This window comes from Platalea leucorodia (assembly GCF_965183815.1).
Source record: "Platalea leucorodia genome assembly, chromosome: 6".
In the NCBI taxonomy this organism is placed as follows: Eukaryota; Metazoa; Chordata; class Aves; order Pelecaniformes; family Threskiornithidae; genus Platalea; species Platalea leucorodia.
The window spans coordinates 26,892,483-27,119,565 of NC_138828.1; the positions used below are offsets into that span (position 1 = coordinate 26,892,483).

The following is a 227,083-nucleotide window of genomic DNA, read 5'->3' on the forward strand; positions in this document are numbered from 1 at the left end:
GGCACCCAGTAAGAAGCCACTTTGCTGCAAGCAGTTTTTAAAAATGCAGGGAGGGGATGCAAACAACAGAGCTCTCCCAGCTAATGCCGCTCTGCTCCGACCCTCGGCTGCATGCAGCAGCATCACATTAGGGAAATGGCGAGGGCCGAATCTGCAGGAGGAACGAAGCAGCACCCTTGCAGCAGCAAAGCCAGATCCTAAAAACTGCAAATTGTCAGACCCTGCTGAAGTCCTTGACCGTCACATAATTCCCATGAGCTAAAGGTTTTTTCAACCACTCGCACCATCTCTAGTGCCTCTGAAACAAAGTTTCTTCCAAAATTCCCAAAACAGCAATAGAAAAGTCCAAAAACGCAATCAGAGGTCCCCAAAGTACATACTACTTTGCACTTTTTAAGACAAAAGCTGTCAGTAATAGGAGCCTCAAATGAAGTTTTGACATCTAAATAACAGGCATTCCTTTCAACAGCACTAGTCGCTGCTAGGAGCTCTGCACATTTTTGTAAAATCAGGCATCATGATGAATTGCTTGAATATACTCATTTTTATACTAAGAATCTATTCACTATGCCAAATTCTGCTCTCGTTTCTACCAGGGGTTACTTGAAATAATGGAGTCACCTCTTTTATCTGGGTATGTTTAGGGTTGTCTGGCTGATCTTTTTTAATAACAACTATTCAAGTATTTTTCAGAATCTTTTTTCTCTGAAACAGGATTTTTCTTTAGCAATTAAATATCTGAAATACAGACTTTTTTTTTTTTTTTTTAAATGGCCTGGAATTGTCTTGCAAACCATGTTTGTAGTGTCTTGGGCTTTTGGCTGTTCAAAACTATTTTGATAATCCCTTTTGGTGACAAAAATATTTTGATAATCATTTGAATGATGCTATCAGCAGAAAAAGCTTATTCAAAATCTTATGATTTCCTGACAAATTTGGACAACAACTGGGAAACAACCTACTTAACTATTTGAAATGCTACACCCTGCTTTAAAATACTTCCCCTCTCCAGTCTGTGCTTGGATGTCTAATTACATCCCTGACCTACAATCGCAGCAAAGACGAAACTTCCGATTTTCCCCGCTTCACAAGAAAAAAGAAATGAGAGGACAGCAACCCTGGTAAGTCCTGAAGGACAGAACATTTGGATTCAATATTGTGACCGCAATAGCTATTTGATTCTGTGAATATCTGTGGCATTTACTGCCCCCAAAACCCACTGCAAATGCATTCCAGATTTACATACTTATTTTCCAGGGTATTTTTGAGAGTATTACCCTTGGTTTTGTTTTCTTTTTATGTGTGGAATCCTGCATTAAACATATGAAAAATACTCCAGCACACCCAGAGAGTGCCTGTGAAGCTACAAAGCTGCAGAAGAGCCTTCCTGGAAGGAGCTGATCCATCAGAGGGATCCTCTACACTGTCCAAGCTTTGCAAAACTACCTGGGTCAGTGATAATTATCATCAAGGTAAATTATATTCTCTGTCATGTCATATCACAATTAACCAAGCAGCCATAATCATCTTCTATCTTGCTAAGTCCCTGAGTAGGCAGTTTGCTCTCTGCTGTTGCGAGATAAGATAGATGCCCATACAGCTGTGAGAAACGTCCTATTTTCTAGATACGCACAATCCATTTCAGAGGCAATAAATGCCCAACAGCGTGCTATTCCGCTCTTTCCCATAACCCTTCTCTCTCTGCAACCTGATTGTCACAGGGATTCTGCCTTCCTCCCAGCAGCAGCCCCATTTATACACTTGCCCATCATTTTTCCAAGTGTGGGCATGCAGTAGGAGATACGGAAGTGCCTGTCTGCACTTGGAGAAATCATGTACCAACATATGAATGTATCCCTCGCAGGGGTGCCCATCGTGATTAATCAGCAGAGGCAAGAGAGGGCAAACCAGGAGACTCTCCGGTGCATAAAAAAAAAAACCCTAGCACAATAGAGTGCCTCCTTGCCTCAGTGCATCTACACTTATACCTCCACGAGTCGGAAGTCTCTAAACATATCAGATTTCCTTCAGTGCAGTCTTGTGCCTCTCTCGACCTTGGCTGTCATTTGGCTCTTGGAAATCAGAGATTCTGAAATCAAAACATTTATCACTGACCTATAGCACAATTCCCATCAATAGCCAGTCAGCCCAGTGTCATCCTTCCACTGCTCATAAACAGTCTCAATGAGAGCAAAAATAAAAGCTAACAAATGGTAAACTTTTATAAACACTTTTGATCATTATTCACTGGCCTCATAAATCTCTCACACATTAGACAGTTAGACTAACAGGACACAGAAATTTTGCTCTTAGTGCCATAAATCTTCCTCATGTTCTTTCTATGGTTGTAATAATAGAAATTTATTGTTGCTTTCGTTTCCTCCCATATTCTGTGTAATTAATCTCGATGTGTTGCCGTGTACGTTTACAGACAGTACATTTTGTGCCTGCCCATTTGTATTTTTTTCAACAGCAAGTCCCATCTGAGTTAATATATTGTGTTATATTATATATAACCACTGACCATAACTCAGATAGAACACAACACATTTTCATTTTGTTGCCCCATTATTTTTGCAGTAAGTCGATACGATATGAGGTGAAGCGTGCCTTGCTCAGCACTTATTGATCTGTTTGTTTGCTCATTGCTTACATCAGAACACCACTTGTCAGTTCTGGCTCTGTTATGATTATCTTATCATGCAGGAAGCAACAGCCTCAAAGACTAAACGCTAGTCGACCTCCAAGGTCAGGTGATACCAAGAACCGGCCCAAAGGGTTTTCAGCAAGGCAGAGATAAGTAACTAACACTTCAGGACCAAGCCGCCTCTTTATTAAGGGCACCTCTACATTGCAATCAGGAAAAACAACTATGGCAGATAGAGCAATGCTTCAACCAGCTCTTGCAGCAGTGAGGCTCAATGTAGGGATGGTGGTAGAGTCACAGTGCTCCAAAATGAGAGGAACCCTATGGACCACAAATGACAGACAAGCTGTCTTCATTTTTTGGTAGAAAAAGGAGTTCAGAGTATACCAAAACCTTGTCCATCTTTCTATAAGGAACATTGACCTCGTGGGAGATTCCAGTGGAGTAGAGATGTTGTGCATTGGTTTGGACTTTTTTCCTCCTCAGCAAGTGCATTGCACACTGGAAAACCATAACCCCGCTTGCTGATGAGGACATTTAGCCAGTTGTGTGTCAATGTGGCATATCAATATCACTTTGGACCAAGACCAAATGTCCAACTTGTCACCTCTCTGCGTATTCAATACACCAAGATAGCATATGGTGTTCATCCATCTTGCCCTGACCTCATAAGATACCACTTGAGCAACAAAAATCACTGAACTCTTTTCTGTGTTTCTCAATGATAGACTCGCCTTCCCTCTCCTGCAGACCGCTGCTCTTAAGCTGTTAAAGAGCTTTGAAAAATACATTTGGAAAGGCAGCTCTGCTCTTTCAGAGCATGCAGCAGGCCAGTGCCTGAATAAATGAATACAATTAGTGAACTCCTGCTTAAAGGATCAATCACTTTGCCTTTGTAAAGAAGAGTCGTGGAGAGACAGATGCCAACAGCCCATGTCCTGATGCATTTTGGAGTTTGCTGGCATGGAGGAAGGTAGGGCTGTGAGTGACGGCAGAGCCTCTTCAGGGTTTGGGTCACACGGCCTTACAAATCCAGACAGGAAAGATCAAGATTTATGTCTGAATTACTGATTGATTGACTGAAATAACCTACCCGCCTACCCAGAAAATGGCAAAGGCCCACTAGCAACCTCCAGTGGACAGTTGTCCTATTACATGGGGGTAACAGTTTTAAGCAAGCAGGTTTCCCATGCTTGGGCCTGTACCTAGGGGTGAGTCTTCAGTGCTCTGGAGGAACCTTGTCTCTTGAGGATTTACAGCCTCTGCAGAGAGAGGAACTTACTTACAAGGTGGTTCAGAGCAGGAAAGAAACCCAAGTATCCCCTGACATGGAGACACTCTAAGGTGCTGTGCAATGGCAGTGTGCAGAAAAGGTGAAAACCCCTCCACAGTACGTGGGCGTTACCCATTACCAAATTCTTGTTTGTCTCGATCCCATGCTTTGGAGGCACTAGGTGAGACCAGGTGATGATGCCAAGCACGATAAGCACTGAAGGAGGCCCCCAAGCAGCACAACATAGAGGTCACAAACCCTTGCATACTCTACCAAGCACCCTCTCTTTTTTGCCATCTCTCCTCTGTGGAACAACAGCTAGAGAGTTTTCTGGGATAACAGCAGGGTTGGCACTGGAAACTATGCAATGGCTTGGGGGATACAAGGAGAGCTCAATCACCATTTGAGCCTCCATGCACTGAGTCAGGGAGCTATGTGGAGCACATAATTTCTTCTGCTTCTTTCAGTGTAAGGCTGCAAAACAGGTTTAGACTAACTCATTTATGGCTGTACAATGCCAGCACCCAGCAACTCAACAGTCCACGTAAATACAGACTCAAATTATTTCTTGTAACATGCTTATAAAGAGGAACTGAAGAGCATTTCCATGCTCTGCGTGGTTTGCATTACCGGTGATTTTTTTTAATGTAATCCAATACATTACAGCTAAATCTGATGAGGAAACAGCTCACTAGAGTCCCCAAAGGATTGTTTTCATTTGTTCCCTGATTTATGACTGTTTGATTTCACTTTCATGTGCTGGATTTCTAATTGCAACCTACCCATATCCAAGTTTCAGCCCATACGCCATGCACTGCTAGTTACAGACCAAGAGGGACTCGTATCCCTTCCCTCACCTGCTCTGCAGCTTGATCCTGCCCCTACAGCAAAGCCCATTTGTGGTCTGTAGAATCCTATTCTTTACGCTTTGATGCAGAGAGTTTTCCTACCATGTCTCTCCCTTAAACTTCCCAGCTTCAACTTCTGAGTTTCTCGTTTTCCAGAGTCCCTTTTCTCTATCAGATGGTCTCTGACTTCAAGGCTCACGAGAGCCGCCTTGCAGGTACCAGCAGCATTTCCCTACTGCAGTTCACAGAAAGCACGGGTGGCATTCTTTAAACCCGCTTCTCTTTGTTACTCAGAAAGAGTCTCTTCTCCACCAAAACCATGAGGGGCTGCTGGCAGTAAGCTGCTCCCATTGCCTGGCATTTCCATCCCCCGGGACGATGGAAGGGAAAGGTGCTAACGATATGATATCCATTTTGCAGCTGCAATATGCTTCTAGAGGGAGATAATCTAATTGGTACCTTATTACTGGAGCACTTTAACAGCAAAATCAGTGACAGGAACGTGCGTGCTGAAGCGCTCGGTCATTTGGGGAGAGTTGATATGAGCTGTGGTAACTGGGCTTATCGCTGTGAACTCTGAGAAAATTAGATAGAGGTGAGCTGAGAAAGAGAAATTCCTGAACTAAGCTGAACTCTGTTTGGATCCCAGAAAAGCCCAATTAATTTCCTCTCTTATTCCTCATCTTTTGGGACAATTTGGTTCCAAAACCTGCAGCTCAGGACGTCTGATCCCAACACTTCTCAAAATCCTGGGGAGCTGGCATGGTTTGGGGAGCCTCCACTAAAATGGAACTTGCGTGTAAATCAGCACGAGGCACTGCCAGGGTGCACCAGCCAGTGAGGGTCTGCTGACCTCCTTTGGCCTCATCTGTGCGATGGGGGCACCTCCAGCCTCCTGGTGCTGCTGACACCGACGTGGTCAGAAACCACAGCCCAGCTGACAGAGTGCAGCTGAGTCTTCATCTGAATACTCACAAGGGGGAAAAAAAAGCTCTTTTATTCAGTTCATTCCTCCTATTATTCTTCTTTGCACACGCTGCGTTTGTTTTTGTCATTAGGTTTCCAGTGTCCCTAATAAGATATTAATGAGATGCTAATTCAACATGCAAATTACAGGAGACTGGCATGGAAAGGTTGCTATATTTAGAGCCAGAGCAGGATTTTAATGGCTGTCTTCACCCATCTTGTGCCTTTTGTCAATTGCTTCCTTACTCCGGTGAGCAGCCTTGCATCCCTGAAGTGTCTAGGTGACCTTGGAGGTTAGGAGAAATGACAAAAATTCTGGACTATGCTACCATAGTAGTAATGAAAAAAACCCCACTATGTTCCAAAGACACTGTCAAGAGGAAGCCCTCTTTAAAAAAAAAAAAAAAAAAACCTTGGACCCTTGCCCATTAAGGAGCAAGAGAAAGAGGAGGGAATGCCCTGAGAAATTAGATGCTTGTTGACACATTGCAGAGTTCAAGAGTGATGCCAGGATCGAAATGTGCCCCCATCACACAACCTGGTCTGGAGGAGCAGAGGGAGAGGAGAGGGGTGCAATATATGCAATATATCCTGTGGTCCAGCACAGGCAGCACAACCTGTCCCATGGCCTGACACATAGACAGAGGCTCTGCTCCTTCATCCATATTCACAGCGGGGCTGTCTCTGCCTTGAGCTCATTGCAACCATACCAGTAGTTTGCTTTCTTAAAACAAATGCTGTTGGAAATGTTACCCTAAGAAAGCAAGCAAGCCAAGTGCTCAGGTATTGAGGGATGCTAAATACTCAGGATGGGACCCTCCATTCCCAACACCTTCGCATTCCCATGACATGCATCTCTCCCACAGCCAGTGCAAAAGACCACCTTCTCACATCAAACTTGAGGGCCAGCTCTGCGAGTCACACCAGAGCTCAAGGCTTCCATTTTGTCACCTGGAAACTGAGAATAAGGATGCAGCCTTCTATTTATAAATGTTCTAGCAGCACTGACTACAAATAGAGATTTTTAACCACACTGCCTTTAAAGGTGCTCAAGCCTGAGAGAAGACCTAGGTACTGAAAGCAACATGTCCTTTCTTGCCAGAAGTTGTTATCGAGTACCCTACGCCGGAGGTTATCATGAGCGACTTGAATCATGAAAGGCTTGATAACCATGTCCCATTGCATTTTTAGGGTCAGCTTTCAGAGTGCTGGGACACCCTGCCCTGAAGCAACAGAATTATGCTTCCCATCACACCAAGAACCAAGCCCTTCAAACTGCCAACTTTGGGATGCTTTTGAGAAGAAATAGATTTTTTTTATTCTTACTGCTGAAAGGTGCCAGCAGCAAGCTCACTATCTGATTTGCTGTCACCATGTTACCATGTGCACATGAGATGCCCCCAACTTCATTACAGTGCACCTCCAACCCCTGCCAACAATCATTCCCATGGTTACTCACAATGAGGCGTTTTTGTGACTTGCAAAAGCCGAAAACATCCTTTTCCAGTCTGTAAGGAGACACGTACCTAAAGTGACTGGTTTACAAAGTTACTGAGTCCCCTAAACTGGACTCCCAGGTTGTGGAAACCCATCACGGCCCCTGAACCACGCGTTTGCTTGGGCAGGCATTGACTCATGCAGTGTTTGCAGACTGCCTCGCGTACCAGGCTTCTGGCCCACAAAGAGCACTTTTAGTATTACTCTATTTTTAGACATTAGCCTGAATTCCTGGCCGGACCTTTACTTGCAGACAGACAGCCCCATGGCTCTGATGCTTCTTACATGTTTTGATCATTTGCATCAACTGAGAAACTGGCTCCTATTTTATGGATTTTTTTTTTTTTCTTCTGAATCACAGTCTCCAGACTAAAATGCTACCCAAATCTCTGCAGACTTCTCCCTCCCCCAGTGGTTTCAGCTGTTTTTATTGCTCTGAGGCACCAGACAGTTTTGTTAATAACGGTAAATCCTTTTAGCCTCTGGTTAGCGCAGGTTGTGCTGTGATTGACAAGGTAATAAAAGTGTTAATGAGAGAAACTGGCACAGCCAGAGATCAATAGTTGCCAATAAGAAAAACAATTCTGATACTTAATTTTGTAGAATTCTCCCAAAGCGGTTGAAAATACATCACAATCGGTCTATTTTATTGTTTAATAGATGTTCTCTCCCTGGTGCTCTCAGATAGAGATCAAATTAACTAGAGATTGGGCAAAATGGCAAAGAAGGGAAGAGGATCCTTGTTCCTCCCAAGCTTGCAGGACTGTTGGGATATGGAGCTCTGGGGCAAAGCCATTTCTGAAATAAATGTGTTTGGGGCTACCTTTCCCAGCCAGATGATTTCCCCAAATCATTCCTTCTTTGTGCACATTTTTCCTGCAGTACAAATATAGGGGGGCAAAAATCACACTGTAGTGCCAGTGGTCACATCTAGGTTATGGCCATAAGATCAACCATAAGCAAAAACGCTGCATCAACTGTGCTGCCCCAAAGGGCAAAGCTACTGGGACGCTGAAGGAGCCAGGGCAAATGCCCTTTTAAAAAAAACAGTTTTAAGATTAGTGCCAATCTGGGTTTCCGAGAGATAATCGGAGTGGTAAAAGCAGATGAAGCACACACAACTTGTAGCACAGATTAACATCAGTTGCTTGCTAACAGGCTCCCGTACATGGCGCAGCCCTGTGTGGCCCTAAACACCCTCTAATACCCTAAATCTCCTCTCACAAATCTATCTGAGGCCAGATGCATATAAAAGCCTAATCCTATATCAAGGGCAGCTGTTAAACGTAGGAGAACGTGTGCTGGAAGTAGGAAGCACTGCCAAACTGGGAATGCAATGAGAGGAGGGAAACAATTTCAAGAGGTGCACAGAAAGGCTGTTAAGTCAAATGGAAGAGAGACTGCTATGCATTCATGAAAATATGGAGAAGGAGAGAAGGACCAATCCTTTACAACACAAAAATGACTGTGAATACATTTTCCAGAGGCTGGCTGGATTATGCATGGATGGGAAGACTATTTGGACAGCTAACAGGCGACAGCTTGTGCGATCCTACTGGTTGTGCACGGGGTGTCCTAGCAAAGTCAAAGTGAAACACTAAAGGAGGCCTGTCCACGTCGGCCGTGCTCATGCAGGACACTGCTGTGAAACCCCTTCCCGGGCAGGACAAAGATATCTCCAGCTCCAGTTCTGACAGCAATAATTTTTTATATATATACATTATATCTGACAGAAAATTTCCATTTCTACCCCTCTATTGTGAGAGGTTCAAGGCATTTTGTTGAACTGGGGAACACAGAGGGCCTGCCCGAGGAGGCTGGGGAATGCAGATACTCTCACTTTACATCAGGAAAGCTCTGCACAGCGACAAAGCCAGGCTAATTTTTCAGCTACCCAAGTACGCAGATAGCAGCATACCGGAGGGCTGCTCTTTCCTGAAAGCTTTGGCGTGAGCTCAGAGGTGCTGTGAGCTGCGCTCTCAGCTGGCAGGAGTTGTGCCTGAATTTTCCAGCGTGAGCCCTTCAGCTTGTGACTAAGGCTATACGGAGTTGATCTGCAGGTCCAGCGCCCAAGGTCTCCAAATGCAGGCTCTGCCAAGGCAAGTACTGACTCCTGCTGAGCAAATACAACTACAGAAGAGCCAAAGAAGGTAGCTAGATCCAAATCTGTTCTTCCTTCCCCCTCCCATCCCACAGCATAATTAAACAAATATTCCTGCCTGTAAAGAGAAGAGAATAATTGGAATCAAAGAGCATGAAGGGAGAGATCAGCATGAAAGGATACCCAGATGACACCAAGGGGTTTGGCTTATCCCTTTGGCTTTATCCCCCTTTTCTCATGCTGTCTGTATTAATGTGGTGCTAAGACCTTGTATTGTCTGACTGCATTATTATTAATGGCAACTGGTACCCCAGTGGTCAGGGTGGCACTGCAGCTTGCCATTCGCTTTAATTATCGACGCACATCACCAGCTTGAGAAATAAGAAGAGATAAGGTGAGGATTATTGAATCCCATCTTATGCTGTGTGTTATCATACGCTCTACATCCAGATCAGCTCCTATCAGCCTTTCTCAGTATACTGCAGGAGGGGAGGGGGAAGCAAGAAGGTCTCCCCTTTACATTTTACTTTTGCCCACATCTTTACAAATTTGGCCAAAACAAATTCTGACCATCGCATTAGCGGCTACATCTGTCCAAGGGCTCGCCTGTGGCCACAATATTTAGCTCTTTAGATATCCAAATATTGAGGTATTTAGCTCTCTAGAAACCCAAATATTTAGATGTGTCTGCAGGAGCTGTTGTTGTACTTCAGGACTTTCACTGAGACAGGTCATGTTACAAGTACATGGCTTAATCTCATTTGGTAGGAGCAGATCAGACTAAAGAGAACTGAAAGATGTAGATAAAATTCACCGTTCTCTGATAAAACTCACCATTCACTGTCATTTTACCCAGTCTCAACACTGAACTAAGCAAGCTGAAGCAGAACGGGGAAAGGAATGGATTTTCCAATCAACAAAAAAGATGAATAAGAGCTCAAGTGCAGTAAATATTTTCCCAGCAGAGTCCTCCCAACCTGAAGAGCAAGCTTTTATGTGGCATATTCAAAGAGAGAGAGAATTGCCGAGTGGAAAAAAAATTAACAGATTCCCTGCATCTGCAGAGAGTCCCCTCCACATAGTGGGCATTACCACTAAAATAATATTAACATATTATTTATGGAAATGTATGCAAAAGCTGAACAAGAGAAGCTATCCATATGCGCTAAGCGCCCATGCTAATTTTGAAAGGCAGCTCAGAAAAAACGGTAGCATTTTATCTATCCTGTCATTTACAAGCCACATAACTCAGCTCTTGAGTTCCAACAGATTGCACGCTCCCAAACGTAACTCATCGTGTTTGTCGGTGATAAAATAAGATGAGGAGAAAGGGGGGTTTGAATAAAGCTTTCTGTGGGGAACACTACCCAAGCCACTATATGGTTTTACCCCATTTTCATGCAAGGCACGTGTACTTTGTTAGCATTTCTTTTAATACTTCCAATTATGATCACGAGGCAGGTAGGCCCACCACACGAGTTAAAGAAAAGGTCTTTGACAACCCCCTTTCTGTACTGAAGCAATGAAATATATATACACACGGCTCCAAACACTTTGCTCCCTTTCAAAGCATGATGATTACCTCTTACAGACACAATAACAAGAGGCGCCTTTGGCAATCCCACGGTCCCCTTCTCCTTCTGAGAACTGGCAGAATGAGAGGGAAGAAAAGCCCAGAAGCCTTTTTTAGCCTCCTTATTTTTCTTTGTCACATCATTAAGGGTTCAATGAATCTCCAATTAAATTTCCCTGACTGCTGTCACCATTTTGATTGATAGGTGTCCTTGGATCAACCTCAGTAGGGCATGTTGTTGCACCGAGCCCCCCTTTCCCCTCGCCATCCATTATCAGCCCCTTGTCATCATTACCTTCACATGTCAGTTCATTTACCACAGAAACGGTGTCACCAACTAATAGGGGCAATAGAAAAACATTTGTTACAAATAAGGAAAAACTCTAATAAATCAGGTTATGCTTTAGTCCAAAACTCACAGAGAAACAGTATTTCTCCAGCATGCTTGTTCACAAGTCGCCCTCTAAAATATTTCTTCCTGTCCTTATATAAAACCCTAAACAAAACACACACACAAAAAATATACTCATTCTCAGAAGGAACAAACAAACAGGGCAGAGCCATGTGCAGATAAAGTTAAAACAGCTTTTACAGCTTTGGATTTTCTTCATTTTGAACCAAAAAAAATCTGAACACTTGAGTTAACTTCAAGTCCCTGATACACTAACAAAATTTAAGCTGCAGAAGCTAAGAGTCCTTGCTACTGACACTGTCTGGAGATTTTCTACCAAAACAATTTTTCATCAGAAAGCAAATACTTTGTCAAAATTAAAGCCATTTGTATGAAAGGGTCATTTGTGATGAATTTCTGACTGCAAAAAAGAAATCAGGAAGAAGGAAGCAAGGTATTTTAAGCCTCTTGAAATGTCATATTTTTTAATTTCATCCATTTTGAAACTTGGATTTATAATAAAAAAATGATTGTTAAAAAATGAAATGTCCAAAGCACAATATAAAAATTAAATTTATCAAAGAAAGTATGTAAATTGATTTAATTTGATTTAAAAGAAACATAAAAGTTGCCTTTTGACTTTTGCAGTCTCAGGACAGAATTTGACTCTGTTTGGGAACTTCCCTGAAACTCAGAAAATCTACATGGGGTGGGAAAACCATTCTGTGTTTGGCACCAGCACAAGGAGCAGTGCAGACAGACTTCAGGTTACACACATACCCTCCCGGTGACCTGGCTAGGACAACAGCCAGGTTTTTGCTCCCTGTTCGTTCAGCATCTTGCAGAGCAGGAATCTGTCTGTGACAGACGTGTCTGTCCCCGCAGTGATTTATCATATAAAAAGGTCTTTATACGTTACACACCAAGGACTGTACCCCCAAGGACTGACACACAACCATTGCTGCAGTCCCTCTTCTCCTTTTTTCCTCTGATCACCATCAAAGCATGGAAACGCCCCTAGATGCCTGCCAATCGACAACCCAGCAGGGAAGATCTGCCCTTCAAGAATAAAGAAGGAAAACCAGAACAGCCTTGCTAAATTATTTGCAAATGAAACCTAATTGCAAGTGTGCTGCAACACACCATCATCCCCATCCAGGCAACAGCTCCTGATACAGGATGAGGTCAGCACACATTGCCCTGAAGCCGTTAGGGCTCGGTGAGCCACAGCTGCCGTTCATACGAATGAGTTTCATGCTTTGCTAGAGGTTTTTCCTCCACGGTAAGGGGCAGAGGTGTCGGTGCAACATACTGGGCAATTTTACTCAGGCTTCAGTCCAGTCCTTACCTCTAGTTCCCACAAGCTCCATCTATTCCAAGGGAGACAGCCAACCTCACAGTGGGGGAAGACTAGCTTTTTCCTTAGGGGATGTTTGGAAGACCATCTAAGCAATTAAAAGGCTTCGCCACTATTGAAAAGAAGAGGATTAATGCTCTTAAACACCAGGGACCCTTGATTCATCAATCCACCAGCACACACTTTTTCCTGTCTGCTTATAACTGATTTTAGCTGATGCATCCAGGAGCAGCAGGACAGTGGGTTCACACGGGGCAGCGGCTGCTTGGTGAGCAGAGAAGGCAGGTTTGCAAAGGCCGCTTTGGAGCACCACAACACTGTGTAATTTGCACTGATTTATTACTCAATTAGAGGTGGGTGCAGCTCAGTGCACCGTCTACAAGAGACAACACTGGCAAAGCTCAGCGCTTAAAGCTGACTTCGTACTCAGGCACCTAAATAACTGCCCTGGTTTTCTTCACCGATTTCAGTAAGAATTTTGTCTGAAAATGAAGGTAACTTCTACAGATTCTCAGTGCTGAAAATCTCGATCAAAGACCACAAAACTAGGAACCATGATTTTAAATGGATGACTTTCATGTAGCCTTACTGTACTGGACGCTACACAGACACAGAGCAGAGGCTCAGCTTACTGTAAAGCCACAGTGCAAATGCTTACTATGAAATGGAGATGCATAGACAAATTAGAGATGAGGAATTCCTGTGGGAAATCAAGTCATATTGTAGCTATAAAAAACAGAGTCACATGGGGAAGGTTTTCAACAGGTATGCATCAATCATGATAAACACTAGGTACACAAGGGCTGGGTCGATCACGTATGGCTCCTTCCCATACCCAGACCACGCCATCAGGTGGCAAAATATGGGGTGAACATCACCTTGCAAAAGGCAACGTGATTTCAATCGCCCGATTTCCTCTGCAACTTGCTTTTGTTCAGTTGAAATCCTCTGTTTGTGGCAAAACTCTCAACTCCTCGGCCCCTCACAACGCGGATCAGAAAAATGACAAAGTCACCCACTGCGTCTCTATTGAATATTTGTTCCAGTGGCTGCCGCTCGCTCACTGCATAAAGGGAGTCAGGGCAAGACAATTACTGGGGTTTTTTTCAGATGGCTATTCCGAGGTCTCCGAGCATGCCCCAGCTCCCATAGCCTATTGAATGTGCCCTCAAGGCAGCTTCCCTTCCCTCTGCCATTCACAGCGGTACACCTGCTTTAATTCTTCTGTGCGCTATTGAAAGCCTCTAACCAAGGAAACAGTTTTGTGGGGTAGAATCACTCCCCTTCGGCTAAAAAAACTTCTCCCAGCCCTTATAGAAACATGCGTAGAACACAGGCACGGAGAAAGGAAAAATTGAAGTTATTCCTGGAGGAGAGCATCCAGAGATCAACAAGAGCCCTTCACCATCAAGGATGGGACGTGGTGCTGTTCTTCCTATCACAGGGAAAAACTCTGCCGCCATAATGTCTCTTTTTCCAGTGTTTGTACATTGCTTGCTTTCCTTGCTAGCAAACTGAGAAGATTAAGATACAGAAATGCCAAGCCACTAAGAGGGCCAAACCAGACATCAGAGAAATAAAAATGAAATAAAACCTGCCTGCACATAGCTTTTAGTGATACTGTTTGTAGGAGATGCCTGAACTGCAGTTATAAAACTAGTAAAAGGGGCTGAAGGGATAGCCCTTCCCAGCACTGCAGGCCTTGAATAAATCCCAGGCTGTCCTTGGGCACCAGGTGCCTCACACCTTTTTTTTTCTTTTTTTTTTCTTAAACCACCAGTTTGACCACATGAAGAAGAGTTTACTTAAAAACAAACTGACAAATAATTAAGCTGGTTTTTAAAAGAAAAATAATAATTTAAAAAAAAAAAATCAATGATAACTCACGGTCTGCAGTCCGACTTTGCTGAGAAAGATCGGCGAACGCTTCCCTCCGCTAAAGCCAGGCTGCCACCTCAGGCGAACCGGCTCCTCAGCCGCCACACGACGGCCGCGCACGGGTCCCAGGGACAAGCGACCTGAAACGAGGCGGCTTGAGGGAGAAGCTCGGCTCCCAGAGGACGCCTTTGGCCAAAACTATCAGGAAAAGCGCTGCGCGTGTGCTGCCCTCGCACGGCCCTGCGTGTGGCGAGGCGTCGGTGACAGGCGCCTGCGTGGGGAGAGGCACTGCCTGCTGCGTTCCGGACGGTTCCGGATGATTCTGTGGCAGCCCCGCAGCCGGGCACGGCACAGCCCCTTGGCAGTGCCTCGGGGAAAAACGCACTCAAGACAGGGCAAAAAGCCACAACCAGCGAGGAGTGAGGGAAAAAAGTGTGGAAAACAGCCCTGCAAGCACTGAGGTGAGAGAAAGAGGAGGAGGCGCTCCAGGCACCAGAGCAGAGATCCCCCGCCAGCCTGTGGAGGAGAGGCCCCACGCCTGAGCTGAGGGGTACTTCCTGAAGGTGTGTCTTATTTAAATTAATCATCATTAAAGTAATCATTTTTGAGAGATGGGAAACAATCAAAAGATTATTCCTGACGACTAAGCAAGCCTAAGTGCCATGAAAATGAGTTGTTCAGCATCATCACTACCAAAAATGAACTTCATTTTGGATGTGAAATATGTCTGATGAGCATGGTTAAAAAAAAATGGAGGGTTAATTTATGGAAGTGAATAACATAAGAATTTTCTGACTGTCCAGCAGCTGTTTTATAGGGTGTCTGCTATCAACTGGCAATTAAGAAGTGTAAACGGGAGCAAATCCAGAGAGAGAACAGGAGTTGCTAAGTTCAGCGTAGCTCAGCTTTCCTGGACCTCAGTCAGCTCAGCACAGCTCAAATCATGAAGAGAAACCATCAGGAACTACACAGAAAGAATTAGCAATCGATTGCAAAGAACTTCTGAAAGTATTTTACGGTATTAGATTGAAAGGAAATTTTGCATTTTCTCTGTATACACATCCCAAACTAAAGCTCAGCTAGGAGAAGAAATTTAAGGGTGAGAAAGCCAGAATCAGTGAGTGGGGAACTTTTTACCCAGCTATGCCTGCAGCTGGGCTGGAAACTTTTAGTCTGAGTCATAACATACATTTCAGAGAGAGGCATACGGTTTTGCTATGAAGACTTAAGGCAAAAGGATGCGCACCACATCTCTCAGTGAGCTGCTTCAACAGTTAATTCCCTCGTTGTTAAAATCTGCCCTTTGTTTTGTAGCCTTCAGCTTTCAGCCTTCAAATCTCGTTGCACCCTTGTGTGCTCGACTGAAGAGCTCTTTAGCTAAAGAAAACATGGCTTCATTCAGTCTTTGATCAAATCACTTTTCGGTTTGCTCGTTGTCAAGCTGAATGGGTAGAGCTTCTGGGCAGCTCCCACATCTTCCATTTTGAAGGGCAATCACAGAAAATGCAAGGTGTTATTCCAAGAGCAGATTCACAGGGGCTCAATACAGACCTCATCCTCTTGGCCCTACCTCTTTTAAAAAGACCATCGTATTTACCCAGCAGTATCTTTTTCAGGATGAATAATCACACTAAAAGCAAGAAGCTAGGCAGTCCCCCAGACTGGCACAAGACGCCAGCTATTCCCCAGCTCTGCGTCTTGCATCCTGAGAATTCAGGGCAGCTCACACACTGACCAGAGGGGGATTAACACAGACCGAAAAACATTACCTGGTTACCCCTGCATCTGTCCCAGTGCATGAAAAGACAAAAAATTATCAAAGACAGGAAAAAAGAAAGAACAGCACGACAACGTGGTGAAACAAAGCCAGAATATCAACCACTAAAAAAAAAAAAAAGTGAAAACTTTGTCCTCAGGTGTTTGCCTTGCTGCAGGTTTCCATAGCCAAGGATCGGTTAGCACTGGTTTTACAGGTGCTGAGGAAAGCAAGGGTTTGTGAAGGCTACTAAAGTCCCTTTCAGTGGTAGAGCAAGCAAGGGCTTGGGCTGGGTACGCTCAGCACATCCATGTTGCTCCCTGCCTGCTGCACTGGTAGGCAAATAGATAGCAGCACTAGGAAGAAGAGATCAAACAATTTAAAACACTCAAATACACAACACAAAGAACAGCACTCACTTTAAAGCACTGCTTCATTTAGTGTCTGGGTTTTTTTTCCCTTAATCTTAACCCACTAACTCACTAATATTTTGCTTCAAAAATAACTGAAATGAAGGGTTTCCTCCTAGCTGTGGGTATGAAGGGAGGCACAGACTGGAACTGTTTGATGTCCATTTCACTGCAATAAGTGGGTAAAAATGCAGATAAAAGTAAATGATGCATAATTATTATCACCGTTAACACCATCTGTCATCACCCATGTGTGCTGGTGGGTATATTATTTATATTTTTAATATAAATACGTATATATACACACATACACACAAACCTGAATATAACCACCCCCAGACAGCAGATTCTTCAGGACAGAGCATCTCTCTTTGCTCTGCAAACTGCAGCACCACAGTCCCAACCCAAGGGCTGGCTGCCCTTGTAACGTACCCACCAGCACTCAGGGGAGACAACAGATGCAAAGCAACCCGCAACTCCCAGCCCCTTTGGTCATCCGAGGGGGCAGAAGGGCTCCATAAGGTGACATCGGGCCCAGAGACTTCTCTTTATAAGGGTAAAAATAATGGTTTAAATATATGATATCCAGCTCCTCCAGGGAAAAGCCTCTTGTTTTATTCTACTCCCACAATGTCCCACAGCTGTGCCTTTGAACTAGACCTTTTTTCCATTGTTAAAGAGTTGTGACATTTTCTTTATTTAGCACTTGAGGTTTTATTCAAAAATACAAACCACCGAATTGTAAATCTTAACCAGGAACAAGAACCATCTGTGCATACTTATAAAGTACTCTGGCTGGAGGTACGTTAATGATGGAGTATTGCACACATGCAAATTCCTGCTTGGGATGTATTTTTAAAATGCTCTTTTTCTACAGAGGAGGCAAATGACTAATTGCTTCTGTTGTTTAGGTGCTTGAAGTGGAAAACAGGCCATTCTGCCTGTTTTGCCTCCATTCTGCCTGATCTGCCTCCATTCCTAGGTGCTAAACCCACACATGTACAATAAAGATAAAGCAATCCACGAATGGTCGAGACCTTGGCACAAAATCCTTCCCTCCCCCCTTGCCCCCAGGCTAGATAATATCTGGACTAATTGCTGCCTTCACGTGTATGTCAAACTGTCCCATATGCTTTATGATTTACTGTTGCAAAATGAAAATCGATCTAAAAACATGTGAATGAATCCAAGGTTAATCGCACTTTTGCTACTGACTCCAACTTCCCCACCGCACACCTTCAAAAACAGGGGTTCTGCCCATGTTTTGTCCTCATCCAAAACCAAACTTAGGTGCCTAAAGAGTTACCTAGTTGGAATTTAAGCCACCAAAGTCTAACCGTGATGCTGAAAAACCATCACACAGCTGTTGCCTACACAGCTCACCTAAGTTCATCAGGCCCCACGCTGGATTGCCAGAAAGTTTCCAGGTGCTCCAATCCTGCTCTGCATGCTGGAAAAATCGAGGCTGAGCCACTGGGTTTCTGCTCACACACAATCCTGATAGCAGCCTCAAAACAAGGGGGTGCCTCACGCGTTTCCCTTGGGCTTGTTCCAAGGCCTCCCATCTGCGGGGATTTCATGTCAAATGCAGTGGGAGCTGTAACTTAGGGGGGCAAGATGCGGTCCTTGTCCTGTTGTGGTGGATCTGGACCCCTTCACTGAGCGATCCCAACACCAGGGAAGAGCTGACCCTCCTTCCAAACGGTATAGCCATGCTGGAAGAAATTAAAGATGCCGTTGGCCAGGCAGGTAACCGGAAAGATCTTGTGTTCCTCCTTCTATTCCATAAATAAGCATATGCATTGAAAAATAATGCATGGTTGGACTGACCCTTTCCAGCTCATTGGCTGCAGAAAAGTATTTTGAAAATTACTTTAATACATATTTACCCAATGGACCAGAATGATTCACTTTGGCACATGAATATGCCTTATTAAAAGCTGCTTACACACAGGTTACTCAATCCAGCCCCTTTTTTCACCTCTCCGAGGCACGTATGAAATACCATGTTCATTACCTGCACATCTGGGGGACCCAAGTTATTTCTCCTATCTCCTGCTAGAGAAAAGGGGGTGCCTTAAAAAAGGCATAATAAAAATGGTTACAATTAGTGTTGCAGATGCTCTGAACTGGCCGAAGAAAGTCCGTCTGTAACTGAAGCCAAGGGATCAGCCAGCCTGGGGTGGCAAGCCTTTGGTAGGGCCTGTTGTGATAGGGCAAAGGCTAATGGTTTAAACTAAAGGAGGGTAGATTCAGACTAGATATAAGGAAGAAATTTTTTACAATGAGGGTGGTGAAACACTGGAACGGGTTGCCCAGAGAGGTGGTGGATGCCCCATCCTTGGAAACATTCAAGGCCAGGCTGGATGGGGCTCTGAGCAACCTGATCGAGTTGTAGATGTCCCTGCCCATTGCAGGGGGGATGGACTAGATGACCTTTAAAGGTCCCTTCCATCCCAAACCATTCTGTGATTCTATGATTATTCCATATAAAGCTTCCCTCAGAGGGTGCAGCCCCCCAGGGTGCAGAGATATACTTTTGCAACATGTCCTGAAAAGGCTCATTTTTCAGCAGGATAAGAAAACCTTTCCATTACCCTCATCCTCCGCGACAGGTCAGCCCACATGCTACGTGAGCCCGCATCGCTTTACGTGTTGGGGTTGAGTAGTACCCGAGCAGCCTCAGGGAGAAGTGTCTTAATTGCCGGTAATACAATAGCTCCACTTAGCACCCGCAAAGCAATTCAAAAATGGAATCAAACACTTTCTGGCTACACATTTAGGGAGCAGCCGGCTGTGTTGGCATGTTACTCCATTACTTAACCACTGGGTCATATATCTGTGAGTACAGATGGCTTTTACATCCGCGCCTCTTAAGCAGCATCTGATACCATCACCGAACCCTGGCCCAAGGGGAGGGATGCATCCGTTCTGACCAGAAAGACTTTTTCCTTTAAATTAAACACCATCTCAGCCAAGGCCTCAAAAGGTTTTTCTGTGGCCCCATTAGACCCATGGAAGCAGCCTTCCTCATCTCCAGCACGGGAAGCACTACCCGGCCGCAATTCAGCTGCAGCTCTGCCTTGCAAAGGACAAGAACTGGCAAATAAAATGACCTTTCCCCATTGATCTCTCACCAGCAGCCCAGGACACCCACACTGCTTCCCAGGGAGTACTGCTAGCAATGTTGCTTAACGATATTTTTCTCCAGCTCCCCTTCACCTGGGTCTTTTCTTCCAGGCATCTCCAAGGCACCCGCAGCCTTCAGGGATGGCGGCAAAAACATCATCATGCAAGTATTTACACCGTAAACCTGCTGGGCTTGACGCTGACATGGCTACAGCAGCTTAGCTGTTGGCTGCACAGGGAAGGTAATGCAGAAGTTCAGCCAAAAGCGCTTTAGGCTACCTGAGCCAATGTACCAGCAAAGTCAGTGATAGTTCAAAATATAAAAGCAGAATGGTCTTACAATCAGACCTGCGGGGCATCAGCTTACCAAGTATCAGTATGAAAGTATTCACGCTACGGATCCTGCTGTAGGCCAGGCACTCCGTGGCACAGAGAAGAAATGGTACAGATCACAAACTGATGGTCTTGGCTTACCGTACTTACGCAGGCTTCAACAAATGCCTCAGTGGACACGTGTGGTCTCTCATCCCTATCCTCAACCAGAAGCTAAACATCCAAATGCCTCAACTTTATCAGAACAACTCACTTGCTTAAATATTTTGATGCCTATGGTTATATAGTAAAAGACTGTTTTGTTCAAGGAAAACAATGGTGGGTGAAAACTGTATTAAGCTCCTCAGGACGTATTTCCTTATTTGCATGCCTCCCATACAAGGGAAGCCACATATGGCAGCAAACCTTTTCCAAAATCTATTCTACTTGTAGAATAATCCTCCAAATTATTCTATATTATTAAGGACCCATGATGTATAAAATGAGATGTGAGCAGTACCATATGACACACTTCAGGTTAACTGAAAAAATTTGACTCAAAATGAAACTTTACATTCCGTGTTTGAGGACAGGCTTTTCACCTTGGTGAAAGAATTCACTCCCATAATTAAAAACTGGGGCATTTCTTTTTTATTTCCCAATTTTCACCTTGTTTCTGTACACTTCCTGAAAATATCTGTCCTTCTTTCTTTCACCCAAAACTGCTTCCAAAGCTCAGCACACACCTGCAAACAGAACATCAGCCCAAACCCCACTTTTATGGCAGACGTTGCCCTCACCCCAGCAATTCTGGGTGTCGCAGAAGTGACAGAGAAGTGGGGAGGGTGGGCTTTGCTTTCTTCCCATATAAATATTTAGCTGGCTCAGACCTGATTTGCCTGGAGAGTCAAGCCTTCTCTTTTCATTGATTACTCTGCTAACTTCTTATTAGTGCTGAACATCACCTCCATATCTTTAGAAAGAAAGTTGGAATACACTTGGAAACGAAGAATTATTTAGTGGGGAGAAAGAGGAGCGAGGCTTCAATGCTGAGAGCAAAATTGGTCTGAAGCCTTCATTCTAAAGCAGGATGGGTCATGGGGAAGTTCCTGTTATGTTTTTTAAAGTTCCCTACCAAACATTTTTTTTTTCCTATGGTCTCTTGAAGCTATGAAGTGGGCTACCCCTTACTTCAGTAACAGGTCCACAAAAAAAAGGAAAGGCTAAAGAGGATGCAGGGGAAAGAAAAAAACAGGCCATTTCAGAAAGCCCTCAAAAGAGAGGCAGAGAACGAATATTAATATCTTCTTGTCCGACGAGAGCAGGAGGGGAGGATTAGTATAACGAAGATGACAGAGAAGGAGGATTTCTTTTTGCAGCCAAAGGGTACAATTACACATCTTTTAGGGGCTTACCTGGCAGGACTGCCCACAGAGTGAGTTAATTGACAGAAAAAGCCAGGTTTACAAAGAAACTCAGCTCCCAGCCCGTTCCGTTAACACCAGTAGCAGGGCCCTCCTTTTGAGCATAAAGCTACTGGATTTAGAGGCTCCCTCCAGTCCTCTCTGAAATGAATCCTAATAAAACACAGACGATGCTAACTGGGTGGAGTTTTCAAGCCTGCTACTCTGTTTGATCAAGGGTACTTATTTCTATTTTGGCATTTCCCAATGTTGTAGGTGAACCAGTTCAGAGTGAAGAATCAGGCAATAGTGAAAATTGCTCCATTTAGAAGTTCACATTTCTTACAGTTTACCGTGATTAGAGATGTATTTAACCTGCCACCAGTGCTGCATCGTGGCAAGAAAAGCTGGTTGTTTTAAAACCTTTTGTCTTGAAAACGCATTCTCAAATCCATCAGTTGGAACAATGTTTCTTGCTAAAGGAGGAAAAAAAAAAACCCACACCCCAGAAATGAAAGAAATGGAATGCGAACTCCATGGCAAAAAAACCATTCAGGTTAACATTTTGAACCCCAGCATTAGAAAATACAAGGTTATAGTTGCTATAGCAACTACAAATCAATTACTTTACACACAGCTATTACAATATTAAAGTAAACACGTCCACAGTCAAAACTACTCTGTAGCCTCACGGGGACTAAGTTAAAATTGTTGTGGAGCCCAGAGCATGGTGGTAATGTAAATGCATTATTACATGATTTTTTTCTTTAATTTTTTTTTTTCGCTTTGCATTTCAATATGTTCAAGCCCCTCAGCACCGCAGTGCAGTTAGATGGGGGGAGTGGAATTTCTCCTCCCTGAAACCTGTCCAATTTGGCCTTACACAGGCCTGAATAGCTACAGGGGACCCAGGCGGTGGAGGCTCAGACGAGCAAGGCCAGATCTGCAAGAAGACATCAACTTTCATCAGGTCCTGCCGCTCATCATGAGCCTCTCCACACCACCTTTAAGGCTTAAGTATCTACGTTGAGATGACAAGCACCTCCGAAAAGTCAGCTGCAAGGGTGAGCGCGGCTCCCTTCTGCAGCGCACCCGTTATGGGATGCCAGTTACACAAGCCCCAAATCCACAGGAATATCCTCTAGAGCTAACACATTTTCATGCGTGTCCTAGTGGCTCTTAGAAGCCGATTTCTACCCATGTTAAAAGAAGGGTATCACTATGGTTGCACACCATGTTACAGCTCTAGCCGCTTTTTCTCTTAATAAGCATCCTTTGGGGGATGGCAATGATGACAAAAATTCACATTTCTGAGCCAGGTGCACCCCATTCAGTCCAAATGCGGCACTTTGGACTTCCCCAGGGCCAGAGAGGGGTGAGCTCAGACTCATTCGTGTAACCTAATCATTTGCGATGACATTCAGAAAGTCTGAAAGCTTATTGATTTGTTTTATAATCATATTGTACGTCCTTAAGAGCCAAACAAGTGCCTGATTTAAATGATTGGCTTGATTTTTTTTTCCCCTCCAGTTCAGTTTAGCAAAGGGGGATAGCACTTACTTATCGCCATTAACAGATACGCAATTTACATTTGGGCTTTCAGGTCTTCTACCCCGACAGAAGCAAATGTCAAGGCAAAAGGGGATGATGCCTGAGAACCCACCTGACCTGTTTTTTTCTTAATTTTTAAACTGTTTTAAATTTTTTTTTCTTTAATTTTTCTGCCTGCTAGTAGGCAACAGTCCCGTTTGCTTCTGCCCTGCCCCATTTTGCATTACCCTGTGTCTGCACAGCAATAAGCCAGGACGATGAGCATCGGCTACCATTTTTGCTTTAAAAGCTTATCCAATAAGCTAATGCTATTCTCCCAGTGTAGTCCGACTACTCATCATTTTCCAAACACCAGGCACAGTGCTGGGCCATGGACTGACACCCAAAATTGTTAGTTAGGAAAATATAGTTTAAAAAAAGTATATGCTATGTGCCACAAAATTGTCACCATAAAGCTCCAGGTAGAAAATTGTTTTCCCCATTTAATGAAAATTTTTAAAGTATGCCCTGAAAAAACCCTCTTGCCGTTTTATTACGAACTTCTCACTGTGCATCTCCTCCTCTGGCACTGCCTGGAAGTGGGAAATGGGGCCTGGGAGTAGCGAGGGGAACGGGGGCAGCCAGCACCCGGGGAGAGGACGGTGCTGCCACCCAGCCCTCGGCCCTGGAGGATCGCTCAGGATACAGGTGGGTGCTCTGGAAAAAAGCTTGCCTATTTTCCAGGAAAACGTCATTAAAACCTTTGAGGATATTTGGTTCCAGTTGAGACAAATAAGCATTCTCCCGGGGCGGGGAGGGGGGAAGACATTTCATTGGAAAATTCACAACCGGCTTTAGCGTTATAATAATACAATACCCTTTTCACCATGGATCCACAATTTGTTTGCTTTTCCAAGCACGACTATTTTCCCACCTCTTTTCCCTTATATCCTCTCACATTCATGTTTATTAGTTACGCACAGAAATAAAACTGTTTTACGGTGAATACCCTCATTAATGTGCTTTAAACACTGTTGACTTTAAAATGATCCACTCCAAAGCTCTAAAGGCATTTTCGAGATTAAAAGTATCATTCCCCTTTTAGCACAAACAATGTGAAGGCGTCAGGTAGAAGGCAGAGATAGGGGAAAGCCATTTCCAAAGCTGAAAGGGATTCAGGAGATTTAGCTACAGCCTATCCAGCTTAAAATAAAGTTACAGCCCTGTCCTTTCCTATGGCTCACGTCTCTGACAGCCAACGTCATTAAAGCCACACAGAGAGGCATCGCTACTTGTTCTGAATCGCTGAAACTTGACGACCGAGAAAATGACTCCAGCTAATGCATCCCTCCGGGGCCAAGTCCTTTAGTGGATTTTTTTTTCCCCCTCCATTTGGGCAGGGAATACTGCTAAGGGCAAGCAGTGCCGCGGGAGGAGATGTCTCCGGGCACTGGGTACACATCTTGACAGTGTTGTCAAAATTTAGAGCTTGCCCTTGCTCTGAGGATTCAGGTAGTTTTCCGAAGGTGCTAAATGTCATTTAAGCTTTCAGGTGCTTTAAATCAAGTTCCCAAGACGTACCAGAATGATCTCCTACCTCATTCACCTGCAACGAGCCTTAAACCTACTTCTGCACACGCACATACTCAAACTGCCTTTGCTTTCAAGTTCAGCTGCACTCTTCCTAAAAAAACCAAAAAGGCAAATTATTCACTTCGATGTCGGACCACACTAGGCGACTTCCATACTCGGCCCAGCTTTGCTGCATAAAAGTCTCCCTTCTTTTTGTGTTGGCAGAGGAAACCAGCTCGTGGTCCTTTCTGCAAGCCAGAGCGCTCCAGCCTCCCAGTAGCACACCGCCGCTTCTCTACAGTGCAAGATGGCGGCACTTTTGGGACTCCCTGTGGAGTTGCCTCTGATTTTACCCCTGAGCCCATGCAGGTGGGCTGAGGAATCATTCCCGGGACCCGAATCAAAGCTGTCCACTCCTGTGGCGGCTCCCGGCACGCGGTGCCTGCCATGCATCTTCAGAGCAATAACGAAGCTGTCAGTTGCAACCAGCCTTTGTGGATTACCCATATACATTTTGTTCCTGTAAAGCCTCTATTAAGGATGCCATTCCGTGATACATATTTAAGTCAGTATCCTGGCACCACGGTTGCCTGTGTGAAGGAAACCGAGAAACTATTACTGTGAAATTGCCTGCAGCTCTTGAGCACAGGAGGTAGCAACTGGCTAATAGTTTCTTAGACAGCCCTGGCAGATGTGTCAGGTTGCTTCGCAACTGCGCACCTCGTGGGAGACCAACGCGCGCAAAGCTCCCCCCTCCTAGTGTCCCCAGCTGTAATTAATCCATAGCATCATTTCTATAGTGTCAGCAGCACCATATGGACCAAGCACTATTTTGCAGGACTAACCACAGAGGAGGAAGATTGCAATTATATGTCTGATTATTCTCCAGGGCAGCCGCGAGTTGTTTTATGGAAGGCAGGAGAGTCTGAAAGGGGTGAGATTGCCATGGATGTGGCGAAGAGGAGGATGACGACTAGCGGAAGATGAACCAGCGGATAAAACTACCTCTCCTCTTCTGTACTGCTACCATCTTACACGGCACTGCTTCCAGCCTTGCCTACAACGTGAATCCGAAAAAGACAGCTCCAAAATAAAACATCTATTTGGCATTCATCTCACCAAGTTGCCCACTGCATGGTACGTGTTGAGCGAGCAGTTAAGGAGGGTGCAAGGACACCTTACCTTGATACAAACGTAAGAGCCTCCTCTTCCCCAAGCTTATAAAGGGCTCCGGGGAGTCCCCAGACAGAGCTGAGTGCCTGGTTTCCCACAGGTATTTAAGTCAATAGCAGTTATGAACCTTTACACGTCTAGGTTTAGGTGCAAAACTCCTTTAATCGCCTTTGAAAGACTGCCTTAGAAAGAGAGAAACAGTTTTTAAGACAGCACAGCCTCTCTAACCCTGTATTAAAATCATTTTGTTGGCAATGCCATTATTTACCAATTATCTACTTAATTTATATGTCTATATTATACACATAATCAGATTACATATAAGCTGATTTACTCAAGGAGACAACTGAAAAAGATTAAACACTCTGTTTCGCTGGTGGCATCGGCATTGCAACAGCAAAACTCACTCCAGAACCCTAAAGGAGAGGTCAGTGGGGCCTCGTGCTCCCATCAGCAGCCCCGCACCGCCCCGTCAGCAGGGAGACGCGGCGTTAGCCGTGCCCCAGCGCGCCGGGCAACGCGTCTCAGCTGCCTCCAAGGCTCCAAGAAAACCCTACCAAAACAAACAAACGAGAGCACCGTTTCCTTCCTTCCTTCCTTCCTCCCCCTAGATGTATGTTTACCAGGAACGCTTTTGTCATCAATTCAATGCAGGAAAAAAGAGTTTATACTTAAAAATTAATAACAGCTACTTGTATTTGAATACACCTTATAGAGACAGTTGAAATAAAGCAGTTATGATCTCTGTGACAGTCGCTACTGCTAATGCCTATCATAAAAGCCAGTAAGGAGGCAGATACATTGATTTATCATGCATTGCTGCTCCCATATATCTACTTTCTAATAAAAATCTGTGGAATTATTGCTTACACTGAGCTTCATGTGCCCATATTTGTATTGCTAACCTCTCCTGGAAGATTTCAAAGCTTTATTTATGGGAGCCTTTTATCTACCCCTAGGAAAGCGCTCGCAACAGGAGCATGCCTGCCCCCGAGACTCAAACCTGTTAAGAGTACAGATTTATACCACCCAAATTCCCCAGTGGAGAAACATGCTCTTTATCTAAGCTCTCAATTAAAGCATGGCTCCAACTCACGCTTGCTGGCACTGAGGATAGCAGTGACCGGGAATTCTGTACGAGCCCCAGATACGTCCTCCAGCACCATCTCTTCAGGCAGGACCACAGGTATCACCTAAGATCAAGCCCTCCCTCTAAAGCACTTAAGGTTTGTTTCACAAAGTCATGTTTTTTCCCTCCCCAATGCATTGCTTTCTTACCTGCTTTTTAATCTTATCATATAGGGATTTTTTTTTTAGATTTTCAAATTTTTTTTTAATTTTTTTTTTTTTTAGAGGACCAACGCATTATTTTGAGCCAAACTATCTTAACTATACTCTTCGGGATAAAGTGGTTCCCTGTCTTTTCTCTACAATTCTTGCAGATTATGATGAATTTTGCCCGATTTAAGAACCAAAGAGACATACCAAGTGCCGCGCTTAAGAGCTACAAGGTTGTGAGATGAAAAAGGTTGATGCTTTGGAGAAAAACACCAGTATTTCCCATGCAAGGCCTGCTTGAGGATGGGGGTGGATGCAGTGAGAAGCGAGTTCCCATTTCCAGCAGCGGTTTGGAGCTGCGTCCATCCTACCGTGCCCCTCCGAGACCCCAAATTCGTGCGGAGAGCGCTTCACTTGTGTCCATCTTCAGCTGGCGTGCTATCACAGCTCCGACTCTGATCACGGGGAAGGATCAGCATGCAGTGCTGAGCCAAAATGGCTTCTTTTGGGACAAATATCCTGAACCAGAGCTGTTTCTTTGGAAATTTCTCTACACTGGGATTGTTTTCCAGGTTTAGGACACCGTGTCCTGTCATGTTTTTGCAAAATCTCAGCAAGCAATCATACAATATGTGATCCCACGGGCAGAGCACCGAAGGGGACACGCAAAGGACAACAGGCTCGATAGACGGCGTTACTTAAGGGGCGGATTCGTATAGCACCCAGCAAGAGTTATCTTCCAAAAGTTCACCGCTGCTCTGTTTGCTGCCTTGAAACCAAACTGCAGCCCGCTGGTAGCTGCTCCATCACAGTCAAAAAGCAGAGATCACTCTTAGCTGGGGATGAAGCACAACTCTGACCAAAAAGTAATTAGCATTGGCTAATTAATCAGACAACCTGCACGCATGGATTTTCTAAACCACAGGCAAGGAGAGCCCGCAGGAAAGCAAAGCCCAGTATGAGCACATTGCTCCCCAAAAGGGGAGAGACACTAAGGCAGCAAAGTCAGCCCACCTTCACCATCATCTCAATTTGCCTTAGGATAGTATCGGTGTTGTAAATAACCTCCTTAGAGGAGTTACCTGAAGTACACCAGAAAAATCAGTCCCGCTTGAAGAGAAAGCAATAGAAATATTTGCATTTGCTCAGAATCAGGGCCAGAAAATTATTTCTTGCATCTTCCACTTATTCCCTCATGAAAAATGTTCACAATAAACTTTTCTACATTATCCCTTTTCTCTGAAATCACACAAACACAATATTGGCCCATGGAGGATCTAGGGCTTCAAAACTTTATTTTTGCCCTTTCTCCCCTCAAAAAATGTTGACCTTTTTTTTTTTTCTTTCCTGAATCTATTCAGACTATACCTGTCCAAACTGGAGTTTAGCAAATCCATCTGCTGTACTTTTCTTCTTACAAAGAACACAGGAGCTATTTGGGTTGCAGCTATTGCAACAGCCTTTTGATGGATGGAAAGGAAGAGCCGGATTGCGCAGCGTCTCCTCCACCAGTCTCCCCCGAAACGCTTGAACTGGGCCCAGCTGCAGCTTGCGCCCTAAAGGGGAGCGCAGCTGTGTGCACGTGCCGGCGGGGATGCTGGGCGAGGGTTCACACCTCTGCGTGGTCCGCCTGCGGCAAACAGAGCCAGGGCTGGCACCAAGCCAGCGTCGGCCACGACGAGAGCCGAGTGGAAGGGCAGAGACCGAACCCCAGCGGAGATCTCGCCGCTTTTCACAGCTCTCCAGCCCAACGTAACGTTTTGATGAGAAAGTCCAAAGAGGTGAACTGGGTGAAGGTGCCCGTCTTGGCTGTTCACATGGAAAAGACAGAACTAGTAATCATCAACCTCACGCAAAAAAATACACACCAAATAAACCTCGAGGCCATCAGGAACGGGATGTACTTGCTCAGTAACCCCAGCAGCCTGATGCCCTGGCTTCACTGAACTCAACACACCTTTTGCTAATGACTTCAGTGAGATCCTGAGCTTTCTCGTTATCATTTTATCCGCGCTTTGCTGGGGCTGGCTTTGGAGAACCACTTAAAGATTACAGTTAGGTGAAGAGTGAACTCTCATCTGTCTCCCCTGTAAAAAAAATGGAAAATCTTAGAAGAACAACTATTCCACTTCAGCTCCAAACCAAAATGAAAAACAGTTTAAATTCAGGGGGTTTTTGTGTAGTTGTCAAGACCACTTTATATGGGGGGGAAAAAAACCCACAGAAAGAATCACCAACAGTTTCTCCCAGACAAATTTTCATTTTTGATTAAATCTATTTCTGATGTGCTCGACGGTGAAACATATCAAGTCTAGGAAATAAGTGTGTGAGCAACTTCTAAGAATAATCAGGATTTGCAATGACCTTTTATTCTAGGCAAGCAAAGGCAAGCGGCATGATGGATACAGAAAAAAAATTACTGAGAAACAAGGAAATTTGCATCCAGCAGCAGCAGCAGCAGCGAAGGGGGCACTGAAATGTGCTGGCTTTACACAGAGGGCTACAGTGCCATGTTATTGCAGACAAATGAAGGGCTTGTATTAAAAATGCATAATTTAATCAAGAGAAAAACTACTAATCAGATGGAAATACGCAGACCTGATATTGGTTTTTTAATATTAGTGTTATTAAATTCTGCTATAGTTTCTTACAGAATCACCCAAATGTAAATTAATATAAGGAGAAACAGTTAACAAAATTACAGGACCAGATCAAACATTCCTGCTCGTTCGCAAGCGTCCCGCTGGCTTGCGATATTAGGGATGGCATAAAAGGCTTAGCATAAAACACTACATGCGCTGATCTAATAGTATCTTCCCCCATCAGAGCAGCTTGAAATGAGCCCCGATGCAGTTGTTGGAGCTGAGGTTCGGTGCCAGCGTCAGTCTCTGCCTTGGCCCAACACAGAGCTGCCGCCTCCTGTGCCAGAACCCGAGCGTGGCCAGAGGGCTGCCGGCTCCGGCCCGCGCTACGAGGAGCAGAAACTTATTCCCTGGACACAATCAGCCTCCAGAATTCATACCTGCCCTGAGAAAACAGGGCTGAACATTCCTCTAATTTAACATATTAAAAAGCATTAACAATATCCTCTATCTGTGCCGGCACAAACGGTGCGAGAGTCGTTGCCTCTGCCCAGCATCTCCTGGGCTTGCGGCGCCCGCCCTCCCCGGGGCTCTCCCACCGCCGGTGCTGAAGCGCGGGTTTCCAACCTGCCCCTTTTACACGAGGGCAAAGCAGCTGGGCAGCAAGGGGCCGTCACTTGCCAAGTGAAACAGCACCGTGGGGTTAAAGCCAGGAAGAGGCCACAAGTCCCCTTTCTCACCTGAGCATTTCTGATGTGGCACACCTCAGCAGAGAGCGATGCGCTTGTCTTGAAACTCCGCCAAGGGACTCGGGGCTCGCATTTCAGACTAAGCGCCCGTTTCGCTCTGCTCGAGTTACAGCAAGAAAGTCACTCTGTAACACCATTCTTCCAGAAAATGAGGAACTATTAATATTGACTTGGTTTATAAGAGTACCTAGAGTCCCTGGCCCCACTGGTTCAAGCAGCGTAGAAACACCAGAAAAATTACACTTATATTTTTTTCCCCTTGTCAATTAGAACATAAACACTGTAGAGCAGAGATGCTTTCTTTTTTGTTTGCACAGCACCTTGTACCATAAGGTCCTAATCTTTCAGGCACTTCTGAACACACACAAAGAAGATCAAAACAGGTACCGAGCGTTTAACGTTAACACTGATTCCCACCGACACGTTATTTGATATCCACATATGAGAGAAAGAGAAGATGCACAGCAGGAAAGGAAGGGAAATTAAACAGCACGTGTGACCGGTAATACACAAAATCGCTCATCTTGCAAAATCAGCTGTAGACTCTTTTAGACCAAAAGCCGAGCTGTCAGTCTCACTCCCTACTTCTTTTTCATTTTATGTTATTTACTGTATGAGTGTTTGTGACACCACTCGCACCAGGGGATCAATAAAGCCAAGCCGGATTCCCTCTGCTTCCTTCTTTCCCCGTTTTTACCAGCTGGCACCTCTCCCTGATGGTAGCCCCTGCAGGCGCGCGACACCGTAGCCCTGCACGCAGGCAGCCACCGGCAGCGTCAGGTAGCAGCCAGGAAGCTGCCGCCGCTCTCGATTCCCCGCCACGTTACACCGGTGTTAATGAGGAGTAAATAATAATAATGGATTGGCTTTCTTCACTTGACAGTAAGGTGTTCAATATTCACTGAAGCCACTGGCAGCTCAGGGTCGGTTTCCAGAGGCCCCTGCCTTAGCAGACATTGCAATACCGCAAGCACCACATATTCTGGAAGAGCAGCTCCACGGTATAAGCTTCAAAGCACCCCATCCTGCCGCATCGGGGCATCCTTTGCAGATGGCAGGCGAACAAAGCTGGAGGGGACGCTCGCCCTCGCGGGCTGCAGCCTGTCTCGCGCAGCGCGTGCCCGGGCTCGACACCGCCCGGCTAACCAAAGAAACGCCGCAGCGGCGCCCTGCTGCCCGCGGGGTGCTGGCAGATGCGGATACAGCCTCAGGGGGCGGCGGGCGCCCTGGCGGAAAGGGCTGCATTAAGCCATGCCGCCACACGATTGGAGCCGGCAACGGCCCTCTGAGCTGCCATCCCACCTCAGTTTTGCTTCCTACCATAGCAGCGTACCCTCAAAAGGAGAAGCCCAGCTCCCTCCAAAGCCAAGTTCCCCGCAATCCCCAGAGGGATGTCGCAGGTTCAGGAGAAGCAGCCAAAGCACCGTGCTATAACCAGGCCCAGCAGCACGGCAACGGGGGGAGCTCACACATCTGCGCCGCCCACACGAGACCCCTGCTAGGCAGCAACAAAATCCTAAACCATCTTCCAAGCTAACGCACTGAGCAGCGCCTTCGTCTTGCTGTAAACGTTTCTGGCTTTAACCAACGCGTCAGGCAGAGTTATTCCTCGCCGATTTGAGCCAGGAAAGATGGGGCAGTTCCCAGGCCAACAAGCGTTGTCCCAGCTGGCTTCTCCTGTCTGTGACGCAGAGCTGGCACCACCACCTGCATATCTGAGGACTTTTGCTGTCCTGACCCTCCTAATAACTGCGCAATAGAGCAGTGCTATTGCCCAGGACTGAGATACGACCCGAGGAGTCAGGAGGCAAAGGCACTCGGGCAAACTGATGACAGAGAGTCAAGTTGTGCCAGGGGAGATTCGGATCAGATATTAGGAAAAATTTCCTCACGGAGAGAGTGGTCAGGCATTGGAACAGGCTGCCCAGGGAAGTGGTGCAATCCCAGTCCCTGGAAGTGTTCAAAAAACGTGTGGATGTGGTGCTTAGAGACATGGTTTGGAGGTGGACCAGACAGTTTGGCTAACAGTTGGACTCGATGGTCTCAGAGGTCCTTTCCAACCTCAACGATGCCATGATTCTATGGTTCTGTGAGCGTGGACAGGACCCTGCCCCTCAGCTGGAATCGGATGTCATTGGCTTGGTCGCTGGTAAGCATGAAATTTAGGAAGATCCCCAGTAAAATGTAGTAGCTAAAGGCATACCATTTGCTGAAACTCTTAAAAGACCAAAGCACAGGTATTACCCACTCTGTTTCCATCACCTTTTTGACGTCCCCTTTATTCCATGGAGGCTGCTACAGAGTTAACACCTAGGAACTGAAAATGTGGAAGGAATAAGTATGAGAGAATCAAGAGGATAATTCTTTAACTTCTTGAAGGTTTTGGGAACAAAATACTGGAAGGAAGACTTAGCAATTGAATTCCACTTCATTAGAGGGAGAACCATTTCTGAAAGAAGAAATAATCATCAAGATGGAAATACAACAGTTGAGCAACAGGTCTGGAAGGGAAAAAAAGATGGGGCTTTCTGTTGAAAGCCTTGCAGCAGCCTTGTCCTACGCTTTATTGGCCTCTAGTGGCAAAGAGAAGCTATGTCTTTTGTTCACAAAACTACATTTACAGAGCACAGGGGAAAATACACCACTCCCCAGGCAGAGCCTCAATACATACCTGACGCAGGAACGCAAGGGGTGCCACTAAAAAGGACGGCTATTCCGCATTAGCTGCATACACAGTCTTGGCATCGCTATCACTCAGGGAAGACATTGAGTTAAATATCAGTTCTTTTCTACACACGTTCCCGTTCAGGTGTGCCTCTTGACTGTCTGCCATAAAAGAAAGAAAATTTCACCTGCAGAGGCGCTGGGTTTGTTGATATTTGGGCTTGAAGCTGCTATGTGCTCCGCTGAATGTTAACCCTTGTAGCGCCCTGACGGCAGCAGTTTGGCTATAAAGTAGACTCTTAAATAAGGAGCTCATTTGCTGTCTTCTGTAAACACGGGCTCTCAAAATGAAAACATATGCCTGTATGGAGCAGACAGTGATTGTGGTAGCAGTTCTGCCTAGGTATAAATTTAGTGATTCAAAACCCATGGCTCCAGTTTTCATGGCTATAAAAAGACGACAACTCTCCTCGATTAATTAAAAATACAAACCGCAATCAAAAGAAAGCACTAAGTAGGATCACAGGAACAAGCCTCTGAAAAGGCAAGTCAATGGAGGGCAGGAGGCTCAGCGCAGCGATACTGGATAACGTAAAAGAGCGAGTCATCTCTCGGACAGAGCAGAGCTCCCAAAACCAGAGCCAGGGAAAAAGCGAAGGCTGCCCCCCGCAGAACCGCGCGCACCGGGGACGAACAGCCACCGCCCGAGCAGAGAAGGGGTGCGGATCGCTGGCGGATGCTGGCCTCCTTCGGCTGAGGATAAGTCTCCGTGCACCCCTCCAACAGCCCCGTAGGCTTGGCTTGGTTTCCTCCTCCTTCAGCGCCTGCCTCCTGGAGCCCAGGCCAGCGCGGCAGGGTTTGCTCCCTGGGGAACAGCGTCCGTCTCGGCAGCCCTGAGGCGGCGGGAGGCAGCCGGCAGCAGGGTACTGGGCGCCCGGCAGGCCGCTTGGCCGGCATTCAGCGCCGGCGCGGCCCTGCATCCCGCTCCACGGACGTGCCTGCGATCCTCTGCAGAGGCTTGGCGCTCGGGAGCCTCGGTACACAGCAAAAGAGCAACGGGCACCCTCAAACCTGGGAAAAAACTTATTCAAAACATATTTTCGGTGTATTTTGACTGAGTTTTGTGTCCGTTTGCTCCTGCATTCATTTTACCAGCCTCTACGCTAGCCTAGGGTACAGGGGCATGCCATTAGAAGCTTCTTTGGAGGCTGAACTGCCAAAAAAAAGGCAAGCAAACAAAAAGTACCCATGCCAAAACACAGCATTCATTCATTCAGCATGAGATGATGTGAGCTACCTTACAAATCTGAAAAAAAAACCAAAACATTTTTGAAAGCCAAGTGCGGTGTTCCGACTTGTTCTGGTCCAATTGCCTGCACTCCCTGTTCACCTTCAGGGAGAGAAGGGAAGAGACCCCAACAGCCAAAAGCCACCACGTCAATACGTTTCACCGGTTCCGAAGCGTTCACGCCACCCACCCCGCGTGGGTGCGAGCGTGAGAGGGAAACGTGACCAGCAGCAGGGAAACCCTGGGCACCAGGCTACCTCTTGCTCGAGTTGCCTTGGCTCAGGGCTGGTCCAAGGGCCTTTTTTTCTGCAACATTCAGTAGAGTAACCTAAAGCAGCCTGATTTTTCTGCCATAAATGTAAAATAATCAAGCACAGGACTTCAAGCCCATGAATCCTCAGGGCTGGCTGAACTCCCATCTGTAAATCCTACAGATTAGTTATGTTTATTTCCTTCGTGAGGAAAGAAAAAAGAAAAAATATTAAATACAGTCAGTCTGAGCTGGCAACAGGCTTCCCTCCGCCTCTTGCGCCGACCGGGATCTCAGGAAGAGCCGCAGAGAGCAGATGCGACGGCAGCAGGGCGGGCGTGCGGCAGAGCTGCCCCAGGCTGGGGCAGCAGCAGAAGCAAAGCCCGGCTGCTGCGGCGCAGGAGAGCCTTCCCCGGCGCCCGGGGGGAGCCGGCAGAGCTTCCCACACCTCCACCCTTGCCTTTCTTTGCGCCGCGTAATGAACTCCTCTCTACAGTCTTAATTCCTTCGGCTGCAAACCATTTGGCACTGGTTTGATACATATTCTTTCAGTTAAGCGTGTGCATGGATAACACCCAGTTCAAAACAGGGGGAAAAAAAAAAAAAAACAAATCACACGATCCTTAACAGACAAGTTAAACCTGCTTACCTGCAGAGGAACAAGAGTCTTATTTTAGTAATAGCTGAATCACATGAGAAAAACTCAAGATACTGAAAATACACAAGAGATTCCTGTGGTAAAACCAACCCCGAGCTGCCAAAGACGTGTAATAAATGTGACTTTTAATAATCTCTTCTACCACCGCTGGACAACGTGGAGCTCCTGAGGCCGTTCTCAAGTCCCGGGCACAAGCATTTGCCTTTACGTCCTTTACCTCAAGGCAGAAACGGGCACACGAGGTCGGAACGGGCTCGGTAGCCCCCGCGCAGCGACTCCGTGGCTCGTGGCACAGGCCCAGCAAGGAACTCGCCTGATAAAAAAAATAAGTTGAATTCTTTCACATGCAAGAGAAATTCAGCCTCAGCTTCTGTTGCGCCCCCTATGAATCGCGCACCTTACCTGTTTATTGCTTCTCACAACTCCTGAAACTTTTTAGACCTTCCAGTGACACGACAAACTTGAAACTAAGCCTAGGATCACAGGAGGAACTGAAAAAACACCACCCCGCACACACACACCCCCAAAAAAAGAACCAATACAAAGGTACAAGACAAAGCAGCTCCTTGCTTCCTACAAGTTAACATTGGGTCACCGTGCAGATTTGACTGGAACTGCCCTCCTTCTGTGAAGTTACGACTGAGTCTAATTGGCATGGGAAGGGCACATGCTCCGATTCCTCCAGGTTAAGGCAGGTCAAGGAAAAAGCTGTATTAACAATCTTCCTGCTTGTCAGAACAGGGCACGTGCTATATCTGGCTATTGCTCCGTGCCTGTCCAATGCATTGATTTGATCCAGCTAACACGGAACGGTGACGGGCTGCTCTGGATGAAAGCATCTCCAAAACACTGCGGCGAAGAAAAGGGACCGAGCGCGAGGGAGCACGACCCCGCCTGAAGCGTGGGGAGGAGGGGAGGGTCCCCAGAGCCGTGTCCTGCCGGAGGGATCCCAGGAAGGCGCCCAGCAGCAGCCGCCCAGACCGGAGCCGCGCTCCGCTCCCCGCCGCCAGCACAGGCGCTGGGGGCGCGGGCGGCTGAGCGCTGGAGCAACGCTTAAATAAGCTGGCAGACCGCCGTCCACGGCACGGTACGCTGGTGTTCCGGAGGAGATTGTTTTCCTCACCCTCTCGCCTCCAAAAATTGCTTTAATACTGATCCAGACTCCCAAGTTTTAAATACTGGACAACTCTACAACACTTAGCTTATAACAAAAACACCAAGTTCCGATGAGGCGAAGATACTTTAAAAAAACCAATCCAGCAACCGCCACCGCCACCAAGAAACCCAGCCACCGCCACCCAGCACCACGCACGGCGTACTTGAGTCCGATTTGGATTTTAAGTCATTCCTAGGGAGACCGACTTTTACGACCCACAGTAAAGATTTTCTGAGAAAATGAGCTCGTTGCGGTGGAATTAATCATAGATCTATGCAGATTGATATTCCCGGGAGATAAAGGGAAAGGGAAAAATATTAAAAACGGATGCTCCTGGCAAATGAAAAACTAATGGACCATATTTTCCCGAAGGGATGGGAGGTGCTTTCATTTTATTTCACTCTGATGACTATGCGAGACCTGCCGTAATAGGTAAATCTCAGGGAGCAACATTTCCAGCTAAATGGAAACACCTGGAAAATTTCATTGGGAATGCGGAGGAGAACGTAAGGCATCCCGTACCAAATCTGAAGAGCACTGAATGATGGCGACACTGCCGCAGAATGTAACTCGGTTTATGATTTACCTGTAAACTAAAAGAATTCTGCAACATTTCAACCTGAAGTTTCTGCATAACTATGGCAGGGACAGCAGGGATCCGAAGTGGAACCAAAGCCACTGTCAACGAGGAACATTGCTTTTTGAAAGCTAATCTGTGTTGGCATCAGAGGTTCAACAAGGCTGAGTGCCGGGTCCTGCACTTGGGTCACAACAACCCCACGCAATGCTACAGGCTTGGGGAGGAGTGGCTGGAGAGCTGCCTGGCAGAAAAGGACCTGGGGGTGCTGGTTGACAGCTGGCTGAACATGAGCCAGCAGTGTGCTCAGGTGGCCAAGAGGGCCAATGGCATCCTGGCCTGTATCAAGAATAGTGTGGCCAGCAGGACCAGGGAGGTGATCGTGCCCCTGTACTCGGCACTGGTGAGGCCGCACCTCGAGTACTGTGTGCAGTTTTGGGCCCCTCACTACAAGAAGGACACTGAGGTGCTGGAGCGTGTCCAGAGGAGGGCAACGAAGCTGGTGAAGGGTCTGGAGCACAAGTCTTATGAGGAGCGGCTGAGGGAGCTGGGGTTGTTTGGTCTGGAGAAGAGGAGGCTGAGGGGAGACCTTATTGCTCTCTACAACTGCCTGAAAGGAGGCTGTAGCCAGGTGGGGGTCGGTCTCTTCTCCCAAGCAACAAGTGATAGGACGAGAGGAAACGGCCTCAAGTTGTGCCAGGGCAAGTTTAGGTTGGATATTAGGAAAAACTTATTCACCAAAAGGGTAGTCAGGCACTGGAAGAGGCTGCCCAGGGAAGTGGCTGAGTCCCCATCCCTGGAGGTATTTAAAAGATGGGTAGGTGTGGTGCTTAGGGGCATGGTTTAGTGGTGGACTTGGCAGTGATAGGTTAACAGTTGGACTTGCTGATCTTAAGGGTCTTTTCCAACCTAAACAATTCTGATTCTATTCTATGAAAAGTATTTTACTTTCAAACTCCTTTTAAGAGTTCCAACAACTCCAACAGAGCAGTTGAAAGATTTCACTGTTGGTGACGTCCTTGAAGCCACTCAAGGTGGCTGACATTATTTATAAATATTTACAAGTCAAACTCAGGTAATTACCTGCATTTTCAAAACCGCATGACTACTAGAAAATTAATTCTTAAATGATTTAGAAATTTGAAAAATCAAAACTGATTTGCATTATGTAATATTTATTGATACAAAAGAAAAAATAATCTGTAAGAAACCATGTATTTACAATTTACACCGGAGAAAGATCTTGTAAGATCAATAAAACAACGTGCTCCTAAAGCTGGGGTGTATTTCCAGTTGGATGGTAGTTAGAGTGTTCTTTAGAACTCCTTTGTGTTAGATGATCTTCAATTTGCAGGCGACGTTATGGGGAAGAGGTCTCCAACAACATGCTTCTTGCTTTTGGTCTAAATTATAAAAAGAATAGAAATTAGTTCAAATTAACACAGTTAAAAAGGGCCTGACTGTGCCATAATACCAGGGAGTTACTACACAGCGAAGTGGAACAACTGCAGATTGTACTCACAGCAGCAAGGACATTAGAGCATTCACACACTCCAGTGGCAAATCAATAAAAATATTAGTATCGTTTCCATTACGCTCAGAAGAGCACATTAGCTTAATTTAATTTAACTAACAGTGGTCTCTAACGAATGCGTTCCTCTGTGCAAAGTTTGGAGCTGTCAAAGCCACACCTGGCTGTGACACCGACACTTGCTCTGCCTGTATTTTCTTATGCTGCCTCTAATATGAAACGTTGTATTTTGTGCAGGACCAAGAGGCCTCGGTAGTTAATGTCCGTGTGAGTTTCATGCCATTTTTATAAAAATCTGGTGTGTATTTTAATTCACTTAAGCTCACGTTTAGACAAATGGTCCACAGTCTATGATTTACAGTCCCAAAGGCCACACAAAGCTGCTGAGAGCAGGGAAAAGTCCAAGAATTGAAACCGTTGCCAGCTGAGAGAATAACGTCTGATGCAACTCACCCCATCAAGCGACAGCTGAGGATTACTCCTCCAGATGCAGAGTGACATGGAAAAAGCAGCCACTGGACAGCCCGGACTGCACAAGATGCCAGACTTTCAAGCTGGTTTAAAGCCCGCGTACAGAACGAAGACTGCTGTTAAGACTTGCAAGTGAAAATAACAGCCCACTATCAAAATACTTATGCTAAAATGTTTTGGGGTATATATACAGAAAATTGTTAGCTAGTTCCCCAAAACTGCCCGGCGGACTTCTCATCAAACCCAGGTACGCGTCTGCCTTAGGGGGACACCTCAGAGCAAAGACCAGAAGGGGCAAGTTAGAGCTGACCGCTGTAACCCAACTCAGTATGCACGCTTTGTCTTTTCCTAGGGAGAAAGGGAGAACCGCGGCTGCTCAGCAGCGGCCCGGCGCCCCCGCACGCCCGCTCCTCCGGCCGGCACGTTCATGGCTGCCGCGTGACGCGGGAAAGGCCCTCCGCTGGAGGCGCGCGGAGTAAGGGTCCTCCCAACACAAGCGTGAACGAAACTTAGAGAGGAGCAGCTTCCGTAGCGTGGGAGCCTCCCCTTTCACGGCACGGTTGAGGTCGGAAGGGACCTCGGGAGCTCATCTGGTCCCACCCTCCTGCTCAAGCAGGACCACCTAGAGCCGGCTGCCCTGGATGCAGATAAGCTCTGTTTCCCCACACACGAGCTTCTGTCTCCCGATCTCTTCTGTACCTCTTGCCCTCTCCACAGCAACCAGAGCGGTAAGAATGAGGACGCCACGCGCGTACCCAAACACTACAAGGTCCTTCGCAAGCGCGCGCTCCCGCCCACGGGCAGTAAGCAGATGGCAGGTTGTGAGCTGTGTGGACGGAGCTGTTCCCCGTGGAAGGATATATCAAACGACCTTGGTCAGGTCCCCGCTCCGTCTCCAAGAGAAACGTGTGAAGGTGATCCTGAAGGGCCACCCAGCTCTTCCAGCTTGTTCAGTCCAGGCTCCTCCTTAGACACCGCAGAAACATCAGAAACCAGGAAGATCATTTTCTCCTGGCATTTACCAGAAAGTCGGGCAGCACTGGGGTGCGAGAGGCCATATGTCCACATCCACATCTGCAGCAGTGGGCACGCGCTGCCATGCCAGACCTCTGTGCCAAAACCAGCCGGAGCCAAACGGCATTCCCGCTGGCAAGAGGAATGAAGATGTAAGAGCAGGTGAACGCCTGGGCTAGCCTGCCAACACAAAATCGGGGTATGGCGTGGTGCCTAAGTGATGGCAGAGCCCCGGCAAGATTGTGCCAAGGCCAAGGAAGTCACCAGCACGCCGAGTTAGCGCTGCAAGAGGAGCAGAAAGCACAATGCTACGATGCTCTGGGAGAAGTCTGGCCGGGGGGAATGATGCTGGGACGGATTCTTTCGGCAACAGACAGATGAGGCTCAAGGGCAACCATGCGGGCCTGAAGCGGTCTCAGTTCTGCTTCTGCAGTCTGGAAAACGGCAGATGACGACAACAACAAACGCCTTGCCAGTGACATCCTAAGATGACCTTCTCGGGATTAAAACTACACAGAAGTCTTTCAAAGAAGGGAGGCCAAAGGAAGCTCTGCGTCACTTCGCTGAGCGAGAAAATTGGGACCTTTGCCAGGCCCTGTACAAAGCTTGAAGGAGAGGTAGCAAAGGAACCTTCAGGCACACCACCTCTGAAATAATTCAAGTATCTGGAACTTGAGTTAGAAAAATGATACAATCCTTGCAAGTGGCACAAAGATGAAAAAGAAACCTTTGGTAAGGGAAACGCATCCAAAAGAGGCAAGAAATTAGTTTAGGCAGCAAGACAAAAAAATGAAGGAGCAGATTGAAACTTGATACAGCAGCTGAGCTGAAACAGTGCCAGGTGAATGCCTCATCCCACAGCCTGCTCCAAGGGGAAGCGGGGGAAAGAGACAAAAGTGCACCTTTGACAGACGCTTCAAGGAGACAACTGCCAACTTGCATAGCAGGACACAGTGCATCGCACCGGCAGCACGTGCACACAGAATTTCATGAAGAAAAGGAAATTACTATCAACACTTTTTTTAATACATGAGAAGACCCCTACTTTGCAATTTCTGAAATAATTCAAGTTCCAGTTAAGTGCACAAAAAAAGGTGGACATTTAAGCAAATTCTGCATGTGTCCAATTAAGACAGGTTTTGTACTTCGTCAGCATCACAGTGCCATGGAAATGGGCAAGGAGGAGGACTGGGGCATGCACCTCATTTGCAACCCTCAGGATCTCACCAGAGACGTTTTGCAAGCTTAAAAAGTCCTTCAGAAGAGGAGCTAAATTATTTCCAGTAAAAACAATGTCACTACTATAGTTGTCCCCCTCTTTTTTTCCATCAAGAATGTCATGCAGCATGGGTGCAGGATGTAAGCAACAGAAGCCACTTCATGACAAGGTAATGATTTCTGTGAACTTAAGTGGGGTTAGCAACTGAACAAAATGAAGCTACTCTAAATTCTGATAAGATAATTTACTCCATGTAATTTGTTTGAAAGGTTAAACAGGATGCTAAGATGGATTCGGTGTGCCACAAAATGAAGAGGCAAATAAAGCAAACATGTAGTTACTTTGTCTTTAAAACATAGCCGGGCTTTTTTGCTAGTGTTCTAATTTATTCCTGCAGCGACCTCTGTGCTTTACCTATGAATTACCTTACGAGTGCACGGTAAAGCTTAGTTGCTCAACAGGCAAATGTCTGCTCCTACTAATATGAAGAAAATCAGCCAGAAAGAAAGTCAGAGAGCATTTGCTGGATGCAAAAGGGCCTCTGCAATTATCACTTAATTGTCCTTCATGGGCCAATACTGGGAGTCTCATAATTTCCCCTTAAGGTTGAACCCTCCTTCAGCACTTTTTCTTAACTGGCTACTTAATTAGTCTTCCTTCCTGGGCTTAATTGTAAATTTGTTTTGATTAATTAGCCTCAGAGCTGACTTTGCACTAACTGAAATATAGGAGAAGTGCTTAGTTTCTTCAGCGTACAGGCTACTGCATCCTAGGGGAGCCCCCTCTTTGTCAGCAATAAAATTCCAAGTTCAGATTGTGTTTGAAAAAAACTTCTTTGTAATTAACTTTCATTTCTTGTAACTGCCCCCTCCGTACTACAACACAAAAGTGATGATAACATAAAGAAAGGATAAAATTCAGTAAGTTCAGGCCTCTTGTTCAGTGGATTATACATCATGGTCATTAGCTGAATCCTGCAGTTTTAGATAAGATGACTTAATGCTCTTAAACACGAGTGATGATAGCACTACTAGAATCCCAAACCAATAGTGCAGGTTACCAGCACAGACAGCTGTGTTCTTATGGCACCGACACCTGAAAGGTTTCCCTTACCAGCTGGAAGAGTCACGTTCTGCTCTTCCAAAAGTTATTGAATTTCATTGAAAACCCTTTGCACAACCTAGACAAGCCAGTCTGCAACACCTTTGGACACTACTGTAGCTCTTCATTATGTTTACATCTCTCATATCACTCCCTTCCTCTCCCTCTTTATGGCACCTGGATTCCAGAAGACACCCACACAGCGTTACCATGCATCTGCCATCTTGATCAATTCTCATTTCAGCTACTGTTACTGAAAACACAGGAAAAGGCAACTTGAAACACCACGACCATGAAAAATATAATAAGCTAAATAAAATAACGTGCGTTAACAGCTATTATACCCATTTAATAAACTTCCTAAATAGTTGTCAAGACTGCAACTCTTCAGTTTTCAAATTGAAAAGTCCTTACCTATCGAGGTGCAAGGAGAAGTTAAAAATCTTACTCGGGACATTCATATGTTTTTCTGTGAACACTTTTAGATTTGTATCTCAACTGAACAGCCAGACTGAGAAAGTAAACGCTTTGCTTCTTTCAGCTCCTTGTTGCAATTATTGCCCCTCTTGTGCTCCAAACAAGACTGCAGGAGAAGTGGAAAGTAAATGTCGTTTTACAACCTTTTGTGTGCACCTTTACTTGGGCACAGGAGTTTAAATGAAGCAAACCAGAGCAGGAGCGTTGTAGGTGGTCTTAAGAATACAGAGCAGCTCTGCAGGCACGCCTTTTAAGGTATTCGTTCCCTAATAATCTGCGGCCAACTGTTTTGACTGATGATCAACTACTGTTTTCACCTTAGAACTGGACCACAGGAATCACTTTGGTTGTCAAATCCTAAATGAGACTTTTCCATGCAACCTGAGAAACGTTTGGCTTCGAGATCTCTTCTGACTACATTTGTGAACATCCATGAAGTGATGGATGAAGGCTATCCTGAAGAGAAAACATACCAGCCTGGAAAGACTAAAATATTCAGTTACAACAGCTGTCAATACCATTGAAGAGGCATGTTCCATACTCTTCAGTTAGATGTATTATCTGCAATCAATCACCACTTAAAGTAAGTCCTGTATTACAAAAGACATCATGCAACAGAGTCTATACACCAGTGGAAATGTAAGAAATATTTCTTCATGCCGAAATGCCTTTTCAGCTGTTATGAAATGAGGAAATAGCTCTCCAGGTTTATTGCATTCCCCAAATGTTAATTTAAAATCATCTGCAGATAACCAATTCAGCTGTGTACTTGAAAAATAGAAGAAACTGTATATGTGCCTCAACAGTTTTATTGGTGCTGTTTATTTTTCTGCAATTACTCAGCTCATATTCTCCTATTTTATGTTTACAAAGTTTTATAAATATGGATGTGCACACATATCTGACAGTTTTGCAACCATTCTTCTGCCGCTTTAAACTGCAAAAAAGCTTTGTTTGGTAAAACAGGAACAGCTTTCTAACCAAATGAAACTACAAAAAGATAGCTTTTCAAAAGAACCTACTAACCAGTTAAGTCATTTTTTTCGAAGGGAGCCAAAGCCTTCAAAAATCTGACTTTTTGTTGTGGTGGGACATTGTCAGTTAAGCTCCTTAAAAGAAGCCTCTAGCTGTTACCACAATACCTACCATAGAACACACGTACCTACTAACATGAAGCTGATGAAATATGTGACTTGGCTCTTGCTTCCAGCCCTCTCGATTACTCTTGACAGAAAGCAAGGAATTAATATACTAAACGAGTGACATCCCCCAGGAACAGGATGTGTGCCACACAGGCAACAGAGAAGGCCATGTCTCTGTCACGACGATGATCCCAGCTTCACTCCACAGCAGGTACCACTCGCTAACCGACTTTGGCCTAGCTTTGCACAAACCTGGCTGAGACCTCTACTACTATTAGAGGTGATGTTCTGTATTCTAGTGTAAGGAAAAAGCTGTGCCATCCGAGCTGAATGTATAAGCCATTTTAGTCTATGAAAAAATTTAAAACCTGTTTTAAAAGCTGCAATAGGCGAATAACATTATAGAAACCCTAAGAACATGTATTTAAGCTACAGACCACAACATGCTCTGTACGGGCTATTACTTTAACATTTTACCAAGTCTAAATAATTTTGCCACGTATCTGTTTGAAACCATCACAGTAGTCGGTGGAAGCTAGATTGCTCAACAGAGTAGAAAATATGCTGATAAAGAGACTCGCACATACGCAGGAAGAAGAATGCTAACTTCTCACATTTCAGAGAAGGCTTTTTTCTTTCTTTGCAATGTCCCATTTGGTAAAGGAAAAAATTAGACCAGCAAAGGTTACCCACAACTACTAGTAGCCTGATGTACACAAAAATGTAGGAAGCGGGAGCCAAAGCAAGACCAGGTAAAAGTGAAACATCAGCTGCTCCTTCTGACTAACAACCAATTCTTGTTTGCCACACTGCGCGACTCGGCAGTCACAGGAGTCCTGCAACTCAGAACATTCTCCTGCACCTCCTCATGCTATATTCAGGCTAACGACATGGAAGCAAGTTTTTTACAAGTGTCAAGTTAAAGAAAACAATTTAAAATGCAATCCAGGCAAACAGTCAACAACCTAGCTCAACTCCTGCTGTGCACTAATGTTTTAAAAAACAACTTTGAGCAACTGGCTGCAAGTAGAACAACATACGTGCTAACAGAATGAACTTAGCAAGGTTCAGTGCCAAGTCCTAATGTTAATGGAAACTGATTTACATCTCCTTGCAACAGAATTCAACTGAATTTATCTCCATCTGTAACATACTCTTCTTCCTCCCTTTCAAAAACCAAACCCTACTGAACATAGATGCCAGCCAAGGACAAACAGCTGTGCTTGAAGCCCCATCTAGTGACAAATAGTGGAATTGTTGCTAACCTAAAGCAACATCCTAGATAGACCACCACGCTTAGCACAATTGATTTTGCTACTTAAAAAAAAAAAAATAAAATAAAACCCAAACATTTTGAGATGTAGTCCAACTACAAAATGTTCTCTGCAAACCATACTAGCCAGGAGGCAACATAACCATCCAGCCTAAAAAGTTACACACTTCACCAAATCCACCCTGTTCTGTTGACAGTCCAAGCCATAGAATTAGGAAAACACAAACAGGCATTCATGGTATGCTGACCTGCACTTGGACATCTGCCACTTTCCAGCCTGTGTCAGGAAAAGGTCTGCACACACACGGTACTTCTGCTTAAGAAAACATCCTGAAGGACGTTATTTCTCATCATTTACTCATGACCCAAAAGAAAATCCACTCAAAACCTTGCTGCTAAGTTGCAGTATAGCGCAGTGGGGGAAGACACATCGGTGCCTGATACAAGGGCGATGTATCACATCTCCTCTGAACCCACCAAACTAGAACCCCCTGCTGGAAAGCAGCAGGCTGCCTTGAGCTCCATCACAACATACACCCACGCTTTCCTCCCGGCGGTGAGCTCCATGGTGCATACATGGTCACTAACCGCTTAACAAAGTATCCTTCTGCTACCCAATTCTGCAGACAGGTAATGCAGAAGAAAATTTGCAGGGTATCTTCCTTCTGAACTCCCTGGCCTTTAACGCAACTGAAAAGTGGTCTTGTTCTGACTTTCAGCTGGAACCATTGAGCTGTTGGTCTTGGAGACCACCACGTCCATGCCCTGACCGCTGGGAGACATGCTTGGGCAAGGAGCAGAGGATCTTTGGTCTAATGCTAGCTCTGTACTGTTTTCCAAGTGGCAAATTTCCAGACCTCTGCAAGCCTGAGGGCTTGAAAGAATTACAAACTAAATGTTTTAGTGGGTGGGATCCCCTCAAGCAGTGGAGACAGCATGTGTGCCCGCCTGGTAGCTGGTAGAGATCCAACACAGAAGGGACAATATTTGAATCTTGCTGACCTTGAAGAGACCAACCCAAGCCCAAAATTTAGACAAGCTGCCAACATCCAATTATTATCAGCTGTAACTAAATGACTTTTTTTTCATTTTAGCTCTTAAACTGCTTACAAAAGTTGGGGCTGGGGAAAAAAGAAAAAAAAAAGGTAGGTCCTGTGCAGCCTGAACTTTGACAACGAAGTTCATATCAAGACAGAGGAAGAACTAAATGGCAATAGGTATGTTCCTCTGTTTCATCTTCTGAGAGTTAAGCACGACCTAGCCATGAATGCAAAGATGCCACATAGCTTCTACTAAGTATTTCCACTGCCAGTCTATATATGCATTAATCATAGGAACTACTCCTTGGAAGAGAATGATAAAAAAAAATTACCTCAAAGTCCCCAATCTAAAGGGTCTTTCACAGAGGCACGGTGGTGTCCAAGCCCTTTCACAAACACACGAAGTTAGCCAGCAGCTGAAAGCTTAAGGGAAGCACTAAAGCCAATTCATTGCTCCTACTTCAATGTATACTCTAGATTTAGCATAAAGATCACGGCCAAGACTGTTTACAAAGTCAATACTCAGTCCTCAAGTCCTTAAAGTTTACTATTCCAATTCAATTTTCCCTATCTCCTTCTCTTCTAGGATAGCGGTGACCACAGAGAGAGAGCACCCTACCAGAATAGCTGTAGTTTATCCTTATCTTCAGCCAGAAGGAACCTTGAAGAGCTTGGGAGACAAATGCTATGTATACCATCTGCTGTCTAGACTTGGCTTCTGGAGTATACAGTATAATTACAGTTTTCCCAAAGGTCCTCATTATTATCCAGGAACACAGCAAGCAAAACAAAAGGAGATATTAAAGTAATACATTTGGCAATGACCTATCGCTGTTACACAAAATAAAGCTATCCACAATGTTCAGAGCTAATCAAGCCATAGCTTCCATACAAAAGATACAACCGATAAGCTCCTACTTAAGAGCTCCCATTTTACAATTCGAGTTTGAGGCACTAATCATACATCTGCTAGACAAGGAAGAAACGCCTGTCATTAACATATTAGAAGAAGGCTGGACCCCAGCACACAAGCATTCCAGCAGCCCGTCTCCTAGACAACAATTACTGGAATGTGAACAGCACGGTCCTACATTTAAATAGAGATTATTCTAAGCAGTTTGTACCAGGCAGACATTAAGACTAGCAGATGTTAGCTGAGGGTGTCAAAATTTTTTTCAAATGCTAAGCATCTTTAGGGAGATTAGGCATACAAATACAATTTGGAACAACAATGTGCTTTAGCCACAAATTTTATACGTGTATCTTTCTGTCTTTGGATGATGCAAGAACAGTAACTGATGCAGAGTGGGGCCCTTCAGTATGTCACTTCAGTTTGATAGCAAACTACTGAGTTCTTTTGGTTTTGTTCTTAACTCTTCTCACGTTGATTTCAGCTGCTCTGTACTAATTTGTAATGTTAAGCTGGGCACACTCACTTTTTGTATGTAAAAAGAACTTCAAAACATACAAAAGCTTGAAAAGTGTTTCAGCAAACTTTTCTGCAAAGTTCTTCACCTGTCTTTTTTGAGTTGTGTGAAGAGAAGAACACTTTCTTCGTTCAGAAGATTACGTATGTTATATCCATTTCCTACAAATAAAAACAGAGAAAGTTTTCTTTAGAAACCACTAGCAATTTTTGAAGTCCTGTCCTGTCTTCAGCCAAGTGTATTTTTATTTCATATATTTTAACAGAAGGAATATTAACCCCTAATCGAGGATGCCACTCTTACAGGCATGTCATTGCATTTCAAAGAGATAACAAGGAATACAGCTAGTGTCATTTATTTTAACCTGTGGTAAGAATAAAGTGCATCTTTGCTGAGAAGATTTTTACTGAAAAGAACGTAACAGGCTTGAGCTCTCAGCTCTCAAAACCCAGAAGAAAACTTTAAGGTGACTGAATTTACTTTAATTTATTCCTACAGAAAATCTCAATAAAAACTGCACATGGAAACTTATCTGCAGATCTTCACTGGGGATTTGCATACTAACATGACCACAAATACAGAAACATCTAAAAGGCACTGAATGTCGCAACATCCTAATATTCATATACAGTCACACTTGATTAATTACAAAGAGATCACCTGCCACAAACATTGCATTGCCCATCCAGGCATACTGAGACAGGCCCTCAAGAAGCAGGGAAGAATGGAAATGAAGTATAGATCCTTATGGCCATATGGAACTTTCAGCAGTTTAGATAATCTGCTTTCCCAAAAAGCAAACTCCAAAATTGTCTCTGCAGACCCCTAAACTTTTAAGATTAAAGCAAACAAAAAAAAGCTCGAAAGCATCAAGCCTTAACTGAACAATGATTGTTCAATCGGGGCACCACGGTAAAAAGTTAACAGAAAAACAAGTGGTAGCTTGTCATTTTCTAACGTAGCCTCTTCGCAAGAAAGCTGTACAAAAGCTCTCTACAGCTTCACGAACAGCCTGCTTTACAACTACTACCAACTGTCCTGACTAGTGTCTTACCCACTGAAGGACAGCTTCCCATATGGAATTCATTCCACTTTTATCTCAGAAGGGCAAAATCAGAGGTGTCTAAATTCTCAACAACCCACATGAAGTTACAACCCATTCAACAAGATATTCTGCACCTTCTATATATCAAACACAAAGCGTAAAATATGGTGAACTGATCCAAATGGATTTTCATAATTTTATGTAGAAAAACCAGCAAACAGATGGCGACCAAAACAATTATATTAACTACCACTATATTAAGCTGTCTGTGAAGTTTCCGCAATGTTATAGCTAGGGACAGAACCAGAATACCAAGAGAAATTCACTCTTAGAACTTCGTAGTGTCATCAGAAACTTTTGAGGCCAACTCACATAACAAGCAGTGTTTGTATCACTGCATTCAAAGGTTAGGTCATCAACCCATGTCCAGTGTGGGGTCACATTCCTTTCTCCATAACCCTATACTCTCTGCTCAAACTTCTCTCTTCCCATCATTCAGCTCGGTTTTGCTTCCTAGCATGCTAGTTCAGTCTCATCCATCTCCAACAAATTGGTTTTAAACACATGTACTTACCTGCTGGAACATAGAAGAAGTCCCCTGTAGTCAGATAATATGACGTCTTATGTAAGGTAACAATAATTTTGCCACGGATAACATGGAAAGCCTTAATGAAAGCCAAAGGGTTTAAGATTAACGATGTTTCCTTTGCAAACATTTTAAAAAGTTATCCAAGAAAACGTACGCTTTGTTTTGCATACATGTTGTAACAAAGATCAAAAAACAAATAAGCTAGCAGAGGTGCAATCCTTTTCCCAACCTGCTGAAAAATAAGACGCACAACTTAAAGGGGGATGGGGGCCAATTTTATTTATTTGATACTTCTATCTTGCCTGCAAGATCCAGACAGTAAGCGTACATGGACATACAGCTTTAATGTGAAGCAAAGCAGGGCATCGTGCATGCAAAGTACCTCTAGCAAGTTTCTTTGGTTATAACTAATTTCACAACTGAAATGATTCATTAATGTTTTCTGTATCTATTTGCATTATAGTGGGGAAAAAAACTGAAAAACCTGTCAACTTCATATGCTACTTCCAACCATTCTAAGATTTTCTGTTTACATAGCCCATTTTATAAAAATAAGGAAAAAAGCATACTTACTATTGTATCCATGTGGACAAACTGGTGTCCCTTTTCTTTAAATGGTTTCAAAATCAATCTACCACTGGCAAAAGCAGATGTATTCAAATTTTTATATATTTCTACCGATTCATCTTTGAAGAAGCATGAGTGACTGCTTTCGGTGTTAACACATTCTACAAAAAAAGTCCAGGAGATTAACACTAATTAGTCTTGTTACTTGCTCAGTAACTACTTATGAAATCATATGCATTACATATTGTTTCAGTGCAACACCCCCAAGAGCTAGACTCAATATTTAACTGAAAAATCATGACACTTTTTGGGTCTCCCTCAGAAATTTCTCCAGAACAGCAATGAATATTTCAACAGCTCACCCTTTTATGATGCCCAATGTGGCACGAACAATTTTTTTTCTTATCAGTCTAAACACTTACTACGTAATTCAGAAAGGCCCTTGGTCACATCCCCTCAACTCACCTAGAAGTACTTCCTCATTTGTTACTGGGTCCAGTACAACGGTTGGCTTAGAAGTATCGGCGAGAGTGTGATCCAAATTTGCAGGTATCTCACTTCCTGAGGAGACAAAAAAACCAAAACAAAACCAGAAAAATAATCACTCTACATTTTAAAAAACTTAATTATTTAACCACAACTTTTCCACAACTTTAGATTTCACTGATAAGTACTTAAATTTGTTAAGTGACTAAACAGAGTGAATACACTTTCTTCAAATAACAGGAAACAATCCATAACAATTCTTTGAAAATGTAATTTTCATTGGAATTATTTCTGTGTGTAATAGATAAAGGGTCTCTAAATCCTAAAGAATTTTCCAGGGGAATGCTAACTATTTATCCTATGCTATTAATGACAGTATTTACTCAAAAGTATCTGCGTTTTAAGAGAAATGCTTTTCTAGCAACAGATGCTGAGAGGATATTAAAAGGATATAAAATACATGATGAAGTATGAAGAACAAGTTTTTTCCTTTTACCTACTGCTGATGGGCATCAGGAGACTTAGGATATAAAGTGTTCAAAAGAATAAGCACATGCTCAATTTTCCTTTTCTCAAGAAATACCATTACAGGAATCTCACTGTAAGTTGTAAATCAGAGAACTATTTCTATAATAAAAAGGATTTTTCCAGAGAAGGAAATAGCCTGAGATGATGACAACCTTACGCTTTTCAAATAGAAAAGAGACGCCGGAGAATGTTCATGACAGAATAAATATCCCAAAGCTCTCTTGCAGAACTCTCTTAAGCAGACAATTTAAGCTCCACAGTGCACTGGAAGTTTCTTTAAATGCAGTCAGAAAAAGGATGTTAAAGGCAAGCTATAGCACTCTAATAGGCACTCGTGGCTGCTTAAATACTCTTATGCCAAGACAGTCAGGGGTAGGAAGAAAGTCACTGTGTTTGAAATAGCTTTGTTCGAACATAACCATCTCTCTACAAAAAGAAGCAGCAACAGGTGCAACTCTACGGCTATAACCACAGAATTTTTATCATATCAATAAAATTTAGGAATTTGTCCTAGAAATTCTACTCAGCTGATGGTCCTTATATGCACCACTTAAAATTCAAGGATGCTAGCAAAAGATTATGTCTCAGGATGAATGTCTGTTAAAGGGGAAATCCATCACTTCTGGAAGAAGTTCAAATGCAGCTAAAGCAAGCAATAATTCTTGTAAGACACAGTATGAACGGGCACTAACAGCTCAGGTTTACATGGACTGCAAATGATTTATATTAAAACATAAACTGTACTTAGATCAAAGGCTGATCTAGACCAGGATCCTGTCTTCCATCAATGGCCAAAAGGAGGTACCCCTTCTGTCCCCAAAAATGCTATAATAGTGTAATGGCACTTCCATGGAATACTTTCCACCTCTAACACAGAGCTCACACACTTCATTTAGAGCTAGTAACAGTTACATCTTCTGTGAATTTATCTAGTTCTCACCTTGAACCTACATAAACATTTTTATCCACAGTATTCTGGGGCAGACAGCACATAGTAAGAAGAGCTGCCTTATTGTGTTTGAAAAACCCAGCTCTCACTGTCTTCCTTCCACACCTTCTAGTTCTTGTGTTTAAAATCAAACGAACCAACCCACTCAACAAAACAAACCACAATTTATTTCTGTTCCCCCTCTCCATGCCACTCGTGATTTTATACGTCTTTCTCACACCTCCGCAGTACTCTCTTCAGGGCTGAGGAGCCTTCACCATGTATTTGCTTCCGGTACAGAAGTCCTTCCATGTTTTTGACAAGCTTTCTCTGAACCTTCTCTATCTTTTTGAGGTAAGGAATAAAATTTACATGCAACGCCCTAGAAAATCAGAAATTTGTACCAACATTGACTGTTTTCTTCCTTATCTCTCTAATGATTATAAAAGTCCTGATTTGTTTTAGAACTGTGTCAGAACCATATGGTGTTTTCCATGTTTATTAGCGTTTGTCTTATTTGTTCTATAACTTCACATAGAAATGTTTCTGTCTCAAACAAAAGCTCTAGACAGTCCCCATAAAGAAAGGTTCTTTAGCATCAAAACATCTTCCACAGAGAGCACAGCAAAAATCATTTGGCTTTTGGACTCTATCTCCCTTTTCTGAGCACTACCTACATACTCATCATCTACTGGCCACAGAGGCTCTAGCAAAGTTTCCTGTTCGTTTAAACATAGATTTATTGGCCACTTTTAACCATTTTATGCACTGTTCTTAAAGCTCTCTCTTCACCTACCTTGTTATGTTCTTGTATTTAACCTACAATAGCTTAAAGCTCTATTGACACCATATGCTGCCTTTTCAGATATGATATTGCAGGTATCAGTAAAACGACCAGAAGTTTTTATACCTTAACTGTGCGTTATGAAACTAAACACATCAGCATCATTAATCAACAAGCTGAACAAGGACAGAAGTACAGTTTATTTTCTTCAACCCCTGCTTTAAAGGCCCCACAACACTTCTGGATATGTCCTGTGTCTCTTCCTTTCTAATGCTGAGAAGTTAGAAGTTTTTACAATGCAGTTATACAGCATTGCTATAGATACAATATAAACAGTTTTTTCCACATCAGATCACATTAACACATTTCATTATAAAATTATTTTCACCCAGAGACAGAATCAAGTTTTTACAGGAGAAAAATCTTACAGCAATAGAGTATTTGATTGCAGATTTTTTTTTAAAGTATCAAAAGAAAAAAAGCCTGTGTTCATACTTGTTTCATCTCTTTTCTGCTTGTGACCACCCTTCCTCCGTTTAATCTTCCTGTGAGGTTCTGTTTCTGGGCACACTATTCCACTAATCACAAGTCCTCCTGAAACAAAAGAAAGTTAAACACAGTTCACTAACTCATAATAATTTTACAAGAATGCAGACTTGCACAACCAACAAGCATTTCAGTTGAGAATATACTTCCTTGATGCTGAACTTTTCAGCTAGCTTTAGAAAGCCAGAACAAATGAAAAAGCTTTTCAACATCAAGTATTTTGGACTGAAATGCAACTTGAGACTTTCTGAAAAGAATCTGATCATATTTCAGTCAAAGAACATTTCAGAAAGCCATGACATGAGAGTCAATTTTTAAGACAAAGTATCAATTTTAGGGACACAAAGAAATATTATTTTCAAGCAGACTAATTAGGAAAGGACCAAATTAGGCTGAATTGTCAGAAAAAAATCCCCGTGAACTAGATATAATCTATCACTTAGGGAATTTAACACTGAGACTGGATAAAATATAGTATCTGCTCTGGAGAACAATCCCCACGCAAAGAGAAATGCTCCAATGAATGATCCAGCAGAATGTCTCTTGTTCCGGTATCATACAGAATCTTTGATGTAATAAACCTACTAATACAGAGAAGCCATTTTGTTCTTCCCTGAACAGTTAAGGCAAGGGTACTTAACACGCTGTACTGATACTATTTCTAGCTTACACAGGAGTATCAGGAGAGAAAAAGACTACACGGAAAGATGACTAAATAGCTGGAGACCAGGAATAATCTACTTTTTTATAAAATTACAAATAATAAGCACCTCAGAGCTTTCATGGCACAAGATCAACCCACAGATTTCTCTTTACTGCCCTGTCAGGGGAAGGCAAATAGGTATTTTGGAACTAATACCTGAAGGCCTCATCGTATAGTTTACGCGCTCGCCTCGCCAATATTCCAGAGGTCTTAGTCGTATCCTTTTTGTCCGACGAACATTAGGTGTGTTGGAAGGCATTACTAATTTAAAGGATGAAATCATTTACGTTAAGCATGAAAGGAAAATTCAAAAATAGAAAACATTAAGTATCCTTTCCTGTTGTTCCATAACAGGGGGTCAGCACCTCCCAGTTGATATTTATATCACATTGCTATCATGACAGGAAAAGGGAACAGAGTATTGCCAAAAGCCTTCTTTTGCATACATCAGTATTTCACTCCCCTTTTTCTTAAACAGTCACCATGCTGACTTTAGATTTCATTCTATAGATCTTAGTGAATCACTGAGATACGGACATTAGGGGCTCAAGCACAAGGAGCAGCAAACATGCTACAGCTGTGAAGACAAAGCTCTCTACGGAGACTAAGCAGCCTGCCTAAATCTGCGGGATTTCATTAGCCACAGTGAAAAGGCACTGCCTTGGTTAATGGCAAGAGGAGAGTAACAGAGACAGCATAAGCAGCCCCTCCTCTTCCAGATTCTTAAGTCCCATCTCCAAGGTCCAGAAGAGCAGCACTTTTGCCAACACAAGCCCCGCACATTTCCAAGACTTCTCAGATATTTATCTTCAGACTTACTTATTACATAGTCTCAACTTCCAATTTTGCTAAGCTGCCATATATCAATACCAGTAAGATCCAATATTTTAGTGTTTGTAAGAAAGAATAAAAGCCCCTTAAGAGTTGAGAGCAAATTAGTCAAGAATATTTAAAGGCTAAAAATAAAAATGGTAAATAAAAAACCCTGCTGAAAGTTTTTCAAGGTAGACAACTATAGTGGTGTGCATAAAATAATAATGAAGGGAATAAAAAACAATAAAAGCAGACTAGTATGGGACTACAATTGACTGCATGCCTATTGTTCCATCCCATCCGGGCTCAGACCACCACAGAAGGGAGGTTATTTGCACCCTCTGTTACACTGTGTAAAACTAATTCAAAATCTTATTGATCTTACTGAACTGCAAGCAGTGTCTTGACTCAATATTAAATGAAAAATGGAAATGTGACCGTTAAAGATAATTGTTGAATATAGTAATAAAAAAAAGGAACACTAGAAGTTTTTAAAAGTAACTTAAAAATTAGAGCAGCGTTATAGTACCCTGAAGAACTAAGAAGCCTTATCTGTAAATACTTATCAACATATGAACCCATTTCTAGGTGTTCTCCTGTGTCTCCTTCAGCAAAGTTTACAGCAAGTTGGAAATGCATTTCTATTTATGCACTTACATTAAGGTATTTTAAAATAATCTTACCTATTTTATGCCTTGGAATGTTGTCTGACAACAGATTTCTTACTTGACAATTAAAGTCTTCAGAATTATCTGAAAATATATTCAAAAAAACACCACTATAAGCATTTACTATTCCTGACTTTTATTCAATATACCCACTAGAAGCAACCAAAGGTAATACAAGCAGAACTCCCAGTGTTAGTGTTCCCACTAACATTTTTTTCTTTAAACATATATGAAACCCAATATAGATAAACAGTATATGTAATTAAACACTGTAAGCTTGAAAATTACATGAAAACTATACATTCAAGTAAATATTCCTCAGACTCATCCCTCTGATAAGCCGGCAGTGTGCCCAAGTGGCCAAGAAGGCCAATAGCATCCTGGCTAGTACCAGGAACAGTATGGCCAGAAGGACTAAGGAAGCGATCGTCCCCTTGTACTCAGCACTGGTGAGGCCACACCTCGAGTGCTGCGTTCAGTTTTGGGCCCCTCACTGCAAGAAGGACATTGAGGTGCTGGAGCGTGGCCAGAGGAGGGCAACGAAGCTGGTGAAGGGTCTGGAGCACAAGTCTTGTGAGGAGCAGCTGAGGGAGCTGGGGGTGTTTGGTCTGGAGAAGAGGAGGCTGAGGGGAGACCTTATTGCTCCCTACAGCTACCTGAAAGGAGGCTGTAGCCAGGTGGGGGTCGGTCTCTTCTCCCTAGTAACAAGTGATAGGACGAGAGGAAATGGCCTCAAGCTGCGCCAGGGGAGGTTTAGGTTGGATATTAGGAAAAATTTCTTCACTGAAAGGGTAGTCAGGCACTGGAAGAGGCTGCCCAGGGAAGTGGTTGGGTCCCCATCCCTGGAGGTATTTAAAAGATGGGTAGGTGTGGTCCTTAGGGGCATGGTTTAGTGGTGGACTTGGCAGTGCTAGGTTAACAGTTGGACTTGATGATCTTAAGGGTCTTTTCCAACCTAAACAATTCTATTCTACACATAATTTTACTGATGAAAGTGCAAGGTCATTCAGCTTTATACCACTCAAGCCCAACTTTAGAACAAACTTCTTACCAGAACACACACAAAACTAGGTCTCTGAAGAAAGCGTTGCATAAATTAAGAACATTCACAACTGGCCCTAAAACACTAACAAAAAGGCTTTCTATGCCCAAGGCTCATATTCATTATGACAATATGTGCAATTTGCATAGGGAAACTTAAAAGAAAACCAAAATATTTTTAGGTGAACAGGCCATGATTCTGTAAGGCTGGACAATTTGGTCTAGGGTGGCTTAAAGTGATCCTATATAGTATCATCACATGGCAACACACCGAAGTGGTACAAACTCAGTCTAAAAAATTTGTTCGAAGTATACTGGAAGGATAACTTTGTCCTGGTAGGCATGATGGCAAACCATGCAGTGCTTGTCCTCCCAAAGCAAACACAATGTAAAGCTGGCATACTGTATCACGTACATGGGCAGAAACGTGACCACAGCCAATACAATCTGCATTTTTTGTTCTTGGACAATCAGAATACAACAGAAATTACTGTACCATCAATTACAGCTTTTAAGAAGCTTATACATAAAATGCAAGAAAATACCAACTTTAAACATTACCTGAAGATGTATTATCCTGTTCACAAGACTTACTTCTGGAAGTAAACTTATCACAATGTTCTAGAACAGGCCCACTTCAAAGGGAAAAAAAAAAATACACCTGCTTGAATATGTTAAATGTCAAAGGAATATTACAGCACTACCAAAAATAGCAAATTTAAGTTTTTTTCAGATCATGTGTGGTGTTTTTTTTTTTCCTTTCTAAACATCTGTCTGTACCAATTAAACACTGAAGCAAACGACTGCTAGTTAGGAATCGCAGGTCTCAAATTCATCAATTGTTCCTCTATTCAGTCATCAGGCAGACAAACTAGCATTCACACATTCTCTCTAAACAGGTTTCCTAAAAATCCTGTGACTTCTTCTTCTTTTTTCTCCCTCTCAGAATAAACAGACCTTCTCCTCTCCTCTATAGCATCACCTCTCAAACAATTTTCCTAGACCATGATTATAGAAGTGATTTAAAGAAATGTTTTGCATGCTGTAAGGGAAGGACAGTAAAATAGTTTGTAATTGTCGTAAGTATTCTCTCATAAAATCTCCCCCATAAAATCACGATAATTAACATTAACGTAACTCCACCAGAGATTCTCTAGCAATCAAATCACTTATAACGGGGCTTCCCTTACAGCCTTAGCTTTAGTACCCCTAACCTTTCCTCCTTCCCCTATCTGTGGCTGTGCATCACTGCTTTTACCATGCCAATGAAGTTCAGCTATGATCTACCTAAACTGCAAAAGATGCATTGCAATGCCAGATTAGCAAACCTACACTACAAATTTGTCCAATTAAGCCTGCAGTAGGCTCGCTTACAATGAAAAAAATGAAATTTTCAGTAGAAGTACTACTTAAGAATTTAATAAATTCATAGACTGCCACTCCTGTTTGCTTTGTTATTAAGTTCCCATCCCATGAAGGAGAAGATATGTGCATATCTACGTGCGCAAACAAGAGTTTGGGTTGTAGATACGTTTCTATACCCTACTTAACAGCAACTTTATTAGTTCAGTGTTATTAGTTCTAGGAGCACTGGTATTTCTGTTCAAAAATCACACACTAATGTGGAAGCAAGCCTCAAAGGAAAAAAAAATTCCCAAAGGCAAGAAACTTACTATGACCCCTTATTCATGACAGTAAGAAGACTTCTATTCGTTTATTAACTGTATTAGCACCATATTTAAACACCTCAGGCATGAATCATGATCCCTTTTCTAGGTTCTTCACTAGTAGAACACAGAACGCAGTAGTAGTACCAAACAGCTGTTCTCAGTGAGGAAGAAACGGGATTAAATGCAAGTTTTACAGACAACTCAGGAAATTACCTTTCACGACTTGTAGCCTTCTCAGCTGCAAAGGAATCTCTAGAAGAGAAAAAAAATATTATTATTATTACGTTTACTGTTAAGTCAATTTTACTTACTGAAAAGAACCTGTAGATCAATAATTGTATGTACTGAACAGAACCATAAAAAAGACATTTTTTAAAAAAAATTTTAAAAAGCAATGCGAAGAACAATAATTAAAAACTCAATTAGACTGATTAAAGAAACTTCCTCTTTTGATTACCAATCATGAGTAAAGTTACTTCCACAAAAATAAATATAGCTGAAGAATTAAACACTGTATTTTCTCAATTTATAAACAAACTAACAAACTTAACAGTGAAGTTATTCTACAGGTGGTGAGGTTGTATGTGCATGTGTGTCTTGTCTTTGCCTTTTTTTTTTCGTTTTTAAACTGGATCTGCTACTCAAGTCCCAGAAGAACATTTTAAAAATTCCAGCGCAAGTTTCCTTATGCAGATGCAGACACTAGATTTGGCACCCACCTTTGAGACTAAGATGTTGATTACACCACTTGGTTTCTCTATTAGCTATTCAACCAGTCTGAAACTGTCACATAGTTCAAACGGGCCATTACTGCTTAAAAGTTAACAAGATGTGTTTAATTATCTACCAAGTTATACCACACCTGTAAAGCATTACATAAAAAGCTTACTGTAGTCCATGTTGCGTGTTACGTTTTCTTTTTCTTTTTATTTTCATATCTGATAACTTCTGGTTTTTTCTTGCCATGTCCTGTACAGAAGAGCTGTCAGAGTCCATTTGAGACTCAGCGTCCTCAGGGTTTGAGCAAACGCCTTTACTGGTTCTGTGACAAATCTTTTTGGCTATCTTCCCTGAAGACTTAGCTGACAACTGTTTCTTTTCAGAATTCTTCACACTGTCTATGAGATGCTGTAGTGCTTTTACAGGAGTTTTGTTATTTGCACCACCAAGTGACTCCAACGCACGCAATACGTTTTTAGGCTTGTCAGACTTAGCCAACTTCTGAATCATGGAAGTCTCTAAGTTCTGATGCAGGGGTGAAGTAAACACTTCTTTCAATTTTACAGGCTCTCTTTCAAGCTCTTCTTCACCAGGTTCACTGTCAGAATTCTCCTCTCTTTGTAACTGAGGCTTTTTATTACTACTTTTCTTGCCAGATTTTTTAAGCTTCTTCCTCGGACTTTCTGCCAGTCTCTTAGCTACTGTATCTTTTGGAAGTTTCTGCTTAGCAGTTTGTTTCTTGTGAACTAAATGCTGAGAAGCTTTTGAAGCTGACTGCAGATACTTGGAAGACTTGAGATTCTTTTTTGGAGACACAGTCCGCTCTTGCTGATGCCCAGCTGAGGGCATAGGCAAATCTTCACTTGGCATCACCCTTGTTTTACATTGTTCTGCATCAGATGCTTTTGTTTCCAATCCAGACTGTGACAACGTCAGTTCTTCAGCTTCTGGTTTCCTGGACGTCTCCTTTTTCTGATTTGGAGAGCCTTGCCTAAGCGCATCCTTTTTAGTCTTTCCTATCAATACACAAAACACTTAAGACATTAATATCTTTTTGCATTAAACCTGAAGATGTATGTTGACATCTGAACGCATAAAAATAAGCCAAAGAATAAAAAAAAAAAAGTATCACAAACCCAGATTTTTCCCAATGGTTAAAAGAAGGCTTTCTCTGAACTATACTGTATGAAAAATTCAAAACAGAATTTTTGGTGTACTTCCAGTATTCCCTAGCAGAAAAAAAAAGGGCAGAAATGTTACCTTCAATCTGCTTTCCAGTTTCCTGCTTCTGTGCTACAAAACCCTTCTCAAACAATTCCTAAAAACTGATCCCCTCCAGTTCAAAGCACGTATCTTAACCTCCCTTCTACAGAGGAGCAAAAGCTTGTGGGTACCTACCTTCTTTGTGTGCTCATAAGGCAACACTGCTACCTTAAATTTTCAGGAGGAAAAAAAGTGACAAAGGATGAGGAAAAGGCTGAGGTACTTAATTCCTTCTTAGCCTCAGTCTTTAACAGTCAGACCAGTTGTTCTCATGGTACCCAGCCCCCTGAGCTGCAAGACAGGGATGGAGAGCAGAATGAAACCCCCATAATCCAAGGGGAAATGGTTGGTGACCTGCTACGCCATGTAGGCACACACAGGTCTATGGGGCCAGATGGGATCCACCCAAGGGTACTGAGGGAGGTGGCAGAGGTGCTCACCAAGCCACTCTCCATCATCTATCAGCAGTCCTGGTCAACCGGGGAGGTCCAAGATGACTGGAAGTCAGCAAATGTGAGGCCCGTCTGCAAGAAGGGTCGGAAGGAGGATCCAGGGAACTACAGGCCTGTCAGCCTGACCTTGGTGCCAGGGAAGGTTATGGAGCAGATCATCCTGAGTGCCATCATGAGGCACGTACAGGACAACCAGGGGATCAGGCCCAGCCAGCATGGGTTTGTGAAAGGCAGGTCCTGCTTGACTCACCTGATCTCCTTCTATGACAAGGTGACCTGCTTAGTGGAGGAGGGGAAGGCTGTGGATGTTGTCTACCTGGACTTTAGTAAAGCCTTTGACACCATTTCCCACAGCATTCTCCTGGGGAAACTGGCTGCTCATGGCTTGGATAAGTGCACTCTTAACTGGGTAAAAAACTGGCTGAATGGACGAGCCCAGAGAGTGGTGGTGAATGGAGTCAAATCCAGCTGGCGGCCAGTCACAAGTGGTGTTCCCCAGGGCTCAGTGTTGGGGCCGGTTCTGTTTAATCTCTTTATCAATCAATCTTTATCAATCTCTTGATCTGGATGAGGGGATTGAGTGCACCCTCAGTAAGTTTGCAGATGACACCAAGTTGGACGGAAGCGTTGATCTGCTGGAGGGTAGGCAGGCCCTGCAGAGGGACCCGGACAGGCTGGATCGATGGGCCAGGGCCAGCTGTATGAGGTTCAACAAGGCTCAGTGCTGGGTCCTGCACTGGGGTCACAACAACCCCACGCAATGCTGCAGGCTTGGGGAGGAGTGGCTGGAGAGCTGCCTGGCAGAAAAGGACCTGGGGGTGTTGGCTGACAGCTGGCTGAACATGAGCCAGCAGTGTGCTCAGGTGGCCAAGAGGGCCAATGGCATCCTGGCTTGCATCAGAAATAGTGTGGCCAGCAGGACCAGGGAGGTGATCGTCCCCCTGTACTCGGCACTGGTGAGGCCGCACCTCGAGTACTGCGTTCAGTTTTGGGCCCCTCACTACAAGGAGGACACTGAGGTGCTGGAGCGTGTCCAGAGAAGGGCAACGAAGCTGGTGAAGGGTCTAGAGCACAAGTCTTATGAGGAGCAGCTGAGGGAGCTGGGGTTGTTTGGTCTGGAGAAGAGGAGGCTGAGGGGAGACCTGATTGCTCTCTACAACTACCTGAAAGGAGGTTGTAGCGAGGTGGGGGTCGGTCTCTTCTCCCAGGTAACAAGTGATAGGACAAGAGGAAATGGCCTCAAGTTGTGCCAGGGCAAGTTTAGGTTGGATATTAGGAAAAACTTATTCACCAAAAGGGTAGTCAGGCATTGGAAGAGGCTGCCCAGGGAAGTGGTTGAGTCCCCATCCCTGGAGATATTTAAAAGACATGTGGATGTGGTGCTTAGGGACATGGTTTAGTGGTGGACTTGGCAGTGATAGGTTAACGGTTGGACTTGATGATCTTAAAGGTCTCTTTCAAACTAAACGATTCTATGATTATTTTTTTTCTATGACACTCTGTCTCACTGCCTTATATACACCCAAACCTAACTATGCAACTGAAACATCAATTACAAATCCATTAATGTCTCCCATCTACTTTATCCTTATTTCCCAATAAACCACCACCAAAAAAAAAAATCCAGGAATATGACCTAGAAGGAGAAGTTTGAAGAGCTGTTAAATAACTTACCCACAGGAGTACTGTTTTGCCTTTGAGATTTAAGGACCTTTCCTTCGCTGTTAGAGACTGGATCTGATTCTGATGTTCCTTTGAAGCCAGGTACTCTGACATCCAAATAATCCGTTTTCTGTTTAGTAAGTGCTTCAACCTGTACTTTTCTCTTCTTGCCTTTCTTACTCTCTGTCTTCTCCTTTTCAGAGGGCTGAGATTTAGGAGTTGCAGAGCCATCTTTTTTTAATTTTTTGTTCTTACGGGGTATTGAAAACCAAGAATTAAAAGATACACCATCTGATTCATCAATTAAAAATTCGCATTCATTTTCTATTTCTATATCTTGATCTTTCGCAGGAGGAGGCGATGGCGGGGATATTGAGGCTGAATACCTAAAGAAATGAGGGACAAAGTATTCACATCATTTTGGGGAAAAAAATTTACTTTCAATCTTGTAAATCTAGTAGTGACTCTGGAACACCTAAACACGCTACAGGACGTTCCTCAGAAGAATTATTATGAAGTTCATCATTCATTGCCCTTTAGCTTCCAAAAAGAGCACAAGGCGTGCTTTTTTTTTTTGCTTTGGCCTCATATTCACACCTCGTTATTTCTCAGATGCTGGAGAGTCAACTTCCTACCTAACTGGTGAGATCCATATTAGCTCTGAAGAAGACTGCTTGATCACTGCTAACTTCAGAATCATATAAGGTTTTCCTGAATCCTCCAACCTACCTATCAAAACATCTCAGGCTCAATCTGAAATGCTATTCAACAGCTACATACTATTCTACTGGCAGACAAAAGCAACAGCACTGTTAAATCCTAACAGCACAAAACTTTGAAAGAACTATTCAAACCCTTTCTCAAGGGGCATTTTTCAGTAATGTTGAACTATCCCAAAACATTCTCCCAGACCATGTTTATAGATACAAGGATGTTGCTCCAGTACTCAGGACTGGGTTACTTCACTAGCAAATTACGTTCCATATTAAGCCTCAAAACAAACCTTTTTCCAAGTGTTCCTGTTGCTACAGCTGCTAAGACAACCGAAGAGAAAGACTTCTCTTTCCGTACAGAAGACGTAGCTATACGTTCTGTTCCTTGCACGAGAACAACCTGCTCATCTTTCCCAGTCTGAGGTCCTTCCAAATTTTCAGCTTCCACGTGGCTCTTTGCTGCAGCAGGAGTATTTTGGTCATCAAAATGTAATCTGTGTATGAGAAACAGCTTTCAAATATGATGCTATAAATCCTAAGTGCACATTAAAGTATCATGTGGATGGACAGATGCTCTCATTTTCTCCTGCTGACAGTGTCTCACTTCTTATGAATGAGCTTCCATTTGGTAACTTGCTGGAGCACAGGTTAGCAGTACTACTTCCCAGCATAGTAGCAAGTGTCCAAAATCATTGAGGCAACATGGGGTCAGCTTGTGACTCTTGATCAAAGTGAGGGCTGCTCAGCAAGACAAATTCCTAATTTTAGCAGAATGTGATTCAGAAATTGTCAGGTTTCCTGGACCTGAGGTACACTCTCTTCCCGATTGCACTCCATCAATGGGAGTCAATGTGATCGGTGTCATCTGTCTCCATGATCTACCCCAGAGATTCAGTCCTCCAGGAAAGCAGAACTGTGGCTGGGACCACTGGCCCCTATTGCAGCTGGGCTTCAGACTTTCCAAAGAGGAGATAATGATCACAACCGAAGTTGTTCTACTTTGTATAAAACATTTGTATATTCAAAGTGAGAGGAACAATGACTGCTCATCTCTGCTTTAACAATTTTTTTGTTAACTTTTAAGGTCAACACTGTCAATAGGATTCACTGGAGAAGTCTAGACTATCTGAGAAGCTGATAATTTGGGGCACTTTCCTGCCAAAAAGGAGTTCAAATCTATTCTGACAGGCTTCCAGCACTTGGGTACTGCACCTCTAGGAATTAACTCTTATCACCAGAATATTTAATAAAAAACAATTCTGCCCTTTCTAAACCCAGATATGGAAATTTTCTAAAAAGCTTGGAATTACTTTTCACAAGTTCACAATCCAAACTTACAAATGATTGAAACCACTGCGTTAATTTACCCTGGGGAGGCAGGGAACAGACACATGACACGACCACCATGTTCAGCTCTACTTACATATGTACAGGAGAACTCTTCACTTCCTCCACAAGAAGAGGTGATCCAAGAGACTCATGATCATCCTCAGGGTCCAAAGATATGGAAGGACTTTTACATAGTGCTTCAAAATCTTTTAATATATTATTTGTTTCTCTTTTAGACACAGGAGACTTTGGGTTTTCAGAATCAGCTATGTAATCATGTATTGCAGGCTTCAGGGGTGATTCATGTGAACATCCTGCCATACATATATATAGAATAGCTTTAATTCTTCTACTCAAAACCTTACAAAATCCCAAGAAATAGTTACCCAAAAAAACTTAATTCAATAGTAGTGCTACCAACCTCTGCTGCTGACTGTTTTTAGTGCTGATGCAGGTAAGGACTCTGGAGAATTACAGGCTCTTTTCACAGAGTTAGTTAACCCTGCCTTTGGCTGTCATAGTCAATAATGAGACAAAGTAAAACATCTGATAAAGCAACAGTATTTTGACAGGAATACAAATTTCTAGAGGACACAATATAACCTCCTTCCCTTAATTCTTACTCATTTGAGGCACAGTTCTATTTTAACTAAACACTTCAATTTTCTATCACATAAGACTTTCTAAAACTAAATGTAAATTTCAAACAACAGGTTAAACAATGTGTACAGTAAAAATCAATTTGCAGCTTTGAACAGACATCCTGCTAGTCCACAGGCAAGCTATTTACTCTTTTCATTAGAATGAATTAAGTTAAGCAATTTAATTCACCATTAATAAGTCAGGCTGTGGTTTCGCAAGAATTACTTTGAGATTATACAGTATTCTAACATCAGACTAAAGTAAACAAACACCATTATAAAGGATGCCTGTTCTCAACACCGCCATTAATAGAATATCCTATTTTTACAAAAACCTGCTAGAATCAAAATATTAAAGCTAAATATACAAACTAGATTATTGCCATCATTCTCTCAGACAGCACATTAACAAGTCCTTCAACTTGTTTCCACTCTTCAGCGAAGTTCCAGATATACAGAGTTATTGTACAGATAACTGTTTATCAGGAGTTGACAAGCTGCTTTTATGCAAGAATCGTCTTTCAATTTTATTATCCATCAAATAGCTAAGAACTGTGTCCATCTATCTGGCAAAGTGACTGAAACCAGCGCCAATGGAGTCCAAGACAGCCATACCCACCACCAGTTATAAGGCAGCGTGCTTCAACCTGAGACCATGAGGGATTTAACTATCCTGGACAAAAAGCTGAAAAAGCTTTTGACAGCAAAAACCCAAGAAAATAAGCTATTAAATAAATCTAGTTATAGAACATTTACTATTAGAGCACAACAAACTAAGAAAAAAACATTACCAACAACTATTACAGAAGGTTAAATTATAGCCTATGTACTAATACAAGCAACATAGAGCTTATTCATTCAACACTCTACAGAACTAAATCCTACAGAACTAAACTTGTACCCAAGTGAAACTGTACCCCATGCTACGTTGTGACATTGCCATAACTAACTTACCCTTTGGCTCTGTATTGAAGTCCTCTTCTCATTTCTGACAATAGGAGTTGAGCAACGGGTTGCACTTGGAGAACTTATTGTAAGATCCCCGCCACAATCTATAAAGAAAAAAAATATAAATAAGGGATTCTTGGAATTGTCCATGTTTCACTTCTTTTAACAAGTTGCTAAGGCTTATTAAGGTCACGTAAATCCAAACAAGAAAGAAACCAGCTATTCAGGAAGAAGATCACCATTATAAGACTGCTAAGACAGTTTTGAGCAGCGGGGAAGGGGATGCTTTTAAAGACTGTGAGAAAGACTTTATTTTTATCCATTTTATCTGTATTTTTTATCTCTTTTTATTTACCACTAAATATAATACAAGGAAGAAACTATTTTTTTTCTTTAACCTGCAAATTAAGCAAAACACCAAATAAAAGCTTACTTTCGAAACAATCCTGTATGAGTTTCAGAACGTTTTGACCTGGCTGTACATCAATCTTATTTCTAGAAAGAAGAGGGAAAAAAAATATTTTCAATCAAAAATAGTAAATGTTCCTATTCCAGCAAAATAAAAGTAGTAAAGTTCTTTCTACTTAATAGTTTAGATTATTATTTCCACTACTCCCAACTTTAATACATTTTACCTACCATTTCCATGCACAGACACCTGCAAAGAAACTTGTCTAAAAAAGGATTCCAGGAGGAAAAGCCCCACTGTCACAGATTATGATGAGAATAAAGAAATCTCTCTACATAAAAGAAAAGATACAGCTACTGCAACAGCCCTCAGGTAAAAGAGCGCTCGGATGAATAGAGATTCTCACTTGAAAGAAATAACTTTTTTAAAAATCAGTCCTCAAGTAATGTTGTCTGCACAGTGATCCAGTCTCAGCAGACCCAGAAATGCAATGTGTAGGCTGCACATCTATCCCTTCATACAAGCAGTCACCCTCTGCTTCTCTTTCTACTACTTATCCACAGTTATTCTGTGCTTCTACAACAGTTTCAGCAGCCAGAACTGGCTTGAGGTATCAAATCCGTAAGCAAGTAAACAGCTCAGCAGCTTGGATTACGATTTCAAACCTCCCCGGGACAAATGAAAATGGCAGAAGCGATCCACCAGCCGGACCGTGTTGATCACAACCAAAATAACAAGAGAAAAGCCATGGAGTATTTCTCCCATAATGATTATTATATACCTTTAAAAACAGGTAATTTGGTAGATTTGGTAAGCTCATGAAATGCATGTCTAAAAATGGATTCCAGTAATAAAAAGCTCACAGACTTCTGACATGCCTTTAAAGAAAGCTACAGCACTGCAAATAGTCAAACTCCTCTAACATTTACCAGCAAGGGCCAAATAAGCTAGAACTCTGCATGGGCTTCATTTCTCCACCTCTTGAAAGGCAAAATGCTTGCACAGACTACTGCTTCCATGTTCAGGCAGCCTAGTTAGGGGTAGCTTAGGTACAGCTACACCACAGCCTGCTGCCTCAGCAGAGGAATACAAAGGAAATCCTTGGTGCATTGTCCCCCAGCACAATTTGCTCCTCCCATCATTAAGAAATACAAGAAGTTTGGGAAACATCATATGATCAGTTTAATAAGATACACCCAATAGTTTTGACATTAAGCTCTCAGACAAAAATCAACAAAAGTTTTACAAACAATTGTATCTAAGAATAAAATTTTAAACGTAAATTACCCTCCTCCATGGCAGAATCTTGCTCTGTAGTCTTTCTTAAAATGATTCTGTGAAGAAATAAGAATCAAGTTTTAGTAAGCATGGTGACACTCAACAGAAAAACAAATAAGCGACCAACCTCCTGTTTCTCATGTAAGCAAGTCTCGAGGATTCTCAATCCGTTTGAAACTAGTGGGAGTTACTGCAGCCCTGTTTTTCTTAGAACGCTGAAGTAGCTACGACCCCTGTAACAACTGCCAGAAATTCAGCTTTCCTCAAGAACCATCAAGCAGCTGTTGCATTTAAAGTCAGAGAGACTTACAGGAGACTTACATGACAGAAATCTCAGAGAATCGAAGGATTTGGTTAACATTTCTGTGATGACTACAGAAATAATCTTTTAAGTAAGGAAAAGGAATGAACTACCACAGAGCAAACTAGGACATAACCTTACAACACATCTGCTGCTCTGTGAGAACTGCTCACATGGAGATTCTTACCCTGTGTTTATCACAGGCAAGACCACGCTGACAGGCTGTGAGGGCACATCAGCTGTTCCGTGGTAAAACTAAAGTCTCGATTAACTCCCAGCACTTCTTCATATACTTGAACCCCGAGTATAATCAAAGTCATTCGAATAGCAGACATGACCCCAGTCACCTATTACCACAACTAGAGCAGTAATAATTCAAATGACTGTATATTATCAGTGTTACTTTCTATGCCAACAAAGGAAATAAAGCCTGCTGAGCTGGGAACAGGCAAAGACTGTAGAGGATAAAAACACGAAAGAAGGGCAAGTCAAGAAAAATTAGAGAGCTAAACAGAGTGCAGTTTTTCACCAGCGTGACAAGAAAATGTCTCAAAAAAAATCTAAATGTTTAGCTGAAAAACAATTATGACCTCTTCTTCATTTGTGTAAACTGGAACAGTGGGTATGTGCGGTATGGAGATTATCTAGTCCTGATGCAACAGAATTCAGCACATTTTTCCTAAATTTGCCATACTGACATTATTTTGCACTTCTTTGTGATTCCTCTTTGGATATTACTTCTGGTAATAAAAATAACCAAAACCACATAAGGATTTATTCCACTGCAAATTTTCAATATCAGCTTAAAATGTCACAAAGAAACTCTAAGTCGCACGGGAAAACAACTGACCAAAAGCCATCACTTCAGAAACAGTGCAGAAGCATATGCCACAGCAAATCAGTCACTCAGGCTTAAACTTCTTCCCCTTGCAGCGGAGGGCAGTATAACCAACTGGCAAGCAACTTTTCATATAGGAAAAGGAAAAATTCCTGTAACGGATCTAAAAGAGGTTTTAACTATTCATTGTTATGTTCATACCCCGCTACTCATAAAGAGCTTTTAAGACTTCAGCTCCCCGTGTACCTCTGACAGAGGACGGTCGGAGGAAGATGAGTTCATCTCTAGCATACCTAGACAAGAGTCACTGGCTCTTCACACGCTAACCCGTGAACGGCAGACCTCCCGGAGGAGCCACTGGCGCAGCCGCAGGCAGCCCAAGAGAAAAGGGGCTCCCCACAGACAAGCCCTCAGAGCAGAAGTGTTTGTGCCAGCAACCGAGGCCAAGCGGGAGGGCAGAGCACTAACACCAGCCCCGCTTTTCTCAAGGGGAAGCGGGGAACCCCCAGAGCCTCACGGCGCCACCCGGGGCGGAAGGACGGCCCCGCGGGCCCGCCCGCCCCTCAGGAGCGCAGTGAGGAGAGGGCCGCGCCCCGCCTGTTTCGGAAGAGAACGGCCGCTGCCCCCAGCACGCCCCTAGCACAACCCCCGCTCCTGCCGCCGCTCCCCCCGCGCCCTCTCACCAAGGCCTCCGCCATCCCGGGCCGCCGCGGCGAGGACGAAGAGACCCCGGCCGCGGGACCCGGCCGAGCCGGCGCCGGCGCCCCCGCTCCCCCGCCGGCCGCTTTCAAACCTCGGGCGCCTTCCCGCTGCGCGCGCGCACCGCCGACAAGCAGCGCGCCGGCCACGCCCCCTCCCCCCCGCCCCATTGGTTGCTTTGCGCGCGCGCCCCCCCGCGGGCCGTTGTCGCGCCTGCGCAGGAGCCAGCGGCGGCTCCCCCGGCCTCCTGAGCGCCTCAGGGCGGCTTCCCTTCCCTCCGGGGCGGCGGCGGGACCTGCTGTTTTTCCCTGGTGGGAAACCGCAGTTCAAATCCTCGGGTTTCTAAACGCTACAAAACATCTACAGCCACCACAGGGGGTTGCAGTTTTTCCTTTAAAACATTAGTGAAGAACTCAACAATGAGCGAAAACAACTGCTTGAAAACGTAACGCCACAATATCCACAATATCTTACAGTATCTGCAAAAGACGGCCCAAAAATATAATTTTGGATGATGTTTTTTATCACACAGTGGCAAGCAGTGGACTAAGTGCTGGCTTGTTATCATCAGCCTTGCCAAGCAAAGGTGCAGGTACCCATGTTCATTAGCTTTTCTGCAACATTCAACAGCAAAGTCGAATTCTGCCATTTAAACATCATCAAACATGTACAAAAATCTGCAATTTGGCCAAAATCTGAGAACCTGTACCTGTCCCCAGCCATGTTTAGAATCTGGAGAATTTACTTGCACACCTAGGGCTGAACCCCTACTCTGCCAGAGTTGGTTGGTGGCTATCTGATCGACCGCAGACCACCTTACCAGCTAATTACGTACTCATCTTACGCCTACACACAGCTGAGAAACAGAAAAAGCCATGAACATGTTCAACAAAGAATAAGCCTTTTTTTCTTTTTTCTTTTTTTTTTTACGCTTGCTTTGCATTTAGTAGCAACCAGCATCAACACACCAAGTCTCATCATCTCTGTTCTTTCTGACCGCTAAGGGGAAGGCCAGAAACTAAGTTAAACATCACGGTTCTGTGAAGTTGATGGAAATTTCACCCCTCATTTCATCAGGACCAACATCTTGTCCCTGAACTACCATCTCCCTTCACAATTTCTTCAAAGGCTTCAGTATATTAGCTCTTTCACAATGAAAGCCGCCTTCCTACATGCACGTTGCCAAGTTGGTATATCCTTGCCAGTTATAAACAAGCATAGGTAGATTTATTTCCAATATTACTTTTAGTGTCCTGTAATCCCCCATGCCATTTGCTGAAGAAAGTTCAACTCTGACAGTCTCACAGTTAATCCATGCTCCCAATGAAAAATTTAAATACTATTTCAGAGGCAGCCGAGAGCAGTCTCCCCCCTGGAAGCAGCCCATGAACAGTCCAGTGCTGTAAGCCATAAAAAGCATGCTTTTCCACCATGACCTCCAGGTGACACCCACCACAGTAACGGTGCACTTCTGTACCAGCATGCTCATCCTTTGAATGTCTCCCCTCGAGCAAACCCTAAAGGAAAAGATCCTTTTAATCCGTTCAGTCTGGTTCCCCCCCCGTGATCATACACCCAGCACAGAGTGGGTGGCGTGCACTGACCTAAAAGCAAGTACAGAGACTTCCTCTTCAAGGTGCTGCTTTTCCCCCCTCTCACTGGGGCGAGTTCTCTGGCTGAGGCTGATACAGAGCAGACTGAGAACAACGGGAGTGGGGGGGGAAAAAGAGCACAGCAACAGAGGATACCCAGATATCCTGCTGAGAGATCCAAAGGATGCTGAGAAGCATTAGGGAACAACCTGAGGAAATTCCTCAGCCAGCCCCCCGACAAATCTTCCAGGAGAGGCAGAGGATCACGGGTCTGCCTTTGTACTTCCAAGGTTACCTGTCTGTCCGGCACTCAAGATGCCAGGTAAGGCACGCAGTCCCAGGAAGAGGATGTGTTGAAATATTTCTTAAAAAATGTATTGCCGGGAGCTGCACGTCTGTGGGAGGGAAATGTTTCTCAGCGCTGGCTGACACAAATGGTTGCACCGAAATAATGATATCTAGTTATTTCTGTTCATATTACTGGGGGGAGGGTAAAATAAGTTATGTGAGGTAACCACCAATATCTCCAGGATCCCATTATAATTTCCTGTTATCTACTGACATGTGGATAGAGTTTGACTGATTTCATAGCTACCACCATGGTAAAAAGCAAATACAATATTTTTAATACCAAGAGCAAAGTTTGACATGGTTATATTGCTCTGACGCATCCTCTATTTACTGAAGAACAGTATCCATCCTGAAGTCTTCATTGACATGCCACCTGAAGTATACGTGAGATTCTCTACATCTTTTTTTTTCTTAGTAAGCTAGTAATTTAACATATGTGGACTAACTGGGAAAATAAGAGTGATTTTTTGACCCAAGATAACTATTTAAGATGCAAATCTGTAAATGCTTACATGCTTGTGTATGTTACAACAGCATGGATGTTCAGAGCATGTCCCTAATCAAGCTGATTGCCCTTTTTTAGCACTTAATAATGACAATCCCTGTACTTAGGGTTACAAAGTCGTTTTTACCCTACCTACACTCGCATCTCTGTAGATGCAGAAGCACAGACAGAGTAGAGAAAATGAGAGTCACGCAGTGCTAAAGGTAGATACGATCAAAATAGCATGGTGGTTCACAAACACAGAAACAACCAGGTACCACAGAAAACAGGAACTCCAAGAAACAAAAAGTAGACTAATAATCTTACTATTAGTTCTTCTGCAGCACTAAAAATTATTCCATGCATTGTTTTGTTGTATCTAGCAGGAGAACACCTGCAAGTTTAATAAAGCTCCCTGTTACATTCCTTTATTTATCTCCTTTTACGTAAAACCTTTTTCCCCCCCTGAGCAATCCCTCCTTCTGAAATTCACTACCTACCATACTGGAATAACAAAAACTAACAGGACAGAGCAATAATATGCAGCCAATCTGAAGAGACTTACATGGGACTGACGAGGTATATTATCACTTTTGAGAGACCAGACACCCAAGAGAAAAACATATTCATGGCTGTGAAACAATAACAAGTGCTCCTGGGCAACTACTATTGCTACATTTCCATAGAGCGGAAAGCCCAGTTCGTAAGGCGCAGTTCAAAAATTTCCCATGACGTCCAGCCCCATACCACAGCACGCATTCACAGCCTTCATTAACTTGCCAGGGACAGATGGTTTAACAGGACATTTACCTTAACACAACACTGCAGTGCTCAGAGGTTGGGGTCCAGAGGCTATAGAAATTTTACACTAGTAATTTGACAGAAACCACCAGAAAGACTAGTTAGGAGCTAGCAGGGTAAAGAGCAAGGATCACCTACAGGATACTCTAGGGAATGTTGCTCACCCTAATTTGCATGACCTATCAGACTTCACAAGTTATTTCTTTTCTCAATTTTTGTGACTGTGTTTTAAACCCCCACCTCAAAAAAAAAACCCAAACAACAAAAAACCCAATAACCAAACAACAAACACAAAACAGGTGAGTAAACTGAAAACTAGAACAGAATTCCTGTTTTACAAGAGTTGCCTTCCCAATTCAGTGTCCCGTAACAGCTGTAGTCCCGTAACAGCTGTAGTTCTCCGGGGCACATGAAAACAGAAAAACCTTTCCCATCACTCCAGCATGACTGCATTAGGGAACAGTCAGAAGGGTCAGACAATCATATTTACCTTGGCATGGTGTTGATTGACAAACGCTACTACACAATTTAAAGACAAAGCATGTAAAATACCACTTCAAATGCAAGAAGTCCAGTTAATAGGTCAGACTACCGTCAAGCTCCATGATCTTCTCCCTGTAGCAAGTAAACTGGCAGGATCAAAATTCAATGCAACCAGGCACTTCAAGAGAATGCTGTTCAGAAGACAAGCCTTTACACATGTTCACCTCACACTATTTTCCACTTGTATGCCTTTTAGGGAGAGCAAGATTTTGAAGTGGCATTTAAAATACATTTTCCTTCCATTACGTGCCCCCTTTAAATTGTTTGACAAATTGTTGACAAATGTTTAAAACATTTAGTTAAAAGTAAAGTTTGCTAGTTCCATGCTCGATTAGGATACTAGAAAACACAGCCTAGAACCTATAAATCTTTTTGCCTGTAAAGAATTACTTACTGAACTTTTTTTGCATAAACTGCCTGCAAAATACATACGTGCTCTTTTAACGATCTTTAAAACACTGAAAACTAACATAGGATGAGTTTTTTCTTAGCAGTTCTTTCACTTTCAGCGTTTTGTGGGAACTAAAAAGATCATGTTCAAAAACTGACACTTCCTCCTTTCCAACAGGAATTTAGAGTGTATTGGACTGAACTCAGAGGAACTATGCTCTTCTTTTATGATGATAAGAAAGCCCCAACAGTGAGTAACGTGCTGTCTTTGTAACTACCCTTCTGATTAAGTGCATCAGTTATTTTCATCGAGTAATCCTTATGTACTCCAGACACCTCTCGGCACCCTTTCCTCTCTCATCTGCATAGTCCAAAAAAAAAAAAAATGCTGAACATTGTAACAGAAAGCCTGAGATCAAAAAAAGCCAGAGTGAAACAAACTATGGCATATTAATTTGCCTCATCAAAACAAAAAAGGAGTATTTTTTTGGCACCTGAGCTACAAATGTATCCACATTGCTCCATAATTTTACGGAGTGCTTTTTCCGCACCTGTGCACAAGGGTAAAATTATCATGGTGTGTAACATGACTTTCCTTTATCCAGCTGAGGAAAACGTGCTCGGTATTGTTATGGTGTACCCTGGCTGAGGGTTTAGTTGGAGTCACAAAGCAAATACTCAGGGAGGTCTTGTGGATTTAACCTGTTTGTGATTACGAAGATTAGGATGGGAAAAATCCAGAAGGTACGTTGTTGGTGAGAGGAGCTTCTGTAAGCAGAAGCAAAGGACTGACCTTCGGCACATCCGTCAGTTAAACTTAACCCAAGTTCTAGCAAAAAAAAAGTTTCAATCTATTGTCTTCTAAACGAATTCCTTTGGAGAACAGCTAGATTTTTGGTGAAAATTACAACTTCAGCTATTTCTCTTTCCCCCCCTCCTTAGTACTCACAGAAATTAGATATATCGTCTTTGACCTCAGCAACCAATGTTCATCCAGATGAAAACAGCTCTGCACGGTTCATCCTGATGCTGTCAAATGGGGAACTGGAACTGAAGGTAAAAAGAGGAAAACTGTGATTTGTAAGCCACTTAATTTACTCCATCTCCCACAGATTTGCAGAGCTCCATTTTGGTGTGGGAGTAGAGCTGCCTTCTTGTCATCTAAGCATACAGCCTGCAGCCAGGCAGCACCAAAAGGCAGCCAGAGAGGGAGGCAGGGCAAAGGAACCTAACAGCAGGGAAACTCCCCCTCGAGGCATTCGAAGTTTTTCTCAGGAGTATCTGGGGATATGAGCAAAGAATTGAAGAAGAAAATATAGAAGAGAAACCAGGAAGTACCACACTGACAGGCCCATGTCACCTGCAAAACCAAGAAGGGGATAAAATATCTGCCCACCCCACCATTCAGAAGCCACACAGACTGTAGTGCTCAGGGACTGTCTAGAAGGTTTTATACTGGAGACTCACCTAGGTATCTCCTTAGCTTGGCCTTCTCCTTGGATCCACGTAACCTTCTCCTTTGACGCCAACAGAGCATATGATTTTTTTACCTTCCCACCTCTGTCCTCTCCCTCTAATTGAACATGGAGTACTGCGGAAGCGCAGGGTTTCAGGGTGTGATGTAGTTTGGCAGGGAGCTCATTTCCAGACATGGTACTTCTAAAAGGGTGAGAGCTATTTGAGGCTTCCATGTGAAATATTATACTTTTTTGTTGTTGTTGCTGTAGTTGTTCTTGTTCCTACACCATCATTTTCTGTTCTCTCAGGCTAATAACTGTGAATGTGGGAAAGAATGGAAGGGTTTTATTCTCACCGTAACAAAGGTATGGAAGAGTTTGATATCTCCCTTCATGTCAAAAGTGTCTATAAGGGGGTTTTGTCTTCATGCATGCCAGAAGTTGGCTTCCACAGGCACAAAGCCTCACTTCTAAGGTGTTTGCACACACTAAGCTGTTGAGGGTTTTTGTTGGTTCTGGTTTTTGGTTGGTTTTGGTTTTTGTTTTTTGTTTTTTAACTTGAGGAGAGCAAAATTCAGGCTGATTTAACCCCAGCTCATCTGCAATACACACTCTGCCATGGTATCTAGTCAGACACAGTTCCCAATCCGCTGCTGTCCAGGAAGGAAAAGACTTCTAGCACAAGTTCATCCCCTCCAGCTGTGAAAGAGGGAGCCTGCTCTGAGAGAAACAACTCTCTAGGTCTTTATAATGGGATAAAGACATAACCAAAGAAATGGCCAAATTGCACAGTTGAGAGAACCCCTCAGCCCTGTGTTTTATTCTACTATTCTTCTTAGCTAAATGCACTTTGAAAATAGCAAGAGCCTCTTTGATAACGACCAGTGGGAAAATAAATGAAGTTTGTTCACAAATGACTTTACATTGGCCTAGCTGAATCACTTAACGACCTGAGGATGGCTGAAATAGGTTAAATTACATTTACACAGCCTTTTGTATTTTTGCAGTATAGCAACTGCAAAACATCGTTGTGCATTCTTACATCATTCCCACTTCCATCAATGCACATTTCTTCTAAATCAGGGCACAGATATCCTTATTTCACTATTTAACAAACACACATGTGCAGCAGTCTATTCAAAGCAGAGGCACATCCAAACCTTTCAGATTATCACAGCTGCTTAAACCAAGCAGGTAAGGAAGATTTCTGCACAGCAGCTGCGCTCAGAGATTAGCTGTGATGCACGCGCAGAAATGCTTGCTTACAATGTTTGTCCACTCTTTCGTCTTCTTTTCAATTACACTGTTCATTTTCAGCTGTCAGTTCCACCAGATGAGTCATTACAACCTGGGCAACTTACAAGAATGCATGAAGTGCTAGAGAAGGAAAAGAAAAGAAGGACTATGCCTAACGACTGTTCCAGTGCACCCTTGAACAGAAAAAGCCCTCCCAGCAGTCCATTGACCACTATGCCAGCGTAAGCTCTGACTGAACTATGCAAACCCCAACCTGACTAAAGACCCTTCCCTTCTTCTTTCAAAGTATTATTTCCATGCAGAGGTTCAAAATGCAGCTGTTGTACATGGGTTGCATAATAGTCAATGAACAAAATCTACCTTAAGGCCTTTGCAGAGATTTCCTAAGGGAAAGATTACTCCTGCAGCTTTCCTACAATGCCTTTTGTTTTGAAAAGGCTGAGTGCAGCATATTGCTCTGCTTAAAAAACTTTTCAGAAAGCCACACGTTGGGCTGCTCTATCTGCCTTTCTGAGAAAATGCTGCTTACCATTGAGAAATTGAAGGTAAGTCCAGGTTACTCTTCTCGCATTCTTTCCAAGGGTCCAGAAAGCATCATACCTGTATGAAAGCTTCGCTTTCTCTCTGAGAATGCCAAAGCACTGCTGTCCTGAATTATGCTCCTATAGCAGCATTAATCAGCAGGAGTCCTTCAGATGTCATGCCTCTTGGCAGCCATGGCTAGTTACCCAGGGTGAGCCTAGCATTGCAAAGAGGTGTTAGCCCGGTAGACCACGGCACTTCACGCAGCTCAGAATGACGTGGCCTCGCCAGCGTAACTCGCATTCATGCCATTTCTCTCCTCCCTTCTATGCAGGTGCTTCTATGCAGTGTCTCGGCAAGAAGCGATAAAGATGTTAGAAAAGAACCCTTCATGTGGGAATTTGATCCTACGTCCCGGCAGCGACAGCAAGAACTACGCAATCACCATCCGACAGAAGCTGGAGTAGGTTGATTCCACAATATATTATCCCATTCTTAACTAGTACGCACTGTATTAAAAGCTGAATTCTTAATACCCAGAGTTGACATGTGAAACATATGCCTTGCCTTCAGGCTATTTTGAGAAAGGCAAATGAGGCAGCAGGGGTGGGCCTGAGACTGATTTCCTGGTTCTCTCCTCCTCCAAAGCCAGTTAGATTAAACAAAGAGGCAATAACTATCAGCCAGTAAAAGCCCATTTCCTTGGGTAAATGGGCTTCCCCTGTTTGCCATGAAACCCCGCTCAGTTTAAGAAATCATCATGCAGAATGAAAATGGAACAAGCCACACCCCTTTGTAACAATGAACAATGAAAAAGGAAAGAGACAAGTATTTTCAAACAGTAACTTAGTCTAAAAACACACCACATTTCAGCTGAATTGCCATGGTTTAGCTTTTGCTGGGCTTCAGAACAAGAGGCACCAGGAATGACATTTGCAATTCTCAGTGTTTCTAAACTAAAACAGGAAAAAACCAAACCCTGCCGCACACCTTCAGTAAGCTCTGGGGATATTACAAAGCACAACCATTGCTCCTGCAAAGGAGTTTATAATGACAATGATACATCAAAAAGTATTTCATTTTGGACAGCATATCAACTTCCATTTTCTTTCAGTGCCCCATGCTTAAAGCACTACAAAGTGATGTCCAAAGGAACAAGTTACATTATTGAACTGGAAAGACAGGTAAGCGACCAATTCCCTTGCTGAAGATTCTTAAGCAGGTGTAAGAAATATCACTTTGCAGAAAATTAGAAAAGCTCTAGTAAATTCCTAACTATAATTTGTGAGTCAAAGTATGTGGAGAGTTCACCTCTCTTGTTAGTCCAACTCACCTAGTCTCAAAGAACAAGTTATCTTTTAAGAACTAGAAAAGTAGGGGGAAAAAACCCAAACATCAGCATCTTCTCTCTAACAAAAATAAAATCAAACTACTCACAAAACACCTAAGATTGCTTAATTTTTTTTTTCAACTCAGGCTTCAGAACTAAGTCTGAAAACTGAGCTCTCATTGCAGCTAGAGGAAGTTCAAAATGCACTCCATGTAACTCTGAGAAGTAAAATTAACTTAGTTGAAGTGTGAGCAAGGCTGCATGGACTCTGTTATTTGGTTTAAAGCAGAGGGCTGTCCTGGACCTCACTGCATCCAAACGCTGGATGTAAATCCTCTGTCAGTTGTTTGAGAAACATTGCTAGGGATCCCCGCCTGCCAGCATGTTTTTGCAAATGTGTTCTCAACACACGTAGCCTGTTTTATTTGGTGAGGTGTTTGATTTTGTTTGTTTGGTTTTTTGTTTTGGTGAAACAGGTGACACTCCCAAGCCTTCAGGATGTTGTTAATTACTTTGTGAATCAAACCCGAGGGAACCTGAAGCCGTTTGTCATGACGCATGCTGCAGAGGACCCCGTGTTCTGAAAGCGAGCTGGTTGCTGAAGACACACACAGGAACGGTCCTGCTGAAAGAAAAAGGCACGAGAAGCAGCACAGGAACTCTGCACCATTGAAGATAAACAGAAGTCATCCCGCAAGCTACTCTTTCTCAATTTCTAGAACAGCTCTGTTGGCCCTAAACCAAGAATGTGATGCAGCTTCTCCCAGAGAAACTTCTGAGATTTGGGGAGAGCAAATAACCCCAATTCCTGTAGAAGACTATATGTGGAAAAAGAAGAAAAGACGAGTGGGAAAGAGAGGTCACATGGCCCCTGCAAAATGCGATAAAAAAAGTGTATTGAAATTAGACAGACAGTGTTTGTGGGCTCAGTTCTGTCACTAGCTCACACTGCAATAAACTCTTTCTGTTAAAAATCCCATTTCTTGTCTACTCACTTGTAACCGGATCAGTGCCGTTTCTGACATCCCACAGAGACGGCAGGGATGCCTCACCTCTTCTGGGGCTTTGAGCACTGCCAGAGAGGCACAACACAGACCAAAAAGCAGAAAATACAAGTCTAGTAGCTTAAACTGGGGGTTCCTGGTTCTCTGCAAGGTCACGCAACCCTTGCAGGACCTGAAACATCCCGAGTAAGGTGGCTGGGGCATCTCCCATGTTATGCAACTGAGGGAGGGCATAAAGTCAAGCAAACCGAGACGTGTCCTGCCCAGCTGAACATTCCCACCCCTTCTACATGCCAGCAGGGGCGTTCAGACCCTGCTGTGAGCTACTTCGGGAAACTAAACAAAAATAAGTTAGTGTCCCTGTCGGTTAAGCTCTCTGAACTCCCTTCTCCATGGGCTGAGACAAGCCCCAGCGAGCGCACAAGGAGGACAAGGCTGCACAGCTGGTAACAAGGGAAGGCAGCGGCACGCGAGAGCCCTGCTGATCATACCGAACAGTTGTGGAATCCCACTGAGCCTTAGGCACAGCACCCATCTTCTTGGAAAGTGGGGATCCAGCCTTCAAAACGAGCAACTTAAGTGATCAGCAGTAAGATCCAAGTTTACTATTTTTAGCCTCTAAGTTCTGCCAGGCAGCTGGACTGAATAAAGTGCTTAGAGGATGGGTACCCACTGCTGAGCTACACTCCTTCATAGTTAGCGGATATGACTAGCTCCAGAGCCTCGCTTTTTTCTGTAAAAAAAAACCCAACCAAATAAACCACACCTCTTCTCTGACAGTGGTGGGGGAGCATTCACACAGCTCAGCTGAAGACGGCTACGATCGAGGTAGGGGAGCAGCTAGCACCTTCACTACACGCACAGCGAGTGCTCTAGGTAGAGTTGCTCTTATTTCCAGACCAAGACTGATCATCGTGTGCCTTTGATATCAGCTGGGAAATCACAAATTAATTATTACTTGTTTCAAGGATTATGGAAGTCAGTCAAGGTTTGGGAAGGATGTTTTAAAAGAATGCTCACACGTTTCTAAATAATAGATTGTGTGTGACCATATGAAGGCGCACCCACTGCATTTAGAGAAGTACAACATGAGACGTTAGCACTTTCTTTTCATGAAAATACTTAAGATCACTTTGTGAAGATGGTGCTGCTCAGTATGAATCAGGTTAGAGTTGCAGCTTTTCCTCAGTATGAAATTGAAACTTGTGTGTTGCTGTGAGAAGTAGGAACTTAATACTTCTTCACTGTATCTCACTTTTGCCCTGCAAAATGATTCACTTACTAGCAAGACAGTTCTGCTGGTGTTACCAATGCTGTAACTCATGACACCTTTAAGCTTGAGCCTCAATAAGCTTTCTGCAGCATGGACAGACACCCACACTAGCTACTTCACTGACCACACAAAACATACGTTCACTAAAATAAACTCTCAAAAGCTATCTGGTCAAAACTTATCAACCTTTGGACAAAGGTTTAGATTGCTAGACTGTGCTGCAGCAGACTATGCTCTGTAATTGCAAAACAGGAGATAATTAACAGGGACGGATAAGCCTTTCGAGCTAATAAGCCAGTTGCATTTGGCTGAAATTCAGTTCCTTTCTTCAAACAACTGGCCTACAGCCACATTGTTCCAAAGACACAAGGAAAAATTAAGAACATGAACTTACCTAAAGCCTTTACTTATGTTTGATACAAGTCAGATATACAAACTCTCTGCCTAGCTCAAACCCGCAGTATTTCAGGATGTGAGATGCCGTGATGAGGTGACAGGGTTTCTGCATTCAGAGGCCCAGCTAGCGCCAGAGTTGTTCTTTCTATGTAGTTATTATTCTTGAATAGCTTTTTTTTTAAATGGACATTCACATATTCACCATATGGTGGAAAAAAAAGCTGAAAACATGTACGTTTTACTCCTTGTATAGGTAAATAAAGTCCTAAATCCACCAGATCCACCAAAACAGTCTTGTTAACAGCAGCGTGATCTTCACACAAAATCCTCACTACTCCTAGCATTAAAGAAGCATAGAGATTAACCACAGAGAACAGTTGAGCTGGGTGCTAAATGCCTTGTGTTTTGCATGCACAAACATTCCTGCAACTATTAAGAATGCAAAAAAATAGGGGAAAGCTAATGTAAATATGAGCAAACTCTGTAAGAAAGCATTTGAGTGAGAAAGGTCTTTAATACTGATATAAAACTTCATCTCTGCAAGTCAACTGCTCTTTCAAAGAACAACATTTTGAAGGAAAGCTATTCAAAGTGTTCTAGTGGATAGCTCTTCATTGCTGCAGGGAGATGGCTACCTCCAGCTGCTCCAGCGGAACAGAGCATCAAACAGTCCTAGACACACACAAGCTTTCAACACAATGAAAAAAAAAAAAAAGGGCAAAAAAAAAAAAAGCAGTTCTCAGATTCCAGGTAGTGCGACAAGCCTCTGCACTGCTAGCACTGGTAGTGACAATGCTGGAGATCTGGCAGACCAGCACCCTGAAATTCACTTGCCCAGTTTGATTGAGCCCTTTTCATGTGATCATGCTGAGCACCTGCTGAGACTTTTGATAAAAAGCAGCAACAGCTTGAGAAATGGGCTGTATCAAACAAATTCACGCTGAATTGGCTCACTCCACTCTGCACAACCTTCAATACAAATACATTCACTCTCCATACCAGCAGTTCAGAAAGTTTTAAAACATGAAAAACAATTTTAATGAGCCACTTGACATGCACAGTTCTTCCACATAAAGTCCTCTTTAGGTTATTACTTGTAAGATTTTACCTAGGTTAACTTATATCCAGAAAATGTTAAAGGTCTGCTAATAAATATCTAGAGCCATTGTGCCTTTTCAGTTTTTCCATCAGCAACTGTTTAACTGAGCAGAACCCACCCACAGGACAGACATCCATCCAACAGATACACACAATAAGAGCAGTATAGAGATACAGCCATGTCTGTAAATTCTGGCCCCGATCCCTGCCAACCTCAACCTGGATTTTTTGGCAAGGGTCTCACAAAGCTGTATGTGTTATCATTAGTAAAAGCCATTCCATTAATTGTATCTGAAAATTTACTTTAAACCCTGAAGACCGTCAGATGCCATTCTAGCAAAGTACTGGGACTCTACTATTTTTATATGCTACTTACTTCAAAAGCATAAGCATGATGTTAACACCACACTAACGTACCAGAGTGTACTTACTCAAAGTTTCACCTGTTTCCATCTCCAACTGTGAGAGGTGGCAGTACTTTCGACTTGACCTAAACCTTTAAGTGATTCTTAGCACTAATTAGTGATTTCAGTTAAGAGTTCAGATTCTAATACTGCCACAGTGAAATATATCTTAGTTGTTAATTAGAAGTGGAAACTTACTGTCTGCTTGTGCCTTCTCTGCACTCTAAATGCAGCCACCTTTTCTCCTGTTTCAAAAAGTTTCTCTAAAAGAAGTTCTTAAAAAAAATGAAATAAGTTAGGTAGTTTAAAAAGCAGTATTATTAATCTAGAAAATTGTATCTATAAACTAGACTGACTGTAAAACTATATACACCTTCCAGAAGATATCCCGCATGTAAGACTAAATCCCAAATATTGGAATAATAGTGTTGATTCCAGCTATTCAGTTCCACACACCTTGGTGTTCAAGTTCCCAGCCTAATAGCTGTTATTCTTGACTACAACTAACTGAGAAGGGAAAAAGGAGAGGTAAAATTCCTGACCAATAATGTTCATTTAAATGTGAAGATATCCCTAAAGCTTAATAAATTATGATCGAGGATAAATGGCTAAGTAGTCAGTAGCTTTTGCAACAGCTGCAGGAGATAATGTGCAATCACAATCTCTAAAGCTTAAACACATTAAAAGGTTTTCAAGTTCATAGGTTTTTATTCTAACCTCACTTCACTATGTCATCATTGGGAGAAAAAAGAACTACCAGCTCAACTATCCAGTGTTTAAATGATAGAGAAAATAAGGTGGTGTCACAGATGTTTCCGTAACGCACCTCTGCCTCACCACAGCAGCAAAGCTAGTCCCTAATTATTTCCAATTAAGCAGATTCTTTATACATAGGTACCCTAGTAACTGACTGATGATGATAAAAACCTCAGTGTTCAGTGCAACTCAGACTTGTGCTGTGGACAGGTGTACAGCATAACCATTTGCTACAAGGAAATGGCACCAAAAGGAGCAGCTGGGGAAACAGTGTTTGCTATGACAAACATCCAGAGCCATTTGCCTTTTCCTCCTTTCAAAGTCATCATTTGCTACAGTGTTTTTAATTTGGTGAAGGCAGAAAGGCTGAACCACGCCCAACATTTTCTCTTCTTTGAGGACACAGTTTTATTGTTGAACATGTTACCTCAGCTCTCTGATAGGTTTCCACTTTCCCCATATTGCAGTATTACCCAAAGAACGGTCTTAGTGCAGATAATCAACACTTCCAGCTCTCTTGACTTCAGGGGAGCTGTGAAAATTTACACCTACTCGAGACCTGCCTCCCTATGTTTTGATGTTGAGACTGACATACGACAGCTGCTCTGACACACAGCATCACTAACTGTTCAGAAGAGAGCACCAACAACACAATAAAGCAGTTCATCTGCTTTTAAGTGGGAGTTTAAACCTTTTGGATGGATTAAACCTCATGGGTAGGTGGCAAGAAGGAAATTCTTGTTCGAGAATTAAGTAACATATGAAATGGATTTGCGATGTTCTTAAAACACCAAGAGTATCATAAAATGGCAGTTTCCCCACTTTTTGCACTCTTCTCTAAGCAGTGCGTAATGTGCACATGGGGACCATCTGTTATGTTCACCATTCTTCTTCCTTTCTTCAGCTCCCCACAAATTAATACAAATCTTGTCTTTAAGGAAAGGACTGTACCGGACATTCCATCTCATGGAGTGACCAATCCTCCTTTGAGCGAACAGGTTTGAAGAAAACGGGAGCAGATGAAACATAAATCCAGTTTGTCTTCAGTGCAAAGCCACTGATTTTCACCATTTGTTTTAATTAAGGCTTCACCAAAAAGAAATATATAGTACCATCTTTAATAGCTGAAAATTAGCACACTCCTTTCAGAACAAACAGTCTGGGAGTGACTTTTGTGTCTCTACCGTCAATTGTCTTCCTGAACAAAGTAGTATCTCACTGGCGGCCCTGGCAAGTCTTCCTCTCCATCAGTCTCTGGAGCAAACGACACTGTCAAATCCACATACTTTTTATCAGCTGATGGTTTCACAAGCTTTTGCATCCTACAAGGAAATGAAGAACAGTTTGTTAACACACCAGAAGGAGGGTTGGCAGTGGGAATTCAGGGCCAGACTAGGATGAATTTCACTGCCAGCAATGAAGCCCAACATACTAGAAACCAGATTAAAATGGCGAATAAGCCACCTTTTTAATTTTGACACAAAAGCTGTTCCTCCACCTGAGGTATAGCAAATGGTATTCCATTTTCTTGATAGACTTAGCCCGTTAGTGAGCTACTACATGGCTCACTAACAAGTGCTCAGTACAAGAGGAGAGAGAATGGCCAGTTTTGGATGGGATCCCTCACCGACGTAACTTCTCTTTGGCATCCTACTGAGGCACAAGGCAAAGTCAGCTTTCTGTGCAGGATTCTGGTCAATGAGGAGGAGCAAGTTCTTGGTCTACCAATAATGGCTGGTTTTAATACATTATTAGGGAGAACCACTTCAGTGCAGACACTAGATACATAGTCCTGATGGAAAGTAATTCTACTGAAGTTAAGACTTGTTAAGTCCTTGAACTTTGCAGGCAAATAGCAATGAGGGGGTAAAAAACAGCGAGGACCTGGGACTTCTTCCTTCGTGACCACTGTGTGAATTTAAACTAGGTAAGTGTGTCACGTCTTAGTGCAACTTCCCCCTTTTGCTCTCCGCAGTCTCAAAAGCTACAGCTGTTGCTTGGAAGTTGCACAATAAAATACTGAAGTACAAGGTCAATCAACTTCACTTTCATTACATATCTTCGGATGTCTCAAAATTATTTTCTTGCCGACTCAGAGCACTAGTTCACGAGGCCAGCTCAAATGCTGGGGGAATACAGTCACTCATTTCTATTCCTCACAGGTCACTTGGAGAAGTATTTCCCTTCTGGCTATGCTTTAGCACGCAGGTCAAAAAGCTGCTTTCCCCAAAGTACTTGTTCCCTCGCCAGAACACAAAGCATTAGCCTCTTCTCAGCAGAGCTACTGAGGTCATATCCATTTGCCTGAGGAAGCTCCAAGCTACAAAGCAAGGCAGATAACTATGTCTCTCAAACTTGCTTTTAAGGAGTATGCTACCAGTCAGCGCTATAATTCTGAAACAGAGTCCTGCAACACTTGTCCTATTGCAGCAAGAGAAAGATTTTAAACACCTTAAGAAAAAACAAACACACAAACAAGACCAGAGTTTGATGTGCAAATATCTTATAAAGCTTTTGGGGCCGTTTGCAACAGAACCCCAAGTTGCTGTAACTACACGGAAAGCTTGAACCAAGTCTCAGAGTAATAAGAAATCCCGATATTCACAAGAAGGCAGATTCACACCATGCCTTTGACTTCGTTACGCACCTCACTCATTTGAAATGATTTATACAGCCGTAGGAAAAGGAATATAAACAACTTATTTTGAGATAGGCTGTAAATTCACATCTTAGTATGCCAGGCACTCTAAAGGCAGTACCAACTTAGAGGCTCTTCTCTCCCTGGAGGTTTGAAGTAGCTTGCCCATAACTTATACTACTTTGCCTGACGTTACCTCCTGGCAGACCTTTGAAACAGTACTGATCAATGCATCTACTTGCTCTAGCAAAGCCTGTGACCACTGACCAGCATACACTTCACAGGAGCTGTGAGGAACACATTTTGAGCTAAAGAAGTTTGGTCGACATACAAGGTAGAACTAAACCTGGGTGAGATCTGGCTGTTACGTTGCAAAGGCCTATCAGTCAAAAACCAATGCCCTGCCCTCACACCCTGCCAAACTTCCAGCTTATTATACCCCAATTTCTGTCAGGGAGCAGCACTGCAAAGCCTTGTGAATGTCTTCATTTTTAAAAGGGCTAAAGTGAGCTAGAATCTCAAGGAATTACTATGAACTGAGCAGACTTCCAGAAATCTCAATCTGCAACCAATACATCAACTCTTTCCTGAACAAGTGCTCTCATTCTTTCAGAGCTAAGTTGCTAAATATCACCATTAGCTTTAAGCCAGTTTAAAAAGGTTCGATTCGTCCTGTTCTGCTTGAACCAAGGTACATTCTTTCCCAGAAAAAACTTACTGTCAGACTTCTTTGGGTTTCTCATTCTGGCATTCATGAGTTAGAGTAGCATTTTGCAAGTCTCCTGTCCTCATCACAGAAGTTAATTCACTTTCCCTTTTTTCTTTTTTTTTTTCAAAAAGAAGAAATTACTTTTTTTTCTTTCCCAAATATTAATGACTAGCAACCACTCTGAGAGAAAACATTGCTGTCAGACACACATCCTTATGATACACCCAGTGAACATAATTTGTACATGTACTCGCATCCCTCAATCCATTTCCAGTTATACTTACGTCAGCTTTAATCTTTTAATATGACCTGGCATCACAGGAACATACAGCATTTTGACTCCCTGTACAACCATAGTTGGTTCAATTCCATATTTCTCCTGGAATTCACAAATTAAAACTCATTAAAGGACTAGGACAGCTGCACAAGCCAGCAGATACTACTACTGCTAATACTACAACTAACTATTCAAAATGATACGATCCCAACCAGAAAACTTGCTAAGGCATGGATGCTGACAGAAGTTTTATTAAGATACATTTGAGCCAATCGAATTAAGAAAGATTTTGAAAATAGGCTGGGACGTGTTTACTTAGAGACATTCCCATTGACATTAATTCCTTCTAGAATTACTCTGGTTTGAACAATAACTTGACAGAAGGAAAAAAAAAAAAAAACACAACAAAAACACCAAAACCAACAACCTAGAACAAGAAAACCCTTTCCCCTCGTCTTGTATTAACCCAGTACAATAGATGATAACTTACTCTGACAGCATTTATGAAATCCAACAGAGTAAAATCCTCTTTCCCATAAATTGTCCACCTGTCCCAGATTGTAAATGATATCCCATTTCTGTTTTAAAAAGAGAAAGGTTGTTTGTTACTTTAGAATGTGAACTCAGGCACTTCCTTGAAACATGTACTGAAGAACTGCTATCTCTTCTAGCAACCTGCTGTTTTATCTTGAGCAAAAATCTCTTCCCTCTCTGCTGCCATGTCTCCAGCCCTTTGACCTGGCTAAGCACAAGACACAGTAAGAACTCTGAGTAAACATGGTATCTGGCAATGAACTTACTGAATTTTCAGACCTATTGAAAAATAGGTCTGGTACTAAGAGGCAGAAGTGTGTCCAGCCTGTGCAGACAGGAAGTTTATTAAAAAACACGCCACACACCTAACTCATCTAGATTTTTAAAGCCTCACTAGCAACAGCTTCCACTGAAAACAAAACTAAGCCATTAAAACCACTATTTTTAAAATTAGGACAGAACAGCATGTGCTGCATTTTCCAAACAGGAAGTTCTTGAGCAATGCATTATGGGACACCCTTGGTGGTATTAAGAATACCACTTACACCTTTAGCAGTACATAGTAAGTGGATAACAGGGTTTGATAGCAAGCACTAACTGATTCATAATCTTCCAGGTTTAAAGAACAAAAATAAAATAACCTTGAATATCTATAACATTTACTTGGAGTACAACCATGAACTGTGGTTCCATCACAGTTCTGCTGTGCAAGCACATAAGGCCTTAATCCGGCTATCTGGATTTAATAACTGTACAAACTTCGCACTTGTAATGGCGCACCAAGTTCTAAGCAACAATTACCAGGTTTCCAAATACCGCCCTTCTGCCACCGTCCTTCCTACCTGATTTCCGTTCTTCTTACTTCAGCAGTTTCTGTAAAGACCATTATGGGAATGGCTAGGTTCAGAAAACAGTTCTTGTATGCATCAGCTGGGTAGCCACCCACAACTTTGATGAGTTCCAGTGCAACCTGCAGTAAATAAGAATCCCATACTTCCATGAGATCAAACACAGGTTTTAGGTACTGTGTTATCAACACTAGTTTAGTTAAGAGGCCAACAACTACAGAGTAAGTTGTTAATGAGATCAACCTTTGTCCTATCACATCTGGAGATGCAACTCAATATGCCACAGAAATCAATTCTGTTGCTGCTAATGGAAATATTTAAAACATTCAAAAGTGCTCCTAATGTAGGACTCTTCCAAAATTGTTTAATTCAAGACAACCTCCACAAAGCATGCAGTTCTGTTGAGGTGCATGGATGTGAACTACTACAGAACAGATCCTTTCCACTCTTGGCAGTGGCACTCTGAGGGAAGTTAGTATTAATTGCAGAAAACAAGCCAAAATGCTGATCTCCAACACCTCTTTCTGGTCAGCAAATCAGAAATAAAAGCACCAAGGGCTTACCACATCCAGAACCAAGAGCAACCTTTTGTATTGGTACATGAGAAGGAGACTATTAAGTTTGAAATAAATGCATTTCTTTAATGAGGCTCTGTCAGGGTAGTGTTAATCAATATCCAAACAAGAGTGGTTTTAGGCAAGAGACAGTGAGAAAGAAATATGCATTTTAAAAAGCATACTCACCAGCCCTGACACTGCAGCAGTAGCTGTTGCAATTGCAGGAATAATCTTTCCAGCAATGCGCTTTGTTTTGAACCGATCTGCTGGTTCGATGTTGTACATCTTGGCTCGCAAGTTTGATGCTGCTGTTATGAAATCTATATGCCCATTACTATCATCATCTTTTTCAAAGGAGATGGGCTTCATTTGCAAGTCACCTGCTCACAAAAAAAAAAAAGAGCAAAAGTTATTATTGGAAAACTGAAGATGTTCTAAACATAAGTTATAGGGAACTAGAACCTTAACAAATTAAAAATTTCACATTCTGGAGTTTGGTGCCTTACTTATAACTTGCTTTCCCATGCTAGAAGCAGAAATGCCCCTATCAACACCAGTTGTTAAAAGCGAGTAATGAAATAAGTATCAGCAGAACTCCATAATTTTATTTTCCTTGCAACACCAGGAACAGATTTTGGATAGTCCTATAGATGTTTCTCATACACCCCACCTTGCCATAGCTCCATCCTGTGAGAATTCCCTCTATAAGCTTTGTTTATCTGTAACCATTTCACTACGGACTCTAGCAGGGGAGACAGAGGTTAGGGTTGACACTCTATGGGATGGGTTAGGAGCTAAGCTAATCTTTCTCCCCTGTGTTCACAGGCTAAAAATGCATGCATGTAGTTGTTGCCCAATGACCTCTTCATGTGGGCAAGCACAAAAATGGGATTCGAGCATTCTCATTTTAACATATCTAGAAAACGCTGAAGAAGACTCTAAGAGCTTTCACAATTTAGGATATCAGATTGATTTCTGTAAGTAGTAACTCTCAACTTTCTCGTACCAGAATCACTTTCAGTCCACCTGGGATCTAGCTGGCACCCTTTCCCTCCTTAGCATTCAATTCCGTGCTGCCTGCTTGCTGTCATCAGGGTTGTACTTACATGCAAGTATAACAGAGAACCCTAAAACTGGCAGGAATCTCAGAAATACAGAAGCATATGGTAACGTCAAACAATAAGGACAGTTATCTGCGTGGCACTTCAGAAAGCTTTAGATATCAGCTATCTGCTTCTTGCAGAATTATAGAACCGCTTTATCCAAAGACCTGAATGTCATGCAACTGGCAGTGCAATTGCAGGATGTTACTAAGCTATGAAGCTAGTTTGCACTACTCACTTTCCAGAGCTTCATTGGATAGTATAGACTTCTCCAGCTGGAAAATAGCATTTCTTTCATCCTCACTGCTGACTGGAATATGATCCGGCTTTCTTGCAGTTTCATCAGTCTGTACAACCTGGAAGCGTGTGCAGTGCTTGAGTAATAAAATACATGAGCTTTGTACAGCACAGGCGTGAAGCGTACTACATTTCCTGTCTTCCCTGCAGTCTTTCCTCCCCAGCTCAAGGCAGACATAGACTTACTGGAGCAAGTCCAGCCAAGGGCCACAAAGATCATTAAAGGACTGCAGCATCTCTCATATGAGGAGAAGCTGAGAGAGCTGGGACGGTTCAGCCTGGAGAAGAGAAGGCTCAGTGGGATCTTGTCAATGTGTATAGATACCTGATGGGGAGAAAGTGCAGAAGGCAGAGCCAGACTTGTCACTGGTGCCCAGTGACAGGACAAGGGGGTATGGGCACAAATTGAAGCACATAAAATTCCATAAGAAACATAAGAAAATACTTTAAAGAAAAAAACAAACAAAAAACCCCAATCAAAACTGTGAGGATGGTTGAACACTGGCACAGGTAGCAGAGAGAGGAAGTGGAGTCTCCATCCTCAGAGATATTAAAATCCCAGTGGGACACAGTCCTTGATGACCTGCTATAGCTGCCCCTGCTTCAGCCAGGGGACTGGACTAGGCAGTCTCCAGAGGTCCTTTCCAACCTCAACCATTCTATGATTCCGAGTCAAAATATCAGTTTTGTCTCACAAGGCAAGCTTTCACAAGACCAGTGTTAACACTGGGAAAGAAAATATGAAAACACTCTGGAATATTTGCTATTTTTAAATGATGACAAATGCTAGCCACTGCACAATAACACTTAAGCTGTTTTGAAGTTACCACTTCAAAAATAAACATAAAAGTAATGACACTTCCTTTACATTTAGAAAGAAATAACAAATTGACACTAGTCTTGGAGTGCTTTAAAGCTGCTTATGAGTAAAATTTTACTACTGTTATTAAAATAGTATAGACTCATATAAACTTAGAAAGAGCTTGCAGACTTACAATCACACTCATGCATGGAAAATGATGCTACAACAAATCATTTGCAAAAGGCGAAAAACCCCCACATCTTGCATTTCGCATCTGGTACATCGATACCTTAGCTATATCAAGTTAAAGCAGTCCTGTATGCTATACCCTTGTTTCCCCAAAACACATTATAATTTGTGTTTATTTCTCATCAGCATCAATGCAAGAAGTAGTTGGAGATGTGGGACACTGCTTGTGCATTTTTTTTTTCTTTAAACTAAAATACCACACTTACTTTGTTTGAAGGTCTGAACTCTGGTACCTTCACAGCTGAAATAATCTTCAAAATAGTTTCCTCTGATAAATCCTGTTATGGTTTTGAAGAAAAACAATATAAATTCATAACAACTCAAAAAGGCCCCTACAAAAACACTGTATATCCAGTAGCATTTCAAAGAATACCAAAACCAAACAATCCCACAAATATTCAATGATGTTTCAGTGAAACATCATCATTGAAACACCAAGTGACATTTCAGTTGCCACAGTGAACCAGAGTGGTGTGAAGTGCCTAGCACTTGAAAACTGAACAGAACTGAAGTGTAAACATGACTTACAGGAAGATCCAATTAGAAAGAAAAAGGGTAACAAGAAAAACAAAGGATAAGCAACACAGAGGCAGTGAGTAGTAAAAACCAGAACTCCCAGCCCACAGCTGACACTCAATTAAAAGAACGCCTTAAAGAGATCTTCTTTCAGTTCAGTTATTATATTGCACAGGAAACAGGTCCATCAAAATAAGAATTCCTGAGTTCAGTGCTTACTGAAAATACCCAATACACTACTCATTTCTTCTCTGGGTTAGGGATTTAAATAAAGAAGCCTAAATGTAAGCAGCTGCTGAACAGCCAGTGCTGAAGGATAGATTACTTTAAGAATCACTTTAATCAGTTTTTGGAAAGAATTGGCAACTGGACAACAGGCCAAAACTGAACATGTATATCCAAGTTATGCGATGGGAACACTGCTACAGTATGGATTACCTTTTCTGTGAAAGGAACACAGTACGCTGTTGCAAAGAGTTTTGCTGCACTCACAATGAAACCATAGTGCCTGGAGAAAAGAGGAAGACAATTATTTTTGCTCGGTTTGTTTTTTACTTCAGTTGCCCAAAGGTTTGCAATCATCTTCAAAGAGGTCTTGAACACACACACACACAGAGAAACAGAATTTCCACCCTTCAGTGCACACAGTACAAAACAGATGACAGATTTTTAGAGACACACAGAAGTCCTCCCCAAAACCAAGCGAACTTTGATGAGTGAAGAATCATTTAATGAAAACCATATTTCCTTAACCACTGCAGTCAAGAAAACAACTACAACTGCTCATGACATCAATATGATAATAAAAAGCTTAATCTCAGAAATACTTTGGTATTTGCCATGATCTCAGTTTTCACCTAGACTGAAAATGGCAATCCAGACAGTTTCTCAAAGCAGGTGTAGATATGCAGCACATAAAGGCTTTTTAATTGTTCAACCACATAAATTTTTTAAATTATCTGTAATACCCAAGCCATCTAGATCACATCACATCTTCATTGTGATGAAGAAGAAAAGGGGTTCCTCCACTAGGTCATTTTAGGTGGTCAATTTAATTTGGCACATCCTGTATTTCATGATACGTGCCAGTGGGGGCATGGAGGGTACAACAGCAACAACTCGGTAATTCTGTAGTCACACAATAAATGAAATGGGTTGTTCTAAGCTGTTTCACATTAGATGTTTTCAGAACTTCCCACAGCACCCTCCAATCCCGTGTCAGTAAAAGTTAAATTTCCTGCAGTGAAAGTACGAGACAGCTCACCAAATCCGCCACAGCGTAAGACTATGCACTAGTACCTATCAAGTACCGGTCCAGCTTCTAGTGCTATAGAGCCGTTGCCTTGCACTTTCTGCTGTAGGGTGAGTTTTATAGGATGCTATAAAACGCATCAGTGGCAGTACCATACTTACAAAGGATCATTAAATTCAAACTTCACTGGGAAAGGTGGCCTCTTTGGTGATTGCCAAAACAAACCTGGTAAGAAGACAGACTTAGGATGAAATCCTAAGAAATCAGGAACAGCAACGCATGATGTACACCGTGAATTCACAGCAGGCATAAAGGGGCATTTGTACTTACTTCCATCTTTTAATCGTGTATCAAGGGGAAATGAATGAAGGAGCTGAAGAGCCTAGAGGAAAAGCCAGAGCAGCTTTAGCAATTTGTCATATACAAATTGACATGACCACACTAAATAAAGCCTTCTCTTTAGTAATGATGTAAATCTTGATGCAGCTTTTAAGACACTCCAATACGTAGTTGAAGTAATTTAAAGAGCTAAGAAAACCTAAGACGCCTGTGTCAAGATGGAGAGCTTAAAGACACAAGTACTACTAGACAGAGTGACTTGCCCATTCATTCACAGGACAAAGATGACAATACCACCTCATCTATCCAAAGTCCAAGCAAGACACTTAATCCAACAAGCAAAGCGTTCCCCCCACCCTGTTGTCACTTCAGGATTCTTGCATACCGATTCACAATTGGGAATGCAATGTTTTCTTAATGTGACGACTACCACCAGGGCTTCCATACACACGGATATAGTATGTTTATTAATACACATCATGATTACATCTTTCCTACAAAATTACACACACACACACTTTAAGCAACACTGGGGACCAGATTCTCAGAATGACTGGCTCTTATTTCAGCCAACCTTTCTGTGACATCTTGGAGAAAATCAGGGATATGAAGATGAGTTCAGTAACAAAAGTTTAGTGGGGGAAACAAAAAGCCACTGTCCTTCAGTAAAAGACACCTGATAATCCTGCTGCTCTGGAAAAACACAGTCAGATGGAAATACCTAGTCAGATGGAAAAAGGCCAAGAAAACTGCGTGAAGACTTCTGAACAGACCCACTAGGAGTGAGTTAATAAACCAGACTTAAAAGTGCTACAGTAGAAGGAGGAAGGGATGCAGCATTTTTAAGTTTGAAGTACAGTTCGTTATTTATGAAGAGAGAGAAGTGAGTGCAAAGACTTGGACACCTAGTTATTAGGGCTACCAAGTTTTCTAAAATCCTCATCAGTCAAGCACCACCTCATTTCCAGGTCTTTCTTACCTTATGGCTAAAATACTTGTCAAATTTTACTCTTGCTAGTTCCACACATTGAGTCCAACTTCGGGGTCTTCTACTGAGTGTTTTAATAACATGAAAACAGCCTTCTAAGCTCTCCCCTGATTTTATTCTCTGGATAGAGAAGGAAATATGAAAATGTTAAAACAGACAAGATTCCTCCCAATCCAGTCAAATAGTAAATATGTTTTTAGTAAGTTATAGGCAAAAGGAAACAGAGGGTCACTTTGTGAAATATTATCCTTTATGTGATCCTCTCCACTGGATTTTTCGCCAGGTGCTGTGGTCAACTTGATTTATTTCCACCCAGCCCTATGGACCATAGGCCATTACAGACTCACAAGAAAAGATATTAAGCAATTGAGTAATTTATTACATAGTTGAATTCACTTGAAACTAAGTCGTCTCTTTATTTTTCCCAGCTGGTTGCACATCAGTGTGACATCTACTATACACTCGCTAGCAGTACCTCAGTATTTCTGGTATTTCTACATCATGTACAGAGCACACATGAGCTAGAGAAGCAGCCCATGCATGAGACTTTGGCTCTTAATTATGGGATGCACCAGAAATACTGTTCCCATGAAAGAGCAACTCATGACTTGGCCAAATAAGTCTTCAGGTTTTCTGAATAAAGTCAGAAAATAACCCAGATCTCACTGAACTTAAATAGAAAAAAAAAACCCATAAAGCATTAGTTTAAACTCTGTATTTTGCCCTGGCAACATTCCCCTACCTGTAAAACTTCTTCTGCGGATGGATAGGTTTGCCAGAATTTGTTAAACAATGAAGGCTTGTGAGAAAATGAACTTTCAAACTAGAAAATAAAAAGAACAAATATGGCATTTTGCAAGAAGTATATCAGATACGCCACCTTTCCAAATAGACATTAAGTTATGCTGTCCCCCACCTTTCCAAATAACGTTAAGTTACGCTGAATGGCAGTAAGCTTATTCACTTACCTTATCTCTTGCCCACTGTATCGTATGCTCAATGGCAGCTGGGAAAGACTTCAAGGTGCAAAAAGGTATTTCTTCTTCTGGTGGATCCCGCTGTAATTAAGGAGAGTTGTGTGCAAATGCAGGCTTATTAAAGTTTATTGCTAATAATAGCACTAATCTAGACTATATAAGCTTAAAACTCCACTGTTATAAAATACAAGGTGCCTTATTTATGCTTAGAACAAAATTTGGTTTATGAACATTAATATATCGCTTCCTGTTTATGAAGAATAGTCTAAACTCAACACTGGAAAGCAAAACTGAACTCTGAAACACAAACAACAGAAGAAATTGCCAGCCAGCTTTTCCAAGTTCGCAGTCACATACACTCTGAACATGAAATACACCCTTTCACTCAAGGCCAGAAAGACTTCTTTCTTTGTGGACCCTAGCAAGACCGTTAGGATGCTCAAAAGCCTGTCTCTGTGTCCATGCGGCCCCATTTCATGGTGTTCTCGACCAGTGAATTTCTACCTTGTAAAGGCAATTTCACAAGAACTTAAACAGAGGGATGCTGCAAGAGTCTAAACGTTCATTTCCCCCTTCCTCATTCAAACACAACTGTTATGTATGCTTGTAGAAACTGGCAGACTAATTCCTACTACAGAGGCTTGTGTTTCTCCTACCTGCCTGTGGAGGTGATATATACCAAGAACAGAATGAGCAGGCGGGAAGTATTCTAAGAAAGAAACCCAAAAGTACAAAACCAGTTTGCAATGCCATTGTGCGACTAGATTCTTATTTGGAAAGGAGTTTTCAAGGGAAAAAAAAGTCAGTCCCTTGGAAATGCTTCAGAATTAGGACTTTTTCCAAAGCTTGTGTTTCATGATTTATATAGTAGTTGCTTTTAATTATTGGCCTAGGTGTAATCATCAGCTAGGTAGCAGACATGGTATCTCCAGTCTGCTGAAATTTTATTTCCTGTGAGCTTTTCTTCAGAAGCCAAGGAAGTAATTATTTCCTAACAATACTGATCTTCAGCAATTCAAATAGGCCAATTATTTTAGACAGATACATCAACGATTAAAGAATTGGAGGGCATTATGGGACTAGCTACAGAAGGTAAGCAATGGTCTTAAAACACTTACGTGACTATTATAGGACTCTGTCAGATGGGGCACAATAACTTCCGTGTGTCCTTTCGTTCCCATAGTTCCAGAGTCTATAAGAGGACGCAGGTTTGCTACACAACGACTGACATGGAAAGACACAGACTATCAGAATACAGCGTAATCACTACACTCTCACTTTGCAGGCATTACTGGAGTGTAACCAGAATTGACTCTAGGCACTTTCAGAAGAGTGGAAAGCTTACACCAAACTCGGGAAAAGAAGAGATTAAGTAAGAAGAGCTATTTCAAGTTAGATCAGGATACCATAAACCTGAGCCTACCTGGATTAGGAGCACTAGTAATTCTTTTTAAATGTAAACGTCCCTACCTCTCTTATGAGGAAAGGCTCAAAGAGCTGGAGAAGGCTGCGGGGAGACCTTATTGCGGCCTTTCAGTACTTAAAGGGAGCTTATAAGAAAGATGGGGACAGACTTTTTAGCAGGGCTAATAGCAATAGGACAGGGGGTAATGGTTTTAAACTAAAAGAGGGGAGATTCAGACTAGATATAAGGAAGAAATTTTTTACGATGAGGGTGGTGAAACACTGGAACGGGTTGCCCAGAGAGGTGGTAGATGCCCCATCCCTGGAAACATTCAGGGCCAGGCTGGATGGGGCTCTGAGCAACCTGATCGAGTTGTAGATGTCCCTGCCAATTGCAGGGGGGATGGACTAGATGACCTTTAAAGGTCCCTTCCATCCCAAAGCATTCTATGATTCTGTGATTCTACTTATAAATTTAAATACATATTCTTATGCACAAATAATTCAACCTTAAGACTGCCACAGTATCCTCCCCCTCATCAGACCCTGACAGCTATTCATTTCCAGGAACTCACTCCAAGGCTCTGTGCCATGTGAACAGTACCAGCGGCACAACAGCAGAGATGATTTCCACCACGAGTATAAATCCCCTCCTCTCCCAAGCTAGCATCTCTATAAAGAGCAAGATAAATCTGAGCAATTTGTTATCAAATCTTATAAGCAGTTGCAGATCAGGAAGATTAAGAATAGAAGAGCAAAGCTCACATAAGAATGTGAAAAGCAGCCCTCGATTCTTTTCCACAACCCACCTATCAATGTATCTCCTTGCCTCAACATTGTCCAAAGCGGTCACGATCACATCTTGCTTGGTATAGAATTCATCACTATAAGTGTTCTCAGTGGCTGGACAAACTTTATTAATATATGAGTCAATCTTTAAGTAAGGATTGATGTTCAGAGTTGCTTCTGCTGCAGTATAGCTTTTAGGTTTCTGAAAGTATAAATACATATATATCTCAACAATATCCAGATAAAGAACATCTGGGACACAAAAGCATGAACTTCATTTGCTGATCAGACAACAATTCACTGATAGAAATGTTAGTATGCAAAACATACAATAAAGGAAATTCTTTAATCATATACCTCCCTCACTAATAAATATCTTATGAATCTAGTTTTATTTTTAGTTTTATTTAAAAGTAGTGCATCAGATACCACAAGGTGAAAGTGCTTAAATGGTGCAGAAGTGTATCAAGTAACTGATACTGATGCCACATGCTGCCTCTCATGCTCTCAAAATGCCAGAAGAAAGGACCAGTTCATGACTGTCAGAGCATAAACCCATTAGTTATTGTGACTATGTCTATGCAGCATAGACAAACACCTTGAATAATCACATTATTGCAAGCCATTCCACACAAAGCCAATTTCAGAAGCTAAACTGAAGTAGAGTTCTTAACCTACCTGACACTTCTAGCTATACTACATTCAGTTATCTAGGGATCAGCACTTAGAACAGCGGAACCCAAGACAGTGTGGCTTCTGAAAGCTTGCAGAGTTCACCTTCCATTTATCTATCCAAACAAAATGTAATCTGTTCCCAGATTTGCTAGACATAAACAGGAGGCAGAAAATTCAGCTGCTGGGTTTTGGGCAGGGGAATCCCTTTTCCCCATTGCTGTCAAGATCTGAGCCACCTTTTTTATTTTGTGCTGTGTTTGCAAGTGCAGGGATATTCTCTCTCTGCTTCTAAGGAATTAACAGTTTCTCTATCACGCATTTACATGTGTTTTTGCCAAGCTATTTACCAGCTTAATGAAGACTGAATTAAGTCAAAAGATAGCAACTTTGGTCAAGTTCCATTAGCAGTAGCTCTTCTATTGAGAACACTTCTGCCAGTGCTGTCTATTTTTTGTTGATTTGTTTTATTCTTCCCAAATTTCAATGGTATAGTAAAGCATTTCTGGCATATTAACCCACGGCAGCTTCTTATGCAACACAGCATTCCTCATCAGATTCTCAAGTTTGAGAGATTTCATTAGTCAAAGACCCCAGTACAAGTTAAGATCAGACCAGCCAATTTTACTCAACTGATACTGGCGCTAGGTGGGATGCCAATGCAGTTCTAGCTATTGTTTTAAAAGATATTGGATTTCATTACAGCCTTTAAGTCTTATCTGGACAGAAGTACATACGCTCACAAGTTCAGCTCTCGGTGGAGACACAGGACAGGGAAACAGAACAATAGTCCAGAAAGTTTATTGAACAAGAAAGCCTACCTGTATGTGATGAGGTCGAAAAAGAAATTGCCTGTTCAGGTTGGATTTCTCTATCAAGTCTGGATCTGTAATTGTAACCTAAGTCAGAAAGGGCAAAAGCAACAGCTGAAGTTACAATTTAAGTGCAGCACTAAGCAATAATCTTGATGAAATCTCTATACAAACTTGTCAAAACAAAGCACTCCTGTTGGCATCCACTGTGGCTAACAGCTCTGCCTGTACTGACTGATTAAATTTTGTTTTAAAATCAAAATACAGCAAGACTACTCCAAGTGTGTTCTGCTTCTAATTGCACACTACTTCCACTCTATGCTGAGGCCATTTTACCCTCTGCACAGAGATCAACCTGAAATAAGGCTTAGACTTTTAACATCTTAAAATAGTCTAGTTATTTAATTGTTCCTTGTCACATTACTTTTTAATAAGCAAAGTGAGGTTAACACTTACCAATCCTTTGTCTTGCCCAGTACCAACACCAAGAAGTGCAAAGTTTTTTAGCATTTCACAGCCTATCGCTCCACAGCCAACCTAAAGGAAAAGACATTTTTAGAGTCAGACATCCAAGTGAAAGCTATAAAGACAAGTATAATACACAAGTCTCATTACAATTTTGGACCATTTATTATGCAGTGGCACACATTGTCAGGGCTGCTATCATTATTTTGAAGACAGTGGATGTTAGTTGTATCGACGAAGCATTTGCAAAAAGTGTGTCAGTCAAACTCACCAAGAAAACATTCAAATCATGCAGCTTCTGGCACAGAGAGTCTCCAATGCAAGCCCTCAAGGCATCATACCTATCTCCCCTACGCAGGCATAGGAGACAAAAACAGAAGACTAGTAAGTTGCAATTTATTATGGTAGCATCATTGATGCCAAACTGCACTTTGACATGAACTAAGAAAAGTTGCCTATAATTGCTGTTCCTCCCATGCTCAAATAGGACACATGTTCTCAACAACAAACCTGTCCCTCCAGCAAACGGCACTGAACTAACTTTAAAAAACATCTTCTGTGCCTGCTTGAGACTCAGATGTGAACAACACATAAAACAGCACATTGTAGTTCTACTTACCGTGGGAGAAATTCTTCAGAGCTCATCTTTTCTAGAGGTGTTACAATGTCTAACATATCTATATATAGCTGTGAAAAAAAAAAGGGGGGGGGGGGAATAAAAACCTGTGAAAAACATTCATGCTATTTTTGTTTAAAAAACAAAGTAATTACTTTCTATGTACAACAGAGTTGAGGAATTTCAAAGCACTAAGTTTTTATTGTCAGTGGAAGACTATACAGCATTCAGTTCCCTACAGTTCACTTCATAATTTTAGTGGACAGGAAAAAGAGCCTGGACACAGGGAAAAAAAAGCTCACTGAAACATGAGCCGCAAGCTTTTGACTTCTGACAGGCATGTTATCCCTCTAAATTAGACTGTGAAGTTTTTAAATCTAACTTTGTTCTGACACTTATCCTGAGAGTCTGAAAGCACTGCTGTTATGTACACTAGCTTAAGCTGGCATTGGGACTATATCATACCTTTGCAGCCATGCACTGACAGGCCAATGCTCTCCTTGCTTGTGGGGAAAAAAAGAATCTAGTGTCTGAACCCCAAATACGAAAATTTTAACTAAAACTGGCTGCACTTTTATTGTACACATAAAAACATTATATTTTTTTCTGAAACTCAGTCTCAAGTCTTCCCCCCCCCGCCATTATACAAGGTGTTCAGGCTATTTTCACCATACAGCATTTACACACAACCATACATTCGTAACATCACTGTCAAAATAAAGATCCGAAAAACAAAGGCAGCCTTACCCACTGCTGCAATGGAGAAAATTTTCCTGTTACTGCTTTCAAGACTTCCTGACTAGCAACACCACCCACTGCTGCAGCCAGAGGAGCTAGAAATCCCTGAGCAGTCCTAGACAGCCATTTCACTACATCTCCATTCACCTGAGGCTGAAAAATAAGACATAAGAGATTTATCCCTTCAATCGAGCAAATCAGTGCCTGACAGTTTCATAGACTATTGTTCTTCAGTAAACAACAGACAAATTATTTCACTCTGACTAGTAAAAAGGTTTGCAGCCAAGACAGATCCACTGTATACCCTGTACTTGGAATATGCATTTATCTAAAAACTAGATTCACATAGCCACAGGATTTAGCCTTCATTTCAGGTGAACACTCGGTTGAACCCGTGCTGAAGCTGCCTGGCAGAAAAGGACCTGGGGGTGTTGATCGACAGCCAGCTGAAGATGAGCCAGCAGTGTGCTCAGGTGGCCAAGAGGGCCAATGGCATCCTGGCTTGTATCAGAAATAGCGTGGCCAGCAGGACCAGGGAGGTGATCGTGCCCCTGTACTCGGCACTGGTGAGGCCGCACCTTGAGTACTGTGTTCAGTTTTGGGCCCCTCACTACAAGAAGGACATGGAGGTGCCGGAGCGTGTCCAGAGGAGGGCAACGAAGCTGGTGAAGGGTCTGGAGCACAAGTCTTATGAGGAGCAGCTGAGGGAGCTGGGGTTGTTTAGCTTGGAGAAGAGGAGGCTGAGGGGAGACCTTATTGCTCTCTACAACTGCCTGAAAGGAGGTTGTAGCCAGGTGGGGGTTGGTCTCTTCTCCCAAGTAACAAGCATTAGGACAAGAGGAAACAGCCACAAGCTGCGCCAGGGGAAGTTTAGGTTGGATATTAGGAAAAACTTCTTCACCAAAAGGGTGGTCAGGCATTGGAACAACAGGGAAGTGGTTGAGTCCCCATCCCTGGAGGTATTTAAAAGACGGGTAGACGTGGTGCTCGAGGACATGGTTTAGTGGTGGACTTGGCAGAGATAGGTTAACGGTTGGACTTGATGATCTTAAGGGTCTTTTCCAACCTTAATGATTCTATGAAACACCATTCTGTTTCCTCTCATGGCCTTCAGAAAGCCAGCTGATCCACCTAAAGATGGATACAAAGACCAGAACAAGGACCAATAACCAAAGCATGACCTTTAAGCAAGTAAATGAGCGCATCAGAAATGACTCATAATGATAAAGACTCCTTACTCACTTTGTTTTCCAGTGTTTCACTTATAGACATGGCTATTTTCAGCATTTCCTCAGCATCTTGAAGGCACCTAGACACCAGGGTAGAAACAATAATCATCACTTAAAAGATTCCAGAGTCCTTCTAGAAACACAACCAATGGAGAAAAAAGCACTGCATATAGTAGGAAGAGTTTGGATATTTATATTGGCTTTAACAGTGAGCATTAAAGATGCACTTTTAAATGTTACAGTTAGCTCAAGAACAGGAGTCTCAATGGAGAAGCCCATGTGCAAGTCCTGTCTTAAGATTTATACTTCGTAAGTAGTTTTGTCTCGTTTAACTCAAAATTATGCACATCAAGAACTACAGCTGAAAAAAAACACTGAAAATGAAAAACAAATCCTTCAGACTTTTTTTTTTTAAATCCATAAGCTACAGGATAATTCAGGAATCACTGAAACAACTTTTCCATATTAACCCCACAACGTGAAAAAACTGGAACAGAGAAGGACTTCCTCCAGAAGCAGTTTCTGTCTACCTGGGCCCAGAAAGTGCCATTGCTGTATTGGGAATGCCCTATTACAAACCCAGACATGCATTAGGTAACATTTTTCATCTAGATTTTAACTTTTCATTTCTATGTCATCTATTATGTATCAGACAGACAAGGTACTCTGCGGCACATCAAACCAGTAACTACAGTGACAGGAGAGATCTGTCTGACTCAAGACTTAGCAAACGCAAGACTGCTGCATTACCCAATGTTCGGTCTGCGACCAAAGCTCTCCTGGAAGTGGTTCAAGGCAAGCATGGCAACATGGATCTGCAAAGGTGCCTGTTAAGATCAATAGCTGTTGATCAGTTACAAACTCAATAAAACTGAAGGAAACAAAAGCAACTATTTGAACTCTTCTGTTACCATTTCACCTCCTTATCTCAACCATATTGCTCAAAGAAAGTTTTTAAATAGCATTAAAAAGTGAATTTGAAATACCTTGCACCAATGTTTTTACAAACTGGGATTATAAAGTATTACTCAGTAGTAATGCAATACCCTTCACACACATTCAGCACCAACTTCAACTAAGTCCAACTAAAGAGTCCTCAAAAGGATTTAGTGCTGAAATTGGAAAACGCAGTAATCTTTTAACTAGAGATTAGAGTGCATTACATTTTGCCAAACATCAATACCAAAGCCCAGCATGAAGGGTCAAAAGTAGAAAATCTGAACAGGCAAGTCAGAACTTACATTATCAAACAAAAAATCATTAGATCAACATCTTTTAGTTTAAGATTTTAATGAGCCTGAGACTTACATGCCTTGCATGTCTGTAATACTTAACTAAAATTGTATTAGAGACAAATACTGCTAGCTTCCTCCCAGATCTTAAAAATACCTCTGAAAAATTACTCTTACACTGTTGACTCCAGTTTCCAACCAATCTAATGACCATGGTTTTTTGATTATCCCAGCTTTGATGCCAGTGTGATTTTTATCAACCAAACATCATTACATACAGAAAAAATCATTGTGTCACTTGTAAAATTTAAACTCCCATGAATTAAAGACTTATCAAAACCTGAGATTTTAAACAGCAGAGGTGGCTGAGCTATGCATTTACAATACACTTGGTGCAAGTCATGTGTAACAAGCCTCTACGGTGATCTAAACCATAACGTATATTCTGTGTGACAACGCAAACTGATACCTCACTCTTATTTCACACTTTAAACTCATATTTAACTACTACAGAATAGAGTTAGGAAATCATATTGTTCTACACATAAAGCTGCAGATTACATTCCATGTAGTTTTAACATTAAAGCACTTATGCCCAAATCCCCACATGCTAATTACCTCAGGCTTGCTAAAATCCGCAACAAGGCATAATGGATTTGTTATCTGCTTCTCCAACCGTTCCTGGAAAAACAGAATTCACGATAACAACACACCCACTTAAGGACACGACAGTCACTGCTACCTGGCAAAACAATACTCTTCCTGGAGAGACTAAGAACCAAATGTCCTTTCTTACTAGCATTGCTACTACTCTCTCCATTATTAATCATAGAATCATTTAGGTTGGAAAAGACCTTTAAGATCAGAGAGTCCAACACCACAAAAGATGCACAAAATAATCATCTACTGCGAGTTTTGTGAATCAAAAATGGTCAGAGATGTTTCACATCCTAGTGGCAAGACCTATCTCTTAAACTGCTCTGAGGTCAGCTACCAGAGATTTTATAGGCAACTGGCTGTTTGCTTGTAGTACTTCCCCACTCAGGAAGAACAGGAAGCTATCTCTTCACAGAGACAAGATACTGAGCTGTGCATTCTCATATCAGAGGCAGCTGGTCCTCACTCCCAGCTTTTTAGAAGAATGTTTGAGGGCAGTCAGGATCTACTTTCTGCTGGGCCCAAAAAGGCAGACAGCATAATGTCGCTTGCAGCCCTCCTTATAAAAACTCATCCAACTGTCTCTTCTTCTCAGAAGGCCACCAAGAAACCACATATTCATAGACCTTCAAGGAGTCCCCAGCAATACAGGGATAGGCTGCCCATAATTTTTTTTTTTTTCTCTACACTGGCAGGTAACTTTGAAGTATTTCCTATTCTCTACAGTTTAGTAAATCGGTATCACTATTCTTACTCAATAAAATAAGTGTAAACTCAAATCATGGGTAACCAAATCATGTATCTGCTGAGCTCTGCTTCCAGTGCTCAGACCATTAACACTCAAGAACCTGGTTATGGCAATCACACACTTACAAAGTAAAACATCTTGGGCGTCTTCACTTGGACAGCTATGCCTCCGTGTAAGTAAGGCTCCATATCTGACGTATCGCCAATGCTGAAGGAATAAGGTGACACCACTGAAAAGAGAAGAGAATAAACAGTGATTGATAATTAAAAGTGTCATCGGATACTACAATTCTGTATACAATAAAGTGAGGTTTTGCCAATGCTTTTTGTGCTGTAATTTTGTAGTGTGCAATCTTGCTTTGAAAGCATAAACACAGCTGATCCTCCTCACTAACAGGATTGCCCCTCTCTGCCAGTTTCTCGGCTAGAGTATTCGTTTCACATGATCTGTTACGAAATAAGCTTTTTAAAGTGGCAGCAGATTTAACAAGAATTCTGATGACCACAGCTCTATAACAAAAATGAAATGACTCTCAGTTTTATTTAGACTGCACACAGCAGTGTCTGGTGTACTGCTCAGGGTAGGATTTTAGCCCCATGACTAGAGCAACAGGCAATCAAAAAGGACAGCTGGAGCATTTAAGTCACATCTTTCCTCTCATACCACCTGGACCATGGTTCAGATAAAGCAAGAAGACACAAAAATTGTTAATTCATGGAAAACGGAAACCAAAAGCTGGGCCATGATTAAGAGAAAGGAACTGAACACAGCATCAGCACCAGCAAAACAAAAGGGTCCAGAGAAAACAGACTCAACCACATGTTTCAAGGGTGCTGTTTTTGTCTCAGACCACAGAATAGTTAAAAACAAACAAGCAATCCCCACCCACCCACTCTCTCTTCTGCTCCAAACAGGCATTCAGACCTGGAAACTGGGCAATTCCCCAGCATCCAAAAGGAACCAAGTAGTATGCCTTGAGATATGCATGATGCAGGCCAAAGCAGAGTAAACATAATCATGAGAATGAGAACCACTTCAAAAGCATGCTTAGAAACAGAGTGATGTATCCCTATACACTTAAATTATCACCCAAAAATCTACAAGGCAAACAGTGACACACAAAGTGGTGTTAATTTAGTCCAAAGCCGTGACAGAAGCACAGGTATTATGGGACCCTCCAAAAAAACCAAAACAGTTTCATCAGCAAACTTATGACGGTAACCTCAGAGGCTGCCAACTAGTTTCCACTAGCTTAGAGTTTCCACTGCTCCTTAAGCAGCAAGATGAGTTTGGAAAGACTTTACTAAATGGAAATGGAGTGAAGACAACACTAGGAAGACCTCTGCACCAGAAAGCAATTTTTTTGTGCAAGCTCACTGGAGGTCTGCACAACCCAGCACTCCTCTGGCCACAGTGACTAACACTACAGTGAGCTAAAACAGGCCAAAAAATAAATACCTTGCAAATGAGTCAGCAACAGTTTACCTGTTATTTGGTGTGTGGATCCATTTAAGCATGACATTCCATTAACTTCCCGAAAGGTTAAGAACTGTCCTGTTTCAAGCCTGTGTGGATGATTTTCAAGGCAAGTGACAATACCAGGATTTGACTGAAAGCGAAAATGGCAAAGTTAACGAGGAGGACAGTGTCTTGTGTAAAGGAGTCATGCCGTATCGTAGACACATAGCTTTTTGCCTATTGGAACTGCAGCCTCTAATACTTTTAGCACCTCAGTTCTGCCATAACAGGGGAGTTACCTATGATAACTTTTTCAGTGCTGTTATTTTCAGTTTAACAGTGTTTTCATAACACAGACTTTCTCATTTTTACCTTTTACAGTTCTCAGCACGTTAGCAAACTGCATTTGTTAGTTCTTAGCAGTAAAATTCATTGTTCTGTTCTAAAGTAGTAGCAAATTTATCTCCTTTTTCCAAACCAAAAATAGACTATATGTACAAAGACATTTTCACAGACATTAAGAAATAGTCTTGTGAATGGTCCTTATTACTCCATGCCTCCTTACCACCTGATCTCCTTAAAAAGGATACCCCAACCTCATTCTTGAAAGTTAGGAAGCTTACAAAGCTGGACATCCTTAAATACATGAAAGCCACAGCCTCAAGCAGATCACAAACAAGCAAGCTTACACTTGCAGGAATCTCAGACAACATCTCAGCCTGTTACGAGACGTGACGCCAACCTCCCACGCACACAGAGACCCCTCTGCAGTCTGAGGGCAGCTCATCAAGACCTTGTGGTGCAGCTCAGGCTGTAACACAGCGGATTTGCAAGCAAGCCTTGCTTGTAAAGTCTCCTGCCGTCCCTTCCTGAGCTCCCAATATTAGAAAGATTTCAGTCAAGTAGCATAAAACTTAGTTACAGTGGACTACATTCTCTGTCACATGGAGAATAACAAACGAGTTGACCAGAGAAAATTCTTCTCTGATTTAGGGACAGAATGCTACCTTGACCCTGTCCACAGGACAAGAACAGCCAATTGATCATGATTTTTTTGGTATTGAGTTGTAATTCTGGTCAGTTTTATGCTTCAGAGAGTGGAAGTAAGATACAACTAAACTCAACTATCAGATTATGAATCACAGGATATATATACAGGTATATATCCATGCCTTGACTTGGCAGGCAACCAGCACAAGCACATGAACCATAACTATGTACTCTTTATGTAATTAATGAAAACAATCAAGTCATCCATTCCCTTTTAAAGATACCAAAGAACAGGCTACCCAAATCATCATATCATGAGCCTTAATTCAGATTAAACCCAGCTTGCTACACAACCCCTTCTAGTTTGGTTATTATTACATCTAGACTGGAGATATGACAAAAGACTTGCTACTGGATGAGTGAGGTTGTAGTGTGGACTTCCAGAGTTGAGGGAAGGTACTAAGGTCGTTTCCATTTATAAAACAATAATACAAGATCAAATGGACATCCTCTCTAACATTCTGCACTGGAAGTATTAGCAATAATATCCTCTTCTCGTCGCCTCTGCTTTGGTAGGTTAAAACAATCCTTTAAATTTCTTTTCAAAACAGGCTCTCAACCCCCTTGATCATTCCAGTAGTTTCTCAAAAAAAGGGCTATTTTCATGCCTATTTCAGGGCTTCCTTAGAAGACTTAACCTATCCCCACACCAAGGCTATGTCCTCTTCTCTCTACATCTCCTAATTTCTTTCTCCCCCCCCCCTCTCTCTTTTAAAAAAAGACTCAATATTATGATGTTACATTGTAAGTAATGACCAGGAGGCATCAGTATGCTCTACAATGTTAGCACATTATCACTGACCGTTCAAGACATCAAGAACAAGACACAAGAATGAAGTAACTTTGTTTGCCTCTGCTATACTGCCAATTTTCAACCGCTTAGTGGGCCGCTGAAGTGAAACACTCTGCTTGGTGACATAGCCAATAACGAGTCATTATGAAAAATTAAAACAGCACACAATGACTTCTATCCCTTACTTGTGTTATATTTGAAATGAAGATCTCCTTTGGCTCCTCTCCCGTTGTATCCAGCACTTCAAATTCATCACCGAAGTCACAAAACAAACGTGAACATATTCCATACACATCTGCACTGATGAACTACAAGAGAAAGTAAAAATCATGAGTAACCCTAAAGCAGCACAAGCCAAAGGAATGACCTCTCACATTCAACCTTGTCCAAGGCTAGCAGGTTTAACTTCTACGGTGGAAACCTGCCATGTGCACCCAGGCCGCTGACTATATAGCACAGCATTCATGACAGACTTTGAAGCTGCATGAGCATTTAGAACCCCCACACAAAAAAACAGGAATCACTCCAATACGCAGTGAAATACTGCCATTTCTACTACTGTTACATTCAGTCTCAGCATGTTCTTTCAGAACAATTATGAGTTAACAGTGAAAACTATTTCTTTAACAGAATTTCTTTCTTTTTATTTAAGAACTGAGCTATGGTTATCTGGGCTGGTAGCCAGATAACACCAGACACATGTACAGAGTAGCAGCATCATACTCCCAAAACGCATACTGCTCCATCAACATGCTATGTGCACAGAACTATATACCTCATAACCAGCTTTCTCCATTTCTGGATACAACATGCTGGAGGTCCAGGATGCTCACAGTATGGATTATTCATGTGTTTAATTTTTTTCTATTACCTTAATAGGTGGCTGCTGAGCATGACAGAAGTCATTAATCTTCTTCTGCAGCAACAGACTTACTTCAGTCAATATGACACACTGTGAAGAAGAACAGAAATAAATCTAAGACACCAGAAGCAATCAACATCTTCAGGCTATGGAAAAAGTAGTACTAACAGCAAGTTACTCAGGTGTCCCGATTCCTTTCCCCCACACATAACAGAGAAAGCAGTCTTGAGTCAGTTTTCTCATTACACATTAGAACAGGTAGGTTACTGCTCCACAAGTTCTGGAAACAAGATGAGCAAGAGCAGCAACAGCAAATTCTCACTTCTTTTTTTTTTTTTTTTTACTGCAGCTGTGAAACTCAAAACCTCATCAGAATACTTATGAAAACAGTTATGGATAATCTCAGAGAAAATGTAGATCTTGAATTTTAAGATTAAAGTTAGCAAAACAAACACAAATTATACTCGTCAGTACACACCAAGAAGTCTACCCAAGCTTCAAGTGCTGGTGCTCATCAAATTGCAGACATACAATTTCTGCAAGCATTCTTTTGAAGTTTAGGACACTATTGCGTTACAAAGCATATGCACCACGTCCCATTCAGTTATACATGGCTTATTATAGCTGGGACATTCAGAAACTTGGTGAGCTTCGGTATAACCGATAGCCACAAAGTAAAAGTTCCCAACTCAGACTGAGCCATGCACACAAGCAGGAGACAGCTGACTGAACAACTGAAAACATCCTCATTCCACCACAGAGGAGCTTATGTTTCATTAGATACATATATACATAAATAATCTTTCTAATTATATAGCCTGAGTTTCTACTGCCTGGAATACAGCACACAATACATATAGAACATCTGTGCTATGTAGCTGCAAAATCACAGTTTCACCTTTGAATAAAAAAATAATGTATGGCAATCTCACTTAGCTATTTATTGTCATAGTAAATTCCATAGTAAGTGTCATAAGAAAGTGCTAGGAACACAAAACCACTGTTTCAGCCTTGAAAAAAAAAAAAAAACAAACAAGCAAGGCCATTTCATTAGTCCAAATACAAGACCTACTTCTTTCTTCACATCATCTCAAAATGCACTTTAAAGTTTGTTTTGATTATTTACTTATATAAAAAAAAATCCAAGTTGTTGGCTCTGAGCAAAATACCACGTACAACTGCTTTAAAAACGACATACCTGGTACTGCTTTAGAAAAGACAGATCTGTGGTTTCATCTAGTGGCACAGTTGATGCTGCTACATGGACGTATGGATTGAGTTCTGCAATACGATGAAGTGTGGCCTCAGCCCTGAAAAAGCAGCAACTTTCAAGTTTTTTTATGCATCTACAAAATTATATTTTCAATACAGAATTTCATACCACACATGCCCTACAAGAGTCCCTCAGGAAGTCTCCTGGCAACAATCACCAACTCACTTATTCACACTTAAATTCCTAGCAGGTCTGAGGAAAACAGCTCCCTCCAATATACAACAGGACTCACTGATGGTCTGGTGTCATGGCTGTTTTCTAGTCTCGCACGGGTGGCTGAGAAAGCCCAGGGAAGAAATGCACCCTGGCCCCCACTACTAAATTTACATTAGAAGCTCTCAACTGCAAGAAGTGAGATGTTTGACTCAGACAGAACTCCAATCCCAACCTAGACTTCCCCTAGTACCTACCTGGGTGCTGTACTCAAAGCCAGTAACTCCAGAGAAGAGGTTTAACAAGTATTTGATATGTATTAGCAGCTCTCGGACAATGAACTGTTATTTTTGCTGCTGATGAAACTGTTACTCCTAGTCAAGTTCAGTCTTCCCTCACTCCAAAGATTTCACCAACCTGTTCCTTTGACTGGTAATATCATCTTCATGGATGAAGAAGTTGATTCCCAAATCCCATTTCGTGCACTGCTTGGTGTCATGAACTGTAAGAGCCTAAGAAAGTTTGGCAAAAAGCATTTACTGGAAGAAGTGTAAGTGGTTATAGCACCCAAAAGGATGGATTAAGCCCCACATAAAATGATGGAGGACTAGCACTGCAGAAGATTTAGTTGTACCATGTATATGAACAAGCTCCTCCAACCTCTTTTCCAAGAAAACTCTTACTGGTTGAGAGACAGATGCATCTGCAATATGCATTTCATTAAGCATTTTCCTCCCAGCTTGCAGTGATGAGAGCATTTAAACACTGAGGATGATTTTTGCCATACTGCAACTAAGGGGCAATTGTGATCTGTAAATTAATGGACTCCCAAAATTATAAACAAGGGGTTTTTTTGATTGGAAGGAAGTTTTAAAAGGCTTCTCTCTCATAAAACTAACATCAGCAGCACAAAAGCAGTTGTTGGATTAAAACACACAAACATTCTAATGTCTACACAAAAGGATTCTGATGGATGACAGAATAGGATAACATATTTTGAATAGTCTGGCTTTTGAGTTTATACCACTCCATTTCGGAAAGGCCACTTTGTACAAAAGGATTCAATGTCTGATCAGTAGCTGGCTAAAATATTACACGAGGTATTTCAGAGCACAGTGGACATTAACGTGAGACTCGGACCACACCATTAGAACATCCAGATTATTAAGTTTTCACCCACAAATCCTCAAATGTTTTGCAATCCTTCTACTGAAAGACAGTTTCAGAAACTTAAGATTAGCTAGGTAGTAGTGTTGTCCTTTTTCCTGCTCACCCAAGAATACCCAAAAACAGAGCTGGTTTACATACCTTTACCCCAGCCAGAATTATATTTTTGGCTGAAAAAAAAAAAAAAAAACAGAAAGAGAGAAGGACTGTTGCAGATTTCTTGCAAATCTGTAATTGAATAGTTATGTGATTGGACAATAACAGTATGTCATTGCTAAGAACTTCACAGCTTAAGGGTTTGTTCTCTTTTACATTTGGCTCAAGCATTCTACAGCACCACTGAAAGTACAATAACATGAGCAAGGTTAAAAAAGGCTCTCTACATTTGTCATTTGTCAGCTGTTCATCCCACAAGCGTGATCACAGAGACACTAATGACAATAAACTGCAAAACCCCATGACTCTGTTCAGGCATCTGGTGCAGAGTACCGTTAAAGCCAACTGAAAGGGTAATACCCCAGGTAAGAACCAGCCAAAACAAGTCTTGCTCATCAAGAGTAAGGGAAATTTTTAAAGGCAGTTACACATTTTTCACCAAATTGCATCTGTTCTCCTACTTCCCACCCCCCCATTTCCTGCATGGGGATAATTTGGGCTATAGCTGTTCCTGTATTACATTCATTGATACTGATGCCTGAAGAAGTAACCTGGATTATCCACCCTCAACCTTCACCCAAGACATGAGATTTTGGATAAAGCGATCTGGCCCATGGAAGCACATTTTAAAGTAGAATTGGAAATGTTGTTCCAGTAAAAAGCTTACTAGAGAAAAGTCCAGGATCTTTCCTGCATCTGCTACGTTACTCATAGGCATCATGCACATATAAATTCACTCAGATACTTCAGACTCGCTTATTAAATCTAAAATAAGCTTTACAAGTATTCTGGGACAGTATGTTTACATACACTTGTGTCTGCTTAAATAAATGTTACCTAACTTACCAATCTCCACACCAAGACCACCTATACCACTCAGGAATACGTGAGACTGAGCCATCTTCTGCATTGCCGTGTCTCCAAGAACATACCTCTGGCGACTACAGCAAAGATAAATTCACATCAAAACAAGATACAAATAATGTCAAGAGCATATGAAAGCAAGTCAAGAATTCCCAGTCATTTCCAAAAAAGTTCAAATATTTTCAGCTATTCTATCATCCCAATCAGTTTCTAATCCACCAAGTTCTGCAGATGAGTGTGCGTCACTAGTGACGCGTGCACAGTTATATTTACCAGCCCTCCATTCAACAAGCAACTGAGGACATAACATGCATGTATCTGAACTGTGTAGTGCTTTAGGAAAGAAATGCATATCAAATGTAATATGTGCACTCACAGTCCAAATAGTGAAATGCATTTAGTACACACCTTTTCAGTGCCAGGTTTTGGAGAAGAAAAATAACTTTTAATTTTAAATCAGTGTAAAACCTATTCAGGACAGTAGTTTTTTGGAATTAACTACTGAAGACACAAGAAAGCCAAAGAATTTCTTTGTTATCAGAAATCTTTAAACCAGAGGGTGCAGTAGCTTTTGTACTTAGATCCTGAGCTCTGAAAGACTCTTAGTTTCCAACTATACAATTAAACTTAAACCATTCTAAATATCACCTTTTCCACCAAAGAAAAGTATGACTTTCATAAGACTAGTGCCAAAAAGTAAAATGACACATACAACACAGGAAGCATTGCGCTGAATTAAAAAGAAGCCTCATTTGTTCAGCATACAGGCGATTTTTTTAATGTTTTGTTTGTTTGTTTGTTTGTTTTTTTAAATATATATGAAGAAGCTTTTCATCCCACCACATTTTTCCAGGGATACCATTTGTTCCAGTACAGGCTCTCTGAACTATTGCCATGCCAAGTGACCTCAAGCCATTCCCAGCTAACAAACTAAAACAAAAATAATAATAAAAAATAAATAATTCCTTTAAAAAATCTACCAAAAAACCCCAAAACCCAACACCCTGAAGTCTGGAGGATAACAAAGATACTGATGATGTTCATGAGGACAGAGAAGTATGGCAAAGACTGAGGAATAAATGAAATTATGAAGGAGAAAAATTACATAATATTGAAAAAGAAGGTGAAAAGACGGTAGTGAAAGAAGATGAGGAACAAGAAAGAGGAATATCTACTTTGTCAAAAGGGAAACAAGCTAAAGGCAGAAAGAAAATCCATATTACAAATAGAAGTATTATTCCTGTTTTCCAAAAAGCACACATTATTGATACTATTCGAACTTTGTACAACTGCATAGTATTTACCTATGCTTTTTACTGGTCAAATACTAATAATGGTCAGAAAACACCTATTATGAAACCAATAAAGGAACAGTTTTACAGAAAGATGGATTGTATCTTCAATTCAACCAGTTCTCACCACTAACTTTGCAAGAAGTGGGTTCTATTTCACTTGCTGAACACTTTGGGGTTTCTGCCTTACAAAAGGAGGGACACAGCAGCACAAGTACTCACACCTTTACCAAACCACCAGTGGATAGTGTTTTAAAGTCTTGTCTTTCACATTACTGTTGCTGAAAAGCCAAGAACAACACTTAAAAATCAGATACTTACCTATACAAAGCATCATCAATTTCCATAGAGTCTGCTGCCATGATGCAACGTGATTCGTTTACACTAGAAGGGTTACAAAAAAAAAAAAATCTGATTACATTGGATGCAATTTCACAGTTGCCCTCCACTCCCAATTCTTCAACAGAAAAACTGAAAAACACAGAAAGGGATGTTACATAGGAATCACTCTGAACATTAAGAAGCCTATGGAACACCACACCACAGCATCTAGGTAATTAAAATGCACAGGACCCAGAAGACAAGAACGCTCAAACGTTCAATAAATGATTTCAAAATACAGACATATTAATTTCCCCACTGAGAAGTCACAAAACTTACTTCTTGTATTTGCCAGTTAGATTTACTAAAAGTACAATTTCATTTTATATTAACAGCTCCAAGCTGTTTAACTTGCATCTACCTGATTGGTGCTTTTTTTTGAAGAGAAGATATGAGATCCCTGAATGACTAGGAAGAGTTATTTATGCTGCATTATTTCTATGTTAATTGAAAATCCTTAGAAAACAAGTTACTGCGTTAGCTAACTGAAGAAATCCATACTCAAAGATCTGAATTAATGCAACATTTAACTAAGACATCAAGTTAAACATTTTGATAGGATTTTAAGAAAAAACACAATTTGTGCTATTAAGGCCTTCAGCAAAGACTTTTCATTGTGAAGTTACCCCAGTGATAACTAAGCACTAGGATTAGGAACAAACTCCCACTAGGCAGCTTGTTTCTTAGTTATGCACGCTGGGAATTGGTGCTTCCTGGACCTGGCAGGTGACTGCCACCAAATACAGCACACGCATAATTGACCCCATGTTTGACCCAGAACATCAGTCCCCATCACTACTAGGAAGGTACACATCTTATTTCGACTCCCTACAAATTGCCTTGGAAACTAGACATGGCTGACAACCCTTTCTCCTAAGAGATTGAAAAGTACGGGCCCAGACATACTGAGGAGCTTTTTCTCTGAGAGCACAGGTATACCCTAAAACAGCTTTCAAGACAATCCTGCCCAAAGTTAACTCCTACTTACTGTTCAGATGGTTTTGGCAAACATTTTAACATTTCTGAAGTGCAGCACCTGCAGCCTGTCACAACCTCGAGACTACAACACTGACCTGAAATTTGTCCTTTTGACTTTTTAGGCTGAATTAGAAAGTGCCAAAGTAGCACAGCAAGGGATAGAGTTACATTGAAAGCAGGCCACAAATCTCATCAGCTAAGCTGTTCCACACTGTGGATACTAACTCTTACACGTAAGCTAGCACACAAGACAGTCAACATGAGGCACTTCCATCACAATCTACACCACCAGTCACTTCAGTGCAGCTCCCATGCTCTTACACAAGAAGGGCTGAAGACAAGCAATGCCAATGTTACTAGATCCTAGGACCCAGATCTCAAACCAGAGAGCAACACACCTCATCTGAGAGTCACGGGCTTCAGTCCCCGCTCAGGTAAAAGCCTTCATTTCAGCCACTGCCTGGAACACAAGACTGGAAGTTCCCCTCTGAGCAAGCCAGCGCCACCTCGCAATGGCCCAGAGCAACCATCCCCGAGTGGTTCTGCTCCTCCACAAACAGCACAGGCACTCTGAGACCACCCAACATAAAGAGATTGTGGTACTAAGGTGGGGAAGATGATCCACCCCGGATAAAAACGCCCAGCTTCTTCTGCTGTGGTTGCCGACAGCCAAGCTGTACTTCTCATTTTAGTTCAACTGATATTAAATTTGTCTCAAAGAAAGGCATGTAATATGGGGAGGGGAAAGCCATTCTAACATTATGTCCTAGTTCTTACCAGATGCTCGACATTTACACACTTGCCTGTTTCCTTTTAAAAGCCAACGCTATCAGTTTTAATGCCAGGCTTCTATTTAACGGTGTAAGTAATGTCCTTCATTTTTTTAAAGCCTCAGCTGCTTGTGGGATATAACCCAGGGACAAACTAAGAAGCTACATGTTACCAAGAAGGACCAAGATGCTCTGAAGAGCAGCGAAGCCACAGGAGCTGTAGCGGTGGGCCGCTTTCACAGTGTTTCTTACCTCCACGTCAGCGCAGGCTGGAGCAGTATTAACTACTTGCTGTTCAGCAGGCTGGGATGGCGGGAAGGCCTGGATTCATCCCACCTACCCAGGGTTTCGGAGGCTGATCCCAGTCGACGCAGGCTCCCTGTTCAGTCGGCGGCGAGAGAGAGGACGCTCAGACCCACTGTTAACTGCTCGGCCGGGCTAATGGGGGGAAAAAGACGACACCTCAGACCTACAGCGGGGAACCGAGACAGAGCCGACCGGCGTCGAAACCGACCCGACCCGGGTCCCAGCAGAGCCAGACCGGCTGCAGCCCCCCACCTCGACGCCCCGGCTCTCGGGGCGCTCCTGAGGCGCTGGGAACCGCCAGCCGGCGGGCCGGCCTACCCCGCGCTCACCGCTTCCCCGCCGCCCGCCTCAGGGGCCCCCCTCCCCGGCCCCGCCGCCGCCCGCCCTCACCACCGCGGCGGCCTGGCGCTGCGATCAAGGCCTGAGCGCTGCCGGCGGCGACGGGGGAAGAGGCAGGAAGGGGGTGGGAAACGGCAGCGCCGGTGCCGCGGCGATTCCCCGCCTGCGCCGACACGAGGGGCCGGGCTAAGGCGGGAGGAGGCGGGCGGCGGCGGGCGCCCTCAGCCCGGCCGCGACATGGCGGCGAGCAGCGTCTCGCTCGCTCGTGGCCAACGGGAGACGCATAAGCCATTAAAAAAAACACCCCTTTCTGCCAAAAAAGTAACACGCCGCGTTGTTAAAAAAAAAAAAAAAAAAAATCCCCGTTAGGTTCAAGCGTTACCAGTTTAGACGATCAAGAGCGCTTCAGAGCCCTGCTCCTGAGGTAACTGTCCACATCTTGCAGGAGAGCGCCAGCAAGATGTCGCTTACCTCAAAAATAGGCAAAATTTCATTAATAGGGGCTAGGGAGCAAAGTTGTGAAATGCTAGAGAGCACCCAAGGCCATAGGGGAGCAGAGATTTGGAAAAAAGTGGTGAAAACCAATGTACGCCCCATGCAAACACGGCATACAGGCTTGTGGAATCGTTTTCCTTTCTTTTGGGGGTGGCTTTTCACCAGGAGAAAGCAAGCTGCGGCAACCATCACTCTGCCTCCACCGCCAACTCAACATCACCTCCTATAAATATTTTCTTTCCCATTTCCCAAACTCTGATGAAGACCCCAGCACTGCCCACCTTCCCATCCGGCAGTTTAATCTCCCTTCAACTTAAACCCTGCCTTCCCTTTGGTTATCCCTAAGCATTGGGGCAGGTGAGACAAGTTTAAAATATTTCTTTGTACCATTAGCACATCTTAGCGAGAATGGGAGGGTTCGTGCTACTGCACAAGCCACGACTGAAAAATGTCATTGCATACATTGTATACAGAATAGTCACCTTATATTTTAAAATATTTGTAACTTAAAACAAACAAACAAACAACTATCTGCATCCTACAATACAAAAGAAAAAAAAAAAGCAAGCCTTTTCTTTATCTTGATTGGGTTTTGGGGAACTTCTAGGGGCAAGAAGACCCCAGTTTTGTCCTCTTTCTGACCATCCAATGCATTATTTTAGCATTTACCTCTCTAACGAACAGAGTTCTAGCAGCCCTCCATGTCTTCCTCAAGATTTACACCTCAGTCCAACAACGCACACAGCTTTTGTACTGAATAAGTAACAAAGATTAAGAGCAGCTGGACAACATGGTGCTCGTTCAAACATGGGCTATGCTTTGGCAGGATTAGGGTGAAAGTACTTGTCTGCTACACAGCTTCTTGTGACACAGAAATAATTACAGAAGAAAGATACGGCAAATTTCAAAGAACCACTAGAGGCCACTATAAGTCTGAAATGCTGGACTGAAAGATGGGATAAAGGGAGAAAGCAGTTCAGTTCTTCAGGATGACAAATGCAATCCTTACCAGTAAAGGAATTGATATTTAAGGCTGGTATTTGCTTTGTAGCTTTTTCACATAATACATAAAAATCAGAAAATACAAGAATAAAATTACTTCCATTATTTCAATAAAGTAATTTCAAAGAGCAGTGCACGTACCTGATGAACAAAATTAGCATGAGTCCCAGCTAGAAAAGGTGGGAAAAAAGTGAAGGAGAGTTTAAAGACAGCAAAAAATGTCAGCTTCAGTTTTGCCACTTTGCTAATTTTTAGTTCTGTCCATGATTTTTACCTTTAGTTTTGTGGTTTCTTTCCTTAAAAATGAACCTGTTTCAATTTTTTTTTTAAGGTTACACTAACAATTCTTATTTTTAAGAACTTATCAATCAAATGTGTTGTGAAAAATAAAAAAAAATATATAGCTGCTACCCACCATCTTTCTGTCCTGGTCATTGCATTTTTTAAAGATACCAGCCACTTTGACATGCAGTCATCTCACATGAAACAGATTTTGCATAATAGCAGTGAATACTGACAAGCCTTTTGTCTAAACGGAGAAACAGCAACATCCAGTTAATTCTTGCCTCACAGTTTAGCGGTAATTAAGCAAAGACTAACCATCAGTGAAACCGTGAACATGGGCATTCTAAGATAAATTGCCAAATAAAAATGGACAGATTCTGTTTGGCCCAGAAGCCAAAGAAACTGGTTCCCAAATGCATCCATTAGTAGGTGTACTCAGGAGCCCTCTAGATTGATGGTAAAAAATTCAAAAAATATACAGGTTTTTCCCTTATTTTCCAAGACTGACAAATTTGAAACATCTGGAGCCATTCCACTGTTGTTTTTCCCCATAGCCCTCTCTTTGAAAAATACATATATCTGTAAAATCTTAGTAAATTTTGTTAAATGAATTAATTTTAAAGGAAATCCCAACTCCATATTTGTACCATGTTAAAGTCAGCTATAGCTTTTGAGATTGGCAAAAGGTACGAAGCAAGGTTGACAGTTTACTGACTTGCTGAAGCAATAAGCGGTACGTGGCTGTGGTCGGGAGACCACCACCACCTCTGGACTCAAGCCCATTCACGTCCAAAATCTCTGTAACTTCAGTTTATGTGCGCTACTGTAGATTCGTTCTGCATGGAGGTATTGAATACATCTTTAGAGCCGTTATTTTCAAAAGGAGCTGAAGCTGATATAGATGTAAATCTCCACTCCATCTGCTGGGAAAATCCCAGCCACTTGCACTTTTTTTTTTTTTTTTTTAGTCTTTTAATTTCCTGATTTCCAGGCATGGTTTCACATTCTTAATGAGGACTCCAAAGTGGGGATTTGGGGGGGATGCATTTGTTTTCCTGATTTATTTAGTTAATAAGCAAACTAGCAGACAAAACTCTCTGTAGTTTTCTCCCTAAAAATGTGTTATTTGAAAGTACTAAGGCCAACACAGTTCAGTTTAGCACACAGGCCAGTGCAGAAATGACCATAAATCCACATCAACATCCTTCAGTGAACCCATCAGCTCTTGCAGGAGTGAGGTGCTGACTGGCAAGGCTTTGTCTCCTCTTTTTGGCACAACTTGCAGTGTAGGAGTGCTTTTCTGGCATGTTTAAAAGGACTCTAGCTTCCCCGTGAGGTGGGCCAAAGGATCATGTCACTTAAGGCTGCTCTAGCAAGTGACGCCTTCCTAGAAACCATGCTAACAATGTTGTTAAAATCCTGATCCAGATAAACAAGGGCACCAATTACCTAAGCTGATTCCACGCTGACATACACATGAATGCATTTCCAAAAGCAAGAGCCAGCTTTTCCATGCACGTGCATCTCTAGCGCAGGCTGTGAGTTGCCAGATAAATATTCATTGGGTTAAATAATAACCGTTGGCTCTCAGCTCTTCTAATTTGTTAACAGGAACAGCAGATACGGAATTGGAGTTTCTACAAGCTTTACTTACATAAGGAATCCCAGTGACAGATTGATGTCATTCAACCAGACCTCCTCACGTGATTAGGCCTTGTGCAATCAGCCTTTTATTTCTTTCCTACTTGTGCTCCAGGCTGAAAATTAGCATTGGGCAAGCCTCAAACAACCCAATTTGAATAACCAGAAGTTTGGATCACGTTTCTTGATGCTTTAAATCTGCCTGGCAAATCTCAGGAGAATTGGTATGTCAGCTGTGTAGACCTTCCTACAGCCAATTTCCAGGAATGCCACGTTACAAGGATAAGTTTCTCCAAGGCCAGAAGCAAGGTCGTAGATTCTTGGATGAAGCTTCCGATCCATTCTCCAATTTGCATGGTGCTAGCTTAACTGAAATTCACCTTTAAGTGTTTTAGAAAAGCAGATGTCCCACCTCGTCTTTGCTGAAACATCTGTAAAGCTCCAACCACTGTTAATAGACAAACAATTCCTAGGATGGAGAATAAACAGAGCGCTGCAGTTTTAGAATAATCTTGTATCAAATTAAGGAAGATTAGTCTATTTTGCATCATATACAATTTTTAGCTCTGTTATTATTAAAAAAAGGACAAAAAAAGAGCAACTGTTTTTAAAGACATTTAATGTTATGAAACATATTACCTTTATATCATTTAAATCCTTGCTAAATCTTAACATCAACAATAATAAAAGGTTTTTAAAAATCTTTTCTTTAACCACACAATATTCTCTTTGTTTTATTCTAGGGCAGAAAACAAACAGAATCTTCATAAATACAACACTGACATGGAGTATAAGACAAACCCAGGCCAGACAGTTTGCTAAAAAATTTGTGAAAAGTGCATCTGGCTGGCTCAGGACTCCCTGAGTAAGGTAGACATTCTCCCACACACCTCTTGGCTGTTTGGCCTCTCACGAGAAAATCTGAAATAAAGGCTGCCTTTCTCATTTTAAAGGTATTATATATACATGTCACTTGCAGCGTGAGGTAGGAACCAGTTTATAGGGGTTGTGTCTAATCTGGGCCTCACCTCCTTATTGTTGCCCCTCCATTTGCTAGGCAAAAAGATAGAGTTAAGTGTAAAACAAAGCCTTAGCTACCTATGAAAGTGAATTACTGTTTACTTCCAATTGCAATTCATCCGCTGGTTAAAAGGAAGGATTTTCACCTTCAAAGCAATAAGAGGCACAAAAAACTAGATGTAATTTTTTTCCAAAGGATGCCTTTGAAAAAAAGGGGACCTGAACACTAGAAGAAAACTGTGTTTCCAGGTGACCTAATCCAAAACTCCATGAAGTTTCTATTTTGTAACTGAACCTGGCCCAGAGTAAATTCTTAGTTGAAAAATAGCAGCAACTCAAAAGTGCATAAATTACAAACTTCATCAATAAATTAAGGAAACAGATTTGCTGCATCTCACTATCCTCCTAACTGTCCCAAGATCCTTCTCATTTTATAATGGACATGGAAAATCAGAATAAACATACTACTATTTCAAAACCCAAACTAATCTAAAACCTTCAACAGATTTCTTTCTGAGATAAGGCATCTTGTCTTTTACTGAAATTCAAAAGATATATAGAAAGACTGGAAGGAGCCTAATAATAAGACAACCCCCTCCTCCACCACCGAGGCTTAAACATAGGCTTTTCCATCCATATGTAGACTTTTAATTCAGAGTGTGAGTTTTCAAGAAATGCCGAGCATCTCATTCCCAGGAATACTGATTACTGGAAAGCTTGCACAGTAGGAAGGCTGAGGAGAGACCCAGTCCTGAGCAGAAGGAGAGGCAGGATGCTTCAGAGAAATTTTCAGCTGTAGTAGGTTCAGCTGGGGGGCTTGCAGCTGCTTTCATGTCTCACAGGGACTCCTGTGAGTCCTGCATGCACAGCCTAAGCAGTCCGGTGGCCATTCAAAGACTGCAGGAGACAGTACTGGAGTGACATTTTGGATCCTCATATTGCAGGCCTGGGCTCTACGGGACAGTAACAGTCACGTCACTGGACGCCCTTCCACCAGCAATCCGTGAGATGTCATGCACAGAGGTAGGAGAAGTGCTTAATCGGCGTACAAGGATTGCATTTACTCTGAAGTTCTTATCGGGACTGTTCTTTAATATGAAATTACTCTTCAGCCTCATAAGACAGGATCATATTCATTCATGGCAGAAATGAATCCATCAGTGAAGCAAGATAGTATCACTAATTGCTTTCTTTGCAGTGAGGTAGTTTCCACTGGCTGGCATGCCCTTGGAAAAGCACGCTGTTTCTTGAACGAAAAAGGCAGTTCCCAGTTTATTTGTGGTGAATATTTATTTTTCCTTTAGCACAAATTTAATTGCTGGGTTTCCTTCCAGGGAGGCTGTTCATGGGGGCACACTTATTACAAACAAATTTGGGTAAAGCTTGTGTTGCTGTATCTTAAGCATACTGTGAGTTGACCAGAGTAGATCTAGAAGGCCACTGGTACAGAGGTAGCAGCACAGTATTGTGATAAAGCACTTCCACAATAGCACTTTCAAGTAACCTGAACTTCACAGAATCCACAAAAAAATTCCTGTTAAAAACGTGCTTCGAAAGAAGAACATCAAGCTTTTCTCTTTCCCCTTCCAACTTACTGCAAGCACAGAAATCCTCCTTTTCCTTAGCTAGGACCTACCCTCAGTCCTGGCTGATCCACTGCTAGCTATCAAGGCCACCGAGCAGGGTGAGCGTCCAGGGTCTTGGCTGCAGTCTGTGCAGATGATAGTCTCTAACAAGAATAATAGCCAAGGGTTCGCTTTGCTAGAAACATAGCTGTGACAGCATTTGCTTCGCTGGAGGAAGAAGGTTCAGCTTCAGACCTCGGCCATGGCTGAAGAAAAATTTCTTTTTTTCTTCCTGGAAAATATTTGTATTTATAAAGCAGGTAAACTGGTAGCTTTTAAATGTTAGTTTAATGATGTCGGTTTGTAATTTCTGATAAGTGAGAATGTTTCAAGGCTCAAAGATGAGGCAGGCAACCTCATATGTTTAGTATAAACTCACAAGGGGTTAGGATCTCTGACAGCAAAGATAGCGCTTGGTGCGGGCAAAGGTTGCTTCAACCAAAACTACATAGGAATATATATACTAAAAAAATAACCTTTCAGAATTACAGACAAATACGAGTTACACGTAGTCTATGTAGTTAAATCCTTTTTTGATTTTGGAATTAGATGTCAGTTTTTGAGGTAATCCAGTCACGGAAATAAGTCACCCGTGTGTAAACTCCAGGTTTATTTGGTTTGGCACATTCGTCTCCCCAGCTCACTATTCCCACGAGGTACCACATCAGTCTAGAGTCTGGAGTAACCAGTGGTCCCCCAGAGTCCCCCTAGAGAAAGAGGAGGGGAAAAAAAGATTTAATTGATCAGAAGGGAAAATATAATTCTCTCCATAAACAGGAGGGTGTGTCCAATAAAAGAAGAAAGCAAGCAGTATTTCAAGAGCTGCCATTTGTGCAGAATCCAGGCTGTTTCTGAAACTTGAGTCCGAAGTCTGTGGCTTTTTCCTGTTTGCCATGGAACCTCGTGACCTGTCTCTGTGGTTTTACAGTTTAAAAAAAAAAAAAAAAAAAAAGCTTCTCTTCTGTTTTGTGAAACACTGCTTCCCACCTGCCTTGTCTTCCTCCTCATACAAAGCAGGGAAACACAAATATATACAGCAATCTAAGCCAACAGCAACTTTTTAACAGTAACCACTATCCTTTCAACAAATTCTTTTAGTCACTTGCAGCAATAACATTTCAAGAAGGATTTCATCAGGAACTTGGTCTTCTAATTAGACAATATCTCCTTAAGACGTTAGCCACTTTAAAAGGCTGAATTCAGATACTGTTAATAGCATGACATGGTAGTAATAGTTAAACTGGAAACCTTACAGGCTGAAAGGCAATCCTCACACAACAGACCAAATTCCCCACCTTCCACCAAAATGCTTTACTGAAATAAACAGCAGTTGCACCCTTCTGTTCAGGTCTCTTCAGTGCTGAGCCAGACAGGAACAGAGGAACTGAGCCTTCCAGACTTATTCTGCAGAGAGTTTTGCTTTGGGCATAAATTTGTAGGACTGGCATTCTGGAAAGGGTCTGTTTTGAACCAGCACTTAGGAGTACATTCTTTGTAAATAACAAATAGAAATTACCTTCTTATTACCTTCTAAGTTATTGTTATGGAAATATTTTTTGTTTGATCATAAGTATTTCCTTGCAACATCTGCAAACCTGCACCACGCATGTATCCTTACCATTCCATTTACACCTAGCTTCCTTATAGTTATCTTTGTTGAAGACAGTTTTCCTTTGGCTGATCCAAGTCTGTTACCAAAGATCACATCATAACAGATCTGTTATGAGATGATCCACTCCAGAATTTAATTTCAATGGTGATAGTGCATTTTTGCTGGCAACTGCTACATTCTTAAACTTCTTCCTTCCTAACTGTACAGATGTCTGGTCTTAGCTACTTGAGACATTTAATTTTTAGGTCATATTTAATATTTCAGCATTTAGTATCTCTGCCAATGTCTTGTCATATCACTTTGCAAGCAAATTGTTAGTTAGATTTCACACACAAGAAATTATGAGAAGCAAATGGGCTTGTAGCAGCTATTCTGAGTTACAGAATAAGAATTTCATTTCATACTATGAAAGGTTTAAATTCTGATTTTTTTACTAATTTAGCTCTCTTAGTATGGGTTTTACGTGCTAAATGATGTCTACTAAATGCTATTTCATTTTACAACTTAATTCCTGTTTGAATGGAGCCTATTTAAAGGACTAATACACTGTCAGTTAAGAATTGGTCAACCAGATACTGGAGTCAGCATTAAAATAGTTTTCCTTTCTAATTTTCAGCTACGGTTACCTGACAAGCATCTACTCCTCCTTCCAAGTATCCAGCACACAACATCCTGGGTGTTATGTCTCCATCGTACACTTCTTTTCTGTTGCAAGTATTGGAGTCAATAAGTTTCACTGTTGCTTCCTGAAGAGCATTTGGAGTTGGACCTGAGTGAAAATATAGTTTGGGTGTTTATCAACAGAATTACTTTGCGGTGGTTAAGATACAGGAAGAGCATTTAATGTTCTCTTACAGAGGACCAGCTTGACTTGGTTTAATGTGGAGGTTTTGCTTGTTGATCTGTCTGGGTTAGGCCCTTAAGGAAAATGTACATACTCACAGTCTCACTTAGGAACTGTACCATTAAGACAGAATTAACGATTGCATGGTACATAGTGTATTTTAGACATGTTCCATATCATATCATGGAACACAAATTACCTAGCAATTTGGGCAGATGATATGAAATGAAGACATCTTGGTTCCATTGCTAAATCTACTCTTAGCATGGCCTGATAAGAGTGCGAGCTTGGGTAAGTCACCATCTGCAGCTCACCCTGCACGTTTACCTGAAAGCCCACAGAGTTATCTGTAGCTTCTGGCTAGGGCTGGGAGAGTATTTTTTTAGGTGCTATATAAACACATGCATGGCTGGACTACCTGTCTTAAGAATTTACAATATGAAATGGAAAGGCTAGAAGAAGAAAACAGTCTTCTTTCTGTTTTCTGCTTCTGTGGATTGTAGCTCTGTCTTTGTCCAGTCTAATTTTAGAACAATAAACTGCTGCTTATGATTAAACAAGCCTACTGCTTATAGACAAAGCATTAGGCTTGCTGCCATCCAACATATGGCTACAGAAGTGGTATCAATTCAGTAGTAGATCAAAGCCACTGTTAATGTAACATACAGGTTGCCTGGTAGACTCAGGACTCACCGTCATTAGTAAGTGCTCCCCAGCCTGTGATGACAGCGTAAATATTGTACGGAAAAGTCTGAGATGGCTCAGGCAGACAAACGCGGTGTATGCTACTTGTAAACTCAACTTGTTTAGAGAGCTGCACTAGGGCAATGTCATAATCATGTTCTGGGTAGCGGTACTTTTCATGAATAATAATAGTCTTGACTGATCGTTTCAAGCTTGGTGGCTTCAAAAGAGCTCCAAAAGTAGCAGTCCACTTCTGAGGGTGACTCATGCTGAAAAAGGTAAGAGTGCTGTAAGTATTTAGCTGTAAATATAAGTGTTTGGGACTTTAAACTTGGTGAGCACCTTTATTGTAAAGCTCCTTCAAGCCAGCTTCCTACTAGATTCTTAAGGCATCCATCACTTTCCATAACACAGTGTCCCATGTAATTGTGGGCTGCTGCTAGAAGAGTGCAATTCTGCATTCCCTCCTCAACCATGGTCTCATGCTCCTCCCCTGCACCTTGTCCCTGATCTAGCCATTGTGTGGCCACAGAGTGTAATCAAATCAAAAAGCTCTTCTGCTACAAAACTCTTCATCTGTTACTCTTTTTGCATGTTAATAATCTCTTCAATCAGCTGTTCCATCTTACATGCCCTGCAGCTTCACAATTGCCATGCTTGAAACAAAAAAGTGCTGGGAGTGCATGGCTGAATGGAGGGGTAGGAATGTGGGATTACAACTTCTGGTAGCAGCCTGCAGCGGCAGCAACCTAGTTGTAACACAAAGGAGCAACAGGAAACAAATACTCTGCCATTTCAGTCACATTACCTTTTCTGCAGTTCTTTGCCAAATGACTATTGATTTCCACTCACACAATTGCCAGTTCTGCTCCAAAGAGTCAGTCTTTAATTTGTCACTGAAACATTCAAGTGATGGGTCTGCTTAACCCTGACTTTTCTCCTCTGAGGCAGAAAATTGTTCCCTCTGGAAAGAGTCAGGGGTGCGGTGCAAATCTAGAAAGCCACAAAACTTGATACACATGGGGCACATTCTACTGCAGATGGTCTCTAAGATGGGAACTTACTCTCTGAAGCAGTGAGCTGCAGATACAAGCCATGTATTGCTGATGAGCGTTGCACCACAGCGATGGATATTATTGTACTGCAAACTAGCTTGCCATGGCCAGTCCCCGGTCTCTGCAGAAGACAATCCGCCAACTATTCGCAACGATGATGATTTTGCCATTGACTTGACTGATTTATTCTGCCGTAACCCACAGACTGTCAAAAAGGAGAAAGAGTGTATGAGCTATTCTTCTGTTTAGTAAATATGCCTGCCAACGGCTGTGGAAAACATGAAATTACACACCACCTAGGTTCTCTAACAGTATTAACATCAACAAGAAAACATACCTTCCACCAGCCCCACCCCAATCAGAGATCCTCATGCACAACCCATTCTGTTAGAAGCCTGAATGCACAACTGACCATTATGGAAAGCCATGATGGTCAACCATTCAGGCTTAGCTGCGTCAGCAGCTCAAATCAGGAACCAAAACCTTCACCACACACCCAGGACAATTCCCAAATACAGGGATTGCCAACTTTAACGTCCCAGGTAATTTGTCATTAGGATAAAACATGAACAAGGCAAAATCTAAGATGGGAATGATCCAAGCCATGGATTTTTACCACGCATGCACGCAGGTTACATCAGCAAGATGTCACCTGGAAACAGGCAACTGCACATTGCACAAATGGCAGTCTGCAAGCGGACCTGGAGAGGCACTTCAGGCAAAGAGCATCACACTGATCCAGGCCAGAGACGACAAAGGCATGGATACCTCCAGCACAGTGTGTATCCATGACAAAAAGTATTATCCTCCAAACCCAGAGAGAAATTAAAATATCCATGGTTTCAGCCACTAAACTCAGGATATTCAGGAGCAGCTGAAGCTCCCCCATAGCTTTAGAAACTTCCTCAATGGACAGAGCTGCTTCAGCTGTCTTCTCCCATCCAAACAGCATCATATCCATCTTACCTGGACCAAGACCCACTAGTTTTCATCCAGGCCCCGGTTTCAGCTAGACATTAGGAAAGTTGACAGACAGGACTATCCCAATTCATTGAAAAAGAGATAGAGCTAAGAATTATTTGCATAGTGACAACACAATCCAAACCATTGCACTGCCTGTCTCCCGCAGGCAGTGACCCAGAGAGGGACAAAACAGAAACCAGTAGTACGTCACTGAAGAGCTGCCAGCCCCAGGGCCCTTGAAGTCCTCAGAAGCCAAACACTGGAGCCACGCAGAGGGTAACCTCTGCCGCTTCCTGCTAAGATCTGCACAAACTTATGTTAACAGTACCTCATAGTCAAAAGCAGCAGCAATAACATAGCAGATTGAAAGCTGTTCATAAATTCGGGGAAAAAAAAAAAAAAGGTCATACAAGCTCATGCGCTCAGTGTAGAGTCTGCCCTGTTCTGAGATTTAAAACCACAGTGAAGAAAATCAGTGAAATCTAAATCTACTTGTCCAAAACTTTCCGTGTGAAAGAAAAACTGGAGAATATACCATAATTGATAAGACTGTCTGCACTAGCATGTTTCCCTCCTGAAAGTTACTCGTAATCCTCAATTACAGGTCCTAAAACTGCACAACCCTATCAACCACCTGAGCAGGCAATGTTCAAAACACAGGGGGAAACTCACAGTTCCATCAGTGTCCCACAACACCAGCACCTAAAAGGGACCCAAAAAGTGATGGTATTTAATTTTCAATTACTTGACAGCTTGGTACTAAGGAACTGATCAAACGTTCCCAGAGTTAAAAGAAACCCAACTTGTAAGCAAAGATGGCTTTTTAGGACTACTGAGTCTCCAAACAAGCTGACTTCCTTCTCTGAAAGCTTAAAAACATCTCTAAAACAAACTACCTCAACTTAACCCCTACAGCAATACTTTGAGAAGACCAACCACATTGCCTTCTATTTCCATATACAATTTCGAACAATTTTGTGCTACTAGCCATTCCAAAAATCCAAAACATTTTCATTATAATCACAGGCTGATGTAACTTCTATGTGTTTCCTTATGGTCCTTCCTTCCTTCCAATGCACACTAAAGAAAATGACATATCCCCAGTTTCTGAGAGCACATAGAAAGCCATTATTCCAAACTCTTCTGCATGTGCCCAATCCTACCGGCTTTTGGGGCACTTCTCACTTGCAGGCTGTTAGAGATCTCTGCTAGCCTGCCATCCTTAAAGCACCAACTGAACAACATGCTGGTACATGTTCAGGTGTAAATCTCATCACTTAATGTGTGCATAGGAAAATAACAGGCAGCAAGGTGGAGATGAATTGTTATGCTACAGCATCCAAGAGAAGCATATATGAAACATTCTACAGTCGCTGCTCCAAGATGCAGTTCTAATACTTTACATCAGGGAGACAGAGGACAGGGTGTCTGCCCTGTGCAGGCAGGATTAGACTTGACAAAGTATTCTACTTAAGCATGTTTTAATCAATTTATAATAGGGATTGCTTCTAAGCATAGTCTGCTCAAATATAAAATGCACTCAAATCCATGATAAGGACTCTCCTGCCTTTAGCACATTATCATACACCTTTCAGCTAGCTGCTGTGCCTGACGTTAAAGCAGTCAACTAGCCCAACCAATTAAGTTCCTTTATTTATTGGAAGTCCTCCTCGCTTGCTCAATTTTACTACGTACACCTAGGAGTTATCTGAAATGTCTTAGCTTTCATGTAGAAACATGGCTTAGTCTCTGCGTGTCCAAAAACACAATTAAGCAGACACAGTGCAAAAGCTCTCACTGGTACCAACAGCAACTGGATCAGGCTAGTAAATAAACAAGTGTCCTGAACATTACAGTGCTCAGCCCTCACAGGCTAAGTCCTCTGTTTCCTAGTTTACATTTAAGATGCACCCTCCACCTTCCACACCACCACTGCTGGAGGCAGAAGCATGCCATAGGCACTTATGCAGCAGGACCTGCATGTCTCCTCTCTGCCCAGCACGGGAGATGTTCTATAGAGCCCTCAGCACTTGCTCTTTTCTCATCATTTGCTCTTTTCTCACAGAATTGCTGATATTTTTAACAGAAGGAACATCTCACTGCAAAAAAAAAGACCAGGGATCTCAGCAGTGGGTATAGACTTTTTCAAGAAGGTATTTTTACCACATCACCACTATTTTCAAGCCAGTCTTCTGAAGTATCCCAGAAGACACTAATAAAAAAGACTTTCTTGTGACTAAGCAGGATTTCTAAACACATGGCTCATCTGTGTGAAGTACAAGGTCACATTCACTAGACAGGAGGATGAGAAAAGGCTTTTAAGGGCCAGGAAAAGTGCTCAAAGGCTATTAATGCTGATTAAAACAATCGGCGCTTTCCCAGGCTTAAAAAGCCCTCACTTACTGTCATTGAAGAGGGCTTCTGCTCTTTTTGTCTCCATACCTGAAAGAAACAAACAGTCAGGGTAAGGCCAGGACAGCACACACAAGGTTTCCCATCTGCATGGTCATCCCACCCAACAGCTGTTTGAGTAGAGGGCACCGCAGGAGGTACAGCTGAGGGGGGCTGCTAGAGAAACCAGCGTAGCTCATGTGTGATCACGTTCTTGTGCTGGCTTTTGCACTCCTCTCTGCAGTGCTGCTTGCTGTTCTCCAGCCAGCCAGTATCCTCTGAGGACCAGGCACAGGGTCTCCCCCACCTTGCTGGACCCTGATGTTTCTGGAGGGGAGTACAGACAAAACAAGTCCTGTATCACTCAAGATCCACAATTTTGTTGGGGAGAGATTTTTACAGCGGAAAGTTTTGAAGTTACTTTTTTGTAAAAAATCAACTGGATGCATTTTACACCAGAGTGAGGGCCAGAGGAGATCTGGTACTCACTCCGTGCCCTCTTCCAGATGAGGAGGCACTGACTTCACTGCAGCAATGCCAGCTTACAACAGCAGTGGCTCATTCTCCTTTTTCCTATCTTATCGAGCAACAGGGTGTCTGGTACACTATTAATACTAAAAGAGATAGTTAATAGCAATTTATTGCATGGCACAGCAGGTTCTAGCAATACATTCCCTCTTTTAATATGCATGTTGTATGTTTATGGACAATACACAATGCTCACGCTGACAACAGGAAGCATCGGCTCAAGGTATAAGTCTATTCCCCTTCTTCCAGAATGCTGTTTTTACTAGAGCTATTATTTTAGTTGCCAGCAGTCAAAACAAATTTAAAAAATAAAAATTAAAAAAAAAAAAATCACGCTTTCAATACAATTTTTAAATTATATAGTGATTCTTGTACAGCGTCCACAACTTCACGTTTTGCAGCTGGATAGCTTTTCTCAGCAGATCCCTGTCCTTACCTACTCCATTTCTCTTTGCAGCTACACAGAATAACATCCTAGTTTTGATACAAAACCACACCAAGCCAGGAGGAGTCTCTTTTGAATGCAAAGGGCTCTGGCTCATACTTGCCACCTATTGTGCTTGTATCACTTGTGTTTTGCTTGTGGGCTTGACACTCCTCCTGGTATGCAGGGTGAATTGCACGTTTGCAATCCACCATTACTAGACATGTACTCATTCATTTCTTAACATGACATTAAGCAGACTGCGATAGAAAAAGGAACCAAACAGAACTCCAGTGCATGTACAGCTTGACTGTGGGGAACGTTACAGAGCAAAGGCAGTGCTAGGGCTGCCGTATGTGCGTGCACTCGATGCTTTATTTTGTAAGAATGGGAGATGAATTACAATTGGACATTTATATAGCAACACAGTCTTACTCACTATAAACAGGAACTGTTCACATAATAGATAAGTTTTACTGGTGGGCAAGCAACATCTTGCAAGGCCCTCTTTCAGTAAAAATGCTCACGTGTACTTTCTCAATTTCTGTGAAAGAAGGAGGAAAACCCTAAAGTACAGTACCTCTACCTTTCAGGGATGTTGGTTGTATTCTGTGAATTTCCATGGATGGTTGTTGCCAAGATCCCTTACATCAAAATGTAATAATACCAGACAGTAAAAGCTAGGCCAGCAGAGGGATACAGCGGTGGTATAAACATTACTGTTTGGTAAGTTACAAAGTAAGGAAAAAAAAAAAAAAGGGTGCTGAGCTGTGCTAAGGATTTGGCTACTTCACCTATATGTTTATACTGGCAAGAAATGCTTTGAAAAATCTGGCCCTACTTGTTTATTTCAACTATGATGAGCATCCAATGTTTTCCTAGAAATTCATACAACTTTCAGAACTAGCTCATCATTTGGGTCACCCTAGTATTCCACAGCTGGAAACTGGTAAGAAACCAATAAATGTAATCAACAACGAAAGAGTACCTTTTGCCTTCAAGTGCAATATTGATAATAATGTTTTTTTAGCTCCTCTCTGGGTGGAGAGACATTTACTTCATAATGCCTAATTATAAAGCCTGCAGTCAATTATTAACACTTACATTATGTTGCAAAGCTCATCGAGAAGACAAAAGGAGCAACCAGCTTGTTCAAGCGCAGTGCCGGAAGCAATTCAATTGGCATGTTCTCACTGCACTGAGTTTTGCTGTGAGTCACACAGCTGTTCTGCAAGGCACCTGTCTATATCTCTGTTTGCCTTTTTACGAGGCACCTAGAAAAAGGTACAAACCTCACGTGGGCAAAATTCTACCCATTGCTTCCAGTTGGACCGACTTGTGTGTAATTGGAGAAACAAGTCTTACACACACATGCTGCAAGTCTTAAATAGCATGTCTGTACAGCTCTGAATTTTATCATATTTTATAATATATCACAACTACACAGCTGATGTACTCTCCCACCCACCCACTGCTGAAGGAAAAAGGCCAGTGACACCTGTCACAGAATCATAGAATCACAGAATGCTTTGGGATGGAAGGGACCTTTAAAGGTCATCTAGTCCATCCCCCCCGCAATGGGCAGGGACATCTACAACCAGATCAGGTTGCTCAGAGCCCCATCCAGCCTCTCCTCGAATGTTTCCAAGGATGGGGCATCTACCACCTCTCTGGGCAACCCGTTCCAGTGTTTCACTACCCTCATTGTAAAAAATTTATTCCTTCTATCTAGTCTGAATCTACCCTCTTTTAGTTTAAAACCATTACCCCTTGTCCTATCACTATTAGCCCCGCTAAAAAGTCTGTCCCCATCTTTCTTATAAGCCCCCTTTAAGTACTGAAAGGCTGCAATAAGGTCTCCCCGCAGCCTTCTCTTCTCCAGGCTGAACAACCCCAGCTCTCTCAGCCTTTCCTCATAGCAGAGCTGTTCCATCCCTCTGACCACTTTTGTGGCATTAATTCAATGCTGTATTCACCAGGGTAGGGGCACTGCTTTGCTTTAGAGATCTGCCAGATACAGTGCCCTGACCATGAATCCCACACTGGGAGCTGGAACACAAGTACTAAAGAAAACACCACAGCAATGGAGAAAACCTCAAAGTAAAGGGAGTTTTTAAGAGGTGAAAGCAGGTCTGTCTGGCAACAGACCCAGGGACCCATTGCGCAGATCAGGACAGGTGAAATTAAGGGCACAATACCCAGGACTCAAAACCAAGATCCTAAACCCAGGGCACATATGTGTGTTTGGAAACTTGAACTAACTGACACTATTTTCAGATAAGCCGAGCCCACAGTAGATCCCATCAAAAGCAGGGAGCGCTTTGGGTTACATGATACTGCTGATGTTGCTTACTGGCTTACCTTATTAGGGGCTTGCCTTCGTTTGTTACTAGCTTGACATTTTTGGCCTGGTCAACAGCCTAGTTGTTCCCATTGTGCCAGCCAACATGTTGCAAGCCCTGCCTTGAAGTGATCACTTGTAAGGCACGAGAGACAATTTCGCTGCCCTGCTCATTTACTAGTTGCCCTAGTTAGTTGCACTACCAAGAAAAAGCATCAATTAGTAACAATTAAAGTGTCATATCTTGTCCCAGCCACATACAGCCACAAAAATAGTTATTTGTGCTGCATTTAGGAAAACAAGTGTTCAGGCTTCCACTGTAAACAAGAACAAGTTCAACTTGAACATGCATCGCCTACCTGTAAAATGGAACTTGCTATTTAATTAAAGCTTGCCTAACTTAAAAGAGAAAACTAATGTTTAAATTAAAATCACAGCAATCTATTGAAACATGGCTTAGGGATTCCATCTTTCAGAAGAGGTCTCTGTCCTCCAACTGGATGAGCAATTTTGTTAATACAGTTATTTTGCATATTTAGTAAATGGAATAACCTTAAAACACACTTAAATTATTGGTCTTAGTTTCCAACTAATGAGAATCGTGATTTGCAGTTACTATCTAAGATTAATAACTTACCAGCAAATAACTTCTTTTTACTCCTCACATACGTGTTTGAGCAAACATGGAAAGAAAAGGGGAGTAAGCAAGAGCAGGAAAGCATCTTGGTAATTGTTTATATGCAATAGCCAGTTAAGGCCAGGATTACTAAGGAAGTTCAGTGCCCAAAGCCTGTGGATCTATTTGGCAACCATCTAAACATTTGCAGGTTCATAGTTAACTGCAGAGTGAATGTGACTACTTACCTCTAAGGGATTTAGAGATTCCTACAGAAAAATGTGCTCGCTTTGCCACATCTCTAAATAATATCAGTTTCACTGCATCTGAAGAATTAATTTTGTGTCTGCTGCCTCATATCATTTTAGCCACAGAGATCAGTGTTTATATTAAAAGGAAAATAATAGGCAGAACTCTCAGTGACATAAATGGACCAGACATATTGAAGTAGTTCAACCAAGGCAAGCAAATGCATAATTAGGGGATATTATGCATTTTCAGTGTGGAAAGGGCAAGAGATGGCTGCAAAATTAAAGATGAGAAATCCATTTTAAAATTCTGATACAGCTTTACCCAATTCCATCACTTTTCACAGATGTTGATTCCCACAAGAAACTTGATTTTCTTTAAAGGTCTCCACCCGTGATTTTCTACATGTCATAATATAACTGCTAACTTCAAAGGCAAACTGCATGTCCCATCCTCTATTATATCAAGTTTCCACATTTTGCTTGTGTAAGTTGTTTTTTCGCAGAGAGAAGGCAAGGTAGAAATTATCTTAAAATAGGTATAAAGGGAGGAGAGGATTGTAAACAAAAAAAGAATTAAGAAAAAGTACATGCTTCAATACTAATAACATTCTTGGACATGCACTTGAAGCACAGCTTTGTGAAATGCACCAGGGAGCAGAGGAAGTATTTTCCCCACTGTCCTTTGTCACATTTTAATAACAACTTCCTCAAAAAGAGAGAGAATTACAAAATTCTCAGCTGCATCAGAAACAGGGGGCTCACCTAGTTCAATGTTATTCAGGGTAACAACAGTGCATGCAGGCAAAAAAAGGATCTCTGGCAAGTTTCAGGAGGTCACCAACCTGGGCAGCTGAGAGGAATGTCACAGAGTGCATCTGTCCTGCAGTGCAGACAGAGGTGGGGGTAATACCTCTACCCTAATACTCCTTAATTACATTAAAGACCATGAAGGCCCAAGGTACTGGGGTGAAATGGGAATGAGAGCAGTAAACAGCAGATTCAGTCATGTTCCAAAAAATGTTCCCAAAACGAAATGCAAAAGTTTCCTGAGAGATAGCAAAACACAAGCTTTGGGCTCAGCAGGAAAGTCATGCTCTTGTGTGGTTACATAGTGCACGCAACCTAAAACATCTCCTCACTAACCTTCCAATATTCTCACCGCTCTTTCAACAGGAATTACCTCCCTAGTTATGCACGCTTGTAGAAGTAGCAAAACATGGCTTAGATACAGGTGATGCAATTCTCATTCCTTCAACAGGGGGAGAGTAACCTGGTAGAGACAAGACAAAGTCTTTGTATCTCTAATTGTCCCTGTTATCCAGCACTTCCCTCCCTACTTATGTCCACTGGACCTGTCCTCACATCCTTGACTTCCCCCCGCCCCCACCAACCACATCTTAATTCTGTCCATGAGGACAGACAGAGGTCCACACCTCACAGCACACAACTCCATCTGGGCATCCTGCAGCCTGATGAGGGATCTGCATGAGGAACTCTGTACCAGTTCTGTAGTGTGTATCCAAGCTGATACAGTTTTTAACATTATTTTTCTTCCTGACCTACACTCATATGCCTCAGCTGCAATCAAGGTCTCACTACAGTAGGGGTAGCCCAAATCACTTGCAACCTCTGCAGGCAAGGCAGAGAAAGGGAAAAACAGGAATTGAGTGAGGAAATTAATTAAATCAACTTATCTGGGTCGTCTAAGAAGTCAGGCCAGGATGATTTCCTGCTTAATTCTTTCATCGCAAGCATGTCCTTGCAAAATATTCATTTAAAAATACATTTCAGTCCCTCCCATTTCAGTCAGCTTCTCGTGACTGTTGCAGACACTGAAATGGACCACCTCGTGCCAAACTGATGGCATCAAAGTGGAGGAACGCCAGATCGCCACTGTATTTCCCAATGTACAGATGCGTGTCCTGTTCCACTCCAAGCTGCTGTTGTGGCTTGTAAAGTACAAAAAACCAGACTGCTACATACGTTATTTGAGATGAAACATTCCTCAATCATCCAGGTCAGACACTCATCTGCATGTCTCCCACAGAAGACTCGATAAAGAAGTGAGAATCTGTCTCCCAGGTTCTGTACTTTGTATTTGTAAGGAGCTTTAGCAAGCCCCAGATGCCAGATAAATAGAAACAATAACAGTTGACTTGTTGATCAAAACCAATTCATGACTCACTGTTCATAGCCAAAACCCTTGGCCATGCAACAGGTGGGAATACTTCCTACTCACTTTGAACAGTGCCAGTGATCTTGCAACCAGTTTCTTTCTGACGTCAGATGTACATTCCCAAAAATACATTTTGGGAGACTTCCAACCTACCTGACAAAGGGAAATAGTCTGGCAAGCTGCTCTACATTTTGCTTAATAGGGATCCAGGCTGTGAGGTGACTCTGCTTCTAACCAAGAAACCCCGGGGAAAAAAATTCAGCCTTGTAAGAGATCTCTTTGGTGCCAGAACTACACAGAGGACAAACTGCGACACCTTCTTTCAATGCCAGTGGAAGAGCAAGTCCTAACATGGGTATTTCCAAGTCACCCAACTTTGATATCTCATTTTGCTGGCTCTTGCACTGCTGTTCAGAGAAGATAGGACTTAGTTTGCTTGATTCTCCACTGAAAAATACTTGGGCTTCCAGTGGGGTTTGTACACAAGTGCAGAGATCGCTGTCACCTCCTATTTTCTATCAAAGCTACAATGGATCTCTGGAGATACTGCTGTCCTTGACCAGGGGACTATGAAATCTAGCTAAATAAGAAAGCAGGGACTTGAGTAATAACACATCTCAACATACCCCAATACAAGTGTATTTTTGCAGCCCTACATAAAGAACATCTACTGTTTAGTGATGATACAAAACAGAGACAATATTAAGTTTTGCACACTTGCTATTTTTTCACATCTATACGATCAAGCTTCTCTCTCTTTTTGAAAAAACCTGAACTAATAAAACATTGTCAGTTTACATTTTATCCCCTCTTTATTCCCAATCATCAGGAAGGAAGAGGCAAAGCAAGTTCTACCCCTGGTCTGGCATACTACTTAGTTTTGTACTGCTGCCCTGAACTGCAACTGAAGATCCCAAGTGTTGCACCCAATTTGCAGGAGTTTGTTGGAGCTGATCCTCAAAGCAAATACTTTTGAGTGAAGTGCAAGTCGAGACATGGTGTTGAACAACAAGATGATTAGATGCAGGGAGGAAGACTTAAGGAGGTTCTCCTTATCAGACCCTCCTAGCATGCAACGTAAATAAGTCCCTGACCTGGATTTGTTCAACCAGTTAGCTATGCTTAGCTAAACTAAGCTGTATCATGGCCCCCAAATTAGAATCTTTTGATAAGGTGATTACAATGAACAGGTTAATGATTTTTTAACAAACCATTATGAAAATGTTCTGAGATTGCCTCAAGATAAACAAGGATTCCAGTTGGCAAAACCATGAAAGCTACAATGAGGCAAGATTTAGAAGGGTGCTGGAGAGCATGGGAAAAAATCTAGGGCTTCTTAGCTTCTCTTGGTTTAAATACTAATGTTGGACAGGATATTTCAGGAGGGGAGAGAGAAGTGAGAAATACAAAACCTAGATCCTTCTCTGGACTTCCAGGATCTGCTGAAAATTGTCACTTCTCCCAAGTGTGAGGAAGAAGACGAGCTTTATAAATCGAGACCTGCATCTCCTCTAAAAGCATAGGAGTGCTCCATTCCACACTCTTCACTTGAGTCAACCTAGATTTCTTAAACGGCTGCACCAATAGGAGCTTGCCTAAGCCTCATAGCACTGCTGAAATCCTATTAGCAAAGAAAGATCCAAATGGAAACTTTTATTGCCATCTCCTAGAAATGGCAAGGTATTGTTTATGTTCCTTTATGTCATGTGTAACAGTTGCACAATGCTAGTCCTGTAGTGAGTAGTAGACCTATGTAGTCAGTGTTTTATGGTTAGGCTGGGAGAGCCAAGAAAAGCAACACGAAGTTTATCGTACAACTTTATCAAAGTAACACAGAGATGCTATCTTTTATTGAGACCAAATATTTAATGAAAACATTGTGATTCAATTATATTGGCTAATTTTTTAAACTAGGGACTAGTGCATTACTGTAACAGCCCTCTTGCAGTTCAAGGTCAACTAAAAGAGTTTTGAGTCACTTCCCATATTTACCAGACTGAATAAAAGCAGCTAATCAGATAACTCAATCAGAAGATCACAGTCCTTTTTTAACAAGCGTTTTTGTACTCCTTCCAATTCTATCCTTTATGTAAGGAACCAAATTAAACCGAAACTTCAAAATTCATTAAATCATGACCTGACTGTCTTTAAAAAAAAAACCAAAAAACAAACAAACAAACAAACAAAAACCCCAAAAAACAACAACAACAAAAACCCCAAAAAACTCTTTGAATCTCTCGAGTTGATGCCCACACACTACTTCTCTCTGGGAGAAATTACATGTACACTTTGCTGAACAGGAACTACTAGCATATAAACAACGCTGCAGAGAAATGGTGATTCTTTGCGCAAAGGGATGTCACCTATCATCCTGAGCCATTCCAATGGGGAAGACTGGTTGACCCATCAAGAAACAATGGGTGTGTGACAGCTCATATTTGAGTTTTACTGCATTGCAGCAATGCAATGTGCCCAGCTGAAGCACCAAGAGGCAGGAGGTTGCTCCTGGTCACTTCTGAGTGGGAGGAAGCCTGGATCCATCCAGCATGGAATCTGGCCCAGGCTTCTTGTTCTTTCAACACATGTCTGGCCTCTGCAGATCTCTGCTTGTTTAAGTAGTCTAGTGTGGTAAAGCAAGAAGCAAGTACCCACCCATGTGCTATACCGTCACCCTTGTGCTAGGAGTAAGTGGAAGGTCTGCAAAAACAAACGGAGCAAGTATCTGCCCCTTCCTTTCAACTAGCAACTCATTCTTGAAAAGTCTGACACCCAGAAAAAATGCTGACTATATATAACTGAAGCCAAGTCAGAGACAAGAGTCTAAGCCTGCACAAAAATTCTCTAACAGATTGGAAGCGTAGAAAAGGATGGAAACCCACCTTTCAGTGTCTGTTTGGTAATTTACTAAATCAAAAAGATAGTGCTGTTAATGTTCATATCCTGCAGATACAGGTCTGCTTTGCAAAGAAGGGGCTAGATCCCCAGCTGAGAAGTCACATAGGTAAGATAATTTTCCCTTTCTTTCCCTCTCCCCCGGGGAATTTGCAAGGATTTTGATCCTCCCACCGAATATTTTTTCAGTGCATTGGCTGTTTCCCCACTGTCATCCAAGCATAGTTTCTCTACTTTCAGGCTCCTCAGAGAAGCAAAGACTTAGGGAGCATGTTGTGTTGCTGTGTACTGAAGTACCGTGGTGAGGCTCCTACTCTTTACCCTGAGAGTAGCATAAGGTTGGTACTACGGTTTGGAGGGAGGCTAAGGCTGTACTGCAAAGCCACAAAGCAACTGCTCCTGTTGATCCATATTTAAGACTTAGGTGGGGTTTATGCATTGCCACTGATTTTGTTCTAACTTAATGAGCAGGAAAGACTGTCAGACTCAGTAACAGCCATCATCAGAAGGGAAAAATTAAGCCCCATCAATCAGAAAAGGGCAAGAACTACCTTTAAGAGAGATGCAGTATACTTACTTGAGACAGTAGAAGATCTGACATTTATTCGCAGGGGCCCTGTGTATTTTTTCAGGCCCCTCCGTAAGATCTTTTCAACTGTTTCTCGCAATGCTTCTCTAGAATCCGTGGAGGAGAACCAGAATGTGAGCAAAGCTTCTGCCATCACACCATCAGCATCTGGGCTACAAACCAACGAAACAGTCTGGTTACCTTCAGCCCATTTCTGCATTTCGTAGTTTTTATCTTAGCTCTTCTAGCAATGGCAATGTAACATAGAGGATTAGACACATTTTTGAACATTTCGTACATTTTTGAGAGAAGGAATTGCCAAAAGAAATCCAAGCAAATGCTGAATGGTCAAACACATCTTAGGCTAGAAGAAGGCATGATGCTTTCCGTGAACAAATGGTCAGACCAGTGGAGTCTAAAAAGCAGTCACTGACGACGTGCTTGGGACACAAGAGCAGGAGGGAATGAACTGATTTGATTGCAAAGAAAAGCTGGATACACAGCACTTCAGAAACATCAGGTAGACTGTTAATGGTATCTAGACAGACCTTTTCAGGGTCCTGTACATACAAGGAACAAAAATTTCCAATCATCATCAAAAAGATACTTGAGCAAAGGGGAGAGACCACACAACCCCATTCCACCACTGCAACCTCTTCAGAGAATGTGACTAATAACTTCACATTATGCAACAATAAATGAAACTCAGCAGCATATCCTCAATCTACTTATCACAGGCCAAGAGATGGACCACAAAAGGGGCCTTTAACATCTCACTAAAGTGTACAAATGGCACCCACGCTGGGACACACAATTCCACAGTTTTGATGCAAGATCAGAGGAGAGAAAAGGAAGAAAAATCTTCTAACAGACTGAATTCATCCAGTAATAGTATTTATTTTTCCTTAAAGCATCAGATACTGCAAGAGACTGAATGCTAGACTACAAACACCAAAGTGTCTAATCTGGCATAGTTAAATCTTCCTCTGTGCTTGCATATGGCTTATCCTTGGTCATTACACAGGGAAGATAAGAGCATGCACCGAGAACCTTCTCTCCTGTGCGTCCTCCTGCCTGAGCCAAGAAGCAATGACGCAGCCCACAGCAGGTGGAATCCCAGTTACTTCATACAGGGGGCGAGCTAAAAGCAGGTTGCTCTGTCTTAAGCATCATTCAGACAGGAAAGGAAAAGAGATCTTCAAGTTATATCTCACTATCTTGGAAATTTGTAATTATATAAAGGAAAAATAAGAAAATTAAAAATAGAAGGCAAGTAGCTTATACAGTAGTCATGCAATCAGGCTATGATCTTTGAAGGGAACATGCAGCAAAATGAAACAGATATTCCTGTTATCGCCAGTGAAGGGCAAATAAAACACCATGCATTATGAGCACACCAAGGCATGCTGAGTGTTTCGTAGCTGAGCAGAAAGACACGTTCCTTGCCTCAAGGATCTCATAATTGAGACTGAGTAGCTATACGTGAACTTTCCAACAGGCTGTTTCTTCCTTTTGTGCCAACTTCACCGTGATTGCCACTCCGTTTATTTTCCAGATGTTATCTGATCCAACTGTGGGTGTTGCTCTGCATTTCTGAGGTGTTCCCTCACCTCTCCCCCCACTCCTCTTCCTGTGCAGTGCCACACTGGAATTACTGTATCAACTCTTGCAAGCACACCACACCTCTCGAAACCCTCAGGTAAGTACAGCCCGCCTTGAATCACTCACTATATAGCAAAGGTCCAGAGCCAAAGGCACCAAGTGAAGATTTGTTTTGTCTTTCTCAGTGAGCAGTGAGCATTATTACTAATGCATTGTTTATACTGAGCCAAACCACATGCACAGTACTTTCCAAGCAAATTCACAACAATGACCCTGCTTAAAAGAGCTTGCACTCTGAGCACTTAAAGATGCATAAAGCTTGTATATTTGAAAAAGCAAACAAACTTTGGCCCATACAAGTCTTGCATCCGACACAGCAAACATCACAGCAAATACCTCAGCCTGTCCTTGGGAACAAGAAGTAATGAAAAATATTACTTCTCCCTACAGATTGGCCTCTCAGATCCTTAAATCACCTTGTCTACACTTATAACACTCTAGTCAGTATCGAAAAATATTCCTAAAGCTACATTCAAATAATGACTTGCATGATTTGCCTAAAGGGGGATTAAGCTAAGGCAGAGCAGGAGGCAGGATGTCAAAACCATAGAAGAATAAGGAGAAATACATTCATAAGAGTAAGATCTTGAGGCTGCTGTCGTTAGTCTTGCAGCTTTAGTGCGTGATTAAGACATTCAAGATTTACTTGCAAAGCGATGGCCACTGTCACTCAGGAACAAGACTTTAGTATTACAATAGACAGTTCTATAAAAAGATCATTTTCAGCACTTGACAGTGGTCAAAAAATCAAATAAAACATTAGGTATCATTGGCAAATGAACAGAGAATAAAAGAGAAAAAAAAAAGCATTGCTCAATGATAATCCCAACCACGGGTCTGACCCCTTCATCTCAAAAAGCAGGGAAAGCAGACCTGAAAGAGATACGGAGCAGGGTGACAAGGAACAGTTCCTGCAAAGAATGGCTGAGCAGGCTGGGACTTTCGACTGAAAAAAAGAGTAGAGCTGATGGTATACAGGAGAGAAAAGGGATATGATGGGAGTGTCCGATACCACTAATTGCACGGAGAGGAGGGATAGAGATCAACTTTTCATCACCTCTTCCAGCACAAGAACTAGAGGCCATTGAATGATACAAAGAGGTTGGCTCTTCACAAGTAACTCCTTACTAAAGGATTGAGGTGCACAAATTTCAAGAGTCCAGGGGAGACTGGATAAGTCCTTGGAAGATAAGTCCTTGGAAAATAACTCCACCAGGGGCTGCTAAACAAACCACAACCACTTCAGGAAATCCCAAGTGGTAAATAACTGGAGGTAGGGAGCATACTAAGAAGCGGTTATCATACATGTCTGTTGTGTTGCTACTGTTCCCTAGGCACCTACTTATGCCTGTTCTTAGAGATGCAACAGTGACAAGCGGGACCTTCTGAACCAGCACAGCCATGCTTGGGTTTTACTTGACAGGCCCAGCACAGTAGCATTACTAGAAGTAAAATGACATCTGCATTATAGTGAAGGAAATAGTTTTGAAAATGCGTTTTATTTTTAGACAGCTCAAGTTATAGCTGCTTTATTAGCTAAAGCTTGCTCAAGATCTGAACACAAACTTGTATAGAATTTGGACTGACTGAAGTTTATCTTCTGCATCAAAGGAGGGCATGGTTCAGAGTAAGATTATGCTCCAGTCTTACATAAAATACACTTTACTGAATCAGATCAAATGGCTCTCTAGCTGGGCTTGGTGTACATTTAATTTTATCTCAGCTGCATGCATTTATTATAATCTCACATACCTCACTCTGATTAATCGTGAACGGATGTATTTTTTCCTTAAAATGGAATTGTAAAATGTCTTGTCGATCTGTTGAAAAAAGAAAAATACAAGATAACAACAAAAAAGAAGGGAAACGGACATATTGCTGGAAGAAAACAGCATTCAGTTACAAACTCACAGCTTACTGAGCCAAGAAACGTAATCCAGCCCAGCCTCTAGATAATATTTGCCACAGACTTTTCCTAACCATTTCCCATTTGGCCTAAGGCACATAATTAAAAATTAACTTGTTTTTCTAAATATCCTATGACTACATCAGTGTGCCACTACAGTGCTGTCCTGTCCACTCCCAGGCATAATGAGGGATATTTACAAACATCCTTGAAACATACTGCTGCAGTCTCCCAAAGCACAGCCTCCTGAAGATGGCCTACAAAAAGGATACAGCATGCTGTGCTCTGCACTGCAATGAGCCTCTCTTGTAGGGGTCCCTTCCAATACAGCACTTATCTGTGGTCCTGTAGAAATTTATAGCAAAACTAATAGTGATCTCAAATTATAACCCCCAAACAGCCTCATGATTTGCCACATGCTAGGGGAATTGTCAAGCAATTCTCATCAGAAATTGGAAATCTAGGACTCATAAGGAATCAATCCCCAAATGACATCTTTGCTGGTGCCTGCTTAACCACATCCTGCTTTAGGCTGAATGTTGTCTCAAGATTGCGTGATCAGTCTGAGACAGCCCAGTGTGATATAACATGGCATGAAATTCTGCCAGGAATGGCTCAGGATCACTGAAGTATTGAGAAACAGCAAAGTCACTAGCGAGTTATGCAGTTCCTCCTATCAGCAAGACCCAGTAGATCGAACGTGTCCTGTAATCATCAAATGCATTACAGGAAACACTACGTAGAAATGCTTTACAAAATCATGCAAGTTGTCTTTTTTAGTAGTAGTAGTAGTTTTTAGCCCATACAGGCTGTCTGATTTAGCCAAGTGTCCAGATTTTCTGTCTTCCAACGGAAAGAAAAAACTAATGGTTCTCAAACTTCTGGTGTGTTGAAATCTTTCAGATACAGAAACAAGCATGTAAGCACGAGGTCTGGGGGTGATTCCTCCCAAAGAACACAAAGCCCCTCTTTCCAGCTGCGGCTGTCATAAGATGAAGCCTCATGTCATTACACAGTGATATCGAAGCAGAGTAATTTCAAGATGAAAACTACACGTTTTATTATTTTAAGGTGATTTTAAGCATAGAGTAGTAAGGACAAAAAAAAAGAAAAGTTCTTAATGGTCATGCATTGAGCTGAATCTTTTGTCTTGCTCTTACTGGCAGTTATCTGGAATTACTTAGGCTTTTGGAACAGACAAAATTCTATGGAAAAAAAATACATCAACTGCAACAAGCTACTGTATATATGCAGAATGCGCTTTATCCTGTCACTTTGCAGATTGCCAGCTGCTACCACTGCATTTTATGAGACATACAGTTAGAAATCAAGAATAAAGTGTTTTGTTTCCTATAACTCTGCAGCCTGTTCCACCACCACACCCCTTGCTTATTGGAAGTATTTGCCCTCAGATAAAAAGTTGGGTTTTTTATTTTTGGTTTGTTTTGGGTGGTTGTTTTTTTTAATGATAACATTTCCTTATAATTTCTGTCACAGTTTTAACTGCTTCACTGATGATTGTGTAAGCAGAAGCATGTAGTTAAGTAGCACTGCCAGCTTTGTGGCACGCAATGGCATGTGCTATCTTTGGCTGCACTGCCGCTGAGAACTTTTGAGATCTTTGGGACAGGGACTTCTTTGCAGAGTCCTTTGCAAACAGAAGAGGTGGGCTGAGGTACACCTCAAGCTCCCACATTGCTAAAGAGTAAAGCGGAAGCAGGCTGACTAAGTTTGGGACTGAAGAAGGCAAGAACTCAACAATCCCTTGCAAGGGAGAGTTAAGTCAATATGACATTCCTGAATCCTTCATCTCCTCCTGGCAATTGCGTTTTCAAGCTATCTGTACTGTCTCATCTCAGAGATTGCAAGTGTTTTTGCTACACTTTCCACCTGCATTTCTGTAGCAGATACAGGGATCCTTACTTCTGTCACCCGTTCTCTTGTGTATCTTTGCCACAGCCTGAGCAGCTCATGTGATGGTGTTTTTTGTACTCCCAACATGTTCAGCTTTCTCCTTTTCTCCTCACCCCGGACCACTTCCTAGATGTTCTGTACAGTCTGATCAGGAACACCACGTGCTGCAGCAAAGACAAAGATTTCCAGTGGCATCTGACAAACACAATTACACACAGGGCTTTTAACAAAAAGAAAAAAAAAGAGAGAAGAGTAAGCCTATGATTTAAAATGATATCAAAATTATCGGATTTGTGTTACTTCCATTCTCTTTCACAATTTCGTATCTGAATGAGAAAGTAGCCACTTTTCTCTTCCTGTTACATACTGTCACTAACTTTCCCCTCCTTAAGAGCTGCCTTAGTACATCATCACCAAGAGAAAAAAAAAACAACGGAGAGTGGTTCTGTTTCCAGGGATCCTTGCAGGGCCTTTAACACCTTCAGACTTGACCTGGTGTTTTTTAGTTTTGTAATCTGCTATGTTTTATCAGGAAAGACGTGCTAGCCAAACCTCTGCACTGTGGCCCCTATCTCTCACCCGCTGATGAATTTGTTTGACAGACATGAATCTGTCACAAATCTCCTCTTTCCTTCAATGATGATTGTGGTAACCTGAATTATTAACTGTAATCTTTATATTCATACAGAGTTTATGTAAGAGGAAAAGATGTAGCAAGATGCCTTCAGATAATGACTTTCAAAAATGAATGTTCTGTCTCATGTTTTTACTGTTCATCTTCTGGTAAAGCCTTTGACATCCATATCAAACAGTAAACATTTCTCTCCAGCCTGCTTACAGCTTTTTTCTCAGCTTGAGTCACAATCCTGGAAGCAGAAGCAACTAGAACTTCATCCGGCAACTAGGTGGGACCCGGTCCTGTCTGGGAGAAGCATTTATACTCATTTTAAGCATTTTGTTTTTATTATAGCCACTCAAAAGTGACACTGTCATGACCAGATCCCTTAAATTCACCACTGATTAAGTGCATCTCACTTGTTTTCCTGGCCCTTGTCTAGCAGTTGCTCAATGGTGACATTTGCTGCTGCAGGCAAGGTCTATAGGCATTCTCAACCAAGTGCCAAGTCCTGCTCCTTTCAAGTGAGCAGCATTTTCCTGACAGCCTTTATTTTAGCATTCGTCCAAACCAGATTTTCTCTAAGTTAATGTTTGCTGGCTAGTTTAGCTTAATGCCATCTGGCATTTCCTCAGTTTAATTGCATATCCTCTATCCTTTTTACAAAACTTCGCTCCACGCAGCATAATTTTTTAAGACAAACTGAACTTCACTCCTGAACACTGGTCCATCTATGCCAATACAGTAAGAAATAGTGGCAAAGATGCAATAAGAGGGCAAAACGTTACCACCTGTACAAACCCAGCCACAAAGGAAATTCTTCCTTCTTCCTTGCAGCCAGCAGTTGCTTTACACCTTGATGAACAAGTCTTGTTTTCCTATCCTATCTCTTTTTTCTTGTGTCACACTGTGACCAACCCTCTGCGGCCTGTGAGCAACCTACTAAAATCTTCATGATTTCAGAGTCACCCAATATGCCCTGCCTCCCTCGGACCCAAAAAAACCCCAGGCTCTGGAAGTAGGTCACATGTGACAGGGATCCCATCGCTCCAGTCTAGGATGGGGCTGACATGAGCTGGGCTTGCCCAGACGTGTAGCTGGGTCTGGAAGTGACCCAGCAAGGCTGGCTGTGTCAGCCCTTGCTTTCTCCCACCACACACTGCTCTGCCTCTGTACGCAGGGCAACAGCATTTATTAAAAAGGTTATCTTAAATCTAGTTTGACAGAACTTTCCTCTGGAATATTTGCTGAACCCACAGAATTACTTGCGTGGGATGTTCAAAAGCATTCAGTAGGTTTGGGAGCACAAATCCTCTTGTTGCTCAATACTATTGCTCTTTTGCCTGTTGCCAGTTTAGTCCTTCAACAGCTATCCTCATACTACATTCTTCCTCTTGCCTCATTAGCTCTTTAGGATGCAAAGCCTACTATTAGTGATTTTTAAAGCTTTTTGACATAAATATTAACTAGAACATACCACCTGGTTCAGTAACTCTCTCCAGTTTCGTGGCAATCATACAATATGAATTACTACTAATCAGTTGTGTTAATTCTGTACCTAGCATCCAACTTGCTTGCCAGTTTGCATCCAATTTACAGCTCAACCTGCTGAGACCCCCAGAGCTGATGATAACGGAAATCCAGTAGCAGCTCCCTTGAGAACCTGACATATCTCCTGCCCAAGTTTCAACTGAGGGGTTAGTTGGGAACCCTCCCAGAGATTAGAGGGAGAGAGGGCAGGAGGAGAAAGACAGCAAAAACTGAAGCTGGCACTGTCCCAAACCAGGATGTGGACATCACACTCCCCTTAGAGAGACCGATTACTCGCAGCAGAGACAGCCCTACAGCCACAGCGCTTGCCCGAGGCGAAGAAAATGGACCTGAAGGAGAGTGAGTGTAGTGATCCACGGGCCTCCAGCAAACCAGAAGATCAGAAAAACTTTCCCATCAGAAACCACACGTACACAAAGACAGCATGTGTCACGGCAGGCAATAGCAGTGTGATCCCATACATCTGCAAATGGTATCAAAAACTCCTGACAGAGTTTAAACTACTGGACTGCTAAAGCTGGGAGGTGAGTAAGCCTTATCTGACTTTGCACTAAAATAAGGAGCTCAGCTGGGTGGTTCTTGGAGGCATTGGCTGCAAAAGAGAAATAACCGACATTGTACAGTAGTTCCTAAAAAGACTGGTCTTTCGGATAAAAGAAATTAAAAGAAATCTAATACATGGGATAATGTCAGGATTTAAAGTACCATGCTTATGCCTAGTGCAACTAATTTCAAAGGTATGTAATGGCATGAGAGTTTCATTATAGCCATGTAATAGCGACAGCTGGAATTAAGGTCACCCTAAGTATTCCCATTCCTACTCCCTGCTTTCAATTGTCCATAATTAGCTTCCTAAAACTTTCACACTGCCATTGAAATTTTGGCTGCTTAGGGAGGAGATTTTCCAGCTTTTGGAGAGAAAAATCAAGTTTGGAGAGAAAGCCATCTGGGCCAATCCCTCCCCCCCAAAGTATGCTTCTCCCAGGAAAATGACTCTGTGCCCTCTGTTTTTTTTAAGCAATACACAGAGGTAAGGAGCTGAAATATAGGAGCAAATAGCTCTTAGGAAAAGAATAGTTTAATGAAATCTAAGGAATATCAATAATGACATATTCAAGTTACAATTGCCCAAATACCATCAACCACACAAGTTCAGTACTGCATTTGGATTCTCCCTTTTGACAACACCATGTTCTAAACAACCACTCTCTTGACCAGCCAGATTTTGATCTCAGTGACACCAGTTCACATCTTGAATCACTTCATTTGTTTAATTACCTGTAAACAATGCAGTAATTCTGGATTGCGGGTCTATAATTAAGATAAGATTCTACCCTTAATCACACACACTATCGATAACTGCCCTTTATTTCATTTTGAATTCCTTTTTCCAGCTGAGGTTCACATCCATTTTCCTTGTGCACATTTTATAGCTTTTCTTGCCACACACTGGATCTGAATTAGAGTTACTTATTTTTGGGGGGAGTGTCTTCTTATGATTTTTCTGGTTTTGTACATGCTTATTAGACTTTCTGCCTTGATGAACCAAGAAAAAAATGAAAAAGAAAAATCAGCTTGTATGCCTATTACTTGAGAAAACTACATTGTATTAAAAAGTCAAAGAATCAATGACATTGAAGGATCACTGAATTTAAGTTAGAGAAAAAGTTGGATAATAGGTACATTGTTGATAACTAACCATTTCATCCTGGAAATTCATGCTATTTAGGTAGACCACACTGACAGTTTGAGATCTTATGGGTGAGGAAAAACACTAAGCTACAGCTTCATGCACTGCACTGCATCAACTCATGCTAGCATTTAAAAGTACTTTGTATTTTCCTCAATATTGTTTTAGTTCCCTGTGCTACTGTGACTTGTGGAAACAGGAAAAACTGGAAACAAAAGTCAATGCAGTATATGCCTATGGCAGTGGTCTTTTTCTTCTTTTGATTTTGATAAGAATTTCTGAAAAAAGTATCACAAGTGAGATGCAAGTGCTTTCTGTGAGTTATTTCCTCTCTCAGTGTACAGCATTTCACCTATATCTTTAAGGCCACACCTGTATCTATACATACTGACAGTCAAGTGTGCTGTCAACCTCTAATTCCAGAGCTAAACAAACAAGTCGCCACACTGTCATCTCGGCCACTGTTGCATTGCCATGTTTCCCAGTTGGCTGAATTACCATGGAAAGATGCTTTCTGCTTTGTTTCGAGCCCCGGTCACCCATAGAGGGCACCCTTACTGTACCATGCTCATCCAAGGACAATGCTTCCTATTTGTGAGAACCATTCCCTTAAAATAAAGCTTTTAAAGCAGTTGTCATCAAATGCCCTTAATTTATTTTAGGATTTTTTCCTCAAAATGCTCCTTAATCTCAACGATCTTTTTTACATAGATAAAAGATTTTTTTTTTTTCCATTTTACAACACTATTTTGCAGAACAAGAAAAAAAGGAGAGTCTCTAAAGAGCTTCATTTAAAAAGCTTCATTTTTTCTGGCTTTTGTACTATAGATGCACTTCTAAATAAAATTGCCTTCAGTGAAGAACAAGAAAAAACTTTCAATAGAAGTTCCACTCTTTTCACCTCGTATCAGTACGAAACAAGTACTTGAGGAAGCACATACAGAGCCTAGGAATGCTTGGGTTTAAATAAGGACTTAGGGTTTAAATTTTGGGATCCGTATCTGAAAACAGTACCAAATCTCTTTTGAAACTTATTACAACCAGGAACATTCTTACTCAGTTTGGCCTGGGTGCTGCAAGACTCTGAAAAGTCCTTGGAAAGATTTGGCTGCTGCAGCTACCATAATTTCTCTTTCTGTGATCTGTCCAATTTATCTTCAATTTTCTTTTGTTTCAGGGGCTGAGAGGGGAAAAGAAATGTTTTATGGGGGGTGGGGGGCGAACAGCACACATACAGCAAATGAAGCTACATGATACTTGTAGATACTTGTACTTTTCAACTTGCTGTAAAAAAGAGAGTCATGTTAGACTCCCTTGAACTTCAGCACTCTCCCTTTTCTTGGGGCACGTTCAGTTATCACCTCTAAGTTAGTCCTCACAGTCTGGTCTCCCAGAGCAAATAGTCTTTAGAAGTATTTCAAAAACCTGCTGCCTTGGGGATCTGCTCCTATTGAATTAACCTCCTGACCCAAGGACCATAAGGCACTGATCGCGCAAGCCACACGCTTCTGAGCTGTACCTTAACACCCACATGGAAGGTGTGACAAACACACCTCGTGTACAGTTTCAGCCAGCTTTGCAGCTAGCTCTTGGCTCTGAAGGGATTTGTATTTCACCTCCCTCTCTCTCCCAAACACACACACGCACACTTCTGCTCCCCGGGAAGACTTGAGTCACGTCTGACCCTAAAGAGGCCAAGTGTCATAAAACAGAGGTCTCATCTACTCACTCACTGCAGCAGGTCTTTTTAGCTAGGCTTCCTTTGAGTTTAGCTCAGATGGAAACCTTAGCCAGTACTTCAGGCTTTGGCCCTGCAGATGTGACAGTAAGCTGTTCACAACTCAAATGATACAAGATACTTCCTGATATCAGGATGACTGCAAGCTTATCACTGGGTATAAAGCAGAGTCTTTCAGTTACAAGCATCCTGTTGAAGGCTAACCCATCCACCAAACAGGGTTACCAGGTGTTAAAGCTCTGCTTTCCATGGAAGCATAAGTGTCTACATGGGAGTTAAGAGAGAAGAAACACAAAGAAACTCAGGTGCTGTGACGAGGGTGAATAAAACCTGAGCATGCCAAAAGAACTAGGTGGGTCCTTTCCTGACTACCCATAGGCACTTGAAAAATTCTTTCCTATCTCTAGGGATCTCTTCTCAGGTGCTGAAGTGGCTTCATGGATTTGGCCTTTCAACTCCCCAACTCAGTTCCCTGTCTGCACAGAGGAGACATCAGTGCCCGGAGGCTGGGAAACTGCAGGCTGCCTTGGCTGTAACTGAACTGTGCAGAAGCAGCTGAGAATCTGCACCGCTGAGCATGCAGAGGACAAATTGAGCCTCCGTTGCACCCCACTCGTGTCCTTTGTGGTGGTGGCCCAGAGGCACTGGATTCAGCTAGCAAGCCCTGTTTGTGAGCCACAAAGCGGCAGGGATGGCACAGAGCTGCAGAGAACTACTGAGTACCAAATGCTGCACTTGACAGCCCTTGGGATCCTCGCTCACCTTAGCAGCACAAAGGACAGGAGGTGTGTCTGTGTGGAGGAAGGTGCATGGCGCTTGCCTGCACCTCTGCTTCGCCCCCCTTGTAGTGAGAGAAATGTGTTAACAACCTCTAAAATCATCATCTCCCAAGAGAGAAAACTGCCTCCTTCCTTACCAGCTCTAGTACAGGGACTCATCAGCAAGTCCTTAAACTGACAGAGAACAGGCACAGTCATCAGAACTATTCTGCAGCATTTTCCTGTGGTATCGCAAGTGCCTCTGCAATACCTAGTAGAGACACTATTTCTAAATTAAACCCACACTAATTCAATTCTATCAGACAGGACAAACTTCAAGAGCTGTATTCATTACTTTCCCCAACATCTGTACTTAAGGACACAGAAGATTCTCTTATCACTTGAAGTCACTGAAACAAGATGTCTGTTTCTAAAAGAGATGTCCTGACACACAACACCAAGTCCTGAGGCAAGAATTACTTGATGAAATTCCATTACTTCAATAGAAATATTGGGATAGACAGTGGTTTCCCAGGGGAAGTACCCAGGTATCCTCTTAATACAATCCCCAACCATTCTGCCCAGATCCAGCCAGTTAGTTCTGTGTTGGTTTCAGATGGTGGAAGGACGGGGGAGAGCCCAGGTGCCTTGTGGATGATGAGACAACAGGGGAAATCCATGCCAGTCCATTCCATGGCTCGAGGCACCCACGGAGGGAAACCAACACCTCACCTCTCCCCCAACCACCCAATTAGCCAAGGAGGGAGCCACGCTACACTCATACCTGAGGAGCATCCATCCACTCAACCCACAGCCTGGCTTACCATCACGTAGGAGCAGGAGAGAGTAGGGGATAAAGACCAGGGCATAGCCCCAGAGGCAGAGGAGGGTACAGTATCTAACATAAGAGTCCAAAGACACATGGACTAGGACAGGGAGAAGCAGTCCGACAACAGAGCTGGGAACAGCTCTGGCCAGAGGAGGAAGAGACGGGGAGATACTAGGTACCTGGGAAAGGAGAAGGGTGGCATAGGCTGTCCTTGAAGAGGGGAAAGCCCACAACATGTAGGAGAAAGTGTCAGAAAGTTATTCTAATGGTAAAAAGAGGAGACAGGTACATTTGCAAGTTACTGGTGGGCAGGGTAAAGGCTGGTGTCCATTTCTACTGAACCCCCAGCCATGTACTGAAGGGGTCACATGCTGTGGCTGCTTGGTATCCACTACTCTCTCACAGCTAGACGCTTGCCAGCATTCAGCTGAGACAATTCTCATTAAGATGGGCTTGATGAGGTACTCATTTCAAGCTCTCCTGAATGCACACCTCCTTCCCTTGGGGTCAAAGATGACTTTCCACACTGGATACAAAGCCCCTCCACCCTTCTCCCTGCAGACACGGCAGTTAGTGCTGCTGCCCAGAGTAGGCAACTGGGATCATCCAGTCACCCACGTCTATCTAGAGCTGGCTGTCTCAGCTCCCTCCACACTTTGGGGTGCCAGAGGGGCTGAAGAAGCAAAGCAGGGCCTTGGAAATCTCCCCCAGGATGCTGTTAGTAAAAGGGTAGTTAGGGCCTCCAAAGCATTCTTGGGAAATCTGAAAAAATTAATACATTTTGTGGGAGAATAAAAAAAAAACAAAAAAAAACCAAGTCTGGTGCAGGAGTTAGAGAAAAACAGTGGGTAAAAGTTGTGCAGCTCAGCCAAGCATTAAAGTGAACCCACTATAAAACAGAGGCACCTTGGGGAAGGAGCCATTAAGGCCGTGACTGTGCCCTTTTTATTCAGTGCAAGAAGCGACAGTCTGGCACAGTGCATCTTAGCTTGGCAAGGGAAGAACCATCCAGCTAGAAAAAGGAGGAGGCTCTGGTGAGCTCGAACATCTCCTTCCACAGTGGCATTCAGTCAGGTCTGCTTTTTCAAGAGAGCACAAAGGGAACCCTCACAGCCACTTGCAGGAAGCCAGGCAAGGAGCAAAGACCTTTCATCATCTGTTCCTCAGTCCCCCCAGCTCCACCCCACAAGACATTTTCCAGACTTTCCAGTCAGCTGAGATGTTGACTGGTGCACCAGCTTCATCAGCTCTCTGGCATGATCTCGCTGCATTCCCTCCCACCTTCAATGAGATAAGAGAGTCGGGAATGTTCACACAATGGGTGTTACTACTCGACTCTGGAAACCAAAGCAAACATCAGGACATTTGCTGCCAGTCCCAGGGAAGGCATGGGATGACTTCCCTATGGGAGCAAAAACATTTTTCCTAGTGAAACATCAGTTCTGAAAAGAGCTCCTTTCAGGGTTGTTCTTGGGGCAAACAAGGAGGCTTCATCAGGGAAGGATCAGAGAAGGGAGCACTTGGCAGGGAGTTGCACTAACTCAGGTAATTTGAATGCTTCTGATTATCAGAGATGATTCACTTCTGTTCACTTTGCACCAAGTATTGTGAAAGACATTGCATTTATCTGCATTGACTCACTGTTTCACAAGATGAGCTTGAAGTATCGTTACTACTATGACAATGGGAAGGCTTGGACATCCAAAACCCTGACACCAGCCGGGGAAAGACTGCAAAGGATTTTGGTTAAATCCAGACAAATCAGGAAATGCGATAGAAAACTCAACTCTCTCCTCCTCTATTAAAGAGATGCTGTGAAAACCCTGAAAATAAAAATGCAGATGTTCCGAGACAGCTGTCTGTCAAGAAGTCAAGAGGATATTTCTGTCTCTGGAAAGATTGCTTTGACTTTTATCACCACAAGTTGAGTTTTGCTTGTAGAGAATCAGACTTACAAGGAACCTACTGTTATTCATTAGTGTATGGAGTCACTTTAAATAAGCTTATGGACAATTCTCCATCTCATACGTCCTTGTTAGATGGAACACCTGGAGTTAAAAACAAAAAAAAGTCAAAGTTTATGGCAGGGACCGTTCATATCAGCTGACCTAAAATTACAGCAAAGAACTCACCAAATCTGAGAGAGGGAGGTAGAAGTTAATGGCTGAATTAGAAACAGCTCTTAAGAAAAGTGACAGAAATGAAGGAAAGGCAACACAGTTCTTTGTATATTTGTTATGGTGTTACTTATCAGGTAACAATTAACATGCTCTGAAATAATGGTTCTCACTGCTCAACCAGCACTGGTATTTACTGTCACTACTGTCAGAAGTGCTCAGCACCCATAAAGGAGACAGGGTTTCTAAAGCATTGGCTTCCATTCAAGCATCTAAATTAATAGCCATGTTCAGAGGAAATCTGACTGCATTGGATACTGTCTGAAAGAACTTCTTCGCTAAAACAAGTGTTTCTTTGCCAAAGGAGCCACATTTTTGAAAAATGAAGAGGGAATGGAGTGGGAGAAAGGGATACAACTTTACTCAATGAAATGTTATTCCTCAGACTTCTCCCTAGCCCTTGCCTTCCTCCCGCCTCAGCAATACACAACGTCGTCTTGGTCAGGGAGAACATTCCCTCTCCAAGGTCCTATATCACAAGGTTAAAAGCCTGCAATTATTAGGTAATAGTTGTAAAGTGGTAGCACCTAAGTAAATGCAGCTCATGTAAGACTGTACATACAGATATGCACCAGGAGCAGATCTTGGGAAATATGGTAAGGTTCCCAGTAGGCAAAGAGGGCCGAAAGGAAACAAGTACAGAAGAGAGGACAAATTGACTAAGAACTCCAAGGCCCTCAGCAGTGGAGCCGGGAAGAGATGCCAAATCACTGCCAAATCCCTATATAGCACCCTACTTCTCCAGAACAATGTTCACCACAGCTCACATTTTGTTGTGGACAAGTGGCATGGCCCTAAATTAAGTGACAGTAGGGAGCAAAGCATTGATTCTCCTATTAACTGAGTATCTGTGCAAGGTTGCTAAACAGGAGGTAAGAGATACGCATCGGACTCTGATGAATGAAACACAAAAAGATACAAGCACAATCACATGCTTATTGCTGTAAAGAACTGAACTCTGTAATTATCATCTGTGGAGAAGTGTCTCTAAGAGAAAACAAGAAAGGAAATTGCAATGTGTCTATTTATTTCCATAGCTACTGTATGACTGAGAGCCATTCAGCAGCCTCTGCTACTTGTAGGAGGGTTTCCCAACAAAACATACCAAAGGCACAGGAAAAGGGCTTGTGTATTGTTTTCTCAACACACAGCAACAGCCTGATAGGTAGAGTTCCCCACCCCGTAAAGGAGAGGGTGGAAAAGCATGCTTTCCTTAGAGACAGTGGGGCATAAGTCACAGAGCCAAGCTCAGGGTAGGGAAAGAGAAGACACACACAAATGATCAGTGATATAGGAGGAAGCTGAGATTATTTGCCAATATCTGCTTCACCACGGCAGGGACAAAGAGAGGTGATGTGCTAGAACAAGCAGACTGCCAAGTGCCTGGTCTGCCAGGTATGATCATGAATCATAGAATCATAGAATCGTTAAGGTTGGAAAAGACCCTTAAGATCATCGAGTCCAACTGTTAACCTAACACTGCCAAGTCCACCACTAAACCATGTCCCAAGCACCATGTCTACCTGTCTTTTAAATACCTCCAGGGATGGGGACTCAAACACTTCCCTGGGAAGCCCATTTTAATGCCTGACTACTCTTCCAGTGAAGAAGTTTTTCCTAATATCCAACCTAAACCTCCCCTGGTGCAGCTTGAGGCAGTTTCCTCTCATCCTATCACTTGTTACTTGGGAGAAGAGACCGACCCCCACCTGGCTACAACCTCCTTTCAGGCAGTTGTAGAGAGCAATAAGGTCACCCCTCAGCCTCCTCTTCTCCAGACCAAACACCCCCAGCTCCCTCAGCCACTCCTCATAAGACTTGTGCTCCAGACCCTTCACCACCTTTGTTGCCCTCCTCTGGACACGCTCCAGCACCTCCGTGTCCTCCTTGTAGTGAGGGGCCCAAAACTGAACACAGTACTCAAGGTGCGGCCTCACCAGTGCCAAGTACAGGGGCACGATCACCTCCCTGGTCCTGCTGGCCACACTATTTCTGATACAAGCCAGGATGCCATTGGCCCTCTTGGCCACCTGGGCACACTGCTGGCTCATCTTCAGCCAGGTGTTGACGAGCACCCCCAGGTCCTTTTCTGCCAGGCAGCTCTCCAGCCACTCTTCCCCCAGCCTGTAGCGTTGCATGGGGTTGTTGTGACCCAAGTGCAGGACCCAGCACTCAGCCTTGTTGAACCTCATGCAGTTGGCCTCAGCCCATCGATCCAGCCTGTCCGGGTCCCTCTGTAGGGCCTGCCTACCCTCCAGCAGATCAACACTCCCACCCAACTTGGTGTCATCTGCAAACTTACTGAGGGTGCACTCGATCCCCTTGTCCAGATCATTGATAAAGAGATTAAACAGAACTGGGCCCAACACTTAGCCCTGGGGAACACCACTTGTGACTGGCCGCCAGCTGGATTTGACTCCATTCACCACCACTCTCTGGGCTCAGCCATTCAGCCAGTTTTTTACCCAGCAGAGAGTGCACTTATCCAAGCCATGAGCAGCCAGTTTCTCCAGGAGAATGCTGTGGGAGATGGTGTTAAAGGCCTTACTAAAGTCCAAGTAGACAACATCCACAGCCTTCCCCTCATCCACTAAGCAGGTCACCTTGTCATAGAAGGAGACCAGGTTAGTGAAACAGGATCTCCCTTTCATAAACCCATGCTGGCTAGGCCTGATCCCCCAATTGTCCCACACGTGCCGTGTGATGGCACTCAAGATGATCTGCTCCATGACCTTCCCTGGCACTGAGGTCAGGCTGACAGGCCTGTAGTTCCCCGGATCCTCCTTCCAGCCCTTCTTGTAGATGGGTGTCACATTTGCTAACTTCCAGTCATCTGGGACCTCCTCGGTTGACCAGGACTGCTGATAGATGATGGAAAGGGGCTTGGCAAGCTCCTCCGCCAGCTCCCTCAGTATCCTCAGGTAGATCCCGTCTGGCCCCATAGACTTGTAAGCATCTAGGTGGAGGAGCAGGTCGCTGACTGCTGACTGCTTTGATTAGTGGGCCTTTATTCTGCTTCCCATCTCCATCTCCCAGCTCAGGGGCCTGAATACCCTGAGGACAACCAGTCTGACTATTAAAGACTGAGGCAAAGAAGGCATTAAGTACCTCAGCCTCCTCATCCTTTGTGGCAATGTTTCCCTCTGCATCCAACAAAGGATGGAGATTCTCCCTGGCCCTCCTTTTGTCGCTGATATATTTGTAAAAACATTTTTTGTTATCTTTAACTGCAGTGGCCAGTTTAAGTTCTAGCTGGGCCTTTGCCTTTCTAATTTTCTCCCTGTATAACCTCACAACATCCTCGTAGTCCTCCTGAGTTGCCTGCCCCTTCTTCCAAAGGTGGCAAGCTCTCCTTTTTTTCCTGAGTTCCAGTCAAAGCTCTCTGTTCAGCCAGGCTGGCCTTCTTCCCCGCCTGCTCGTCTTTCAGCACATGGGGATAGCCTGCTCCCACGCCTTTAAGATTTCCTTCTTGTATAACATCCAGCCTTCCTGGACTCCTTTGCCCTTCAGGGGTGCCTCCCAAGGGACTCTGTTAACCATGACTCTCATGCTATCCATTTTCCAGGTCGGCTAACCATGGGGGCTCAGGGTGCACCAGACACCTGTGGTCTAAGAGCGTGCTGTTCACGTTAATGACTCTTGTATTTATCACACAGTCCTCAATAATGGAAAGGCACAACGGTCCAAACTTACCAGTCTCTCAACCCTTTCGCTCAGGTCTCTAAACCTTCCTGAGGACTGTCTGGACAATTCATTACTGTAGCGGATGTTGGTGATTTTTACATTGCCACTGTAATAGAACAGCTTCTGATCTGCAAGGGAAAGAAGAGGAACAGGCAATACTCAAAGCACCAAGACAAATGAACTTTAGACAAACACCTGGGGCTGACTGATGTCCAGATGTCTAGGGAGTGGATGAGCCTTCACCTGTATGAAGGTGAATTTGAATGGGTATCCAACCCATTCAAATACAGCTTCCAAAAGCTAGGAGCCCAGGAGTTGACTCAGTTGAGTTAGGTGATTTAAGCCAAGTAGTGACAAAAAGCCCAGTTTCCCCAACAGTTACATTGGTGGCCAATGAACAGCACTTTGGGCTCACACAGGATCACAAGCTGCATCTTGCTAGTCAGCTACCTTCCTTCCTAGCCTGTATGCTCACTCAATGCCAAGCCCTGGCAGGCAGGCTGCTGGTGGTCGGGGCAAGGGAACAGAGAAACACCACAGAGACAAGGGGGAGGCTCTGTTTGTCACTCACATAAGGGAGACCAGAAGACTTGTCTGTTGACCTCATCACAGAAGTAGATCATGAGGAAGATGAGAAAGGAGTGAAAGGAAGTGAAAGCCAACAGAAACCACAGCCCTAAACCACCCTGCACAGCAGGAAATATTCCTAAGAAATCTGCAAAGATGCTAAATGAGGAAGGAAAGAGAGCTCTAGAGAAGCCAGTGTTTTTTTCCCAAATGAGTTTTAGACAGACTGATGAAAAGCAAACTCCCAGCATTGTCTGGCACAACAAGCACAAAGGAAACACACTAAACACTGGAACAGTGATACGTTATGTAAAACTTACCATATGCCAGAAAATAAACTAGGAGACCAATGGTGATCGCTGCTGCCACTGCTGTTCCAATAACAATTAGAGCAATTTTCCAGGGCTCAAGATGTCTTATTTTGATGGCTGGCTGACGAATTCTGGGGGAAAATAAGAAGAACAAAGGAAGAAGATTAAGAAGAGATCCTTTTCTATTTGAAAAATCAAAAAAAAATGAAGCTAAAGGTTTCTCCCTCAACATCAGCTGATTCTTCCCAGCAGTATTAATTGACTTCTCACCCAACACCCTTGAAAATGAAACCATGACTCAAGACTATTTTGAAATAGATGTTGGGATATGCTAGAAGTCATGGAACACAGACAAGGTTTGAGGGTTGGTTTTTTTTTATTATCAGGGCCAAATTAAATAGGAGTCCCACTAAGCACTTTCTTATGTGACACCCGACTGGAAATTTTCAGGAATAAAACTTATTTTTCAGCTAGGTGTATATTTCATACGATGATGTAGGCAGCTTTCAACTGGTTAAACAAATCAGTTATCACAGACACGCTGGCGCCTTTGCTCCCAAAACTGATTTGTGCAATAAAATTGGTAAAAAGCATCCCATGCTTTGTACAGTACTTATCTATACGTTATCCAATCTGCTCAGTCCATTTCAGCCTGCAAAGCAGGGCTGGACAAAAAAGAGAAAGATTTCAGAGGACCAGCCTGTGCTTCCTGTTTTACTTAGACTATATCTAAAAGCAAAAGGCAAGCACTGCTTTAAGCAGTATTTGCTGAAGTGATGGATTGACAGGGAAGGGCAAGAACATGTGAGCGGACCAGGGAATGTAGGTAGGAAGCCTCGCCGGGTACTTCTGTCTGCCATGCTCTTAATTACACAGGTGCTAATCCAAATTAACTCAAGGAAAGTCAACGGTCGATAGGTCAGTATTACAGTTAGACAAAAAACTGCCTGAAAAAGGTTGGTTACAGCAAATTCTGCCTTTGGCTATAAAATCAAAGACATCTGAACATCCTTAAAGGCATTCTTCTGTTATCAGCCATTACAAAATACAGAACAGGAAGCCACAAATTTTTGGCAAAGAGTCCTTCATTCTAGAGCCAGCTACTTCACTCAAGCAAACATGCACACCTTCAGGTTAAGGTACAGCTTCCCCCAGGACAGCAGGCTGCAGGGATCCTCTCCTGAGGGTATGAGGCATCTCTGTGAGTTCCCACATTCATAATAGAGTACACATAGCTCATGTCTGGAACACATACCTCATAAACCATAAGTTTAAATGCATTAAAATAAGTTGAAATAATTGCAAGCAACTGCTGCAGCTGCATGCAGGAATGCGACAGCAAGCACTGTCGAAGCAGGTTCTGATTTTTCATTCCAATTTCATTGTAAAGCCTTACAATTACAGCCTTATTACTTCGGCTTCGAAAACAACTGACTCAGGCTAAATACCATGACATTTGATTGAGTGAAAATGGGAATACTCATTTGTCACTCATATCTGTTCTGACTTGTCCTGGATCTCCTAGCTAGTGTTTCCTTCACTCCTGCTGTCCTCTAAAACAGCTATTAAATAACCTCTCATTTCATCTGGTTTGCTTCAAAATGCATCTGTGAATCCATAGCAGGGGGAAAAAAAAAAAAAAAAAAGAGACTGAAATTAAACAGTCCTGTTAAGACTTTGGAGATTAACAGCTCCAAAGTTATTTCTGAGACTATTGTATGGAAGTTGCCTTACAACTTTAACTGGAGAAATTAAAAATATGCAGGTATAAATAGTCAGGACTCTACCTCATTATGAAGAATATTTCTAAATAGTAGCTCTTAGGTGAAACCATAAAGTCAGTGGCAAGTTCGGCTTTAATTTGTCACGTGGGTTTGTTGGGGTTTTTTTTCCACCAGTCCAGCTAGTAGTCCTTTGCATGGCTTATATGCTTTGCAAATGTTTCTACTTTGTTTGAAGTGAGACTAAGCTACAAGAAAAGCCAACAAAACAAGCAAAAAACCCACATTTAACTTGACACAGCTTACATTCATTCTTGTAGATACTCTCATTTAAAAACCAGTTGTCTTGATTAAGCTGCACAGAAGGAAAAACACGCAGAAGGTCTTTCAGCTATAATGATCCTGGCATAGCCCCAAACCAAAATGCTGGGTTTGAGAAGCCCATTTGAAAGGCTGAATGCCACCTCTACACCACAGCAGGTGAGCGTGAAGAAATTACTGCCTATCATATCAGTGAAAGAACAGTTTCAGACCAGAAGTTACATGGCTGGGACACAGTTAAATATCGAGTACTATATAATTTGAAAACTTTTCAGCATTCTTTTGTACATAGTATAACATTTTTTATAACCCTTATGCTTTATTTCTTCCAAGTTCCATGTTATCATTTAGTAAACAGAAACCCTGGTCCACAACAGTTACTCACACATGTAATTATACTCATACACGTGACTTTCACTTAATTCATGAAACCTGTTTGAGAGCATCGTTTCAAAGAGGTGCAGAGGGGGGACAGCATCAGCTTCTAAAGGGAATTTCCTCAGACAAGAAGCTGTTTGATAAATGAATCTTAGAAAGTCACATAATGGGGGGGGCTGTTCTGGGACTTGGGATGTCTTCTTTTTATTCCTTTTTTTCTGAATAAACTTTCCCTCTTCTTTTTAAATACAACATGAAATGACTGTTAAGGTTTACACTCCACTCCTAATTTGTTTTAAAAACAAAACTCGGTTTTAAAAACAAAAGGTATTTTTGAGTAAAATGCCCTTGGTTAGGCTGTACCATCTGGATACTTCCCCACTTGAATAGAAGTGCAGATTGAGCACACCAGGAGGATTTCAAATTCAGGTTTTCAAAGATATCTGTGAGACAAAACCCCAAACATTGCCGGGCTGATACTTTTCCATTCCCATTAACTTTGAGCTTTATTGCTGCTTTGCTCTGGCTCCTGAGGTTCATTCCTCAAAGATCAACTATTTCATCTGACAACATGTCCCATTGTGTCAAGTTGGACAGTCCTCGCAGGGATTCAATATGCACATGAGAAGTAACTATCCCAGAACTGAAACAGCTTCGATCGACACGACGACCCATCAGAGCTTGAATGCTCTGCAGAGAGCTGATAAAAGTTCAACAGTGGGAACTTATTTTCTCAGATCAAGAGTCGAGCAGTCCCTGCTAACTCCTTGGGAACTATCGGCTGAACAGAGAGGGAACAGGGAGCATAACCTACAAATGCACAGCAGGATCAAAAACACTCCAGCTGAGAAGGTCACTGAAATCCTCCAGAGCAGAAATGGAGATTTTAAGCCTGAACCAAATACCAGCTGAAAGCCTCCCACTGACCTCAGTGGGCTTTCTGTCAGGGTGCCTTCTGCCTGCAGCCTGCGTGGTCCTCCCCTCTACCCCAGGGACTCTGCTCTTTCCCAGACAACCATGCCCGTGCAGTAATCTTAAATACACTGCAGTCAGGGACTGGATTTCATCTCTCCGCAGAAGAGTGCCAAGTCCCCAGTTAAGATTTGTCTGATTAGGAAGAGGAGTGAAATATTTGCTGGCAAACAGAAACAAAAACTGATGTAAAATTGGTCACACTGACATAACAATTTTACTTGGTTGTCCTCCTTTTGTTTCCTAATAATTCCTACCACTGTCTTGGCTTTTTCAACTAGCATTCAGCTGACATTTTCTTAGAAATACCCACCGAGACCTTTCCTGAGTGGCGGTAGGTGATTTGGAGCCCTGCATTCTGTACTTGGGTTCCCCCCCCATCATAAGCGCAAAGAAGCCCCTCAGGAACCCTCTCCTCAACAAGGAGCTCGCACCAATAAACAGAGAGCCAGAGGGATCCCTCCCCTTGTGCATTTTACAAAGCAGACATAAGAAGGACACAGCTAGTTATGTCTGTTGACTTTTAGTAACAGAGGAGTATCAGGGAAAAAAAAAAGTCGGTCTCAAAGAAAAATTTAAAATCTTACCTAATATCTTTGTTTGTTTGTTTGTTTTTAAGGGTACCATTCAACAAACATATCAAACATCGTATTAAATAAATTGTGCATGCTCTTGCCTCACTGCAGCCTGAAACTGCAGTTTACAAAAGAAACTTAGTTTACAAAAGAAATAAGAGTGTCTTTTACCTATTGGAATTTAGATTCACTTCTTGCAAAGAAGCAGAATTAAAACTGCCTTCTATGAGTCAAACCGCCCGCTTCAGAGGAAAAGCCTCAAAGGTCTTCCTCACCAGGGCAGAAAGCACGTTCTAACACCTGTGGGAACCCCTCCATTACCTGCAGCGAGCTTCATATCAGGGACAGTGTCTAGCTAAGTCAGCATGCAGCACGAGAGAGAACACAGGCTCTGCTTTGGCATGCACGCACTGACAGTGTCTGCCGAAGAAAGGTGCTGACAGGACAGCCCAACAGCCAAACCCAAAACAGTCACCTAGAGATGATCTCGTGGGCTATTAAATGTCCTTTGTTTTTAGTCCTGTAAGAGAGGCATGCTTAGATAGCCAAATTTTCTCCACAATTTTGGAATATGTGTGGTACTTCTCTCTTATTAAGGTGTTTTGAGAAAAAAAATTGATAAAAACCACTGCATCAGCTTTAGCAGTGATGGTGTTTTAATCTGTTTACTGAAATAAATCTGTTTACTGGTATATGAAATACTACTGTAAAACAACTATACTTACATCACTCCTGAAGAGTTCTGCGAGTCTGATACAACAAAACCAGCCCTTCTGCCTTCGTGATAGTTTGTGTGCATCTGTGACAGCTTATATACACTGAGAATCTGACCCAAAGCATCCAGCTTTTCCTGTAGTTTGGAAGCTTACATTTCTGGCTGAATAATAAAGGTTTTCCATATATTCTACTTCATATACAATAAACAATTGCTAGGCTGGGTAGGTAAACAGTGAGATGCTGTAATCTAGCAAGGTATTTTCACTGAACAGAGATGGACAAATTTATTCATGGGAGAAATGCTGCTGAAATTAGAGAAAGCTCCTTAAACAAGAGGTTCAGCTGAGACTCTGAAACCCCAGGCAATTCTCCAGTGGCAGAGGAACTGGACAATTCCCATGTTCAGTTCCATACGAAATCTGTCCCCCTGTTATCACCAAATCTGTCCACAGACCACAGGAAGTTTTCAGATTGTCTTGTATCAGAAGCATGTCAAATTAAGCCATCTCAAGCTTTGTGTTAGCTCGACTTCATTCGGAATGAAGATCTCTCTGTAACCAGAAATACAGACATGGGAGGAGTATGTGATGGAAGCAAATGACTTGATTTTAAAAGCTTATGCTGACCCAAAATGCCCAATCATAAAACTGTCTGTGAAAAAAATTAATAAAGTGAGGCACTTCTGCAGCACCCTCTAACAGGAACACCAGAGCCCAGAAAAACTGCTGGGTTTACACTGGGGCTTGCTCAGTTAATGAAGATGACTAGATTTTAAAAGGCTCAGAAGGAGGTCCTTTCTCATTCTGGTTTTCCTGTCTAAAATGGTCAGAAACTGAGTGAACATGGCAAGGAAACACAAATGGTACCAATTCCATATGAGTCAAATCAGGTGTGGTGTGTACCAGCATCAAAAGTATTTCACTAGGGTTTCCTGGAATCAGGATCTGCTCTGGGGCAAACTGAGCAGAATAGGTTTCTGTTTGGTACCGTGCAGGAACCACATCTGCCTCCTGCAATAATCAAGGTTAACTCCCAGTAATGCCAATGTGACATGAGTGTCCTTGCACCAGGGCTGGTATCCATTTCCTGCTACACCTCAGCAGTCTGTAATTTACACTCATTTTGCCCACCTATTGCATGACAAATTGGTGCAAGTAGCACTGCATTTCCACCTACATATTCACTTTTAGACTACCATATACCACACCAGCTACTCTGTACCTCACCCTGCCAGGGCACAAGATCTTCACAAGGAAGTTGTGGGTAGGACACTGCATCTGCTTCCCAGACTGCAGGACACAGCACAACAGAAGAGGGACAAGACCAGCAAGGCTGTCTACTCCACCCGGTTTTCCTTAGCAGTTTTGCTTCCTGAAGGATTTTATGGAGCACACATTGCAACTTAGCTTGAAATGTTGTGAAGAGAGGCATCTTGGAACTGGATAAAGCTAATACTGAAGCACCGCTCTCGTAAGAGACTAAGGCACAGCACGATGAGCTCAAACAGCAAGGCTTACAGCTCCATGCTCAGATCTACATCCCTGCCCAGCAAAGAACTCTGGACATTTAACAGGCTACCAGGGTCTTTGATTAAGACCAGGCAGTCTCCATCCCTTCCCAAATGTGTAAACATTTTATTATCCAACACAGATTTCCCCTAACGTACTTTATAGTAATCTAAACAACTGTTTAAACAACTAAATCCTTTCCTAACTAGGAGGCAACCAAACTGGACTCAGATGATGTTTAACTACCCTCTAGCACACTGTTATTAAAATTATTTACACCGCTCTTGGTATCAACAAGACATGGCAACTAGGTTTACATCTAACTAGAAAAAGGAATGGCTTTTCAATTCTGCTAGCTAGAGAACTCTCACTTAGTTTTCCCTCTTTATGTAACACGCACAAACTGGTGTTCACAACTGATGGGGATTTCTTCCTCACTCGACAGTTAGACCAGCATGGCTTTTAAAAGTATGGATATTAAACAGGGCAGAGGATCCTTGGGTATTGAACAGAGTACCACTAAGGAGCACAGAACCATAAAGCTGCACTTGTTCTTCTCCTAGCAAAGGCAACACTCTAATGACTAAAATGATATTGTCCTCACAAAATGAGAAAAACACTTAAGTGGGCATAAAGCATAAGTTTTGTCAATCCAGAAACAATGTTTCTATTTCAGCATGTCCAGAAATTATTAAAAAAAACCCAAACCCACCAATTTTTAAAAATACTGAGGACGGAAAAAATAAGTAGTATCTTGGAATCATCCACAGCCATTTGCCCAAAGGAATGCCTGAGAGGAGACTAATATTGTAGTCTTTAGCGATCACACACAAAAAAAAATCAGCCATCCAGCCAAATCACTAGGGTGTTTCATTTCAGATTCCTTTGGATTTTGTTTCTGAAGTCATACTTTTAAGCTTCATCAATCGCTGAGGCAACAACGAAAAACAAACTCAAGGGAGACTGAGCATCTCCTATTGCCACATGAATCCAGGAGCCAGAGCGTTAAACAGAAACAACAAATGTCAGGAGGCTTGCTGTACATTTACGACCAGATCCCTGCTCTGACCCAAGAGAGCACAGTATAGAGTGTTGCAGCTGGGAGACTTATTTTTGTAAAAACACTCTGAACTTTACAGCACCATCTTAAAAATCGTTACAGTAAAACAAAACTAAGCATATCCAGCATCCCTGACTGCACAAAATACTTTCAGATACAATACACCTTGTCATTATTCCCTAGAAACCATGGCTTCTTCCTTAAAAGTACTAGGGTCAAAATTGGAATGATGAACCCCTATAGTGTTCTCCTTATGCAGTTGTGCTGCCGTCACTGATTTAACTTTTGCAGGGTTTGAGGGAAATAATATTGCAACCAGACCTGACCAAAACCCATGGTTTCCCAAAATCGTGTTATTAACATTTGATTTTGACACAGAAGAGCTTTCTAGATTCTGCGCTGCTGCAATAAAAGCCTGCTGGGGGCAGAACAAGACAATGACAGGGAGGAAAGGTAAGTGTCAACCTAAGCCATCACTTCATCTTTCTAAACAGAAAGCAAATCTTTGTGCTCCTGGCAATGCTAGGGAAGGATTCCCCTCTGCATTTCTCACTCCAGTCGTATGTTATTCTTTTCATCCAGACCACAACCTCCAAAACCTCCTTTTCAGCCTGCAACTTACTGCTTAGCTTTCCCTCCATCTATCGCCCCTTTTCAGGCTGCACATTTCAGACTGATCCATGATGTACCCTAGATCTAAAAGGATGAAAGGGGCAGAGATAGAGCAGTAAGGTCCATGATCAGGCAAGAGAACAAACAAATTTCTTTTCTGGATCTATATATGCCCTTGAAATCCTAAAGCTCTCCCATAGAGAGTATCCTTTACCACCATTACACCTCCAAATCAGACTTGCCAAGTTAAAACACGCCACCTACTTTTGAAGATCCCATGGTAGGTCCCGGTAGGTCTGGTAGCCTTTCTGACCACCAACCAAGGCTTGACTAAAGTCTGGACTGCGTAGCGAATGCTGCTGGAAAACGCAGGAGTCGCATTGACTGGTGTGACGGGAAGGGAAAGGTGTTGAATGAAGATCCTTCATTGAGGCACGGCTGGCGCAACACCCAGCACCCTGTGGGTTATTGCAAAATGAGGGAGCGAACTTCAGAATAAAAACAAACAGAGGTAAGCATGAAGTCGATAAGGAGACTCTAACCTTCGGATCAGCTCCGCATCAAAGAGCTCCCCAGGCAGAGATGGACAGAGCAGATAAACCAGCCCAGGCAAGACTTGTTCTTCACCACAGCAGAACAGGAAGTGCGCGAGATTTCCCTTTTCCAGCACTCGCTTTCTGTCCAACTCGTATCCCTACAGCAGGCCTCCTCCTGAGCAGCAGCACCTTCTACCGTACGCTCACTGCAAAACCCACACGGGAGAGGCACCACACTGTCCGCAACGGTAAGTCACTTGCCTCCTGAGATAGCCAACACAAAGGCCGAACACAAATACAAACATAAATGGCTTGGTCAGCCAAGCCTCATCTCCCTCAGTGCTCACTCCTCCACAGCTGTCCTGGACTCCCTTGGCATCAGGGACATGACAACTATAAGTATCCAGCCTCCTAATTACATGTTAGTCATTTAATGGTTGGCATAACCCCGCCTGTGGAAAATGCTTACTCTGTGAAAAGGTCCACCAATCTCCTTGGAATTCCCTTCTCCCAGCACAAACGTGATTCTTCAGCACCAGCTGGAAAGGGGAAAAACGGATATTCTCTAGTGAGAAATTCTGCACTTGCATCTAAAATCCCAAACCAAAATGGAGAATTACCAGAAACCAAACTTCCAGTTTCTAGTCTTGGATGCGCTTGGATTTGTGCCAAAAAGTTTGAAGTATTTGATTTTTCATGAAGTCTCAAGATTTCACAGTCATTTTTATGGGAACACTTATCTTCCAGGAAGAACCTAAGCAACAGAGGGTAAAAAAAGGGGGGGGGGGGCGGGCGGGCAAGAGGAACATTTCACCTAGTGAAATCATACCTAGTCCTTTTCCATCTTTCCCCAAAGATGCCCATTCACAAGTACTTCGATGCAATTATGGAAGCAAGTGTCTGGACAGCCCATTTTTAGGACAGTGAGAAAAGCTGAGCACGGCTGCACGGCATCTCCTATTTCTCTGACATTGATTTCTTCCTTTGCTTTGATGAAATCAATTGCTCTTTTTGGTTTCTAGCTCCCTGTAGAAAGGGCATTGTTGCAGTTACCTACCTCATGTGGGGCTTTACTGACTGAATACACAGTTACCTGTCAAGTACTAACATCCTCCCTGGGCATTCCCTTCCCCTTCCCCCCCCCAGGCCCGTGATTTTCTTTTTCAAGATTACTAAAACTCAAAAAACTCAAAAACTCCAGCGCTCAATGGAGTGCTGGAGATCGATTACAAACCAATTCAATCCAGGAGTCAAGAAAATACCTTAGAATTCCTTGATTTTATTTTTTTTTTCTTTTTTAATATTGCGATCACAAAACCTGTCATACTCACAAAACACACTCCTAGAATAGAAAAAGCTTAATTAAGTTTGGGATGTAACACAAAGAAGCACATAGCAATTTCTGCCCAGAATGGTCAGGCTGAGGCTCTGCATAGTGGTCTGCTCACAAAGATAAAAGTTGGCAGCATTGTTAGTGGGTTACTAACATTAATTTCTTCATTAGTATTTAGAGACTACTAATCAGGTGCCCTGAGTACCCAGGCCAAGCACACTGGGAAAAGGTGGCCCTTGAAGCGTTTACCCTGTAAGATGCACAGAATTTTCCCTGATGTGCCCAGAAGTTCAAAGGCCAGTCCTAACCACCTGAGTCAGGTAAAAAACATATTCCAGCAGAAGTAGGTTTTAGCAAAGACCTAGAGTTTGAGATAAAAGTTATCTGAGATCTTGGGCTCTACAACAAGATTTTGTGGAGACAAAGAGCATTCATTAGAAGAATACCAGGTTGCAAAGGGTCTCAGGAGGTAGTGCTAGAGGAAGGGTCTTCAACAAAGGATAAATGAACTTCTGGTAACTTTCAGAGCACACTAGGACAGAGTTTCCTGTTGTTACTCCAGAGCATGAACAACAGAGATATTCCAAAAACGTTACTTGATTTCCTTACAATCAAGAATTTGTTGCTATCTGCCTAATAAAAATTGAAGTAGGTTGCTTTTGTTTTCAAAGTAATTAACCATTAAAACGAACTGTCCTGGAAAACACTGGAAAACAAGGAAACATACTTGCCTGTGTCAGATTATGCAAAATCAATTTACACATACCTCTCCCCCAGGAACAACAGTACAGACAGGCCAAGAAAAGACAATCATTAAGGAACAATTTTCCTCACAATAAATTAGCAAGTTGCAAAGTGCTTAGTATTACGGGGTTATTCAGTAAGCTAAGGCAGTTACTTTTTTGGTTAATACTAGGGAAGCAGTACGGAAACTAACTAGCAAAGCATGGGGCGAAAATCTGAGAACGTGGGTGCACAGGATTTTGTGAATGGAAGTATAAAAAGATGTAATGACCATCCTCTCTGTTTAACCCTGCAAAGTCAGCCCAGCCAGTCAGACAGACTGCTTGCCTAAGAATGCTAATAATAGGCTACCTTGATTTATGTTTGCATACTTACACAGGCTCCCTGACTGTAGAGACAAAGAACACATTTAGAGAAGACCATTGGCCAGCCCCATAGCAATAACATCTTCGGAATTTACAAGCAAAGATGTTTTACATAATTGTCTACCAGTTACTCAACCCAGGCCATGAATTTTAGACCAAAGACAGCGGTCAGTCATTACTTTTAAATCGAGAAGTGAATGTTCTTGCCAGCGATATTTAACAGAACTGACAGAAGTGCCATTAAAGAGCATGGCCTTAAACAACCTGAACTAATTAGACCTGCTTGAGCAGGGGGTTCGATGAGATGACCTCTGTACATCCCTCCCAATCTAAATTACTCTGTGATTCTGTGAGCATCTGATAAGACCAAACTGGTACACTGCGATGAAATCCTTCCCTAGGACAAGTCCACTCATTTTCCATCAGCACACCTTGACAGCTCAGTTATGGCTTCAGGCCTCCCCCTCCTGAAAAACACAAAGGTATTTGCATGCGGCCTTCAAAATTCAGGGGAAGCTCTAAATGAGCTGCATTTCTTAATACTTTTTAACTTCAGCCGCGAACATGCTACACAACTCTACTATTTTAACAAAAAAAGGTCATCGGTTTATTATCCCATGCTTTCCTTTGCCACATGAAATTCCCAGCCATGGTTTTTAATAACTGGTAAGTAGATAAACAAAACCAGAAAATCCACTAAAAGGATAGAATGATTCTACAGAGCCAATGTCAGGGCTGGGAGAGAAGCCAGGTCCTTTACCTTGAGCCTTGAAAAGTCACTCGGGGCCAGATTTTATTACATGCCCATGCAGCTTTTAGATACTGAGCGTGCAGAGGCTCTCAGATGCTACAGCACTGGCCTCAAGCTCTGAAGTATGTTAGATCCCACCCTGGTTGGTTTCCAGTTAGTCCCTCTTTCCAGTCCCTTATAACAGAAACTGCTACACCCGTCTGACTTGCAGACAGATAGGCCAGCCCAGAATGCTGACAATGCCCTTAAGTAACAGAAGTCCCCCACTGCCAGAGTCATTGAAAAAGAATTCATAGCCCATCGCGCCATTTGAGGCAGCAAGGTAGCACACATGCACCTGTCCTCTGCAGCTGCTCAGCCAGAGCTGCTACTTGGTACAGTGAAACAGGCCAGCCCTCATTTTCTTCCAGGTGTTGCCTAGCAATCAGGCTAACAAGCCGCTTTCTACATCCACTGCACAAATCCTCTGCTCCCAGTCAAGATGCACAGCATCTCCAAAGAGACAGGAGATCTTTATATGAATTGGACTAGGCCTACAAAGAAATAAGGCACATTAAGATAAAAATAAATCCTTTACAGACACAGCTCAAATTAAACAAAAGAACAACAGCATTGTTTCATACATGAGAAGTGCTAGAGAGACTTACTGGGAGCACTAACACAGATCTCTACGGAAGACACCACACTCAAAACAAGACTTTTCCTACATCCCTATGTCCCCAGAAAATTGTTGGCTTGGATTTGTTTTCATATTATTTGTAGCAGCTAACTTGCCTAGTGGAAGCCAAATGGAGTCTGACTCTTTGAGATGCTTTCTGCCACAGCTATTATCTCTTCCAGTTTCCTCTGCAGCAGCACGCAAGATCCTAAATGTGATTCTTGTGAGCAATCACCTGATTTATCATACACTGCATTAGCCTTCAAGGCTTCATAGACAAAATCAGACATAATGAAAATCAAGCCCAAGAACTCCATCCTGCAGTCGTTTCAACTCTGGCTGTCCTTTCAGCCACAATTCAGGAGTTGAGTCACTCTGACAGAAAAATGCAGCATGCTTCAGGCAGGACTACTCAGTACCAAATGAGGGTCCCACTTGGTTTGCTGCCTCCCTGTGAGACCTTCTGGCTGACCTCACTCTTGGGTAACCTGCTCTCTGCCTGGTGGCACAGAATGGATTGTTTTCCCTTCTGTGCCCTGCTATTTTCATTGATTACTCAATCAACAAGTTGGGGACAACAGCACTGGGTACTGTGTCTAAGGGTCAAGCATGAAGATGACCTGGTGTCAGCCTTCTTTAGGTTGTCTACCAGTGCATTCATCTGTCACAGAAACAGTTGAGGGGCAGTGATGGTCATCTGAGACAGTACCTGCCACTTAACCATGGCCATATGCCTTTCCCTGAAGCTGCCAGGCACTTTGGGAGAACAGAATCACACAGTAGCTGAGGTGTGAAGGGAACTCTGCAGGTGGTCTAGCCCAAAATCCCTGCTCAAAACAGGGGCAGCTGGACCAGGGTGCTCAGGATCATGTCCAACTGGGCTTTGGATATCTCCAAGGATGGAGATTCCGTAATCTCTCCTGACCACCTGTGTGAATGTTCAATCACTCTCACAGTAAAAAAGGTTTTTTCTTATGTTCTCACCATCCTCTAGCACAGGAGACATTATTTCCTAGTACAGTCCCTCCATCTGATCTGTCCACTGGGGAAGGAACAATCCCAGTAACAGCTCCCCTTGGTATGCAGGTCATCTCTGCTGGCCTGGGGAAACAGTGCCAGACTGTCTGGGTCATGACTCCAAAGGCTGCAGACGATCCCAAGAGTTTGGGGATCAGAGATGTGTGACAATTGCAGGCAGCTGACTATTTGTACTGACTTACAAAGAACGATCTGTGATTAAAACAGGCTCAGGATGCTAGGCTGATGGCTAGTCCTTCCTCAAGGAAGGGATTGCCCAGTGGCACAACTAGAAGATGGAAAGCACAGGAGCTGAGGGGACAAACATCACATAGCAAGCACAACCTTTCAGCTTTACTGGGAGGAAGAAGGAATTCAGTAGCTAATCAAGTGGATCAGAGACACACCATGTCTTTTTTGGACCTATTCAAGCTTACATAAAAGAAAATAATTGCAGTTGCGGATAACAAGTTCCCAAAAGTTTTTTCTGTCCTTATGGAAACAATTTATTTGCATCCAAGAAAAAGCCACCAGCAGTGAATGGCAAACAAAATATCCTTCAAAGGAAGCGTCATTTAAGAACAGGTTCAATTAAAAATAAAACTTTACCCTAAGATAAAGCAGATTAACTGCCATTTGTTATATTTGTGAACGGACTGAACTATTCTAACCCAATGAGTTTTGAAAAGTTTTCTTTGTGGCAATAATGGCTCGAAGACCCCAAGCAAGCAGAAATAGTGACAGCTACGTTTTATAGAAGGATCCTGGTTCAACCACACATACAGAAGAACATGAGAGTTGTGCTTCAGTTCAGTTCTTCACTTCAAACCCTTTGACAGAAACTCCACCCACATAGCTCCCCCAGCCAGATATCACCACACCAGCTGAACGTATCCTTGGGTCATGGCACAGTTACCAGCTACTGAATGCTCATAAATGCTTTGTCACACACACAACATGTGCTCTGTCAGAAACTCAGCACAAAGCACTTTTCTCTAAGCCATAAAAAAAATAAAGTATCAGATTTGTTAAAATGACATCCTTTAAGAAGTCTGTCTCTAAGACCCCCGTTATGGCACTTGACCCAGTAAAATGTTACTAAAGGACCCTTCCAAATGAAGAGCCACCTTCCCATCCATAGCCAACCCGGTATGTCCTGAAATGCTGCAATAAAACTGTTGCACTCCTTTTTACCCTCTCAGATAATTCCAAGACCATCCCTTCATCTGTTAGGTATTATAGACCAGGATCAATGAAGCCCAGCATGTTTTGTTCCAGAGCTTGCTCAGAATATGGTGCGATATGTACCAAGTTTCCCATCCTGACAGAAAAGGGACAAGAAGAGATCTGATAAGTATCTTCAATCTACAAGAATCATCAGGAGTTGTCCAAATAGGAGGTCAAAGCAAACAGCAACTGTATGCCACTGCAAACCTCCCATCCTATCAGATTCTCAAAATTACTGCTGCTCTTTGCTATCTTGTTTGCAAGAAGGCTGAGAAAAGAGACCCATGATGCCAACAATACCTGACGATGTGCCTTTCCAGTCTACTTTTCCACAGGACAAAGGTCTGGCTATGGTGTGGCAGAGAAGCAGGCAAAACCTGCTCAGCCCCTTGCTCACAGCCATAGCTCACTGTACTTAACATACTTAAAGGGGAGCATTTGATGCCAACTTTCTGATGGGGGGAAAGACAAATTCACCCAGTACTGCACAGGCCTATGCTAAAAGCTGAACGGCTGTAGTCTCCTCAAACTTTGCAAGACAATCGTGTAGCAGCTCTGCATCTTCAAGGCAACATGGACGCGGTGCCTTGTCCTCCAGATCCTCTCAGTAGCTGAAACAGAGCACCACCATCAGCCAAGAGTTTAAGGCTCTCAGACAATACGATTCACCCTCTAGTGGCTGACACAAGACTTGTTTGCCTGCACACAAATTTTGGTAACCTCTAGCCAGGTGGGTAAATTCTGTCCGAGTCTGGATGGCGCTTTGCTCCAACAGTTATGCTCTTCTTCTAGTTATGCTCTTCTAACAAGTCAATAAAACCAGATGGTTAAGACTACATAAAAGCATGTACATCAATACATGGTACAGGATCAGTGTAACACATTCTAAGATGGGGACTCCTCTGTTTTACAGTTGCTTACCATGACGCAGGAGATTATCAAGTTCATGAAACAGAAGGCAAATTTTTAACAGGTTTTATTAAATTCACATATAAATTACATTCCTGTGTGTCATGCATGATTGCATAGATACATCCCATTCTGCCTTGAGTGAAGATGTTAATTCCTATGAAAACATGGCTGAGAGAAGATGAAGCTTGTGGCTTCATAAAAAGGTGAGACTGCAGCTAAAAAATATAAATCTGCTAGGCCACCTAAACCAAATAAAGCATTTTGGCCGCCTACATTGCTTCAGGTTTCCATAATTTCCCTCAGGAAAAGCCAGACAATGCTGACATCAGTGTAGTTTTGCCATGAGTAAGGGATTCAGACCCGTCACGTCCATCACAGCAACATTCCCAGTGGATGAGGGGTGTTCTTTCAAGCACTCTTCTTGACAGTCCCCATTTATACTGCTTTGCATCACCAAGAGGCCTCAGTGCATGTAAACTACATTGCTTCCAGAAGCAACCAGATCAGAAGACTTGTTCCAGCTGCTATCACGAAAACTCCACAAGACAGTCCAAAATAAAGGCTCCAAAACCATAAACCAGGTAGATGTCAGGTCCTCTTCAGCCCTTCACTCCTCCTGCCGGCACTGTGTTGGCACTTGGCATTAGGGTGGATCAGATACCGTAGCCCTCCAAGTAGATGCTCAGAACTGGCAGCTCCTTCAGCAAATGATGAGTTCACTTTTTCAGCCTTGTGTGCACCACTTTGGAGAATGATATTTACTGCAGCCCTTGATATAGAGCAAAATGCTTGAGGCTTTCTGATTGTGTACCCAAAATAAGCACAACTGGAAAGTTCACAGATGCAAAATAAACTTCTTGGATATCTACTTACCTGTTTTGGGGAACCAGTGAAATAGCTGGGATTTGCAACCCTAAAAATTTTAAGTTTCCAAGTTACAATGAAATCCAGCAGGATGAGGAAATCATTATGCCCTTTGAAAACCTAAGCCTATAGTGCTTTGGGAACTGGAAATCCATGGCATCTTGTAATGATGCTTTTCTTTAAGAAGATCAAATTTTATTCACTGTCCTGCTAAGACAATTGCTACCAGCAACAAAAAAATTCATATATACTTGACATACATCATTTTTAAACTTCCTCTACAAGCAATATACTTCCAAGCCATGTTCTGCTTAAGGGACTAAAATGAGATTTGTTGAGCTCAACAGACCTACGGAACCAGTCTGACATTTTTTACTCCCTATGTAGAAATTAAGCCACAAAGTTTTGTTTCTGAAGCTCCCACATTCCACAAGAAAAGTTCCCTGAGAAAAAAATTTAAGTGCCAGGTTTCCCAATATACACAAGTATAGAACACATAACAGCTGCAGACCCTTGTCTTTCATGCAGACCTTCTCTGGGCATCCAAATATTCCAATACCTCCAGTGAGGCTCTAGAAAAGCATGGTTCTCTGTCCTGGCAAGCAGCCAGATCACAGGATGCATAATCAAAATACTTCTGTTAACTCGATGGATTGCTGCTCTGTTTGGCAGCATTTGCAGCAAGCTGCATAGTCCAGAGGGGATCCCCTGAACTGCCATTGACTATGTCAACTGACTTGTACTCAATTTGGACAACACTTTGATCCTAAGATCACTGAAGACCTGTTTCCCCCAAATCTTTTAACTATGAGCATACTAAAAGCCTGCTGTTTGCCTTTTCTAGCCTGGCATAAGATTCTTGCTTGCTTGCCATGCTGGACCAGCTCCAAGTCTTGGCAGTGTGGCTGGTATCTCCTTTACTGAGTTCTTTCTCTTCTGACCATAGAGGGAAAAGAGAGCAATTGAGTAGCTCATTATCTAGCAACTACGACCACAGCACTTGCTGCTGTCAGGACCAGCATCCACACTAAGTGCTGGAAAGAGTCTGCAGACACACCAAGGAAAGCATCCTCACCAGGAACAGGCATGTTCTGCTGCTGGGGTGTAGAAAGTGTTTGAGATTTACCTGGCAGATGGAAACATGGGCTCCTGAAAACATGAAGTCAGAGAGAATACGAATTTTGTGTGGTTGAGATCAAATGAGTTAGCTACGGTCTCACAATGAGATGCGGGCAATTCTTACTTCCTGACAGAAGATCTTTACGTAAGATTACTGGGTCAGTCAGAAGTTCTGCCCCGCTCTGAAGGAGACAGGTATTTCCACCATAATACAAAAGCTTTTTTTTTTTTTTAAAGGATGCAGCTGAAGATGCACATATTAAATCATAAAGACTTGAGAACAACATTCACAAGAATAAGCAGTTTGAGAGGGGTTTTCTTGGCCATGGTCATACTGAGATTGTTACAATGCTCCATCCTGCACAAAAAGTCAAGGACTTTTATTCAGAACAATACAATCTGAAAAGTTAAAAATGGAAATTAATTCAGCCAAATATTCTGATATGACAACAGACTGGTATGAATGTAAAGTGGTATTTGGTCTTAAGTCCAGCAATCACTCTCACGGCAAACGCTGTGGTAGGGACTGTTCATATGAAGCACTGAGCAGGCACACATACACTTCTTCAAAGGTGGACAGAAGCTGGTGTTTTCCACTGACTCCTTTTTCAGGACAACATAGCAAGGAAAAATTCTCTATTCAGCTAAGTGACAGTCCAACATCATATTAGGAACCAGGACTTCTAAGCAATCTTCATTAGAGTACACTTCCTGGAATGATGCAGGAAAAAGCTCAAGAAGAATTCAGAAGCGCAGCAGCCTTGGAGTCAGGGGCTAGATCGTAGCTGGTCTACAGACAGATGGGGTCTTGGGAGCACAGAGCAAACAGGCAGGCCACGTTTTAGTTATAACTTGTCTTGGATGCTGGTAAATGATTGTTTGGGCTCACTCATTTTGCCCCGGTATAGAAGTAGGGGCCAAGACATTTGGCCACAGAGAAAAAAGGGTCAGTATATTGCATATAGACAAAGGCAGCTGTCCCTTTGACAAAGTACTTCCTGAACAAACAGCTGTCATGTGGATCAAGTCCATTCCTGTCTGGTTGTAGGCCAAACCAATTTCAAGTCCTAGACTACTCCGAGCTTGCTGGCACTTGATACATGACTACAAGCTAAGCCAGCAGCTGCTTAGAGGGTAACCACAGAGCAGAACGTGTCAGAGAAATAGCCATACACAGCCCACAAAACTTAACCTGCTGCAGGTTTCAGATGCCCGTTTTGGAGTTGATCCAGTTTCGATAGTAAGTCACTCGCGTGTATACTCCTGGTTTATTTTGCTTGCCACATTCATCTCCCCAGCTCACTATTCCCACAAGATACCAGATTCCTCTGGAGTTCACATGCACCAGTGGCCCACCAGAGTCACCCTAAGGAGAAAAATGTCAACAGGCAGGAACAAAGTAAACAGTGTTCACCTTGCTAATGCAGCAAGCCTCAAATTATTCTGTTACAACAACTGACAGATATTTGTCTCTAGACCACAGCTATAATTCAACCTCCACACGGTTTACTGACAAGACAAACTACAGTCTGTGTCTAATTCAGTCTCTCCCACTCCACACCCTGACATCTGTATTCTCACATGTGCATTATATATAAACCCCAAGCACAGAAGTGCAGACTTCAGCCTGTGAGCCATAAAGCTCTTCATTTACATCTGTCAAGATATTGAACCCCATAAACTTAATCAAAATTCCCCAAAGTATATTTTATTTCTAGGAAACATCACCTCCTACCCCACCTACTTCCTTTTTACTATTACCTATGAAGAGACTTACCTGGCAGGCATCCACCTGCCCCTCCAAGTATCCAGCACACAACATTCCAGGTGTTATCGCACCACTGTACACTTGTCTTCTATTACAAGTCGCAGTGCTTATAATTTTTACTTCTGCTTGTCGAAGCTGATTAACACTACGGCCTGGAAGGAGAAGTGGCATTAGAATTTGCAGACAGGGTAAGCAAGTTAAAACAGTCAAGGATTAGGAGCAGTCAGATTTTCCTACAGCTTTTCTGCCATTACAGGCAAGGAAGGGAGCTACCCAGACAATGCCTCAGGAAGAAGGAAGTTCCTTCCCCCCCCCCCCCCCCCCCCCCCCCCCCCGCCAAGTCCTTCAATTGTTTCCAAACATAACCCTTCTCCATCTTTCATCCTCACCAGATGCTCTTTAGCATAATGGGCAAAAGGATTTTTGTACATGTTTCAGCATTGAATTCAACTGTAGGCTACAAGATATGTCCTTGATATCATTAGAAAGACCCATTTGGTTAACTGCAACATAGCTTTGGACAATCACTACGCACCTCAAGGATCTACCATGAAACACAACCTATGTAGTTCGATGGTTCTCATAAGCAGATTTATAGTCCCATCATCTCTAACCTAATGGACATGGACTAATTTGAATGAAGCTCACTCAAGTCATTGGATGAACTGAAGCCTGATTTATGACCAAAGAGAGAATAACTGATGAAAACTGTCATGATACATCTATGACAAAGCTGAATGGTGAAAGAACTCATGTCAGAGCTAAACCCAGAGGGACTAGGCCAATGGGAATGAAGAACAGAATGTATTCAACCAGCACAATGCATGCAGCAACAAAAAAAAATACTGCTCTTACTCCTGTAAGGTTAACCTGTAGGGTCTTTCCCCCATATTCCAATCCACTGACTAAGCCAGAAAAAAAAGCAGCAAATTAAGTTTACAGGTGTATCATTAGCACATGCACTTATCAAACACCAAGTCTAAGGAACCCAAAATAAACAGAAACCCCATAAAATTAACAGCAGTCTTTCAGATACACATGTGACAGGGCACAGGAAGGCAAGAGACGCTCACCATCATTCTCCAAAGCTCCCCAACCTGTGACAAAACAGGTAGCGTTCTCTGGGAAAACATGAGATGCTTCAGGAAGACAGACACTGTGCACATCACTCGTGAATTCAATAGCAGAGGCAAGTTCCACAACAGCCACATCATATTCATGATCAAAGATTAAGTCACTGTATCCTTCATGAACGATAATTCTTCGGACAAATTTTTTCTGTTTTGGAGGTCTCAGCAGAATTCCAAAGCTGGCAGTCCACCTCCGAGGATCTCTTACTCTGCAAGATATTTGAGGTTATGTCACAGCCACACAAAACAAGATCCCCAAAGGAGCTTAGCTCTCCATTTAAGCATCAAAATGCACTGTGGCCAGGTTTGCCTAACAGGACAGAGAAGAGCCACACTTTATTATCTTTCAGCAGATACAGATGTTAGTGGGCCACAAAAGGCCAGAGCACCCAAGAATCCTAAGGCCTGTAGGATCAGAAAGGTGCTGATGACTTACCCTCTAAAGCAGTGGGCTGCAGTCACTAGCCACGTATTACTGATCACTGATGCACCGCAGCGATGGGTCCCATCAAGCTGAATACTAGCCTGCCACGGCCATTCCCCATCCCGCGCACGCTGCCCGCCAACTATTCTCTCCACTCCTGCGAAGGAGAATGTCTGTCTTCGTATTCCACAGCCTGTCAAAGGAAAGGCAGCTCTGCTTTAGCTGATTGAGGGCAATTAGGGTGTTGCTTTGGGAAAGGACCACATGGCTGCAGGCACAGGCGTAACAGAGCATGGATGTCAAGAGACAGCCTTCACCTAAATTAGTGCCTCCAACAGCAGGGAAACCAAGTGTCATGGTTACAAGCATCTCAGGACAGATGCAGGGTAAACAAAAGTTTGGTAGAAGAGTCACTACTTTTTCATTAAGCCAGTTTTCAGACACACAAGCCCATACATTCTCCCATGGGAACTGAAGGCTGTATATCTGAGACACTGTTTATTCTCCCAAGTTGTAACTGTTTTCCTAGTTAAAAAAAAAATATTGCCTCTACAAACCTTGCTTTGTTTGATATTTGACCAGAGCTGTACAGAGGGAAAGGCAACATACATAGCCATTAGTGTGTCTGTACATACAGCTACACACACAGATTATTAGGCACAAAAGACATGCACCGATAATCAACCTAAGCATTTACAGTCACAGATCTTTCATAATAACAGCATGTAAGTTTCTTCTAAAGACTAATCCTCTTACTACTGTATGAAAAAAAAAAGAACATCCTTAGTTTGCTTTTGTTTTTTTTTAAAAATACTTAAAAATTGAGTATAAAAATACTGAGGAACCCCCACATAAACAACAACCACACCAGGGCAGCTCTAAGCTTTTAACACACATATCACCACCAAAATATGCACAAGACAGACACTGCATATCACTTGTGAACTCAGTGGAGGCAATCTTCCCATTATTTGTAACATCCCACCTGTACAGCAAAGGCAAGACCAACATAGTCAATACAGCTTTAAGTGCCACAGAATTGCTGAAGACTAGTTTGCAAAAAAACCCACAAAACCAAAATAAAAAACCCACCCACAAACTAAGCAAAGAAAGGATTTTGTCAGGTCACCTCCAGGTCAGCCTTGACAACAGCAACAAAAAAAACACCCCCAGCATCTTCTTCCTCCAACAGTTTACTTATAGCCACTGTGCCAACAGCACAGTCATGTATTACTCAGCTGAAATAAGTTAGATCCAAACCAATTAATTCTCAGAGTCCATTTAGAGATGGAAAGCTAATGTGCAAAGGCTCCAAGACCATGCAGGGGACTGATGTAGTCCCCTGGGAGAGGGCTTACACCGTCTCCCTGTTTCCAGAGGAGCATTAAGACCTCACAGGGGAGCACAGAACAGGAGAGGGACTGAGAACGTGCCCCTCTCTAGGGCTGTGCCACTGCCTTGCTCTCACTGTGGACAGCTCTTCTCCCTCTCCCACCCTCTGGCCTTGCCCTGTATATTGCAAGGTTTAGGCCAAATGTGACAGGCAGCTATTGCCAAACCTTTCTGCAGGGAGGAGGGGGCAGGAGGGAAAGTTTTTTTGGAAGGATTCCGGCAAGAATCTTAGTCCACAGCAACTGCAGTCCTTGTGCAAAGCTCACTAACAGGAGCTCATCTACATGCCCCTGCTTCCCATAACCAACATTAAAGCAAGTGCTTCCCACCACCAAGTCAGAATGTCTGATTCTGCAAACAGTACAGAGCCAGCCTGACTGCAAGAAAATGAGTTGGCTCATGCACTGTCTACTGCTTTAGTATCTTTAACAAGTTATTTTTTCAACTTGCATCTCAAAAGCATAAGAATCTTGTAAAAACAGAACCTATAGCACCATGCCCCTGGACCTTTTCTATAACGCATTTGTACTTACAGTTGTTTAAGAGGTTATCTCCCTTTTCCTTATTCAACTCTGAAATGAAAAGCAACCACCACAGTGAGTATATCTCATACAGCTACGTGATCTAGCACAGAATCCCTCCCTGTACCCAGCAAACAAATTAAATGGCTTGCATTGCTGCATGGAATGACAGGACAGTAAAAGGAGTAATTTGCTCTGTTGGAGAAGTTCAATTAAGCCTCTGTTCCTCACTGAAAGTGTAAGGCCAGAGGATACATCTTTCTTGCCTTAGCTCAAAGCTAACAAAAGCAGCAGATGACTGCAAACAGGTCCAAGTAACATCTACATATGGTGGCAGCTGTGCACAATATAAATGCCTACATGCATTTGTTCAGGTTCAGTATGGCAAGGTGGTCAAAACAATCTTCACAGATCCTCAGTGTTGGGATTGACTGGAGCTAAACTGTAACGTTACTGACTTTTCCTACAAAAAACCCTCTGCCAGATTCTGATGGTAGCCAGCAACAGATTCATGGGAGAGGATTACTGCCCAGGGAACCTCAGGGTTTTGTTATGAATGCTTGCTACAGCAATCTGTCAAATAAGCAAAGGAAATGGCAGGGGGTGGAGAAGGGAACCGTCTCAGCCTTACATTTTTTTAATAGCTTGAGGACTCTGCATTTCAGTACCTGGGGATACAGGTTCTTGTCCAGTTCACTACAGGCCTCAACAAGGTAATCTGCGAACATGTGGTCACAAAGTTGGGCCTTTTTCTGATGAACAGGGGGGAGCTATCTCATTCAACAGAGCTAGGTCACACAGAGAGAGCATCTGATGCACAGAGGAGAGCTCACACCCAAATCAGTGCCAGTATGCCTTAGCGCTTTTCATGCTACTTCTTCCAAGTTCCTGCACTGTCAGCCGTAACACACAATTTTGAGGAGGCAAAAGAAGAAAACAAGAATAGCCCATATTTGCATACTGAAGTGAAACTCATTACACTACGAACATTAAAGTATGAGGAACAAATTCCAAGCTAAAAACACAAACCTAAGGCACTTGCCTGTGAGTCTGAGGGTAGACTGGTCAACATTCAAGAACGTGGAACTTGTTTGTAGCATTCTGCGTAACACACGGTTGACGTGACCCCAGCTTGCTGCCTCACTGTCAGCCGAGGCAAATTTAAATACCAGAACAACAGATGCAAGCACTCCACCAGGATCTGGGCTGCAAACCAACAAAAACAAAGTGGTGTCATTCTCTCTTTGCTCACTAATCCTCTTTGTTCTGCTTTGCACCATCTGCCTTCTTTATATAAGAACAGGTCTGGTCTGCACAGATGTATAGAACAAATAGCATAGCTGTGCTTAAGTAAAAGGAAGATGATGACACATCAACAGGCAGCAAAATGCTTGGTTCTCGCTATAACAATTATCAGAGGGAATTTTCTGGGAACTGTTATAAGCAGTACAGCTGAGAAGGAGAGGAGGGATCACTCCCTTCAGCCTCCACACAGCTCATAGTCAGTAGGACACAGATGGCAGTAGGAACAATACAGCAAGTTGAAACCCTTCAACGGATACCCAACAGGCCATTCCTAACAGCCATTCAAAAGACCCAGTTTAGAGCCACAGAAGTTAAAAAGGTCTTTTGGCATTTCTTTCCATTTAAGTCACTTGTCCATTTATTGGCCAGTTAGTTCCACTGTATCTAGAGGCAAAAATCTCAATAGTTTGAGTTATCTGAGCAAGGCATGATCGCTTACTGTCAGTAAAAAATATTGGGTCCAATATTTTAGACTAACAGTCTGAAGGAAAACCAACTGAAGCCTAGAAGGAAAGACAGCAGAGACATAGCTAAGCTGGTCCAGTGCCTACTTGCACAAGGTAGCTGTAGTGAAAACAAGCTTGGAAGAGATACACTGCTTCATCAACCTAAAAGGTGTGAAGAGGTTGCCTGAAGTCTACCTCCCAAGTACTGTAATTTCAGTTGATATGCAGTATGGGAGAGTTGTGGAAGAAACCAGCAGCAGAAAACAATGTAGAACAGTTTAAGGAAATGACTCATTCCATCTAGAGACAGTTAAAGGCAAGAAAGCCCAGAAGTGTTGTGAAGGACATTTGTGGGAAGCCTGGAAATGCTTTGCTGTCTAGGGAAAAATATTCCACAGCAGAATTAAGCCTTATAGAAATACAACTCCAAACCAAAGTAATGTGAAGTAGAGGGAAGTGATGGCTCTTATCGCTGAGAGTGATACTTAATTACTGCAGAGAAAGGAAAGACTTAAAAGCCTTCACACAGGACCTTTATACCTGTATGTCCCACTTGCCTCCTTCCCTCAACTCTGTATCCAGGTATCTCACAGTGGAATCATTTATTCCTTCAGACCTTTTCAGAGAGGGAGGACAATAGTCACCTCCTGCTGTATACCACACAGAGGGTAAACACCAGCCTGAGCTTCCACCAGAAGCATTAAGTGGAATAAAGAGCTGACACTGCATCTCTCAAGCCCTTAACTAGTAGTGAAGACTGGGATCACCTAATAATTCAGTTACTGCATCACAGCCACAAACAACTGGTGTTCAGGTAATCAATCTGCAGAAGTATAAGGCCAAATTTCTCTTCCCTGCCAACCTCTGAAGGTAACTGAGCCCTCAGTGTTACAAGCACCAAAGGACAGTGACAACCAGCCAAGACTTACTCATCCTGCTGGTGTCATCCAAGCATAAACAACCAAGCACACTCCATATGGTCAAGGGGTAGGAAGAAAGGATATTTATCACATCCCTGCTTATTCCTGACCTTCACATTACTTACCTTAGACTGACAACATGGGACCTGATGTACCTTTTACGTAGATAGGACCCCTTGAATACTGAAGATATCTGTTAAAGGAAAAGAGTGTGTTAAAATACACCTGTAATATATAAGTGCTCTCAAGATATAACAGTCTTGTGAGCCTCCAAAACACAAGAAAATGCTTTCAGATCTCCACCTCTACACCAAAGCTACCCCTTTTTCCATCAGAGGATGCAGAACCAAAATAAACAGCTGAGCTGGCCAATTTTGCTGTCCCTTCTGCTCTGTGGGTGCCTGTTCCACCACAGGGCTGCTGGAACAGACAGCACCTGTGCTTACCATCTGCTTGCACACAGTCAGCAATGCATCTTTAACCCACTACAGCAAGGTTTGAAAGGTAAGGCCAGCCACATAAGGATGAGGCACAATCACCTCCGACTCTTTATTTCTAATCACACAGTCGCAGGTCTCTTCACCATAGGTCGAGCAGAAACAGAGAAATAGCTTAGCTTACCATGGTTTCAATCTCTTGGCTCAGGTGCCTGAACTCTTCTGTGGTTTGCCTTTCATACTGAGGGTCATACTTGACACTGGTGACTAGGAAAGATGCATTGTAATACCGGTCCTGATCTACAAAGGAGAAGAAGAGGAAAGGTGGCTGATCTCCTTCAGTACAATTCGAACATGCACAGCACCTCACAGGATGTGGAACAAGTAAGGCTCCCAGGCTCTGGCTGTGACCCTATCAGCTGTGGAATGACAGCTTTAGCAGCACTTTGGGAAAAGGGGGCTCTGGACCATCTTGTTGCTCCATGGACCAGCTAGGGGCTCATTTCTACTTTAAGGACCATCCCAAGTAGCTCTAAGTTACACCCACTACAACATTTCTCTGGGGACCGTCTTCTCATCAGCCTGAGGTGAGCACAGCGCAAGACACACCAGCCCACATATGTCCCTTCTGACTCAGTAGACACATTCACTCCTCCCTAGCTGCGCTCTGGCATGTCCCTGCCCCTCTGAGAGGCAGGTGGCCCAGAGCTGTTTGCATCCAGTCAGCAGTCAGGTTAAGTTTAAAATCTGGCTCTCAGGTGAATGGCAGAGAGGGGTCCCATAATGGAGAGTTAGCAAAAAGCAAAGCTAAGCTGTATCTCTGCCACTGCGCTGTCTAGTGTCCTAATGCAAGCCATGGCCTTGTCGACTCTTGGTGAGCTGTGACAGCAACACAATTAGTTCCATCCCAGCAGGAAGGCATTTCAAAACGCCTCACACTGGTATCTCTGGGAATGGAATGGCTTGGCTTCATTCATCTGCTACCCAAACTAGGCCCTTGGCAACCAGGACTGACTCCTGGGCTCCAAAAAGCCTAGACCTCTGCCTTCTCTTTCTGGAATATCCTCAGCTAGAGGTGCCAGGTTCAGTTTCTGCAAAAACCCTGTTCACGACTAAGCTTACTATGCATAGCCTGAGTACTAGCACACCCCTGGCTTACACAGAAGACTGCTAGCCTTTGGTTAACCATGGATGGTTAACATGGAGGTACCAGGGCAAGACAAGAAACAAAAAGAGGGACAAAACTTAAATCCCTGCTTCAAGTAAATGATATTTTAAGTATTCTTGCAGGTTTTCTAATTAATTCACATCTTGCATAGGGTCTAGTAAGTTTCCTCATGCAGATTCTATACCGGGGCAAACTGTATACCTAAATCATCAGGCAAGACCACAGTAGCAAGTGAAACACAACAGATTCCTGAAGACTTGTGACAACAAAAAGAGTGGTGCACTTACCATGGCACAAAAAAAATGTAATCAAGCCAATGATGAGGGCTAAGCCTATTATCACTGACACAACGATGACTGCTATCTTCCATGACTCTATATGCTTCCTTGCTCTGTCCATCTGGATCACTATCTGTATTGAAGAAAACAACATGGAGAAATTCAACTCTATTACAAAGACAATAGCACATCCTGAGCCAAATCTTATCTAGCACAGCTTAGCTCAGCTGACAAACCTCACAGAATGAGGTAGGTTGGGAAGGATCTCTGGACCCTGCAGGTCTGACCTTCTGCTCAAACCAGGTCTCCCTACAGCAGGTTGCTCCAGGCTTTGTCCAGTCAATATCTCCAAGGACAGAGATCCCCCAGTCTCTCAGAAGTCCTGGTCCAGTCTCTGACCACCCTCATAGCAAAAGCTTTTTCTTTATATTTAGTCAGAATTTCCTGTGTTCTAACTTGCCCCTGTTGCCTCACATGCACCCCTGAAAAAGCCTAGAGTCATGCAGGTATTGCTAGCAGAGACAATTTCCCATCAAGAAACATTACAGAGATTTCAAGTGCAGCTGACTGCCCACACAGGTGCTTGAACTGAACATAAATGTAATAATTCATGACTGATGAAATAACTTCTGCATCAAGGATACTCTAGGCTACCAGAGATCATAGAATCATAGAATGTCCTGAGTTGGAAGGGACCCACAAGGATCATCAAGTCCAACTCCTGACCCTGCATAGGACAACCCCAAAACTCACACCATATGTCTGAGGGCATTGTTCAAATGCTTCTTGAATATTGTCAGGCTTGGCACCATGAATACCTCCCTGAGGAGCCTGTTCCCAGTGCTCCGCCACCCTCTGGGTGAAGAACCTTTTCCTAATATCCAGCCTAAACCTCCCCTGGCATATCCTCCTGCCATTCCCTCGGGTTCTGTCATTGGTCCCCAGGGATGCCACATGGCAGAGATGCCATATAACATACAGCTCTGAGTTATTTTTAGTTCATATGAGTAGTAACATTTATTGATTGGTTTGAGTTTTATTGCACCAAAACCACACATACATTGTAAGAGACAGCATCCTGTCTCCTGCCAGACAGTCTGTCAGAGGGGAGAGAAATAGCTATTCATGTGCAAAGATGATATGCAACATGATCCAGACTTAGTGACTTGCTGAAAGCCGACAGCAGATCTGTAAAAAGGTTGGGAACTTGACTCACACATGGACAAAGGCACATAAGCCCTTCTCCTCCACTTATGTCCTCTTGTGCAGCATTAAGCAAAAGAACACTAGGAAAACTGCATTTTTGTGCATGTCCTCAGTGGCTTTGTTGTAGGATGATGCAAAGCCTTAAGCACAACTATTTCAGATCCCCAGTAATTCTACAGCACACTATGTAGTAATTGTTGTCATGCCACACTGAGTCTCTAAGTCATGGTCATCATTAGTACAGGGTATCAGAAAAACACGTGGGATAATCTCTCAAAGGTGCCTGGAGTGACAAATGGCAGCAGCCAGCTCTGGGGAGGAGGGACTCAACCGACTAGTCACCATGCCGTTTTACACCCACTGATCTATGTTTGTATTGCTGTGGACCAGACATACTAAATGCTGTTCTCCCCTTTTGGGGCCTATGGCACAGCCATTTCTGAGCAACATCTGAGAAAACAGGGGCAGAAAGCACAGAAAGGTAGGCAGGGAGAGTAAGTCTTCACAGGTTTTCTGGCTACAAGGTGGCAAAGAAGAAGCCACAGTGAAAGCAGAGTAGGATAACAGCAGAAGCTCCATCTTAGGAAATGAACTGAGGGGGCAGAGGAGCAGTGAAGGGGAGGGTATGATGCACAAATCGAAGACAGGAAAAGACAGGGAAGTGGTGGGAGAGCAGAATGGGGCTATATACTCTGCCCCGAGGACAAGAGAGCTGAGCAAAGCTGCAAGGAAGAGATGGTAAGCAAGGCAAAACAGAAAAAAAAAAAAAAGATAGAGCCACAGAGGAAGCAGCTGAGAGGTCTGCACATAGTGATGGTGTGCTCAGCAAGTGACAGGGAAGTTGGAAGCAACTCAGAGTTTAATCTCCTCACATAAAAGCTTGTTTTTGGCTAGTGAGAGTGCTGGCAGGTATCCCAGGCCATTGCTTAAGAAGGGAAGCAGGCAAGTTTTTACCCATTCAAACAGGTGGCTTACTGGAAAGAAAAAGTTAAATAGGGTAGCGTCAGCCAGCACAACTGCAGGTGGTCACAAGCAGCAGCTTAGTGTTATCAAAACAGACAGGACAGGTGACCAAGATCAAGCCTTCTGCTTCAGTCACATGCTACCAAGAGGCCTAGTACCTCCTCTTCTGCTGTGCCTGCTTTATTGGGGCCAAGTTACATTGTGGCAATGCACAGTCCAAGTTTCCCCAAATCTAGCTGTCTCCCCACCAGACTGGCTCAGTCCCCTGATGGCAAGCCTCTGCAAAACAGACTGTAGAGCAGTTGACACGAGTCTGAAAGCCCAGGCTGGCCAAGATTATTTTCTTTGTAAACAGCAAGTTGCAGTAAGCACATAATATACACACACTAGAACTCAACTGGTTCCACGGAAGCCCTGACTTCTTGCCATCTAGATCTTCACTGTATATGCTATCCATCACCCCTGAGGGTTTAACAGATGCAGAGATTCAGATAAAAACCTAAGACCAGTGGGACTGTCCTGCCTGAGTTTCTTTAACATGCTGCAGCCTCCCACAGAGCATTCCCATCCTCATCTCGCAGCTTGTGGTCTTTCACAGCCGCAGCTCATGGAATTGCAGCATACCTCATGGGCAGCCAATTACTGCCCTTGAGGGCAAGCCCCTTGGCTAATCAGAACAGCCCACTATGACAATATGCCTCTGCCCCTCCTTAGCTAGCCACCTCTCATGTTTTAAAAATTCTGCATTAGCATCTAACTTTGCTGTCCTCACTGAAGAGCTTTTGCTCTCCAGCTGGAGCCCCTGCCATCAGTCTCGATCAGACTGGTTCCCTGTGCTTCAGCTGTCCCCACCCCAGTGTGCTCCCACCTGAACGGCAAGCAGAGCAACATCCCTCCGTTGCTCTTGACACAGAGAACACATGGCACAGCCCTGACGGAGTATGGCTGACTCTGCAGATACTGAGGCAAGAGTACTCTTGTTTCATAATCACCAGCTTTCTTGAACTGTATGCAGACAGATTTCCTTAAGACATGGCCTTATGCCTGAGCTACAAAAGCTTAAGACTCACACTTGAGAAACAAGCATCTCACTGCCTGTGGGACTCGTGCTCTGACAGGCAGCACCGTCCTCCATTTCAATCTGTCCCCTTCCTTTTCGTGCAAGTACCAGCTACATTGACAAACGCTGGCGGCACAGACCTGCTTCTCCTCCAACATTTCAGAACTGCTTGCTCTCCACAGGTCACACAGACTCGCAAGAGGAAACACCTTAGGAACTGCTGTAGTGCTGGGGGAAATGGAAACATGGGAGATGAGGAATAAAAACCTCCTCCACTTCTCATACTGATTTCACTGTTTTTTAATAACAATTTTTTAATAAAACAGTTTAAAGAAAGCACTTCCATATATTTCTACATTCATATAGGTAATTAATTTGTATATACGATATACAAATTAAAGTGGAAATACCTCTTCAAACCCAAAACAGTTTCCTCCCTTTAGCAGGATGCTCTCAACTTCCATCTTGCTAAGATAAGTACCAGAACGGGGGGGGGGGGGGGGAAATCTCTTGTGCAATGGAAGCACCAAGTCCCATCACCTCCCACAGGGTACAATTGCCAGCATGTATCCTTCAACTGTGATGTCTGTGTGCAGGATCCAACTCAGCAGCCCCCACCGCCTTTTTTTTTTTTTTGTCTATTTTATCAGTGGACATGCTAGTCACCAGTTGTACCTAAGGGCTGGGAAAGAAAAACCTCTCCTGTTTTTAGCTTTTTAGAAAATACCTAATCTTTTGCCACCCATTTCAGGAATCAGCATGAATGTAGGGAACAGATGGTCTTGTTCAGCCCAAAATCAGCTATCCTTCACTCTTTGAAGAACAGCTTGAGTGCAGGCAACACCAAACGTGTACTGCTTGTATTAGAGCAGCATATATTTCCAGCAGTGCCCAGGAATTCTAGCCTTTGACACCGTCATGCTAGGGTCTGTATTCACAAAACACTCATAACTAGGTCTGGTTTTGAGCCTGCCTCTGCTGAGACCTACTAGGACGTTTAGGGAAAGACGGTTCTTGTTCAGGTTATGTCCACTCAATGCATTCAGTCATTAATCAGACACGTTACACCTCTGACTAGCTCATTCGCCCCCCTAGCCTTTTTGCTATTATGCCATGGAGGGCAGGATTGTCACACTCTACCAGAATAACCACTTGACAGGGATTCCTGGGCCTGGGACATCCATTCAGGATGTCCAGTTAGATAGTTCAGCGGCAGGTAGATTCCTCTGTTTAAGAATCAGACTTCTGCATGGGCTTCTCTGCACTCTAGTAGCCAAGAAAACTCTGCTCCACCAAGCCAACACACACTAGCCAAAGAAACACTGATCCAGTGCAGTGCCGATGAATGCAGAGGCAGCAATGATCTCATCACCTTCAACCATAGATGCATCCTTCCTTTCTTCTTGTGGCAAAGAGGCACTGCTTAATAGATAGGTGTTCTCTTCAGGAGACCCCCAATACCACAGCTGTCTGTGTAGATGCCTTCCAGAGTCAGGTGTTCTGTACAGCCTCACATTTCTTGTTTCCTTATACCACGCACTTTGATTTTTTTTTTTTTTACTGCCCAAACTCCAGTAAGCTGCAAATTAACTCTCGGAGGGCAGACAGGGGAATTCAGGTAACACCAACACATTCATCCTCCAGCAAGGATGAGGATAACTTTCACTCCTCAAGAGCAAACCTTAACAAGAGATCAGAAGCCAGACTCCACCGGGACACCTCAAAGGCTGCGTCCTCTCTGCTCCAAAAACCACGTCCTCACGGTCTGTGTCCAGCAGTGAATTAGCAAGAAGCTTCAAACCCAAGATCTTTTAGTTCAGTACAAAACTGCTTATCTCGGCAATACTACAGATGAACATTAGACATCCTCCAGCAATCCCTGTTCTCATTTAGAACACACTTCATTCCTAAGGAGCCCAAGACAATCCACGGAGACAGCAGCATCTGACAATTTCATATCAGTTCATTTGGGTCTGGAAATGCAAACTATTAAGTCTCTAGTTTACATACCTTGGCTCTGAGCCAAAGAACGTGTTTTGATCACTAAAAAGTTATTCCATACTGAAAAAATTTAATCCGAATGAACTATTTTGGAAATAGCTACATTTGTGTAGAATTAAGTTATTTTAAACACAGTAAAGTTGTGTTTAGAGAGAGATATATTAAATCAAGCCTGGACAAAGGATATTTTAATAAGTGTGATACAGCAAGAAATAAAGCTACATTAATAGTTATTGGCATATTAGGAAGAAGAGTTGTACTGAAATTTTACACAGCTAAAATTGTCTGGTCTTCCTTGTGAAACCAAGGAGAAAACAGATTGGATTTCTGATCAACCCCAAACGAATCGTTTACCTTCCAATTTGGAACATTTACCCAAAAGCAAAAGACAAGCACAATACACAGGCGACAAGCTGTTTTTCCCCTCTCATCCTGTACCAAACTCCCTGAAAGGTTACTAATGTTCATTCACAATGCAAGTGATGAACGTTCAGCTCCCACCTCTGCCTGACAGGATTTGATTCACTATATTGAGCTTATCCATCTTTTCCGGTTGACCTACTGTGCGTTATCAAAAGCCACAGTAAGAACAATACCAGAAAACTGATCAGAAAAATGTCTGTTGGACAAGAAAAGGAAGTGTAACTTTATCATCTGTGTCCTAAGAGAAGGCCCTAATCACTGAGCTGATAGATAAGCAGGGAACAGCTACCCTGTTCTGTGTTACAGATCTGCCCTTGACATTTTTTGACTTCTTAAGCTAAGCCCTCATAGCAGCCCAACCTATATTTGCTTTTTCATGAATCTAAACCATGTTTTCTGGTACCAGCTGTTTACTGAATGTGTTTTGCCATGCTCTGCACAGAAGACAACATGCAACCTCTTCTTTCTGATCTGCTGCTGTCTTCCTATAATAAATTTATTATATATTTTTTTATTATTATTATACCCCTGCTCACTGATATCCCAATACTCTCAGAAGAGCCAGTGGCAGAACTTGGGTGGCACACCTGCTGATTGAGGGTCTCTCCACATTTATAGCCACAACCAGTTTTTCCAGTCAAAGATGGATTCAGGCTCATCCCTACAATCACTCTTCCTAGAAACAGGACCTTTCACAAGACAACTGAACAGACTAATCTGCTGGCCTGGTGACTGCAATCTGAAAATCCAGACTAGGTCCCTGAAGTCATCTACCTTGGCAAGGTGGTTGGGAATGGCAGCTACTGAAATGCACCTGGCTTAGTTCAGAAGTCCTGTAGCAAAAGCACAGGGCCACAAAGCAAGATGTGCTAATTCCACTCCCACCTTTGCCACAAGCAATAACACCAACCTAAAGCTTCTCCTCCACTCTTGTGACATACTCAGGACACATACTTCTAAGAGAATGGGACAACCACCTCTACTACTTTGGGCATTGAAACAGAAGCAGCCAGTGCCTGCCTAAGACCCTTCTTTGGATGAGGTCAGTTACCTACCACCTCAATCACTCAATGTTTGATATTTCCCAAAGCAATTCTGATACAACGCAAGACTTCCAAACATTGAAGGGGTACACTGAAGAGATGTGCTGAGAGAAACAAAATGTGTGTGTTCTTCTATGCGTCACAGTGAATCAGCTTGATCTCCCCACACCCTCGAACATACCACAAAAACAGTAGGTGCTGCATGCCACCCCTCTGCAGTCAGATAAAGCATCACTAATGTATTTGCCACTTACTAATTGAGCTCCTCCCCTTAACCATCTAATTCTACCAAGATCTTGCTGCTTCCCAGGAGCGCGCTTCAGCTGGGCACAGACAACAGCTCCAAATACTGTTCTTGTCATTTGAATCAAGATTCAAGGGCAGCATTCAGTCTTTGGGATGTGTTAACTCAGAGCTTATCAGTAACTATATCCATGATGCCAAAATGCTGCTCATACAGGCTTCCCTGATTATTTTATCACCTTTGCAATCAGCGCAAAGGGTTTGTTGTTCCTTACTCTCTCATCCATTTTGCATACAGCTTTTTGCAGCTTATGAGCTCTTTAATTGTTGGGATAGAGCTAGCCTCCCATGCTAGTACAGTCTGTGGGACATAACTGTAACACCAACAACTGAAATATCCTTGATCAATAACACGTCTTTCTACAGTTGAGTGCCACAGCCAACATCTTGACAAAGACTCCCATGTTCCAAAATAAGCTTTAGTAGAACTAGGAGGGCTACTCACTATATAAGGACTTTACAGTCTGCGTGAACATGTGAGAGGCCATCCCAGCGTAAAGGAAATATCAAGTACATGGCAACTGATTGCAATCAGTTTAGGATAAGGTTCTGCAACTTCTACATCATCTTTACCTCTCAGGCTCCCACTTCCAGCTGTGTTGGTCATGGACAAGTATCTTATTCTGTTAGTTCGGCAGTCCCAGAGTACAGCAGTAGATATCTGCTTTTCAGCCTTTGAAAATAGCTCTGCCTGCCTCCCTTCGTCCTGCTTTGACTGCTTGATATCTACTCCAGAAGCAAGACACCAAATAAGCAGTTACAGTCTTTGTGGTGTTTCAGTTTGATTTTCATTCCAAGGTAGGGTGGATGAAATGGTCTGGTGTCAGATTTCGTGTGTTTCCAAGCTGATTCTGCACAGAGTAACACTTCACTGACTGCATACAAAGCCCATGAAAATAAACAAGAGCACAAGAAGCTACTTTTACCTACTTTACTCCACTCACCCTCTTGTACCACACTATTAGCTCAGCGGTTGTGACTGCAACACATTCTAACCGCACTAGTACAAATGGCAGATCAGAGTCAGGGCACAGCGCGATGACTCTCACCTGCTCCCCTGCCACAACCTTCAGTGGCCATGGGCCACCTTGATTTGTCACCATACCATGCCGTAGAGGAGCTGGGGAAGTCTCGGAAAACAAATGCATTTTGGGTGAGGAGAAAGGATGAAATATCAGAAGGATTACTGATGCATGGAAGGCAGCTCAAACCAGAAGTAAGCTCAGAGGTAGTGCCATTCTCCCCACGCCCTCGGTCAAAGCTCAAAGTGCCCTAACAATCTACGCATGATATAGCCATTCTGCCCAAACCACCAAGGAGCAAGTCGGAAGGCTGCGGCACTCACCTCTGGGTACCACCGAGAGGTCAGCAAGAAGCTCTTCTGTCTGGGAGATGCACTGTTCCGAGTGCCACAACACACTGTGCAGCATCTCAGCGTAGACTTGAGCTTTATCGCCTGAATTAGGAAAGAAAGGAGTCATAGGCAAGTCAGAACAAACAAGTCCAGCAAGTCTTAGTGACAGAGGCTTACCCAGGAGCATGATTCCTCCCCTAAAACAATAACAATACACTTCTTTCATCACACCTTTCATCCAGGAATCCTGAAGCCTTTTCAGAGCATTACTACACCCTGCAACACCCCAAATCAGAAGAGCCATGAAAATTTTGCAAGGACGCAGAGTTTATTTCCTTCTTTGGTATAATTAAAAACAAATCAGAAAAATTATGGGCAGGACCAACACAGAAAATTCAACTTTGTCATTCTTCTTTAACTCCTTAGACATTAATTTTAATTGTGGCCAGCTAGCCACACACACACATTCTGTCCTGGAAAAATTCTTGTAGGTCATAAACATTTGTGATATAAATATTTGCAGGTTGTCTAGATAAGCATTTCTACTTGTGCTAGTTACAGAAAGTTAACTGGCAAGTCAATTAACACAAGCACAAACTCTTAATCTAAAGTAGCATTTCTCATTCTTTTCTTGGGAAAATTTTTTTCAATTTAAAGTTTTGTCAGTTCCACCAAACTTACTAGAAGATATATATGCCCATATAGCCTTACACACATATTTGTTTCAGAAGGCAAATAAAGAAGACAACATCACAACAAGATAAGCGTGGCACATTTTTTTTTGCTTTGCTGCAATAAAGTTTCTAGTATCTAGGGACTCCTTTCCTCCACCTTAATGACCTTCATTTCACCCCTCTACAGCTCAGGGATCACCAGTTTAGTAACACACCGATGCAAATACATGGCTGGAGCTCTTCCTTCCATCTTATATCAAGTCCATAGACAGGTAACAGGAAGACTGCCTTTCTGGGAAGGCCAGCTTCTTTTGAATGAAACATCAGCTAAAGATATGCCTCAGCTTCTCATAATTTGGATTCAGTCAATGTCTCAGCATAATTTGTTACAAAACACAATGAATACAGTTGCTAATGACGCACTGTCCTGGTTTCATCTGGGATAGAGTTAATTTTCTTCCTAGTAGCTGGTATAGTGCTGTGTTTGGGATTTAATGTAATTGCTTCTCAATACTTCAACTGGAAGCTGCATTGCCATCCCACACAGGAACACTTCTATTGAGTCAGTCCAGATGTGCAAAAGAAATGCAGTCAGAAGCCTAGCTAGAGGGTGACAATTTCCAAAGGCCAAGTATCAAGTGTCATATGATTACCTGACCCGTGTGTAGGTGGTACAAAGACATATTCATTCCAGGCAGCCCACGATCCTCAGAGATAGAGCCCTTTCTTGTGACTTGATCATGGCATAGGTGGAGGAACGCATGACACAGAGGCTTCATGGCAATCTCTGAACAGCCTCACACCTGTAGGCAAAAAAACCTATTGCTGCTTAAGGAAAGATGTTAAACTGAGGAGGCTTTTTAGGGTACTGAAAAGCTCTTCCAGCTTCTTCCTGCCTTTTGTGGCAGGAAGGCACCAAACTGATTAAGGATGTAATAATCCTGGTCAATGGTCCCCTCTCTGCACAAGGTATCTGTGAACCTTCTTGTACTGACAATACTTCCTTGGAGCAGAAACCCCAGCTGAGAAAAAGGGACAGGCAATAACCATCAGTGGCTCAGTTACCAGGCACCTAACAGGTTTGGCTCCTGATTCCAGAGACAGTGCCTGCTGGTGCCACACCGAAACTTCAGAAAAAAGTCTGGACAAGTTCAGAAACACTGAGAAGGCAGCAGGGGTTGCGGTCCACCTGGGTACTATATAAAGGAAAGAAGAGAGATTCCGGAGGCAGAACATAGGATGCCAAAGACCAGGACCCCCATCATAACACAGCTGTTGAGGAGGCAAAGTCTCAATGCACAACTAAAGCAATGGAGTAAGGAAGAGGGGCTCAGGTTCATCAGGGACCGGGGAAGCTTCTAGAGTAGATTAAGCCTAGCAAAGGATAACCAGATTTCCACCTGAACTGAGAGGGAAACGGGATCTGCACTTCACATCAGGAAGATCATACAGAAGTTTCAAACTGACAAGTAGGAAAAAGCAGACTGGTGCAGACAGGATGCGCTGTTCTGAATCCTATGGTAGCCACTGCAACCTCAAGTAAAGAATAGGATAGAGGTTGACAAAAGTCAAATAGTAAACAAAAGTAGTAAAAAAAGTCTGATATGAACAGGATACAGCAACAGAAAGCCAAAACAATGTTTTCCATGTTTCACAGAAATCTCTAAGATGATAACGATGGCACAGGCCCAGAATGCTTACCTTAAACAAGGACATGGACACAGCAGGTATAAAGGAAACATGGTGGCAGGAAGGCAATGGAATGTGGAAATCCCAGGGAACTATTATTTCCAATTAGTTTAATTACTCTGAAGTAAAATGTGAAATCTTTACACTGACCACTCAGATAATACTAGATTTCTATGTGCTGTGAATAACTGTTTCAGGAACAGGCAGCTAGGAAACCCACAAAATGGGAAGTAACTCTTGATTCAGTCCTGACCAGTACACACAATTGGTTTATCATATTTCTGCCATGTACCTGAAGTATATCAGCATCAGATTCAGCATTTCTACAGACATCCAAAGCCAGAAGATCAGCTACTGCCATGCTCAATTTCAAAGACAGGAACCACACAAAAGTAGAAAAATCAATGAATCTAAAAGGGGGGACCTTAAAGAACTGCATGTTTTCTGGAGACAGAGAGACTATTTAAAGACATCACGTTAGTCTCAGAGCAAATGCATTCTGCCTGTCAAAAAAAAAAGCCTCGAAGAAGGCTAAAACTAAACATAATGATATTTAAAGATAAAAACCAAACAAAATCATTGGGAGCAAGAAAGCATACTTCAGAAAAGCTGAAAAAAATTAAAGGGTATTAAATCCAGGCACAAACTGCAAGAAAACACTGAAAAGTTAGCCAGAAGCATACCAGAACCATCTAGCTGATATTTCTTGCGAACAAGTTATCAGTATAAGAAACTGAGGGAAAAGCCAACAACAAAGTGACCAAGATCAGGTAGCACTCAGCCAGGGTGAAGGATGGAAAAACTGCATTATCGATGATGGTATGCAGCCTCTCACCTAACACTACTTTATTGCCAGAAGACTGAGGGAAATCTTTCCAAAAAAGCATTATAAAGAAAGCATGGGGAACCTTTAACAGTGTAGTATGATACACAAAATGGCCACATTAGCACAAGCAACTAAGTAATAAAAGTAGCAGGTATTTCTATAAATATGCTCTATGGGGTATACCATCACAGCTTTTGTAAAGCAAAGTGCTGCCACGCAAACCGACCTCAGTTCCTGAGCAGGCCAACAGCTGGTGCATGAGGCAGATGTGTTTGATAATGTCTGCTTGGATTTCCAAAGGAAATCAAATAAGATCTCTCACAAAAGCCTCTTAAAAGATCTGAGCAGCCATGGGATTTGAAGGCTTGAGATGGAAAACCGCTTAAGAGAGGAAACACAGGAAATAAATAATAATTGTTTTTGTGAAGTCAGGTCACTATCTCACAGGAATCTCTGCTATATTCATAAATGGTCTGGAAAAAAGAAATACTGAATCATAGAATCATTTAGGTTGGAAAAGACCTCTGAGATCATCGAGTCCAACCATTAACGTAGCACTGCCAAGTACACCACTAAACCAGGTCCTCAAGTACCACGTTTACCTGTCTTTTAAATACCTCCAGGGATGGGGACTCCACCACTTCTCTGGGCAGCCTCTTCCAGTGCCTGACTACCCTTTCAGTGAAGAAGTTTTTCCTAATACCCAATCTAAACCTGCCCTGGTGCAGCTTGAGCCCGTTTCCTCTCGTCCTATCACTTGTTACTTGGGAGAAAAGACCAACCACCACCTCACTACAACCTCCTTTCACATAGTTGTAGAGAGCAAGCAGGTCTCCCCTCAGCCTCCTCTTCTCCAGACCAAACAACCCCAGCTCCCTCAGCCGCTCCTCATAAGACTTGTGCTCCAGACCCTTCACCAGCTTCATTGCCCTCCTCCGGACACGCTCCAGCACCTCAGTGTCCTTCTTGTAGTGAGGGGCCCAAAACTGAACACAGTACTCAAGGTGCGGCCTCACCAGTGCCAAGTACAGGGGGACGATCACCTCCCTGGTCCTGCTGGCCACACTATTCCTGATACAAGCCAGGATGCCATTGGCCCTCTTGGCCACCTGAGCACACTGCTGGCTCATTCACCTGGCTGTTGACCAACAGCACCGGGTCCTTTTTTGCCAGGCAGCTCTCCAGCCACTCCTCCCCCAGCCTGTTGCATTGCATGGGGTTGTTGTGACCCCAGTGCAGGACCCAGCACTCAGCCTTGTTGAGCCTCATGCAGTTGGCCCCGGCCCATCTATCCAGCCTGTCCAGGTCCCTCTGCAGGGCCTGCCTACCCTCCAGCAGATCAACACTCCCACCCAACTTGGTGTCATCTGCAAACTTACTGAGGGTGCACTCAATCCCTCGTCCAAATCACTGATAAAGATATCAAACAGAACTGGGCCCAACACTGAGCCCTGGGGAACACCACTTGTGACCAGCCACCAGCTGGATTTAACTCCATTCACCACCACTCTCTGGGCCCAGCCATCCAGACAGTTTCTTACCCAGTGAAGCGTACGCCCACCCAAGCCATGAGCAGCCGGTTTCTCCAGGAGAATGGTGTGGGAAACGGTGTCAAAGGCTTTACTAAAGTCCAGGTAGACAACATCCACAGCCTTTCCCTCATCCACTAAGCAGGTCACCTTGTCATAGAAGGAGATCAGGTTAGTCAAGCAGGACCTGCCTTTCACAAACCCATGCTGACTGGGCCTGATCCCCTGGTTGTCCTGTACGTGCCTCGTGATGGCACTCAAGACAATCTGCTCCATAACCTTCCCCCGCACTCAGGTCAGGCTGACAGGCCTGTGGCTCCCTGGATCCTCCTTCCAGCCCTTCTTGTAGATGGGCCTCACATTTGCTAACCTCCAGGCAGCCGGGACCTCCCCAGTTAGCCAGGACTGCTGATGGAGAGTGGCTTGGTGAGCACCTCTGCCACCTCCCTCAGTACCCTTGGGCGGATCCCGTCTGGCCCCATAGACTTGTGTGTGTCTATGTGGAGTAGCAGGTCACTAACCATTTCCCCTTGGATTATGGGGGCTTCATTCTGCTCCCCATCCCTCTCTTCCAGCTCAGGGGTCGGGGTACCCTGAGAACAACTGGTCTGACTGTTAAAGACTGCAGCAAAGGCGGCATTAAGTACCTCAGCCTTTTCCTTGTCCTCTGTCACTGTGTTTCCCCCACATCCAATACAGGATGGAGATTCCCCTTAGCCCTCCTTTTCTTGCTAATGTATTTATAGAAACATTTTTTATTGTCTTTTACAGCAGTAACCAGATTAAGTTCTGGTTGGGCTTTGGCCCTACTCATCCCCTCCCTGCATAACCTCATGACATCCCTGTAGTCTTCCTGAGTTGCCTGCCCCTTCTTCTAAAGATCATAAACTCTTCTTTTATTTCTGAGTTCCAGCTGAAGCTCTCTGTTCAGCCAGGCCAGTCTTCTCCCCTGCCGGCTCGTCTTTCAGCACAGGGGGACGGCCTGCTCCTGCGCCTTTAACACATGATGATCATCCAATGATAACTGTCTACTCATGACAGTAAAGATAAAAACTACAACATGCTGCAGAAACATCTCATACTATTGAGATATTATGTAGTAAAACAACAGATGAACTTTGGAATGAAAAAGTATAAAGTGACACACATACAGAAAAAACAGCCCTAACCTTACCTACATGTCAGGTGTTGAGTTGGTTATTCTTTTCAGGAATAAGATTGAGGCAGAGTCTCCTATCAGAATATCAACTCAGAAGCAGTGAAAGAAAACCAAGAGGAACGCTAGAAACTACTTGTAAAGAGAACAGAAAAGCAAAAAGGGAACAAACATATCACAACATTAATCCACATTACGCCTGTATCCTGAATACTGCGTTAAATTCTGTTCCATTTGCCCATCTCAAAACCAATACAGAGGAGCCATAAAAGGTCCTAAAAGAAGCAGCACAGCTGATCAAAGGAACAAAGCAGCTTCTACGCATGGGATGCCTGAATAGACCAGGATTCTGCAACCTGAAAAAGGTATGGAGGAAGGGATAGGGTTCTAGACAATAATGTGTGGAGTAGTGAAAGTGAACAGGAAAACCCTATTCACTGTTTCTTCTCATACAATAACTAGGGGACTTCACACAAGAGCAGCAGGTTTAAAACAAGCACAAGAAGATACTGTCATATAATGTACAGGTAAAGTATGTGACTTCTTACTGCAAGGTATGTAAAATGTAAAATATTTTGCACATTTAAAGGGAATAATCACTTTTCTGGAAGAAAATTCCACATACAGGTCTTGAATATGACGACTTCACCTTTGTGATCCAAGAATTTCCTGACTCGAATCACTGGAAGTGTAAAAAACACTCTCAGGAAGCACCATAATCTGACTGTTGTGTTCTCATCTTTCCTAGGTGTCCTTCATTGACTGCTCCACAAGTCTCTAGTTCATTTAGGCATTCCTTCATAGTAATAATGAAGTATTATTAATCTTGTGATAGAACAACTGCCCGCTTGGAATCAATGTTTTCCCCATCTGTCTCCTGAGCAAAATGTGGTCTGACCTGCCTAGCTAGATCAATAGCCACAGGAAGGATGTGTTGGTGTCTTTGCTCTTAGTTAAGGAACCATGGCAGCCCTCTCATCAGAATAGTTCAGTTGGAAGGGTCCCACAATGATCAAATAATCCAACCCTCGAGAAACTATAGGCACCATGTTTCTCAGCACTCAACAGTGCACTCAGCTCAGGTTACAGAGGAAGCTTGTGCTTTGCAGCCGCATGCATTCCTGGCTACAGATCACCCTATCTGTATGGTATCTTTACCTCACACATCAGACGCCAGAAAGGGGCTGTGGCCCCCCAGGTAAGCTGAATGGTGTTCCTCTGATCCGAGAGAGCCTAAAGGGGTGTCACAAAAGCAACCAGCACCTCATGTCTTACATATGACCAAAATTTGCTGCTGTCTTTTTGGAAATTAATTTCAGACACGCACTGTCATTTTCCTCAATTCCCCCAAAGCCTGGCAAGCGAGGTACAGTATACAACAGGCACTCACCTGAAGTCAAGGCAGAAAATCACTTTTTCTTTCATATGTGGACACTGGAATGACATCAGTTCATCAGCAATCAGTAAGCCAAGTATGTTCTTCATCTTTTCTCCTCCAAAGGTGTCCAGTTACCAAGGCACCTGCCAAGGAAACAAAACCCACTTTATTCATAACAATCCTAAATTAACATTGGGATAGAAAACTCCTAAGAGGATATTTGCATTTACAAAGGTTCTTGTCAGACAAGTTGCTTAAATCTTCTGTTGGGACAATAGCTCTTCCTTCAAGAAAAAGTCAATCCCGATCCAGTGCTGCCATACCAAACACAGCTCTTCATGCAGGCAGCTACCAGGCAGCCTTCCTAAATAGAAAAGCCGAAGGAAACTCAGGCTACACCTTTGTAGCCACAAGTTTAAGAGAGTCCAGTCTCCAATGCAGGACACTGACTTTCACAGCTGTGATCTGCAGACACATTTGGGAAAGCAAGCCTAGGACTGTATAATTAAAGTCACAAAAAAGTTTGCAATGCAGCTCTGCTGTTACCTATTACAAACCTAAGTCCAAATTTCATAGCTTATGCTTTTCCTCATGGTTATACACAAATGTCTTCCAATATATTAGCAATATTTTAAATATTCAGCATGAATATATTTTAAAATAGTTCTTTTAAAGTATTCAGGAAAGGCATATTCAAACTTTTGTATGAGGAAAAAACACAGTATACACCCAACACACCTTACAACTTGGCTTGTCCCTAAGTCTGAGTGACCTTTCTCACAAGATGCATGTGGCTGAAGTGTATTTGCCACTGGATTTCAGTGACATTCATTTGACTTCACAAACACCAATTATTAGACTGCACAAGCTGGCACACAAAGCTTATCTTGGTTCATCTCTGTACAAGTGGGTTTCCAAAGAGAAAAATCTGCATATTCAAATAAACCCAAAATTTCCTCACAAAGGACTCAAAACCAGTGTTCCAGACCAGGATTCTTTAAACAGATATTTAGGAGCAGGAAACTTTTAAAGATGTGGAATTTCCCAGGATAAACTCTAGGTAGACAAACTTCACTAAACACAAAATGGCAGTCAAGAACACAGTGTGCCTGCAGCCTCGCACACTGACCAGCGCTCGGGTTCCTCTGCCTGGGCTAGCAGTTAGGCCATGTGAGTACAATGCCTTTGGCACGGCAGCTGCTGAACTATCCCCGTACAGACCTGCCTGTGCTTCTCTGAAGACCTAGCTCCAAATCCTCATCTGGTAGTTAAAATAAAGCTCCTGAAAAAACAAAATCAAGTCACTTTTCCAGAAGCCATCAACATCCTTTCAGGCCCACACAAACAATAGCTACTAAACCTTCGCTTTCCTTTCCGATTTTATTGAGGGAGTATCTTTCATAATGAAACCTCAGGAAACAAGAGAAGCTTTCAATACACAAGGACCTTCATCCACTTTTTGCTTTTTTTTCTTGGTAGTGCCACTGCAGCTGAGACTGTCACAGGGCTGTGTTTGATTGCAGCTGCCAGAGGATTTGCTGCCAAGTTTATTTTATTAATAGTCTGTTTAATTCAAGTCAAAATACGCTTGGAACTTGAAGCCTTCAGTTCAACTTTCGAGCCTGCTCTAGCCTGACACTTGGTCTACTCTGCATGTTCAAACCAGATCATCTTGCTGATATCAGGTCCCCCTGAACATGAGAATCAAAGTAATACTCAGGCACAATAACTGCAGGAACTGAAGCTGGAAGAAACTTGACACAAAGCTAGACTATTTTTTTTTTTTCTTATGGTATCTGAACAGAGACACCCTATGGCAGCAAGGCATGTATATCATTTAATTAACCCTGGTCCTGTTATTAAAGAGAAAAAAAAATTCATGAAAGGGTAGACATGTAGCTGAGTCACAGAGTAGGTTCACAGCTTCATCTTAAGCACCAAACTTTCCCACACGACACACACAGAGGGCGGAGCTTCCCCACAAAATGCTCACCATCCCATCTGGTCCACAAATGCTCTGGTACCTTTAGTGTCACCCAAATAATCCTAACATCCTATGACTTCAGTCTCATTCCTTGCAAAAAGGATACAGTAAGCAAGCCATAAGCAAAGGTAAGTGCTGTTTCAGCCTTTAGAAAGGCATTTGCTAACTACCTCCTTTTAGCACACTGCTTTGATTTCTCAGTAACAAAACACTAACAGGATTAGGTTGCTTTGCTAGAACTGTATCAGCACAACCTATAGAATACCCAGGATTCTGTTCAGCAGCAACCAGCCTAAACAGCTTGTGTACAACCTGAAATTACTTAGAGCTTACTGCACAAACTTAAGTCTTCAGCTGTCTTTTTTTATTGTCGTACTACCAACTTAATTGAACTCATGCATATTGCAAGCAGATGGGGAGAGATCCAAAGCCAGTGGGTACAGAAGTAATTTTTTATGCCTGTGACCCTTCACTTCTTTTTTTATCTTGTTCTGCTTCCTGTGCGCTTAAGAGCAAACTGTATAGTTTCACCTAGGGCTCTGAGTCAAGCAGCATTTACTCAGTCTCTCACTCAGGATAATCCTAAAAAACCTCCTCCTTATTAAACTACTGTGAAATAATTTTCTGGTCGGAGCCTCCTGCTGCCTTGTCAATCTCTTCCCTAATTGAGAAACATACTTTATCCAGAACTGCCCTGACTTGCAAGATGCTGAAGAATTGTCTTAAACACTAAGCCATTAACAAGATCTTGCTATATTAACGTGTCATCGGAATTGCTTCAACAACCCTTGTGACTCCTCCCCATCATGTTTGCCATGACAGCTCGTTTTCTTCATTAAGTGATATTGAGACATATACATGCCTACAGTACATGCTATCATCATAGCATTTAACCTCTCCTTGGGCAGTTCTTGAAACACAGAGAAGCAAGAACAATCATCTGCTGCTGTAATGAATTGCCCATGTAGAAGTTAGTGCAAAAATAGAAACTGATATGCAGGCAGAGGCCTACAGCTGACTGAAATCACCTTCACTGGATTACCCGATACTGAGCTGTGCTACTGCCCACTAGCTGAAGATTTCTTCCCATTGCTTCAGGAATGGCTATTCAGGTACAGGCAATGACGCATGTGCATGGAGACTAAGCTACAAGTCTTGTTAAAGGCAAAGTAAAAAAGGGGAGAAGGAACAGAGAGATTAAGAAAAAATATCTCTCCTTATAATTTGTTTTTGGATTTATGTTCATCTCTAGGGGATGAAAGATGACTCCAAAGAGTAAAGCAACTTTATATTTGCGTTTTCTGTTTAACACGATTGTTCTACAAAGCTAGTATTAAGATGAAGAGAAATTTAATTGCCTTATTCCTATTGTGAAGGATGTCCATTGTGTCCATGACAGGAAAAAATATTTCCAGGTTATCATTCATCTGTATGAAGAAAGAGACTCAAGGAAATGGAACTGGATGTGATCTTGAGCACAGCTCTGGTTTCTAAATCAGGAAAGGGAATGTAGCGATAAGGAACAGTAAGATGAGAATCAAAAATACTGCAAATTAGACCATGGAGCATTTGCCCATGAAGGCTGAGGCTGCCATGAATGACAAGGATCTAAACTCAGCTAAGTAGAGGAAAAAAAAAAAACAAAAACATTAAGAAATTTGTGTCATTCTCATGCCTACTTTTAGTTTCCAGAAAGGAGTTGGGAAAAATTGAGGCTACAGCAACAAATAAATACCAATGTTTGAACTGCTGGACAGCAAAAAGGAACAGCTCTTCAATACTAGCCCAGTGGACCCTGCAGTCTCATGGATCTGGAAGTCTTCCTGCCACACTGAGGGGCATGTCACAGTCACACTACAGAGATACCAGACTCGGGGAATACAGAGCAAAGACACCATGCAAGTAGCTACCCGCATGTGAGGGACACCACCCATGACCTGTTGCATTTCATCGCTCCTGTCCATGCTGTGCAGAAGTGCCCTAGACCATCACCAGCAAGAACACCGTGCTGCCCCGGCTGTACACAGCTGCCTGCGCCTCCCAGCTCCAGCACTCAGAGAGGGCTTATTCTTGCAGACTGATCCAAGTTCCCTCCTGCATCCAAAGTGCCCCAGCAGCAAAGACCAGCAGCAAAAGCAGATGACTTCTCTAGTAAGCCTGGAGCTTCATCCCCTAAAGGAAACAGAGCAAGGTACAGACCATGCTTAGGGTATCCTGTAACAATCAATGCTATGGATAGATAGTGCACACAGTGGTGGAAGACAATCCTTCTATAACCAGCAACCTTCCACTGCAAACATTCAGTCACAGTGCTTTTTACTAGCTGGAACACAGCATTTTAAGGATTTTTTTTTCTTTCTTTCTTTTAAATATAAGAGGACCACTTCTATCCTGGTGCCAGTACTTTCACATATTTACACTAAAACAGAAGGACACACACATATGGAATGCCTAGCTATAACAGGGCTGCAATAACAACACAGCAATATCTTTGTGCTGAGCATATGGGTGATCTCCCTACAGACAGGCAGCATTCTCGGGATGTTCCACCCTTCCTGCTTGCTGAGACTGGGTGGGCCAGACCCTGGTCTGGGTTGCTAAAAAAAAAAAAAAGTAAAAAAAAGAGAAGGCTGGTGCAGGGAGCCAGGCTTAGAAAGCATTTGGGTGGGGAGACTGAATCAAACAGTGCTGGTGACAGCTGAGTTTCTCAGGCTGTTTCTGCATACTACAAACAGCCTGGGTACCTCCCTTACTTGTGGAGAGATGAGGCTCTCGGACTTAAGTGGAAGGAGCCTCCGTCTCTCCCAAATCATCTCTGCTATGCACAGAGACTGCCAGGCAGCATGCACTCAGGGAGGCAGCGCACTCCAACACACAGCAACTACGAGGGGAGAAGTTTTGGCAGTGATAAGCCAGCTCCTGTGTTGCACCTGTGCAAGGACAAGTCAGCAAGATCATTTCGGAGACCATCTAGGTAAGGTTGGAGACCTTGGTGAAATAGTACTTTGATATTTGCAAGGGATGCAGGGACAACAGCTCTAAGCCAAATGGGCACAAGTCGTTCCTCGCTTCTCTGCTCCAGGTTGACAGGGGAACAGAGCTGGACTGAGTGGATAGTCAAGGGCCTGCTGAAGGGCCTGTTGCTCAGTCATTAACCTGTGTCCTCCATTGACAGTGAGCGAAGACAGTATGCACTGTGTAAGAGACACTGAACCCACCCTCCCTTCTGGAGGCACAGCCCTCAATCATCTGCTCATAAGCTAGCATCCTAGAGATCTTAAAGGGATGATATGCCTAACTGTATGGCCTCATCAAAATAGTTACTACAACTAAGGACAGAGGAGACAAAGTCAGCTCTGAACACTGTCAGACTACCATAAGACTACACCAAGACTGAAGTAGGTCCTAGGTATTTGGAAACAAATCAGGATTTAATTCAGAAGTAAATCAAGTAACAAATACATGCAATAGGGTGAAGCGCAAGATCAAACGCTTGTAGACTAAAAAACTCTTGAATTCTAAAAGATCATCCACTGAAAAAGGGGAAACACTTGACCATGCTGTAGGCAATCCAGAAATGGCTTGGAGCCAAAACTGTGATTCAGCCATCAAAAAGAAAAATACAAATCTAGTTGGTATTGCAGGTGAGCTACTCAGACTATAGAAGTACTATGCCATGCACAGCAACACAGACTCCCTCTGGAGCATCATCTACAACTCTACTGCCACAGATGAACTACACCTAGAGCAGACACGAAGAGGGTTGTCAAGAGAATGAAAGCAATGGAAAGCTATTCTTACAAGAGGAGGGTAAAAACTAGACAAGACAGAGCTCAAAGCCTATTTTAAAAGGACATGGAGGACAAGAGCTAGACAATCAATCTGCTTGGGCTGTTTTTCCACTATGAGACTTGGCTGGAACTAGAAAGAGCTGCAGTGTTGTAAACACCAAGCCACTCAGTGGAATAACAGCCACGAACTGCATGGCAAGTCGTGCATTTTTCCTGGAAACAGCCATACTTTGACATTGCACCTGATGCAATCATTTTGTTTATGATATTTCAAGTGCTCTTTTGCTTGGCATTACTCACATTCTGAAAGACAGACGTCTTTAATAGCAGGGGGAAAACACTCCTTGGCTGGTTTCAGTGGATTAGAGGGATTACTGGTCCTCCTGGATGGTAGCTCATCCTTAAGTAGTCAGCTCCCTCTTGACTAGTCCTTTTTTCCCCCCAGACTCTCTGGACTTGAGTGGAGGGAGCAGATGAAGCAGAGGAAAAGAACTACATTTGGAAGTGAACAGAAATGGATACATGATGTTCAAAGAAAACTGACTGCATGGTTTCTAATTATTGGAACTGTCTTTCAGCACACAGCTGATAGCTTGAAGCCACAGGGCAGGAAGAAATCACTCCATATAAACCCATCTCAGCTCATCCAGCAGTTTTCATTGCTGGGCCACAGACAGAAGTGCTCTAAGCTTTGCCAGACTAACCGAAGTGCTGTTCAGGAAAGGAAACATGCACAAAGGGTGACTTTCCACCCTTCATCTGTAGGCTGCCTCTCCCAAAAGCTGGCTTCCCTGTGGGATGGCACACAGAGCAAGTCAATTTCACTGCAAGGTGAGCTCTGGCCATCACATGGCCTCACAGTCGGCTGATCAAAAGGATCATCTGTGAAGCCCTCTCTCAAAAGCTTTTAGACACAGAGTTAGAGTCTCAAGGTGCACAAAAAGGATTTGTCAGGATCAGTGCATAATATTAATTAAAAACTGGCCTTGCACCCATTCTAGAAAAAACGCTTTGTAAGAACAAGCGTTGCAAAACACATGTTCTAGCCAAGAGCACTCATGACTGTATGATGTAGCTGCTAATATAAACAGGAAATCTCTCTCCCTCCACACTGAATGATGCTTAATAAAGATAGCTGGTATTGTTACAACTCGAAGGGATGCAACTGCCCTCTGTGCTTGATCCAAAGCTCATCTAACACACGTTAGCACTAGCAGAATGCAGAAGTCTACAAGTTTGCATGATTTTTAATTCAGGAAGTCAGTAAGACTCACTCACATCGACATAGGGCACAAAACAAATGCTTTGCAACGATGGCAACTCTGCAAGGGTTTGGCAGTTGACTTTGCACAGACTAGTGCTCTCCATTGTAAACAGTGGTTTAGTTCAAATACTCAAGAACTTACCCAGGCCAAACCCTCGGGAAGTGCTTGGCAATCCTAAATCTTATGCTGGAGATGAAGAACACGTATTCAAGATGTTCAGCCATACATGACGTTCCCACAGGAGTCAGCGCGACATGGGTTTTGGAGAAAGAAAAGTCTTCAATAAAAAAAAAAAAAATCACAACTTTTCAAAGATATCTTAACTCAAGTTTTCTCTGCCAGCAAGACCAGAATGAGTGCTAATCCATTTGAAAAGGAAAACTGAAATTTCCAACATCTCTGGCTGCAGAGGGAGGGAGAAACTCTTACCAGCAGCCGTACTTCAAACATTGACATACTCATGGTAAAACTACTAGTAGTTGACACTCACAAGTATCAACTCTGCACATGCTCTTCCCCCTTCCTCCTCCCTTAGCCTAGCAGTCAGGTGCTGCTGGACTGGCTCTTCGGCCTCTTTCTTCAAGACAAATGAGCCAACAGCAGGCAGCTCTATGCTTGTACTGACATCTATATCATGCACAGGCTCCAACTGCTGCTCAGCAAGGGTGAGGGTCTGCCCAAGTCCTACATGCCAGACCCAAGAGGAGATGTCAGATACCCCAAGGTGTCTCAGATAGTGCTAGAAGCCAATATGACGACAAGGGAACCAAACCCAGGGGGACACTGCTCTTTCCCATGCAGGGACAGGGATCTCCATTTCCCTGGCAGTAGAACACGCTTCAAGTATTCTCCCTGAAAGGTCAGCACTGCTGGAGGAAAATTAATTCCCAGACATGATCAGGTACAAAAGTGCTGTTTATACCTTAAATAATCCAGGATCCTTACATCAAGAGCAACCTGTGGGGGACACTGCTAGCAAAGTGTCATTCAGGCCTAAATTTGCACCAAAACCAAAAGCTTTCACCTGGTAGGCATTTAGGTACACATTTCTGTTTATCTACACAAATAGCTCCAAGGATTTTTTGAAAGAAAGAGCTAGCTCCATGCCTAGCACCTTTGAGAGTCCTATGTTTGAACACACAAGCTTGCCTTTCAAAGCTGCCCATCTTTAACCCTTGTATGTTGGCAGTTATGATCGCAAGGGACAAGTGTTGTGAGGTGGTCCTGCAAGGAGCTGAGGGTAAGGAGAGATGGCTGCTAACAGTCAAGTCACCACATGTTAGCTAGCTACCAATTATCTGCTGAAACTGTACTAACTAGTCAACTGCCAATTGCAAGATAACCTGAACTTACTTCCAGCTGATTTATAACAGCATGTTAAGCTAATATAGTCGTGCTTTGTGCTGTGAAACAAGCATGCAGTCAACATGACTCAGCTGAGCTGTACCACGTGGTCACTCCTTTTTCCTGCGTTCCCAACGATCCTTCCTGTGTTCCTGTAACACTGGGGTGCGGCACCTTCACAGCATTTACCAGTAGTTCACTATTAACCCTTCCCCCTATCCTGAAGGAAAATACATCCAAAAAAAATTAGAAAAGAACCTAAGAAACATGTTAGCCGTGAATCTTTTCTTCCCTCCCTCTCCCCTCCGCGTCTTGTATCTTTGTGGTCATCCTCAAAAATAGCCCCAGGAATAGTTTACTTAAATTGTATGTAACCTCTCCTAATTAATGTTGGAAAGAGGTGGAGCTGGTGTTGTAACAGCAAGAGGCAGTGTGTCACTAGCCACAAGATTTAAGATAAAAACCTAACAGGCAGAACTCTCCCACACACACTCTACCAAGGCCTGACAAAAATCTAAATATAATCAGTTTGAGGAAATGTAAGCTCATGTTACTCTACTTCAAGTGTAATGTTTGCCAATAACACGTAAAACTTAATTGTGTGAGGAGTGAAGACTTGTTTGTATTATTTATGCTGCTAGGTCTTCATTAGACATTCCTAACTGTTAAGTAAAGCACCCTGCTTTATTCGAACCATAATCCATGACTGGAATAGCATATGTTACACTGCTTTATACTCCAGATAGAAGTCTCCACCTTTCTGTCTTGAAGACCAGTCTTCCTTGACCTCCTTCCCTACCTCCCCTTCTGGTGACAACCACACTTCCTTCCTCTGTAGACTGGAGGTTTTAAAACGACAGCTTGATTACCAGCTACATTCAGTTGCACCTCCATGATGGAGAGGACTAACTGCTACTGCCTGAACATACGTCTACGACAGGGGTCAAGAAAAAGCCCATTGAAAAGGAAATGGAAGATCAAAATATGCTTTGGTTAAAAGGCATGACATATATCTATACATATTTAATAACAAAGGGTATTTTATTTCTTTTCAGTTCTTCATTCTCTTTCAAGAAAGACAAGTCAAACAATGCAAATCTGTCATGAACAAGAAGCCACTTGGCTCCATCTGGGAAAACATCAGGGATTACTGCGCATATAACCTCAACACCTGAACTGGTCTCTGACTGGAAGTGGCTCTGACTGCCAGTCTCTTCCCAGGACCCCTGGGTACTAGTATTGAACACTTGGAACAGGGAAATGATCTGTCTGGAGTTTACAGATTTATACTGTGCATAGCTAGGCAATTCATATTCAGCTGTTACATCCTATCAATAAACTAAGGTTTTCAAAGTTGTTTTTCCCTCATTGGCATGCTCTACTTCCTGGGATAAACCTACTTAGTGCTCCACAACTGCTCTCCAGTATTGCTCTTCACAATACCCACAATTTAACAGGGAGAGTTTCAACTCTGAGCCCCTTCTTGGGACAGCTTACAAACATTACCCAGGTCTGTCACTGCTGAGCATGTGCCAAGCATTAGCCAACTACTTCCCAGCTCTGCAGGAGGGGAGAAAGGACAGGGAAACCCAGCAAGAGCAAGCACAATATCTGTAAGTCCCTTCTTTACCCTGCAGTCCTGCTTCCACCACATACATGTTTAATGACCTACCCTTCCCCAGTGCACAACAGAAACCAGAAATGGTGAGGCCTAGCATGAAAACAGGCAAGCTTTGCTTATTCTTTATGGCTTCCACCTGTGCTTACCTGTCCTCAGCCAGGCTAGCTGGGTACTTAAACACTGAGCCCACACAACAGCTCTGAAGGATTAAGAAAGGCCACATTTGCTACTGACACAGCTCACACTTACTGTTGCCGAGCCACAGCTTATAGTAGGAAGAACAGTTCTTCCTCCTTGGTCTGAGCATCTTATGCATAATGTAGAGATGCTGTCACATGAGCAAAAAAAAAACCAGTTTAGACATATTGTCAGTCTCATCTGCACTTAATGTATTAGCTTTTTCCTTCCCAACACAATTGACATAAGGCAGTTCCCTTTCTCAAATCCTCTAGTGCCACGCTCTTCCTGTTTGCTCCAAGAGTCACCCCTGCCTCTTGCACAGGGGCTACCACCAGTCATTCCTTCCACACCCTTATGAAGCAACCAAGGGTGTCCACAGCCATCTTTTGCAGTAGTTTTCCACAGCAAGGATGCTGCAAAACTGGCTGAAAGGCTAAATCAACCTTTGATTATTCCTGATAAAGGAGGAAACAGGAAAGAAACAACAAAAAGACAGTGCTGGAGGCAAACCCCTCCACCCCATGAAGACTTTTCTAGACATGAGATAGTGACTGTACAGACAGAGCACATACCCATGCGCGTGCAGACCTTTTTCTAGGTAGCTACTGGTACCTAAACCAAACCATCTTAAAACACGCCACAGTGTGGCTCAACCCAAACAAGAAGTGAAGCAGATGTGAAGCACCATTGCAGGTTAACTGCTCAATTTCTTCCCTCAACCTTTTAGGCAGCTCTGGCAGCCTCTACTGAGCTTAGTTGGTCAGACATCTTCCAGAATGCAGTTTAACCAAGTTAATGCTACCTGCAGGATGTCTGCCACACATCCCGTCCTGTGAGTGACAGCAGCGTGGGTGTGTGGGCCTATTCTTAGTCTCTCCCATCAAGTCTCAACACCTAAATGGGTTAAACATTTGTAAGAAACATGAAGGTTGTTTAAGGTCACCATGCTGGAAGCCTGCACCAAGTTTATCCTCTTGTGACAACAGAGGCTTTAGAAACAAGGGAAGAAAGAGACAACACAGAGCAGAGGAAGTGTGTCTATTAAGAAGATGCCCTTCAAGAAGCTGGAGATATGTCCAAAGGCAGATAACAAAAATCACACACTCCTGTTCATAAAATGCCAACACAACATCTCAGGTAAAAATGCAAACAACAGTGTGATCAAGACATAATCTGACTAATAAATCCTATTACAGCACGCTAGAGCAGGAAGTCCATAGGATCAACAGACTATTAAAGGAGCACTGACAGAAGATGCGTTCCAAACAAAAAGTTAAGGAAGTTCTTCACGCCAGCCTGGGGAAGTTTATACTCTGGAACCTCTCTTTAGAAACAGATTATCTCCTATGCGCTCCCCAAAGCAAGTGTCAGCAGAATAGAATTTGATTTTATTAATTTTTCCATTACCACTTGCTAAGGTCAGGTAATATTCACCCAAACATTCAAAGAGAACTCCTTCAAAGGGTAGCAGGAGGAAGGGGAGAACAGAAGCTTCCCCTCCTAAAGACTGAGACTTGTGAGGGCAGCCAGGAGGGAGAGTTACTATATTAAAACTTGAGCTGGTTCTCAAGATGCTACCTCCATACATATAAGGTAGCTGGCAAATCAAACAGAGACCATCAGCACAGGGCCATAAACACAAAAGCAGAAGTGGGACAGGCATCACAATTTCTGTCAGGTTCTTAGCTAAACCTCGAGAGGGAACAGGATGAAAAACCAGAGGCCTGAAAACCTCAGTAAACATGCAACTAAACATGCCTCCAGAACAGCATGGGACCATGCAGTGCAACAGTTTCAATCAGTCTGTATTTTCTGATATCTCTGCCAACGTTTTTAAGCACCTGTAGTCATAGACTAGAATCATAGAATCGTTAAGGTTGGAAAAGACCCTTAAGATCATCAAGTCCAACCGTTAACCTAGCACTGCCAAGTCCACCACTAAACCATGCCCCTAAGCACCACACCTACCCATCTTTTAAATACCTCCAGGGACGGGGACAAAACCACTTCCCTGGGCAGCCTCTTCCAATGCCTGACTACCCTTTCAGTGAAGAAGTTTTTCCTAATACCCAATCTAAACCTGCCCTGGTGCAGCTTGAGGCCGTTTCCTCTTGTCCTATCACTTGTTACTTGGGAGAAGAGACCAACCCCCACCTGGCTACAACCTCCTTTCAGGCAGTTAGAGAGCGATAAGGTCTCCCCTCAGCCTCCTCTTCTCCAGACCAAACCACCCCAGCTCCCTCAGCTGCTCCTCATAACACTTGTGCTCCAGACCCTTCACCAGCTTCGTTGCCCTCCTCTGGACACGCTCCAGCACCTCAATGTCCTTCTTGTAGTGAGGGGCCCAAAACTGAACACAGTACTCGAGGTGCAGCCTCACCAGTGCCAAGTACAGGGGGACGATCACCTCCCTGGTCCTGCTGGCCACACTATTCCTGATACAAGCCAGGATGCCATTGGCCTTCTTGGCCACCTGGGCACACTGCTGGCTCATGTTCAGGCGGCTGTCAAACAGCACCCCCAGGTCCTTTTCTGCCAGGCAGCTCTCCAGCCACTCTTCCCCCAGCCTGTAGCCTTGCATGGGGTTGTTGTGACCCCAGTGCAGGACTCGGCACTGAGCCTTGTTGAACCTCATACAGTTGGCCCCGGCCCATCGATCCAGCCTGTCCGGGTCCCTCTGCAGGGCCTTGCTACCCTCCCGCAGATCACTGCTGAGTCAGAACAAGCCTCACCCTTTCTCAAGGAAAAAGGAGGTACCTCCTCTCAGATTTTTCTCCTTAAGATAGCATGACACACAGGCAGAGAAATCACACCGGAGAGGAACTGGGGGAAATCCACACTAACTCCACTAGGTCAGAAACTGTGCTGATCTAGACAAGACTGTACAGCATCTGGCCTTTCCCCAGACCACTGAAGAGGCTGCTTCAACATATTGCAGTATGTGCAGCTACAGACTTACCTTGTCCAGGATAGGGCTGGGATTCCCACCTGGATGTCAGTCTCAGAACAAGGTCAGCGTGGAAACACTGTCAACTACATACACTACCTAACAATCTCATTCCTAGTATCATTCAGAAGAGCTCGTAATGACCAAAGGACTATTACTGTCATTCTCATTTTTAACTCTTGTGCCCCAAAATGAATAGAGCCAATATGAACTCCCACTGTAACACTAGCTACATGGAAAAGGGGAAAGCTGCTTGCCTGCTCTTCTATGTCCTCTAATCTTTCCAGAAGGTGATTACAGAGCTGCAGTGTGACAGAGTCACTCTCTCTGGCTTTAAGTGGCTAAACTGTTTAGAATGAGTTTACATCAAACATATTACTGGTATTAAGAGCAGACATGGAAATAAATCACATTCAAAACTGGAAAACAAGCGTCTCAATATAGGTGTTTACAACATGAAATTGAAATTGAAATTGTGCCTTTATCTAAAACACTATAAACACCCTGCTTCGTCTCCACATACTAGTGAGAGACAGGACTTAATCATCTACAGACCAGGTTTAAGTTCCAGCACTTGGAAAATTATCAGCAAATGCTACAGGTATTTCGTGAAAAGTAATGAGTTTACAGTGGGTTTTTATACATTATACAATTACTACCTTGTTGCAGTACATGAATGTGACAAACAGCTTTGTAGCATTTATGAAAAATACAAAGCAGTTGACTATCCAGCTTTAAATAACAGAACAGTTCTGGGCTGACATCGCTCTTACTTGTAACTGGAGAGAATTTGTCACCAGCTGTGGAAACACTGCAGAAGTCCTCACTTGGCATGTTGCAAAGCAATCAGCAAATGGGTCATAAAAACAAGGATCACCCAAGGACATAACCTCCTGCACAACTGGCATTGGCCACTAAGAGACAAGATACCACATCAGTTAAACCTGGATCACTGTACAGTACAACTGTTCTGGTCTACCCAACTTGCACTTAGATGACCGCATTATAAAGCTGTAGAAGAAAAGAGAAAGAACAAGCAACAAGCATATCCTTACAGTATCTCCCAAGGCATTACTCCCAAAATGACCTGATCATTAGACCATATCCACTTAGAGTATTTCCATTTTTATTTTGAACTACAGGTGAAGTAGCAGATCTGGTTTTGGATCTGTATCAGACTGGTATCATACCCATCCTATTTGGTGTGGGAAGAAAAAAATACCACAGCCTGGTTTCTTATGGAAAAAGTCTTCTGCAATCACACTTCTTCTGATTTTACTCTCAATAGTTCAATGTCACCACATGTTAATGAAAGGAAGATGATATTTACACCTCTACTGAGAGAAAGGCTGTAGTTTGAACTCGGGTCTTCTAGACACCAGGGAAGCCTCACGAGCGAGGTGATCGATAACACAGCCAACACCGCTGACCAAAAGCCAGCCGGATAAAGACCCATACAAACCCAACTTCCTCAGTCTCACTGCACACAGCTGGTGTTTTAAGACAGCAAAAATGCTGACCTTGGCTCTGTGAGCAGTGCTAGCCATCTGGACAGACAAACAGCAGGAGCTAGGACAGGCATGGAGGTATTGCTTACTGGCTAAAGCCTCTGATACAAGAATTAAGCAAAAGCCCCTAGTCTGCTAATCCACTAGCTTCTAATTCGGATGAAAGCCAAGTCCTACTCTCCCATAGAATAGCAGAAGGGAAAGCCATCACAACGCACCATTCCTTGCCAGCAGGTTCTCAAGAAGCCAGCATCTATGCACCCCAGGCTAGCTGGGGCTGCCAAGCAGCCCGCCTGCACACTGTATGCTGCCATCTGTAACAGGTCTCACCTGGTGAGATGGCCTCCCTAGCTGCATCTGTCTAGATATCTCTTGAGTAGCAAGCTCTGCAAAAATTTAAGAGACTTTTCAACTCAAAATTATAGGCATTACAAGCAGAATAAGTGGAATTAATTAAGTTGAAGTGAGTAGCTCACATATTGAAATTTTTAAATGCTTTTGCCCTATAGAAGAGCTTGAAAAAAATAAAATTTGGTTTAAATTTGTTTTGTTTTTAAGAAAAAAATATAGAAGCCTTACAATTGAAGTAAACTAGCATTGTCATAGTGTCCTTGAGCAAAAAAAAACCAACCCAAACTTTTTTTGTTCCCAAAGCAAAGTTATTTTTGCCATTCTTTGGATTGTTAAGTTTTTATCTAATATATCCACACTTGAAGCAACTATAACACCCAAGGAAGCCATAATTAAGATAATTAACCTGTCATATACACATAATTAGTATTTTTACTTCAATACTCTGAGGAAGAACATGTTGTTACATGATACAAATTTAAAGAGAACTTCAAAAGTAGCAGTTAGTAGGCTATAAAATAAAATAGGAGGCAATTAAAACAGTTTTAACTTGTTGCAGAGACTACTATCACAGAAGAGTATACTTGGTCTGGTTGGGATGGAGTTAATTTTCTTCACAGCAGCCCATATGGTTTTGTGTTTTGGATTTGTGACCAAAACGGTGTTGATAGCACACCAATATTTTAGCTATTGCTGAACAGTGCTTGCACCACAACGAGGACTTCTCTGTTTCTCACTCTACTCTTCCCCTTCCTACCAGCTAAAGGTGGGCAAAAGACTGGAAGGGGTCACAGATGGGACAGGTGACCCAAACTGATCAAGGGATATTCCACACCACGTAACATCATGCTTGGCAAAAAAAATGGGGGGTAGTACTTTCCAAAGTAGTCACTGCTCAGAGACTGGCTGGGCATCCCACTGCTTGTGGAAAATGGTGAGTTATTGCCTTTGCATTGCCTGTTGTCCTCCCGCCCACACCCCATCCTTTGTTTAAACTTTCTTGATCTTGACCCATAAGTTTTTCTTGCTTCTGCTCTTCTGATTCTCTCCCTCATCCTACTGGGTGGGCCTGAGCCATCAACTGGTGGGTGATTAGTTGCTGGCCAGGGTCAGCTCCCCTCAGAGTCATACAAGACAGAGTTACCCCTGACAAACCAAGGAACTGGGAGTCGTGCAGGTCAGATTAGAATCATAGAATGTCCTGAGTTGGAAGGGACCCACAAGGATCATCAAGTCCAACTCCTGTCCCTGCACAGGACAACCCCAAAATTCACACTGTATGTCTGAAGGTGGTGTCCAAATGCTTCTTGAATATTGTCAGGCCTGGCACCCTGACTACCCTCCAAGGGAGCCTGTTCCAATGCTCCACCACCCTCTGGGTAAAGAACCTTTTCCTAATATCCAGCCTAAACCTCCCTGGCATATCTTCCTGCCATTCCCTCGCGTTCTATCATTGGTCACCAGGGAGAAGAGATCAGCGCCTGCCCCTCCTCTTCCCCTTGTGAGGAAGCTGTAGACCGCGATGAGGCCTCCCCTCAGTTTCCTCTTCTCCAGGCTGAACAGACCAGGTGACTTCAGCCGCTCCTTATACGGCTTCCCCTCTAAACCCTCCACCATCTTCATAGCTCTCCTCTGGACACTCTCTAGTAGCTTCACATCCTTTTTGTACTGTGGCACCCAAAACTGCACACAATACTCAAGATGAGGCTGCACCAGTGCAGAGTAGAGCGGGACAATCACCTCCCTCGACCAGCTAGCAATACAGTGCTTGATGCACCCCAGGACATGGTTGGCCCTCTTGGCTGCCAGAGCACACTGTTGGCTCACGTTCAACTTGCTGTCAACCAGAAGCCCCAGATCCCTCTCCACGGGGCTGATCTCCAGCCTCTCATTCCCCAGTCTCTAGGTCCCAGGTGCAAAATCCAGCACTTGCCCTTGTTAAACTTCATACGGTTGGTGATTGCCCACGTCTAATTTGTCTAGATCTCTCTAGATCTAGATTAAAGAAAGTTCAGGACAACTTAGGGCACTGGAAAGAAAAACTACAGGTGAATTGAAAATTTATTCTAATAGCTAGGGATATCAAGATCAGAGAACAAAAAGAGCATGTAGTTTTTCCATTACATTAGAAGCCAGCTAGCTGAATGGTTTCTAAACTACCAGGACAAGGATAAAGCAGATAAAGTCAATGCAGTGACACTACATACTTCTGCATCTGCTTTCACTTGAGGAGATGCCAAACAGGAGATCCTCAGGCTTGTGTTAACTGTTTTCAGGAAAATGCAACACATTTCTAGAAAAAAAAAAGAGCCAAAGTACCAAAACCCACAAATATGCCCATTTGGGTCCCACAGTCCATGCCTGAGGAGTACAAGACCTGCAAGTGTCCTAAAAATGAAACATTAAATCCTACGTCAGAAAGAAGTGGAGCTTGTGACCCAACAGTGCTGACAAACTCAAAAAAACCCTGCAGATTAAATTAGACCTATGTATTATGACTCATCTGAATAATTGCCCAGCAAGCTGTGCCTGAAAAAACATCTCAGCATGCAAGAATTTCTACACCTGGGTCAGAGAAGGTGAGCTGTACTTAGTTGCCTTCCTTTGCAGGAGAACTTGTCAGCACCTTGCAAAAAAAGCCAGGTAGCAGAGGAAGAGCAGAAAAAAGACTGAACAAATGACAGTTCACAGTACAGCTGCAATGAGCTGCAGAAGCAGATTAGTCCAACAACCAACGGATAGAGAACCAAGGTTGAGGAGAAAAGGATAAGCAATATTTCATATGCATCAACACAGAGCTGTATGAAGAAGTTTGATGAGCAGATGCTCCCAGAGAACATCTGAGAGGCCAAGTCAAATTTTTAAGCTTTTCTGGAGTGAACCACCATTGCCTGCATCTCAAATCTCTTCTATTCCATTTCATTACCTGCTCGCACAATAACTCCTCTCTGGGACAAACCCTGTGAAGGCACAGGAGTTGCCTAAGGCCCCTCCGGCTACCTCTGACACATGTGCTGTCTCCCTGAAAATCACCGCTTTTCAGCAAGGCTTATCAAGCCGCATAGGAAGCCTTGCCACACAACTGGCACCACAGCTTCCAGCAGCAGGACTCAGTTGTTAAGAGTTAGCTCACATACATTATCCAGGCAAAGCACTGTACTACAAACACACACTGTACAAGGAGAGGGGGTCATCCACATTGTATTCTGGTTTACAATGGTGGGGTTTTGGGGGGGGGAAGATGGGGGAGGCATATGAATAATTGGGGGAAACTTAAAGGCTTCAAATGTGCAGAAGCCCTGCAGGACATAATTTAAAATATTATTGGTTTGAATGATTCTAGAGGGGCATACGCATAAGCTGAGAAGTGCTGTCTCAAATAGGAGACATTTCTTGAGCCCCATTCATGGACAATTCCCTGAGAAGGATAAACAATTTCTTTGAGCTTCAACTTTTTCAGTGCTATACTGAAACCTACTATATGAGATCAAGGCTTCACACACATGCAATCCTGCCAACACTGGTTCTGATCACCGATTCAGAGTCTAATGTTTTCCTTCCACCATTCCACCTCTTCCCACTTGTCTATTGTAGACAAGATACTTCCTGGTAATTCAGTTTCATTCCTTTAACATTTATGGTGACGCAAAGCACTGAAGTATGAATCCTATTCCTAAAAGTCAAAGGCAATAGAATACCCACCCTTATGGTATCTGAGCACTTAATAATTGGCCAACCTGTTCTTCCAAGCTTCAGTTACAGATATTCTAAAGCTTCTGTAAATAAACAAATCAGGAGCACTTGAACTGTAGTTGATCATGCCTGTGGTGGAGGAGGAATCAGAAAACCCACTAATATCCTTTCAGCCCCAGCTTCTATTATAGCACTCCTGTTTATCTATGAAACCTCAAAGTTTTGCTATCTGACTCCTAATTCTAATCATTCAATGAGGGGAACACAGATAACCATTTGATAAACAAGCAAACTCACAGAAAAAAACAAAGCAAAACTTAAAATAATTGAGACAGGACAAAGAATGAACAAGTTTAAACTCCAATCCTATGAAGCACAAGTATTCCAGCAGCCCTTGAAACAGGAGAGCACTGTGGTTTAAAAATAGGGTGTGATACCAGATAACAACGGTGATTCACCTGGAAGACAAGGAGAGTACAAAAGCAAGAGACAAGCCAAAACCTGCACTGTAATGACAACACACAGAGTCACAGCCTTAACTGCTGCTTTGGTGCTGCAATGAGAGGTTAAGAACAGGGCAACCTGGCTTTCATGAGAACAAATCATTGGAAAAACTATATCCATCACAGAAGCAAAAGCCACCACAAGTACAAATGGCTATTACCAGCTTATCTACTGATAGCGATGCACACTGCAGCCATCCGCAATCAAATACAGTAAGTCACTTTTTAAATCAGCACAGCTTTTGTAATTTGAACCAAGACATGTATTCACAACCAAAAGTCTGACCATAAAGAGTGCAGATGTACAGAGGGAACAATGTGGGGAACAAAGGAATTTCCTGCCACAGTAGAACATGCATATATGTCTCAACTTGACCTTTATCCACATGGTTATATGTGCAGAATGAGACAGTAACTCCTTATGCAATTGCTAATGTCTATTTGCATACTGCCCCTTTTTTATTAACATAACATTTGGTCCCATTCTGCTGGGGTTCATGTTTTTGGGGTCATGAGATGGATACATACATAACCTCTACTCAAAAACACAGACATACATGCTAAACAAACATTTCTACAATTATAAGATGGATTGCATTTCTTCTTAGCTGCTTCCTGCCCTTCAATTCCCCTCAGATATTGCTTCTAATATTCTAAACCTCTGAGGAGCAGCTGCTACTTTGAACCTGGTTTCTTAAAGAAAGGCCATTAATGCAAACGGTGTCTGCCAGCAAATTCAACAAGCTCTGAAATTTTAAGAACTTGAAGGGGGGGAGTAGAGTAGGAAATGAGGCTACTGCCCCTATTGAGAGAAAGACATTCATGCTCACACCTTGTTAGATACCAGAAACTCTGCTAGAGACAGACAGGTAACTGGATTTTGCTTTGGTTAGGCTTCCCAAAGAACTACTTATTAACAGAACCCCCCCTACAAACTCACCAAACACAAGCTTCCTTCTTTCTCTAAAGATGACTTCCCAGCAACATCATCTCAATGATTACATTCAGTCTTTAATCGGACCTCCAACTCTGAACAGCTCTCTGCAGCCAGAAACTAAGCAGGAGATGTTCAGAACTGTCAGCATGCTGAAGGCCTCACTGTGCTTGGCTCCAACAGCTAGAGCTGGAAAAGGTGACCTTTACAGCCTGGTACCCAGCAGCACATGGTGCTGCCTGTCTTGCAATTCTTGTTTGAAAGTCTGTACTATCAGAAAGGAAAACCCTCTGCATTTCTTCCTCAGACAGGAATGAATGGAGGAAAAACACACTGGCATGAGACAGGGAAACTTGACATCTGTTCTCTCCATTATGTTATTAAAAGCTATCTGTCCATCATGTACAGCTTTAAACTACACTGCTGCCAATGGGTGTGAAGACTTACTGTGCGCAGAGCACTGGACACTATTTTTGTGACCAAAAAAATTCCTTGGTTCGCATCAGGGTGCTATTCATCTATTTCGGGATAAGTTAAGGTAGGACTATCTAGCTAATGATAGGGTCTATCATAGTACCATGTAGACACCTAGTCTTGTCAAGCCTGTTCTTTAAACCCCTGTCTAATTGGGCTAGACAGCTTGTACTACACAGTAATTGTTCATACACTTCCAGTGGGATGACAACTAAGAAGAAAGCTGTACTTTTTAGCAACTACAAATCACGGCAGAGAGGAGTGAGTAGATAATACCAAATACATTCCTCGCCCCTTCAGTGCAGCATAGCATATAAGCTGAGCTCCTAGTATAGGGCTCATCGGCAATAAAGAGCTAACTGTAACACGATTCAGCAAGGAACATAAGGCCATGCTTAACTTCAAGTATCTGGTTAGGACCTCGTGGCTTCTGTAAGGCTCAGGCAGGAGCTCTCATAGTTCTGTAGATGCTCAGCCGAACTCGGGCCAAGCAAATGCAAATGTCAAAAACAGATCTAAGAAATACATCTCAGGGATGACCTTAATTGCATCCTTACATCCTCTCTTGTTTCCCAGGAAAACAGACACAGCACCAGCAGCAAAAATTTACCACTTAAAATATCACCCAGACCGATTCCTGCCATCTCCAGCATGGTCTAGCTAGGCTAAGCGGCACTTTGATGCCAGTGATCTAGAGTGGACCTTGTATTTCCTTTCCTCTAGCCATAACTGCTGTAGACCACTTCCCTGCAGCAAAGAAAATAAAATAGTTCACATTGGTCTGGAATCAAAATATGCACCAAAAGCAAGATGCTGCCACCTCCTGATTCAGTAGGGGACCGACCTAGAAAACCCACAACACTGTACCGAGTTGCAGCTGGACTGAGTGCATCTAAACACTACTCACTGCTGCCAAAAGGGGACAGTCACCTTTTCTCTGTGTTCATCCTGCCTCTTGAAAAGCCATTTCAACCCACGTTCTGGAAAGTTATCCACGAAATAAAAATTAAACTGCTTTCTTTCAGATTAGCAATTTAAATTAGAACAGTTACAACTATGAGAACTGGGGGCAGCACAACTGAAAGCAAGGGACAAGAAAGAAGAGGGTCACCACATCCTGCAGCAGAAATACACTGACAGCCTCAGGTATACCATCTAACCCTACTTTAGGGGATTTGAAAAGGCAAGTGATGAAAAAATAGTCTACTCTTTCAAGTGGAAGCACTCAAACAAGGGAAAATGGCAGCAATGATTATGAAATGCAGATTCTTCAGGTCTCTCCACAAAACCAGAATCAATGGGACCACCCAACAAACTCAGCTTTGTCCTAACTTGCTTGTCAGTGAAGTGACAATTCAACTCTCCAGGGTCATTCTGTCTCACAACAAGCACTTGCAAAAGCATTTCCCAGGTTTTATTTTTTTATTCAGAAAAATCTCACCCTCCCTGAAACCCAGTGCAAACAAATAGATATCACCCTTACCAGTATCAGCATGAGAATCACATTACCTAAGGGGAGAAGGGAGAGGAGGAAGAAGCCTGAGGGAAAGAAAACAGCCAATGAACACAAAGAGGAACAACGATGGGAAAAAGCAGCCAAACCCATATCTTTTGGGAGACAGGGGAAAATCTTGTTGGCTTCCAAGAACTTAAGTTTCCCTTCCCCCCCCCCCATTAACTTACTAATTAAAAACATATTTTTGAGTAATACCTACAGGGAGTTTCCTGTTTACACAGCAGTAACTCTGTGAGCCATTACACTCAGTGACCTGAAGTACCTGGCCTTGACACACACTCAGTCCAGAATACAGTAATTATCTTGTAAACAGGAAGGATGCAACTGCAAATGCACCAGCAGGAACGAAAGGCACACAGAAGTTATATTTCTGCACTAGCACCTCCTGCAGCTTAAAGTGCACATCAGAAATTAAATTAAATATAAATAATACTTTATGGCTATCTATGCCAGCAAGTGTTTGCCGGTACTCTCTGGCAGCCTTCTTTAAAAATCACTACTTGTTTGGGTTTTTTTTTTTCATTGTAAACATCTTCCATGGGCTGACATTGCCCGAAAGTGTTTTGGCTTCGCAGGCTAGCTTTAGAAATGCTTTTAGGCATAAGCAGATTAGAGGAAATTTTTGCTGTAACCTACACCTTGTTGTTGCAGGGTTGTAAGCAGATGACGAGAGTTAGTGTGCATACATTCTGAAAGGTATCAGACTTTATGGGAATCATACTCACAGTAACACCAGCTGAATGTATGGGTGTATCAGTAGAGACTTATATACCAGCGTGCAGCTACATGAATGGCTCTCCGCTGACTTGCATCGTAAAAGCCTGCCTTTTGAGAATAGCAGGAGCAGTAACAAGTCTCATCCGCCGATCTGGAAGACAAATTCTGAATCAGTGGATTTTGCATTTTAATCTAACTTAGATAAGCTAACCTACTTTACAAAAGCGATATTCCCACCTCATTTTGGTTCTCTGCAGTTCCAAGTTATACAGGCTGCAACGGGCCTACGAAGAAATAATTTTCAGAAATATACCTCTTGAGCAGTCAGCAACCATCCCCTTGACAGACAGCAGAAGGCCTAGACATAAAAGGAGGCCTAAATCTTGTCCCTAACATAGGACACCATTATTCTCAGTCATCCTAGTCATTCCTCAACAGTGGTCCATCTCTAATGTACAGTCTTCAGAGAATGCCCATCAGCGGTTGCACAAAAACCATGGACAAATGTGCTGACACTAAGATGTTATAAAGACCACTTTAAAGGGAGAACTTCCAAGCAGCTATTGTAACCTGGTTCTGAAAGGCGTTCTGCAGACACCAAAGGAATTCTTCAACATGCCTTTTCAAACAGGTTTGGGCAAAGCAATTATCTGTCCCTTAAAATAAAAGTATCAAATCTCTGGCATAGCAACAACTAAAAGGAAACCCACTACCAAGCTTAGCACCTTTCCCCCCTCGCCCCCCACCTTCTTTCCATTAGGAGTTGCTATATTGTAATCGATGTGGGAAGCCACAGCTACCAGCTGCTTTGTTGCACTTAAGGAGTCTCTCTTACCCTGTAATTCTTGAACAAGAGCCCATCAGTAACGGAACGGAAGAATGGTTAAGGTTGGAAGGGACCTCTGGAGATGGTTTAGCCTAGCTAGAGCCACTATGCCCCTGAGAAAAGCATCAGCAGCTATCCTCACTTGCAGGCATGCCCCCAGCAACATACTACAGTAAAGGTGCTAGACTCACGCTACCAATATTTGAACTTTGTGCCACATGAAAGGCATAAAACCCACCAAAAGGGCCACGCTTGGTTTTAAAGCACAGCCTTCTACAAAGCTGTCTTGGTGCACCTGCAGATTCAAAGAGAAGTACAGAAACTGACATAAACTGCAGCTCCATTTAAGTGCCCTTCCATTTAACTCACATTAACGACACCATCTAGTGGATTACACGCAGACAGACAATTTTTTTTTGATCGGTAACAAAACACCCAGTAAAGTAATACCACAGAGTAATTTCTAGTAAAGTTAGAGAGTGCAAGCATTGCTTATAAAAAATGCATGCTAAATAAAATTGTTATGTGCATGCCAGTCACTGAAAGGTCACTCCACAAGGAGCTTAGCCAACTGATGTGATAGGAACACAGACACACAAGAATTGCTTCAGTCTTTGACTACAGAATCAAGAAGTGCCAGTAAAACTACTAGTGTGAAGTCCTGCATATTTACCAAAATAAAACTCCCAAGACTCATGGGATGAGCAAATGTTGAATCAGTTGTAGCACTACAGCAATAATAATAACCTTTAATCAGATCAAGAAGTCAATACAAAGCTGAAGAACAGGTATCTTTCTTTCTGTAAGCTTCACAATCACCTCGTCATTTTCGCCTTTTCACATAATTCCAACTCTACCATCTCTCTGCAGAAATGTTTCAGTTCTTCAGGGGGCACTTTTATCCTCTTTTCAGGCTTTGCTTTTACAGTTTTGAAGCGAGATGGACAATACCACCCAGTGCTATAGAGTGCCTTTTGCCCTCCAGCCTTCATCACTGGAAGGGTGCTTCCTCAAGCTAAACTACAGCTACTGTGCTGACCAGACGTTTTAACTAACCTGTCCACTCTGCGAGCACAGGCAAACGCACCAAATATCATGACTGGAGCATCCTGGAATGGCATTGCTCTGGAGGGAGGAATTCAGGGTATTGAGTTGACTGGCTGCACCCATTAGGCTACTCTAGCTAATATCCGCAGCCTTAAAACAAGAATTATCATTTAGTCTACAGCATTAATTACCTTGCTATGCATCCACTCCACTTAAAAAGAAAAAAAAAATTAAAAAGCAGGTAGAGCTTTTATAACAGTAGCATGTCAGCTAATAGAATTTAAAATACAAAACAAGCTCTTACTTGATAATTGCAAGTTACACACAACCCTAATAAACTACTGAAGGCTACTTAAGTAGCCAGGCCTCTTCACAAGCTGCCTGAAAGGGGAACTAAATTGTGGTGCTAAGTTTTCACCTAGTTTATGGTAGGAAAGAAGCATGCCCTAATCCCAAGTTTCTGTAAAAAAAAAAAAAATTGGATTGATAAAGTACACTAT

The 227,083-nt window shown here is 42.8% G+C and overlaps 5 protein-coding genes across 8 annotated transcripts; 1 reads left to right on the forward strand and 4 right to left on the reverse strand.

Moving 5' to 3' along the window:
• Positions 1-47,712: 47,712 nt before the first annotated feature.
• Positions 47,713-69,395, reverse strand: CENPC (centromere protein C). Its single transcript, XM_082316388.1, has 18 exons — positions 69,319-69,395; positions 67,506-67,552; positions 66,243-66,304; positions 65,816-65,913; positions 64,642-64,732; positions 64,315-64,534; positions 63,182-63,385; positions 62,191-62,564; positions 58,971-59,817; positions 58,295-58,333; positions 56,973-57,046; positions 55,386-55,454; positions 54,046-54,150; positions 53,136-53,234; positions 50,380-50,475; positions 49,921-50,075; positions 49,333-49,423; positions 47,713-47,874 (listed from the first exon to the last, which is right to left on the reverse strand). Exons 1-18 carry the CDS (start codon positions 69,331-69,333, stop codon positions 47,798-47,800), a joined length of 2,763 nt encoding a protein of 920 aa, XP_082172514.1. The 5' UTR covers positions 69,334-69,395; the 3' UTR covers positions 47,713-47,797.
• Positions 69,396-71,110: 1,715 nt separating this feature from the next.
• On the forward strand, positions 71,111-78,645 carry STAP1 (signal transducing adaptor family member 1; the record flags this gene model as incomplete). The annotated part of the gene is made up of 8 exons (XM_082316389.1): positions 71,111-71,248; positions 73,674-73,745; positions 74,438-74,551; positions 75,262-75,318; positions 76,270-76,430; positions 77,066-77,194; positions 77,846-77,915; positions 78,538-78,645. 8 exons carry the CDS (start codon positions 71,111-71,113, stop codon positions 78,643-78,645), a joined length of 849 nt encoding a protein of 282 aa, XP_082172515.1.
• A 3,796-nt stretch (positions 78,646-82,441) lies between these two features.
• UBA6 (ubiquitin like modifier activating enzyme 6) lies at positions 82,442-116,403 on the reverse strand. 4 transcript variants are annotated; one of them, XM_082314949.1, is made up of 35 exons: positions 116,334-116,403; positions 115,890-116,075; positions 115,266-115,327; positions 113,830-113,892; positions 112,199-112,293; positions 111,338-111,366; positions 110,447-110,541; positions 109,802-109,913; positions 108,613-108,693; positions 107,927-108,049; positions 105,926-106,049; positions 104,566-104,669; positions 103,654-103,716; positions 102,554-102,630; positions 101,817-101,883; positions 100,584-100,727; positions 99,840-99,907; positions 99,492-99,570; positions 99,212-99,292; positions 98,765-98,842; positions 97,292-97,473; positions 96,197-96,302; positions 95,070-95,159; positions 94,844-94,924; positions 94,093-94,221; positions 93,105-93,156; positions 92,936-92,999; positions 91,961-92,030; positions 91,213-91,284; positions 89,897-90,014; positions 88,742-88,935; positions 87,993-88,120; positions 87,107-87,194; positions 86,624-86,718; positions 82,442-84,314 (listed from the first exon to the last, which is right to left on the reverse strand). In XM_082314949.1, the coding sequence occupies exons 3-35, from the start codon at positions 115,268-115,270 to the stop codon at positions 84,179-84,181; spliced, it is 3,093 nt and encodes a 1,030-aa protein (XP_082171075.1). In that variant the 5' UTR covers positions 115,271-115,327; positions 115,890-116,075; positions 116,334-116,403; the 3' UTR covers positions 82,442-84,178. The 4 variants fall into 4 exon arrangements, with proteins under 4 accessions (XP_082171075.1, XP_082171076.1, XP_082171077.1 ...); XM_082314950.1 differs by lacking the exon at positions 116,334-116,403 and adding an exon at positions 116,273-116,319; XM_082314951.1 differs by lacking the exon at positions 115,266-115,327.
• A 6,492-nt stretch (positions 116,404-122,895) lies between these two features.
• On the reverse strand, positions 122,896-167,390 carry LOC309592752 (transmembrane protease serine 11E-like; the record flags this gene model as incomplete). Its single annotated transcript, XM_082316547.1, has 10 exons — positions 122,896-123,057; positions 124,589-124,731; positions 125,500-125,759; positions 126,555-126,750; positions 129,912-129,950; positions 139,705-139,868; positions 143,110-143,177; positions 158,230-158,348; positions 159,108-159,229; positions 167,227-167,390. 10 exons carry the CDS (start codon positions 167,388-167,390, stop codon positions 122,896-122,898), a joined length of 1,437 nt encoding a protein of 478 aa, XP_082172673.1.
• Positions 167,391-177,673: 10,283 nt separating this feature from the next.
• On the reverse strand, positions 177,674-196,003 carry LOC309592304 (transmembrane protease serine 11E-like). Its single transcript, XM_082315542.1, has 11 exons — positions 195,958-196,003; positions 194,622-194,732; positions 186,287-186,410; positions 185,016-185,131; positions 184,520-184,587; positions 182,766-182,929; positions 181,736-181,774; positions 179,823-180,003; positions 179,330-179,595; positions 178,266-178,408; positions 177,674-177,854 (listed from the first exon to the last, which is right to left on the reverse strand). Exons 1-11 carry the CDS (start codon positions 195,991-195,993, stop codon positions 177,693-177,695), a joined length of 1,410 nt encoding a protein of 469 aa, XP_082171668.1. The 5' UTR covers positions 195,994-196,003; the 3' UTR covers positions 177,674-177,692.
• Between the last annotated feature and the right edge of the window lie 31,080 nt (positions 196,004-227,083).

Excerpts from the sequence above, each read along its gene's own strand:
- UBA6 (XM_082314949.1), bottom strand. Across the intron at positions 95,160-96,196 it reads CAGAGTCCTATAATAGTCAC|CGGGATCCACCAGAAGAAGA; the intron begins GTAAGTGTTTTA and ends CCTTAATTACAG. Across the intron at positions 88,936-89,896 it reads ATCCAATGAAGCTCTGGAAA|GTGACTTGCAAATGAAGCCC; the intron begins GTGAGTAGTGCA and ends TTTTGTGAGCAG.
- CENPC (XM_082316388.1), bottom strand. Across the intron at positions 64,733-65,815 it reads CTTCAATACAGAGCCAAAGG|CCAAAGGCAGGGTTAACTAA; the intron begins GTAAGTTAGTTA and ends TGACTATGACAG. Across the intron at positions 50,076-50,379 it reads AAATGAGGAAGTACTTCTAG|AATGTGTTAACACCGAAAGC; the intron begins GTGAGTTGAGGG and ends CTTTTTTTGTAG.
- LOC309592304 (XM_082315542.1), bottom strand. The coding sequence starts at position 195,993 with ATGAATATGTCTTTGTACCACCTACACACGGGTCAG. Across the intron at positions 185,132-186,286 it reads TACATTTTTTTTGTGCCATG|ATCAGGACCGGTATTACAAT; the intron begins GTAAGTGCACCA and ends TCTCCTTTGTAG. Across the intron at positions 181,775-182,765 it reads GTCTACCCTCAGACTCACAG|AGTTGAATAAGGAAAAGGGA; the intron begins GCAAGTGCCTTA and ends TTTTCATTTCAG.